Here is a 288,358-nt window from a genome sequence, read left to right as displayed (position 1 = left end):
AGTTTTGTACAACACAAGTAGGTAAGTACAATGAATAGTCTGTCAATATAGTAGCTGGCTCTGCAGCGTGGAGAAGCAGGTCAGCGCGGATATACAAGTAACAACAAAGTCAATATGATGAGAGCATACCGCAGCTGAGTGAGAAGCTTGTCCGGGTAAACAGGCAATGTAGCATAGACAGTCTATCATAGGTAACTGTACCTTAGTGCAGTAGTCACGTATAGTTCAATAGGTATGCAAGTAAACAATAATAGTCAATAGTGGTTATGCATACCAAGTAGAGCAGGAATCAGCTGGGAAGCTGAAGAAGCGATCAGCGGAGTAGACACGCTGTAGCAGGTATGGGAACCGCCGTTGAGTAGAGCAGGGAACAGCTTGGAAACTGTAGACGATCAGCTGAGTAGACACGCTGTCGCGGGTATGGGAACCACCGGTGAGTAGAGCAGGAAGCAGCTTGGAAACTGCAGATGATCAGCTGAGTAGACACGCTGTAGCGGGTATGGGAACAGCCGGTGAGTAGAGCAGGAAGCAGCTTGGAAACTGCAGATGATCAGCTGAGTAGTAATGCTGTAGCGGGCATGGGAACCGCCGATGAGTAGAGCTGGAAGCAGCTTGGAAACTGCAGACACGAGTAGAGCTGGAAGCAGCTTGGAAACTGCAGACACGAGTAGAGCTGGAAGCAGCTTGGAAACTGCAGACACGAGTAGAGCTGGAAGCAGCTTGGAAACTGCAGACACGAGTAGCTCACAGGAACACCTATAGAGAATCACTGGGAATGAGACTCCAAGATCAGGCAACTACCTAAGGCTGCAGGTGCCTTAAGTAGGGTGAGGTGATTGATCCATCAATCACCTTAGTGGTCAGGTGTATTTGAAAACGGGACCTGCGCATGCGCAGTGCGACAGGATGGCGGACGGCCGCGGTTCGACACAGATGTAAGCGGGAAAGATGGAGAACCACGTACCAGAGTGGAGGCACTCACTCTCCGGTGAGTGACAACAAGATTTTTCTTAATTGATAAAATAAGCAAATATGTGTATGTATATTTGCAGGTATGTGTTTGTTTATTTGTGCCCCACAAAGGATGTGTGCCCCACAAACACTTTGCAGAAGAAATAGATTACATAACTGACATATGATCAATGGTAATTGAGACACATTGCTCTTTGATATTTGTGTGACACATTTTCCATTTCATTTAGGTTGAATGCTTTGTACCACTTCAAAAATTCCCCTACCAGGCAATGCCCAGAGCCCAACCGATCAGTGACCTACTCGCTGTGCTGCTGACTTTAACTCATCATAAATGTTTCCAAATGTGTTTGAAGCTGCCCACACGCCAATTCTGCCACTTGACCTGAGCGCGATGGCTCAGGACCACTATCCAATTTGGTCACACATGTAGGCAGAAAATTGGAGAACATCCATCTGTTTGGGCAAAGCACTTCCAGCTTATACTGGGACTGGTTGGAAGCATAGACGGGTCAACAGTTTTCATCTTCAGACTGCATTTTCCAACAGGCCTGATAATAATCTGATCATTTTCAATGGGTTTATCATTGGCTTTAGTGCTGACTTATGCTAACATTTTTCCAATATAGCTTGTGTTTCTGGCTTTTTATATTTACACTAGAAGACAACATTCCTTCAAATATACAATGACATTGTATAGGACATTTAGCTTTAGTGCAAATTCTACCTTCACGTAGTGCACTTTGCTGAATAATTCTTTGCGAATTGTCTCTAACGTGCTGGTAGAGATTAAAAGCAAACAAACAAAAAAAATCAAAATCCTCATGTATTTTGCACTAGAATAATATATTATATAATAACAGGAAATGTCCAGTCATCCATAGATTGTAAGCTTACGGACAGGGCCTTCTTACCTCTCTGTCTGTATTACCCAGTATTGTTTTATTACTATGTTTCTCCCCAATTGTAAAGCGCTACGGAACTTGCTGGCGCTAAATAAATAAATGTTGATGAGGATGATGATTCATGCAATTCAATTTCCAGCTTTGTCCGTTGAATGACCAAACAAAAATTTCCTTCATAAATTTCTACTTTACAAGCCCCAGTTAAAATGAAATATTTTCCTCTCAGTTTCTTTACATCATAATGGAAAGCATTTGTCTGAGTACAGGAAGGAGGAGATACCTTTACAATGTGTTTGTGGGTAAGAGTAAACAGGTGCCATATGTTTGTGGAATTTGTAGAATTAAACCTTCTTCATGCTAGGGAGAGTTTACTATGCCTGGGCTGCTTCCGAAGCCCAAAGTTTAAACTTCGCAGTGTCATCCAATCTGGACACTTCATATTTTCACATCCCACTCAATTCATTTTGGATCCCACTGCTTCAGACATTTCATAGCAACATGCTGTAACATTTTATGAACAATCCAGTTTTTGTTGAAAAAAAAGCCCATACCATTTATCAACAAAAGTTTCGTTCTGAAGGAATGCACAGAGACTACTGCTCCCTAAGGTTTTCCACTATTGCCAATATACAGGACATACAGCGCATAGAAGAAATATGCAGACACAAAGGAAATATCCACAACTATTCCAGCAAATTGACAAATATTTTTTTCCAATTCCAGCCAGCTTTATACAGTTTCAGTTCTTCCACAATTCAGCATGTAGCATGATAACATAGTGCAGGCTCACTGAATTGTGCCACATTAACTCCGGTACTTCCACATTTTGTGTATCATCACCATTTATTTATATAGTGCCACTAATTCCGCAGCGCTGTATAGAGAACTCACTCACATCAGTCCCTGCCCCAATGGGGCTTACAGTCTAAATTTCCTAACACACACACACACACAGACAGACAGACTAGGGTCAATTTGTTAGCAGCCAATTAACCTACCAGTATGTTTTTGGAGTGTGGGAGGAAACCGGAGCACCCGGAGGAAACCCACACAAACACAGGGAGAACATACAAACTCCTCACAGATAAGACCATGGTGCGGAATTGAACTCATGACCCCAGTGCTGTGAGGCAGAAGTGCTAACCACTACACCACCGTGCTGTGTATGTAAATGACTGCATCAATGGATCTGGCAGCCCCAATGCAACAAGTATTGGCTTACACCATTCTTTTTAATGTTTACAGCTCCATCTACTCTACACTGTGTTAAATAATTGATCTATTGTTATTGATTGAATAAACAAGCAGTGTTTTAGTTCTTTCATGAAATATGACTAGGCCACTGAATGGCATTATTCTGCTGAATGGATTACTTGTATTACTTTAGCAAATGCAAGTATCTATGGATACTATGCACTCTACCATATGCGTAACAGACATTTCTAGAAAGCAACATCGCTAAATTGATCATTGCAAGCCATCAGCATATTTGCCTTGTTTGTGAGATGTAGATTGTAAACTGAAATGCCATCCCTTGAATATATTTTCACACTTTTACATACATTTACTGACAATCAACATGTTTTTCTGAAATATTATAGGTACAATTCTAAAATGTAGCAAGATGTGAATAAAGTAGCATCAAGAGAAATTAGTGGTCCAGAACAGAAAAAGGGCTTATAATCCCTAATCAGCGGGTTTATAAAACAATTGGTCTTGTGATTTGCTATTCATATTTTTTACTGACAGGCACAAATCTGACTTATTGTTATTGTCAGTAAATGTACTTACAGTTGGCAACCATAAGTGTATCCAGATGGAATTAGAGATTTCCTACAAGCCAAATAATTTTGTCCTAGAGATGCTAAGAACAGAAACTAAGTTTTTTTTTATATATATTTATTGCATAATGTAGGTTGTATTTTATACTGGGATCAAAATATACCCAATATAAATCTTATGTGCATTTGGCATTTGTGTTTCTACAATATGTATACAAATCATGTTACAAAGCACAATAGTAGATGCCCACTGTGTTTCTCCTTGTGATAATTGCCAATTAATGTGTGTTGGTGTTTTAGAGTTTTTCACTTTATTTTTTCCCTTTATTGCCCTACACCCACCGCTCCAGGGGCATAGGAAGAGCCCTAGGGGCTGGTTCTTCGTAGAAGGTGGCCTGCATAATTTTTTGTGAACCCCACTCCCTAGGGAATCCAGCCTCATGCTGTACAGCCTGGGGTTGGTTGTCATTATGGCAGGGAGAACCAACACTCCGTGTCCTGCTGCTATATTTTCCCCCAATTTCATGGAAACCAGCAGTAGGTTGGCAGCACTAAGGTTAATAGTGTTTTTAGGGGGAGACCCCACACTTTTTTTTTAATTGCTCTATTTTGTACAGTATACGCCCGCTCTCATTGCCCTCTTAACGTCAACAGTGTGGTTGTCGGCATTTTCGCTGTCGGCAATCACACTGTCAGTATTTTATATGTGTTGGGATTTCTTACATGTAGATATTTAGACTGTTAGTATTTTTTGCATGTCAGTGTTTTCAATGTTAGGTATTTCCTACTTTAAGTGTACTTTAAGTGTCAGCATTTTAGTGTCAGTTTTCTTTGTGGTGGTATTATTTGCGTTGGAAATATGATTACCACCCCATTTAAGAGTCTACTGAGCCTATTTTCACAACATCTATCCCATCTGTAGAGGGAAGGTGTATTCTTACAGTGTGCTAAATCTCACATTACCCCACACTTTCAACATATGGCTGCTGAGCCCTATCTGTAAATAGCTTGCAGAGCCTCATCTGGTGAGACAGATGGGGCTCTGCAAGCTATTTTCGTGGTTAGGGACCGTACGCTTGGTGCCATCTGGCTTGTCTGGGTGTCTACTGTGCATGTGCAATGTGATCTGTCTGAAATGCTTACTGCGCATGTGCGGCGATCATTCCATCATCATCATCATCATCACCATCATTTATTTATATAGCGCCACTAATTCCACAGCGCTGTACAGAGAACTCATTCACATCAGTCCCTGCCCCATTGGGGCAGGGACTGATGTGAGTGAGTTCTCTGTACAGCGCTGCGGAATTAGTGGCGCTATATTAATAAATGGTGATGATGATGATCAGCCACAGCATTAAAACCACTGACAGGTAAAATAAATAACATTGATTATCTCATTACAATGATACCTCTCATAGGGTGGGATATATTAGCGGCAGGTAAACAGTCAGTTATTGAACTTGATGCGTTGAATGCAGGAAAATTAGGCAAGTGTAAGGATCTGAGTGACTTTGACTATGGTCAAATTGTGATGACTTGACAACTCAGAGCGTCTCCAAAACAGCAAGTCTTGTGAGGTGTTTCAATTTGCAGAGGTTAGTAATTACCAAAAGTGGTCCAAGAAAGCACAACCAGTGAACCGGCGACATGGTCATGGGCACCCAAGGCTCACTGATGCATGGGGAGAGAAGGCTAGCCGGTCTGTTCGAATCCCGCAGAAGAACGACTGAAGCACAAATTGGTGAAAAGGTTACTGCTGACTATGGTAGAAAGGTGTCAGAACACAGTCCATTGCAGCTTGCTGTTTATGGGGCTGTGTAGCTGAAGAACGGTCAGAGTGCCCATGCCGACCCCTGTCCACTGCCTAAAGCGCCTACAATGAGCATGTGGGCGCCCAAAATAGGCCATAGAGCAATGAAGAAGGTGACTTGGTCTGATGAATGACGTTTTCTATTACATCATGTGGACAGCCGGGTGTGTGTGGCACCAGGATGCACTTTGGGAAGAAGACAAGCTGGTGGAGGCAGTGCCATACCCTGGGCAATGTACTGCTGGAAAACCTTGGGTCTTGGCATTCATGTGGATGTTACTTTGAAATATACCACCTACCTAAACATTGTTGCAGACCAAGAACACCCCTTAATAGCAACAATGTTCCCAGATGGCAGTAGCCTTTTTCAGCAGCATAATGTGCCCTGCCAAACTGCAAAAATAGTTTCAGGATGGTTTGAAGAACATGTCAAAGAGGTTAAGGTGTTGACTTGCCCTCCAAATTCCCCAGATCTCAATCTGACACATCTTGAAACCTTGGGACTGTCCCTCAAGGTTAGGATATTAGGGACAGTGGGCAACTATGCCATGTTAAAGTGGATCTGCAGTTTACACAAGTAACAGTTAAAACCGTGAGAAGATTGTGCATGTGTAATGATCCTTATGCAGGATTTTCTTACACCTTTCTTGCATCAGCACTCCTCTTGGAATGTGGTGTCATGAAAAATAAAAAAATCACTTAGTTTTAAGAGTCTGAAGTATTTCTGTTCCTGTGTCAACATTCACATATGATCTCTGAAGATTTATTTTAATATAAATAACCTAAAAACTGAAATGATACAACATACTAAAGTTCCCCTTTAGTCATTGAGAATGTTTTATTTATTTGTTACTTTGTGCTACACTTTGAAGATTGAAAATTTTAAGAAACAATGTTAGTAGATTTAAATGTTAAAAATGCAGAGAATCGTAGTAATAGTGAAATATGCTTATGGAAATAGAGAGAAATAGAGGAAACAGAGGTCAAGATCCAAAGCTGGAGGAAGAAGGATTTCTAAGAGAACAAATCAAATTATGATTTCATGTCTAGAGGGTATGTTAATAATAATACCATAATATCAGGTCAGTGCTTCTGACTCCAAGCTTAAGCATCTAGACAAAGGTTATATTTCTTTGTTCTACCTGACCAAGTGAAGAAAGGAAACCTGCTTATACCAGAACAAATTCCTCAATGAGGGATTTTAAACTAATCCATTTGAAACTAGAAACCTCTTTAACTTTTCTTCTCGACCCTTTTCAATACTAAAGGGCTCTGTTTTAAAAGATAGATATTGTTTCCCACAAACAAATGTAATAATGCATTTATTACTCGTTCATTTTGAATGGCATTTATGCTTAAAAAGGTGAGGGGGTCACCTCTTTACAGACATCTCTATATATTCATAATTTGACAAATAGTTAAAGCTGATCTCTACTACATAACCATACATATACCCAGAGATGAGAGAAGTTTGAGGGAAATCTTGCACAAAATAACCCCTTCACCACTGAGCCAATATGAGCACTATTTAGGTTGGTGACAATCTATCATCAACATCGGTAATCTATTTGTGCGGAAGCCACACAAGTTATACCTTATTTATTTTTAGAGGACTCTTCAGAAAATTCCATTAGTTTTCTCTTATTTTTTATATCTCATGTCACTGTAAAACAAATCTACCTAAACGTCCAAAAGCGTCCAAAAAAAAGTGTTTTTTTTATGAGATTGCAAGTTAACTAAGAGCAAATATGTGCATCCCCTCTTTCAAATAAAGATCCCAGGATGTGGGAGATACAGATCTCCTCCTACATCACTTCTAATTATTTCTGTAGTGAAGGGTATTATAATCCACTGATCAGCAGATGGACTCCTCTCTTTCAAACATTAGTGCCTCTGAGTTTCTAGATACCAGGATGAAGAAGATTCTTTCCCCATTCAGTGGCTCTTCATTATTTTTCTGTAGGTAGTGGTTGAGGAGGTGGAGCTTAATGATGTTGTGATTACATAATTAAGCCCCACCCCTTTCACATTGACCACCAATAGAAAATCGCTGTGGGGGACAGGTAAGAGTAATTTTAATTTCTTTGAATTCCTTTGCGTGCTAAAGAATGAATCCCACTTGTCCTTTGAACTAAAGGGGTTAAGTTTTGCGGTAGAACAGGCCACTTTGCTGAGGTGCGACGTTCCAGTGAGACAATTTTCAAGTTCAGCTTTTGCTTTGCCGTTCCATATTTGGTAATTCTGTGAATAAATAGTCCATGAACATAACTGGCGCTATATAAATAAATGATGATGATGATGATGGTTGGGGTAGGCCTAGTAAAACTGTATTCCAAAGAAGTATTATGCAGAATTTTGCGGCCAAATGCGGAAGAAAGCAAATATTTCACTGAATAGTTTTGAAAATCTCTTCTGATCTCTACACCCGAAACTGAATTCTGAATACATTCTAAAACAAGAAATGTATTCACAATTTTGCTTATTACTTTTAGTGTTCTCTTAAATATATTATATTTTATTTTGGATGGATGACTTCTCACGTTCCACTAGATTTTCATTTACGGTAATTCATTTGATGTTTAAAAATCATAAAGCTGTAAGTTAGAAGATTCCCAAAAAGCAGTTGTTCACTTCTGTTCTGTTCATTTGCTAATTTTAAGGACAAGTATATAAAGAGGGAGATTTTCCAAAAATATAGAGATATAAGCCAGTATAAACCAGTGCTTCCAACACTGCAGTTACAATGAAACATTGGTTACTGTATATCCAGTACATAGGTCTTGTGCGGGAATGAAATAAAAGCTTCATTGTTCAAGAGTTTATTAAATAGAAAAGAAAAACAAGTATTCTGCCATTTTCCTGGATAAATGGAAAACCGTTGCATTATATGAATAAAATATTTTTAATATGATAATCAGAATGTACCTCTACTGTTAAACACAAAGATATTTGAAGCCGATGTAAAGTTCCCTAACTGTATAAAACCACGGGGCTGAATGTGAGTCCTTTTATAAAGGTCCTTGAATCTGAGGTGACTTCTGCTATATGGACACTATTAGATACACCTTTCCAATGCTGGATAGTACACACCTTTGCCCACAGGATAGCATTAATTTTTTTGTGACATAGATTTAGGTTACTGGTAAGATTCAGGATAGATTCTGATCCATTTTGACATGATAGCATTATGCAGTTGCTATAGATTTGCCGGCAGCACAATCTTACTGCAAATTTCCCGTTCCACATCCCAAAGGTGATTTATTGGATTGAGATCCGATGACTATGGAAGCAATTGGAATATACTAAACTCATTGTCATATTTGTGGAACCAGCTTGAGATGGCTTGTGCTTTGTGACATGGCGCATTATCCTGCTGGAAGTAGCCTTCAGAAGATGATTAGGCTGTGACCATAATGGAATGCCCATAGTCAGTAACAATTCTTAGGCAGGCTGTAGCATTTAAACTCAGTTTGTATAACGAATGCTAAGAAAACATCCCCCACACTATTATGCCCCCACCAGTCTGTGCTGTTTACACAAGGCAGGATAGATTCATGGATTTTTGTTGCTTATGCCAAATTCTGACCCTAGCAGCAGAAATTGGGATTGGACAGAACAGGCAACATTTTTCCAATCTTAAACTGTCCTGCTTTGGTAAGCTCCTGCCCACTGTAGCCTCAGTATCCTGTTCTTAGCTGACAGGAGTGGAACCTGGTGTGATTTTCTGCTGCTGTAGTCCATCCACTTCAAGGTTTGGTGCTATTCTGCATTGCACTGTTGTAACACTTTGAGCTAATGTCAACTTTCAGCCAGCTTGAACCAGTCTGACCATACTTCTCAGACCTCTGTCATTAACAAGGCATTTTCACCATACTTGCAAACTCTCCCTGAATGTCAGGGAGACTCCCTGAAATAGGGGTGATCTCCCTCACTCCCTGAAGAGTCTGGCATTCCCCTGATGCTGAGCCAGTACAAAACGTGGTTGGCTTTGCCATCTGTTCAGAAATTGTGTCCTATGTCCATGCATTGATGCCTATGGAGGTGGCCAGTTTCATGGAGACCAAGATTTAATCAAAGACTGACAGCTAAGACAACATGACTTCAGAAATGGAGACACTTCAGTCTCTAGAGATTCATTAGCTGCTTTTCTTTAATGCATAATTGCCTACTCTTCCGGAATGTCCGGGAGACTCCCGCATTTCTGGGAGACCGCCTGGGCACTCGGGAGAGCAGGGCAACCTCCCGTTTCTCGCCCTTGCAATAGATAAGTGGCGGGGGGGGCTTAATGACGCAAATATTGCATCATCTCAGCTCCGCTCCTTGCTGTAATTGGCAAAAAATTGTGACAACTATTTAGGGGGCTGGGCCAAATGATGCGAGTTGTCAAGCCCCGCCCCCGCACACCCACCTCCCTTGGGATCTCCCTGAAGTCAACGAGGAAAAGTTGGCAAGTATGATTTTCACTCACAGAACTGCGGCTCACTGTATGTTTTTTGTATTACGCATCATGCTCTGTAAACTGTAGAGACTGTTGTGCATGAAAATCCCTGGAGATCAGCAGTTCTGAGACACTCAAATCACCCTATCTGACACCAACAATCATTCCATGGTCAGGGACACTTAGATCACATTTCTTCCCCATTTTGGTGTTTGGTCTTAACAACTAAACCTCTTGACCATGTCTGCATGCTTCTATGCATGGAGTTGCTGCCACATGATTGGCAGATTAGATATATGCATTAACGAGTATACAGGTGTAACTAATAAAATGACCACTGTGTGTGTGTGTGTGTTTTGCATCCCAGACAAGCAGAATGTCAGTAGTCGAATGTCAGAAGTACAATGTCTGGGGAAACTATGTCACAGAAATGTTCCCAGTGCCTGTGTAACGGATTATTCTGATAGTGCTGAAGAATAGAATATGACAAAGCACTGTTAGCTGGGCAGGCACTGGGGACGGGATGCTTTAGTAGCCCGAGCACGGACGGGGTCCCAGATATTCTGCTAGTTTGGAGCTTGGTAATTTAACATTCAATTTTACTTTGAATGGACATCTTCTTTAAAATACAAGTAAAATAATTATTGTTTGTGTGAATGGCTCCATTCTGTGTCCTTTAAAAGTGGGAAACACACAGTTTTGTTTTAAAGAAAAGAAAGTCTTTAATGCACCTTAAAATACTCACAGAGCACATGGTCAAACATGGTCTGTAATATTCAGTGCTAACCAGTTTGTCATGCTGTGTTGAGTGTTTTAATTATTACTTTGCTTTACATTTACTAGAGCATGTCATGAAAAAAATGATACCTAATGGCGATGAATAGCATATATTGGGCCTGATTCATGAAGGACACTAAAGCAAAAAAGAAGGAGTAACTTTGCACCTTGGCAAAACCATGTTGCATTGAAAGGGGAGGTCATCTGTGGGGACAGATTTATAGTTGGATAGGGCATGTCCTAGATCAACTTTAAATTTCGGTGTAAAAATAAAGCTTTCAAGTATGTGTGTGCTGCATGAAAAAACAGCCAGTATTTAACTTATGTGCAAAATAATAAACTAATTTGTACCCCTTGCATTGTAACATGGTTTGTCCAGGAGAAAATGTACTCTCTTTTTTTTTTTTTGCTTTACTTTCCTTAATGAATCAGGCCCATTATATTTCCTTCCTCTTCTCCCCAGAATAAACCTATTGCTCACAGATTACATGTCATTCATCAAGCTCACACTAAATTGGCAGTCTCTAATATGGCATCCTTGGAGCCTCATCGTGTGGTTTATTATCTGCTGCCAAGATTTTTATATAATACTCCCATAATCCCTAAACATACCTCAGCTGAGAAAAACACACAAAGCCTGCATGCTTTACCACTTTCTGCAACTTTGTTCTCACAGCAGGAGGATAATATGTGTACAAAGAGAAGAAAAATTGCTAGGTTGTACAGATTTAATAAAAGTTGGATAGCTCATATGAAATATTTCCGGGAAGGAAAAGTGCCTTAGCTCGCCATATTCAGTATATGAAACATCCTCATAAAATATTGAGTACTGCTCCAAAATTGTAGTTCTTATGTTAAGCCTGAGGCGCAATCAACATTTATTAAAAATGCTTTACTTTGAAAATGACCTCACATTTGCTGTTTTTGCTGTAAGATATTGTTCCTTTTTTATTTTGAACATGTATAATGTAAATTGTGTTGTAATACATTGTTTTAGGAATCCAAATGTGTTCGTGGTGGGTTATGTGTGGGCAAGTTGATCTCTGGCCTGTTATTTAGAGACCTTAATGCTGGCATTATTTACTATTGTGGAGATGTTTATTATTGTTATTTGTCTGGTTTACAAAAGTCAGTTTGGGGATCACTGGGGTGCAGTATTTATAATAAATCTTCTTGCTTTTTGGTCCCTTCTATTCATATTTATATGCCTCTACCTGATCAACTGGAAGGCTGACTAACATACAGTAACGTGGATTTATCTTCCCTGATCATTCCAACGTCCCAAACCCCAAGCTTTCTCTAAAGGCTGGGGCTGGTGAAGAATGCAGTGTATTGACAGGAGCGAGTATTTAGAAATGGTACATTACTTACTGCATGTTCATAGTACTTTGCTGCATAAAGTTATTAACACGATTGATCAGAAACTACTCCATTGGGAACAAACCAAGGCAAAGGGACATTGACAGTGTAAGGCTGATGCTGCTTCATTTGTTAACATGCACTAGACAAATTACATTTGTCTCACCCTTTGTGTCTGTGGCTCTCTGTCCCTCCTCTGTGTGTCTGTTTCAGACACCCCCGTCTCTATCTTCCCCTTTGTGTAAGTCTCTCTGTCTCCAATTTTATGTGTGTACATATCTTGCTGTCCCTCCACGTGTGCATTTGCCAACCCCTCCCCTTTGTGTGAGTGCATTTCGGTCCTCCCCCTTGTGTGCATACATCCCTGCCCCCCTTTTGGGTGTGGGAATCTCTGCCCCACCTTTGTGAACATGCATCTGAGCCCCTATCCTCTTTGTGTGTTCATCTTTGCCCACCCTTTGTGTGCGGGCATCTCTGCCCCCATACCTTTTTGTGTGTCTGCATCTGGCCCCCTCTCTTTGTCTCCCTGTCTCTAATTTTGTATGTGTACCAATTTCTCTCCATCTATCTTCTCATATTTTTTCTCTCTGCTTGCACCCTCCAATCTGTCCCCACATAATGGGTGCCTGCCCCTTTCTTTCTCCCCCTTTGTGTATGCTTTCAGTTGTCCCCCCCCCCCACCTCATCTGTTCCCCCTCCTTTTTCTCCCATGTGCCCCCACATCCCCATTGTCCTCTTGTCCCACACCTTTTCTGCCACTTATCTCCTCTTCACACCTTTCCTTCCTCCTCTTCTGCTGGAGACAATGTGGTAGGCAGAACCAGCGCTGATGGCTGCCAATCAGAAGTGAGTGGACAAACAAAGGAATAACTGTGTCCAATGCCACATATTTGAACCTAAGTATGGCAGGTAAGCTTAATTTTCTGACTTGAATTTTTTTTGCAAAGTATCTTAATAGTTAACTTTTGGTATGCTATGGGTCTTATTCATCATACTCAAACCCCCATTAGTATATGCGGGACAAGGATTCTTCTTTGGAGATTTTGCAGATTTATAAGAGGGTGAAAAGCCCTTTTAATAAATTTTACAGGTGGTGATAATGCTGATATGGCTGGTAGTAACCCACACTAGCTTAAGGATTGCCTTTGCATGGGGACCCTATAAGTATCGCGCTGGTACTTGTACCACAACAATACATGTTCTGCCATCTCAGGCATTGGCCCTGCTTACCACCATTGTGGTTAGGCTAATGGTGTGCTAACCCTGCCTGCTTTCTGTTAGCACTGTTTATAGATGTTTTTTTCCAACCTACATAAGGTCATTTACAGATTTTTTTCCAGGGCCACTTTAACTTCCCAGTCCGGCCCTGTGCATGTTTTTACATTTTAATATCTAAAAGGTAAGAGTCCACATTTTAGTCCATTCCTCTAGATTTAAGAATATAGATTCCAATTATTTTTCATTATGTACAACATCACTAACACAATGTGGTTCATGCTGCAAGCTCCAGGCTGGTCTTTAGAGCCAATGAATTGTTAATTCCAGGTTACCCCATGTAGTTCTACTCCTGTTCTGTAGCTAGTCCAGCTCCACACTGCTTTTCATGCTGCAGCTACTTTGCATGCGCTTCAGATTTAATTTTAGCATTTATTATCAGTAAATTGAGTATATTTGATAGAATTGTCTAACAAATTTCCAACTTCAAACTCCAGATTCCTGACCCATTCTGATTTCAGCTCTGCTCCAGCTCCAGTCTGCCAGCTCTAGGTCTGCTCTGAAACATAGTTAATAAAACCTATCATCTCAGCTCCACTCCTTAAGTTTGCCCCTTCCAACAGAACACTGACCATTCTTATTTTTAGGAAATGCTGCTTAAAAGAGAGCCAAGTAAGCTCTCTAAAAGGACTTGTGAAAATTGGCATTCATGTAGCAGCCTTGTGAGATAATTCCCAACTAGATTTGTATAAAGCCCCAGAAATTGTGTTCACTGTGGTTCAGCTGAATATTGCCTCCAAATTTTTGAATCATCATTCATTGCATCATATCTCTGATTTACCCTTCCCTTCCATATTTACACTTTCTTGTAAGTTTTGTAAGTCATTTGTTAGTAGTAGTCTTCTTTAGCTATTGGTTTAATGCTCGTTTAATTCTTCTCCTTTTTTTATATAAGATATATTACATTTTTAATATGAACAAGGAGGAGGCCTTGACATTAGGCAGATGCTCCCACAGCCACTGTTAGTAGTGATTGCCAAGAGATAGATTAGGTAGCCGGAGCACTAGCACTATCTTCTAATGCCACCAGCAGCGGTGCTAGCATGGCATCTGACAGTCCGCTACATGCTGTGTTGCCTTTCTAGATGGCATATAGTGCCAGTTTGGAAACAGTCAGATATAGTAGGGAATGCTCTGACCTCCTTAGGGATTGTGGGGAGACTTCCTAGTAATGACAAAGTCACATGATGTTGTATTGTCTGTGACAACATGGATCTGTCAGGGACTGCAGATCCTGTAAATGCTGTGGCAGCTGACAGAGTCAGCTGTGGCAGGGACAGCTTGATTGTGGGCAATCCTGAAGTTTTGGCTAGTTCATCAGCGGACCTCCTCCCTTATATTTTTTGACTGTTGTGGCATCTCTGGATGTTAGCAGAAGCACCTAGCTGCAATCAGTTGGCTTTGTATTGGTTGTCGTATACCCTTTATCTCTTTCCCAGGACTCATCAGGTTCTGTGGTGACCCAGGTGAGCATGTATGATCGAGTTACAATGCATGTGTGATGGTGGCACCAGTAGCAGTGGAGTCCTTAGCAAAAGAGAGGGAACCTCTGGTGAGATCATCAATGCCAAACACAAGCATGTACATCGTGTTGCCAATAGCTCTGTGGGATTGCTGATTTCTACACAGTCGCAAATAATACTTGAGCATCTGGGTATAATTGTGAGTGCAGGGCAAATTATCAGTCAGTGTAGGTTCCTTTCTCTTCCTAGCCATATGGAGGGTAATTTCCGGTCCCTGTACCTGACTCTATTATTTATAGTCGTTGCTTTCGGCAGTTTGCTTCCCCTATATTTTGTCTTTAACTGTCAGTATTGGAATTTGTCAGTTTTTTTGGTACATTACTAAATAGACCAGTGCAGTGGGTCTTAGATCTGTGAAGCGGTAGGTGCTGAGATATGTCATGTGGCTGTACAATATATTGGGATTCAACCAGTCCCTTAGCAGAGTGTTTCCTGTAGTCCTGTACTGCTGCTCAGTCTCTCTCTTTCACACCACCTCAGTCATTTCTCTGTTGTCAGGTTGATGCACTGCTGCCTTTCCTGCTTTTTACAGACCCAATTACAGGGTCTGAAGTAGGAAGCAGATGAGCGTCAGGTTGTCACTGATTTTACCTATACTCATACATATATCTTTTAATGTTTTTGTGTGTGTGTGTGTGTGTAAGTGTTTTATTAATTTTGTGAATTTTATAGTTTGGTTTGAGAGGGTGTTATCTAAATGATGTTCTCTCCACTAGATTAAAAAATAATGGGGCTCATTTAAAATTGGATGTGCAGCAATGATTTGTGTAAGATATGCATTTTAATACTGAACATGCTCTCTAACAATGCATACACTTACGTCGATAGATTTTTGTGTGTCATTGAAGTACATCCAATTACGTATGGAGAGGTGGAATGCTAGCGGGCAGGGGCAGGTAATCATAAATTAATCGACAATTCTCTATTATGTATATGACACTTCATTGCATTATTATATTGTGTAATGTGACTTTAGCATTTGCTGCTTACACTATCAAGCCTCATTTCAATGCTATCATTAGGCGTAAGTATACACACGTAAATGCCTGGCACAAATATTACTCTGTTGAGATATGTGCAACCAAATCAACATACACACCAAGGTATGCTTTGTCACGCCTGAGGATCTGTCTGAAACTGGACTGGGTAGCGTCTCTGGAGAAGAACTGGCAGGGCCTGATCAACCACTAGGCTGACCAGGCTGCAGCCTGGGGCGCTGGGTCCCGGGGGGCGCTGCACTGTGGGTATTTTTTTTTTTAAAAAAAAAAATATATATATTTTTTTTTTTTTCATTTTTTTTTTTTCTTCATTCATTTTTTTTTTCGGGGTGGGGGAGGGGGGGTCGCCGCTGGGGATCGCTGTGGGGGGGGGATCGCCACGGGGGGTGGAGGGCTCGACGATCAAAAGCATTGGTGGTCAGTGGTTAGCAACACACAGCCAATCGCCAGGCTGCCTGTTGCTGTGCAGCAGACAGGAAGCAGGACGTCTTCACTTCCTATCTGCTGATCTGAGGAGAGGAGCGACGCTGGCACAACTACAGGTAAGTGAAGGGGGGAACTGCCCTGCATATCTATAGGGAGGGGGGGAACTGCCCTGCATATCTATAGGGAGGGGGGGGGAACTGCCCTGCATATCTATAGGGAGGGGGGGAACTGCCCTGCATATCTATAGGGAGGGGGGGGGACTGCCCTGCATATCTATAGGGAGGGGGGAACTGCCCTGCATATCTATAAGGAGGGGGGAACTGCCCTGCATATCTATAGGGAGGGGGAGAACTGCCCTGCATATCTATAGGGAGGGGGAACTGCCCTGCATATCTATAGGAAGGGGGGGGAACTACCCTGCATATCTATAGGGAGGGGGGGAACTACCCTGCATATCTATAGGGAGGGGGGGGGGACCACCCTGCATATCTATAGGGAGGGAGAGGGGGGACTGTCATGCATATGTATAGGGAGGGAGAGGGGGACTGTCATACAAATCTATAGGGTGGGAGGGGGGGCTGCCATGAAAATCTATAGGGAGGTAGAGAGGTTGATATGTATGAAGGAGGGCAGAGGAGGGGGGCTGATATATGTGACTGGGGGAGTTTTGATGTGACGGGGGGGGGGATAGCTAGCTAGCAGAGTGGAGGTAAGGAAAATAGCTGCAAGGGGGATGGATGCAGGGTGGGAGGTAAAGAAAATGGCTGCAGCAGGGGTTAAGGAAAATGGCTGTGCAGGGGGGTTGTGGTTAAGGAAAATGGCTGCAGGGGGTATTTAAAAAATAGAGCAGCTTTGGGGGGCAGAATCTCATGAATGTGTGGTGGTCACATGGGTGGTCTCAGCAATCACTAGAATACTAAATATTAGTGAGATGGGGCTGGTAGAGGTTTGTATTTGATTGACAACAAATATTCAGATATTGCTTATATATGCCTGTCCAATGGGGTACTTTTAGCTGGCCATAATGGAGTGTTTTGTTTTAACTAAAGGGCCTAATCATTCAGGGTTTGCATTATAATACATTTTTGCATTTTCAAAAAAGGACGCCAACTTTCCAGAAGCCAGCGAGAGGATAGCAAAGTTGCAAGAGAGAAGAGCAAGGACAGGTAAGAGACAATGGCACAATCTGTCTAAATTTGAATGCTGGAGAATACACCTGAACATTCATATTCAGGAGTGTTCCTATACACCTATATATTCGGAGGAGGGGGGGGGGCGCTGCGGCCATATTAGCCTAGGGCGGCCAGAACCCTTAATCAGGCCCTGAGAACTGGTGACTATTTGCAAAAAGGTGGATGGCTTGATTAAGTTCCTTTGGATGGAAGAGAAAGGACTGATACAGATGGAGGTTGCTGGGAGTTCAGGAAACTAGAGAATCTGAATGGTACTGGAGACTGCCAAGTAGTGAAAAATAGCACGGTGGTCAGATTTAGCAAAGGAGTCCAGACTGGAACCGGAATGCTGTACCGGACTGGAACAGGAATGCAGGACTGGAATGCTGGGCCGTACTTGAACCGGATTGCTGGACTGGAGTAGATCCGTAATACTGGACCAGATTGCAGACTGCACTGTCTAAGTAGGGATAACTGAGAAGACTGCAGACTGCTGAAAACCAGGTTGGCGTCTAAAGAATCAACGTTGCACTGGCAACAGGTTAGGGCTCCGGGAAGTCCTTTTATACTATCTGTTGTCATCTGATTGGAGGCTGCGGTCAGCTGGGCTGAAGCAGCAATCTGACTAGCTGAGAGCGATCAGGTGACCAGATCAAAGATGGCAGCGCCCAGGAACTGGTTTTGGAGGGATCTCTGGAGTGGAGACACACTGGGCAGCACCCTGCAGAGAGATCTGAGACTAGAAGAGCCTGTGGACTGCAGGGACAGCTTAGAAAGACAGCGAAGGGGTAAGTAACAGGACTTGAGTGCCTGGTGCGTGACATGCTTTTTTGTCTTGCAGACATAATGAAAATGAGATCTATAAAAAATAGAACTTTTAAAACGTGTTTAGAAATGACCCATGAATGTAAAAAAAGGATGTGATGAAAGCAGCTGGCATTAATAGTATGAAGTATAAACATGAGAATAAACTATGTAAATTGGACACAGATCACTTAGCATAGTACATATGCAATAAATGTCACTTTTCAATGTTTGAAGCAGAGGATGTCCAAATCTTATAAAGCCTGCTCAAGAAGTATTGCAGGATTCAGCAATTCATCAGTCAACACCTAAACTTTAGAGATACATTTTTGCTTCCCTGAATTGCCACTAATAGGTGTGCAAAGATTCCCAAACGAGGCGTCAACACTAAATGACAGTTTCATTTCTTATTTTGCAGTGTGGTCAGATTAATCTTTCAATGACAAATGTCATCCAAAATGCAAGAAAATTGCTGTTGTCAGTCAATGCAGATTTTAGTTTTCACGTGTTTGAGCTTGGCCTAGTTAAAGTTTACTGTATTAACTTGTGTTAATACAATAAAAAAATAAATCTTTTATTCTAACTTTCTATTAAACTGTGATTTATTATATCCACTTCCAATGTCATTGTGCAGAAAATACAGCATAAATATCATGTAGCTATTTTATTTTTTAAAGGACCATAAAGTAATACAGTATAGACTATTTAGCATTCATGAGGAATTTGGTGCAAATGTCCAGACCATGTTTGGACAGACCTAGAAGAGGAGTATTATATTTATAGCCTAAAAAAGACTAATGCAGTGGTCGATTTGGAATTTAGAAATGGTGGTATGGACAGTGGCCTAGTGGTTAGCACTTCTGCCTCACAGCACTGGGGTCATGAGTTCAATTCCCGACCATGGCCTTATCTGTGTGGAGTTTGTGTGTTCTCCCTGTGTTTGCGTGGGTTTCCTCCGGGTGCTCCGGTTTCCTCCCACACTCCAAAAACATACTGCTAGGTTAATTGGCTGCTATCAAAAATTGACCCTAGTCTCTGTCTGTCTGTCTCCCTGTCTGTCTATCCCCCTCTTTGTCTGTCTGTGTCTGTGTGAGTGTGTGTCTATATTAGGGAATTTAGACTGTAAGCTCCAATGGGGCAGGGATTGATGTGAATGAGTTCTCTGTACAGTGCTGCGGAATTAGTGGCGCTATATAAATAAATGATGATGATGATGATGATGATGGACAATGTAAGTGAATGGAGTTTGGTAGTTTTGTAATTAAGGTAGTAGAAGTGGCGGTATGGCTTATCACCATATACCAACCCACTTTAACCCCTGGACTTATCTCAAAATCACAACACTTATATACAGATAGATATGTAGCCCCCTAGCCGTCTGTGCGGTGGTGAATATGATACCGGGAGGAGACCCCTATGCAGGTACTGCTGGGTATAACATTTGTATAGATACTTTAAAAATAGAGTACTAAATTTCCCCCCAACTCCTGAAACTTTTCTTGCGATGTCTCAGAAACGTTTTTATCTGACTTGATGGCTTTCAGGCAGACGTAGAAGTCTTCTGTATTGTATAGTGCAGTGCCTCTATCTCATGTGGCATCGTGATCACAACAACTTAAGAAAAATACTAACAAAACAAAAGTATAACTAACACTTTAACAATATATTAGGAAAAAGGGGATAACATAGCACAAAAAATAATACAAAATAATAGTAATGTCAAAGTGATCTTCAGTGACTATAGCGTTTCTCTTCCTGTGTGCAGCTAGAAATGAATGAGATATCAGGCAGACATTCAGCTGTTATTGCTCATAGTAAATAGAAGGATGCTTTGAGGCCACAGCCACAGGGAAGTCATCTTCTAGGGGCAGGTCATCCCCACAGAGCAGCAAAGAAGGGAATAAGCTGGAGAGGGAGGGATTAATGTTAAATTCTCTCTTTACATTCCAAACTTTATCAGAGCTAGAGCAAGGGTTATTTAGGAGAGGTCTTGTGTAGTATGAGGTTTGGAAAATCAAGGGCTGTACTAAACTCTATGGAGCTCACTTAGCAAACTCACATTTGGTGTTAGCAATGAGTTTTTATAGAGATTATGGTAAGTACATCCCCACTTAGTTCTAATTGGAAAGCTGAGAACATTGTCTTATTATTTAATTTAGTTTAATGTTTTGTTGAAATAGTAAATCATTGTTCAATAGTCAGATTTTCTTTTCTTTATTGCCCTATTTTCAAAAAATCCATTATTAAGGTAAATACCACTAACATAACTACAATGCACCTATAAATAATACAGAGCTATTTATATATTTTTTGTTGAGGGTTTAATAAAATAATAATATAAATTATTTATATACACATTTATATACATCTAATCACAATATAAAAATAAATAATACATTTAAGAACAATAATTGCCTCATCAATAAATCCAATATTTAACATGCAAAAGGTTCAAGTTGATGTCAATGAGAAGCCAAGAATTTGGTAAATTGATGAGTAAAGAGAATTGAAAACTGTCAATGGATGATAGGATGACATAGGATGTCTATGAGGATGTCAAAAGGAGCACCGGAGAATTATTTTTATATTGTGATTCTGTGTATATAAATAAATTGTATTATTAAATTTTTTTACATATAGCAGTGTTACATTTGTTTTTATCTTCTAAGAAAATGTATGGATCCAAACCATGCTAGGAAAATGTGCCTTATACCATTACAGAACCACCAGAACCCTTCACTGTTGGAAATAATCTGACTCAGAGTTGTTTTAGGCTGGTGCCGCACAAGCACTTGTCATTTTGTTGAGAATATGGTGAAGGATTTCTCCACTGCTTGGTAGTGCATTGCCTGCATTATTTGGTAAACTAAATTTACAAAACTGCATTGCCAGGATTGATTATTATGGTTTAAGCACTGCAACCCAACTGTCATAGTCTGCCCTGTGGCATTGCTATTGGACTATTTTTGATGAAACTGGCTGCTCTGTCCACAGGTTGAAATTTGCAGACAACTGACATCTGCTTACCTGATTTAATTACACAGATATCAAAATTCTGGAGAATGTGTTTACACCTCATGTAGCCTTTTTCTGATCATATTTTCCTCAAAGTTTCATGCTCCATTATCCTAGATACTGTTGTTCATTAAAAAAATAGCAAGTTGAGCTGTCTTGGCCACTGAAACTCCTGCCAAACTCACCCCAACAATCACCCCTTTGGAAGTCACTGATATCTCCTCTTGCAGCCATGCTAAGTCATACTTATAGGACACCATGGCAGTCTAGCATTGTTAACATGACCCTGACCATGATGTTATTTGCTTAAGTTATGCATGAGGAACATCTGTCTGGAAGCCCTTTCACTCCATATTCTTAGTGTCTCTCACGTATCCAGCTTTCAATGCTTTCGTCTAACTGATTTATGCAAGAACTGTGCTGGAAAGAAAAGATGCAAATCTGATTGTTTATTGACAAACACCATGTCTAATTTCGCTTTACATTATATACACCAGTGATTAACAAGATGGCTTTGGCTGTGGAGAAACCTAGCTGGAATTTGATATGTGGATTTATGAATATCATCACTGTACTCAGAGAAACAATCACAAATTGAATCTTGGCTGATCCTTATTAGTGATACATTATGTACCACATAGACATTTTTCCTTGTTGTTATATCTTTTATGGACTCCTCACACATTAAATATGCCTCTGTTGCATTCTCCTGGCTTATGTAATGATGTTAATTGTGTGTGTTGACATCATTATTCACAACAGGAAATTAGAAAAAAAATCCCACCTTGGTAGGCATCTGCAGCAGATTAGTTAAATAAAACCAAAAGTTTTGAGTTAACCATGGCTATTTGCTTTAATTAGTGTGCACCGTCATTTTGTTGCCTGCAGCCAAGTATGGTATAATAATGGTCCAAAGTCACAAGGAGAACTGACACTGAAATATTATCTGAGTTCACCGTTAGGCTACCCTGTCCGTCATTTATGTGAATTAATGCATGCATGTCACTCACTGCGGATTATGATATTTAATATATCAAAGGTATGTTCATTTTAAAATTACATTTATTTTTTTTTATTACAAAAGATATTCTTGGTTCTACAATGTCAAAAAGTAGATTGATAGGGACCTATAAAACCAGTTTCCAGATTTCATATGAAATAGCAAAGTCTAGAGTACTGTGCACTATCATGTATACATAAAATAATTATGCTACTATTGTTTACAGTGTGACAATTTTTATTTGTATATGTATTTTCTGTTAAAGCACTAAATATTAAATACAATATCTAAGATATTCCAAGCATATTCCTGATGTTTGTGAACAATTAAAAGAATTAGTAAGCAGACACATTTACAAATATGTAAATGTCATCTTGTGACTTGTATGTATTGTCCTGTCATTAAAAATACACTGTCTTAAAAACTTAGATAGATAGAAAAAAGAAGTAGTGTTTCCATAATAAATCAGTTTTGTGGTGACAGTAGTCAAAAGCATTAAAGGTGTAAGAACTGGTGGCATAGGTATGGCAGATGGAACTGATCACCAGACTCCCTTCTCTAAAGTCATTTGAGATATTGGCATAAAAATGAGTGCGCATTTCATATGAGGGAGCAGAGCCGTAACTTAGAATTCTAGTGCCTGGGGCGAGAAAGACATATGCCACCCCACTAGCCCTTGGTTAAAATTGAACAAAATGAACATAAAATATCCCTAAATTGCGCCCCCCTTCAGCATTGCGCCCTGGGCGGTCGCCCCTGTCGCACAGCCCTAGTTACGGCTCTGTGAGGGAGTACGCAAACGTCCATGACAAGACTGTGATTCACAGGACATCTGACAAGGAAGTTCTTCCACTCTTTTGAACAAGCAGCAGTTAATCAATAGAAAAATAAATAAATCTGGAGATGTTAAAGAAAGACACAATATATTATTATCTTTTATTGTAAGGTGCCACAAAAGGTCCGCAGCGCCGTAGATAGAGTTTGACGTAACAGTACAGGGAGACAATACATGGCATACAATACGTGGTATACAATACATGGCATACCAGGTAGTACAAAACAAAGTGCAATAAGCAAAGTGTAATAAATATAGACAAAGCAATATGTATAAACAAGTATCAATTTAGCAGAGAGAAGTACATAGGGCAAAGAGGTAAAAGTAATTCCAATGTACAGATAGGAAGGGAAGAAGAGAGGTGGGGGAGTGAATAAAGGGATGCACATATTCCCTGTGCCCAGTAGACTGGGCAATACCTACAGCATAAGGGCAGAGATGGAGAAGAGGAGGAGTCAAGTGATGAAATGGAGAGAAGGGTGAAGGCAAACAAGAGGAGGAGGACACGAGGAAAGCAGGCCCTGCTCAAGGGAGCTTACAATCTAAAGGCGAAGGGGAGACTGAGAGGAGACACAGAGTGGCAAGAGGGGATGAGGGATGAGAACTATGATGGGAGAGGAGCAGGGAGTAAGAAAGAGGGAACGAGGTATAAAAAGGTTAGTTAGAGTGAGAGAGAAGAGGGATGGAGTAGGGTAGGGTAAGCTGGAGGAAGACTAGGCTAACCTGAACAGGTGGGTTTTAAGGGAGCATTTGAAGTCTGATAGGCTAGGTAAAAGCCTGATAGAATGGGGGAAATCATTCCAGAGAAGGGTGGTAGTATGGGAGTAGTCTTGAATGCGGGAATGAGAGGTGGTGATCAGATCAGAGGTGAGGTGACGATTGTTGGATGACCGCAGTGAGCAAGAAGGAGTATGAGTGGATATGAGGTTGAAAAGATATAAGGAGCAGTGGAATTAGAGAGGGCTTTGAAAGTGAACGTATGAAGTTTGAAGAGGATTCTGAAGCAGGGGGGAGCCAGTGAAGGGCTTGTCAGAGAGGAGAGGAAGTGAAGACCGGCGGGAGAGATAGATAAGTTGGACGGCAGCATTGAGTATGGACTGAAGGTGCGCGAGACGGGTGCGGGGGAGTCCAGTAAGGAGGAGGTTACAGTAATCCAGACGGGAGGTGATCAGAGAGTGGATGAGGGTTTTGGTGGCCTCGGAGGAGAGGAAGGGTCTGATCCACGCTAAATTGTGGAGATGGAAGAAGCAGGATTGGGCAAGGGACTGAATGTGAGTTGTGAAGGAGAGGGAGGAGTCAAGAGTGATCCCCAGGTATTGAACTTTGGGTGAAGAAGAGATGATGGTAGAACCAATAGTCATGGAGGGGGTGGAAAGGAAGGAGTCACTAGAGAGGGGGGGTTATAAGTTCGGATTTTCCCATATTAAGTTTGAGGAAATGTTGGGCCATCCAGGAGGAAATGGCAGAGAAGCAGCAGGACACCTTATTGAGGATGGAAGGGGAGAGGACAGGAGAAGAAAGGTAGATTTGGGTGTCATCAGCATAGAGATGGTACTGGAGGCCATAGGAGCTGATAAGATTACCCAGTGAAGAGGTGTACAAAGAAAAGAGCAGTATGCCAAGGGTGGAGCCCTGAGGGACATCTATGAGAAGTTGGAAAGAGGCGGAGGAGGAGCCAGAGATAGATACAAAGAAGGGGCGGTCAGAGAGATAGGAGTCGAACCAAGAGAGGACAATGTCGGAAAGTCCAAAGGAGCGGAGGGTATGCAGCAGGAGAGGGTGATCAACAGTATCAAAGGCTGCTGAAAGAGGATGGAGAGGGAGTAGTGACTTCAGCTAGGGTACTTTTGGTGGAGTGAAGCGGGTGGAAACCGGATTGAAGAGGATCAAAAGAGGTAGTTGGAGAGATGGCTGTAGACTAACTGTTCAAGTAATTTAGAGGCGAAGGGGAGGAGAGAGATGGGGCAGTAATTGAACAGGGTGGGGGAATTGAGATTCGGTTTCTTAAGAATGGTAGAGACTAGAGAATTTTTGAAGGAAGAAGGGAAGATACCAGATGAAAGTGATAAATTGAACAGGAGAGCCAGGTGGGAGCAGGCAATGTGCTCTGAGGAAGTGAGAGTGGATTGGATCAAGGGGGTAGGTGGAGGGGGGATTGGATAGAAGTAAGGAATGGACTTCTTCACAGTTTACACAGTCTGAGGCAATGCAAAGATATGAACAATGTCTCTGAAGAAATGCTGGTGCAGGTTTATTCAGTCTGAGGCAATGTAAGATAATAAACAATATCTTTGAGCAATGTTGCTGCAGATTTACACATAGTCTAGTAATCACTGTGATGCCCCACAAATGAGCACTAAATAGTTACCATAATCTGTGCCTGGAGTTCTAAACAGACCTGTCACGGGCACTAGGAGTCTTTACCCAGGGATCACCAGATGGTAGGCTTACCAGAGCAATGTAGATGGTAATAGGGTACTCTGGTAGCTGGGTGATCACGGAACATGAAATGATGGCCGATGAGATGCTCAGGAAAGTCTATGACTAGCAACACTGGAAATGAGGTAATGATACACAAGGAACTGTATGGACAAGGACACGTGAAGGTAGTCAGTGGTCTGCGATAGCAAGTTGTACCACTACTATAGTGAGGAGGAATGTCCAACAGAAACAAGGAGGTGATGAGAGTCAGCGGTCTGCGGGTAGCAAATTGTACCGCTGTCTGAGTGAAGGAATGGAATCCAAGTGGAGGTATCCAGGTAGTCAGTGGTCTGCGGTAGCAAGTTGTACCACTGCTATGTGAGAGGATAATGGAACAGGTGATACCGGAAACAGGGATCAGTGGTCTGACATCAGCAAGTTGTACCACTGAATATATATGTGAGGAGGTGCACAGGGGAAGACTGCAACACAGGATATACACAGGCACCTTATACACGATCCACAGTGATATGCACAATATAGATATATATATGGATATAAATGACTGAGCAGGTCTGCAATCTAGAAAGTCTCTTGAAGTAGTCCAGCACAATGATAACACAGTCAATGATGGCAATAGACTCAGCGGATAGCAGACTCCAGAGAGAACCAAACACAGTCCAGCAAGATATGCAATACACAGCACAGTCAATGAGAAGTATGCATACCGTGGTTCAGCAGTAGCAGTCAGATGGGATTGCAGCGGTACCTGAGCGGCTGGAGACCGACTGGATAGGAAGTCCCTGGATAGGTGAAGCAGCGGTCTAGCAGGTGCAGCGCACAGGTGAGTAGACCGACAGGGACACGAATCCACAGGAGTCAGCAACAGGTGGAACTGGACTTATAGGAAACCCAGGAGAATGGAGATGATCCAGCAGAGGGTAGTAGAAGAGATACAAATCCAATGCTGACAGGAGGGTAGAGACCAGTGGAACACGTGAAGGCGTGGAGAGTGGATCAGCAGGAGATGGACGATAGCGCTGACCACAGCGGCAGGACTCAGCGGCACACGGAGGTAACCAGTAGCAACCACAGGAACCAACAGCGATGGGAAACAGGAGTGCAGCGCAGGGCAGGAGCTGTAGATAACGAAGTGTAGCAGATGGTAATGAAAAGCGGCAGTCTCGAGGAAGTCACAGCAAAGATGAGATGAGAGTGTAGTGCACGGAGGCAGCGGGTAGTAATCAGCTGGCAGTCACGATGTTGAACACAGGCGAGTTGCAAGCAGGAGACTGTAGTGCACAGAGGCAGCGGATAGTAGTCAGCTGGCAGTCACGATGTTGAACACAGGCGAGTTGCAAGCCGGAGACTGTAGTGCACAGAGGCAGCGGATAGTAGTCAGCTGGCAGTCACGATGTTGAACACAGGCAAGTTGCAAGCAGGAGACTGTAGTGCACGGAGGCAGCGGATAGTAGTCAGCTGGCAGTCACGATGTTGAACACAGGCGAGTTGCAAGCAGGAGACTGTAGTGCACGGAGGCAGCGGATAGAAATCAGCAAACAGACTTGATGAGAAGCAGGTGAGTGAGGTAAAAGCTGGAGTGCACGGAGGCAGCGGATAGCAATGAGCAAACAGTAATGATGATACAGTTGATGGTAGAAGTGGTATGGAACCACAGAAGTAGAAGTGGTTAGGAAACCACAGGAATCAGCAGCGCTGAATACACGAGTAATACAGGAACACCTTCAGAGACTCATGAGGAATGAGACTCCAAGATCAGGCAACGTGGTGGTGACCACAGGTGCTTAATATAGGGAAGTTGCCTGATCTGCCAATTAAGTTAAAGGAGTATACACTGAAGTATAGAAAAGGGCTGCGCATGCGCAGACCCTCAGGATGGTGGACGGGCACGGTTCCTAAATGTCCGGGAAGAGGCACTCACGGTCCGGTGAGTGACAGTACCCCCCCTTTTAAAGGTGGGCACAGAAAGCCTGGAACCGGGCTTGTCCGGATTTTTGGAGTAAAACTTCTTCAAAAGGGCAGGAGCATTAAGATCTTCAGCTTTGATCCAAGAGCGCTCCTCAGGACCAAAGCCCTTCCAATGAACGAGGAAATGGAGGACTCCTCGCGAAATTTTTGCATCTAGTACCTCGGTAATCTCAAAATCCTCCTCCTGATGAACTTGAACTGGCTGCGGAGCTGAGGGAGGAGTAGAAAAACGGTTGATAATAAGAGGTTTGAGCAAAGATACATGGAAGGCATTAGAAATCCGAAGACTCTTAGGAAGAAGGAGTTTCACACATACTGGATTGATAACTTGAATGATCCTATATGGACCAATAAAACGAGGGGCGAATTTCATGGATGGAACCTTCAAACGAATATTTTTTGTGGATAACCAGACACGATCTCCAATTTTTAGTGGTGGAATAGCCCGCCTCTTCTTATCAGCGAAAGATTTATATTTGACAGATGTCTTCTTTAAACAGGTTCTGACCTGAGACCAGATATTTTTAAAGGTCTGACAAACCGTTTCCACCGCAGGAACTTGGGTGGGCGGGAGGGCAGGAAATTCCGGAAAAGACGGATGGTGACCGTAGACCACAAAGAATGGAGTTTTGGATGATGACTCATGGTACATGTTGTTATGGGCGAACTCAGCCCAAGGGAGTAACTCTACCCAGTTGTCTTGATTGGCTGATGAAAATATCCTTATAAAAGTCTCAAGATCTTGATTGACACGTTCGGTTTGTCCATTGGATTGTGGATGGTACGAAGATGAGAGTGCTAATCGTATGCCCAAGGTTTTACAAAGGGCTCGCCAGAATCTGGACACGAATTGTACTCCTCTATCAGACACAATCTCAGATGGACATCCATGGATACGGAAGATCTCTTTAATGAAATGTTCAGCCAGAATAGACGAGGAAGGCAAACCAGACAGAGGGATGAAATGAGCCATCTTCGAAAATCTGTCCACTACCACCCAAATAGTGTTATGGTTCTTACTAGGTGGTAAGTCAGTAACGAAATCCATACTAATATGGGTCCATGGTTTGGACGGAATGGGTAGTGGTCGCAGCAACCCTGCTGGGGTTCTGCGGGAGGATTTGAATTGCGAACATAATTCACAGGAAGCAATGAACTCTTTGACGTCTCTCCTCATTGAAGGCCACCAGTAACTTCGAGAGAGGATCTCAAAAGTCTTGTGTTCACCGGCGTGTCCAGAAAAACGAGAGGCATGGAACCACGAAAGGATTTTCCTCCTTAGAGTAGGAGGCACGAGGGTTTTCCCAAATGGTAGCGTTTTGGTGGATGAAGCAGCCAGTGAGATACATTTGGGGTCTAGAATGGTATGGTTGGAAACCTCTTCTATATCAGAGGACGTAACAAAGGCTCTAGATAAGGCATCAGCTTTTTTGTTTTTGGCAGCTGGTTTGAAGGTAATTATTAATTCAAAACGGGAAAAGAAAAGAGACCATCTTGCTTGACGAGGGTTCAAGCATTGGGCAGACTGGAGATATGACAAGTTCTTATGATCCGTGAAGATCGTCACCGGATGGCGAGCTCCCTCCAACAAGTATCTCCATTCCTCTAATGCGGCTTTGATAGCCAGTAATTCCTTGTCTCCGATGGTATAATTCTTCTCTGCGGGTAGGAGACCCCGAGAGTAGAAGGCACAAGGGTGGAATTTTTGCTGTTCCGAGCGTTGGGAGAGAATAGCTCCTAAGCCCACATTAGAGGCATCTACTTCTAGAAAAAAGGGGAGTGTCACATCAGGCTGACGAAGGATTGGAGCCGAAGAGAAGGACTCTTTTAATGTTTGAAAGGCTTGAATAGCCTCAGTAGACCATTGCTTAGGATTAGCCCCTTTTCGAGTCAGGGCCACAATAGGAGATGCAATGGAAGAAAAGTCTTGAATGAAGCGTCTATAGTAATTGGCAAAACCTAAAAAACGCTGGATGGCACGAAGAGTAGTTGGCTGGGGCCAATGTAGTACAGCATTTACTTTGTCAGGATCCATCTTCAGACCAACTCCGGAAACAATATACCCCAAGAATGGAATCTGGGGTAATTCGAATGAACATTTTTCTAATTTACAGAACAATGAATTTTTCCGTAGCCTGGAGAGGACTTCTGCCACATGTTGGTGGTGAGAAGGCAGGTCCTGTGAAAAAATCAATATGTCGTCCAGGTAGACGACGACACATACATATAATAAGTCCCGAAAAATCTCATTGATGAAGCCCTGAAAAACAGCGGGGGCATTACATAGCCCGAAAGGCATTACCAGATATTCGTAATGCCCGTCTCTGGTGTTAAACGCCGTCTTCCATTCGTCACCGGAACGGATTCTGATTAAATTGTAGGCACCACGAAGATCCAACTTAGTAAAAATACGGGCTCCCTTGATGCGGTCAAATAGCTCAGTGATCAACGGAATGGGATACCGATTCTTGATAGTAATGGCATTGAGTCCACGAAAATCTATACAAGGGCGTAATGATCCATCCTTCTTTTTGACAAAGAAGAACCCAGCTCCAGCGGGCGAGGTGGAAGGTCGAATGAACCCACGCTGGAGGTTCTCCCGTATATATTCAGATGTAGCTTGAGTTTCAGGTAACGAGAGTGGATAGACCCGGCCCCTGGGAGGAGTCTTGCCAGGAAGAAGATCAATCGGACAATCCCAAGAACGATGAGGAGGAAGACGTTCAGACTGAGCTTTATCAAAAACATCGGTAAATGAAGCATATTGAGGAGGGAGTCCCGGTGAAATAGCTGAGATGGAAGCTTGCTGTACCTTGAGAGGAATGACTTGGGAAAGGCAATGATGGTGACATTCAGACCCCCAAGACGTGACTTGAGGGGTGCGCCAGTCAATTTGGGGAGAGTAACACTGAAGCCATGGAAGGCCTAGGACAATCGGACTTGTCGTAACAGGAAGAATTAAAAACGATATCTCTTCATGATGCAGAGCACCAATCTGAAGGGTTACTGGAGACGTACTCCGGGTGATGAGACCGTTGATGAGACGTGACCCATCGATAGCCGTCACAGTAATGGGAGTTTTTAAGGTAATCATTGGTAGAGACCATTGATTAACTAACGATTTGGAAATAAAATTTCCTGCTGCTCCGGAATCAATCAATGCCTGTGACTCAAAGGTCTTGGTAGCAAAGGAAATAGTCACATCAAAAGCGCAGACTTTAGATTTCATAGACGATGGAGAGGACTCCAGGGACCCTAACTTCCCCTCTCCGGAACTAGTTAGGGCCTGGCATTTCCCGATCTCTTAGGGCAGGAGCTGAGGACATGAGTGGAATCAGCACAATAGATACAGAGTCTATTCTTGACTCTTCGTTTCCTCTCCTCAGAAGATAACTTGGAACGTCCTATCTCCATGGGAATCACAGCGGGTGACACTGGACGAAATTGAGGGTTAGAGCGAAAAGGTGTTTTAGCAGAAGTCGTTTTCTCAGCCTCTCTTTCACGAAATCTCATATCAACACGATGGCATAGAGAGATCAAATCTTCAAGTGACGAAGGAAGCTCTTGGGTAGTCAGTGCATCTTTAATTTTATCGGAAAGCCCCTGCCAGAAGGCGGCAACCAGGGCTTCAGTATTCCACTGAAGTTCAGAGGCTAGGATCCTAAATTGAATGACGTACTGGCCTACAGTATGAGATCCTTGTCGCAGACGGAGGATGCTGGAAGCAGCGGAGGTCACACGACCTGGTTCATCGAACACACTTCGGAATGTAGAAATGAATTTGGCACTATCTTGTAATATTGGATCGTTCCTCTCTCACAGAGGGGAGGCCCAAGCCAGGGCTTGTCCTGAAAACAAAGAGATAAGATAGGCCACTCTGGAACGATGGGTAGAAAAATTTTGAGGTTGGAGCTCAAAATGGACTGAACATTGGTTAAGGAAACCCCTACAAGTCTTGGGGTCTCCATCGTACTTTGACGGAGTAGGCAGGTGAAGCGTGGAAGCTATAGACACCTGGGATGGCAATGGGGAAACGGAGGAAAGCACAGGAGCTTCAGTAGTAGCTGTCACAGTCTGTCCAGATGTTCCTTGGGAGGTTAATGACTGATAACACTGAAGTAACAGCTGTTGGCGGGCATCCTGTTGCTCCACACGGCTAACCAGATGTTGCAGCATCTCTTTGGCGGTAGGTTCCACATCTGGGTCTGTCATGGCCTGATCTTACTGTCACGGGCACTAGGAGTCTTTACCCAGGGATCACCAGATGGTAGGCTTACCAGGGCAATGTAGATGGTAATAGGGTACTCTGGTAGCTGGGTGATCACGGAACATGAAATGATGGCCGATGAGATGCTCAGGAAAGTCTATGACTAGCAACACTGGAAATGAGGTAATGATACACAAGGAACTGTATGGACAAGGACACGTGAAGGTAGTCAGTGGTCTGCGATAGCAAGTTGTACCACTACTATAGTGAGGAGGAATGTCCAACAGAAACAAGGAGGTGATGAGAGTCAGCGGTCTGCGGGTAGCAAATTGTACCGCTGTCTGAGTGAAGGAATGGAATCCAAGTGGAGGTATCCAGGTAGTCAGTGGTCTGCGGTAGCAAGTTGTACCACTGCTATGTGAGAGGATAATGGAACAGGTGATACCGGAAACAGGGATCAGTGGTCTGACATCAGCAAGTTGTACCACTGAATATATATGTGAGGAGGTGCACAGGGGAAGACTGCAACACAGGATATACACAGGCACCTTATACACGATCCACAGTGATATGCACAATATAGATATATATATGGATATAAATGACTGAGCAGGTCTGCAATCTAGAAAGTCTCTTGAAGTAGTCCAGCACAATGATAACACAGTCAATGATGGCAATAGACTCAGCGGATAGCAGACTCCAGAGAGAACCAAACACAGTCCAGCAAGATATGCAATACACAGCACAGTCAATGAGAAGTATGCATACCGTGGTTCAGCAGTAGCAGTCAGATGGGATTGCAGCGGTACCTGAGCGGCTGGAGACCGACTGGATAGGAAGTCCCTGGATAGGTGAAGCAGCGGTCTAGCAGGTGCAGCGCACAGGTGAGTAGACCGACAGGGACACGAATCCACAGGAGTCAGCAACAGGTGGAACTGGACTTATAGGAAACCCAGGAGAATGGAGATGATCCAGCAGAGGGTAGTAGAAGAGATACAAATCCAATGCTGACAGGAGGGTAGAGACCAGTGGAACACGTGAAGGCGTGGAGAGTGGATCAGCAGGAGATGGACGATAGCGCTGACCACAGCGGCAGGACTCAGCGGCACACGGAGGTAACCAGTAGCAACCACAGGAACCAACAGCGATGGGAAACAGGAGTGCAGCGCAGGGCAGGAGCTGTAGATAACGAAGTGTAGCAGATGGTAATGAAAAGCGGCAGTCTCGAGGAAGTCACAGCAAAGATGAGATGAGAGTGTAGTGCACGGAGGCAGCGGGTAGTAATCAGCTGGCAGTCACGATGTTGAACACAGGCGAGTTGCAAGCAGGAGACTGTAGTGCACAGAGGCAGCGGATAGTAGTCAGCTGGCAGTCACGATGTTGAACACAGGCGAGTTGCAAGCCGGAGACTGTAGTGCACAGAGGCAGCGGATAGTAGTCAGCTGGCAGTCACGATGTTGAACACAGGCAAGTTGCAAGCAGGAGACTGTAGTGCACGGAGGCAGCGGATAGTAGTCAGCTGGCAGTCACGATGTTGAACACAGGCGAGTTGCAAGCAGGAGACTGTAGTGCACGGAGGCAGCGGATAGAAATCAGCAAACAGACTTGATGAGAAGCAGGTGAGTGAGGTAAAAGCTGGAGTGCACGGAGGCAGCGGATAGCAATGAGCAAACAGTAATGATGATACAGTTGATGGTAGAAGTGGTATGGAACCACAGAAGTAGAAGTGGTTAGGAAACCACAGGAATCAGCAGCGCTGAATACACGAGTAATACAGGAACACCTTCAGAGACTCATGAGGAATGAGACTCCAAGATCAGGCAACGTGGTGGTGACCACAGGTGCTTAATATAGGGAAGTTGCCTGATCTGCCAATTAAGTTAAAGGAGTATACACTGAAGTATAGAAAAGGGCTGCGCATGCGCAGACCCTCAGGATGGTGGACGGGCACGGTTCCTAAATGTCCGGGAAGAGGCACTCACGGTCCGGTGAGTGACAAGACCTATAAATGAATAGCGTGTAAATATAGACCAAAAAACAGGAGGCAGGAGACAAATATAAGCAGAGCCAGAAGCCAGCTGACTAGTAAGATGCAAACCAGGTGTCAGGATACAAATTAATGCAGAGCTAGGAACAACACATGCAAGGTCAGGAACAAAGAGAACACAGGTGCAGCAGGCAGGTAGCTAGCGTGTCCAACGCTATCACTGGCAATGAGTGCATGATAGGTAAGGGTTTAAATATTGAAGTCTTCCAATCAACTAACAAAGGAAGACACAGTTGAAGTGCATAGCGGATCTGACTATTCAGCAGTTTACAAGACAGATGCCAAATCTTTTTGTAACAAACTCGCAACCATCCATGATCTACTAATTTTCAAATCTTTCTTGCCATTACAGAAACCCGGCTTATCTCTTCAGACCTGCTGCTCTCTCCTACAGATTACCCTCTCTAAGACACATTCCCACACCCAGGACCCAGAACAAAGTGAGGGAGTAGGCATACTACTATCTTCATCCTGCACCTTTGAAGTCACACACCTGGAACACCCATTCTTCCCTTGCTCAGTCCATACTTTCATCAATTAACTTTCCTCCATTTTTGTGTTGCTGTCATTTATTGCCCCCAGGTCTAGTCTACCAATTCACAACTTTGCTGCTTGTCTTCCCTATTTCCTATTATTTGGCCTACATGCTCTAATAGTGATTTCAACATTCCATTTAACAGCACTACTCTTTCTGCTGCCACAAATCTTCTTTCACTTTACTATATTCTTTAGTCTCTCACAGCAGACTAGTTCATTCACCCACTGTGATGTACTCTCCCTTGACCTTGTCTTCTGTCTTCCATCTACAGATTTTTCTAACTTGCCTTCCCATTCTCTGACCACAACTTTCTTTCTTTCAGCCTCACCTTACCTCAAGCACCCCTGCACTAAAATACAAATGTACACTAGACATACTATACTTACTCAAATGTACACCAGGCTAAATACTCTCAATCCAATCCACTTCTTATCTTCACTAAAACTACTTCACTTTCATATAAAACCCCTATCCTTCCCTGATAAAGCTGCTTCTTTCTGTAACAATACATTTACTTCTGTTCTAGACAATATAATTCCAGCCACCATACATAGTTTCTGGTAATCCAAATATCAACCATGATACGCCAGACACACCCACTGCAAACAAAAGTGTTCCTGCACTGCTGAGCAACACTGAAGAAAATCTTGATTCTATACTTCCACTGTAAATTAAGCATTTCATCTAAGAACACTCCCCTTTCACTTGCCAAGCAAACTTACTTCACTTCTCCAATGCCCATTGTCTCTTTGTCACCGTCAAATCTTTTCCCCATCCACCTGATCAACCTCCCTGTCAGTCCTTAACTTTTCCACCTTCTTCAAAGACAAAATCAACACCATTCAACATACATTTCCTTATGCCAGATCACCTTTTATCCTACACTCCCCAATTTACTCTCATTTAATTCTCCCCAGTAACCAAGGACAGAGTCTCTGCACTCATTTTATCATCTCACCTCATAAGCTGCCCTCTAACCATATTCTCATCCAACTTCTCCACTCCCCCACTGCATTCCTACCTCTAGCTTACATCGTCGATCTGTCTCTCTACTGGCACATTCCCATACTGCTTTAATCATGCCTCCCTCTAAATTTTGCCCTATTTTTCTACTTCCTTTGGCTTTAGCAACTTTTGAACTACTGCCTATCTTGCTATCCCTCCTCTCACTTCCTTTTGGACTATTTGCAGTCAGGCTTATTCTCTCAATATTTCCACGAGACTGCCCTCACAAAAGTGAACAATTATATACTTACAGAAAAGTCTGTGTGTTACTTCCCCATATTCATATATGTATACCTCTCTGCTGCCTTTGACATTGTTAATCATGCTCTCACTCTGAACACCATTTACTCCATTGGTCTTTCTCACACAATTCTTTCTTGGTTCACTTCTTATCTATAAAATCGTTCCTTCAGTGTCTCTACATCTGGCACACCCTCCTCTTCACTCCCACTATCCGTTAGTGCCCTATTCTTATCTCTCTGCTTTTCTCACTGTGTACCACTTTGATTAATGAACTAATTTATTAATTTGGTTTTTAGCATCACCTCTGCACTTACAACATCCAAATCTATATCTCCTCCCATGAATTTTCCCTTCTTTATTATCTTGTATTAAAAACAAATCTCTCTGACATGCCCCAACACTCTGTTTGCCCCAACACTACCTACAGTTCAACATGTCAAAAACAAAGCTCATCATTGAGTCAAAACCTCCCTTCAAATCTTTTTCATAGACAACAACACCACAACACCTTGGTTCTGCCCTCTGCTTTACGCCTCACATCCAGTCTTTCTTGCAGTCCTGTCTTTTGAAATATAGCTAGCATACTTTTCTTACCAATGTTGCAATCAACACTCTACACCATTCTCTCATCTCCTGCTTCAACTACTACAATCTCCACCAATGTGGCATTCCCCTCTCTCATCTCTCCCTTCACCAAACCATCCAATTTACCATGGCAAGACTGATCTTCCTTTTTCACAACCCCACATCCACTACACCACTGTATGATTCCCTAAACTGACACCCCATATCCAAAAGAATCTAACTTAAATTGCTTACCCTCAACTACAATGTCCTCAACAACATCACCCCTTTATACATTTAGAAGATCATCTCAAAATACTCTACCTCTTCTCAATGCCACACTTATTCCCTTTGTCTCAGTTTTGCCCTTTTCCCTGCCAAAAGATTATAAGTTCCCTATCCTTAGTTTTCCCATCTATATTTATTTTGTCTTCCTTGTAAGTCTCTGTTGTATGTATGTCCTGGTTTCCCCATTGTCTGGTGGTGCAGAGCACTGTGGTCCCTTACAAATCAATGATAATATTAATAATAATTGCTGCCCAGTGACATGGAATCCCAGCGATATATAGTGATTACTGCTGAGTAATGTTTGACCCCTCAAGATATGTCCAACTTAAAAACAGCAATGTTTTGGCATCAGACATACAAATGTTTATACTGTGGAAGTCAAATAATTGGATGAAGTAAACTAAATTGATTAATAATTGTTTTCCGTGCAATTGTGATTATTACGCCACATCTAGTGATGCAATCACATGGATTAATAACACACACATTTACATTCGCACTTACACTTGTAAATAGTACACATTTATTAAGGTTCCAATCCACATTTATTTATCAGTAAAATGTATTGGAGATTATTTATACATAAATTATATTATATTAAAGGTATCTAAGGCACAGGATATAGGAAATGTATCATGTCTAGTGTCATTTTGATCTGCACATTACCATCAGGAATCCACTACTATCGGTTAAGCAATCGCTAGTTATGGAAAATAAAGGATTAATGCTCAAAATTATATTGTGTTTGGAATGCAAATAGGTTGGTTTAAACTGGATTAGGTCGATTCCCTTAGGTACAACATGTGCTCAGCTGTTATAGTGAGCTGGCCCCCACTTTATCGTAGGAGTCCTTTGAACTGACCTATGATTTGCATTGTATTGTACTCACCTGACCCCTGGACCAATGAAGTAAGACCTTAGCTTATCTTTGTGTACATTGTGACATCATCACTGTTTTTTTGTTAACTCAAACTAAATATAAGCAAGCTTCTGGGTCAGTGTAAATCTCTCTTCCTGACAACAGACAACATGACTGTATCTGAACCTGCGCCCAGGACGCGCTTGCGAAAATGTAATGTATTCGGTATTATAATTTCCTGTTTATTATTATATATTATTTGATTTACTGTCTATGCATAATCTTGCTTTGCTATCATCCTGCTATATTTGGCTATTAGATCTCTTTGTGCATTGGAACCACAATAATCACAATGGACAATGTTTATTGGTAAAACAAACATTGCAATACTTACATCCACAATAGCACAGGAATGTGTTTTGACAGTATTAGTAGTAAAATCCAAAGTCAAATTTTCCATATAAATATCTTGAAATATTAACACCCCCACACACCCGTTGCTCACTTCTTGGCAAATCCAATAAGAATCTTCTTTCCTTCAGTAGTCTAAATGGAAATGACAAATAAAAAAATCTGATTAAAAAGCCGTAACTTGATATAATATAGCCTTGAGGCTAATGAATTAAATAATATCAGCTGTTGGGGTCTATACGCAAGCAGACAATTAAAACCTGCTAGATAGTGCTGCATGTGTCATCGTCATCATCATCATCATCATGACTGGAACTTAAATGCTGGACCGAATTGGAACCGGAATGCTAGGCCCAGAATGCTGGAACTGGAGTGGAACCGAAATGCTGGAACTGGAACCAGAATGGAACTGTAATGCTGGAACCTGAGCGGAACCGGAATGCTGAAACGGGAAGAGGCCTGAACAAGAATGGAACTAGAATGCTGGAACCGGAATAGAGACGTAATTCTGGAACTGGGACCGGAATGGAACCGGAATGAAAACAGAATGCAGGCTGCGTTGTCTGGGCAGAAGAACTGATTAGACTTCAGACTGCTAGAACCCAGGTTGGTATCTGATTACTGAACGTTGCACTGGCAACAGGTTAGGGCTCCACTAAATTATTTTATGGTAACTGCTATCCATTAATTGGAAACTGCTCAAATTAATACAAAAAGCGCATGTTGTGTTTATGTAAAATGAGCATAAAAAATACCTTAAAAGAAAAATATATCCGATAACTATTTTTTTTTTACTTTATTTGTTTCTACATATACCTCATATGAACAGAATATATTCTTCACAGAGTACTCTTCTTTTTTGCATCTTTACATTTAGTAACATGAGTGAGGTGTGTCATAATGTTTGCCAAGATACAGATAAATATCAGCCCTGGATTCCAAAGTGACAATCCTCCAGCATCAGGCTCAACTAACAGAGAACAAAGGCACCCATTTGATTTGGAGTATGCTTAGTCTGCAAATAACACTCCTTGCTTCCTTTTTTGTGCCAAATGTAGTCAAATAGGTGTCTACTCCCATTAATCCTGATAATAACGCTCAATCAGCATAAAATATTTCCTGTGTAAAAAACAAAGATGGACTATATGTGACTCACAAAATACATAGGATTCATATAATTAGAGGAGATGGTAAATACCTCTTATAAAGAACACTAGGCAATTGCTTAACAGAGCAGCTTTGTGATAGTAATATATATATATATATATATATATATATATATATATATATATATATATATATATGTTGGAATTGTACCTGTTGCTCTATTATGTATTATTGAGACTCTAATGGACTAGTGCGCATGTGCCGGTTTACGGAGCGCGTTCATACACGTCATCACGTTTACGTGAGAGACGCAGCGCGTCTCGGAGTTCCGGTTTCCAATATGGCGCCAGAGAGCATAAATTCGAGCCCCGCTGTTACTTCAGCTCTAATTGAATATATTCCTCCTGATGAAGTCCTTTTATTATACGGACGAAACGCGTTGAGGATTGCTATCATTCACTTGGATATCGTGGTACAAGATTCTCTGAGAACTGGATGTCGCATGTCCCATAGTGAGGCTGCCGTGGAGGCTTAGCAAGAACTGAGTGTCACAAGTTCCGCGAGAATACATGCATCCTATATGAGTACCAAAAAGATACCATTATATGCACTGTGTATTTGATTTTGTGTCCCAGCTGCATTCGGTGATCCCCCTTTCAAAGAGAAGTGTCGGCATTGGAGGCTTGTAGCAATATTAGAGACATCATCAGCTATACAGACAAACCTAAAAGGTTTTATATCTGGTACGCCGAAACATTATCTGTGGTGATCTCACCTGGGATTGGATATATTGTGTTCACACGAGTGTTTTATTTATATATTCACTATCTTGGTCCTGTTTCTATCCTGAGAGTCACAAAACATCATCTCAGTGTGAATTTACTATATCACACTTCATGTACTCTCACATTGTTGTTCAACATATATTGTGGTAATACACTATGTAGCGCCCTGTTATTTTATTTCCTTATATATATATATATATATATATATATATATATATATATATATATACATATTTATATATATATATATATATATATATATATATATATATATATATATATAAATATATATATATATATGTACAGTGTATTAATCTATATATATCTATATATATATATATATATATATATATATATATATATATATATATATATATATATATATTAGTATATTAGAAGTATGTCCCTTTAAAAAATACATTTTGGGTAATGACTTTGGTTCTTCAAGTTCCATATTCCTTTAGTTGTTCTCCTTCATGATACTGCAAAGCTTGGTAGGAATCTTTTCATTTCCGTTAGAAATACTGTCATCTGGCATAAAGTAGAATAGAGGGATAAAGCCTGCTCACTTGCAAATACATATTATAATGCTATAGAAGGAAAGCATTAAAGATGTCAAATTCTAGAAAAACAGTAATTTGATAAAGTCTCACAACTATGCCAAGTGAAATGAACTGAAGCTCATATTCCCCAAGCTTCTCTGTCCTGCTGCTGGGAAGTGCTATGTCCTTTGAATAGGGCTCACAAATTCTTTCTCTTACTTCTGTGTTGCAGATGTTTGTGGAACTCAGTCAATAAGAAATGAATATATATGGCCTGGAACCAAGCACACAAATTCTGCATTGGCATTAGGAGCAAAAACTCTCAGTACTCACTATTACCAAACAGAGGCACAAAAGATTTCAGCAGAGAAATTCCCTGTAATCTTGCAGAGCTTCCAACAGACTCAAAATGAAAAGAAAATATAATATTGAATTTAATGCATTCTCACTCCCGTAAAATGTAAATAGATATATTATCTACATTGAACCACCATCAGTCAATGTCTATATTTAATTGAAATAACTTTTGCAAGTCAAAATACATTCATGCACAGCGCATCAGGCTTTAATATGAGAATATTCCATCTAGCTTGTACAGTGGGAATGTTATTATATTAATGTAATTAGTGTAATGCACCCTTGTGGCATAAAAGTGGGAGTGATACCCTATTTTAGGGGAGGGATAGGGATTCCAGCTTAAGTGCAGCTAAGCTGATATACTGTTGGTGCTACTGCTGAGGAATAGACAATGGTTTACTTTTGGAGCATACAATATGAGGTGAAGAAGTATAAAATTGATTTGCATAACTGCTTATAGGATGAAGTTTCAATATTAAGCTATTAAAACATTTTGTGGTTATACCCAGTACTTTTTTTTGTCATTGAACTCACAGGAACTAAGTTCCGTCACCTTTCTTCTACGGATGTTCCAAGTTTTAAAAGTAACTATTGAACAATTGCTGTTTGGTCCACGTGGACTTGAATCGCCCTGTCGAGTGTAGCAGGTCGGTGGCAAAATCATTAAAACGGTCCATGTGGGCTGCTTTTGTGTCGAGTCCGATGCATGCGTACTTCGTCCGCATTACTTGTGATGGCATTGCTCGGCTTGTCGCGTTGCCCCGCTTGTGATTGGTCGTGTGGTCGTGCGCTGAGTGCTTACTGCGACCGTTTTGTTCGTTATACAACTGACGTGTGTGGGTGTGTGTACAGTGATTGACTGCGTCATGTGAGTTCCGACACCTTTTTTCTTACAATAAAAGCACTGGTTATATCTGTGTAGCCCGTTCCTCTTTCCTTGTTAAGAATTTATAACGAGTTGTAATTAATAGTGTAGAAGAGGTTTTCTTTTGCTTTTTCTTTCTGCTGTTGGAAGTTGAGTATTGTGAGATCCTATTTCTTCCTGTTTCACAGTAAACCCCAATCATTTGAGTGCCTTTTATTGCTTAAAATTGATTGAGTAATGACTCTTGTATTTATTTATGCAATGGATTTACAGCATTCTTAAACAAAGTGTATAAAGCATTTAAAATCCTGATAAATGAAAGTTAAATGGCTTGTGAAAAGTAAAATTCCAAGAGGTATATTTACTGAATTGTGGGTTTGAAAAAGTGGAGATGTTGCTTATAGCAACCAATCAGAGTCTAGTTATCATTTGTTTAGTACATGCTACAAAATGACAGCTAGAGTCTGATTGGTTGCTATAGACAACATCTCCACTTTTTCAAACCCACAGTTTAAAAATATACCCCCAGGTGTTGTAAGGGTAACTGAATGACATTATATTTTGTATACTAAGTATTGATTAACTATGAGTAAGGAAATACTGTAATCTTTAGACATTCTAGTAGTTTCTGGGTGTGTTGGCTTACAGTATACATGTGCGTAATATGAAACACTATAAATCCTTATTTGCAGAGTGTTCCAATTTTTTTTTATAAAATGATAACTGTAAAAGGCTCTTAGCGGCAGATTTAATTCACCACAGAGACACATAGCGTTCATTTTCCCTTGCATCCCATAGACATGCAAGGGAAAATAAGCAGAGATTTCTGTACCATATTAGTCGGCATGGTGTACATCGAGGTAATGTCTGTTGGTACATTGTGGCTAAATGAATCTGCCCGATAGTTTATAAAATGCTAGAGATTTACAGTGCATTGCATTGTTCCAACCATTCCTCAACTCAAACAACCTGATATCATGATAGCGTCTGATAACTACAGTGAAGTGAGCTTTGTTCCTGCAACAATGTCTTTATAATGTCTTAATAATGTCCCTACTTTTACTTGCAATATTACATATAGTCAAATAATATCTATCCTCTTGGATATTTGAGAATATTTATAAATTTCAGCTGTTGTATTTCCTTGTAGCAATTTATTTTCCTATACACAGCATTTTTGTGGGGTAAACTATTTTTTTACTTCTCCTTAATGTATGAAACACTTTAAGAAATGTTTTTCTAAGGGATAGCTGAGAATAATAACTGTGAATAATAATGGTTTGCCTGTCATCTGCCTGTTTTAAGTAGAAGATACCACTCAAACAGCACCTTGTGTAATCAAACTATAAACCTTATCACAAGGAACACTCAGACTGTGGTGTTAATTATACATCTAATAGCAAATCTCACAGTCTTGAATATTTGCCTTTTCACTTAGTATTATATGTTTTTACTTTAAACACTAAAAAGCTATCTTGTGACTCAAAGGCATGCCATATTTTAGGAGGAACTGATATTGAAAAAAATACTTTAAAGAACATTTAATAGGATTATTTCGATTTTACCAAGTTAAATGCAAGCATTGCCTGACATTCTGATTTTTCTGCTTGAAATGTAGTGTAAAAAATAGGCTTTCCATGTACAGAGACTTGCACCAGCTGAAAGCACCCACAAGAGATACATCTCCTAGAGACCTATTTGCGGTTGCTTTCCACTCAAAATAACATGTAAAGAGCATGAACACGCCTTTACATGGCTAGGCTCACCCACTACCTCACCCGTTCCATCTTTCTAAGAGCAGATTGTATTTATGCATCTCTTAGAAGCATATATTTCTCTGAAAAAAATTCTCTTTACAACTTAGGTACACCTGGAAAATATGCAGCATACAATGGGGTTTTTATCATGCGATCAAATCTGCTCTATGCTCTGAAATTCAGAATTGGCTAAAAACATTATTTATTTTGGGATCTGATGTTGTAGACTTTTCTTAGGAGTTTAATGCTGGCTTGATCCATTTTGCCAATAGACATTTGCTTGGTCCAGTATTCCCCACTAACTTTTTCACTGAATTGACATTGAAAATAATTGTTTTACATGAACTAACTGAGCCAGGTTACATTTATAAAATATTCAAAGTAAAATAAATGACAATACCAATGTCTTAATGATGAAATGGCACAGGTACAAACACAGGCAGGATCTGAGCTGCTTAATATCCCTTCAAAGTGAAAAGTGCATAATCTAACATTTCAGGGGCCAAATTACCCCCATACTCAGATTCTCATGTCATTTTTATGAACTCAATGATGAAATGGACCATGTTGTGTGATATGGAAGTAGCAAGGTATGTTCTGCTTGTGAACAATCTGGCAATATAAGAACTCTTTAATTATTCCTCTACTTGGAGTTATTAGGCCATGTAGGCAAGGCCATTGTTATTTTTGTTTTTTTTAATGGGAAAATGGAGGAGATATAGATACTCACATTGTACACTGGTGCTTTTAGTGAAACAGATGACAGAACAAATACAAGGGAAAGCTAGAACATGCTGTATTCTTCACAGCTCCAACATTACCTGTAGTAAAGTGTCCATGTGCACTTTGATTGCATTACTCATTAGAGATCAATGATCTCAATATCACTATCCATCTCTCCTTCATTCTCCTAACAAGAACCATAACGAAGAGAAATGGAAATAAAAACAGATGTGTGCACATGTCCTTAGTATTTAAACATAAGTGGGTGCAGCCCAAAAAATGTCCTGAACTGGGAATCGGAGCATGTTCGGATTGATGAGAGATGTAAATTTTGGGCAGGCAGGAGGGATCGAGTTGGAAGATAGTTTTAAGACAAGGAAAGAGATGTCATATTTTATATTGGATTTGAAAACTATAGACAACTGATGTGGGTGCTGATAGAGTGGTGTGGCAGTAGAACAATGTTTTGCGAAGAAAATTAGTCTTGGTGATGCATTGACAATAGACTATAGGAGTGAAAGTCTGTTTAAGGGAAAACAAGACAGAATTGCAATAGTCTATGCAGGAGATTATGGGCCTGATTAATTTTCAGACAATAGTCCTGTTGCGTGCCGTATCTTGCATGAAATTACTCTGCACATGCTCAGAAATGGACTATATGCCAGTGCATGCAATTCAAGTAGAAACACAAATGCCATTTCTGATAGCCTGCGATATAAAGAGTGGAACAGGGGAGGGAAGGGGCAGACGCATGTAGGCAATGTACAATAGGGGCGTGCCAAGATAGAGCACATGCACATTGATCTAATTCAAGCTCTGGGCATCTCTGGGCATCACGTACCTAAGAAGGTGATGTGATCTTTAGCCATATCACTTGCACCAGCTACAGAGCAGGTGTAAGTGCCGACTGATAATGATGACGGATGCATATGCATGCCAGAACATATGTCTGCAATTAACACAAACTGTAGAAATGCTTTTATGTACAACAGGCATTAAGAAAATCCTGATATATGTATATCATGTAAAACAAGGAAGATTAAAATAATTGTTTTATTTTAATGTATTTTTATTAATGATAATAGTCTTAAGAGTTGTTAATGTATTTACATTTTTTCCCCGATGCGTTCTGATAGGACTATACTGCACATATGCATTGCGCATATCCTGCAGTCTGCTCTGTCTGTCTGCATACAGCAAATTAAGTATAGCCAGAGCATACTTATATACATACCATATTCAAATTGAAACGTTTCTTGTTTCTGAAAATGGGGTAAATGCGTGCAATTCCGCCGAAAGTAACGTGGCCTACGCTCCATTACAGTTAATACGGTAATTCTAAACCGAATATCTGCTTACGGCTCTCTAAACCGCAATCAAAAATCAGTGTAAAATATTACTGTACTATCGGTAATAGAACACACTATTACCGTAGTAACAGTGTGCAGGTCTCTTTACTTCTGGTAGTAACGCGGCCAATTGAATTTCCGCTCAGATGTATATAACAGGACTGGTTGTGGGACACAAAGGTCAGTTCTGAGTCAGGTATGACACCATGACAAGGACCCCAAAGGATAGGATTTATTGTCTTATTGTCAAAAGAGAGAGAAATGTCAGGTAGGTAGCTTCTGTTGACTGATGGAAGATTATTAGCTTTGTTTTTCAAAGCTTGAGTTTAAGGTGTCAAGAAGACATTGAAGATGAAATGGCATAAATACATTTAGTAATACTTTTTTAACTAGTGACCAATGAAATTAAACTAAAATTAAATCCACCAGATTCCTGTTTCCCTTGCCTGATTATTGTGGTTTGGACCTGTGATCTTACCCTGATACTTCTACTACACACTGGTTTTTCCTTGTCTGCGTATATACTTTACCTATGTCCTGACTGTGTCTAGTACTGATGCTAGTGTGACGAAACGAGTCTGTTCCCCGTTTATCACATAATGTGGATTATAGCAAGTACTTTTTATAGCCCTTGCTTTTGTTCCCCAGCTCAACAAAGTACAAATGCAGTGTCTAATTACATGTGGATAATGGGACATTGTAGCTCATTGTAAATATGTATATTGGTTATAGTATATTGTTGATGTGGCAGTGAGGTTGTTATTTATTGTCCTTAAAGTGAAGCCAGGGGAGTTATGGGTAGGGATCAGGTTGCAAGATACTGGTGAGGGGGAAGACTAATTAGTATCCATTGTCCTCACAAAACTACTCCAGACATTTGACCTACAATCTGGCAGAGGAAGTTTTGTGGAAGTACAGCTTATCCCCACTCCCCTCTTACAATAAATGCATTGCTCTACTTTCTAACTGCATTTGCCTGAGTGACTAATAATAATCTTAGAAGGTACAGAAAACCCGGTGTCTTCACATCTATCTTGTTCCCAATTCTTCCACTGTGGCAACTAGAATCCTTTTCTGATAACCGATCTGTTTCAATAATATCATATATGTTATATTGTTTTCAATGTCTTTTTAATCCTTCTAATTTCATTAATATACAACATCACATAACCCGACCCATTTCATCAGAGCATGGCACTGACTATTTTCCTGAATAAAGCAGAAACATAAAACCATAGGCGCTAAATAAATAAATAGTTGATTTATATAAATAAATCTTTTGTATAGAACAGGAGTGCTGCCAAAACGTTATAGGGCAATTTCTAAATTTGATACTAGAATCAAATAAAAGCATATTGTTGGCGCTCCCCGGTTCCCTACTTGTGGGGATAGTAATATCATATACATGAAAGAGTGTCTAATTAAATTGATAAAACATATTGTATATCGCAGAAACCCAGTAAATTAAAAAATCTATATATATTTATTCATGAGATAATATACAACATGTTATATTATAAACAGCATATAGAGCCCATAGGAGTCATGTAGATATTAAGGTGGATAAGATGATTGGATAAAGAACCACAAAATCGGGAAATCCTAAAGAGTGAGCCTGCAGTATTGTCATAAAGTAGGGATATGTGTCTATGGAACAGTTGCTGTCTTTCCGGTCTACTAGCTTTGAAGCATAAGGAAAATCTGATATTGAGTTCACCACTCCTGAGGTTTGATGATTGGCTTGTTTCTCAGACGCTTTTCAGTAATCCTCAGAGTAATGAAACAGTATCCTATATTGTGCTCATTTGTTCATTTCTTCATGTTTCCTTGTGTTTTTTTTTTTTTTTTTTAATTTTTCTGGTTTCATATTTATATACAGTATTTTTTTGTGCTTCCCAAAATGAAAGTCCAAGCCACCCCAGACATGTGCATTATATTGTGCCATTGTTGTACTAGCAATTCCTTTCCCTAATCTAAGATAGACTTCCATTAGCTGGATGGATGCTTATGTGAGTTCCAGAAAAGGCAGCACCCAACATCATAATGTTGCCAGATGCTGAACCAAGGTAACCTGTGGCATATATTAAAAGATTCATGAGCACAAGCCCATACTATCTAGTTGTTGCCATTATACAGACCGTTGAGAGGAGACAGATGGTTTTATAGCACTCAGGTATTTACTGTACACATTTGAATGTACTAAGACAAGCTGAAAGGGGTATTTTTTTCTATCAGTATTAATAGGTTGCTGTGCATAGACCTGCTGAAACAAAGTAAGATATTTATCAATATTGAAACTTAGAGAAAGCTTGCTTATAATTTATTTTGTTGCAACAGCATATGATTCATCAACACATAATAAGGGTCATTTACGTATTGCAAAAGTGCAAAATTGCAGAGCAAATGCTCTTTTGTGATGTCACATGCTTAATTTTTGCAAGTGTGCCTAGTTTTCTGCCTGTGTATGGCAGTTATAAATTGCAGCAACTGAGGAGTTGGCAGGCAAGGGCTGGCTAAGTAGGGAAGCAGGGGGGGCATCTTCCCCCAAGGCTGGTCCCAAAGTGGGCTGTCTTGCACTGAGTGACTGGGCTACCTGCATTTTTTCCTTTAAAATGTTCCAATAGGCTGTTGAGCCAAATCTCGCCCTTAGGCTAGAATTTGTCAACCCCTGTTTGCAGACTAAGAGGTATATTTAATAAACTGCGGTTAAATTTAATCATATTCTAGCTGTCATTTTGTAGAATGTACTAAACATATGATAACACACACCCCCAGGGTGCATTTGTGCACCAACTTTTGCTGAAGTGCAAATTTAAATTTCTTTGAGCCGTATAGGATTATTTAAATGAAATAAAGGTGGAGGAGCTGGGTCTAAAATATTGTACGGTTCCCACCCAGTCATGCACTCTCCGTGACTCTGCTAAACTAGGAGCAAAATGCCTATACTGTTGCTTTTTAAAAGACTGTAAAGGCGTGAAGTGGGGGTGTACTCTTTGAAATGCACATGTGGACAATTAGGTGCACTTGCACAGTTAAATAAGCAATGTGGTCGTACACATTCTGAGATTCATAAATTAAATGAAGTATATTGCATAAACTCAGAATATGTACATCCCCTGACCTCTAGCAGGTGCAAAATATATGGCTTCTGGTGTATATGTGTCTCCATGCTGGTCTGCCTCAGCTACTTTGCTTGAACATGCCCTTACTGCACTTGGCCTACATTAGACTGCCCTTTCCCTCCCAAATTCTGCCTCACCAGTCGTAAGGAGGCACAAGTATCAGATGTATGGAACTCTGCATGCATGTATTTCCAGTATGTAGGCTTTCTTTGTGACATGTACAGTGCAAAATGTAAAAATTTACTCTATGCAAACGGGGTTATATCCAGCTCACCTGCCTCAGGCCCATAGAGGTTTCTATATGCTATGAATTCTAACTTTGCTGGATAAAGTTAGAATTCCCTTTAAATGTATGGATTATGGGAGTCAACAGTTCTAATTTTGTTAGGTAGTCCCAATTTTATGTGACTGTCCCACTCATTCAGGACTTTGTTCTGAATGCAAGGATAGCTGGGATGGGTGTCCTGCTTCACATTGTACTGCTTATTAAGGGTAAGGCATCTAACTGTAATGCATGTTGCTTATCCTTAACGAGCAATACAGTGTGAAGTGGGACATACATCCCAACTATCATTGCAGACGGGAAAAAGCCTTGACTGAGTGGGATAGTTGCAAAAATTGGGACCTGTTCTTGTAGTTTTCACTACCATTTGCTGCTTGTCTGAATCCTGGAATGTTAGAGACCTGTTTGGTAAAAAAAAGTAGATACATAAAATATGGAAAGTCTAGCAGTGGGTGAGTCCATTTAAGTCTTCCTCCCACAACCACCCCAGATGTTAAATTAAAGCACCTACATTTAATAATGAGGTCTCCCTTTCTCCCTACCAGCCCGACTAGCATTCTCATCTAATAAATAGACCTATTTCCTTACCAGCCCAGACATTACATTAATAGCACTCACATTTAATAAATAGTCCGATTTCACCTCATTTAGTGTCAACATCAAATAAACAGCATTCAGACTTAATAGATAGACCTAATTCCCCCCACCATACCCTGACATTAAATTAATGGTGCTAACATTTAATAAATATATCTATTTTCCCCCAAACAGCACCAATACTAAATAATTAGTATATCAATTTAATAATGAAATCTATTTCACCCCCAGTTGCCTTAAAATTAAATAATATCGTTCGCAATTATTAAGTGGTGCTCATTTTCCCTAAACTCAGTCCCACATTAAATTAATAAGCCCCAAACCACCCTAGCATTAAGTAAATGATGCCATCAAACTACCTTAAATTAATACTCATTACTATGACCCACTATTAAATGAAATAGTCCTCACCGTGCAATAAATTCCCCCACCAATAAATGAATATTACCCACCTACTATTAATTTATAACTACCCACCCTCACCATTAAATTAATACACAGATTCCACCCTTATTATAATAAGCCTTCACTTAAATTCTTTCATTTGAATCTGAACACTTCAGATGCAAACTCTTCTGTTTACCTCTACTGTTTCCTGTTACCTGTGGCCCTGTGAAAGAGGGGAGTGGGACGCATACTGCAGACGGGTGCAAAATGGATCTGTGGTTGGTCCCGAGGAAGAGGACCAGCCTGACAACGAGTCCTGGCTGGTGGGTACGAGGTTTCCGGGCAACTGGATACCCCACAAGTGCACGCTTGAAACACATTTGTTTTTCTGTTTCTGAACTGAACACCTGTATAAAACAAAACAATAGTCACTACTATGTTAAATACTAAACATTAGGTAATTATATTGGTGATAATTTTCCTTGAAGTTTGAAATTCTGCATCAACTGTTCCCTAGCAGTGCAAGAAGATAGCAGATTATGCAGAATTATTTTCATCATAGCTAAAGCTTTTTTTCTTGACTATTGTTTAATTTTTAAAATAATGGTGGTTAAATGGTTAATATGTGTTTATCACGTTTGACTCATCTCTTTGTTTTAAGAGCAGCACCTTGCATTCATTTCTGACAGCTGCCTCAAGACAGCCTTTGTTTATCTATTTACTCACATTACTATTTCAGTTTTAAAATTATATTTCAATTGAAAAGGAAACACGCTATGTGTACAAAGAAGAAAGGACCAGACCATTGAAATACAAGTACCTTGGCATTGAAGAGGAAGCAGATGTCTGTCTCCAACTATACCAACAGGAACTGTATAATAAGACTCTAATCTCACCTGGTAGGTCGAGAGTCACTTGTGCTCATTCATAAACCTACTGTCTGAGTTCCCAAAATCCCCAGCCCCAAAGGATTCTGGCTAAACATTTTCCATCCATTTTATATATGACAATTATGGTTGCAATTCCAAGTTTATTTATGCCATAAAGCTTAGCCCCTTCTTGCCTAATTTCTGGACCACCTGTCCAGGATCTCCCAGAGGGCATTACCAAAGGGCAAGTGAGTGTGATGTGACAAAGAGTTTAATGTCATCACATCCCCACCCCTACTGCACAATCATGCAATAGTGTCATTGTGCAGAGGGGGAAGGGGCTGTGACAACCTGAATTACTTCATCTGAACTTGATGGCTAGGCATAATGACGCAAATAGCATTGTCAAGGCTCCATCCTGTTTATAAGAGGGGAGGCAGGATCTAGGAGGATAGTCTATTCTCCAGGAAGTCTCAGAGGTTTCAGCAAAATTCAGTCATCTCTTGGAGTAGGCAAGTATAACCCAGATTCCATTGTGCCATTGTATATGGTTATAAGAAACATATCTGTTTTTCTACATTGATTCAACTAACATAGGATTTTATTTCAAGTTGTAATAATAAATAGAGAATCTGATCAAACAAATTCATAAAATGTAACTTTTCATTACATTGTTGAAGACATTGATTCAACACTCACTGTTATTTACAGTTTTACATACTTATCTGTATTAAAACCAGAGGCAACCCATCAAGTATAAAAAAAAAGTGTGCTAGACAGAGAGAAGCTAAATGCTGCTTTCTAGTTGCAATAAATATAGTATAGGTCACAAATGAGAGAAAGTGCAGAGCTACAATGCTTTTTTTGCACGCAAGTGCACACAAGTACAATCTACTTGTCTGTTTAGTGTATTTCAAAATACACATCCACTTTCTGGCACTCTTAACTAGGCCTGAAAATTCCGTCTGCACCTAGCTTTGTGAGTTTGCATGTACGTCTGACAATGCAAACATACATGCAGACTTGTATATTTGACAGATTACAGGTAACAATGTTTTTTTTCAATGTTACATACACCGATCAGTGACAATATTAAAACCACTGACAAGTGAAGTGAATAATATTGATTATCTTGTTACAATGGCAAGTGAAGGGATGGGATATATTTGGCAGCAAGTGTACCATCAGTTATTGAAGTTGATGTGTTGGAAGCAGGAAAAATGGGCAAGTGTAAGGATATGAACAACTTTGACTAAGGTTAAATTGTGATGGCTAGATGACTGGGTCAGCGCATCTCCAAAACGGCAGGCTTTGTGTAGTGTTCCAGGCAAGCAGTGGTTACTACTTACCAAAAGTGGTCTAAGGATGGACAACTGGTATACAGGCGACAGGGTCATGGGCACTCAAGGCTCATTGATGCGAGGGAAGCGAAGGCTAGCCGGTCTGGTGCAATCCCACAAAAGAGCTACTGTAGCACAAATTACTGAAAAATTTAATGCTGGCTATGATAGAAACGTGTCAGAACACACAATGCATTGCAGTTTGCTGCGTATGTGGTTGCGGAGTAACAGACCTGTCAGAGTGCCCATGCTGACCTGTGTCCACTGTCGGAAGCGCTAGAACTGGACCATGGAGCAAAAAAATAAGGTGGCTTGGTCTAATAAATCACATTTTCTTTTACATCATATGGATGGCCGGGTGCATGTGCATCATTAACCTGGTAAAGGGATGGCCCCAGGATACACTATGGGAAGAAGGCAAGCCAGCGGAGGCTGTGTGATTCTTTGGGCTCTGCCTGCTGAGAATCTTTGGGTCCAGGCATTCATGTGGATGTTAGTTTGACACATACCACTTACCTAACCATTGTTGCAGACCAAGTACCAACATCTTGGTGCCAGATACCACAGGACACCTTCAGAGGTCTTGTGCCTTGTCAAGTCAGAGCTCATCTTGTCTTATATCTTGAAAGCAGCACTAACTGGTTTGCTGTAAGAGCCCCAATACGAGGAGCCAGGGAGCAGGTGAGTGGAACACGGATCAGTTCCTGGGGTGTGGGAGGGACCTGCCACCGGGAAAAAGTACCAGTGAGGGTCAGCACATCCTATTAGTGGCCACGATCCACCTGGGCCTACTTTTGCTTTTGAGAGGAGGCCTGGAACTGTAGCTCCGTCAGCCCAATTGTTAATCAGGCCCTACCTCAAGCTCTTTCTACTTCTCTCTCATGCTTTGCCTCTCTCATTATCACCCCTTTCCATCTTTTAACTCCTTCATCAGTGCCCTTTTATTATCACTTCCTTCTTTCATAATCCTTTACTTTTACCCCCCATAGCATGATTACTTCCATTTATAATCCCCTTATTATCACACCTCTTTTTACCCCCCTTCTATCATGCATATTTCTGTCATTCCTTCTTCTATCATGCCTCTTTCTGTCATTCCCCCTTCTATCGTGCATCTTTCTGTCATTCCCCTTTCTATCATGACTCTTTCTGTCATTCCCCCTTCTATCGTGCATCTTTCTGTCATTACCCCTTCTGTCATGCATATTTCTGTCATTCCCCCTTCTATCATGCATCTTTCTGTCATTCCCCCTTCTATCATGCATCTTTCTGTCATTCCCCCTTCTATCGTGCATCTTTCTGTCATTCCCCCTTCTATCATGCCTCTTTCTGTCATTCCCCTTTCTATCATGCCTCTTTCTGTCATTCCCCCTTCTATCGTGCATTTTTCTGTCATTCCCCCTTCTATCATGCCTCTTTCTGTCATTCCCCTTTTTATCATGCCTCTTTCTGTCATTCCCCCTTCTGTCGTGCATTTTTCTGTCATTCCCCCTTCTATCATGCCTTTTTCTGTCATTCCCCCTTCAATCGTGCATCTTTCTCTCATTCCCCCTTCTATCATGCCTTTTTCTGTCATTCCCCCTTCTATCATGCCTCTTTCTGTCATTCCCCCTTCAATCGTGCATCTTTCTGTCATTCCCCCTTCTATCATGCCTTTTTCTCTCATTCCCCCTTCTATCATGCCTCTTTCTGTCATTCCCCCTTCTATCATGCATCTTTCTGTCATTCCCCCTTCTATCATGCTTCTTTCTGTCATCCCCCCTTTTATCATGCCTCTTTCTTTCATCATTCTGCCTTTTATCATGCATCTTTCTGTCATTTCCCCTTCTATCATGCTTCTTTCTGTCATTCCCCCTTCTATCATGCATCTTTCTGTCATTCCCCCTTCTATCATGCTTCTTTCTGTCATCCCCCCTTTTATCATGCCTCTTTCTTTCATCATTCTGCTTTTTATCATGCATCTTTCTGTCATTTCCCCTTCTATCATGACTCTTTCTGTCATCCCCCCTTTTATCATGCCTCTTTCTTTCATTCTGCCTTTTATCATGCATCTTTCTGTCATTTCTCCTTCTATCATGCCTCTTTCTGTCATTCCCCCTTCTATCGTGCATCTTTCTGTCATTACCCCTTCTATCATGCCTCTTTCTGTCATTCCCCCTTCTATCGTGCATCTTTCTGTCATTACCCCTTCTATCATGCCTCTTTCTGTCATTCCCCCTTCTATCGGGCATCTTTCTGTCATTACCCCTTCTATCATGCATCTTTCTGTCATTCCCCTTTCTATCATGCATCTTTCTGTCATTCCCCCTTCTATCATGCTTCTTTCTGTCATCCCCCCTTTTATCATGCCTCTTTCTTTCATTCTGCCTTTTATCATGCATCTTTCTGTCATTTCCCCTTCTATCATGCATCTTTCTGTCATTCTGCCTTCTATCATGCATCTTTCTGCCATTCTCCCTTCTATCATGCTTCTTTCTGTCATTCCCCCTTCTATCATGCCTCTTTCTGTCATTCTGCCTTCTATCTGTTAAGAGCCGCGGCGGTGCCCAGCCGCCGCGACTCACTCACCTGCGTCCCGGCCGTCGCTATGGCGACCGGGACGTCACTTCCGGCCCTGACCCGGCCGTTGCCGGGGCAACGAGAAGACGCTTCAGCGCTGCGTCCCGGCAATGAGAGGAAGCCGGGCGCAGCGCTCACCATATGTTCTAGCCTGTGGGCTAATTAATGCAGCCTATTAATTATGCTGGGGGCTGTGTCTAATTCAGAGCTAGGCTCTGATTGGTGGCCACTGGTATTTAAGGCAATGAGGTCTGCTGCCTCATTGCCGGTTATAGCTCCTGTGTTCCAGTCTGCTAACCTGCTAGTTCCTGTCCTGTATCCTGATATCTCTATTTGACTCCCCGTGTATGACCCTTGGCTTTGATTTGGACCTTGCTCGTGTTTCCTGTGACCCTGATCTTTGGCCTGTTTACCCGTTCTGCTATTTGCCTGTGACCCCTGACCTCAGCTTGTTCATCGATACTGTTGTCTGCTGCCGGCCCTTGACCTCTGCGTGGACCTGACTCCTCTTGCCTGGGTTCTCCCCAGCTGGTACGCACTTCACGACCCTCTGTCAGTCTGCGGCCCAGTCTGTCCCCACCATCAGGGGCTCCAGTGAACACCTGACTGGCAGAGTAGATTCTGGGTTGTGTTGTGCCGGCTGGAGGGGTTCCTAACACTATCATGCCTTTTTCTGTCATGCCTCTTTCTGTCATTCCCCCTTTTATCATGCCTCTTTCTGTCATTCTCCCTTTATGCATGCGCCCTAATATCACACTTTTGTTGTCATCCTTCCTTTTATCATTGCCTCTTGAATCATGTCCTCTTCTATAATTCCTCATTCTTTATCCTTCCTTCAGTCATTCCACATTTAATCATACTCCCTTCTATCATTCTCCCTTCAATTATGCATCCTTCTATCATACCTTGTTCATCATCACCCATTCCATCATGTCCCTATTACACCATGGTCCCTTTAATCATTGTGCCTTCTATCCTTGACCCTTCATGAACTACAGCACGTCGGGTGTATGTGTTAATAGAGTGGGCTAAAAGGAAATTTGTTGCTACAGGGGTGTGTGCGCAATGGGGGAATAATGTTTTGCTATAGAGGAGATAGCAATTATATTACTACAAAGGTGAAGGGGGAATGTATTATTACAGAGATGATGGGTAAATATGTTACAGAAGTGTTTTCAGAGGTGGGAGGGGTAGATGTGTTATAGATGGGGGATGGGGAAAGTGTTACTAAAATGGTGATGGGAAAAGTGTTACTAAATAATGATGGGGCAACATGTTATTACAGTAGTGATAGAGGAAACATGTTACTACAGTTGTGATGGGGAACATGTTACTATATGGTGATGGGGGAATATACTACTAAAGGGGTGATGGTGAAATGTGTTACAGGTGAGTGACATGTCTTAATACTGGGGAGAGGGGGGAATGTTCTCTTACAGTTGTGATGGGGAAATCTGTTACATGTCTTAATACAGGGGAGGTGGGGATGAATGTGTTGAAGGGGCATGACTTGCTCCTTATGTGACATGACCACTACATTTAAGGGCCACACCCACACTGTTGGCATACCACTGCATTGAAGTGATACACACATTAATTTCTTCATGGGGTCTTTTTAACAATGCTAAGAAGGATACCATAACTGAGGTAGGGAATAACTGCAAATTTCCTCTTTTACTCTAGTAAATGTTACATATTTTAAATGTTTAAGCATGCTAACTTTAATTACAGCTCTACAAATGAGTAGTATATCCCAATGTGTCCCTCAGACCAAGGAGTTTGTGCAGCCCTGTGCTAAACCTTTGATCTTCTGTTACCAGTGTGTGTTGCTGTAGCATTGTCATGATACACTTAATACAGGACTATGGAATTTGCTTGTGCTACAAAAAAAACAAAACATAACCCAAAGTGGCAAAGGAGGCTCCATTTAGGGCAGGTGTCACGAACACGCTCCCAGCTGCCGTGACTTTGGGGATGTTTACTATATGAGGTCACACGATTCCAGACCGCAGTCTCTCTCTACCTATCACACAGGTTATAGACCTACTGAATCGTCCCCAAACAGTGCTCACACCCTCACACACTTCAGGCTTGACACCACCTATTGAATACAGGCAATAGGACCCCCAATATACTGTCCCACACTGGCACACAAGGCTTCTAACTGCTTACAGACTAGCAAGACTAACACCAGTGAACAAAGGGTTAGCTCTTCACACCTCCAGACTATTACACAAATGTAAATGCAAGCATACACTAAGCTTGATAATCAAATGTATCAACAAATCACACACTGGCATTCAAAGGGTTAACTTGGTCGAACTATTTCTTCTTAACAGGTTAATGGATTTATAAGAGTATCAAGGATGCAACATATTAAATTATAGATTTAATATACCAAAGTACAGGGCATACAGATATAAAAAATAGTTAATAAACAATTAATAGACATTAATAGAGATAACATACACAAGCAAAACAGTTTAAAATAAAAGGGGTTACCTTCAGAGTGTCACTTACATGAATTGCATACCCTGTGCCATGGGAAATTGGCAAGGAAGATGGACAGCTTATCAATGTGAGTTGATTTCTAAAAGTCTGACAATTTGTTGTATCTGGTCTCGGTTTTTTAAAGACACTTCCACACCTGTCTCCGACCCTAGGGTTTGTGTCTGTGATTGTCTTTTGTCTTTTGTGTCTGTGATTGACTTTTTTCAATCACCATTTACATGTTGCCTAATTTAATACCCAATTCTACTATGTGACCTAACTTTTCTGTGGAGCGTCACACAGACCAATTTTATTATTAATAAATCCCTTATGACTTTGTCCATATTTTGATACCAAACATGATGAAATTTTGACAAAGATATGTGCTCTTAGCTGTTCCCGGATACCACCCGTACTTGTCATTCACAACCCTGGTGTGATTTCTGCTCCTCAGTATGGAGTGGCACCCGGATTTCCCAAAATATGAACTATGAAGACATTTTCCTTTGAAACTCATAATTTATATATACCTGTATAGGCTTTCAAAATGCTGCCTTGGGCTGCAGGGATGTCCAGCTGTGACCAGCCCCACAAAGTCTATTCAGGAGTCCAAAAACTAACTTGTGTCAGGGTATATTTCACAGCAAGAGCTCTTTGAAGCTGCCACAGGTGACACTCCTATCTTCTCACACTGGAATGTGCAAAGCCATCAAATACATTTACGTCAGACTTTCTGTCTTCGCATTTTACACTTTAGTAGCTAAACTTATCAATGGATTCATTTGATATAACATATTTACACTGCAGTTAGGATTTATCCCTTATAAATAACTGTAAGTTCTCTATGTTCACGACAGCAGGGAATTTCAGCATGTGCTATGCATTCCCCTTGGGGTACTTAATTTGAATTCAAGGGATACTTTAGCCTGTTTACCTTGACCATGTATAACAGTTTACTGCATTAGTAAAGAATAAAAATATACTCTTCCTTAGTATTTAAAAAAAAAAAGTGGTTGGCAAAAAATAAATAGCAAAGAAGAAAAATTGTAAATACAGCTAACATAAAACCTTTTCTATGCTCACCATTAAACGGTACTGATATAGACATGCGCTTAGTTTTCTTATATGGTCAATACATGCATGGATACATAACGCCTGATTAATTAAGGGAATTTAAGTAAAACAATTAAATAAGTAGTCTCCTGGACAAAACCATTTTACAATGCAAGGGGTGCAAATTAGTTTTCTATGATTCACATAAGTTAAATACAGTCATGGCCAAAAGTTTTGAGAATGACACAAGTATTGGTTTTCACAAAGTTTGCTGCTTCAATGTTTTTAGACCTTTTTTGTCAGTTGTTGCTTTACTATACTGAAGTAAAATTACAAACATTTCATAAGTGTCAAAGGTTTTTATTGACAATTACATTAAGTTTATGCAGAGTCAATATTTGCAGTGTTGACCCTTCTTTTTGAAGACCTCTGCACTTCACCCTGGCATGCTGTCAATCAACTTCTGGGCCACATAATGACTGATGGCCGCCCATTCTTGTCTAATCAATGCTTGGAGTTCGTTAGAATTTGTGGGTTTTTGTTTGTCTACCCGCCTCTTGAGGATTGACCACAAGTTCTCAATGGGATTAAGGTCTGGGGAGTTTCCAGGCCATGGACCCAAAATGTTGATGTTTTGATCCCGGCGCCACTTAGTTATCACTTTTGCCTTACGGCAAATTGCTCCATAATGCTGGAATAGGTTTTGTTTATCACCAAACTGTTCTTGGATGGTTGGGAGAAGTTGCTCTTGGAGGAAGTTTTGGTACCATTTTTTATTAATGGCTGTGTTCTTAGGCAAAATTGTGAGTGAGTCCACTCCCTTGACTGAGAAGTAACCCCACACATGAATTGTCTCAGTATGCTTTACTGTTGGCATGACACAGGATTGATGGTAGTGATCACCTTTCCTTCTCCAAACCAGCATTTTTCCAGATGTCCCAAACAATCTGAAAGGGGATTCATCAGAGAAAATTACTTTACCCCAGTCCTCAGCAGTCCAATCACTGTACCTTTTGCTATCCCTGAAAAAAAAAAGAAAAAAAAATCTAGTTGTGTGACATGGCAAGTTGGATCGGTGAAATACCAAAGGTGGATCAGAGGCATGGCCTAAGTATATCAAATATGCAGCTTAATGAATTTGAATATTTCCATCAAGAATATTGGTAAGTATGAAATGAAGTATAAAATAGTAATTTACACATTCTCATTTAATTTATACATGAAAACATTTTGCCTATGTCACTAAACCCCATTTAAATTAATTTGCACAGAAACCATTATATTTATAGTATATATATCCATTAAAACACCGGGCAGACACTTTGATACTAAGAAGATTACTCTAGATTCCGGCAGACTGCACCCAAATCCAGCAGATAAGCCTCAGAAATCGTCTCATGTCTTGGGATGTACACACCATACTGACAGAAGTCAGACTGAGGTCATTCAGCACTTTAAATGATTTATTAATTTTAGACTGCATTTTTGGGTATAGTCATGCCAATCACTCGATCTAATAGCTCCCATTGCTGTTCATTTTTATTTTACTGTATGTCAAGTATGCTTTACATTGTTATATAGAATTTATAGATTCAATGCTTCTCTACTTATTGATCTTACAGTGTATTTTATTTGTATGAGTTCATCATTAGTGTTCATGTTTTGATTGTGTTACTGTGTTATGTTAATGAGGTCTCAGTATTTGGTTATTATAACATATTTAAATTCTATATCATAAAGATGAGTAGGTCATTTTGTGAATGCGTTTCTTTTCTGCTCCTCTACCTATACTTTGTGCCTCTTGCATACTTGTCTGCTTCACTTCTTTGTTATTCAAAACACTCACCAAATGTTCCATCAGACAGTTCCACGCTACAATCATTCTATGTACAGTTAAGCGTATGTTTATTTTTTATTACATGAGTATGTTTGAAATAGTTTTGCATATACAAACATTAAAGAAATAAGTGCATCGTAAGAACTTTTAGTTGTCTTAGCTTTCATGTTTTTTTTATTTAATCTTGCCGAATTGTGGATAAAGAATTCTGATTATGTAGACATACTGAAAATCATTTTATTCAGTTAAACTGATTTCTTAACCCATTGAAGTCTACGTGGTTTTCTCACATTCATTCCCATATTTTGTGCCATTTTTACAAGGCATAATTTTTTTTTGCTTATTATTCTTTCCAAAATCACATAATCAGTGCAACCCCCGATATTTATCCTACAGTGTAATGAAGCTATTTTTCCCAAATATATGCAAAGGGGGCCAATAACTAAGTATTTTTTCTTTTTTTTTAAAGTACACATAGGTACTTACATGTAGGTACAAAATAAAGGAAAACATTTATGTTTCTAAGAAACTATTCTCATTAATGTAATAGCAACCATAATAAATGATTTTAGGGAAGGATAATGATAAATGAAGACCTGCATAGGGTTGAATGCACTTAAACGCCTAGCTTGTGTTTAATTTATATCCAATAGTCTGCCACTGGGAGTGGCAAACCAGCCTATGTAGCATCCAAGAACAGGAAGTTGTCACTCACCGGACTGTGAGTGCCATTTCCCGTGTGTTCAGGAACCGTGGCCTTCCGCCATCCTGAGGGTCTGCGCATGTGCAGCCCTTATCAAACCTTCAGTACCTGTTGCTTTTAATTGATTGGATGATCAGGCAACCCTCCCTATTTAAACCACCTGTGATCATTACCTGGTTGCCTGATCTTGGAGTCTCATTCCCCATGAGCCTCTGAAGGTGTTCCTGTGTTCCTCGTGTATTCAGCTCCTGCTGATTCCTGTTTACTGCTATTGTGGTTTCCAGACCACTTCAACTCTCCTGTGTTCATCGTGCCTGCACTCAGCTGATTCCTATCTGCTGTTACTACCGGACTCCTGTTCGCCTCAACTCTCCTGTGTTTATCTTGTCAGCTCTCCGCTGCCTCCGTTACTACTACAGAGTTCCTGATCATCTCAACTCTCCTGTGTTTATCGTGTCAGCTCTCCGCTGCCTCCGTTACTACTACAGGGTTCCAGACCGCCTCTACTCTCCCGTGTTCAGCGTGCCTTCTCTCCGCTGCCTCTACCACTACTACTGGATACCAGACAGCCTCAATTCTCCCGTGTTCATCATGTTTCCAGTTTCACTTACTACTGCTTCCTGACTATTGCTTCGTTGATTCTGGATTATCTGCCGTGCTCTGCACCAACCTGATTACCGCTTCCACCCTCCAGTGGTCTCTCCTCCTGCCGGCCTTCAGCCGTTCAGGTATCCCTGCACGTCTCTCTGACAGCCTGCTCTCCTGAACCGCGGTATGCATACTTTCCATTGACTTTGCTTTTGTATTGCAAATCCATCTGGACTGTGTTGTGTTCTCCTCCGGAGCCTCCTATCCACTGAAGCTATTGTTACCATTGACTTTGTTTCCTATTGCCTGGATAGATATTGTGACTTTGTATACTTCAAGCAGTGCTTGTCAGTTATTGTTGTATTGTGGATATCATCGTGGGATCAAGTTCTGTGTGCCCCGTGTATACTCTGCTTTACATTCATCTCCTCGTGCCCCTCCTCACATATATATATCAGTGGTACAACTTGCTGACGCAGACCACTGACTCCTGTTCCCTGTGACACCAGTTTCAAGTATCCTCTCACATAAGCAGTGGTACAACTTGCTATACGCAGACCACTGACTTCCCCGTTACCTACTTTCACCTGGATTCCATTCCTTCACTATAGACAGCGGTACAACTTGCTATACGCAGACCGCTGACTCTCACTACCTCCTCGCTACTCCTGGACATTCCTCCTCACTATAGCAGTGGTACAACTTGCTATACGCAGACCACTGGCTCTCCTCACGTTTCCTTGTCCATCTGGTTCCTCGTGTACATTCATCTACTCATTACCAGTTGCTGCTAGTCATAGACTTTCCTTGAGCATTCTCTCACCATCTGCTGTTTCTTCTGTTCCGTTGTCACCCTGCTACCAGAGAACCATAGTACCAGCTATATTACTCTGGTAAGTCCATCATCTGGTTATATCCTGGGCAAAGACTCCTAGTGCCCGTGACAGTAAGATCAGGCCATGACAGACCCAGGTGCGAAACCTACAGCTAAAGAGATGCTGCAGTATCTGGTTACCCGTATTGAACAACAGGATGTTCGCCAACAACATTTGTTGCAATGTTGCCAGGCGTTAGCCTCCCAAAGAACATCTGTGCAAAATATCACAGCTACTGTTGATGCTCCTGTGCCTTCTTCCGTTTCCCCAGTGCCATCCCAGGTGTCTACTGCTTCCATGCTACACCTGCCTACTCCCTCAAAATATGATGAAGACCCCAAAACATGCAGGGGTTTTCTAAATCAATGCTCAGTTCATTTTGAGCTTCAACCTCACAATTTCTCTACTCATCGTTCCAGACTGGCCTATCTCATTTCCTTGTTTTCCGGACAAGCTCTCGCATGGGCTTCCCCTCTGTGGGAAAGAAATGATCCATTATTACAGGATAGTGCCAAATTTTTTTCCACGTTTCAAAGTGTATTTGATGAACCTGGTCGTGTTATTTCCGCTGCATCCAGCATCCTCCGTCTACGTCAGGGTTCTCGTACTGTAGGCCAGTACGTCATTCAATTTCGGATATTAGCCTCTGAACGTCAGTGGAACACTGAAGCGTTAATTGCCGCCTTCTGGCAGGGGCTTTCTGATAAAATTAAAGATGCACTGACTACTCAAGAATTACCTACTTCTCTAGAAGATTTGATTTCTCTTTGCCACCGTGTAAACATGAGATTTCGTGAAAGAGAGTCTGAAAAAACAACTTCATTTAAAGCACCTCTTCGCTCAAGCCCTCAAGTTCGCCCAGTTTCATCTCCGGCGATACCCATGGAGATAGGTCGCTCCAAATTAACTTCAGAGGAGAGGGACCGAAGAGTAAAAAATAAACTTTGTATCTATTGTGCTGATTCTACTCATATGCTCAATTCATGCCCTAAAAAATCGGGAAATGCCAGGCCCTAACCAGTTCTGGAGAGGTGAAGTTAGGGTCCCTGGAGTCCTCTCCATGTTCTACGAAATTAAAAGTTTGTGCTTTTGATGTTACAGTTTCCTTTGCTACCAAATCCTTTAAGTCCCAAGCAATTATTGACTCTGGAGCTGCAGGAAATTTTATTTCTAAATCCCTCGTGAATCAATGGTCCCTACCAGTGATTACTTTGAAAATACCTATAACTGTGACTGCTATCGATGGATCACGCATTATTAATGGTCTCATCACCCAGAGTACGTCTCCAGTAACCCTTCAAATTGGTGTATTACACCAGGAAGAAATTTCATTTTTAATTCTTCCTGTTACTACCAGTCCAATTGTATTAGGCCTTCCATGGTTTCAACGTCACTCTCCTCAGATTGACTGCCACACTCCTCAAGTTACGTCTTGGGGGCCTGAATGTCATCATCGTTACCTCTCTCAAGTCGTTCCTCTCAAAATGCAGCAATCCTCCATTTCACCTTGTTCACCGGGACTTCCTCCTCAGTATGCTTCTTTTGCCGATGTATTTGATAAAACTCAGTCTGAACGTCTTCCTCCTCATCGTTCGTGGGACTGCCCGATTGATCTTCAACCTGGCAAGACTCCTCCCAGGGGACGTGTGTATCCACTTTCGTTACCTGAAACTCAAGCTACATCTGAATACATCCAAGAGAATCTCCAGCGAGGATTTATTCGACCTTCTACCTCTCCTGCTGGAGCAGGGTTTTTCTTCGTAAAAAAGAAGGATGGGTCATTACGCCCCTGCATAGATTTCCGTGGACTTAACGCCATAACTATCAAAAATCGGTATCCCATTCCATTAATTACTGAGTTATTTGATCGTATCAAGGGAGCCCGGATCTTTACCAATTTGGATCTTCGTGGTGCCTACAATTTAATTCGAATCAGGTCCGGTGACGAATGGAAGACAGCTTTCAACACCAGAGACGGGCATTATGAATATTTAGTAATGCTCTTCGGGTTATGTAATGCCCCCGCTGTTTTCCAGGGTTTCATTAATGAGATCTTCCGGGACTTGTTATATGTTTGTGTCATCGTCTATCTGGACTACATATTGATCTTTTCGCAGGACCTGCCTTCTCATCATCAACATGTGGCAGAGGTCCTTTCCCGACTCCGGAAAAATTCATTATTCTGCAAGTTAGAAAAATGTTCATTCGAGTTGCCCCAGATTCCATTTCTGGGATATATTGTCTCCGGAGTTGGTCTTCAGAAGGATCCAGAAAAGGTGAATGCTGTGTTACATTGGCCTCAGCCAACTACTCTTCGTGCAATTCAGCGTTTTTTAGGTTTTGCCAATTACTATAGACGCTTCATTCAAGATTTTTCCTCGATTGCATCTCCTATTGTGGCCCTAACTCGTAAAGGGGCCAATACTAAACAATGGTCCTCTGAGGCTCTTCAAGCCTTCCAGTTTCTCAAAGAGTCCTTCTCCTCTGCTCCTGTTCTTCGACAGCCTGATGTGACGCTTCCCTTCTTCCTAGAGGTAGATGCCTCTAATGTTGGTTTAGGAGCCATTCTCTCCCAAAGATCGGAGCAACAAAAATTCCATCCTTGTGCCTTTTACTCTCGGGGTCTTCTGCCTGCGGAGAAGAATTATACCATCGGGTACAAGGAGTTGCTGGCTATAAAAGTAGCATTAGAGGAATGGAGATATTTGTTGGAGGGAGCTCGTCATCCTGTGACAATTTTTACTGATCATAAAAATTTGTCATATTTACAGTCTGCTCAATGTTTGAATCCTCGTCAAGCAAGATGGTCTCTTTTCTTTTCTCGTTTTGTACTAATCATAACCTTCAAACCAGCTGCAAAAAATAAAAAAGCAGACGCCCTATCTCGAGCTTTTGTGACGTCCTCAGACGTTGAAGATGGTCCCAACCACTCTATATTAGACCCCAAATGTGTTTCTCTGGCTGCTTCTTCCACTAAGGTGCTACCATTTGGGAGAACCCTCGTGCCTCCTGCTCTTAGGAAGCAAATCCTTTCGTGGTTTCACTCTTCTCGTTTTTCTGGACACTCTGGTGAATGCAAGACCTTTGAAATTCTTTCTCGAAGTTACTGGTGGCCTTCTATGAGGAAAGATGTCAAAGATTTTGTGGCTGCGTGTGATTTGTGTTCCCAGTTTAAGACTCCCCGCAGAACTCCAGCGGGTTTGCTTCAACCACTACCCATTCCTTCCAAGCCGTGGACCCATATTAGTATGGACTTTGTTACTGATCTTCCTCCTAGTAAAAACTGCAATACTATTTGGGTAGTGGTGGACACATTTTCGAAGATGGCACATTTCGTTCCTTTGACCGGTTTACCTTCTTCATCTACTCTGGCTGATTATTTCATCAAAGAAATCTTCCGTATTCATGAATGTCCTTCCGAGATTGTTTCAGATAGAGGAGTGCAATTCGTTTCCAGATTCTGGCGGGCCCTCTGTAAGACCTTGGGTATCCGATTATCACTGTCATCCTCCTACCATCCTCAATCAAACGGACAAACCGAAAGGGTCAATCAAGATCTTGAGACTTTTATAAGGATGTTCTCTTCAGCCAACCAAGACAACTGGGTAGATTAGCTTCCATGGGCTGAATTCGCTCATAACAACATGTATCATGAGTCATCTTCTAAAACTCCATTCTTTGTGGTTTACGGTCACCATCCGTCTTTTCCGGAATTTCCTGCCCTCCCTCCCACCCAAGTTCCTGCTGTAGAGACTGTTTGTCAGACCTTCAAAAATATTTGGTCTCAGGTCAAAACCTGTTTAAAGAAAACATCTGCCAGATATAAGTCTTTTGCAGATAAAAAGAGACGGGCTATTCCACCACTGAAAGTCGGAGATCCTGTTTGGTTATCAACCAAAAATATTCGTTTGAAGGTCCCATCTATGAAGTTCGCTCTTCGTTTTATTGGTCCGTATAGAATCATTCAAGTGATAAATCCAGTTTGTTTCAAACTTCTACTACCTAAGAACCTTCGTATTTCCAATGCCTTCCATGTGTCTTTGCTCAAACCTCTTATCATCAACCGTTTCTCGGTCCCTCCTTCAGCACCTCGGCCAGTTCAAATTCATCAAGAGGAGGACTTTGAGATTACTCACATATTGGATGCAAAAATTTTGCGAGGAGTTCTTCGTTTCCTCGTTCATTGGAAGGGCTTTGGTCCTGAAGAGCGGTCATGGATCAAAGCAGAAGATCTCAATGCTTCAGCTCTTCTTAAGAAGTTTTATTCCAAGTTTCCGGACAAACCCGGTTCCAGGTGTTCTGTGCCCACCTTTAAAAGGGGGGGTACTGTCACTCACCGGACTGTGAGTGCCATTTCCCGTGTGTTCAGGAACCGTGGCCGTCCGCCATCCTGAGGGTCTGCGCATATGCAGCCCTTATCAAACCTTCAGTACCTATTGCTTTTAATTGTTTGGATGATCAGGCAACTCTCCCTATTTAAACCTCCTGTGATCATTACCTGGTTGCCTGATCTTGGAGTCTCATTCCCCATGAGCCTCTAAAGGTGTTCCTGTGTTCCTCGTGTATTCAGCTCCTGCTGATTCCTGTTTACTGCTATTGTGGTTTCCAGACAACTTCAACTCTCCTGTGTTCATCGTGCCTGCACTCAGCTGATTCCTATCTGCTATTACTACCGGACTCCTGTTCCCCTCAACTCTCCTGTGTTTATCGTGTCAGCTCTCCGCTGCCTCCGTTACTATTACAGAGTTCCTGATCGTCTCAACTCTCCTGTGTTTATCGTGTCAGCTCTCCGCTGCCTCCGTTACTACTACAGGGTTCCAGACCGCCTCTACTCTCCCGTGTTCAGCGTGCCTTCTCTCCACTGCCTCTACCACTACTAATGGATACCAGACAGCCTAAACTCTCCCGTGTTCATCATGTTTCCAGTTTCACTTACTACTGCTTCCTGAGTATTGCTTCGTTGATTCTGGATTACCTGCCATGCGCTGCACCAACCTGATTACCGCTTCCACCCTCCAGTGGTCTCTCTTCCTGCTGGCCTTCAGCCGTTCAGGTATCCCTGCACGTCTCTCTGACAGCCTGCTGTCCTGAACCGCGGTATGCATACTTTCCATTGACTTTGCTTTTGTATTGCATATCCATCTGGACTGAGTTGTGTTCTCCTCCGGAGCCTCCTATCCACTGAAGCTATTGTTACCATTGACTTTGTTTCCTATTGCCTGGATAGCTATTGTGACTTTGTATACTTCAAGCAGTGCTTGTCAGTTATCGTTGTATTGTGGATATCATCGTGGGATCAAGTTCTGTGTGCCCCGTGTATACTCTGCTTTACATTCATCTCCTCGTGCCCCTCCTCACATATATATATCAGTGGTACAACTTGCTGACGCAGACCACTGACTCCTGTTCCCTGTGACACCAGTTTCAAGTATCCTCTCACATAAGCAGTGGTACAACTTGCTATACGCAGACCACTGACTTCCCCGTTACCTACTTTCACCTGGATTCCATTCCTCCACTATAGACAGCGGTACAACTTGCTATACGCAGACCGCTGCCTCTCACTACCTCCTCGCTACTCCTGGACATTCCTCCTCACTATAGCAGTGGTACAACTTGCTATAAGCAGACCACTGACTCTCCTCACGTTTCCTTGTCCATCTGGTTCCTCGTGTACATTCATCTACTCATTACCAGTTGCTGCTAGTCATAGACTTTTCTTGAGCATTCTCTTACCATCTGCTGTTTCTCCTGTTCCGTTGTCACCCTGCTACCAGAGAACCATAGTACCAGCTATATTACTCTGGTAAGTCCATCATCTGGTGATATCCTGGGCAAAGACTCCTAGTGCCCGTGACAGAAGTTCTCTCTCTTTTTCTTCAAGAAATCAAAAGGATAAGTATTTGCCTCTGTGATCTATGTTGTTTGTATTATGTAGGTCTCCTAGGAGCTATTCCTTTTCTGTCATTCACAGTTTTTCTATGCTCTGTTGTCCTATGCACCCCATTCCCTCTTCCTCTCTGGCATTCTTTCTCACATATATTTTTCTCTTTCTTTTCTCCTTTTTTCCCTAATTTTCCTCAATCCCCCGCTTTGTTTTTCAGTTCCATCCCCTGCTCCAGTGTCAGAACTACAATTGGTGCAGCAGGTGCAGTGCACAGGGGCCCTTGGAGATAATGAGGACCACTTCATGGCAGATGCAGAGGGTCTGGGGCCCTGATTCCCTCCTTCCTACTTTTCTGTACTGGGACTCACAGCTCGCTAGTTTGGCATCTTCCCTGCTCATTGTGTTCATTCCTGATCCCGCTTTTTTCCACCTTTGCCATTTCCTGCACTCACCACTCTGCTGTCCCCCTGCCCACATGGCCAGGCTGAGCGATTGCAGCTCTTTTCTCATTTTCCCCTGCTGCCTTTGCTCACTGTTTCTGATTGCGGTTGCACTTTTGTCTGTACAGTGTCGGTGGTGGAGGGATCTCCCATCCCTCGCTCCGCCCCGGCTCCCAGTTAACAACGCGCAGTGCAACTCCTGGAGCAGGACAGCTTCCTTTCCCTCCTGCTGACTCCATCCCCAGCTCGGGTCCAACCCCCCAACACCAGGGCAGCTGTATAATTCACAAATGTTTCCTAATTGGTGCCACCCGTTCCTATCCACTCCATTTTCCCAGCTTCACTCTTCCCATTTTTGGGGGCATTTCAGTCAATTCCCTTGTCTCCCGTGGAGACATTGCAATATCAGCAGCCTCCTATTTTATCGCAATACACCTTTGTTTCCTCAGGCATTCAGCAAACATGTTCTGCATTCCCATGGGGGGACCTTGCTACTGCCCCCCCATCATGTGTCGCTCCAATGCTGACAGGCCCCTATAATGTCCTGTGGATGTTAACATACTCAGATGTCAAGTCAGGATTCGGTTGTTCCTAACCCATTTCCTGCTTCAGGCCTCCAGCTTTTATATGTGGGAATGGAGCTGCAGCCACAGCTACAGTAGTGGGAGGACATCTGCCCTGCACAGGCAGCTCAGAGTGCAGGGGGATTGCAGCAGGTGAATTCAGCGAGCCATTTCTCTGTGGATATCAGAGCCGTGCAGAAGACTGAGGGATGGGCATAGGATTGAATATTGAAAGTACAGAGGAGGATTCCTTAGACAATAAATGTATACGTCTGATGCAATCACGCATGAGAGGGAGTAACTGCGAGAGTAGTGGATGGCTGAGTAAGGCTCAACAGGGGGCGACATTATTATTATTATTTTTAATTTTTATTTATAGGGCGCCACAAAGTGTCCGTAGCGCCGTACAAGGACAAACAATGGCACAGTACAAGGTGAAACAGCACAGTACAAGTAACAGTAAGCACTATAACTCTGGGGCTCAGGCACAGCATGAAAGAGAGGGAGGGAGGGGAAAAGTGAGTATAGGCAGGTAACTATGGCCCAAGAGGGTGGGCATGGATGACAGGTTGAGAGTTACTGAGGGGAGCGGAGAGAAGAGGAGACAGAAGGCAGAGGGACCGAGAGGAGGTGAGCTGAGTAGCTGGAGAGCGCAGTTAAAAGTGATGGAAACAGGAGGTAGGAGAGCCCTGCTCAAAGGAGCGAACAATCTAAAGGGAGGGGAAGACAGACAGACACATGGATGAGACGGAGAGATGGGAGAAACGGAAGGGGGAGAAGGGAAGAAGGGATGAGAAAGAGAGGTAGCCGACTGGTGGGAGTTTAGGCATGAGACTGGAAGGCTTTAAGGAAAAGGTGGGTTTTTTATGTTTGTTTGAAAGAGGACAGATTAGGGGAAGTTCTGATGGAGCGGGGGAGCTTGTTCCAATGGAGGGGAGCGGCGCGGGAGAAGTCTTGGATACGTGCGTGAGAGGAGGTAATCAGAGGGGAAGAGAGGCGACGATCGTTGGATGATCGCAGTGGGCGGGAGGGAGTGTGAATAGAGATAAGGTTAGAGATGTAGGGAGCAGTGGAGTTGGCAAGGGCCTTGTAAGTCAGAGTGAGGAGCTTGGAAAGGATTCTGTAGGGGAAATGGAGCCAGTGAAGGGCACATGGTGCAAATATGGCAATTCTCAACAAAAGATTGACTGGGGGTATCTATTTGGATTTTTTTTTACAATTACTGAGGTAAGGAAGAAAAAGTTAGCGCAGGACAGGGTGAAGGATGGAATTGGAGAAGCTTTCAGGTCTTACACTGACTGATTATTAGGCTTTGTGGTTTTTGTGTCGAGACTAGGCCCAGCAGGTTGTGAGCACTAGGATGTTATTGAAGTATTTGCACATGATCCATGACATGTTTGCTAATGGTGACAATATGATTCGGAAGGATTACAATGAAAAGTTTCATAAGAAAATGAGCAGGGTGGCTGGCATACCTTTTGGGTACAAGGACATTGAGATCGTGGTGTTGCAGCAAGCTAACAAAACAGGGCCTGAGGCAATTTCGTATAGGAAGCCTCCTGCGCTAGTCCGACTGGGATTGCCCTTTCTCAGCAGAAAAAGTACTTTAATAATTCACAGTGATTTAAAGAGATGATGTACAGTTACAAGCATGCCTTCTTGTGCTGCAGGGGTCCACATGCTGCCAATGAATGCACCCGGGGATCGGGATAAGGGTGCTCCTGCTAAGTAAGGCCTCTTTTCTTGTTGGAGGCAAAAACCTGGCTCGTTGGCTTCGGTTATACCCTGATCAGGAACTGGTATTTTTCTTATAGCAGGGTTTTAAGCAGGGCTGCAAATTGCCCACTGCGTGGCAACTTGAAGGACATTACATGCGGTGGTTTTGAAGAACCTTAGATTGGCTTATGCACACCCCCTCATTCTGGCGGATAAAAAACTGAAAACGCATGTATTGTTCATTCCCTTCCCCCACTTTACACGGGCTGATTGTTTTGCCTGTAGGCGTCATTCCCAAAAAGGCCCTCTGTAAATTTTGTCTGATCCAGCACTTATCTTTTCTGGAAGGCGGTTCAGTAAACGATGCCATTGACCCACAGCGCACAATAGTTGTTTACCAGACCTTTCAATTTGCGCTGGGTTTAGTGAGAAAATTCAGCGAGGGGGCATTAAGTCGAGGATCAATATAGAATCAACCTTCCAACTCTTCCGATTGCACCCTGAATCTTTCAGATTCATGGGTTTTCAAACCCTAGAGGTGTTGTTCATAGATATGTGCCTTCCCATATAGTGCACCTACTTTGAAAGTTTCAGTACATTTTTACACTGGTTCATAGAAGCCGGCACAGGTTATCCGGGCGTGTCTCACTATTCGGATGATTTCCTTATCATTGGCCCTCGTGACTTCCTGCAATGTGGCAAGGTTTTATCCAATACTCAGGCCCTGTTCCAGATTCGTATGTGATGATTGTGCATTATAAGACTGAACGTGTTTGTTCTTCCTGGGCACCAAAATTGAAGACATAGTGGGTTGCTGCCGTCTTCTTATGAAAAAGATGGCAAAATTAAGGGAGCTGATTTTGTCAGTCAGGCATTCGGAAATAGTATCCCTTTGGTGGATCCATTCAATGCTAGGATTTCATTAATTTTGCTTGCCTCATTATCCATATGTGTAAAGTAGACAGATGCAGCGAGTCCTAGGGGTTTTGGAGCCTACCTCAATGGGACATGGTGCACTGCTTAGATTTCATCAGGCATTGTTGCTTAACTGGCTATGGAGCACTGGGCTTCTTGACCTGGGTCTGTGACATTGTTTTCTGGTGTTGTCCAGTTCATCAATAAGCAAAGCACCTATTCTTCCTCTGTGATTAGGCTTATTTGGCAGTTTTGCTCTGCCTTGAACATAATATCGGTTTTAGGGCTAAGTACGTGCCAGGGATCGAGAATGCATTGGCCTACACACTTTTCCGATTTAACTGGGTGAAATCCAGGAAGCTTGCACCTTGTTCTCACCTTAATGCTACCCCTTGTCCTTCTCATGTTTGGCAGATTATTGAGCTGGCATAGTGGGACTTCCAGAGACAACTTTGGCCCTGTCATGAATCGGGGCCTTAGTCCTATTTACACCACTCGACTGTACCAATTTACTGTACATCTCCCTTTTGGTCGAAGGCAGCTTTCTATCCTGGAACTAGCGTGACTTCTGTCTGCAGTACTGGAGGCTGCCATCTTAAATGAGATTTTTGCTAAACATCCTGCTGAGTCTGAACACCTGATTTCATCCACCAATTTGTTTCCTCTGCAGACTATAAGAGTCTCCTCCTACACTCAGCAAATTGCCAGTTCAACACTTTCCTAGTTTCTGGTTCCAGACTGCCACAGTTGCCGTTTGTTTGCTGCGTCATCCTGCCTGCTGTATACAGAACTCAACCATCAACCCTTCTGAAGCCTTGAGAAAGGTGCAATGAGATTGTTGCTTTTAATTGGTTTTCCTGCTCAAAAGCCCCCTCCATAAAGTGAAAAGCAGAATTAATTTGCTGGTTCTGTATTACAGAACTGACAGTGCCCAAGGAAAAAAAGGCTGCATATAGCAGCCCTCAGGGTTCTAGCTGAGGTGTGGAGGAGACTGTGTACTACAACTTTTTACTAGGTGTTAATGAATCTTAAATATAAAGAAACCTATCTGTTACCAAAAAGAAGATGGGGCACTTCATAGTATTTATATATTAAAAGGTTTTGTTTTTTCTAATAAAAGCTTTATTAAAACGCAAGTTCTGCGTACCAAATAGAATGAAGTACTTGCTTATCACTTCATTCCTATCTGTAATTACTGGAGAAATATTATATATATACATATATATATATATATAATATAACATTTATTTGATATGAAATATACATGTACATACACAAATGTATACAAAATGAATGGTTGACGTAAGTACTCATTTTACTTCATTCCATCTATACTCTCTACTCATGTATACTATAGTATAGTAAACAATAAACTGCAAAGTGTGCAACTGGGTTTCCTAATTTGCTTATATAATGACTGTTTGGCCTGCACATAAATAAATACTTAAGTAAATGCCATTAATGGTTTTGGTTTGAACTGTTGCTATTTTTCTGCATATGATTGCCCTCTACTTTGTGGACACATTTTGCATCTTACATGTATACACAGTTTTTGTGTTTGCCTGTGTTAAGAATAAAATCAATCTCCCATTTCCTGAAATGAATTGTTGACTTTATGGTTTTCATTTTCTCAAAGGCATTAAATACACTTTATATATACAAAAAGAATAATTTGTTTTTAGTGTAGCAACAGAAATATGGCTTAAATGAAACTGTTGTAACATGACTGACTGAAATGAGCTGATTGCGTGAAATGGTCAAAGCGATGTGATACTGAGTCATTTATGTGGGAAGTCAGGCGCAACAAAAGGGAGTTAAGACATTGAGGGTCATTTATGAAGCGCTTCAGTGCACTACAAGGTGCGCTCCTATTCTGTGCTCTTGAGAGACACCTCTGAAAACTAGAAGTATGTCTTGCTGTGCAGAGAGGCACACTGTGCAAAATTGTAAGCATCTCATCAAAGTGCTTACTGATTTATTTTCATCCCTTTCATTAATTCCGTTCAGTTCAGCGTAAGTTATGTCTTAAGTGAGAGCAGGAGGACATGGGAATTACCTTTACTATATATGGCAATATTGTGTGTGCGAACCTTTTATTGCATTGCTTGGTGGAAATGCTGGAAATTCCTGGAAATGCTCCTGTTTGCTGAAGTTCAACTTGGAGGTGCAATACATGTCCCATTAAAAGTATAGACCACCAAGTGTGAGCTAGTGCACATTTCAAGTCTTTTTGTGTCTTACTTTGCTAGGAACTCCTTGACACCTTCCTTGATGTGTTGACCTGCGGAAAACTACCAACCTGTAACAGATCGCTAACGCAGGATCTCCTCATCTGCAACAAGAGACAGAGATGAAAACCTGGGATGGGCCGGACTGAGTGTGTTTGGGAAGTATTGCTGGGGTAAGTCTCCTTTGCATTGGCACAAGGGACTACAGGTGTTAACCACGGAAACATATTCTGCAGGAACACCTTACTTGTACGGGTGTGGGGGCAAGCCAGTTGCATGGAAACACCGATATCACTCACCGTGGTCCTCAATGGCTCCACTTCTACACCATTGCACCTGCAAACGACACAAGTAACATACCCACCCACAGTCTCCTAAGCTATTGACACCAGTAGAGTGAGCCTACTACACTAGTGAAATGGCTCAATGACCCTAACAACAACTAAGTGGTCACTATGCTGTGCAACTTGCAACTAGACTAGGTGTAGTGCACTACCATGACTAAATCTAACATCCCACAAAGTACAAATATGCAGTACAATGCAATATCACAGAATGCAGATACAACAATACTGTATATTGCACAGTGCTGGTAGCAGTACAAGAAGACAATAAAACAAAATTAAGGGTACAGAGGTTTCTAGAGGAGAAAGTGCACCCTAGAAGACTATCTTTAATTGGGGTCGGACTGCAGGGTACAAATTTGCAGGACACAGGCTAATGAATAAAAAATCTGCAACCACCAACAAAACAGCTGACAGCAGTGGCGGATCCGGAGGGGGGGGGGGGGGGCGATCGGGGCTTGCTGCCGACAGCTGCACACTGTTCAGGTCCGTTCAGCAGTGACAGTGTGCTGCCCGGCTGCTCTAATTGTGTTTTAAACACAATCAGAGCAGCGGGGCAGCACACTGTCACTGCCGAGCGGACCTGTACATAGTGTGCAGCCACCGGCAGCCTTAGAAATCAGAAAGGGGGCGAGGCCTAAATCGCCCCCCCTAAAATCGCCCCGGGTAAAGCAGTTGTCTAGATCCGCCCCTGGCTGACAGGGGATTGTGTCAGGAAAGCCGGGGTGCAAAATGGGGTAGGTAGGGGCATGGTTTCTCAAAGAACAGCTACTAAACCCTTAACTGAGCACAGGAATAGTGTTTGATTCCTATGTAGTCCAGACCTTTGGTCTGAATCTAAGTTGACCTCAGGCTCCTGGCCTGAAAAAAATATGACTGCAAGCTCTAAGCCTGATGAATTTCCCCATTTAGGTTCTGGGCCTAGCTGTTATTGGTACACAGGCTTAAAGCTTGAATGTGCCCAATGTGCCCAGGATAAAATGTTACCTGAAATACGCCCACGGACCTTGTGCCCGAATGTGAAATGAAGAGTGCAGGCACAGGCCTATGAATGTGGTGCCCAAATTCTGTTCTCGTCTATGGCAGCTTTCAGCATCAGAAGTGGGTTTCATGATTATTTGACTTTTATACTGCTGTCTTTTGAGGATCAGTGCCATTTCTTTCATGATCCTGGTGTGTGCTTGCAGGCCCCGCCATGGGGAGATCTGATTGGCTCACTACAGCGAGCAATGATTGTGTGGTACCCCAAAGCCCTGTTGAACAGCACAGAGGAGTGCATAAACGCTTTTAAAACGCAGGGCTACAAGGGGTTAATTGTGCTCCTGAAAACTTGTGCCCAGGAGTGATTAACAGGAGGAGGATGAAGGCCCTGATTGGCTGGGGGAGTAACAGGAAGAGGATGTGCAGGAAGAAGGAGTAAGAGAGAGCAGCATGGTAGAAGGAACAAGGGGGAGGACGTGCAGCCGAGCAGAGAGAAGATAAGCTGCTGCCAGAACTGTGATATTGCCAGCAAAGCGGACGGAGAACAGCTGGGGACACGCAGCGGGGTGCCAAAGACAGTCTCCACTAACTGCAGAACTGTCTCAAGGTAAAACCCTAGTCTGCAGTGTACTGCACACACCCCAGTGTCAGAGGGAAGAGTGATGAGAGAATCTATCCAAAACTGACATTGCATTCTTGTACAAGGAAGGATTGTGAGAGCTTTTCCCCCAGATCATACCTTTACACAGGCTGCAGGGAACAATTAAGACGGTCGTTTCAGTTATATCCTGTTGCAGAGCACATGTGCTGATAGAGATTCATTGACTGTTGAGAGAACAGCGCTATCTTGTGGCTGAAATGAGCAACAGCCCTGCTTTCTACTATAATACTTAACCCTTGATGGAAACCTCTGCAGGACATTGGAACACTACCAAATTCCTGTGCACAGGTCAGCCCAGGACTGAGTGGAAAATATGGTAACGTTACCAGGGATAATATTGGTGCACCAAATGTTTTAGATGGATGTTAATGTTATGTGATTTACCTAAGAATTGATTTATTAATATTGATGGTGTGACATTCAGTGTTAGTGGTACCGCTGCAATTCAAGTTAACTCAGCAGTAGATGCTAAAAGTGGGGCGCCTGACCCATAGGGAATAGCACGGTACCCCAAACACCTGAATAAGAAGGAGCCCTCTAGTGGGCGCGGTAGTGACCGTAAGAGTCCTGATGGGTTATTACTGATGGTTCTTGCATCATCCCCAGTCAGATATTGCTAACTTGAAAGTAATAACTGTGATTACCAGTATGCCTTATTAGACAATGTGTATGTTATATGTTAAATGCTATTGTGCTGTATGCTGATCAGACGCATTATTTTGTCATACTATTGAGCTGAAGGGGTCAGTGGCGCGGTGTCTTACCGAAACTACCCTTACCGCATTCTCAATAAACACGAGTTGTTTGACCAATCCTTGTCCCTTTCATTGAAGTATTTATCTCCTGACCACCGGATATCCGAACAGAAAAGAACCTGACTCGTGTCTGGAGGACAAGGTAAGGGAAGGATTCCCATCAGTACTCGACCACCACAATTGGATCAAAGCTAATCTTAAAAAATTTGTTTGGTCCAGGACTGGAAGATGACTAGGGATCCTTACCTATGTCCCGACCATGTAAGATCCTCCATGGCAATGGGCACCTCTTTACACCTGCACAACTCTATCTCACTGTTTGTGCAAACTTTTCCTCAAACTCCACCATCTTTATTATTGTATAGGTGTTGTATAGGTATTTATATAGATAAGGTTGGAGATTATCATATCAAGATGATTTCAACTGGGTGAAAAATGTAGCTCCTTCTGATAAAAGTAGCTAGCAAGATATCTAAATGTGGGCTTGGCTCCTTGGTGTCTTTTTAACCCCGCAAAATGAACTGATTTTTATATGTCATTGAAAGTGATGGAGAACAGACATTAGTTAATACTTTCAACAGGATGGCTTTTTTTTACAAGTCAAGAACAATCTATACTGAAAATCATATTTATAGTTGAAAATACAGTTATTGCTAAAAGTTTTGAGAATGACACAAGTATTGGACTTCACAAAGTTTGCTGCTTCAGTGTTTTTTGACCTTTTTGTCAGATGTTGCTATGGTAAGTAAAATTACAAGCATTTCATAAGTGTTAAAGGCTTTTATTGACAATTACATTAGGTTGATGCAAAGAGTCAATATTTGCAGTGTTAACCCTTCTTTTTTAAGACCTCTGCAATTCTCCCTGGCATGCTGTCAATCAACTTCTGGGCTACATACTGACCGATGGCCGCCCATTCTTGCCTAATTAATGCTTGGAGCTTGTCAGAATTTGTGGGCTTTCGTTTTTCCACCCGCCTCTTGAGGATTGACCACAAATTTTTAATGGGATTAAGGTCTGGTAGAGATTCCTGGCCATAGACCCAAAATTTCGATGTATTGATCCTCTTGCCACTTAGTTATCACTTTTTCTTTATGGCATGGTGCTCCATCATACTGGAAAAGGCATTGTACGCCACCAAACTGTCCTTGGATGGTTGGGAGAAGTTGCTCTTCGAGGATGTTTTGGTACCATTCTTTATTCATGGCTGGGTTCTTAGGTAAAATTGTGAGTGAGCCCACTCTCTTGGCTAAGAAGCAACCCTACACATGAATGGTTTCAGGATGCTTTACTGTTGGCATGACACAGGACTGATGTTAGCGCTCTCCTTTCCTTCTCCAGACAAGTGTTTTTCCAGATTCCCCAAACAACCTAAAATGGGAATCATGAAAGAAAATGACTTTACCCCAGTCCTCAGCAGTCCAATCCCTGTACCTTTTGCAGAATATCTGTCTGTCCTTGATTTATTTCCTGGAGAGAAGTGGCTTCTTTGCTGGTATTCTTGACACCAGGCCATTCTCTAAAAGTATTCACGTCACTGTGTGTGCAGATGCCCTCACACCTGCCTGCTGACATTTCAGAGCAAGCACTACACTGGTCGTGCCCTGATCCAGCAGCTGAATCAAATTTAGGAGAGGGTCCTGGCACTTGCTGGACCTTTTTGGGCACCCTGAAGCCTTCTTTACAACTATTGAACCTCACTTCTTGAAGTTTTTTATGATCCAATAAATGGTTTATTTATTTGCAATCTTACTAGCAGCAATATCCTTGCCTGTGAAGCCCTGCAATGATGACTGCATGAGTTTCCTTGCAGATAACCATGGTTACCAGAGGAAAAACAATGATTTTAAGCACCACCCTACTTTTAAAGCTTCCAGTCTGTTATTCTAACTCAATCAGCAAGACAGATTGATCTCCAGCCTTGTCCTCGTCAACACTCTCACCTGTGTTAACGAGAGAATCACTGACCTGATGTCAGCTGGTACTTTTGTGGCAGAGCTGAAATGCAGTGGAAATGTTGTTTTTGGGATAAAGTTTATTGTCATGGCAAAGAAGGACTTTGAAATGAAATGCAATTCATCTGATCACTCTTCATGACATAGAAGTCTGGAGTATATGCAAATTGCCATCATAAAAACTGTGGTAGCAGACTTAGTGAAAAATAGTATTTGTGTCATTCTAAAAACTTTGGGCCATGAATGTATACTAATGTAAGTACAAATGTGACACATGAAATAAATATAGTCTTGATGTTCACTTAGTCATTTAGACATAAATTAGGCTCCAATTAACATTTTTGCTAGAAGGAAAATTGAAAAGTTGTAAGTAATGGAGGTCAAAACTAGTAATAGGCAGGACTTTAAAATGGCATTTATACTTATATTTCCCTGAAATGGTTGTGCAAAACATTAACATGAATGTACTGCCAAAAAGTGGTAAATGGGACCTAGAGCCCCAAGCAATTATGTCAATATATGAAAAATGTACATATCTGCAAAGAGAGGATGTAAAGACAACGCTGACCTGAAAATTAATACACAAGGCCCTGATACCCTTCTGTAACAACTGATATTTACTTACATTGCTGATGGGTGCAAATTTGCACTAAACTTCAAGCAATGAATCAGCAATTAACTTTCATTTGTATACAGCACATTAGGTAAGGAAAGCAAATGTCTGATTGTTTGCTGTGGTTTTGTTTGCAACTTTGAGCTATGTTTGTAAAACAATAAACATCAATAAGTCAGCACCTATACTATTTAAAACCTGAGCATTGGAGTCTTCAGACAAGGTTCTGGGCCTCTCTACACATGTGAAAGATCAGACCACTACCCGGGTGACATGCAGCGATTGTGACAGGCGTAATTACTCAGTTAAATAGAGTTTATTAAGTTTACTGCAGAATGGCCATGTTCATCAGCAGTAGACATGACCCACTGAAAAAAAAAACGTCATTCATTCTGTTAAACATTTTTTATTTTACTGTATGCTGTAGAGAAGAATTGTTTAGTAATATATCATGCATTCACAGTTAGGTTTATGGGGGTTGACAGAGTCACTTTAACATTGTGTCATTTACACTATTTTAAGCTGTTCCTAACTCCATCTCATAAATTGACATACTTTTATCTGTAATACTTGTAAGCTTTTAAGTTGCTATGTTTAAATTCACCATGCAATACATAATAACAATAATTCATATTTATACAGTCGGAATCTCTTTCCCACCAACTGGTCTCAGAGACCTTCATGCCTCCTAGCCCTGGAGAGTGCTTCAAACCATATTTATTTCCCTAAGAACAAGCAGAAGATGAGAGTTAAACCAGTGGGAACAAAACAAGAATCTTGATTTCATTCCAACCAGTATTGGACACAAATAGCACAAATACTCCCATTCTGAACTGGCCTTTGGTATGAAATTTAGTGTCTCATGTTAGGGCGCTTTGGTAGAAATTAAATACTGAGAAAACAGACATATTCTTGTTCCCAGCCTACAGGTTAAACCCTATAGACAGGTTTCTGTTGTGAATCTCCCCAGACTACGAATATGAAGGAAGGGTCACACTTGGCTGGACCACAAAAGAGGGTGGGATACATTTGCTTTCAACCAACTGTTAATAAATGCTTTTTCTGTTGGCCTGTCATTTGTAAGGCACATTTTTTTTTTTTTGCAGATTCCTGACTTCCCAGAAAGTCTCTTTAATCTTGGCTCAGGGCAGCACTGCACTCTTACGTGGAGAAGTCTACTTACATTTAAAGGTCAGGTTTTTTTTTGGTTCAATGGAAAGAGTAGATAGTGCCCAAAAAAACACGTATTCACTCTGAAATTGTTCTTGTCAGGTAGCTTTCAAGTGATGAGGGTAATAATCCTGCTATTGAGAGCTGTGTCTTCAGAAAAGATCTAAAAGCTAAATCAATCTGGATAGTCACACTACTAAATAGTATTCCCTTTTAACAAAGATTATCCATTTAAGTTTAAAAAAATCAGCCACTATCTTTGACTGCTTGGAATCTTTATAGACAAGAAAATGCTTGATACCAACTATGCATTTTTTTGCACATTCTTATAAGTATCTGAACTAAGATTTAAACTGCATGGTTATACTGACCTCACTGGTACGTGTTAAACCTTCCTTATTTTTGGTGCATTCTCTGATATTCACTGCTTGGCTGAGTAAATCAAAGATGTATGTCGCCATAGGATCAATAATGTTCCCTGGGTCTGGTAAATATTCACTTCACTTTCCTCTTTTAAGTATTATATTCAAAAGGCAACAGAGAGATGAAAGATAAGACATTTGTGTAAACAAGCCCCTGCTGTTGTAGTGGCTAATTTAGTAGCATTCATTGAGTGACAATGGAAACTTGTTTAGGTCATGTAACCATTTGGCCATGCCTCACTCCACCTTATATAGTTCTAATGTCCAGAGGGTATTACAGCCACAGTGTATCATGAGAACATGTTCAAGTAACTGTGAGACAATTAGAATTGGACAGCATCCTTTTAGGGTTGGTGCAATGATAGACAGTGGTGTTTATGATGATAAGCTTCTCATTGGCTGAGTATTGACCCCTCCAGCTGATAGTACTTAATTCATTAGCATTGGGGCTATTATATGCAGTTACAGCCATCTATTAGCATTAATTAATTGATATTTCCATTTGGATTAGTGCAGAAAAAAAGATTGGTATTGGATTTTTATAGGATAAAACAACAGATGTTTGTATTTAATTACATACAATTTAATTTAATTTAATTCAAATTTTGTATTTGTGTTTTATTACATTTTATTTGGGACAGTCAACTTTTTACATTTATTAATAACACTGTCAAGACACTTTTCTCTCTTTTGTATATGACACCTTCATTATTAGATAGGATAGTGCGACCTTACTTCTAATGCTGTCAAACCACACACTACAGTTTTGCTATGCCATGCCTACTTTATTGTGTGGTGTAAGTACTGTTTTAAAGCTTACAATGCGTCTGACTGAACGTGTTTTTTTTTTTTTTTTTTTTTTACTATTTATGCATGTTGTGAGTCTAAATGAGCTCCCATATAAGGAAACACTTAATGACAATGTTTGTTTTTATGACATTATTACCTGGAAGCATACATGACTTTTTCCTTTCTGGTTTTTAGAACTTTATGTTTAGCTGGTTTCTGGTTAAAATGTCCTATGCTGTCAAATTAAATTAACATATATATAAATCTGTAGTTTCTCTAAATCTCTAACTAAACCAAACAAAGAGAGCGCTGAGTAACAGGTAAATTTATTAATAAAAATTGAATGATCTAATGAATATATGGCAGAAAGAACACAAACAAGGCTAGTAACTTATAAGAATATTTATTAAAAAATATTCACGAGGTGTGATAAAACCTCAATATAAAATTGTATAAGCATGCAGACTAAAACTGCATTATAAGGGTAAATCTAGCAGAATATACATCCACATTAGTATAATAGTCTGTAACAATTTCAGAGGTAGGATTCCCTGTGTTAACCTAGATTGGCACTGACCGACCAAGGGTGCAGAGTCTAACGGATTCCCTGGTTTTCACCAAAAACGCTGCAAGGCGGGATGGACTTTGCAGGTCATGGTCCCCTGATCTGCCACTAGTTGTAACACATGATACTGAACACAGTAGGAGAGGGAAGAAACACTTGGCAGCAAATCGAGAAACGGAATCTGAATAGGTATACAAATGGTTAATAATAAGTTCTGGTGGCAGGTGGAGTGTCAAAACAAGTAGGGGGCTGGTACACAAGCAGACAATGAGGTACAGAGTCAGGAGGCAGATGGATAGTCAAAACGTAGCCGCAGTCTGGTACACAAATGGTCAATGAACAGGATAGCAACTCGGGGAGCAAGAGCACAGGAACTAGGGATGTGCACCGGCCACTTTTGATGTTTTGTGTTTTGGGTTTTGGGTTCTGATTAGCTTGATTTTTGGTTCTGATATGTTTTGCCAAAACACCTGACGAAAGGTTTTGGTTCTGATTTAGGGTTTTGGGTTCTGATTTATTTTTAAAAAAGCATAAAAAGTGCTAAAACCAATTTGTTTGTTTGTTTTTCACTCCTACGCTATTATTAACCTCAATAACAATCATTTCCACTAATTTCCAGTCTATTCTGAACACCTCACACTTCACAATATTGATTTTAGGCCAAAAGGTTGCACCGAGGTAGCTGGATGTCTAAGCTAAGCGACACAAGTGGGCGGCACAAACACGTGGGCCATCTAGTAGTGGCACTGCAGTGCACTGCAGGCTTGAATGGCCTTTTGTTGCTCCTCCATCCTCTGCAGCATATAGAGGGTGGAGTTCTAGCGCGTCACTACCTCTAGTTTTCGTTGATGACAGGGCATTTTCATTCTTTTTTTATTTGGCAGTAACATTGAACGTAGTTTTATATCTGATACTAATATTTCTGGACTGCAAGAAGAGTGAATGTATTTTAATTGAGCAGTACTAATATTTCTGGACTGCAACAACAGTGAACGTAGGTAAATTGAGCAGTACTAATATTTCTGGACTCCAACAACAGTGAACGTAGGTAAATGTAGCAGTACTAATATTTCTGGACTGCAACAACAGTGAACGTATTTTAATTTAGCAGTAATAATATTTCTGGACTGCAACAACAGTGAACGTATTTTAATTTAGCAGTAATAATATTTCTGGACTGCAAGAAGAGTGAACGTATTTTAATTGACCAGTACTAATATTTCTGGACTGCAACAACAGTGAACGTAGGTAAATGTAGCAGTACTAATATTTCTGGACTGCAACAACAGTAAACGTAGGTAAATTGAGCAGTACTAATATTTCTGGACTGCAACAACAGTGAACGTATTTTAATTTAGCAGTAATAATATTTCTGGACTGCAAGAAGAGAGAATGTATTTTAATTGACCAGTACTAATATTTCTGGACTGCAACAACAGTGAACGTAGGTATTGCAGTACTAATATTTCGGGACTGCAACAATATATTGCTCTAGAATTTTTTTTTATACTTTTTAAATAATTTTTTTATATTTTTTTGTAATTATTTTTGTATATTTTTTGTAACATTTTTTATGATTTTTTAATATTTTTAAAATAACTATGGACTTAGCAGAACAAAGCACAGGACAAAAGCACCACTGTACTCAGCAGGACAGAGTAATGGCCAAAGCACCACTGGACTCAGCAGGACAGAGCACAGGACAAAAGCACCACTGGACTCAGCAGGACAGAGCACAGGACAAAGCACCACTGGACTCAGCAGCACAGAGCACAGGACAAAAGCACCACTCAACAGGACAGAGCACAGGAGAAACTAACTAACTAACTAACTAACCACTGAACACAGGAGCACCACTACACTATCTACAACCTCCCTCTTCCCTGATCTCAGCCCGAATGAAGATGGCGGCCGCAAGCGGGGAATTTATGCAATCCGAGTCTCGCGAGATCCGACGCGAGACGTGGACGTCAGAGCCTCGTTTTCATTTTTTTGCCCGCCGGAAATATCCAAAAAGTACTCGGATCCCGTTCGGATCCGCACTGTTCGGGTGGGCTCGGATTAGCGGAATCCGAGCCCGCTCATCCCTAACAGGAACCAAACAAGGACCAGGAGTTAGACAAGCTGAGACACTTGTTGCTCTGACACTGCTATAGTCTCAGAGTGAGGTTTATATATTCTGCAGAAAGACTATGTCGCTTCCCAGCCACGATCACGTGACCGTCCAAACCAGGAAGTGCTGAGTTCTACACAGAGGCAGAGGAAATCAGTAACACAGGAGTGTGGAACAGGTAAGTTGTGACATAGTCACAGTCTGAGCTCAGGAATACCGAAAAACCATGTCATGCGAATAATCCTTCACGCATAACTAGCTGAATGATGTTAATATTCAGAGGGATATTTCAAACATTAGAAGTAGGTAACACCGATATTGTAACTGTCTATATGTAACTCACAGCAGGATATAAACGGCTTCCATGATATCCTCAGTATGCAATTGGTCAGCGGTATGTTAATGCTAAGCAGAGGAGGCGAGTGGCCAGCTCATCTTACTCTACGCTGGTTACGTTCCCTGAGCAGCTGCAAATCTCCGTTGGCAGCAGAGGAAGCAAATCGCTCTTTAGGGATGGCCCGTTGCCCCATAGTGGATAGTGAAGCACGGTCCTCAAGAATGAACTGAATCCTTATGATCCCTTGCTCCGTTCACTGCTCTTTTTGTATCTCAGCTGTATCTAACAGACAGACTGTTGTTATTCTCAAAATAAAGTGCACGGTGGCTAAGAGGTTAGCACTTCTGCCTTACAGCACTCTGGTCATGAGTTCAATTCCTGTCCATAGCCTTATCTTTGAGGAGTTTGTATGTTCAACCTGTGTTTGCGTGGGTTTTCTCCGGGTGCTCCGGTTTACTCCCACACTCTAAAAACATACTGGCAGGTTAATTGGCTGCTAACAAATTGACCCTAGCCTGTGTGTGTATGTGTGTTAGGGAATTGAGACTGTAAGCTCCAATGGGGCAGGGACTGATGTGAGTGAGTTCTCTGTACAGCGCTGCGGAATAAGTGGTAGTATATAAATAAATGGTGATGATGATGATGATTATAAAGTCTTCCAAAGTAAGAATTAGATATCTGACTCCTGTGCAGATGTGTCACCCAGTATATTACAGACGCGTTTCGTCTCAATCTATGACTTTTTCAAAGATAAATAATTAGTGAGGTTCTGAAAGAAACCTGTTTTAATTCCAAACATTATAGATTTAAAAACTTAGGAGCCCATTTATTTCCAATATATCAACCAAGCAAAAAAAAAAAAAAACCCATAAATAATACATTATATTAATAATAAATAATATAATCTACATAAAAATGCAAGTCATCTGGTAATAATGAGGGGAAAAAGGAATAAAGGAAAAATACCTAATGGGAAAACATAAATACTAACCACTCTAAACATAAATATAATCAATAATAATCTATAATATAAATGCTTAGTGGCGTGTGTTAGTCTGTGTGTGTGTGTGTGTGTGTGTGTGTGGAAAAAATAAAACCAAGCTGCAGCGCCACCTGCTGGGCAGAGTTATACACTGACCTACTAAATTCTTAGTGTGTGTGGAAAAAAAACCTCAGAAAGGGCTGAAATTTGGTATACTGAGATGTTTTTAATTTGTTAATTTAATTTGTTAATTGTTAAAAGTGTTTATAAAGATTTAAAAAAAATATATATTTCTTGAAGGAGAAGTGACAGTTGGGAGTGGTTGGTGGTTGCCGGGGGTGACAGTGGGGAGTGGTTGGTGGTTGCCGGGGGTGACAGAGCGAGAGGAGTGTGATACTCAGGACCGCTGAGAGAGATCTCTGTGTCTGGATAGACATCTGGATAGATGTGGCGATAAAGATGAAGGATGAGGTGATGGAGAAGAATGATGAGGTGATGACATGTGGACAAAACCACGTTAAAAAAGGGCGCTTGCGTCGGGAAGTAACGCTCTTCCCTTGAGGAGGCCTGGGCTAGGGCCCAAATGCATGACAAGACCCTTTTTAACATCTTAAGTAGCTTGATTTGACTAGAATGTATGAGTATCATGCACGGGTTAACTTGTAGTAATATAAATGCTTAAGGAACGTTGTCTCAAACTTATCTATAATTAGATTCCAGTGAGTCATTTAAACCTTTGGGGTGGAATGTTCCTAATTTAAAAATTCAAAAGATGTATCATTCACAAAGTTTCCGAAACCTAATTGTAAGATAAGTAGGATCTGCCTTATGCATCTCCACAAAATGTTTGGACAAACTGTGGAAACCAAATTTATTGAGACTGTTTTGCCTATGCTCCATAAATTTAACCATGATGGGTCTAGTTGTTTTGCCAACATATTGCAGTCCAAGGACACTGCAAAATATAAATTACATAAACCATGTCACAATTGCAAAGCGAGGAAATGGTAAAACTTCCCCTGACACTGAGGAGCTAACATTTTTAAGTTGATTTATCATGTCTGCAAGTAGTACATCTTTTTATTGCATCTATAATCGTTTTTTTCAAAGAAACCTAAAGACGCCCTTGTGGTAATAGTCATCTGGAACTTTTAAAAATTTAGGAGCTATCAAATTTTTAAGCTTTGTATTCTTTTTGAAAATGATGATTGGCTTTTCAGAATTGACATTGCTAAAAATGTAATCATGTTTTAAAATGATAATTTTTATTTGTTATGATTTAATATTACATTTTTTATATACATTTAGTGTCCTTTGTTCTAGTTTGTAAATTCTGTTGTTTAGTTTTGGGTATTAGTAAGGAATCACAATCTAAAGCTCTAGCGTACTCACATCCTTCGTTTACAAGTGCAGATGGATAACCCTAACTTTAAAGTTGTCCATCATTTCAGAAGCTTGTTGTTGAAATATGGTGTCTAGAGAACAATTTCTTCTTAAACAATTTAGTTGACTTTTAGGGATATTTTTTAACCATCATCATCATTTATTTATATATACTTGCATTTGCATCAGTCACTGCCCCATTGGAGCCGTCTAAATAGCAGTCTAAACAATCTAAATTCCTTAACACATGCACTAGTGTTAATTTTTATCAGCAGTTAATTTACTTACCAGTATGCTTTTGGAGTGTGGCAGGAAATCGGAGCACCCAGAGGAATGCCACGCAAACACGGGAAGAACATGCAAACTCCACACAGATAAGGCCATGGTCACACAGATAAGTGATAACCACTAAACCACCATGCTGTCCATTATAAAGTAATTATTAGAATTCACAGGCTTTTTGTTGATAAGGAGCGCTACGCTCCGTCTCCTTACTTTATCTTGCTATCCCTGGTGGTCTATTGAGGACAGGAAGTGGGGAAGCCTCCAGTCATCTGCATCACGCTACTGTGCATGTGCGGACCAGAAGTTCTGCTTTCCCACCGTTCTCCCAAAGAAATGGACAAAGTTTTAGTAGCTGTGCACATAACGTTCAGGAACCCTCATATAAAGTGACTGTTGCTCTCTATAAATATTAATAGAGAAGTCTGCCCACACAGACAGCCTGCACGGATGTGCTGCATACAATATAACGTTTATATAGACCATCTGTATATATATATGTATATATATATATATATATATATATTATATATATATATATATATATATATATATATATATATATATATATATACATACACACAAGTGTATAGCCTGATTGCTGACTAACATTAAACATCTGTAAGTGTCTGTTGTTAACCGATTGTTACTACTGTTCAAAATTCACTTAGTCCATTAACTTGGTTAAGACAAAAAGTGTTTTGTGGCTTAACATCCACCACCAAAGCAACTGGTTCTTCTTGTCAACACTTTTGATAATTGGCAACATTATTATAGGAGTCTTGAGTTGAGAGGGTCAGATCCAAAAAATGCATATAAGTGTATGTGAAATTTGAATTATAAGAATTACAGTTTAAATGTGAAACAAAGGGATCAGTTGATTCAATATCACCTTCCCATATAATGGACAGGTCATCACTATAACAGCCATAGAACACCAGGTTTGCCCTGGATGGGCCATCCCAGATAAACTTCTGGTCGAAGTGGCCCATATAAAAGTTGGCAAAACTCAGGGCACTCCTGGTGCCCATGGCCTTCCTGACAACATGCAAATAATACTTTAATAGAAAGATAAAATAATTGTGTGTCAGTATAAACGTGATGGAATCTCACTGAGATCCCCACTTGTAAAAGGAGACATTCTTTAATTGTCTCTACCTCTGCATGAGGGATATTGGTATAGAAGGCTCATACATCCAAAATAAGAAAGTAATAATATAGTTTCCAAACAGTATTCTTAAGACAATTGAGAATATGGGTAGTATCCTTGATGTGGGACCTGAGAACAACAATGTGATCTTGTAGGTGATGTGAATTTTAAGGATATGATATAAAGCAGGGAAGCTAAACATATAAAAAATGGCAGGAATCTTTGGAGATGACCCCCTTGGCCAGAGCTCCATCTAACAAGACTTTTAATTCTTTCTGCTACAATGCTGATCTTTATCAAGAAGTTTATAAAATGATTTACCGTCCATCCATCTGAGGGCTTCCTTTACATAATTTACAGTGTCTAAAATTTCCATTCTTCCTCCTTCTCCCTATCGGCTGGCTTGATGGTAATTGATGTATCTACTTGTAACTGTTTAAGAGCTGTCCACTCTTTCTTAGATACATTTTTTTTATTTTTAAATTTATATTCCGTTTTTGTGTAGTCACAGATTCTTAAAATTTGTCATTGTGGTTGTATAAAACCATTAAATTGCAGAGTTTTTGTGATGTACTGGATAAAGTTAGATTTTTATTTAAATTAGGTAAATTCACTACTATCTGAAATATCAGAATCCAAATGTTGATCTTTGAAGACAGTAGTATCAAAAATTGAAACACAATCTTCTTCTTTAGCATCTATAGTGCTAATGTTTTCCCATAAATCATCTAAGATCTTCAAACACAGATTATCTAATTCATCTAGCATTATGGGTAGGCAAACGTCCACTTTTTTCTGTTTCAGATCTTTTATTGCAAAACTAGTTAAAAGCTCATCAAAATGGTGAAAGAAAAAATAAGAGTAAGATCATGTTGGACTCTTTTTTGGTAACGGTTAAATTGCGCACATCGTTTATCCTAAGAATGTGGAATCAACTACCAGCATCAAACTACAAAAAAGAACTTAACTGGGGCAGACCTTACTGTACACAATTTGACTTTACGTTTTTGGCAGCATTAATTGAGTAGTTTGTCAAATGCATTTTGCGGCTGCTCAGCTACAAAAGGCTTAGTGTCACGGGCACTAGGAGTCTTTGCCCAGGATATCACCAGATGACGTTCTTACCAGAGTAATATAGCTGGTACTATGGTTCTCTGGTAGCAGGGTGACAACGGAACAGGAGAATCAGCATATGGTGAGAGAATGCTCAAAGAAAGTCTATGACTAGCAGCAACTGGTAATGAGTAGATATATGTACACGAGGAACCAGATGGACAAGTGAACGTGAGGAGAGTCAATGGTCTGCGTACAGCAAGTTGTACCACTGCTATAGTGAGGAGGAATGTCCAGGAGTAGCGAGGAGGTAGTGAGAGTCAGTGGTCTGCGTATAGCAAGTTGTACCACTGTCTATAGTGAAGAAATGGATTCCAGGTGCAAGTAGGTAACAGGGAAGTCAGTGGTCTGCGTATAGCAAGTTGTACCACTGTCTATAGTAAAGGAATGGATTCCAGGTGCAAGTAGGTAACGGGGAAGTCAGTGGTCTGCGTATAGCAAGTTGTACCACTGCTTATGTGAGAGGATACTGAAACTGGTGTCACAGGGAAACAGGAGTCAGTGGTCTGCTATATATATGTGAGGAGGGGCACGAGGAGATGAATGTAAGGCAGAGGATACACGGGGCACACAGAACTTGATCCCACGATGATATCCACAATACAATAATAACTGACAAGCGCTGCTTGAAGTATACAAAGTCACTATAGCGATCCAGGTAATAGGAAACAAAGTCAATAGTAACAATAGCTTCAGAGGATAGTAGACTCCGGAGATGAACACAACACAGTCCAGACGGATATGCAATACAAAAGCAAAGTCAATGGAAAGTATGCATACCGCGGTTCAGGAGAGTAGGCTGTCAGTGAGACGTGCAGGGATACCTGAACGGCTGAACGCCGGCAGGAGGAGAGACCATTGGAGGATGGAAGCGGTAATCAGGTTGGTGCAGCGCACGGCAGGTAACCAGTATCAACGGAGCAATACTCAGGAAGCAGTAGTAAGTAAAACTGGAAACATGATGAGCACGGGAGAGTTGAGGCTGTCTGGTATCCGGCAGTAGTAGCGGAGGCAGCGGAGGGAAGACACGCTGAACACAGGAGAGTAGAGGCGGTCTGGAATCCGGTAGTAGTAGCGAAGGCAGCGGAGGGGAGACACGCTGAACACAGGAGAGTAGAGACGGTCTGGAATCCGGCAGCAGTAGCAGATAGGAATCAGTGGAGAGCTGACACGATGAACACAGGAGAGTTGAGACGGTCTGGAATCCTGCAGTAGTAACGGAGGCAGAGGAGAGCAGACACGCTGAACACAGGAGAGTTGAGGCGGACTGGAGTCCGGCAGCAGTAGCAGATAGGAATCAGCTGAGTGCAGGCATCAGCTGGAGCTGAATACACGAGGAAACACAGGAACACCTTCAGAGGCTCATGGGGAATGAGACTCCAAGATCAGGCAACCAGGTAATGATCACAGGTGGTTTAAATAGGGAGGGTTGCCTGATCATCCAATCAATTAAAAGCAACAGGTACTGAAGGTTTAATAAGGGCTGCACATGCGCAGACCCTCAGGATGGCGGACGGCCACGGTTCCTGAACCCAGGAGAAATGGCACTCACAGTCCGGTGAGTGACACTTAGCATGGCAAAGTTCACAAATACTGTTCATGGGACAACAATTATGAGCATGAATATTTGTTTAATCAAAGTTACCGACATCAAGAATTGCGTTCCATCTTGTTTGTTGACTTTGTAGGCGGTGACGTTATATTACCTCTGTCCTGTTCGCACTTCGATTGTTTTCTCTGTGATGAGCAATTTGCTGAGATGTCATATTTGCATGGCGATCACATTCTCTTTGGTTATCAGTGATTGTCGTTGGGCTTTATCCCGCTCAGGCTCTCGACTCCCACAGTAGACATATGCCTTTCAGGTGGCATCGCAGTTACACTTTGTTGCTTCGATTAATTAGTATATTCCTATTAATTTAACACTAAGTATAACTAAAATGAATGGATAGAAAATCGAGTCAATTTGAAATAGCAAAGGTCATTATAAATGGTAACTGCCACACAAAAATTTTTTATTAAACCAAACAAAATTAGCCTAAGAAATGAGGAAAATGTAGTCAGTAGGAATAGTCTAATACACAAGGAGTCATTTGCTAACATTTTGTGTGTCTATTTAGTGAGGAGAGGAGCAGCGTTAGCCACATATATATATATATATATATATATATATATATATATATATATATATTAGTCATGAACATAGAGAACTTATAGTTATTTATCAGGGTTAACCCACCACATAATTGTGGGGAATAAGGCCTAAATCATAACTGCAGTGAAAATATGGTATATCGAATGAATCCATTGATAAGTTGAGCTACTAAAGTGAAAAACGTGAAGCCAGTGAGTCTGTGTGTATTTGGAGGCTCTGCACATCCCAGTGTTAGAAGATAGCAGTGTCACCTGTAGCAGCTTCAAAGGGCCCCGCGGTGAGCTATATCCTGATGCAAGTTAGTTTTTTGGACACCTGAATAGACTTTGTGGGGCCGTTCACAGCTTAACATCCTTGCAGACAAAGGCAGCATTTGAAGGCTGCCTATACAGGTATATAGAAATCTGAACTTCAAAGTAAATGTCTTCTTCATATTTTGGGAAATCTGTGTGGCACTCCATACTGAGAAGCAGAATCACACCTGTGTTGTGAATGACAGGTACTGGTGGTATCCTGGAACAGCTATAATCACATGTCTTTAGGAAAGGTATGTCACATTATCATAATTCCATCATGTTTGGTATTTAAATATGCGGGAGAATATGACTGGTTTATTAAAGGGGGAGTTATGTCTCTGGGATATATCGTTGAAGAATTACCAAAGATCAAAACTTTTGGAATATTTGTGAGCAAACATTAGTGCCACCCAGGGGACATCCCTGCCCCATTATTAGCATTAACACTGGCCCTGTGAAGGCTGTCCCAATTAATTTTGCTTAAAAAACCTGTGTTGGGAAGGGACAAATTGTCAGTCTTTTGGGAAAGTTAATCCACATTGAAAACCTGTCCATCTTCCAAGCCATTTTCCCATGGCACAGATTATACAACTCATGTAAGGTATACTCTGAATGTAATCCCTTTTATTTTAAACTCTTTTGCTTGTGTATGTTATGTCAATTGTTTATTAATTGTTTTTTATTTCTGAATGTCCTGTACCTTTGTATATTAAATCAATAAATTTAATAAATGGCGTCCTTGATATTCTAACAAATCCATTAGCCTGTTAAGAAGAATATAGCTCGACCAAGTTAGCCCTTTGAATGCCAGTGTGTGATTTGTTAACACATTTGACTAAGAAGCCTAGTGTGTGCTCTTGCATTTACATTTGTGTAACAGTCTGGAGGTGGGATGAGTTAACCCTTTGATTGCAGGTGTGAGCTTTGTTAACCTGTGGGTAGCCAGAAGCTTTCTGTGCCAGTGTGGGACAGTATATCAGGATCTTGCCCCTGAATTTAATTTTCTCAAGTCTGTCACCCTTGTGAAAGTTTTTGAATAAATATTCTTACAAACAATATTTAAATAAATATTCTTATAATAAGTTAGGAGCATTGTTTGTGTTGTTTCAGCCATATTCATCAGATTATTTTATTTTTCATTAATAATTTTACCTTTGTTATTTTGTGCTCTCTTTGGTTTAGTATGATATTTTATTGAGGGGCATGGTAATCCCCCCTATAAGAAGCAGACATGTAACATTTAAGGCTAGATATAAAATTCAAATATTCAAAATTCAAAGAGGCATAGAAAGGAGGGAAAAAAACATATTTAAAAATATGTACATAAAAAACGAGGCGTTTAGAGCACAATGAAAAGTAAATTTGATCATTTTCCAGCCCCACAATAGTTAAAACTTCTGGATTAGCGTTATAAACCTGAGAAAAGTGTCTTGAGACACTGTGCGTTTGCAATGTGTTAGCAATATTACTTTTGTGTTCCCTGAATTGTGACTTTAAAGATCTAACTGCTTTACCCAACATATTAAAGTTAGCAGGAGTATTGTAGTATAAAGACTACATATGTTGTCTCAGTTAATAAAGCATTGAAGCTCATATTTTTCTCCAGTAACACACAAAACAACTACAGATGTCCTGTTCACAATAAATTTGCAAGATAAAAAGCTAATACTTTTACCACACCTGAAGTAACCTCAGGAATCCAGGTAGTTTTATTAAGGGTTTCTAAAACTTTCAAAATGCTACAAGCAAAAACTTTTTTAAATTAATATTTTCTTACCTTTTGCGGTGGGTTTGGCCTCTATGATCAATTCTAATACATAGTCTTACTTAGTAATATCAAAAGACCTGATTAGAATTAGTTTGATCTGCTGTGATTTGAATAGAAGCAAATGATATAGAGTCATTATAGAGCATTTCCATTTCTCTATCCTTCTTTTTTTATGTAGGTTGCTTACATATTCATTCAGTAAGGTTCAAATTGAAAAATTCAACAAACTCCAGTGCCAATTTGCAGAGATGAGCAGTTCGGATTTGGAGAAATCCTACAGATCTGAGATTTGGGGTTCCGTTCAGATTAGAGATGGTCACTGACCCCCGTGTTTTGGTTTTGGATTCGGTTTTGGATCTGGATTACCGTCGTGTTTTGGTTTTGGTTTTGGTTTTGCAAAACCGCCATTGCGTGTTTTGGTTTTGGTTTTGGTTTTGTTTGGTTTTGTTTTGCAATTTGTTATAAAAATTACATTTATTGGTGCTAAAATAACATAATTTAGGTATTATTTTGTAGCTACATTATTATTAACCTCAGTAACACTAATTTCCAGTCATTTTTTATTCAATTTTGAACACCTCCTATGTCACAATATGATTTTCATACACTTGAAAAGAAAAATTGCTGCAGTTCTTGCCAGTGATAACAAAAAGGCCATTGTCATGCCTGGGCATAAGACCAAAAATCCACCTCTTAAGTGTGGAATTATTTTTACACGAATCCTGGCAAGAGTTGTCTATCCATTTGTAACATTTTGAAAGCCACACTCAGTAGAGGTAGGGACCTTAACCATCTGGGATCCTCATCCATGTTTCGTCATTTTTCAGCGAGTTATTGGCAAACTGTTGGGAAAATCAGAAACTTTGGTTAAAAAAAAATTAACAACAAGCATTCCAGCATAATCTACCTCCCTTCTCTCATCTACATCCCAGCACCTGCAATCTTCCCCCCCAACAATTGGCAAGTAAACAATCCTCTGCAAGAGGAAGCAAGAATGAAACCTGTCACCCAGTCGCAAAGCGGATCACAGACGCCCTGGGTACTATGCTAGCGTTAGATCTGTGTCCAATGTCCACTATTAATACAGTTGGTTTAAGACATTTAATTGAGGTGTTATGTCCCTGTTAGCAAATGTCATCACTATACCATTTTACTAGAAAAGCTTATTCTCTCCTGTACCGGAAAGTTCCTAAAAATGTCATTATTGGGTGACAAAATGGTATTCTACCCACTGTACACTTAACCACAGATATGTGTACAAGCGGAACTGGGCAAACAAAAGATTATATGACTGTGAAAGCCCACTGGGTTGGTCTTTCGCCTTCCCCAGCATGGACAGCAGCAGCATGTACCCAGGGGCATCACATTTTTGAGAAGTAGGCTACTCTGTGTATCAGCAGCTTCACTAAGAGGCATACAGCTGACAAACTGTTCCAAAAACTAAGGGATGTCATTGAAAGATGGCTAATCCTGCTTGGAGTCTCCTGAGGATATGTCATTTCTGATTACGACCCCAATATTGGTCCAGCATTACAGCGGGGCTGAATTCCATCACATTTCCTGTTTTGCACACACTATCAACTTGGTGTTACAGAACTTTTGAAAAATGACATGCAGGAGATGCTGTTTGTGTCCATAAACATTTAGGGTCAATTTGTGGTTTCTGCAACAGCATGTAGGAGAATACAGCAGCTGCAAGAAGACTAGCATTTGAGGGGAATATACTTTAGTCCAGCGAAGTAGTTACCTGTGAAGAAAGTGCAGACACAGTTAGCTTGAGTCAAGTGATTGCCTTAATAATAGATTTTGAAAAGGTGCTACATAAAATTATAGTGTGCAATAAAACAAAGTAAATGTGCTAACTATATTTTAATTGTAGATTAAATACTTAATTTTCTTTGCAAGGATCCCAGACTTATCAACATCTTGTTGGGACGTCTTCTTCTTCAGTTTCTCTGGCAACTGCTTGTAATAAAAGAAATTGCTTTCCCAAGACACCCAGTGGTGATGCAGATGAGTCCGCTAAACATTTTGATATTTGCTGTGCTGTAAAAGAATTGCCCAAAAACCGTGACAGCTCTGCCCTAAAATCAACTAGTCATTCCCTTTGGAAGGCCATTATCAGCAATTACATCATACTACACAGACTTCTATGATATTGGGATATTGGGATGAATTAGTATTGTTGGAGGAAGATTATCACTAAACCCTGCCACCTCTCCAGTTTCGCAATGAGCTATGGTACAATAAAATGTAACTGCAGATTTAGACCAAGACTGTCAGCCCTATTATTTCTATTTCAGCAATTACAATTAGCAATGGAGCAATGGAGCTCTTCTCTTTGGGTGTTACCTATATAACGCAGCACAATTTGCCTGCAAATTCTACAGACAAGCCTGCTTGTCTTCCTCTCCATCAATGACTCTTAGCAATTGAGCACTCGTCTTTGGGTGTATATTACACCCAAACATTATTAGTGAAAATTATGAAAAATACAGTTTAATCCCTGATAGGCCCTCCACCATCCTTTGCATGTTAATAGTAGGATTGGTTGGAATTATGGTCAAGGTCACACATTTTTTTGACAAATCCTTCAAACCAGCCCAGATGTCAAACTGTTGTGGTCTGCCCCCTGCGTCATCCCTGCTTGTGTTTGGAAAGTGCATATTGGTGCCAGAACCTCACATGCCAGAACTGCTCCCACTGGTGCCACACTGCTGCAGGACTTACACAATCAACCGCATCCTCATCGTCGGATACCCAAATCTCCCCCACATCCTCTTCTAAAGACAAAGTGTCATCCTCACTTGGTGTATCACCGGCTACACTCGGGCTGTTCAGGCACACATCAGCAGAACTGCTGAAAGGGCCCTTCTTTATGGGTAGACTAACAGAATGGTCACGATTAGACATCCCACTGTTGGATGGACTCTCCACAGGGATTGTTGTCATTTGTGAATCAGAGCAAATATTCTCCTGTAATGCCTCACTGTTATCTTGCAGCTCGGCTTTGACGCGTAACAGTAGTTGTGCACCAATTGTAGGCTGGGTAACTTTTTGGGATCTGCCACTAATAGCCAAAGGTGAAGGCCTCATTCTCTCTTTGCCACTGCGTGTGTAGAATGGCATGCTTGCAATTTTTTTTTTATCGTCACTTAACTTTTGCTCAGTTACACTTCTTTTTCGCTTCAATACAGTAAAATTTTTTTGGGTTTTTGTTTTTTGCACTAATTTGAAAACACTCTGTTGTTTGACATCGCCTTGGCCAGATGACGTACTGGGAACACTAACATCAGGACTGGTGACAGAACCTGGTTGCTCATTTAGATCATATGTGGACTGCTTTGAATCCATTCTGAGCGCAAACCACTGGGGAGTGCTAAAAATTATTTAGTAGATTCTGCTGACAGTTATGACTTTTGACAGCCAGAAATATTAATGCACAATTAGGGAGGACACCCCAAAAACACTGAGGAGTGCTAAAAATTATTGAGTAGATACTGCTGACAGATATGACTTTTGACAGCCAGAAATATTAATGCACAATTAGGGAGGACACCCCAAAAACACTGAGGTGTGCTACAAATTATTTAGTAGATACTGCTGACAGATATGACTTTTGACAGCCAGAAATATTAATGCACAATTAGGGAGGACACCCCAAAAACACTGAGGTGTGCTACAAATTATTTAGTAGATACTGCTGACAGATATGACTTTTGACAGGCAGAAATATTAATGCACAATTAGGGAGGACACCCCAAAAACACTGAGGTGTGCTACAAATTATTTAGTAGATACTGCTGACAGATATGACTTTTGACAGCCAGAAATATTAATGCACAATTAGGGAGGACACCCCAAAAACACTGAGGTGTGCTACAAATTATTTAGTAGATACTGCTGACAGATATGACTTTTGACAGCCAGAAATATTAATGCACAATTAGGGAGGACACCCCAAAAACACTGAGGAGTGCTAAAAATTATTGAGTAGATACTGCTGACAGATATGACTTTTGACAGCCAGAAATATTAATGCACAATTAGGGAGGACACCCCAAAAACACTGAGGAGTGCTAAAAATTATTGAGTAGATACTGCTGACAGATATGACTTTTGACAGCCAGAAATATTAATGCACAATTAGGGAGGACACCCCAAAAACACTGAGGTGTGCTACAAATTATTTAGTAGATACTGCTGACAGATATGACTTTTGACAGCCAGAAATATTAATGCACAATTAGGGAGGACACCCCAAAAACACTGAGGAGTGCTAAAAATTATTGAGTAGATACTGCTGACAGATATGACTTTTGACAGCCAGAAATATTAATGCACAATTAGGGAGGACACCCCAAAAACACTGAGGTGTGCTACAAATTATTTAGTAGATACTGCTGACAGATATGACTTTTGACAGCCAGAAATATTAATGCACAATTAGGGAGGACACCCCAAAAACACTGAGGAGTGCTAAAAATTATTGAGTAGATACTGCTGACAGATATGACTTTTGACAGCCAGAAATATTAATGCACAATTAGGGAGGACACCCCAAAAACACTGAGGAGTGCTAAAAATTATTGAGTAGATACTGCTGACAGATATGACTTTTGACAGCCAGAAATATTAATGCACAATTAGGGAGGACACCCCAAAAACACTGAGGAGTGCTAAAAATTATTGAGTAGATACTGCTGACAGATATGACTTTTGACAGCCAGAAATATTAATGCACAATTAGGGAGGACACCCCAAAAACACTGAGGAGTGCTAAAAATTATTGAGTAGATACTGCTGACAGATATGACTTTTGACAGCCAGAAATATTAATGCACAATTAGGGAGGACACCCCAAAAACACTGAGGAGTGCTAAAAATTATTGAGTAGATACTGCTGACAGATATGACTTTTGACAGCCAGAAATATTAATGCACAATTAGGGAGGACACCCCAAAAACACTGAGGAGTGCTAAAAATTATTGAGTAGATACTGCTGACAGATATGACTTTTGACAGCCAGAAATATTAATGCACAATTAGGGAGGACACCCCAAAAACACTGAGGTGTGCTACAAATTATTTAGTAGATACTGCTGACAGATATGACTTTTGACAGCCAGAAATATTAATGCACAATTAGGGAGGACACCCCAAAAACACTGAGGTGTGCTACAAATTATTTAGTAGATACTGCTGACAGATATGACTTTTGACAGCCAGAAATATTAATGCACAATTAGGGAGGACACCCCAAAAACACTGAGGTGTGCTACAAATTATTTAGTAGATACTGCTGACAGATATGACTTTTGACAGCCAGAAATATTAATGCACAATTATGGGGGACACCCCAAAAGCGCTGGGGAGTGCCAAATATGAAGAAAAAATAATAAACATCTATCCTCCTCTCTGCACTAGCGATTTTGGTTAGAGCAATTGCAAGAACAATATGGTATTCTCTGTCCCTGCTCTAATTAGCCTATGACTACACCCTGCTCTCTCCCTCTGTCAAATGGCGATGGATTGCTGTGGAGGCGTGTATTTATTAAGTTGAAGTATCGCGAGAACCGAGTCCCGAGATCCGACGACGTCACAATGACGTTCGGCCTCGATTTGGATTCGGAATGGGCGGGAGAGTACCGAGCTGCTCAGCTCGGTACTCGGATACCCAAAGTTCGGGTGGGTTCGGTTCTCGGAGAACCGGACCCGCCCATCTCTAGTTCAGATACAAAACACAACTTAATTCTTTGCACCAAAATCAGATCTGAAAACAAGGCAACACTTAATTTCCAGGAAAATATGGAACCAAAATGCTTCCTATAACGGTAGTGTGTTTTCGCATTTACACTTAATACGTTTCAAGCTGGAAAGCATATCGCTGGAGTGTGCATTTGATAGTGGAGGTGCGATATTGCACCACCTTGGTACATATCTTAGGTACTTATGGGGAATACACACCTGCTAGGCAGGTGACTCAGTGACTCACCTAGGAACAACTGTGTTTGGTTGTTATAGTGAAAACCAGTTTGTGTGCCTGCGACTTTGGCACTTCCGATTACGCGTTCCAGGATGGAATGCATATTGTTAGGAGTGCTTCATAAAGAATACAAGGGAGCCATTGCCTCATATATTTTGCAATGATATGCAGACTATCACCTTTTGATGAATCATGAGCTGCAGCTGAAGACAATCTGGGATTGCATAAGAAGTCGGGTAACTCGTGGATTTTTTTAATACCTTTTTTGCTGTTCTATATGGTTGTCTTGACAAAGGTCCAAATGTATAACCAAAACCTTGACTTATGATGTGAGAAACAGAATTAAATTAAAAGAAAATTAAAGAAGAAATTGTAATTGTATCTTTTAGTAAACCACCATGTATTTTTGCCGCTTCTCTGTCACTAATTTAGCCAGGCTATTGCCAAAATTTGTGAAAATTTGAACACTTGTGAAGAGATCATTAGAAAATAAACTGTAAATGACTGTAAATGAATGTTAATGCTATAAATAGTAATATAAGAGTAAAAACAGCTCAAAATCACATAATTTGACCTATTTTTCACAAATTTTAATTAAATCCAGATCCAAAACCAAAACCTTTCATGACTTTTAGGCATAATCTATAACAAAACCAAAACAAGGGGGTCAGGGCACATCTCTACTAATTTGTGACCTCCTTCCAAAATTATGAAGAAATTATCTATAAAATAGCCATAGAGGACTAGGCTCGCCCCAAAGGAGCCATTCCATATGTACTGATCCTCAGATTCACCGATGTAGTGTCAAATGTAGCTCTTTATGAATGTTCATACATCCAACTTGCTTTTTTTACCACCATCCTACAGCTGGTGGTTTAACATTATGATCACTTCTTAAAGCATAAGGTACAATTAAATGTTGTTATTTATATTAAAATGTAGCTTTAAAGTTATTATAGCTATTTATTTGCTCACGCTAAAGGTAGATCTAGAATGTTTTTCTTTTTTCTTGGCACAAAAACATAATATAGTCTCTTAAGTAAAGATACAGGTTCAAGATACATTTCTAAGCATTATATTCGGGCATCCATTGTCGAAAATAATGAGGTGTCAAATATAACATCATTATGGAATGCTATCAATGTTATAAGATATTGCCCCAAAACATTTTCTCACTATAATCCACAAAGTTAGAAATGAAAATGAAGTGTAGAATTAATTAAATGTGCATATTTAAAATGAATGCTAATGTAAGTGATGAAATATGATGGGCTTTATTCAAATACTAGGTTTTTGAGTTTTGGTTCTGATTCATTAGAGAACGTACATCTTGTTGCAAGCCGTATATTGCATTAAATCGCTCAGTGCGTGCTAGGAAATAGACTATATGCCAGTGAATGCAAGTGCATGCAACTCATCTTCGAATGCAAATGACACTTCTGACTCTCTATGATTTTAAGAGTGGAACGAGGGATAGAAGAGACGTAGGCACATATTCAATGTAAAGTAAGGGTGTGCCAAGGTCGAGCGCACTAAGCATTTTCTCCTACAGTCACTGTGAGGGGCACTATTAAATATTTTAACAAAGAGGGGAATATTAGGGCCATTGTAGGGAAAGACAGTGGCCATTTTTAAAGACTTGATCCAAGTCAGAACGCAAATTGGTCGTAATTTATATGTTTAAAAGGAGCATGCAAATTCTGCTGTATTGTTATTGTTATTATTATTATTATCGTAGATTTGTAAGTTGCCACAATCCTCCACAGCACCGTACAGTAGGGAAAACAGGGCACACATAAAACAAATACATACATAAGACAAGGATATACAAGGCAGACAAAATAAATGCAGACATGAAAACAAAGGGTATGGAAGCGGAAGAGGGCATAGCTGAAACAAAAAGAGCGAGTGTGGCTTAGAGTGGAGATTGGGACAGCTGTGAGAGTGTATTAGTGTGAAAAGTATCATCAGGAATAAGGTAAGCTTTCAAAAGGAGATGGGTTTTTAGAGAACGTCTAAAGATTTGAAGGCTGTAGGAAAACCTGATTGAGCGTGGTAGGGAATTCCATAAGTGGAGAGCAGCACAAGAGAAATCATGTAGACGCGAGTGAGAGGTGGTTACCATATATGAGATAAGGCGTAGGCCAGCGGTAGATGTAAGAGGGCGGGAGGGAAAGTATTTTGATATGAGATTTGAGATGTATGAAGGGGTGCTGTTGTTGCGGGCTTAGTAGGTAAGGGTGAGTAATTTTAATTTGATTCTGAAGGACACAGGGAGTCAGTGTAGGAATTTGCAAAGTGGTACAGCAGATGTGGAAAATGAAAAAGGAAGATCAGTCTTACAGCAGCATTTAGGATGTATTGAAGTGTGGATATATGGGTGTTGGGAATGCCAGATAGCAGGAGGTTACAGTAGTCAGGATGGGAGATGATGAGAGAATGGATAAGAGTTTTGGTAACGTCTTGAGTAAGAAAAGGGTGTATTCTGTTAATGTTTTTAAGGTGGAATAGACAGGACTGGGTGAGAGTCTGGATGTGAGGAATAAAGCAGAGAGCAGAATCAAGTGTGACACCAAGGCAGTGCCGGACTGGCCATCTGGCACTTCTGGCATTTGCCAGAAGGGCCGATGGCTGCGTGGGCCGGTCCGGCTCCTGGCGCTGTCGGGTCCCGCCGCTTTAAGTTTTGTGCGGTCGCGCGACGTTACGTCATGAGCGACCGCGCAGGAAGCCTCCCAATGTGTGGTTCAGCCATTCAGGGCCGAGAGTTTATGCCAGCAGGTTGATGAGGTTAGTGTCTTCTTTTACTTTTAATTCCTTTCGGGGGGATAGGGAAAATGGCACAGGGGGTACAGGGACAGTTACTGGAGGAGGAAGTGAACATGCTTGCTGTGGGTGGGGAGTGAACATGGCTGCAGGGGGGGGAAAGAGAGAACATGGCTGCAAGGGGGAGAAAGAGAGAACATGGCTGCAAGGGGGGGCAGAGTGAACATGGCTGCAGGGGGGGGGAAAGAGAGAACATGGCTGCAAGGGGGGGAAAGAGAGAACTTGGCTGCAAGGGGGGGACAGAGTGAACATGGCTGCAGGGGGGGGCAGAGTGAACATGGCTGCAGGGGGGGGACGACACAGAGTGAACATGGCTGCAGGGGGGGAACAGAGTGAACATGGCTGCAGGGGGGGGAGGAGAGAACATGGCTGCAAGGGGGGGGGCAGAGTGAACATGGCTGCAAAGGGGGGGGAAAGAGAGAACATGGCTGCAAGGGGGGGAAAGAGAGAACCTGGCTGCAAGGGGGGGACAGAGTGAACATGGCTGCAGGGGGGGGGGCAGAGTGAACATGGCTGCAGGGGGGGGACGACACAGAGTGAACATGGCTGCAGGGGGGGGCAGAGTGAACATGGCTGCAGGGGGGGGAACGACACAGAGTGAACATGGCTGCAGGGGGGGAACAGAGTGAACATGGCTGCAAGGGGGGGAAAGAGAAAACATGGCTGCAAGGGGGGGGAGAGAGAACATGGCAGCAAGGGGGGCAGAGTGAACATGGCTGCAGGGGGAGGGGCAGAGTGAACATGGCTGCAGGGGGAGGGGACAGAGTGAACATGGCTGCGGGGGACGATGACAGAGTGAATATGGCTGCAGGGGGGGGAACAGAGTGAACATGGCTGCAAGGGGGGGGGCAGAGTGAACATGGCTGCAGCGGGGAGTAAGTGAAAATGTACGTTAATAGAGTATGTGTGTGCTATGTTAATAGAGTGTGTGTGTGTGTGTGTGTGTGTGTGTGTGTGATATGTAAATATAGTGTGTGTGTGATATGTCAATCTAGTGTGTGTGTGTGTGTGTGTGTGTGTGATATGTCAATATAGTGTGTGTGTGTGATATGTCAATATAGTGTGTGTGTGTGTGTGTGTGTCATGTTAATATAGTGTGTGTGTGTGATATGTTAATATAGTGTGTGTGTGTGTGTGGCCGCAGTTTTTTAATTAGGCATGTGTGTGTGGCCACAGTATATTAATATGGCGTATGAGGGAAGGATCTTAATATAATGTGGGAGGTAGGCTATTTAATGGTGGAGTGTAGGTAGGGTCTAATTATTTAGGGTGAGGTGAAGGAACCTTTAATTTAATGCTGAGGTGGTTTAGAGCTATCAATTGAATAAGGGGCTGATTTTGGGGAGGAGGGCTATTTATTAAATGTGTATAGCCTTAATCCAGCTCTGGTTAGGGGAAGGGACACAGCCTGCAGAGCAAGCCGAGGAGCTCTAAGTATCACAAGATTTGGTAATCTCATGAGACAAAGAGTTTCCCTTCTCACTCTACAGAAAGTTCCCACCTTGATGGGTGTCAGCAGCACCAGAAGCATAGATAAGTACAGTGGGCTGGGGGTGTCATAATGTGGCTGGGAGGGCATGATAGATGTAATGTTTTATTACAATATGTGTATCAATGCACCATGTTGACCACAACCCAGCACAATGCGGTCACTCCCTTTTTGGCGCCACTGCGCAGTGGCGGCACACAGTTTAATTGCAACTCATCTATGGAATGCGGCGCCAAAAGTTTCCAAATTTCTCTTGCTGGTCCTGTACATACCATTAGATGATACTGGTAAGCTCTATGCTACAAATAGAGAGTCAAGCTGCATGTAATACGTATGTATCTCACGGGACACTGTATAACAGTGACCTTTGCAAAAAGTACTGTAATATTATTATCTGGAATAGAGGTGGGCCTGTGTGCTTTAAATGCCAGGGCTGATTTGTAGTCCCAGTCCGGCCCTGCACCAAGGCTTGGGAGAGGAAATTGTGGTGTTATTAACAGTGAGGGAGATTTGAGGGGAAGTGGTAATACTGGCAGGATAATAAGCTCTGTTTTGGATATGTTAAGCTGTTGAGCTTTAGGTAGCGAGGTCAGGGGAAGAGATGTAGAAGTGGGTGTCATCGGCATAGAGATGGTACTGGAGGTTCCGACCCATATTCAAATCAAAGCTTTTCTTAAGATACATTACAATTTGAATAGGGGTGGAAATAAGCTCTGCATAAACAGCACTTTCTGTAACATAACAGAATGACATATACACACATGCATATGTGCAATAATTTCACTTCAGAAGGCACATAACTTTAGTTGATCATAAATATACAACTGCTAATAAAATAATATTTAAAAAAATATATATATATAATCCATATAATTATTTTTTTGTTTCATAAATCATTTTTTGAAATAACTAAAAAAATAATTAAATCTTCAATGCATATAGTGCATACAATATGTTTTAAAAATAACTCTGAAATGCATATGTGTCATTTTTTAATAGAAAATGCTATTTTATTTTTAAAAGCTGCAGATAAATTGACTAAGTTCAACTCGTAATGGCATATCGATGACTTAAGTGCTATTTTTTAACCTGCTTTACGCTCACTCTAAAATAACATCTATAAACCTGTAATTGTGCCTGATCAAATAAAAATCTGTTTCATGGTTATTCCATCATTCTCACTATTGGGATCATGTACAGTTGGACATAAATCTGACGTAAGCGGAAAAAATGCTCTTCTGATATTCTCATGCGCAGTAGAATATTTTTTTATATCTCCCCCTTGAGCCTCTCTACACTTAAAAAGGCAGAATGGGAGAGATACTGGTTGGACAGGTATAGGCATAGTCCAGTAAGGGTCTAGGGGCAGAGACCACAAAGAGCACCCATGTAACCACCATTGACCCATTTCATCTACACACCCCAGCCATCCAGACTCACTTACCTGGTGATGTTCAGGCAGTCCTCATCTTCTTTGCTATACATTATGGGCAGTAAATCTGATTGCTGTTAGCTGCCTGTCAGTGCGGCCATGGACGGTTCTTAGACTGGTCTCATGAGATGTAGTAGTCCTTATCTCGCAGACTAAGAACCGTGGCTGCACTGACAGGCAGCTAACAGCAATCGGTTTTTCTGCCTTGCTCCTTGTCATGTAATAGTAAAAGTCTGGGTCGCCTCCTTTAGACCAGGTGTGGTCCTAATGATTCCAGCCAGTCCTCACCGCCATGATTAAAAAAAAACAGGAGGAAGAAAAAGTTATAGAAAATCTAGGCGATAACGTGCCCTCAAGGCTCCAGCAACCTAGGCTGTAGCCTAATCAGCCTATTGGTTGATCAGTCCCTGGTTGCATAGGATGCACTTAACCTACTTTTTTAGCTAGGATACATTTTAAGAGCATCTAATAGTACGCATTTTGTGCACTATTCCAATTACCTACAGCGCACAAATTACATATAAATTGTAACTGTAAATTGCATCCAACTCTAAATAAGGCCCTCTGTATAGAGTGTAAGCTTCAGTGACTCTGACCAGTACTCTTTAGGCAGATGTGTCTTTTTTTAAAACAAGGCAAATATGTTTTAGGGGTGCCTGGCTAATGCAGAACATCCAGGAACAGTTCCAGGTTTTAAAGATTTGTCTCTGGAACTGGTTTTCAGTACTGACCAATAAATACAATTCCTCTTATTTTGCATACTGAATACAATTCTCAATCTCTTTTCTGGATTGATCAATTAATATTTATTTAAGATATTTTTTTTAAACACCAAAAATAAAATATAATCAAGGCCTATAAACAAGTCATGATTATCCTCCCTGTTCTCCCTGGTCCTGTTTCGATGTGCTTATAGTGGATTTCTTATAGTGGATGCACTTATAGTGGATGCACTTATAGTGGATTGCTTCTCCTTGTATGCACTTTTTTCATAGTTAAGTATTGATTGAGTAACATGTTTTTCTTCTAACTGTAAAACTGTTGGAGGAGGCTCTACAGCAGCCTTAAGCTGGGGCTTGTACTCCCATGGGATATATTACCTGTCTGGAGGACTGGGGAGCAACTCCTGGTAAGTTTTATTGTAAATTTAAAATGCTGAAATTATATGTGGAAAATATATGCAAAAGCACTATGTTATTGATGGGTAGCTTATGCATGTATTTGAAAATGTATGCAACTAAGACCATTCGTTTTAATCATACTTGCCAAGTCTCCCGGAATGTCTAGGAGACTCGCGAAATTCAGGAAGGTCTCCTGGGCTCCCAGGAGAGCAGGCAAATATCCCGCATATGGCATCTTGCTCCTCAAAATGATGCGATTTGTGGTGAATCGCGTAATTTTGGCCTTACCCTCATGAAAAAAATGGCATTTTGTTGCGGGGGGCGTAACCAAAATGACACAAATTCCCGTAACCCGCCCCTTCCACCCTCCAACCACGTCCCCCTACCTGGGATCTCCCAAAATTAACTTACCAAAGGTTGACAAGTATGGTTTTAATATTATTTGGGCAGCACGGTGGCTAAGTGGTTAGCACTTCTGCCTAACAGCACTGGGGTCATGAGTTCAATTCCCGACCATGTGGAGTTTGTATGTTCTTCCCGTGTTTGCGTGGGTTTCCTCTGGGTGCTCTGGTTTCCTCCCACACTCCAAAAACATACTGGTAGGTTAATTGGCTGCTATCAAAATTTACCCTAATGTCTCTCTCTCTGTCTTTCTGTCTGTCTGTGTGTGTATATTAGGGAATTTAGACTGTAAGCTCCAATGGGGCAGGGACTGATCTGAATGACTTCTCTGTACAGTGCTGCGTAATCAGTGGCGCTATATAAATAAATGGTGATGATGATGATGATTTTCAAAGCTTTTAATGGATCTTTGATGGCTTGTAGATAAATGGAGATCCTGTTTCATGTCAGCAGCAAAATGTCCCTGGAAATTTTTTAAAAATGTTGGCAACTATGCACATACAGAAAGTAATTAATTTGAAACACTGGGTCTTGAGGAAGTAGTAATCACAATGTGTTAAGCTGTTACACTCAGTGTCCCAATTCTGGGTTTTTAAAGTGTATCTTATGGGCCAAAAAATACATTATGTCAGAGTAGCCAGTTAGTTTACAAGTTTTATGAACAGTTTTAACAATTATAGAAGAATTTTGTTTGCAATGTTTGGAGATTACATTTTAATATGTGACATATTTTTAAGTAGTATTTGTGAAGCTTAAAGTTGTTATATAACAGTTCCTAAGTAGCATTTATTAGTGTAATTGCACTACTAGTACTTGTTCACCAATTCATTTTTTAGTTTTCTCTCCTTTTTATTTAGATTTTATTTTATAAAGTATCAATGCATTACATGATACATAATATCACAATACAGATGAAAATTAAAACTGATCTAATGATTGGCCTATGCCTTTCCTACAGCTAACTTATTTAGTGTGGGCTGGGCAGAGTTGCTTTCCAAGTGAATCTTCCAAAGAGAGGAGGTGGTGAGCACATAAAACATTTATATATTACCAGCTGCCCATACCGGGCATGCAGTGTTTACCTTCATCCCTCCCACGACTTATCAGTTCTCATTCGCCACCCCAGTTCTCACAGTACCTGCAATGCCTGCCCAGGGCCGTAACTAGGGCTGTGCGACAGGGGCGACCGCCCAGGGCGCAACGCTGAAGGGGGGCGCAATTTAGGAATATTTTAGGTGAATTTGGTTAAAATTGAGGGCTAGGGGGGCGGCATTTGTATTTCTCGCCCAGGGCACTAGAATTCTAAGTTACAGCTCTGTGCCTGTCTGTCCTTATTGATTAACTCTTACAATGCCTCCAGCATCATTCTATTCCAGTGGTCAGGAAACTGGGGTAAATTACCCCAAATGGGATAAAAATGAAATTCCTGGGGGTAATCCTGCCGATTCACATGCTGTCATTTGGATTGTAGACTCCTTTAAATGTGAAATTGTTGTTGTACCAGAAGAGCCTCAAGGGTTGGCAGAGGCACTTCTGAGCTTCGATACAATAATGAAGCACGTATTGCAGTTGAAAACAAAGCAGATCTGTCATATTTTGGATGTCAACAGCTGCAAAAGTATTCAAAATTACACATCAGGAGGCAGTGAAAAAGTTGCTGCCTTTTGCAACAACCTACAGTTGCGGACAAGGCTTTTCCACTCTAACGAACATAAAAACAAAGCAGAGAATTCGATAGGACGCTGAAGACTGTATCCAAATTGCTCTGACATCAAAATGCCCCAATATTAATGCTCTGGTATCAAAAATGAAGCAACATCATTTCTCCAAAACCTGAAGTTTTGAAGTTGAAGCTTTCAAAGAAATTTTGAATTCCAATAATTAATAGTATATGATTTCCTTCCTTTCAAATCAAAGGGGTAACATCGACGTATCTATATATATTTGGGGGTAAAAGGTAAAAAAGTTCCCTGACCCCTGCTCTATTCAAACAGCAGGTTCCATGGCAGGCTCCCTGCTGCGGTCATGGTCCTTTCGGCTGACTCCTCCAGGGCTATACAAGAATGAAATAGCGAGCAAAAACCTGTCTTTTAAAGGACTTTATTAAACATTGAAATTACTGTCACAAGCTGCACTTAATCAGTTCTGGACACATTTCTTTAGCATCTTTGCGGCGCCAGCTGGTCTTGTCATAGACAGAAGCTGTTCCGGACAGCCATGATACTCATGCACGCGCTAAAAGAATCAGTCACATGACCAATCAGACCCCTTCCTTGCCCCCGATTGTTCAAACTGCCAAATAAACTCGCTTTATGCACCATTAGGGTACCAGAGCGTTTATCTCTAATTCCTTCAGTGTCTCATTGCTCCTTACAGTTATTTATGCAGCCACATTCCTGGTACCCAGTGTTCTTGCTGTTTCATATGCAGTGCTGCCTTCCATTTGCTGCTATATTCCTGGTTCTAGTGTTCCTCCTGTTTTATATCCAATGTGGCCTTCCATCTGCTGCTATATTCCTGGTGCTGCCTTCCCGCTGCCATTTCCTGATCTACCTTCATGTGCTACCCTGTTGCGAGAGTTACTTTCATCCCCGTACACGGAGTACCCTCAGGAGCCACCCCAGGGGCCGCGACATACATAGTGTAAGCAGCCAAACCCATACCTCCGTGCAGGGGTCCCTGGTGAAGAATGATGTCCCGTTAGACCCGGCACCCTGGTTGTGGGTAGCGCAAACTTTATCTGGTTTAGGATCTCAATCTTTGTGGTTCCTGATAATTACATTTTCTATGCGTGATATATAGAAAGTTCAAGTGTATCTTTCATTTTTATAACAACGATTTAATATTAGTAGCACAGACTGGGTAAAAGCTTAATTACAGTTTAAAGACATTAACACACACGCCATTGTTCAGAATATTTGACAATCCTTCTGTGTGGCACTGATCTCATGTGATCACTAAGAGCCAATATACTGGAAGCTGGCACCTTAATGATTGTTGTTCAATTTAAACTTTGAAACCTTCATATATAAATGTTTAAAGACCATGGGGTATATTTACTAAACTGCGGGTTTGAAAAAGTGGAGATGTTGCCTATAGCAACCAATCAGATTCTAGCTGTCATTTTGTAGAGTGCACTAAATAAATGACAGCTAGAATCTGATTGGTTGCTATAGGCAACATCTCCACTTTTTCAAACCCGCAGTTTAGTAAATCTAGCCCCATAACTCCAGAATTGCAGTTTAAGGCTAATAATAATACACACACCATTATTGAGTATAATAAAAAATCATTCTGTGTCAAACATGCCACATACACTATTTAAGTTAGCTATTGCTGTGGACATTAGTTCCTGTGGCAATGATCTCATGTGATCAATCAGAGCCAATATACTGTTAACTGGCAGCTTAATGATGTCACAGGGTGTTTCTCTGGAAAACAGCAAACCTTGTCCTACAAGTACATAGGCTGTTCACTCTCTCACTAACACAAATGAAAATTCATAGCTGCCCAAGCGGTAGATTAGCTTAATGAAGACATATAAAAGGTGAATAAAAAAAACTATACACCTGCAGCACACAGTAAATGTAGGCATATGTTTGCCTATGTGTTGCCTGCTTAGAGATCTGTTTAATATATGACTGTGTGTAGATGACGCTAGCTCATGTAGAGTCTCAAAACCCCTGGGAAAAATTAATATATTAAAACGTGCAGACACTTTTTTCTTCTTTTGGACATAATTGGCTAATGCAGGGAAGGGCGACCTTTGTCTTTGCAGCTGTTAAATTAAACTACTAAACTATATCTACATTGATAAACAGCCAGACAGCTCATCCAGATGTAAATGCAGTTAGACAACAGCTGGAGTGACAAAGGTTGCCCATCCCTGGGCCTATTTGTAATATTAGTTTAAGATAGAGGTACAAAACAATTCTGTACCAGGAAAATATCTAAATACTTTATTAAGATAATACAAATAAGTTTTATACTAAACCATAAAGAAGTATATTTATAAAAGAGAAAAAAATAATACACACCAAACATTTCTTATAAAAAAATAAAACTGAATTCTCCTAATAAATACAGTAGTTAATTATAGAAGGTGATTATTTTTCGTTAGAACAAGTAACAAAATATTTGTGAATGATTAGATGAAAATAAATCTAATGCCTAAATATTGCAATTTGTCCTAAGAACCAAAATAATATTTTGTGATTATTGAACTAGAAAATATATGTTAATCTTATTGAAAGAATGTTAAATGATAAAAGATGTATAGGTAACAAAATACTTTTTTTCTCCTTTGAAAATGACTGAAGCATGTGACAAATCTTTAGAATATCTTCTACAATGCACATATACTTCTTACTATGTTAACACACAATCCTGTATTTCCATGGTATGTTCATTTTCATACAACTGATCATCACATATAGTCCGGGTTAATAAAGGGTGATGACTATCCATGGTTAGACTATCTTGGAGACAAAGGGAACCCATGTTGTTTGACGAAAGCCATGTGCATCCATTCAGCACTGCACAAACAATGATTTCAGTAAAAGTCTGGTGACTCATTACTCTGTCAGAGCCCAAACGCTGTGACTGGCATTACTGATAATACGAATAAGAGCACAGTCGATTTTGGTCATTTAATTGTGTCACTTTTGTTTGTGCAGCGAAACAAATAAGAACACACAATCTTCATAAATATTGCTCTTTTATTAAATTCAAATTATGTTCCTCAGCATTGTGCTTTTCTACTGGGTACTTTTTCACTTCTATGTATTCATGATTTCTTAATTAGTAAATATTAGGAAAGGATATGAGGTCCTCATTTGAACTAAGAGTACATAGCCAACAAACAAACAATATGGGCAGACTAGATGGGCCAAATGGTTCTTATCTGCCATCAAATTCTATGGGGCCGATCCAATTTGGCCACGTAAGTCTAGGAACAACATGGCACTAATAATATTACAGTTAATATGGTCATTTTAACCTGGATTTTTGCTTGCAGCCTCAAGGGTTGCGATCAATAATCAGTGTTGAACATACCGTACTAATGGTAATACTGTGCACTATTACCGTAGTAATGGTAATAGTGCACAGGACACCTTCATCCTAGCTAGTTGAGTTGCTATAATGGTTTCAGTCCCCTATGTCTGGCAATGGAAGTTAGAGAGACTAAACGCGAAGGTAATCAAAGCAAGCAAAAAAATACATTTAGCATAAAGCAAAGAGTTACACGCTTCTGTTCAACAAGGGCAGCTAAAATACAAAGTGACATATTACCGACAAAATAAATAATAAATAATTGAACTTGTTAAAATAAATGATAATAAACAACAAGAATGACAATGGTTACACTTAAAGCAGAGATTTATACTATGATGCCTATATCATAATACATTCATTAAAACATAAATTTAAGCATATTTAATTGAGCTTAAAACAAATATTACATAATATACCAAAAACATATTAAATACAAAAAGCATGCAGAGAAATATTGGTAAATTGCTTTATTTTTCATCAGTAAATTCTGTGTTCCATAAACAGCCAACCATGATGTTTTGGATATTTCTAATGGTTTTCCAAAAAAAGCGATTAATTCATTAAAATAACATCTCTTTCCATAAAGGGTGTAGGTGTATAAATGACAGTAATGTATACTTTTTATCCTAGCATCAGCGGGAGAATCGAGCATGGACAAAGTATGATATCCACACACCCCCAGAAACTCCACGACAGAAGCAATAATGGATTAATATTAGTCCGTTGGCAAACACTCACCCGATACCAGGAGCTGGATAGAATTGGCATACACTCACATGCCCCTTCAGCAAGTAAAAAAACAGTCAGTATTTAACTTATGTGCAAAACAGAAAACTAATTTGCACTAATTTGGAGCTTGTGATTTCACTGCTTTTTTGATTTCAAGTGCTGTTTTTGTTTAAAGTGTGGAGTTGGTTCCATTAAGGATTGCTGTGCTGTGCTGAGAGAGTGATATAGTTTGGGGAATTATTCTGTGTGTTTATTGAACGGGATTCGTTTTTCTGTGTGTTTATTAAGTGTTTTGTTTTTTTTTTCCTTCTCTCTGTTAGAGCTAGTGGGTGTGGTTTAATTGCATAGTTGATACAGCTGGTTAGTGCAAGCTCTATTTAACAGGAGGTAGCAAGCGATTTCATTGAGCTTGTGATTTCACTGCTTTTTTGATTTCAAGTGCTGTTTTTGTTTAAAGTGTGGAGTTGGTTCCATTAAGGATTGCTGTGCTGTGCTGAGAGAGTGATATAGTTTGGGGAATTATTCTGTGTGTTTATTGAACGGGATTCGTTTTTCTGTGTGTTTATTAAGTGTTTTTTTTTTTTTTCCTTCTCTCTGTTAGAGCTAGTGGGTGTGGTTTAATTGCATAGTTGATACAGCTGGTTAGTGCAAGCTCTATTTAACAGGAGGTAGCAAGCGATTTCATTGAGCTTGTGATTTCACTGCTTTTTTGATTTCAAGTGCTGTTTTTGTTTAAAGTGTAGAGTTGGTTCCATTAAGGAGTTGAATCCAGGAAGGGGTTTAATCTGGTAAGTGGCTAGGAAAGGCTAGTACTAGAGTTCACTGTAGGCTATAAGAAGTTAGGTTAGCCACAATAAGATGAGTAGTAGCAGGCTTGATGATCTCACTCAATGCATATCTTGTCATATGTATGCACACTTGGAGCAAGTGTTCCAAGGTTTATACCTCTGTGAGAAATGTGAGCAATTGGTCTCTTTGGAAGCCCAGGTAACTGATCTAAAGCAGACCATTGCAACATTGAGAGACATTGCCAACCTGGAGCAGAGTTTACAGCTCACCGTTGATGCGTTATCTGAGCAGGGTGGAGCAGAGACAGAGGAGGATGCACAGGTAGGCAGCTGGGTAACAGTTACTAGGGGTAGCAGAGGGAGGAAGAGGCAGGCCAGTTCTGAGCTAGGCAATCCCAGCAGATTTGCCAGATTGGATGAAGATACTGTGGAAGGCAGTTCAGAATTGGTAGAGTTGGATGACACTGCTTCCTCTAGCAACCAGGGGAATGGTCTCTCCAGCACAGAGGGGACCAAATTTACTCAGGGACCCAGGCAGATTGTGGTGGTAGGGGATTCAATTATTAGGAAGGTAGATAGGGCAATCTGTTACCGGGACCGTGCATGCCGAACAGTGTGTTGTCTCCCGGGTGCTCGGGCTCGGCATATTGCGGATCGGGTGGACAGATTGTTGGGAGGGGCTGGGAATGACCCAGCGGTTTTGGTGCATGTTGGCACCAATGACCGAGTTAGAGGAAGAAGGGGTGTCCTAAGGAATGATTTCAGGGACATAGGTCGCAAACTTAAGGCAAGGACATCCAAGGTAGTATTTTCGGAAATACTACCTGTGCCACGCGCTAGTCCAGGGAGGCAGCGGGAGATTAGGGAGGTTAATGCGTGGCTAAAAGATTGGTGTAGGAAGGAGGGTTTTGGATTCTTAGAGCACTGGGCTGATTTCTCGGTCAGTTGCCATCTTTATTGTCGTGATGGATTGCACCTGAATGAGGAGGGGGCTGCAGTGTTAGGGGAGAGGATGGTTAGAAGGTTGGAGGAGATTTTAAACTAGGCTCCGGGGGGGAGGGGCAAGCAAGTATTTATGGGATAGACATTGAGAGTAGTAAGGAGGAATTTAACAAGAGTAAAGGGGGTGGAGAGGGGGGAAAGGGAAGCATAGCCGATAAGGAGCTGCCCTTTTTAAAGCAAAAAGAAATACCTAAGGGAGGCAATAGACTTAAGTGTATGCTTGCAAATGCAAGAAGCCTGACAGGTAAAATGGGGGAGTTAGAACTAGTAGCAATGAATGAGCAGTATGATATTATAGGTATTACTGAGACCTGGTGGGATGATACACATGACTGGGCAGTCAACTTGGAAGGCTATTCTCTCTTCAGGAGGGATAGGGTAAATAAAAGGGGAGGAGGAGTATGTCTTTATATTAAGCCAGAATTAAAACCAAGTATTCAGGAAGTTATATACGAGAATATTGGTGATAATATAGAGGCATTGTGGGTGGAAATATCCAGCGGAGGAAAAAGTTCAGAGAAGTTTCTGATAGGGATATGCTATAAACCGCCAGATATTAGTACGATTGAGGAAGCCCAACTTCTACAGCAAATTGAAAAGGCTACACAACTAGGTCAAATTTTAATTATGGGGGATTTTAATTATCCGGACATTGATTGGAGTACTGAGACCTGCGGTACAGCTAGGGGAAATAGGTTTCTGAGCACGCTAAAAGACCATTACATGTCCCAATTAGTTGAGGAACCAACTAGGAACCGGACTATACTGGACCTAGTAATAACAAACAATGTAGACGTAATATCAAATATTCAAGTAAGGTCTCATTTGAAATTAGTTTCCAGAAACAACAGTATAAGGGATCAACTAGGACTTTAAACTTTAAAAAGGCAAATTTTAATATGCTAAAGGAGTCTATAAAGAGCATAGACTGGGACAAAGCCTTTGAAGGAAAAAATACGGAAGAAATGTGGGCTGTCTTTAAAATGTTGTTGGAAACATACACGTATAAGTTCATTCCTATAGGAAATAAATGTAAAAGAATTAAGTCTAAACCAATGTGGCTAAATAAAAAGGTAAGGGAAGAAATGCAAAGGAAGAAGCATGCATTTAAATTGTTTAAGTCTGAAGGGTCAGAGGAGTCCTTCCATAGGTACAAGGAATGTAATAAAACATGCAAAAAGGAAATTAGATTGGCTAAATTAGAAAATGAAAGGCACGTTGCAAAAGAAAGTAAGACAAACCCCAAAAAGTTTTTTAAGTATATAAATGGCAAAAGGATTAAAAAAGATAATATAGGACCACTAAGAAGTGAGATGGGTGAATTGATAAATGATACTAAGGAAAAAGCAGAGATATTAAACACGTTCTTTTCTTCAGTATTTACCAGAGAGGAACAAATGGCAGGAGTAATACATAAAAATGGAAATGAAACCATGCCATTAATTAATACTTGGTTGTCAGAGGAAGAAGTCCAAAGGCGACTGAAGAATATTAAGATAAATAAAGCTCCAGGTCCAGATGGCATACACCCAAGGGTCCTTATGGAATTAAACTCGGAAATAGCTAGACCGCTATTCTTAATTTTCAGAGATTCAATCTCATCAGGCTCAGTACCAAGGGATTGGCGAATAGCAGATGTGGTGCCGTTGTTTAAAAAGGGGACGAGATCACAACCAGAGAATTATAGACCTGTAAGCCTGACATCAATAGTGGGGAAACTACTGGAAGGTATTTTAAGGGACAGTATTCAGGATTACTTGGTACGCAATAAAATTATTAGTGGGAATCAACATGGATTTGTGAGAGATAGGTCATGTCAAACTAATCTAATTAGTTTCTACGAGGAAGTTAGTGGGAACTTAGACCAGGGCAGGACAGTAGATGTGGTCTACTTAGATTTTGCAAAGGCCTTTGATACAGTGCCACACAAGAGGTTGGTTTACAAAATAAGGGAACTGGGTCTAGAAATCAAAATTTGTACTTGGGTCGAAAACTGGTTAGAGAATAGGGAACAGAGAGTTTTGATAAATGGAACATTTTCTAATTGGTCAAAAGTCTTAAGGGGAGTACCTCAAAGTTCCGTGCTGGGACCACTCCTTTTTCATATATTTATTAATGACCTTGGTGATGGTTTAGAGAGTAAAGTTTCTATTTTTGCAGATGACACTAAACTCTGTAAGGTAATAAAATCAGAGCAAGATGTAGCTTCTCTACAGAGGGACTTAAATAAACTGGAGGATTGGGCGGCTAAATGGAATATGAGGTTTAACACAGATAAATGTAAGGTTATGCATTCAGGGATCAAAAACAAGAACGCAATCTATAAATTAAATGGAATTAATTTGGGAGAATCTATAATGGAAAAGGATTTGGGAGTGCTCGTAGACAGTAGACTTAGCAATAGTGCTCAATGTCAAGCAGCAGCTGCAAGGGCAAACAAAGTATTGGCATGCATAAAAAGGGGCATAGATGCAAGGGAAGACAGTGTAATTTTGCCACTGTATAAATCATTGGTAAGACCTCATCTTGAATATGCAGTACAGTTCTGGGCACCACTCTATAAAAAAGATAATTTGGAACTAGAAAGGGTTCAGAGAAGGGCGACAAAATTGATAAAGGGTATGGAGTCATTAAGTTATGAGGAAAGGTTAGCCAGTTTAGGCATGTTTACTTTAGAAAAGAGGCGTCTAAGGGGAGATATGATTACTATGTACAAATACATTAGGGGTCAATACAGAGAGCTTTCATGGGAACTTTTTACCCCAAGGACCATACACAGGACACGTGGTCATCCCCTAGGGTTAGAGGAGAGGAAATTTCACAACCAGCAAAGGAAGGGGTTCTTTACAGTAAGGGCAGTCAAGATATGGAATTCATTGCCAGGGAAGGTTGTGATGACAGATATAATAGATATGTTTAAGAAAGGGTTAGACAAATTTTTAGTGGAAAGGTGTATCCAGGGATACGACCGTTAATTTAAAATAAAGGATAGTAGTGGATATAGGGTAAAAATTGGATTGCAATATTGAGTCTGGGGGGATTTTCAAAATTGAAACAGATGGGCGGTTGCCTACTCTGGATTAATTTCAAATATAAGTGCAGGATCGCAGGAGATCCAAAATAGGTTGAACTTGATGGACTGGTGTCTTTTTTCAACCTCATCAACTATGTTACTATGTTACCCCTTGCATTGTAACATGGTTTTGTCCTGGAGACTTAAATAAGAAGTTTCTTAAGTGAGATCCTTAATGAATCAGGCCCTTGATGTTTACACTGAAATTTAAAGTTGATCTAGGACATGCCCTACCCTAACAATAAATCTGTCCCCACATTTTAAATTTAGCTCCCCCTCCAATGCAACATGGTTTGGCCAAAGTGCAAAGTTTCCCACTTTTTTTTGCTTTCCTTACCTTAATGAATCAGGCCCAATAAGTTTGTTTACACACATCAGGTAGCCATAAGTTGCCCATGGTTGTTCCTACTACAGAATCACCCTTTCTCTTCCTCCCATCCTCTCCTGATTAGAAAGTAAAGTATTTATACCTGCAGCATTTTAAGGAAAATGGCGTTGATGGAAGTGGCAGTTAAAATTTAAGTATATACATATAAGAGAAGGTCTTATCTGAAAAGCAAACAAGAACAGTGGTTGTGTTTTCAATGAGCTGTTTAGCAGCTATGTGTAGCAGATGCTGTCACATAACATACTGTACAAATTGTAATAGACTTCGTGCTAAATTATCCTGCTATATAGCACCACTAACATTTGCTTTGGTCAGTGGTGCACGCAGGGGGGGTTTCTGAGTCTCTAGAAACCCCCCCGCGCTAACTAAGTTGCCACTGTCCTATACAGCAGCCGCGGCGCTGTCAAAGAAGCGTCCGCGGCGGTGCTGTATTGTATACAGCACCGCCGCAGACGCTTCTTAGACAGCGCCGCGGCTGCTGTATAGGACAGCGCTGGCTAAACGGAGCTGTTGCGCATGCGCAGCAGCTCTCTCTCGTGGTTTTTTTTTTTTTTTCGGTCGGCGGGGAGAAACCCCCCCCCCCCGACAATCCTCTGTGCGCCCCTGTTGGTCACTGCAAAACAAGGTGATGATAGGCTGTATAATATGGGTATGGAGACAAAAGTGCATAACCTTTAATTTTTGTGTAGTATGATTAAATTTATAATGCAGGAAACCGAGCTTGGCATTGGTGGCCAAAGGAACATTTTCCCTGGGAACCACTACATTAAGATATTTAGATACATCTGCTTTATAAATAATATGCAGTACTTTGTCATCACACGTGGTAGATGCAGCAGGATTGGCTTATTTTGTCATGTCTGTCTCACTCTGCATTAGCATTCAGCCATCTGCACATATCTATAATCTGTTTAAAACAAGACTGGAACACATATTTTATGCTATTCATTTTCAGTAGAACAGCACATTTTGCCACTCAAATAAAGAAAAAAGATAATTTATTATACATAAGCAAATTAGTAAAAATAAGATTTATGACAGGTTTGCTTAATTCGCCCATGGTATTTATAAATCCATGAATTAATTAATTGATTTGTCTGTTAAAACTACAGTTCCTACAAGATGTTTCTGTCCAGCTAGAATTCTCTACTCTCTGAGCCATCTTTCTTTCTCCATGCTGTGATTAATGTGAATAGGAGCTAGGTAGGGTGTTTGCCAGCTTTGTTTTTTTCAGCTTTCAATTAGAGATGAGCGCACTCGGATTTCTGAAATCCGAGCCCACCCGAACGTTGCCGATCCGAGTCGGATCCGAGACAGATCCGGGTATTGGCGCCAAATTCAAATCTGAAACTGAGGCTCTGACTCATAATCCCGTTGTCGGATCTCGCGATACTCGGATCCTATAAATTCCCCGCTAGTCGCCGCCATCTTCACTCGGGCATTGATCAGGGTAGAGGGAGGGTGTGTTAGGTGGTCCTCTGTCCTGGTAGATCTCGTGCTGTGCTGTTTAGTTCTGTGCTGTGCTGTTTAGTTCTGTGCTGTGCTGTGCTGTGCTGTGCTGTGCTGTGTTCTGCAGTATCAGTCCAGTGGTGCTGTGTGCTGTGCTCTGTCCTTCTGAGGTCAGTGGTGCTGCTGGGTCCTGTGCTGTGTCCTGTTCAGTCCAGTGGTGCTGTGTCCTGTGCTCTGTGCTTCTAAGGGCATAGTTATTTCCCCAATATTCCCCTGTGTTTAAAAAAATAAAAAAAAGTTATTTAAAAAAATACCAAAAACTAATTTAATTTTTTTTAATTACCACAAAATTTGCACAACCAATCCTGCAGTATAAGCCCATTGGTACTGCAATATTACCAAGTTCACACATTCAGCAGTAAAAGTCCAGTGGTACTGCAATATTACAAAGTTCACACATTCTGCAGTATCAGTCCAGTGGTGCTGTGTCCTGTGCTCTGTCCTGCTGAGTTCCGTAGTGCTGCTGGGTCCTGTGCCGTGTCCTGTTCAGTCCAGTGGTGCTGTGTCCTGTGCTTCTAAGGGCATAGTTATTTCCCCATTATTCCCAAGTTTTAAAAAAATAAAAAAAAGTAAAAAAAAATAAAAAATTAAAAATTAAAAAAAAAATATATAATTATTATAACCAAATTTGCAAAACCAATCCAGCAGTATAAGTCCATTGGTACTGCAATATTACAAAGTTCACACATTCTGCAGTATCAGTCCAGTGGTGCTGTGTCCTGTGCTCTGTCCTGCTGAGTTCCGTAGTGCTGCTGGGTCCTGTGCCGTGTCCTGTTCAGTCCAGTGGTGCTGTGTCCTGTGCTCTGTGCTTCTAAGGGCATAGTTATTTCCCCATTATTCCCAAGTTTTTAAAAAATAAAAAAAAAGTAAAAAAAAATTAAAAATTAAAAATTAAAAAAAAAATATATAATTATAACCAAATTTGCAAAACCAATCCAGCAGTATAAGTCCATTGGTACTGCAATATTACAAAGTTCACACATTCTGCAGTATCAGTCCAGTGGTGCTGTGTCCTGTGCTCTGTCCTGCTGAGTTCCGTAGTGCTGCTGGGTCCTGTGCCTTGTCCTGTTCAGTCCAGTGGTGCTGTGTCCTGTGCTCTGTGCTTCTAAGGGTATAGTTATTTCCCCATTATTCCCAAGTTTTTAAAAAATAAAAAAAAGTAAAAAAAAATTAAAAATTAAAAATTAAAAAAAAAATATATAATTATAACCAAATTTGCAAAACCAATCCAGCAGTATAAGTCCATTGGTACTGCAATATTACCAAGTTCACACATTCTGCAGTATCTTGTGCTACATATAATGGAGACCAAAAATTTGGAGGATAAAGTAGGGAAAGATCAAGACCCACTTCCTCCTAATGCTGAAGCTGCTGCCACTAGTCATGACATAGACGATGAAATGCCATCAACGTCGTCTTCCAAGCCCGATGCTCAATCTCGTAGTACCGGGCATGTAAAGTCCAAAAAGCCCAAGTTAAGAAAAAGTAGCAAAAAGAGAAACTTAAAATCATCTGAGGAGAAACGTAAAGTTGCCAATATGCCATTTACGACACGGAGTGGCAAGGAACGGCTTAGGCCCTGGCCCGTGTTCATGACTAGTGGTTCAGCTTCACCCACGGATCTTAGCCCTCCTCCTCCTCCCCCCCCTACAAAAAATTGAAGAGAGTTATGCTGTCAGCAACAAAACAGCAAACAACTCTGCCTTCTAAAGAGAAATTATCACAAATCCACAAGGCGAGTCCAAGGATGTTGGTGGTTGTCAAGCCTGACCTTCCCATCACTGTACGGGAAGAGGTGGCTCGGGAGGAGGCTATTGATGATGTAGCTGGCGCTGTGGAGGAACTTGATGATGAGGATGGTGATGTGGTTATTGTAAATGAGGCACCAGGGGGGGAAACAGCTGATGTCCATTGGATGAAAAAGCCCATCGTCATGCCTGGTCAGAAGACCAAAAAATGCACCGCTTCGGTCTGGAGTTATTTTTATCCAAATCCAGACAACCAATGTATGGCCATATGTAGCTTATGTAAAGCTCAAATAAGCAGGGGTAAGGATCTTGCCCACCTAGGAACATCCTCCCTTATACGTCACCTGAATAACCTTCATAGTTCAGTGGTTAGTTCAGGAACTGGGGCTAGGACCCTCATCGGTACAGGGACACCTAAATCCCGTGGTCCAGTTGGATACACACCAGCAACACCCTCCTCGTCAACTTCCTCCACAATCTCCATCAGATTCAGTCCTGCAGCCCAAGTCAGCAGCCAGACTGAGTCCTCCTCAATACGGGATTCATCCGAGGAATCCTGCAGCGGTACGCCTACTACTGCCACTGCTGCTGTTGCTGCTGTTAGTCAGTCATCTTCCCAGAGGGGAAGTCGTAAGACCGCTAAGTCTTTCACAAAACAATTGACTGTCCAACAGTTGTTTGCCATGACCACAAAATACGATAGTAGTCACCCTATTGCAAAGCGTATAACTGCGGCTGTAACTGCAATGTTGGTGTTAGACGTGCGCCCGGTGTCCGCCATCAGTGGAGTGGGATTTAGAGGGTCGATGGAGGTATTGTGTCCCCGGTACCAAATCCCGTCGAGATTCCACTTCACTAGGCAGGCGATACCAAAAATGTACAGAGAAGTACGATCAAGTGTCCTCAGTGCTCTAAAAAATGCGGTTGTACCCACTGTCCACTTAACCACGGACATGTGGACAAGTGGTTCTGGGCAAACGAAGGACTATATGACTGTGACAGCCCACTGGGTAGATGCATCCCCTTCCGCAGCAACAGCAACAGCTGCATCAGTAGCAGCATCTACAAAATGGCTGCTCGTGCAAAGGCAGGCAACATTGTGTTTTACAGGCTTTAATAAGAGGCACAACGCTGACAACATATTAGAGAAAATGAGGGAAATTATCTCCCAGTGGCTTACCCCACTTAGACTCTCATGGGGATTTGTGGTGTCAGACAATGCCAGTAACATTGTGCGGGCATTAAATATGGCCAATTTCCAGCACGTCCCATGTTTTGCCCACACCATTAATTTGGTGGTGCAGCATTACCTCAAGAGTGACAGGGGTGTGCAGGAGATGCTTGCGGTGGCGCGCAAAATTGCTGGACACTTTCGGCATTCAGCCAGTGCCTACCGCAGACTAGAGGCACATCAAAAAAGCATGAACCTGCCTTGCCATCACCTCAAACAAGAGGTTGTGACGCGCTGGAACTCCACCCTCTATATGCTGCAGAGGATGGAGGAGCAGCAAAAGGCCATTCAGGCCTACACAGCCACCTACGACATAGGCAAAGGAGTGGGGATGCGCCTCAGTCAAGCGCAGTGGAGACTGATTTCCGTGTTGTGCAAGGTTCTGCAGCCATTTGAACTTGCCACACGAGAAGTCAGTTCCGACACTGCCAGCTTGAGTCAGGTCATTCCCCTGATCAGGCTGTTGCAGAAGCAGCTGGAGAAGGTGAGGGAGGAGCTGGTAAGCCATTGCGATTACACCAAGCATGTAGCTCTTGTGGATGTAGCCCTTCGTACGCTTTGCCAGGATCCGAGGGTGGTCACTCTTTTAAAGTCAGAGGAATACATTCTGGCCACCGTGCTCGATCCTCGGTTTAAAGCGTATGTTGTGTCTCTGTTTCCGGCGGACACAAGTCTACAGCGGTGCAAAGACCTGCTGGTCAGGAGATTGTCCTCTGAAGAGGACCGTGACATGCCAACAGCTCCACCCTCATTTTCTTCCACATCTATGGCTGCGAGGAAAAAGCTCAGTTTTCCCAAAAGAGGCACTGGCGGGGATGCTGATAACATCTGGTCCGGACTGAAGGACCTGCCAACCATTGCAGACATGTCTACTCTCGCTGCATTGGATGCTGTCACAATAGAAAAAATTGTGGATGATTACTTTGCTGACACCATCCAAGTAGACATGTCAGACAGTCCATATTGTTACTGGCAGGAAAAAAAGGCAGTTTGGAAGCCCCTGTACAAACTGGCTCTATTTTACCTGAGTTGTCCCCCCTCCAGTGTGTACTCGGAAAGAGTTTTTAGTGCAGCGGGGAACCTGGTCAGTGAGCGGCGAAGGAGGTTGCTTCCTCATAACGTTGAAAAAATGATGTTTATAAAAATGAATAATCAATTCCTCAATGAAGTACAGCACTGCCCTCCAGATACTACAGAGGGACCTGTGGTTGTGGAGTCCAGCGGGGACGAATTGATAATGTGTGATGAGGAGGAAGTACACACTGTAGGGGGAGAGGAATCAGAGGTTGAGGTGAGGACGACATCTTGCCTCAGTAGAGCCTGTTTAGTCTGTACAGGGAGAGATGAATAGCTTTTTTGGTGTGGGGGCCCAAACAAACCAATCATTTCAGCCAAAGTTGTTTGGTAGGCCCTGTTGCTGAAATGATTGGTTTGTTAAAGTGTGCATGTCCTATTTCAACAAGATAAGGGTGGGTGTGAGGGCCCAAGGACAATTCCATCTTGGAACTTTTTTTTTTGCATTATATGACCAATCAACAGTCGTTTGCCATGTTCAAAAAGTAAAACCAAATTTAAACAAATTCAAGAAATTAAACCAAAAGTAAAATGCCCTGTCGTAATTTAAAACAAGAGGTATTGATGTGCTCTAAAACTACTGTATTGTTGTTTATATTTTATAAACACTACACTTGAAAGCTTGAGTCTTTCAATAAAAAAGTAACTGTCCATTGCACGAATATTTGCAACAGGGACAATTTTAGGGTTAAGAAAGTCAACTAATAACACTTCGACGCTGTCTGTCTTTATAAACACTACACTTGGAAGTTGGAGGAGGTATTGTGGCCCCGGCACCAAATTTACTACCGGGGCCACTCCACTGTGCAGTCCATATTTAGGTGTATCAGATATTAAACAACGGCGACAGTTGATGCCCATTTTTTTAATTATATTGTGGCCTCGGTACCAAATTGTGTACCGGGGCCACCACACTACGCAGTCCATACCCTTTTTTGGTGGAATTCTGACCCGTGGAGGGTTTTTTAATTATATTGTGGCCTCGGTACCAAATTGTGTACCGGGGCCACCACACTACGCAGTCAAGATAGATAGATGCGTATCATAGATAAAGTACATTCAGTGGTGTGGGGCAAATTGAAAAATATTCAAAATGCACTGACATTATCAAAAACAAGAGGTTGTCACACGCTAAAACTCCAACATGTATATGATGGAGAGGATGGAGGAGCAGCCGTATGTGCAGTGTAATGCAGACCTGTTGAAGGTTTTTTATATATTTTATTGTGGTGCCCAGTGCCCACTCCTCTACGCAGTCCAGATACATTTATTGGTGCGAATCATAAAAGTTCAGGGTTTTTAATATATATTGTGGTGACCCACTCCTCTACGCAGTCCAGGTACATTTATTGGTGCGAATCATACAAGTTGATGGTTTTCTTATTATATATATTGTGGTGACCCACTCCTCTACGCAGTCCAGATACATTTATTGGTGCGAATCATAAAAGTTCAGGGTTTTTAATATATATTGTGGTGACCCACTCCTCTACGCAGTCCAGGTACATTTATTGGTGCGAATCATACAAGTTCAGGGTTTTTAATATATATTGTGGTGACCTACTCCTCTACGCAGTCCAGGTACATTTATTGGTGCGAATCATAAAAGTTCAGGGTTTTTAATATATATTGTGGTGACCCACTCCTCTACGCAGTCCAGGTACATTTATTGGTGCGAATCATACAAGTTGATGGTTTTCTTATTATATATATTGTGGTGACCCACTCCTCTACGCAGTCCAGGTACATTTATTGGTGCGAATCATACAAGTTCAGGGTTTTTAATATATATTGTGGTGACCCACTCCTCTACGCAGTCCAGGTACATTTATTGGTGCGAATCATACAAGTTGATGGTTTTCTTATTATATATATTGTGGTGACCCACTCCTCTACTCAGTCCAGGTACATTTATTGGTGCGAATCATACAATTTGATGGTTTTCTTATTATATATATTGTGGTGACCCACTCCTCTACGCAGTCCAGATACATTTATTGGTGCGAATCATAAAAGTTCAGGGTTTTTAATATATATTGTGGTGACCCACTTCTCTACGCAGTCCAGGTACATTTATTGGTGCGAATCATACAAGTTGATGGTTTTCTTATTATATATATTGTGGTGACCCACTCCTCTACGCAGTCCAGATACATTTATTGGTGCGAATCATACAAGTTCAGGGTTTTTAATATATATTGAGGTGACCCACTCCTCTACGCAGTCCAGGTACATTTATTGGTGCGAATCATACAAGTTCAGTGTTTTTAATATATATTGTGGTGACCCACTCCTCTACGCAGTCCAGGTACATTTATTGGTGCGAATCATACAAGTTGATGGTTTTCTTATTATATATATTGTGGTGACCCACTCCTCTACGCAGTCCAGATACATTTATTGGTGCGAATCATAAAAGTTCAGGGTTTTTAATATATATTGTGGTGACCCACTCCTCTACGCAGTCCAGGTACATTTATTGGTGCGAATCATACAAGTTCAGGGTTTTTAATATATATTGTGGTGACCTACTCCTCTACGCAGTCCAGGTACATTTATTGGTGCGAATCATAAAAGTTCAGGGTTTTTAATATATATTGTGGTGACCCACTCCTCTACGCAGTCCAGGTACATTTATTGGTGCGAATCATACAAGTTGATGGTTTTCTTATTATATATATTGTGGTGACCCACTCCTCTACGCAGTCCAGATACATTTATTGGTGCGAATCATAAAAGTTCAGGGTTTTTAATATATATTGTGGTGACCCACTCCTCTACGCAGTCCAGGTACATTTATTGGTGCGAATCATACAAGTTCAGGGTTTTTAATATATATTGTGGTGACCTACTCCTCTACGCAGTCCAGGTACATTTATTGGTGCGAATCATAAAAGTTCAGGGTTTTTAATATATATTGTGGTGACCCACTCCTCTACGCAGTCCAGGTACATTTATTGGTGCGAATCATACAAGTTGATGGTTTTCTTATTATATATATTGTGGTGACCCACTCCTCTACGCAGTCCAGGTACATTTATTGGTGCGAATCATACAAGTTGATGGTTTTCTTATTATATATATTGTGGTGACCCACTCCTCTACGCAGTCCAGGTACATTTATTGGTGCGAATCATACAAGTTCAGGGTTTTTAATATATATTGTGGTGACCCACTCCTCTACGCAGTCCAGGTACATTTATTGGTGCGAATCATACAAGTTGATGGTTTTCTTATTATATATATTGTGGTGACCCACTCCTCTACTCAGTCCAGGTACATTTATTGGTGCGAATCATACAATTTGATGGTTTTCTTATTATATATATTGTGGTGACCCACTCCTCTACGCAGTCCAGATACATTTATTGGTGCGAATCATAAAAGTTCAGGGTTTTTAATATATATTGTGGTGACCCACTTCTCTACGCAGTCCAGGTACATTTATTGGTGCGAATCATACAAGTTGATGGTTTTCTTATTATATATATTGTGGTGACCCACTCCTCTACGCAGTCCAGATACATTTATTGGTGCGAATCATACAAGTTCAGGGTTTTTAATATATATTGTGGTGACCCACTCCTCTATGCAGTCCAGGTACATTTATTGGTGCGAATCATACAAGTTCAGTGTTTTTAATATATATTGTGGTGACCCACTCCTCTACGCAGTCCAGGTACATTTATTGGTGCGAATCATACAAGTTCAGGGTTTTTAATATATATTGTGGTGACCCACTCCTCTACGCAGTCCAGGTACATTTATTGGTGCGAATCATACAAGTTGATGGTTTTCTTATTATATATATTGTGGTGACCCACTCCTCTACGCAGTCCAGAAAGATACCTCGTTGCAACGTTTTGGACTAATAACTATATTGTGAGGTGTTCAGAATACACTGTAAATTAGTGGAAATGCTTGTTATTGAATGTTATTGAGGTTACTAATAGCATAGGAGTGAAAATAAGCCCAAAAACTTGATTTTTAAACTTTTTATGTTTTTTCCAAAAAAAATCCGAATCCAAAACCTTAAATCCGAACCGAGACCTTTCGTCAAGTGTTTTGCGAGACAAATCCGAACCCCAAAAATAATGAAAATCCGGATCCAAAACACAAAACACGAGCCCTCAAAAGTCGCGGTGCACATCCCTACTTTCAATGTGTGATCTTGCATTTCCTTTATTTTCACATTTCTGCGATTATCTTTATTAGTTAGATACTTAGGGCCTGAGTCATTAAGGAAAGTAAGGCAAAAATAAGTGTAAATGTTCTCCAGGACAAACCATGTTAAAAAGCAAGGGGTGCAAATTAGTTTATTATTTTGTGCATAAGTTAAATACTGGCTGCTTTTTCATGTAGCACACAAATACGTGATGAACTTTAAATTTTAGTTTAAAAATAAAAGCTATCTAGGACATGCCCTACCCCAAATATAAATCTGTCCCCACACTTTAAATTTACCTCCCCCTCCTATGCAACATGGTTTTACCCAGGTACAAAGTTACTCCTTTTTTTATACTTTGCTCTCCTTAATGACTCAGACCCTTAGTTTATATATTTACAATTAGAATACGTACAGTTTGTTCCAATAATTTGAACCACACATACTGCACTACTGATTTGTGTGAAAAAAAGAGATGTTTATACAACATTTTTCGGTTGTGATTTGTCACAATCAGATTAAAGCACACTAAAATATTCAACACACAGCTAATGCAGTGTTTATTTTTGTGAAAAACAAGGGTTTATAGGACAGACTATTTCCACACCCAATTGTAATATAACATTAAATTATTTTTAACTACAGCCAGCTGTGGTATTTATTTAAGTAAAAAGAAGTGTTTATAAGACATGGACATTTAACATAATCTGTATTGCAACAATTTCAAACATACCTACCGTGGTATTTGAAAAAAAGGTGTTTATAATACATCCAGCTCATCCAGATTTGGTTTAAACTAGTCTAATTGTTGCAGCCACACCTATCTATAAATGTGTGTGAATGTAAAAGTAAATTTGAATGTTTTTGTGTAAAGTGAAAGGCAAATTTTCAGAATTTAATTTCTAATTGGCTACCACAGAGACATACTTTATCTGTTCAACACAAACACATACTGTACACATTTAGAATTTTTACTAATTTTAATTACTTCATCTACACACATGTCAATGTGTGTTTAAGTGAAAAAAAGTGGTCTTTATAAGATAAATAATATACTGGAGTATTTAAAATAAAGTATATTCCAATATTTTAAATCCATCTACTGCGTACTTATTTCAGTGAAAAAGATCTTACAAATGCTGCGTGGACTAAAAGACAAATCTTTTTCACTGCAGAAAAAATTGTTCTAACTTATATAGTGTAAGTAACACGTACAACGTTATTCACTTAAATATATCTATTATCTATGGGCCTGATTCATTAAGGATCTTAACTTAAGAAACTTCTTATTTCAGTCTCCTGGACAAACCCATGTTATAATGCAAGGGGTGCAAATTATTATTCTGTTTTGCACATACGTTAAATACTGTCTGTTTTTTCATGTAGCACACAAATACTTGATAGCTTATTTGTACACTGAAATTTAAAGTTGATATTTGTGTGCTACATGAAAAAACAGTCAGTATTTAACTTATGTGCAAAACAGAATAATAATTTGCACCCCTTGCATTGTAACATGGGTTTGTCCAAGATACTGAAATAAGAAGTTTCTTAAGTTAAGATCCTTAATGAATCAGGCCCCATATGTGGAAATACCTAGTGTATACAGCAAAGTGTTTGAGTGCAGCAGGAAAAGTGCTTAATAGGAGAGCTGTGTAGGAGTCAAGATTCAGTAAACAGACACACAGGGTAAGATTTACTATGGGGAGGTTTTGTATGCGGTTTGTAAACTGCAACACATTGTATGCGGTTTTCAGAGTACAAATGCTATATTTAGTACTTGGAGTTAATCAGCATGTAATGTGTCCCATACCATGTGCAAATGATCACAAACCACATGCATTTTAAAGCCAATCAACTGGTTTCAGTCCAAAATTCATTGTGTAAGAAAAATGCCTTTCTACTGTGTGGATTTCAATTGACTCTCAAAACATGCAGGATTGGATAGGAAAGGAGAGGATAGTTGCATAGGAGCTATCAAGGTAAGGTGCTCATTAAACAATGATTTTTGAGAGTTGCCTTGTGCTTTTTCTTGACTTGTTACTTATGTGTTATTGTAAAAGGAGAATAGATCATATTGAATATGTTATTATACTCATGCTATCTATGTATACTGTTCCTAGATAGTGTCTCCTGTTTTTTCTCATATAAACACATAGCCTCACACAGAGTTGGTCGCAAATTGGGTGTAATTTACAGGTAACAATATGTAAAAATAGCACATTTGAGCCCATATACTTAGTATAACACATCTTAAAGATGTTTGCAGGCTGGCACCAGTAGCATGCAGTATGTGCAGGGCTCACACCAGGCATACATCACATACACTTAAGCCAGTGTTTGTAACCATTTATTTTAATACCAAAGCAACCATTCACTGTTAGACATCAATAAAAACTTAAAATGTCTCTTATACAGCAGAAACAACTCTCTGCCACGTGTATGGAAAAAATAAAAATAAAATAATTAGCATAATATATGCCTGATATTATAAAAGTGTAAAGCATATAATACTTTGTGCAGCCCAGACACTGCATTTGAGCGTAATGTCAAAGGCTCCATACCTGCTATAAAGATTCAGGAGCTTCATGCAAAACATTTGAATGACCTCCGTATTCCAGGGAAAAACTCAATTGTCTCAATGTGTGGAACTTCCACAGCAGATACTATTTCTCCTCCTCTTCCCTCCCTCTAACCCTTTGTGTCTCCATATGTTGCAGAAAATAAATCCATGCACATCAATAATTTCACCATTAATCACCATTTTCAAATTCCCTCAATAGCAGGAAAGTTTCTGGCCCTTCTTAAAGGCATCACACTGGAATAGCATGCAGCAATCTCATCTAAAATGTCTGTCCTTTTTTCTGGCGGTTTGATGTGCAAACCACAGCTTGACACATGACACGATTTGTATTTTGTCCCTATGTAAAAAAAAGGGATAGCGGTTTTAGATCTGACAGTTTGAACGCTGTTTGTCGTGCCGTTTTGCCTTTAGTAAATTACACAGCTTACACATCAAAGCCTCATAACCATACTTTAGTTAATCTCCCCTTTACAAATTTGTCATACAACCAGGACGAAACTGAGTATATACTATTTTTGAAGCAACTATATTTTTAACTGTATTTTAATGGTGTTTGAAGCATATAGGTCAGTGTAGGACCTGCATATAATTAGGTGCCCTTGACACTGGTATAAAGGCTTAAACGCGTTGATCAAAACATGGACCAATAGCTCATGTTTACATTTTGCTAGATACACACAGATACAGACGACCTGGTACTTTTATAAGGTTATGCTCTTGGGATGATGCCTTGACAATAAATAGTTGCATTCTACTAGGACACTTAACTGCCAAATTTTACTCAAATCACAGTCAAAGCAGATTTTTTTGTTTAACGTTAAGAAATTTTTGGGCACATAAATTTGTTCATCTCAAACAATGCATCTGGGCAGCTGGTGTTGTGAGTCAGTTGGGCAGCGGAAGGCGATTGTGATGCGGGCAGTATAGTAGAGTTTTTCCATTATAATCCAATGCACTTAGTCCTGGGTACTGCACACAAAATGAACACATCCTCCAGGTAAGCACACATCCACGACTTCCTTTCTTTTGGATTTTCACAGGTAAAAAATAACATTAAAAAACTCAATATTTACTATATCTATTAATATATCATCATATTTGTTGCAAAATGAACATTTAGAACTGATGAAAAAAGCAGCTTCTTACAATGAATGCTGTAAAAAGGACAGTCACTGGGGATTAGCCAAGCGAAAAGCTCCATAGCTTTAAGCAGAGGATGATGATATATAAAGCTTAATTAGCAGTAATGCATATTGAGAACAACAGTATCCTTTCTTTGTAAATGCGGTATTAGGGTGTTTATAATCTTAAACAGTTAAAAGCCCTTTTTACTTCACAAATGTGGAATCCACTGTGTTGACACTTCCAGTGGCGTCTGTATGCCGTTAATCACTCACAAGTTTTCTTTACAATTTCAGCTACCAGTCAGGACACACACTATAATGGTCTATTATTTAACACAAAGGAAAAATGGATAGGACATTCAATATGTCAATTAAAATACCATGGACAATCTATGAGGCAAAGGCCATGTTAAGAATTCTAATAAAACAAGTGAGACAAAGTCAACAGTCTTCTTTACTTCTTACTTCATTTTAAAAGAAAAAAATATGACAGAAATGCAAAACTGTCAGTGTCCATGTACTATCAGAAACTGAATGAAACAATTATATTTGTGTCACATTTAATTATTTCATTTTATTTAAAAAACTGTTAGCAATTAGGTAATTTGATCATAACACTATATTATTATATATAATTATATATATTTTTCTTTTGCATCTGCTTACACTGAATAGAAGTTTTATTCAGTCATAATGGGTGTTAATCTCTTGTTGCATCTTTTTATTATTTTGTAATAAGAAGAGAAGGAAGAGAGTGAAATAAACGATTAAAGCTTTAACAGTAAGTGGTGTATCTGGAATTTGAGGGAATGTTATGTATGACAAGGATCTCTAATATACAGATACTACAAACAAACTATTAGATTTAGTCTGCAGACTGCTCCTTTAGGGATCAGGGGGTATATTTACTAAACTGCCGGTTTGAAAAAATGGAGATGTTGCCGATAACAACCAAACAGATTCTAGTTATCATTTATTTAGTACATTCTACAAAATGACAGCTAGAATCTGATTGACTGCTATAGGCAACATCTACACTTCTAGCTGTCATTCTGTAGAATGTACTAAATAAATGATAACTAGAATCTGATTGGTTACGCAGTTTAGTAAATAGACCCCTAGGACTTCAATTGAATCTGAAGAAAAAAAAAAAATGGTCCAAATGGCAGTGAATCATATTGTCTGTACTTATTAAGAATTGCCAGTTGCAGACATGAAACATTTTAAGATTTTAACAATACATTTATCAATTTTAAGTCCCCAACTTTTGTAGGGCAATCTTTCTGTTTTGATCACTACTGTCATCCACGTAAAAGTTTTTGTTGTAGATTGTACAGCATCATTTGGAGGAGAGAGTTGACAAGACACTTCATTGAATATATATGCTTTTACTCAAGCTATCATTAAGATTTCCCTTATGTACCCTATGGGCTAGATGTGCACAGCAAACATCTTGGCTTTGCATCGGCACATCTTGACAGTCCTGCGGGGTATATTAAGGTGACACAAACTAAAAGTCTGTCTAGTTTCATGGAGTGGCAGATAATCTGAAGAGGTGCACTTTGCAAATGTGTCACCTTAAAGCCTAACCATCTACCATCTTAAAATTTAATTATTTCATCTTTTCTCTTAAAATACTCAATTATAGCTTAATTGGGTACTCGCTCAGTTCTCTTAAACTCAGTCGTGAGTGCATATGTGAACAGGTGCCCTAGCACATGCAGGCTTACTAACAAGCCAGATGTTTGTAATGTAGACACAAGTATAGTAGTGCAATATCTCTGTGTTAATGTAATGGGTGCCAGGCCATCACTCATTGAAGGCATAAACATAACTATATTACATCTTTCATCACATTCTACAGAACGGTTCTTGGTGTGATTAACAAATGACAGTACATATTATAGCTGATTATAACACCTAAAATTCTCTCATTCTCTTGACACTGCCGCTCTCATAGTTCCTCATCTCTGCACTACTAGGTCTTGTTGTCCTCACCAGCACTCACACAACACAGAGGTTTCTCTGTGCCTCTCTCAGGACTCCCAGATGGACAGATTTGGATGATATAGATCTACTGGAGGTTTTTGGACCAAACATCCACTCTACTTGACTCCCTGACAGATCAAGCTAACAACATCCTGTATGGTCAACTATCTCTATCACTGGTGTCAACAGCATCTCCAAATCCTTTAGCCTTCCTCTTGAAACACAGGCTCACAAGAAAGTAGACCACAATCAGCTATCAGCTCTCGTTTTGGCTGCCATCAATGGAGAAAGGTGATATGTAACTCAAATGTAAATTCTCTCATTCCAAAAGGCATGGAAGGCAATCTTTCACTGAAGTATTTTCTTTCAGAGTACCAGGGTGCATCATTAAATAATCTGGCACACCACTATTTTTGGTAACACTTGATGCAGTACCCTCATCCATATGCCACAAAGGAACATCACTCACCTGCAACTAAGGGCACACCGTATTTAGCAAGTTACACCTTCACTCCATTCAACTACTCTCTTTAACCTTTGCAAACATCTCTTCCTTGTTTTATGCTTTGTAAATTACTTTACCCTTAAACATGCCAGGGGTCAGAGCAAGTAGATATATATATATATATATATATATATATATATATATATATATATATATGGTGTTCGGAAAGTCACTGTGCATTTTTCATGTAGCAGTGAAAACAGTGGACAATTGAAGCAGTGGAGAAGTTGCTCCGTATAATTTTATAATATGCAAATTAGAAATGTTACCTCAGTACTGTTTGGTTGCCATGGGCAACTTTTCCACTGCTTCAATTCTCCACTGGTTTCACTGCTTTATGAAAAGTGCACAGTGCCTTTGCGAACACCCTGTATATATATATATATATATATATATATATATATATACAAGTGTATATATATATATATATACATACATATATATATATACATGTATATAAGTATTATATATTTTGTATTGCTTGTCACATCAACTGGTAAATGTGGGAGTCACCAGAAGTGTTCAAATCACTTTTATCACTTTTATCTTTTGTTTTATAAACCATATACCCTCACACTATCAGTTAATCCTAATTGGCATCGAAAGGCCCAGGACGCGGAGTATAACGAGTCCTCCGGTGTTCATCAGGAACCGCTGCAAGGCGGGATGGACTTCACTGCCCCGAAATCGCAGGTCACGGACCCCTGGACTGTCTCAGGAAGTAACACAGGAGTCAAGGGTTGATGATATTCCCAGAAGATAATGCAGATATAAAGATAATGGAGGAATCAGGTGTATGGATGCACATAGAATAACAGGATGGCAGGGATCGGGTACACAGGTAATCAGACAATGCGTAGTCATACGAGCCAAGTTCAGTACACAGAGAATCCAGCAATGCGTAGCCAGGCGAGTCATATTTGGCACACAGGTGATCCAGCAAATGTAGTCATAAATGCCAAGTAACAGTACACAGGAGAACAAGCAATTGTCAGACAGACCAAGTAAAGGTACATAGGAGAACCAGCAAACATAGTCAAATAGGCCAAGTAATGGTACACAGGAGATCCAGCAGCAGTACTCACTCACAGGGAGAAGGGCACACAGAGGACACAGAAGTCAGACGCTCAGCAACTAAGTTTCACTGATACAGGCAGAATGTCAGTGCAGCGTCTAAATAGTGAGAGCACTTTCAAAATACCCGCCACCACAGGCGGATCATGTGACCCACCACCCGGGAGTGCTGGGATCAGGACGGATAGAGCAGCGCTGAAATGAGTGACAGTTAAGTATGTCATACTATCTCACTAACGCCATTGAATATATGCTCCAACAAATCTCAGCACTACAAGTTTCCATATAGACTAATAAAACACAATTAATTCCCCATTATAATAGCATGTACAAAAAAGTGGAAACAGAGAACTGCACAAATGACACCTATATCACATCATAAAATCATTAAAAACAATATATATATATATATATATATATATATATATATATATATATATACACACAATTGATTCAAAAAAATTAAAAAATTCAATAAAAGCATATACAGCTTAATAAAAATAGTGAAATACCAGAAAATATAGCTAATAATAATAATTACTACATTGATACCACATTAGCAGCAACATTATCAAATCTATCGCAAAAACAGATAGTCATTAATCATAAATTGGTATAACTAATGTCCCACCAGCCTGGAGTAGATAATTAAATGATAAATGTACATTTTAAAATGCTTTGGGATTTCCTGTCTAATATAATTGATGTTATGTTTTGTTTAATATTGTTCACAGTGTAATGATCCCACATAGGGAGACAATTAATCTGGGTGAAGATAGAGCTTGAGAAACGTGTTGCTTTGCTACATGCTCTTAAACTAGTGATCCAACCATAAGACTTTGAAATTGGAGTTGTAAGTAGTGACTTCAGGCCTGATTCATTGAGGAAAGTTAAGTAAACGGACAGAACTTGGATAATATAGCAATTCCAAAAGCCAAAAAGTGGAGAACATGAAGGGCCTGATTCATTAAGAAAAGTTAAGTAAAAATTTGAGTAAGTAGTCACCTGGACAAAACCATGTTACAACGCAAGAGGTGCAAATTAGTTTTCTATTTTGCATATAAGTTAAATACTGACAGTTTTTTCATGTAGCACACAAATACTTGCTAGATTATTTGTACACTGAAATTTAAAGTTGATAGTCCAGCCTCCGGCCAAGTTGTCTGCCCAGTCCGGGCCTCTGGCCAAGTCGTCTGCACAGTCCGGGCTCCTGCCAAGTCGTCTGCCCAGTCCAGGCCTCCTACCAAGTCATCTGCCCAGTCTGGGCCTTCTGAAATGGGTGCCAAGTCTGAGTCATCGTTTACCAAGGGTGCCAAGTCAGAGCCATCTCTTGCCAAGGGTGCCAAGTCCGAGCCGTCTCTTGCTCAGGGTGCCACGTCCGAGCCATCACCTTTCTTTGATGGGCATCTTTCCCAACTTAGTTCCCTTTTGAGTTTTTATGCTTCACATGTTCCCTCCTTATCTAGCCTTGTTAATGACCCTAAGAAACAGGTACTATTTCTAATATCACATTTTAGAGGGGAAGCTTTGGAATGGGCAAACCCATTTATTAAGATGGATCATTCCCTCCTATTGAACTTGCAATCCTTTACTGAGGCAGTAATCAGCAAGTTTGCAACATCTCCCGCTATGCCATCTTACGGACCTCTGTACATTCAGCAATACCACTTATCTCATCAGGCCAAGAGATACCACTGTGCACCTCCCAATTGGTACATTGGTAATTTTTCTAAGATGAAAAGGTGAAAGAAGAGAGCAGGATCTGCAGTGCATCAACTTCACCCTGGGGAGATATTCATCACCTTTCCACCCTTGGACGGGGTCTTGCATGCAGGGCCCCTCACAGTGGACTATGAATCAGACTGTTTTAATCACTTTTGTTAATACGGGCATCTGGAATCCCACCTAAAGGGGGGGGGGGGTACTGTCAGGATCTGCTTGCAGCCCACTACATGACATGCTGCTTGCATTGGCAGCTCCTGCCTCCTTGATTTTGGACTTGTATTTTATGTATTATCTGCAGTACCTCTGTTTACCAGGGGTGCTTCTATTGTGCCTTCCCTTTCATCACTTGGGATTAACATGTTGCACCATTTATTCCTTGCACCTGGGTATCTCTCTACTTTTACATGCCACTCCTTGAATACCTTGCTTGCCATTGTTGTTGTTGCTGTTGTAAGTTGCTGTGCTGATCCCTGCTGTGCTCCTGGGTAACCTGGCCCCATGCATTTCTTCATAATGCCTGTTTACCTGCATCAGCCGTGTTCCTGGTATTTGCTTTCTGCATCTCCCTGCAATCCTCATTCTATACCTGCACCATCCGGTTTGTACCATCCTGCAATTAACATTGTGTGTTTCACCATATTCCGGGCTCCTTAGCTGTGATTTCTGCATTGAATTGTGACAGAGTGGACCTCAGCAATTCACCCACCCTTGTTTTTCTCACTAGTGTCTGAAATACTGATATGAATTTCTGAGCTATTTTCACCCACATTGCCTCCTTATGAGGGATCATTACGCTGTAGACATTATTAAACAAAACATAACATCAATTACATAATAGAGGAAATCCAAAAGAATATTGAAGAGTGGGGAGGAAGAGAGAGAGGAGCAAATAGGTGAGGAGGAGCTTTTCGCAAAACAAAGTCTGTGCGCAATGTGTGCTTTAGTTATGAGGAGAACTGTGTGCTAGTCCATAATATAATTTGGGTGTATAAGTGGCTTTTGGGCACTCTATATTAAAAAAAAAAATTGTTCCCCCCCAACCAGATTAACCCTAGTGCTGGTAGGAGCAAAATCGGGGGGACAAAAGTGTGGGCTCCCCCAGCCAGCCGGGCCTGGTGTCACTATAACAGGTGAACCCGCACCTTAGGGTCCTCCTGCCATAATGACAACCAGCCCTATTGTCTTCAGAACATGGCTGGATTCCATAGGGAGATGGGCTCCGCAAAAAGATATGGGCCACCTCCCTAGGGGTATCCAACCTCGTGCTAAAAGCACTAGGTCTCTTCCCACACCCCTGGGCAGTGTGGGAAGGGTAATAAAATAGGTGTTAATGCTGAAGACACTATTTTGTGTGGGTGCACTACAGGCCCCAGTAAGCCCAGGATGCCATGAACAGTCTGGGCATGCTGGTGCTTGTAGTACTAAAAGCACTACCATACCCATAGCTGCCAGTCCTCGCTGGGTCCTTTAGTGCACCAACACAAAATCTAAAGAAACCAGACACCTCGCTTTACCAATTATTTTATTAAATTATACATCCCAGTAATACTTACCAACATCTGTGTTCTTCATCTGTAATGGATCCAAAAAAAAAAATGTAATTTGTAAACCCCCAAAAATCATCCAAAACACTCTTTTTTATTTTAAAAGTTAGGTTATTCATTGGGCATTATTTAAGTGTATTGTTCCTAATGTTATGTTAACATTGGACAGCGGTGGAAAGATGATGTGTTTGCCAATCTTAACTATCCAAAGCAGTGTATTGATTCTGGTGTTTTTCACATCAATCTCGGATGAGTTTGCAAAATTGCAGCTTCATACATATGGCAACATGTATTGTTAGAGCTGCCAAACGCTGGTTGGCAATTTGTAGCATGGCGATTTACTATCAACTCACACTTTTTTATACATCGACGGGTTTAAAAATCGCCTGAGAAAGTCGCACCTTAATACATATATCCCCTAGTCACTTTGCTTTTTCAAACCTTACACCCTTCTAACTGATCCTTACCTCTGTAACTCCACACCTGCTAATCTGAACTAATCTTCTTAAATTTAAACTGATATTTTGTTATAAGGATTGAAAGCCCTACTGAAAATCCCATTATAAATTCTCCTATTGTACCTTTCCCTGTTATCCTAACTTTTACATGCTTCCCTCTTTTACCTACCCACTTGTCTTTGCATATCTCGGTCTACCAAATTAGATCTATGGGGCAGGGTCAACTTTTCAGATTGAATATTAAAGAGAACTTGCTTGTGCTCAATTTGTCATATATGCTGTAAGGTTCTACACCACACATAAACTTATCGATAAAATTTTACAAAATGTACTAAAAATTTAGCTATCAACTTTAGGTTACATATAGTGTTTTGACTATAAAATTAAAAACAATGCATTTTATTAAATATTATTGATTTACATCGAATTAAAGAAAACTTAGGTACACATTTCCACTGGAAGTAGTATAAATATCAGACCTTTAACAATAATATATATTGTAACAATTACAGAAATACAGTGCATTCCGTGCTCTAGTAGTTTGCATGAATGAGATTAAAAGGCAACATTTTCGTCTTTTGAAGATAAATATTTTCAAGCTGAATCTTATTTTACATTACAGGCAGGGCCGGACTGGCCATCTGGCACTTCTGGCAAATACCAGAAGGGCCGATGGCTAGATGGGCCAGTTGCTAGCTGGCCGGCCCCATCGCTCAGCGCACAGACTGTCATGCCGAATTCTTGCATGACAGTCTGTGTGCTGAGAAATGGGGCCCGCCCTACACTTACTTCACGGTGGCCACGCGTCCCCTCCTCCTCCCTTCCTCTTCTATGAATGGATCTGGCGGTGTCACATGGGACGTGCACTATGTGATAGATGCCGTCCCATGTGATAGGAGATACTACACAGAGCGCCGCGGAGCGCACAAGGTAAGGAGGGGGGTGTGTGGTTTGTGTGAGTGTGATAGGGTATGAATATTAATAGGAATATAGGTAGGATAATATTATACTACATCGTTTATGGTCTTAGACTCTGCATGTTGAGTATGTAGTGACAGCGCATACATCAGTATTTGTTATACTGCCGTTTTATACTGTTTCACTGGCCAGTGATTGTTGTATGTATCGCTACATCTTATAAATAAATTGTTTATATTTTGTTTATATACCTCACTGATCAATTAATGGGTATGGGGTGTACTTGCTATGAATATAGTATGTGTGTAACTATAGTATGTGTGTGTGGGCCAGTGTATCACTATAGTGTGTGTGTGTATGTGTGGGCCAGTGTATGACTATAGTGTGCGTGTGTGTGGGCCAATGTATGACTATAGTGTGTGTGTGAACTGCATGCACCTAACAGTAGTGCACACAGTATTGCTTGTGTATTCGTCAAAAATTGTCTAATAGCCAAATTACATCATAGGAGCCCCACTGACTTAAGTGCCCGGGCCCCCCGAGCCTTAATCCAGTTCTGGTTAGCAGGAGGAATCTGTGCTCCCAGTCCCGGACAGGGCACAGCCTGCAGAGCAAGCAGAGGAGCTCTAAGTCTCATGAGATTTATTAATCTCCTGAGACTAAGAGCTTCACTGCTTACTCTACAGGAATGTCAGCAGCATCAGAAGCATAGATAAGTACAGTGGGCTGGTGGTGTCATAATGTATCTGGAGAGTGGCGTAATGTGGATGGGGAGGGTCTGATAAATGTAATGTTTTATTATAATGTATGTATCAACGCATCATTTTGAACACGCCCCCAACATATTGTAGCTACGCCCTTGGCTGCACCGCCACTGCGCTGCAGCACGCTTTTTTTTCCTGCTCATCAACAGAGGTGGGCCCGTGTGCTTTAAATGCTAGGGCTGATTTTTAGTCCCAGTCCGGCCCTGATTACAGGTTTAAGTAAAAATTATATATGCATGAAATTAGTGTAAATCATAGGTATAAAATACAAAAATCTAGGTTGTTCACATTTTATTTAAAATGTTGTATTCATAATGTTTCTTACATTATATTATTATTTTGTTTTTTGTATCAAGCTAAACTAGACTGAGTATACAGTATTGCATATTATGAGCTATGTAGACTTCTGCCAGGAGCAAGGGTCACATGGGGGTCACGGTGGATTTCCACTACTTAAGTTATTTCATCTGCTTTCTGTGCAATTGCTGCAAGCATGAAATGATGCTACTTTTAGTAGTATATTGTTTATTGCTTATTGAAAAGTGAATGTACTAAAAACAAATATGCAAAGTTCTGGTGATACCATTCCACAGAAACGCCACTCCACACAGTAGATGTAAATTCACATTTTGCAGAATTTATAGTCTATAAAAAGGTGCTGAGGAGAGGCTGTCAATTTATTTTGCTCTACAGTGAGGTTTGAATCCTAGCTGGAATGAAATGATAGAGGAAATTCTGCTCAGAACACTTAAGGCCAAAACTCTTACAGAAACATGCTAAATAAGGAATGAGACGAGTATTCCGCAGCATACCTCCCAACATTATACAATAAATGTGCAAATATGGACGCTTGAAGATCAATAGTAACAGGTACACTTTTCATTTCAATCACACTGGTCTTTTGAATACACGGTAGCATAGAATACACTTACAAGTACAGCTACAAACATTACAGTGCTATTAAACCTACAATCAGCAACTAATAACCTCTATACAGAACCTATGGTGCAGGATGTTTTTCACCATTAGCAGCCACCTTTCCCGGAACCACACTGTTCACTGGTACCCGGATGCCCCCTGGACTTGATCCCAGTAGTGTATAGTTGTTATTGGTTGTGAGTGAAGTAGAGACAGAGAGACTCGCAGCTATGGAGCAACTTGCAGAAAAATGAAGACAAGCAGGACACAAAAGAGAATGGTCAAGTCAGAAGACAGGAGAGGTACACAAAGTCAATAAACAGGCAGGGAATTCAAGGGCAGACAGAAATCCAACAGCAAGGTCCAATAAACAAAACCAAGGTCAAAAACAGAAATCAGCAGAAGAGGATAATCAAATCTCAGGATAAAGATGAAGGAACTACCCTAGGTAAACCTAACACCAGCAAAGCAATTATGATTGGGTAGAAATGATATGAGCAAGAGTGTTGACTTCTCAGCTGCTAGGTAATGAGCAGTGATGAGTCTAGCAAGAGCTGGTAATCAGCTGCAATGTGGAATCCTTGCTAGCAGCTCAGGAAGCAGGGTAAGCAAGGTTGCTCAGCAACAGGCACACAAAAACTCTGATATTCAGTGAAATCTGGAATGAGTTTCTGAGACAACAGAGCAGCAAAACAAAACACAGATCAGAAAAAAACATAGCATACTAAAAATTAACAGAATGGATGCAATTGTAATAAATTTAGGAGACATGCATCTATGGAGTCAGAAGAGGGGTTTACCCATCCAGATGTATACATCAGGTCCAAAGCATGACACATTAAAATTAAAAGAGAAGAAAGACTTGGATATAAAAGAGTGACAGTTGGAAAGTACAGAACTAGCTAGTTTGAGATGAAAGACATGTTTAAGAGATTGTCAATTGAATCAGTTTGGTCATCTATGAATTGCGTAATTTGATGAAAATGATGGTTTCCCATCTCTATGTACTGTAGATCTACAGTACATACATACATATATATACACTTGGTTATATTATATAATCATTTCACTACATACTGGTATAGTTTAATGTGATTATAGGATAGCAGACTGTATTGATACCAGTAGATCAGTTTCTTGGAAGTGGAACAGGCATGAGTTCTTCAAGACATACAAAGTTGTTTTTTTTAAATAAAAAAAATCAACTCAATATTCTCCTAAATGAACTATAAAACAGCATGGGTGTAACAGCAAATAATCTGGATAAAGATAATCTAGAGACCCCAATTATAAAATAGGTGAATCATTTTGACAAGGAAAATAATCTTTCACCTTTTGGGCCATTATGGATGTTTTGTTGCCTTATCTTTCTATCCTGTGGTGGTATGACTTTTATTTAATTTTTCAAGAAAGTTCTATTACTCCTTTTTTAGGTGTCTTTTGCCAAAAACAAGAAGCGCCTTTAATTTTTATAGTGCAATTAGAAAATGAAACACCTTATTTGTTGATAATGTTTTTCTGCATTTTATTCATGTGAGCAAAATTTCTTAAATATCCTCTCATGAAGTTAAAATAAATATATTTGTAAAGTAAATATATTTCTAAAAAGCAACAGCAGTTTAAAATAGTTTACAAATAATTGTATAAATGATGTCCGGGCAGAGTACTGTCAATCAGCGAAGTCATTGCTGGTCAGTCTATCAGCTTTCCAGTTGCCCAAACGACTTCACTAAAAGGCTCAATATACCTATGGGGGATACATATCTGTGTGTTACAGCCACACAATGTAAATATTAGTACAGGGTATGTAGGTTTTCAGGAAAATATGGGTATGTGTTTATAAAATGTAAGAACCTAGTTGCAAATCCAGGGAGCGGAATACATGTGAATGACTGAGCTGTGGATTTGTGGGTGGAGGTTGTACAGTTATACCAGCTATATATATCAGTCTAGAAGCTATCTATACAGGGTCTGAACCTATTCAATTTGTCCACGCACTTATACCTTTGTTACAGTCTGTTAGTGGTGATGATCGCACATACTTATTTAAAGAAGTTATTTTCCAACCCCATTTTCCGCCATAACTGATGTTCCATTTCATTATGAGAAAATCATTAATGCTATAAGTTTATAGTGATTTCTTTATAATTACATAACTATTTTAAATAAGATATTTTATATTTCTAAACTATCATCATCATCATTTATTTATATAGCGCCAACATATTCCGTAGCGCTTTACAATTGGGGACAAACATAGTAAACTAATAAACAAACTGGGTAAAACAGACAAAGAGGTGAGAAGGCCCTGCTCGCAAGCTTACAATCTATTGGACAATGGGAGTTTGACACAAGAGGTTAAGTCTACATTTGCAGTCGGCCCAGCCAGACTGCAAAGGTAAAAGTGACTCATAAGCTAAATGATCCTGTCACACAACAATGTTGGTCAAGAGGTAGTTGTGTAGTTGTATAACCAGTGGTAATAGGGTAATGTAGTGAGGTTAAGAGGGTGGTTAAGGAATATTATAAGCTTGTCTGAAGAGGTGGGTTTTCAGAGAACGCTTGAAAGCTTGTAGGCCAGAGGAGAGTCTTAATGTGCGAGGGAGAGAATTCCATAGATTGGGTGCAGCCCGAAAAAAATCCTGTAACAGGGAATGGGGGGATGTTTTATATTATATGTGTACTGTAATTTTAACATAAATCATACAATGTTATTATAAGGTCTCATTAACCAAGAATGTATAACTTCTGTTATTTACAAAGCTAAAAATTCTGTATTTGTTGCACAGCAACATGACAAGCATTCTTTTGAATGTTCTATTGAAGAAAAACAACACTTGTAATATAGTGCATCATTTTATTAACTTGTCATACCTTAAGTTTGTCGCAATATACCACCCCGATACAACATTATACAAATTCCACATTTCCACGGGCATTTGCAAACAAGCCAGAAATCAATTTGTCCTGGTGATGTTACTGCTTGTTTGCTCTTGAGATGACAAAGTACCTTTTGAATGAACACTAAATCTTCCCTGTCATTAGCAAAATGCATTTCACTTTTCAAGATTCCTATTTAACACAATTACGCCCCTTAGCTATATGACACTATAGAGTTTCAATGAGTTTAAAGACTTATCTTTATATAGAATCTGTAATGACCCATGGCCAGGTCAAAATGAAGTCTCATTTAAGTATTCCACTACAGGTTTCCAAAAAGCCGGTCTAATACAGATATTTGTTTTAGTTAAACACAGGATATATTTCCAATTCTATAACCTGATAAATTTTGGGTGTATAAAATACAGTGTAATTTAATATATGTTCAACAATAGAATGATTAAGGCAAGTAAAAGTTTTGGATGATATTTTATTAGAATGATTGCAACCTATTAATTCAAAGTAAAGGGGAAACTAGGGTTTTGCTCTTCATTTGTTTGTTTCTGCAGTTAACTTACTTACACAAATAGTAACATGCAGCGAGTAAGTCATAGTAACCATGAATGATAAAATATTTACTGTAAAGTTCTGCATAGTATGGAAGCGCCTTATAAATAAATAATACAAATCAGTCTAGTGCATATTCAATGAATGAAAGCAAATATCTGTTTGCTGTGTGTTGTTTGCAACTGTATTAGAAATAGGACTCATAGGGGCGTATTCAATTGTTAGCGTTAACGAGCTGAAATTCCGCGAGTAAACTACCGTATTAACGCTTTTCGCGCGCAATATTACCGTATAAACGGTAATATTTTTCGAGCGCTCGTTTTTCAGCGTTAACGCTAACAATTGAATACGCCCCCTAGGGGCTTATTTAATTGTTAAAAAGTCCCGCGGCGTTAAAACTATTACAGTTAATACGGTAAAATATAGCTGGATTTCAGCTCGCGGCTCAGGGAGCTTCGAGCTGAAATCCAGCGAGTAAATTACCGTATTAACTGTTTTTCCGCGCACGATCACCGTAATAACGGTAATCATGCGTGGACCGCTGGATTTTCGGCGTTTTTGACGACAATTGAATACGCCCCATAGGAGGGAATTTAGTTCCTTGAGTTGTTCTTTAGAACAATGCGGGCCACGCACTATTACCATTACTACAGTAATTTCAATGCTGATGCAAGATGTAGCTGAGGGGTGGCCTGATGTAGCTGAGCGGTGGCGTGATGCGTGATGTAGTTGAGGGGTGGCGTGATGTGGCTGGGGAGGGTGTGATAAATGTAATATTTTATTATAATATATATATTATATACTGCATGATCTGTGTTATGTACGGTGTTCACTTATTGCTTACTTTTCCATATTTACATTTTCTAACAGCTCCCAACATTCCAGGATCCATGCAAGAATCCAGTATCAGGTTGTGAAAGCTGCAATAACAGGTAGGTGAGAGTAACATCATTTTAATACATAATGGAGGAATTCAATTAGCCGCAAAGTGTCTCCGGAACGTCCGCGAGATATTTGACAAAAATCTCCTCCAATTTTTCCTTTCACCTCTATGGGGTGTGAGGGAAGATGAGCGGAGATTTCTACCGTAATTGCCGGCAAGTCTGCGTGTCACAGAGCCGCCAATTTAATTTCAACCAATATATCATGTCTAAAGAAGTGCAGCCATGCCCGTGTTGACCACACCCCCAATATTATGTGGCCACATCCCTTTGGAGGCGCTGCCACACAGTCTTGCTGCTCCCCTGAGCAGGGGGGGCAAAACATTTGCTCTACCGGGACACAAAATTTCTATTGTCGGCCCTGGTTCCACCTCTGTAGTAACGGAAATGATGCCTGCTTCACGTTGTTATAAAGAACTACGCAGGGAATTGAATCTACTCCATTGAGAAAATAGAGAAAGATATATAATCAGATAAAACCTGATGTACAAACACAGTGGACATGTACACACAGGAAATTTAGATAATACAACTGAAAGAGCTGGATGTAGTTATCCCTTTTTTGTAACATTAATTAGGAGTTTACCAATAAAATGATTTTTACTTCCATGGCTAAAGTCATGCTACTAGAAGAAGAGCCATGTGTACACGTTGCATAACACGTCATTATAGCAAGCAAATTAAAGAGTGATGCAACTGTTTTCTGTGTGGCTACCTTTTTAAGCTTGTAAGAGACTGTTTTTCTACATTAAATGTGTAAGTTTTAGATAATATCCTGGTAGTTTGCATGTAAGTCACACTAGATATTGAAAGGTGAAACAAGGTACACATTGAGTATATTTTGATGAGGTATTTGGCTTAATCTGGTGCCACTGAACTGCAGAGGACATGCTGCCCCTGCTGTGTAATAATGGCAGTGGGGCATAATTGGAGTTGAATGGAGCAATCAACATGGCAGGTAATAAGTCACGATGGTTTAATAAAACAAGCTCTATTCATATCTACTTGGGTATTTAGTGGCTCTAGTACAATTGATTGTATTGGATGTCTCATACAATAATTCCACTACAGGGTTTTACAGGGCAGGGGCGCATGCAGGGGGGGTTTCTGGGTCTCCAGAAACCCCTCCCCTCCGCTAAACAAGTGCCCTTACATAGCGGCACTGTACTATACAGCAGCTACGGACGCTTCTTTGACAGCGCCACGGCTGCTGTATAGTACAGTGCTGCCGAAACGCAGCAGCTCTCTTGCAGTTTTTTTTTGTGTGGGTGGGTGGAAACCCCCCCCCCTTAAAAATCCTGTGTGCGCCCCTGCAAGGGACTATGATGGAATGCACTACCATGTTAGCCATGTGAATTTTAGTTTAATAAAACATTTTAAAATATAACTAAGAGACACTTATGTATTATACAGTTATGCTTTAAAAGCAAACTGACTTCTCAGGGTGAGTTACACTAGTACTGCTTAATTTTGTGAAGTAGCCAGCTACATTCTTTTCTAATCAAATTATTTTTATAACTATTTATAATTACTATATTATATAAGTGACATACTGATGCTCTAGGGTGTCCTTTGTTATGTACCCAGATACAAAGGAGGACATTGTCTACGATTTGATTAATTTAAATTGTAACAATGTCATATACTCACTTTAATATATTACTGCAGTTTTTGTCTAAATGTGTACAAATTGGATGGTGTCAGAGCATGTTTATTAGACGTTTCCACAGCCTATTGCCTTATTGATGCTGATGCATTGTTTTAGTATCAAGCCGTTTGCCCTGAATTTAGAGGATTGGAAAAAGTTTAACATCTTAAGTCACAAGCAACAACCCAGTAACAAAGTTTGCCCACAGCTAAAATGCAGATTTCAAGACCATGCATGTGACAGTTGCAATCTTGAAACCTATATAAACAGCTTAACCTCTCCATCACCTGGGTATTTCATGCTGTAATGACCAGACTATTTATGAGGTATGCCAGTTTCATTGAGAATAACTGTTTTCATTTCATAGTTTGTCCTGGCAAATAATATATTGTTTTTGAGTGCTATTAGGGCTTTCTCTCTGCAGTTTTGTTGTGTAAATATCTTTTTTATTTTCTCCATATTGTATAGGGATAACCAGTCCAAATTGGTAAAAATAACTTTTACATTATTCTTCCCATAGTTACTTTCACATAGTCAGTGAAACCACAGAAATGTAGCAGAACATTTAAAACTGTAATAGCTTTGTTTTCCCAAGTAAAGAGATACGCCCAGGAACAAAGAGTACATGCAGCAACTGCACTTGGGTGTAAAGCACCCCTGTACAAAAATATTTAAGGTAGGAGTGAGGATGATATAGGCTGATGATGGAGAGCCAACATTTGGTGGGTTGGTTACTTACGGTTGACTCTTAATGTACTTATTTTGTATGAGTGCATTACTCCAATACAAAATGCATTACTATCACTCAGAGTTTGTGGTATGGTCTCATTGTGGCTGGGAATGAGTTGATTTTTCTTGCTACTATTTATTATTCATTATTTATTTATCTATTTCAATTTAATTTACCTTTTTAAAAAGAGATGCAGTAGGATTGTTTCAATTTGATCACTATTGCATCTGATCCCTTATTGCTGGTATATTTTCGACATGCAGGAGGAAGCCACTATTGATGACAGAATAACGTCTCTGGGTTTCCATAGCAATTTCCACTCTAGCGACTGCTAATTGTGTTTTATTAATGATGTGCAAGTCTACTGGCTTCCAGGTACACTACTAGAATTGGAGGCTATCAGGGACAGCCCGGGTTACAATCTGGAGGAGGGGAGAAAATTGACCACCATTCAATCAGGAATGTAGATTTACATCCTGCTAAGGCCCATCTACTATGGGGTGAACAGGAAAGGGTTAACGTATTATTTTTGTTTGTTTAATAAAAGGGAGTAAAGAAAAATATACTTTATATTACTTGTTTTCTTTCATCCTTTAAAGTCTCCAGGTGTGCCCTTAAATCCTTATCTAAACATAAGTGACATTCCTTTTCACTATTTCCCAAAGCGGGACACATGAAAAGACTCTATCAGAAGATTGGTTTGAAAGACATATATAGATAGAAAAGTTGTAGCAGAAGATATCTGCATTGTTAAAACAAAATACAAAAAACAAGCATACAGAGATGTGATACACAAAAAGCTGGAGTTTTATTCCTCTGGTCAGAGGCTTACATCAATCACCACATAAAATATAGAACAACATTTACATAAATTGAGTTGGTACTGTGGCTTTTTCAAATTCTTTTGATCACTAAAAGCAAATAGGTTGCCTCTGGCTGAAAACTCTGTTATTGTGGGTTATTTTTATATCCCTTGTTTGTTCTCTTTTCATTTGAAGAAAACTATGCTATTTACCTATGCTTTTCTCCTGGGGATTAGTAGTCAGACTGGATAAACATCAACTATGTGGTGGTTTCTACGGGTCTATAACTACATTTATATATTTGACTGCTGTTGGCGTGATGGGCCCCATCGCCTACCAGTTACTCTGGATTGTAGTAAAAGACCAAGGACAATACGTTTTGGGAAAAGAAAAGGAAACAAAAGAGCTATATATATATACAATATGCACGTAAAAATAGAATTATTCTACTTGATAGAAATGCAAGTATTCATAGAAATATGAAATGTCTCTATTATGTTTTATACATTTTGGGTAATTCTAAGAGTGATGTTTGTAAAGTTCAAAGACATGGCAGAATGCTTTGCTCTACCATTGTGTTATGTTTTGTTTAAAGATTATTGTTTCATTAAAACACGCATATATTCCACCATGCTTCCATGATTCTATAGTGATTAAGGCACTCATTTATTGAGTTAATTTCTAATAGCAAACATCAAATGTGCACTAGCCCATAGTAAACAATCACATTCACTTTCATTGTCTAATTTACACCAGTGCAATCGAAGCTCAGCGGTGGTGTACTGCCAGGGGAGATGTAGCCATGCTACGATGGTAAACTGCCTAGCCTTTTACAAATGCAAGACTGTTCTCCAACCCTATGCTGCGCTTTTTACCTGTTCTTGCAACTTTGAATATTCGATGAAGCTGGTGTCTTAAGCTAGATGCTGCTTGGCCGGATCCTGGAAAGTTGGGACCCGGTCCCTTATTAGTGCTGTGATATAGGGGTGACTTCCCAGGATGCAATGCTGAAGGGGGGGTGCAGTTTATGAATATTTTAGGTTCATTTGGTTAAAATTGAGGGTTGGGGAAGCGGCATTTTTGTTTCTTGCCCTAAGCGCTAAAATTTTAAGTTACGGCTCTGGTTGGGACCATGTTTTGAAAAAACAGTAGCTTTTATGTTTAATAAACAGGTCTTATTCCACCCATTCAGCTCCAACATTAAATTCATAGAAACCACATTAATACTTATGTCTCCTTCCTCCTAAAGAGCCCCAAAATTAAATTCATAGGGCCTGAGTCATTAAGGAGAGTAAAGTATAAAAAAAAGGAGTAACTTTGAATCTGGGCAAAACCATGTTGCAATGGAGGGGAAGGTAAATTTAAAATGTAGGTACAGATTTATAGTTGGGGTGGGGCATGTCCTAGTTCAACTTTAAATTTCAGTGTTAAAATAAAGCTATTAAGTATTTGTGTGCTAGATGAAAAAACAGCCAGTATTATTCTTATGTGCAAAATAATAAATTAATTTGCACCCCTTCCATTGTAACATGGTTTTTCCCGGAGAACATTTACTCCTTTTTCTTGCCTTACTTTCCTTAATGACTCAGGCCCATAGTGTTTATGTTGAATAAATAAGCCTCATTCCCTCCAACCAGCCCCAAAATTAAACTAATAGAAATTACCTTTTAATATGTAGATGTATTTCCTCCCACATCCCCGAACTTAAATTAATAACATTCCCATTTAAAAAAAAAACATATTCATCATCGCCATCATCTTCATCATCATCATCTTATTTTATTTATATGGCACTACAAAATTCACAGAGCCGCACAATCAACTAGAAATAAACATAACAAAATACAGATACGTAAGGGACAAGAGAAAAAATATTGCTAATAAAAACATCACTGCCTTTTGAATATATTACTGATTTCTTTTTATAATTATTCTTAATTATGGTTTATGTCTTACAGTATTTATATGTCATATATTAGTATACCATAAATAAAATACCCCTTCTCTCCAGTTCCCAACCCCTGAATAACCCGTTCTCTCTAGACATCCCCTGTTCTCACCAGGCCCCCCCTTCACTCTCTAGATCCCTCTCTCCTGTTCTCTCCAGTCGGGTCACCTGGTAGGTGCCCCAATACGATGAAGCAAAGGGCCGCTTCTTCGGAGAGGGTGTGGACAATCACACCTTGCGAAATCACCAGTGCCAAGTCTAGGGGAGTCAGGTTGGAGCCATAATTTATAAAATCGCTAACTTCTCATACTTGTTCTGGGTCCCCTGCGATGGGGAGAAAGTGAGCAACGCTGCAAGGCCATATATTGAAAGAACCTCTGGAGGATAATAAAGAGGGAGTGAACCCAAGTATATAAAAGCCCCAATTTAACCAAAGGGGGGGTGCGCTGAGGGTGCCATGGGGCCACATAATTCAGACTCCACTATAGAGTCAAGACCACCAGGAACACAAGCTCCCATTATGAAAAAGGGTAGCTGCCGTGACTTTGGGGTGTTTGCTGTATGCTGTTTGCTGTATGAGTTCACACACGATTCCAGCCCGCAGTCTCTCTCTACCTATCACACAGGTTATAGACCTACTGAATCGCCCCCAAACAGCGCTCACACCTCACACCCTTCAAGTTTGCCACCACCTATTGAATACGGGCAATAGGACCCCAATATACAGTCCTACACTGGCATACAAGGAAGGCTTCCAGCTGCTCAGAGACTAGCAAGACCCACAGCAGCAAGCAAAGTGTTAACTCTTCACACCTCCAGAATGTGACATAAATGTAAATGCAAGCACACACAGCTTGTTAATGAAATGTATCAACATATCACACACTGGCATTCAAAGGGTTAACTTGGATCGAGCTATTTCTTCTTAACAGGCTAATGGATTCGTTAGAGTATCAAGGACACAAAATACAAAAGTAAGAACATTCAGATATAATTAAACAATTAATAAAAACGGATATAACATACACAAGTATAGCAGTTTAAAATAAAAGGGGTTATTTTCAGAGTAGCACTTACATGAGTTGCATTTTCTGGCCAAGGGAAATTGTCTTGGAAGATGGACAGCTTATCAATGTGAATTGAGTTCCCAAAATTCTGAAAACTTGTCCTTTCACAACACAGGTTTTTAAGCAAAATTAAATGTTACGGCATTCACAGTGCAGTGTGGATATTAATGTGGGGGGGCGGAAATGTCCCCTGGGTGTCACCTAGGGTTTGTTCAAAACAATTCCTAAAGTTTTGACCATTGGTAGCTTCTCTCACATATAGTAACATAGTAACATAGTTGATGAGGTTGAAAAAAGACACCAGTCCATCAAGTTCAACCTATTTTGGATCTCCTGCGATCCTGCACTTATATTTGAAATTAATCCTGAGTAGGCAACCGCCCATCTGTTTCAATTTTGAAAATACCCCCAGACTCAATATTGCAATCCAATTTTTACCCTATATCCACTACTATCCTTTATTTTAAATTAACGGTCGTATCCCTGGATACACCTTTCCGCTAAAAATTTGTCTAACCCTTTCTTAAACATATCTATTGAATCTGCCATCACATCCTTCCCTGGCAATGAATTCCATATCTTGACTGCCCTTACTGTAAAGAACCCCTTCCTTTGCTGGTTGTGAAATTTCCTCTCCTCTAACCTTAGGGGATGACCACGTGTCCTGTGTATGGTCCTTGGGGTAAAAAGTTCCCATGAAAGCTCTCCGTATTGACCCCTAATGTATTTGTACATAGTAATCATATCTCCCCTTAGACGCCTGTTTTCTAAAGTAAACATGCCTAAACTGGCTAACCTTTCCTCATAACTTAATGACTCCATATGCTTTATCAATTTTGTCGCCCTTCTCTGAACCCTTTCTAGTTCCAAATTATCTTTTTTATAGAGTGGTGCCCAGAACTGTACTGCATATTCAAGATGAGGTCTTACCAACGATTTATACAGTGGCAAAATTACACTGTCTTCCCTTGCATCTATGCCCCTTTTTATGCATGCCAATATTTTGTTTGCCCTTGCAGCTGCTGCTTGACATTGAGCACTATTGCTAAGTCTACTGTCTACGAGCACTCCCAAATCCTTTTCCATTATAGATTCTCCCAAATTAATTCCATTTAATTTATAGATTGCGTTCTTGTTTTTGATCCCTGAATGCATAACCTTACATTTATCTGTGTTAAACCTCATATTCCATTTAGCCGCCCAATCCTCCAGTTTATTTAAGTCCCTTTGTAGAGAAGCTACATCTTGCTCTGATTTTATTACCTTACAGAGTTTAGTGTCATCTGCAAAAATAGAAACTTTGATTTCTAGACCCAGTTCCCTTATTTTGTAAACCAACCTCTTGTGTGGCACTGTATCAAAGGCCTTTGCAAAATCTAAGTAGACCACATCTACTGTCCTGCCCTGGTCTAAGTTCCCACTAACTTCCTCGTAGAAACTAATTAGATTAGTTTGACATGACCTATCCCTCACAAATCCATGTTGATTCCCACTAATAATTTTATTGCGTACCAAGTAATCCTGAATACTGTCCCTTAAAATACCTTCCAGTAGTTTCCCCACTATTGATGTCAGGCTTACAGGTCTATAATTCTCTGGTTGTGATCTCGTCCCCTTTTTAAACAACGGCACCACATCTGCTATTCGCCAATCCCTTGGTACTGAGCCTGATGAGATTAAATCTCTGAAAATTAAGAATAGCGGTCTAGCTATTTCCGAGTTTAACTCCATAAGGACCCTTGGGTGTATGCCATCTGGACCTGGAGCTTTATTTATCTTAATATTCTTCAGTCGCCTTTGGACTTCTTCCTCTGACAACCAAGTATTAATTAATGGCATGGTTTCATTTCCATTTTTATGTATTACTCCTGCCATTTGTTCCTCTCTGGTAAATACTGAAGAAAAGAACGTGTTTAATATCTCTGCTTTTTCCTTAGTATCATTTATCAATTCACCCATCTCACTTCTTAGGGGTCCTATGTTATCTTTTTTAATCCTTTTGCCATTTATATACTTAAAAAACTTTTTGGGGTTTGTCTTACTTTCTTTTGCAACGTGCCTTTCATTTTCTAATTTAGCCAATCTAATTTCCTTTTTGCATGTTTTATTACATTCCTTGTACCTATGGAAGGACTCCTCTGACCCTTCAGACTTAAACAATTTAAATGCACGCTTCTTCCTTTGCATTTCTTCCCTTACCTTTTTATTTAGCCACATTGGTTTAGACTTAATTCTTTTACATTTATTTCCCATAGGAATAAACTTATACGTGTATGTTTCCAACAACATTTTAAAGACAGCCCACATTTCTTCCGTATTTTTTCCTTCAAAGGCTTTGTCCCAGTCTATGCTCTTTATAGACTCCTTTAGCATATTAAAATTTGCCTTTTTAAAGTTTAAAGTCCTAGTTGATCCCTTATACTGTTGTTTCTGGAAACTAATTTCAAATGAGACCATATTATGATCACTGTTTCCCAAGTGCTCCTTTACTTGAATATTTGATATTACGTCTACATTGTTTGTTATTACTAGGTCCAGTATAGTCCGGTTCCTAGTTGGTTCCTCAACTAATTGGGACATGTAATGGTCTTTTAGCGTGCTCAGAAACCTATTTCCCCTAGCTGTACCGCAGGTCTCAGTACTCCAATCAATGTCCGGATAATTAAAATCCCCCAAAATTAAAATTTGACCTAGTTGTGTAGCCTTTTCAATTTGCTGTAGAAGTTGGGCTTCCTCAATCGTACTAATATCTGGCGGTTTATAGCATATATAACTCCCCCTTCAATAAACCGGTCAAAATTATGACAATGTCATACCTTTTCCAAAAATAAAGTCAAATCCATAAATTTTGGGACATTGACACAAATATCATATTTTAGGCTCTGTACACCACCACAATGGATTTGAAATGAAACTAACAAGATATGCTTTAACTGCAGACTTTCAGCTTTAATCTAAGGGTTTTTACATCCAAATCAGGTGAACGGTGTAGGAATTACAACGGTTTCTATATGTGCCTCCCACTTTAACAGGGACCAAAAGTAATAGGACAATCGACTCAAAACCTATTTCATGGACATGTGTGGGCTTCTCCCTTGTTATTTCATCATCAATTAAGCAGGTAAAAGATCTGGAGTTGATTCTAGGTGTGACATTTGCATTTTGAATCTGTTGCTGTCGACTTTAAATATGAGATCCAAAGAGCTGTCACTATCAGTGAAGCAAGCCATCATTAAGCTGAAAAATCAAAACAAACCCATCAGAGAGATAGCAAAAACATCATGTGTGGCCAAATCAACTGTTTGGAACATTCTTAAAAAGAAAGAACGCACCGGAGAGCTCAGCAACACCAAAAGACCCGGAAGACCACGGAAAACAACTGTGGTGGGTGACAGAAGAATTTTTTCCCTGGTGAAGAAAACCCCCGTCACAACAGTTGGCGAAATCAAGAACACTCTCCAGGAGGTAGGTGTATATGTGTCAAAGTCAACAATCGAGAGAAGACTTCACAAGAGTGAATATAGAGGGATCACCACAAGATGTAAACCATTTGTGAGCCACAAAAACAGGAAGACCAGATTAGAGTTTGTCAAACAACATCTAAAAAAGCCATTACAGTTCTGGAACAACATCCTATGGACAGATGAGACAAAGATCAACTTGTACCAGAGTGATGGAAAGAGAAGTGTATGGAGAAGGAAAGGAACTGCTCATGATCCAAAACATACCACCTCATCAGTGAAGCATGGTGGTGGTAGTGTCATGGCGTGGGCATGTATGGCCGCCAATGGAATTGGTTCCCTTGTATTTATTGATGATGTGACTGCTGACAAAACAGCAGGATGAATTCTGAAGTGTTTCAGGCAATATTATCTGCTCATACTCAGTCAAATGCTTCAGAACTCATTGGACGGCACTTCACAGTGCAGATGGACAACGACCCGAAGCATACTGCAAAAGCAACCAAAGATTTTTTTAAGGCTTACAAGTGGAATGTTATGCAATGGCCAAGTCAATCACCTGACCTGAATCCGATTGAGCATGCATTTCACTTGATGAAGACAAAACTGAAGGGAAAATACCCCAAGAACAAGCAGGACCTGAAGACATTTGCAGTAGAGGCCTGGCAGAGCATCACCAGGGATGAAACCCAGAGTCTGGTGATATCCATGCCTTCCAGACTTCAGACTGTAATTGACTGCAAAGGATTTTGGCTTGCTTCACTGATAGTGACAGCTCTTTGGATCTCATATTGAGAGTCGACAGCAACAAATTCCAAATGCAAATGTCACACCTAGAATCAACTCCAGACCTTTTACCTGCTTAATGGATGATGAAAAAAACAGGTAATAGCCCACGCTTGTCCATGAAATAGGTTTTGAGTGGATTGTCCCATTACTTTTGGTCCCTCAGTAGCAACATCACCACTACAATGGACCCAGAATTCCCAAAATATGAACTATGAAGACATTTTCCTTTGAAGCCCATATTTCTGTATACCTGTATAGGCTTTCAAATGTGGCCTTTCTCTCCAATATTCTCACCTAGGCATATGGCTCTCTCATTTACATTTAGTGGTTCTTTGTGGTTATAATACCTCTTCAATGGAGGTCAATTAGGAAGTGGAATACATGATGAAAACAATGGATGTCTGTGATCTGCATATCTGAAGCAGGTCTCCTCACAAAGGGTTTCCTCATCTAATTACCTCCTACTGGACTAATTGTTTCTTTTTTAAAAACATTTGGTCACACATTTATCTGAGTTGAAAATCAGATTAACTTGTATGTATCAATGCAATATTTTATTTGGGCCCTGACATTTAATATTCTATTTCATCATATCAGATTTATGCTCTCATCCTGACAATTTTTATCATAGATTTATAAGGCACCACATTGCTCCGCAGCGCGGTACAGTATGGAAAACAGTACATACATTAAACTGGAACATTCAAGGTAGACAAAATAAATGCAGACATGAAAACAAAGGATATTAGATAACTTACATTCTAATTGGAAGAGGGCACAGCTGAAACAAGAGGAGTAAATGTGTTTCAGAGTGGAGATTGGGATAGTTGTGAGGGTGCATTAGTGTGAATAGTGTTATCGAAGATGAGGTCACCTCTAAAAAAGAGATGGGTTTTCAAAGAGCATCTAAAGATTTGAAGGCTGTGGGAAAGTCTGATTGAGCGTGGCAGGGAATTCCATAAGTGGGGTGCAGCACGGGAGAAGTCTTGTAGGCGGGAATGAGAGGTTGTTACCAGAGACGAGGTAAGGGACAGGTCAGAGGTAGATCTAAGAGGGTGGGAGGGAGTGTAGTTTGAAATGAGATTTGAGATGTATGCAGGGGTAGTGTTGTTGAGGGCTTTGTAGGTAAGAGTGAGTAATTTGAATTGGATTCTGGAGGACACAGGGAGCCAGTGTAGGGATTTGCAAAGTGGTACAGCAGATGTGGAAAATGAGAGAGGAAGATCAGTCTTGCAGCAGCATTTAGGATGATTGAAGTGTGGATATATGGGTGTTAGGAATGCCAGATAGCAGGAGGTTGCAATAGTCAAGACGAGAGATGAGAGAATGGATAAGAGTTTTGGTAACATGTTGAGTAAGAAAAGGGTGTATTCTGGCTCTGTTTTTCAGGTGGAGTCGACAGGACTGGGAGAGAGTCTGGATGTGAGGAATAAAGCAGAGGACAGAGTCAAGTGTGACACCAAGGCAGCAAGCTTGGGACACTGAGGAAATTGTAGTGTTATTGACAGTGAGGGAGATTTGAGGGCAGGTGGTGACTCTGGCAGATGGGAAGATATTAAGCTCTATTTTGGAGATGTTGAGCTTTAGGTAGCATTGGGACATCCATGTGGGGATAGCATAAAGACAGCTGGTCACATGAGATAGTACAGAAAGAGAGAGGTCAGGGGAAGAGACTTAGATTTGGGTGTCATTAGCATAGAGGTGGTACTGGAGGCCGAATGAGCAAATTTGTGCCCCAAGAGGTGTACAATGAAAAAATAAAGGGCCCTTGTGGGACTCCAACAGATGATGAGAGTGGAGGGGAGGATATGCCAGAGGTAGAAACACTAAAGGAGCAGTTCGATAGGTAGGTAAACCAGGAAAGAACTGTGTCACGAAGGCTAATGGAGTGAAGGATGTGTAGGAGAAGAGGGTGATCAACAGTATCAAAAGCAGCATAGAGGTCCAGGAGAATGTGTATGGAGAAATTGCTATTAGATTTTGCAATAAGTAGATCAGTGGTCACTTTTGTGAGAGCAGTTTCAGTTGAATGTTGGGGCCGGAAGCCTGATTGCAGAGAGTCTAGTACTATTAACCTACTAGTAAATAAAATTTACTAGTAGGTTAATTGGCTGTTATTAAAATAGTCTCTCTCTATCTCTCTCTCTCTCTGTCTGTGTGTGTGTGTATGTTAGAGAATTTAGACTGCAAGCTCCAATGGGAAAGGGACTGAAGTGAATGAGTTCTCTGTACAGCGCTGCGGAATAAGTGGCGCTATATAAATAAATGATGATGATGGTGAATGAGAGGAGAGAAAGTGAGAAAGGCGTTTGTACACTAATCGCTCAAATAGTTTGGAGGCAAAGGGGAGGAGAGAAATACAGCGGTAGTTGGAGAGAGAGGTTGGATTGAGAGATGGTTTCAAGAGAATAGGTGAGATGAGCGGTGAGTTATGGGTGGGCATGCAGATGTGAAGAATGTTTATTTGGCAATTGAAAGGGCAGTGCTGTAAAATGAAAATTTGAATTTATAGTGTCTGAAATCGGAATAGAAACAAGACTTCCTCAAGTGGCGCTCTGCAGTCCGGGAGCACTTTTGCAGGTAGCGGGTCTGTTTGTTGTGCCATGGCTGGTGTTTGGATTGTTGGAGACTATATGTAGTAGCTGGAGCTGCATTGTCTAGGGCTGAAGTGAATGTTTTGTTATAGAAAAAGGCAGCCTGATTAGGACAGGACAATGCAGTCATTGGAGAAAATAGTTGTTTTAGCTAAAATGCGAAGTGAGTAAGTTAAGTTAAGAGTAGTTAAGTTTCGTTGTGTACGTGTGTATTTGAGGCCAGGGGTAAGGTGAGGCTGAAGGAAAGGAGGTTGTGGTCGGAGTCTGGGAATGCTAAATTGGAGAAGCTAGAGATAGAGCAGTAGTGGGAGAAGACAAGGTCAAGGGAATGCCCATCACAGTGGGTGGGAGATGAGGTCCATTGGGAGAGACCAAAGGAGAAAATAAGTGAAAGAAATTTAGTGGCAGAAGAGACAGTAGGATTTTCAATGGGAATGTTGAAATCACCTAGTAAGAGTGTAGACAGGTCAAAGGATAGGAAATAAGTGAGCCAGGCCTCAAAGTTGTCAAGGAATTGGTAAACTGGACCTGGGGCAATACATTACAGCAACATAAGAGGAGAGGATAAAATAGATGGATAGTGTGAACTTCAAAGGAGAAAATGAGAGGGATGGCTCAGAGGGTATGACTTGGAAGGTACAGCTTGGAGAGAGTAGAATGCTCACTTCACCACCTTGTCTGTTTCCAGGTCTGGGAGTGTGGCTGAAGTCGAGTCCCCCATAGGAGAAAGCTGCAGGGAATATAGTGTCAGAGGAGGTGAGCCAAGTTTCTGTAATGGCAAGGAGGTTGCAGGATTTAGAAATGAATAGATCATGGATGGATGTAAGTTTGTTACAAACAGTTCTAGCATTCCATAGCGCACAGGAGAAGGGAAGAGAAGGTACTGGAGATATGTGGATATGGTCAGCTGGATTGGAAGTACAGGATGGATGGAAAGGTTTGGGGTGGAGTGAGGAGTGTTCCCCATAGTGTGTTAGTGGCCCCAACATGTTGGAGTGGCTGTACTAAGAGCCAGTTTATTGACGTAAAGGGGGAGAGACCCATCAGTGAAAGGTCCACAGTGAGGAACCAGCAGGGGGATCCCCACCTTCAAGGATACCTCAGTAGCAACATCACCACCACACAGGACACAGGTTGGAACTACAGGGGAAAGAGACAATGAGCCTCAGGTACCCCATGGAGTAGTCCCTCTTTGAAAAGATCTTCATGGCGTGATGGACGGACGGACGGGGTGGGAAGTTGCTGCATGGTACAACGCAGCTAATTGAGAGTATGGTTGCAAGGGATGAAAAAGACTGTATGGCAGAGGAGTCCCTGGATGAGGGTATGTTTTGCCTCATGAAAGGAGAGATTCCCTAGATAATGGGATGGAGGATCTGTGAGGTGGCCATCTACATGCCTGCTATCTGGTGAACTAAATTTAGTGAGAAAACTGTGTGATGCAACCTGTGTGTCTGTGGAACTACTGCTCCCAGCAGTTATGTAAGATGACATGAAAACATCCAAACAGATGTAATTAAGAGACTGTGCAGAAGTGTGATAAGTTAATAGTGCATTAACAGCTGCTAAAGAATGTGCAGGAGGAGAGTTATGATTATTGTGCTGGAGTAAGAGGAGCTGCAACAAAGTTTCTTCATCTTTAAACTGAGATGAAAGTTGTTTATCCTCAAGTACTGGAGCAGTAGTTCGAAGACCATCTGCACCAGATAACAAGAAGATGGAATTAGTTCCCTTGGACGCTGGTTATATAGTCATTTTTGTGCTGCTAGCAGCAGACACTGAGCCGCTGTCCTCAGAGGTTTGTGCCAAACCTCACATATATAAATTTTTGGATGTAAAATGGATCTAAAATAACAATAGTAAACTAAATTCTTCTTTCTACTACTTCTTGTTCTATTATATGTACTATCATTACGGAAACATAGATGCAAATGTTTTGTTCACTTTTAAATATATTAAGAGTCATTTACTAACTGCAAAAACAGGTGGATGTGCCGTGCATTAAATCTTACCCAAATAACCTATTTGAATACTGAGCACATAACATCCACTTTGGGAAGTGCCCCTGTGCCTAGAGTGCAACTATAGGAAAAGTAAAAATGTCACGTCAATGTTCAAGATATTGATCATTCCATAGTATGAGTTCTAAATATATTTGACCTCACACCTATTAGGACATGCTTGGGTAACTCTTATCATCTCTAGGCTAATCATTAGTTCATCAGTGCCGCCATGGCCTTTGACCTTGAGTATTGAGAGAGGTCATGCTTTCATAAATATGAACAAATGTTATGTTTGTATTGCTTGTCATTAAAGCAAGAGAATTACCACCTGTGAAGTTAGTTAAATGTTCTCTTGCTGCAGGGGCATCAGACATTGTGGGAGTTTATTGGTGTCTTACACATATAGAAGCATTTTATGGTTTACCACAGTTGAGATACACTAAATCCAATTGCTTAATACACTGCAGATATATTATACATTACAGGAATAAACTTGGACCTTCTGTCTGTACAAATAAAAGTTTGAAATGTAAAGTATCATTAAATAAAGGGACCATATTTCTTCTTATTAACACTTTCACTTAATGGACAAAAAATCAAGTGTACAGGTTTTTTTTACTCGTTATAATATCTAATATAAAAATAAAATTATCACTGGAAACTTTCATTTATTTGTGTTACTCTTAATTAACCTTATGCTACTCATATACATAACTAAAGGCCTTGCTATATATACTTTGCTGGTAGATATGGATTATAGAAAGAGCTTTTGTTACGAGTGTATGTGGCTAGGCTACTGTACAGGAAGTAGCAGATGAATCATTGTTTGATAACTTCATTTTATTCTTATTACCTTCATTTATTTGGGTGAGAAATGTGGCATGTCTGTGGCAGATTGTTACCATATTTCCTAGTCATGGTCTATGATCAAGAGTTTTTAGAAAAGGGTTAGGGAAAAAATGAGTTTACTTAATAATTTATAGAGCAGTTCTTAAGCTCTTGCATGTACTTATATAGCTGTTCAGTGAAGCAGTGATTATTATTATTATTACCATTTATTTATATAACGCCACTAATTCTGCAGCGCTGTACAGAGAACTCACTCACATCAGTCCCTGCCCCATTGGGCCTTAAAGTCTAAATTCCCTAAGACAGAAGCAGACAGACAGACACAGTCAGACGGACAGACACAGACTAGGGTCAATTTGTTAGCAGTCAATTAACCTATCAGTATGTTTTTGGATTGTAGGAGGAAACCGGAGCACCCGGAGGAAACCCACGCAAACACGGGAAGAACATACAAACTCCACACAGTTCCATGGTCGGGAATTGAGCTCATGACCCCAGTGCTGTAAGGCAGTAGTGCTAACCACTTAGCCACCGTTATGCCAGAGAGCTAACATTATATTTTAGATTACATTTACATATTTGCACTTTCTGGGGATCATGCTGAGTATTAAGGAATTTGAGTCCAAATTCGCAGGAAAAAAGTGTTCAATAACAATTGCAATTGTGGTTGGAATAAAAATGAAAAACTCTCGAATACAGCAGGAATTCTCCTTCACGTGTACAAACCAAACAAAACTTGCTAAAATACAGTCATAACAATATATTATTTTATATATCAGAGAAATGAGAAAAGTACCTATCACCGGCGATGAACCATCATCATTTTCAATGTTTATTTGCATCCACACTTAATACTGTTTTGACAGACATATATGTGTCTTTTAAACTGTCTGTGGGTGTTGATTTTAGTGCACAATGGCATCAGTCATTCACAATAATATTTCCTAGTAGTATGTTTAGTAAAATAATTTTTCTCATGCATATCTTCGTTTGAATGTCACTAATAGTACTCCTTTTCTGAAAGAGTTGTCACTTTGCCTCTAATTGTTTCATCATCTCAAGTCTGTTAAATGAATTTAATATAGTAAAACACATTGCTGGTCATTTCCGTGTTACATAAAGAAGGACACTCATACTGATTGCTGGGCATTTAAAACACTTTGAAGCAATTGTGATCTAGGCCAGTGATAGTTTAGTATATGAACCGAAGAGCAGAGCAGGTTCTTTTGGGGGCAGGAAATTTAATACAGGTCAATTGAGTATTTAACAACAGACATATTTAAAAGAATCTAGAAGTAATAGGAAACAACAGGTAATTTGCTGAAAACATACAACAATGAGGCCTGTGGTATATACACAACAAGCATATTATCATCTAACCTTTGACTTTGCCTCTGTATAGATATGATTCATTACTGAATGCAACAATGAGGGACTTGAGAGGAAACATTGGCAACATTTTAGAAATATTTCTTGGAAGATTGTACTTTTTTGAAACTTGTAATATAGGAATAATGTCTTTGAGTATGCTATCATCTGAAGTTGTATTGATTTATTGTATCCAAACTAATATATGAAAGAGTACAAGATTTGAAGGAGGAATTTATGTTGGAGTTTTATAAACTTTCCAGTTTATCTCACATTCCTGAGAGGTCAGACGGAATGTCCAGATGTTCCTGTGCACATAGGTTTTTAAGAAATTCAAGGTCACATACTTGACCCTTATCAATCAGAAAGGTTATTTGTTAATTTTAATATTTACAGAAAGAATTTGGACTGTGATTTCATATAACAAATAAAAAAATGAAGATAGTTTAGTTTTTTTTAATAAATTTTAATTAAAATTACAAATACTAATGTATTTGGATAAACTAAGAAATAAGACATAAAACAAACACAAGTTGTTTAGTTTAACAACCACATTGAAAAATGTGAATATTGATATAGTCATAAAGACATAACTTTTTTTGGATTCTGGGGAGTCTCGATCTTCTTCCATTTCACTCTCAGGTGTCCAAATTTGCAGGAGGTAACACTATTTTTTAGCTTTTTTTTGTTTTACTCTACCAAAGTGAATGTAATATTTTAACAGGACATATATACCTTTAGCTTGGTGCTATGATGTAATAATATCTAACTCATCTGACCAATGTGCCTGCATAGATGCCATATCGTCAATGCAGCCGCGTCATTATTGTTAACTTTTTTATCATTGTGTATCGGATTTGCATTAGATCAGTAGGTCATGTCCTTGTTGTTGCAACTGTTGCACTGAGATTTTTGGTATAAGGCAAATGATTATGGCATCATACTTTATTAATACCTACACTTGATTCCCATTTAATGCACCTGTTCTCGGCACTACTTGTCTGTGGCCATGTATTAGTTCTGAGCATTTACCTGTTGTTACTCTGTTGCTGAACATGCTCCCATCTGACCTCTCTGTTTTCTCCAACCTTTGACCACGGCCAGAAGCCACTACCATTCTGATCTCTCCAATCCTGACAGTGGGTTGTGACATTGATAAGCCTAAATTCTCCAATCACTGACCTCGGCTAGTGACATCAGGCCTGATTCATTAAGGAAAGTGAAGCAAAAAATTTAGTAAGTTTTCTTACTCAAGTTTTCTGGACAAAACCATTTTGCAATGCAAGGGATGCAAATGAGTTTACTATTTTGCACATAAGGAAAATACTGTTTGTTTTTTCATGTAACACACAAATACTTGATAGCTTTATTTGTACTTTGAAATTTAAAGTTGATCTAGGACATGTCCTACTCCAAATATAAATCTGCCATCACATTTTAAATTTACCCCCCCCTTCCTCTAATGCAACATGGTTTTGCCTTATTTACTTGCTTTTGCTTAACTTTCCTTAATGAATCAGGCCCATCGACCATTGCCTTATTTCTATAGTGCATCCTGGTGCCATCTCTTTCGCAGGTAAACAACACAAGCACACCCAGCCGTCCACATGATGTTAAAGCGTGATTCATCAGACCAGGCCACCTTTGTCACACATCGGGGTCTTAGTTGCACTTACCATGTCCGCCACTGCCATCTCATGGCTATCTGGGTCACATGCAGTATTCCGAACCACCACATCTTCATTTGTAAACAAACACATACTGTTTGTATTGCTTCATGGGTGCGACCATCTTGGATTCAGTCAGGAGATCTTTCCAGATTAACCGGATTCAGCAGTTGTGATCACATGATCTGTGCGACCAATAGCTATTAGGAACACCCATTAAACCTGCAGCTGAGATCTGCTCAGGCCAGAACAACACACTTTCTCTCTTGAGGATAGTTCTTGGCTCCAGGCTCCTGAATATCTGCATTTCCAAGTGACCATCTTTCTGCAAGTACCCTTCATTTCCAAAGGCACAGCTTTCTGCAAAAAATCCTGCACTTCCCAAAGTGCTCATCTTTCAGCAAATACCTTGCATTTTCCAAACTGCCTGCAAAAATGTTGCATTCACCAAGAGTACTTATACCTCAGCAAGAACTTTGAATTATCTAGTGCTAATTTTGCAGTGCTCAGGGTTTATGCTAGTATCACCAGTCCTGTAGCTGGGGCTGGTTCTGAGTCTCAAGGGCTCAGTTCCAGTTCTGTGTATCTGTGTGTGAGTTCCAGGTTTGTGACTGTCTCACAGTCTTGAGTACTCCATTCCTTTTCACAGTTCTGAGTTCTGAGTTACTCTGTCCAGTTCCAGGTCATTCTCTTATGAGTTTCTGTGTGCTGCGCATTCTGAATTCTTAGTAGTGGGTACCTGTTCTGTTTGCCTGGTTACAGGTGCTGGGGTTGAATCCCACAAACAGTTCCAGAGTGTTGGTACGGTGGATTCTGATTCCGTACTCTGGTACTAAACTCCCATCCTGCTTGTGCTACACTGTGCATTCCAGATGAACAAAGGTTTTATCAAGGCCTTCAGTTTCTGTCACACTCCTGCTTCAGCAAGACTCAAGGCTCCCGAATCGGATCAAGAAAAACAGATGATTGTGACACATGCCCATTGTAGGCACTTTTGACAGTGGACAGGGGTTAGCATTAGCACTTTGACCAGTCTGCGGCTAGATAGCCCCATACACAGCAAGCTGCAATGTTCTGTGTGTTCTGACAACTTTCTATCATAGCCAGTGTGATGGAACGGTGTCTACCAAGGCTGAACAGCCTACCAAGTTCCCCTGTATGTGGGTAAATACTTACACCCAGGCAGAAATCCAACTTAACCAATAGTAGCTTTTATTAATGGAACATCAACAACATGCACAAAACCAACATATGTACAGGAGTAACAATTACAAGTATGCACAATGAACACGGGGGTAGTACATACAATACAATACCGGTCCTATTATGGTCATCTTGGGAAATCTGACTATAGGCTTAGGCTATCCTTGGAGTGTGAAGCCCCAGTGAGTGCCAGCAGGGCAGTGGTCCAGCTGCACACTCACCTCGCTTTTGGCGAGCACACAGATTCAAAAGAACTGGGGTAACTGTCTCAAAAGGAAAAGGAACAAGGGTCCTTGCATTCCTTCTCCAGATCTCCATCCTCCATCAGCTGGCAGGAACCATTACCTCCTACACCAGCCTGATCTTTCCTCTATCGTAACTTTAAAGTACTTAGTGGGGATAATTCTTCTGGAATCCACCATCTCAGGTTGTACCAGGGTGATGGCTGTCCCAGAGTCCCTAAGTCCTTGAGCTTTTCTGCCAGTCACCCATACATGTTTCAAGTGCCTCCTCCTGTTGTTTTGGAGTAGGTGGCAGAAACCCTTTTGAGGGGGCTTACCTTGGACGTCTGCGCTTGGTTTATGTGTTTTGAGAGTTGTTGCTGCCGTAACGAGTGGTCTGGGTGTTCCAGTTCCCGTGCTTGTTGGTTGTTTCTTTGTTTCTGCCGTGGCACAACCTGGGATGGAAATAGAAAGGGGGATATGGGGGAAAAATATATATACGAGACAGTATACACGGTACAGCCATTCTCTTTGATGTTGCTGGTGTGGGAAATGCTTATAGCTTATTTTGCAGTTTTGGTCTATATCTCTTTTGCTCTGTTTATAGCTCTAGTGCAGTGTATACTGTGGTGGTGGTGGTGATTCTGCTATAAGTATATAGCACTGGGGATTAGAACGGACAGGGGGGTTAGTTTGCCAAGTTTATAGCTCAGTGTTTATAGCTCACAGTTTTGGCTGCTTATGCTAGGCTAGTTGTTTATAGCTCAAAATGTTAAGAGCTATAGACCAAAATTGTAAAATAAGCATTTCCCACACCAGCAACATCAAAGAGATCGGCTGTACCGTCTATACTGTCTCGTATATATATATTTTTTCCCCCCACATCCCCCCTTTCTATTTTCATCCCAGGTTGCGCCACGGCAGAAACAAAGAAACTCCTCCTGTTGTTTGCCTCATGCCAGCCACAGTATTGCAAGCGACACTTACCCCCCTCGCCTCTGGCGTATCAGGGTGATTTGTTTTTCCGAGGTTGGCTTCTGCTAACAACCCCTGTGGGTGGGAAATGGTTTGATTGACCTCCTTTCTTGAGACACTCCTGTCCAAGATGCCCGCGATATCCACATCGATGGCACTGCTTCCAGACTTGTCCCGAGTGATGCATCGTTGGTCCACGGTTGCTGGGTCACCTTGGGCCTTAACTCTCCCCCTTTTCTGTTTTTTCCCAGGGCTGTGGGTTACACTTTGCCACCCAATCCTGAAGGCTGGGCAATATCTCAGTCAGCCCTGCTTTTACCAGCTCACGGAACAAAACAACACAAAACCTTCAACATTTCACTGCAGTGTATTGATTAGGCGCTCTTCTGGGTACATTATACCTCACTTCTTATTCTCTTTAAAGATTAAAACAATTCATACATTCATTGCTAAAATAACAGAGAACAGCCGCTCTCTTATGGAATAGTTTGTGCTATATCCAAAATGGTGAAGACAATTCACAAGAAAAAAAGGGGGACAAAGAAAAGGCGCTGTTCTCTGACTGTTTCAAAACACCAACCAATTTGTAATTAATCCACTGCAATTTATCAGATAGCATGAATAAAACATAATAACAAAAATCCACCTCTTAAAGCGCTTGTAAGTTATTTCTAGGATGACTATTTATTCAATCCTGTGGGTGCATGCCCTGGAAAGTCAATATTACACACTTCTCACATAGAAAAAAAAAATGTCAGTTGAAAATTAGCATAGGTGGTAAATGCAGTCTGATACTAGTTCAGACAATGTGAAATCAGGTTGAAAAAGTAATGATAAGGGGCCTGATTCATTAAGGATCTTAACTTTAGAAACTTCTTATTTCAGTCTCCTGGACAAAACCATGTTGCAATGCAAGGGGTGCAAATTAGTATTCTGTTTTGCACATAAATTAAATACTGATTATTTTTTCATGTAGCACACAAATATCAACTTTAAATTTCAGTGTACAAATAAGCTATCAAGTAACTGTACAGTGTTTAAATTGTTCACTTCTGGCTTTAGAAACCAGAGCGTTTTCATAGAAGCTTATGTTAGTGCTAACAAGCACATGTGCATGCATACCAAACTTTGTCTTTTAATATATTTTACAATTAAAACCTTTGTGGTTTGGAACCACAGTGATCGCATCGTAGAATCTTTGTTTCAACCGATACAAACACAGTTGTGACATGGATTGGTGTTCATACCTCCAGATGTTGTCATTGCACCTTCCAACCCATTCTTAATATGATTCCTTAAGTATGGCTGCTCTAAAGTTCTGCTCATGGAATGTGGGAGTTATTAACTCCTCATGGAAACATAGAAAAATACTCACTTATGTCAATAAAATACAGGCAAACGTCACTTTTTTGCAAGAGACACATTTGACAGCCTATGAACATGTGAAGCTTAACATGCTCTGTCAAACAGTGCTGGCGTCCGCATCTTATAACTCCAAAGTCAAGTGGATTGCCATATTGATTCGGAAGGGCTTCAATATGATATACACCATACATTGACCCTTCTGGGAGAATTGTGCTACTGGATATCTCTGTTGAAGGGGCTCGCTATATCCTTTATAAAATAAATGCTGTAAATATCTACAGCAAACCTTTCTTCCAGAGTGTCTTAAATCTGTTGGAGGCTGATGTGGACACTAACTTAATTTTAGGGGTGATTTTAGCATAGTGGCACCCAAACACCTAGATAGAAAGGGAAAACAGAGTAGACGTCAAAAACACCCACAGGTGGAGGATATTAAAAACCCTATGGCCCTATATTTGCCACTCTGCTGCACATTCCACAATCTCATGAATAGGTCTTTTTCTGATCTTGAAATCAATGTTGACCAGGGCACAAGTGGCTGAGATTAAACCAATGAGCATTTTGGACCATTAATCTATCTGGGTTGATAACCTCACTCCCAGTGGGGATTGTCGCCACTGGCGGCTGGCTACTTATTTAATGACCTCAATTAAATTCCATTGCAGATTAGAGGCTGCTTGGGTGACATATGAACAAAATAGCCAAGACCATCAAGCGAATCCAGCGCTGTTTTGGCAGGCGGCTAAGGCAGTCCAGTGGAGGGAGATAATTTCTTTTGTCAAACAATTTAAGAAGGACCAGTCCGAGGAATACTTGGCAGAGCAGAGGGGGTTGACTAATGCACTCCATAAACTGAAAGCGAACCCATGTCCCCAAAATAAACATTGGGGGGATTTCAATTGGCTGCATTGCTGTAAAAAGTAACATGGTCTGTGCACTATTGCTGTTATTACGGCAATAAAGCGCTTAAATTATGTTATTACGGTAGTTTCAACTCCTGCTTTTTGCTCGCAGCTGTCCCTGACGTTGAGGCCAAATGCATCTTTTTGGGAGAAGGTCAAGGTCCCTCAAGTCTCAAGTGATCAGATGGAGTCCTTGTTGGCCTAATGAAACAGTGGATGAAGTCACCAAGATGATCAGTGACTAAAAGTTCTTTAAATCCCCAGGCCCAGATGGGCTGAGTGGGGAATTTTATAGGATACTCCAACCATATACTGCTGAACCATTTTTGAACCTATATAATTCTGTAAGGCAGCAGCATCTTCTCTCTCTTTATTTAAACAGTGCTATAATAAAGGTTCTACCTAAGCAGGGAAGGATCCTCACAGATCCAGGTTCCTACCACCCGATCTCATTGTTAGACCAAACTGGGCTTGTTTGGAACCGACATTCAATGACTAATGCCTGAAAGATATTGACAATAATTCAAGCCATTGAATCCTCTGGTACTCAGGAACCAAACCTTGTGCTATCCTTAGATGCAAAGAAGGTATATGGTCTGGTGACTTGGGACAACCTATTCGAATCCTTTCACAAATTCAGATTCTCTGATGACATTATTCAGGTTCTTCGCACTTTGCACTGAATCATCAACACGGGTCATGGCCAGTGGCTGTATTTCACCACCATTTGCGGTGCAGAGGGGGACCCGGCAGGGCTGCTCGCTCTCCCCACTACTATTTGCCTTTGCACTGGAGCCTTTGGTAATTGCTCTGAGGGTGAATAATGTAAATAGGCAATAGCGACTGCAAGTTGGCATTATTTGCCGAAGACGTGCTGTTATTGATGTCTCAACCCGAGGTCTCAATACCCTGCATTTTGGACATCATCCATAATTGTGGATGCTTTGCTGGATATAAGATTAATGTCCACAAGTCAGAAGTGATGCCCCTATCTGACACATTTTTAACTGCCCCACTATTGTTTCCCAGTTCAAAAATCAAAACACAAACTTAAATATATCATTACCCCTCAATTACATGATCTGTACAGAAATAATTTTTCACCAATTCTGAAACGCATAGCATCAGTATTAAATAAATGGAAAAACCTTCATCTCTCTTTGAATGAAATTCAGCCTTCAAAAGTGTTACATTTCTCAAACTAGCATATATTCTCCAGATGTTACCTTTTAGCATAACTAAGTCAGATGCTCATGCTTGTACCAAACTGTTCTTGAAAACTCTCTGGCAGTCCAAGAACCCAAAAATCGCTTGTGCCAAAGTCACTCTAGATAGGCAATGTGGAGGGATTGGTTTCCCAAATATTGTGGTCTTTTCCAGATCAGCTCTGTTTTGGTATGCCTTGGACTGGCTCCTAGACCATGAATTCTACACTAATAAAAGTCTTGAGGAGGAAGTTTTTGCTCCCTACTCAAGGCCCACCCTTCTGCATCTGCCAAAGTCGTTGATCCCCCTAATCTACAGCATAACATATTGTTTGCTCACAATTACAAAGCATGGTCTGCAATTACAAAATGGTATCTGTGCTCTACCACCTACACGAAATACATCACGGTTTGGGTCAGTCCAGACTTTTGCCCTGGTCTAGGTAGTACTACTTTCCTTGCGTGGATAAACAAGGAATTGCAACTATTAAGGAGATATTTGACCCCGGAGGAACCCTATCTACGTTCCAGCAGCTTAAGGATAGAAAAAACCTGCCTAATACCCAATTTTACATTTACGCAAAGGTCAGGCACTATACTATGACCATTACCCAGCGTAAACTTCATATTCCTCCATCCGATGAATTAGAATCCCTCTTCCATTTCATAGTTACAAGCAAATATAAGATCTGATATCTTTATGGGGACTTAGCAGCCATCGACCTAAATATTCTCTGGTCAAAGACATTAATGGCTTGGCAAAGGGATCTGCTTGACTTGCCTATTTTGGGACCTCTCCTGGCTCACTTGGACTGAATAATGAAAACACTCACATCAGCTGACTTACAGGAGGTACAGTACAAGACTCTTAATAGGGCATATATATCCCTGTACCAGCGGAATCAGATGGTATCTAGCAAGACAGGCTGCTGCCCCAAGTGTAACCATGAAGTGTCTACTCTGATACACAACCTTTGGTCTTGCAGAAAGATTACAAGATTTTAGGATAAGGTTATAATGTTTATAATTCTAGTTTAGATGCTTCACTGAGAAAGTATTTGCTGACTTTTATGAGTAGTTACCGGACCTCCCGGAGACGGATATTAAACCAGTATTGACAGTTATAGTGACCAGAGTGAAAAACAATTATATTAAGAAACTGGATTTTGGCTTCCTCTCCCTTACTCAGTATGGTAAAGTCAGGGTTGTTAGAGGTTCTCTATTTCCACAGGAGGGCAATCCTCTTAGATAATAGAGAAGTGTGTGGAAGGTTTTTATTCCAAATGGGGGTCATATATAGAATTCTTGTCCGAGGAATCACAAGTAACCATCATAAAAATCTTTGATTTCATTACATGGTCACTGCTGCACTGTTTATAAGAGGAGTTGCTGGGGGCACCAGGCTAACTCCCTATATTATGTAGTGGTACACTTAATGGTTGGAGTTGTGTACCACCTGGATGGTTTAGATTAAGTGTCCTCTGTCTCCCTGTGATGATTCAAAACCCCCCAATACTATAGCCATTGACCCCTACCTTAGCTCCTTGGTTTAATATCCCCCCTTACAGGGGGCTCTCTCAGATAAACTCTCAGGTACACCTCATCACTTCCAGTCCTGGAAACAGATTAATACACACAACTGTGAGTAACAGACAAATAATGCCAAAATAATCTAAAACAAAAATCAGAAATTAAAAACAAACAGATGTCTGTATGTTATCCTTTTTCTTATTTTTCATTCCCATATACCTCTGATTGTATTTCCCTCTGTGTTGTGCAAATAAAAATAAAATTTTCAAAAAACAAACAAAAACAATAACACAAATTATTCCAGCAAAACATGCAACATTTCTGGGCCACATTTGGAACAATGTAAATATTTTGAAAATCTTTCTGGTGAATAAGGAAAGAAAGGGGATCTGAAAGATCTCTATACTATCTTTTCAAAGCAAATTTATACACATTAACTAAAATGTCCAGCACAAAAGGTTAAAATATATAGCCATCATAAACATTAACAACAATTTAGAAATCATTTATCAATTAAAGGATATGAAAAATACTGGAATTTCCTTTAATTCTAAAATCTGTAATCATCCATAAAAGCATAATCATACATTATCCGCCATTTTGTAGATCGTAAATTAATTCAAACCACACACTTGAGCTGAGAATACAATATGTTTGAAAGCACAGTTGTACTCCTGGTGGTCTACTAAATAATTTGTATGATATATTCCAAATGTGCAAGATGTCAACACAGATACTATATGACATGTGAAGGCCAAGCAACTTTACATTGATTTATTATATTTCCTTTTTTCTTTTGGGATTCAGCAACATAAAATGAGTTTAGCGAACAACAAAACTACTATTTATTTAACATTTCACTGGGAGTGAGATATCATACTGAATAGATAAAAGCTATAAAACAAATTATATGGAATTAATGGGCTGTTGAGCCCTTAACAAAGATGTTAAGATATGATTACACTTGTGTATCTGGGAAAGCTATAAATGAAAAACAAATATTTCCCATCAGGATTATATTGGCAGGGAAAAGCATTTTAATTCAAAAAACAGATGATCATAGTATTTATCTATGAAATATCAGTAATTGAAATTAAAACCAATGAAATGAAGGCAATTTGTTTTTTATTGACAACATCAAACGTTTATCCAAGCTGTATATAACATCATCATCAGCTATTAATATAGCATCACTAATTCTGCAATGCTGTACAGAGAACTCACTCACCTCAGTCCCTGCCCCATGGGAGCTTACAGTCTAAATTCCCTAACACACACACAGACCGAGAGTTTAATAGCAGCCAATTAACCTACCAGTATGTTTTTGGAGTGTGGGAGGAAACTGGAGCACCCAGAGAAAACCCACACAAACACAGGGAGAACATACAAACTCCACACAGATAAGGCCATAGTCGGGAATTGAACTCTTAACCCTAGTGCTGTGAAGCAGAAGTGTTAACCACTAAGCCACCGTGCTGCCCAATGAACATTTGTCCTTTGAGCAAAAGCAGGGCCAGGAACCAGCAAAGTACCTGTCATCACTGGCTACCTTGAGCCAGGAACTAGCACAGTGGCTGTAATTCCTATAATTATTATCCTTTATTCATAAAGCGTCAACATGTTACATAGCTTGGAGCCAGGAACTAGCATAGTACCTGTAGTCACCAACTTTCTGGAGCCAGGAACTAGCACAGAGTAACCAACTGCCTGGGGTGAGGAACAATAACATTGACTGTAATCACCATCAAGGAAAAGGACGCAAAGGGTGGGTATGCAGGTATGGATATGGGATAATAATGATTATATTTATGTTATGTTTGCTTTGTCACACCTAACTTCTTTTTTAGAGGATAATTAGATTAATTAGGTTCAAATTAATCAAATGTTCACCAGATTGCAATATCACACCTAACCTCCTTTCAATAAGGTAATATTGAATAAATACACATGATTCAAAGGTTTACATTAATGCACTAATGTTTAGACATTCATCTACAACAAATGCAAAATTGTCCCGATCATGGATAAGAACTTCCAAATTTCAAATCTACACTCTCACACAGTGTCGGACTGGCCCACAGGGCTACCGGAAAAATCACCGGTAGGCCCCGCTGCCTTATGGCCACACCCCCTTCTAGAAGTGGGAGGAGCCCATTCAGCTCACATGTTCGGTATCCCCGCTGCCCTCCCCGGCGTCCCTGCTGCTGTGTATACAGAGTTCATCTCGTCTGCTTGTTATAAACCTTTGTAATCATTCTCACTGCCGGCCTGGTGTGTAGAGAGTTCCCCAATCACCATCCTGATATCACCCGTGTTACACGCAGTATGTGTGCCCATATCCTGCCAGCGTGTTAGACAGAGGAGCGTGTGCCTGCTGGGAGACCAGGTCCAGGGATTATTGTCAGATATTTCCAGATAAGGGTTTGACCACAGGGAATAGTTCCCCCTACGCACATCAGACTTCTTGTCAGTAAGTGTGTTACACACAAACTGTCTGAGCGTGAGCGGAATAATAAAGGGAATACTCGTAGAATATTTAACTTAAACCAGGAATTAATGAATGGCTGCTGAACATACGTATCCTGTCATCCAGCCGGCAGCCACGTTCTGGATCAAAGGGGGGGGGGGGGATCAGCTCACCTGGTGGTCGGCATCCCTGCTACTACAGATGACTAGCTGTCAGTGACAGCCAGTCATCTTTCAAATGCGATCGCAGCTGCGATCATGTGACCTGCCCCCTCCTCCTCCTGTCAGCTGACTGTCTTATGCTCCCGCAGCCGCTGAAGGACTAAGGAGCAGAGGCTCCATCAATCAAAATATGGGTAAGTAGATTTTCTTATTTTTATTTAATATTATTGGATATGTCTTTTAATTTCCTCCAAATTCCAGGACTTTCACTTGACACAGAATTAACTTATATATATATCCTCCATCTGTGCTCTAGCTACTGGGTAAGCAGAGGCTGACTGCAGAAAATATATATATATATATATATATATATATATATATATATTAGTGTGTGCGCAAATTGAGAGCACTATTCCATGGCATATGTGAATTGGGGGCACTATTGTGGGCATAATATGAATCGGGACAGTATTACGTAGCATATGTGAATTTTGGGTACTACTGTGTGGCATAACATTGTTTGGGGCACTACTGTGTGGAGTAACATTGTTTGGGGCACTACTGTGTGGCATAACATTGTTTGGGGCACTAGTGTGTGGCATAATATTGTTTTGGGGGCACTACTATGTGGCATAGGGGGGCTGCCTATCTATACTAAACTATAGTGAGGGGGGCTGCCTATGCTAAACTATAATTAGAGGGGGCTGCCTTTGCTAAACTATAGGGAGGGGGGCTGTACAGAGAACACTATAGGGAGGGGGTGATGGGACCTTTAATTTAATGCTGGGGTGTTTTGGGTCTTTAACTGAATGTAGGGCTGAGTGTGGGGAGGAGGGCTATCTATTAAATGTGAATATTAATATTTAATGTGGGAAATGGATGTATTAAACGTAAATGCTATTAATTTATTGCTGGGGCTGTTTGGAGGGAGGGTAATAGGTTTATTTATTAAATGGTAATAGTATTAATTTAATGTTGGGGTCGGTTGGAGGGAAATAGATCTATTTATCAAATGTGAGTACTATTACTTTAATGTTGGGGCTGGAGAAAGGCCTATTTATTAAATGTGGGTGCTGTTGATTTAATGGCGGGGATGGCTGGTGTTTTCTAAATGTATCCATTATATTTTCCAAATAGGACCCTCAACATTCCAGGATACAGACAAGCTGCAACTAAAGAAACCAGCAGCTACAGGTGGAAAAAGTGACAAGAACAGGTAGGACAGTCTGTCAAATGTTCTGAGTCTAGTGCAAGCTTGGCTAACCTGTGGCAATCCAAGTGTTGTGAAACTACAAGTTCCAGCATACCCTTCCAGCAATAAGCTGCTATATATTGGCAGAGCATGCTGGGGCTTCTAGTTTCACAACACCTGGAGTGCCACAGGTTAGCCAAGCCTGGTTTACTGGAACAATCCCAATTTTTGGTGACTGTTCTGCCCAATCTAAGGGGCAGGTCAAGACTGTGTACTCTTTATATACACACTGCATTCGTTATATACTACACTATGGTACTAGCTGTCCTTCGTGGGCTGACCACTCCCCCTCTAGTGTCTGGTCCCGCCTCTATGATGGCCGGCCACACACCCACTGGTGGGCCCCTAGCATTGCAGTCCCCCGGTGGGCCCTTCATGCCCCAGTCCGACACTGCTTTCACAAATAGGCTTGTAGCTTCAACTCAGTGTCCTAATTATCACATAAAACCAGTCTGTACTGTTATAATCTTTCATTATTGAGTGTTAGCTGTTTCCAGCCTAAATCTTTAGAACAGTGGAGCAATCAGTACCTCCTTAACTCCCCTTCTCTTGCCTGTCCCCGAGCTACATACTAGAGATACAGAGAGGTCCATTGGTGAAGTACGTTTTCAAAATGTATTAATAAAAAAGCTTAAAATCAAACTCACATTTTAAAGTAAAATAAATTAGTTCATGTATGTCTTTTCCCGATAGCTGCCATTCAGCAAACCCTTGCAGCCTCAATCTGACTCGGTGGTCCATACACGTTTGCCTCTGCTCAGTTGGCTGTCAGATGGTAAGGGGTTTCCGTGACGTGCAGATCAGAGGAGAATTGGTAACGACCCTATGCGTTTCGTCACAAGTGACTTCATCAGAGGAAGCTGTTCTTTATCCATAACATAAATAAACACTTTGTTTAGCCAATCAGGGGGTAAATGTATCAATCTGCGGGTTCTTCAACACCCGCGTGTTCAGCCTCTTCCGCTATTAAATTTCAAGCGGCGCTGCATTGTAAAGGGAAGATAACCCTTTACAATGCAGCGCCGCTTGAAATTTAATCGCGGAAGAGGCTGAACACGTGGGTGTTGAAGAACCCGCAGATTGATACATTTACCCCCAGATGTTTCTTATGTCATTGTATATACTTACTATCTGAAATCTCGTACTTGCTAATTATAAAAACATATATGCAGTTTCAAATTCAACCTTAAAAACAATGGGTGCATACAACATAAAATACACATCAGTATCCCAAACAATCTTGCCAAAATGAATAAATCAAATAAAATAAATACATTCCTGATATTTCCTATCCTGCTGCTCCTTAGTTCACATGTATGCACAAATATTCCCTTAGGATGAATATATAATATAATTGTTCTGGGAGTTTGTTATCAGGACCTCATGTTAACCTCTTTCCCTAATGCAAGATCCGCTTCTCATAAAAATATATACAGCATCATATTCTGAGTAATAGTAGGTGAATATCATAATCTAGTATATTGTTTTGATTGCTGCATATAGTATTAAATATGCCCTACATAGGAAATTCTGGAAATTCCCACACATTAATTACATTGCTCTTAATAACCTCCTAATTATCACACCTATAGATCTTATAGTTGTGGTTGCATATGCTATGACCTTTTTTATTGTGTCATTGCTTATATATGCAGTGAAATGTATTCTCAATATGATGTCAATATGCATAAATCACATGCTGTGATTATTTATTTTGCATTATTATTTATATAGGTAGTAAGGTTGATTCTCAATGTAATGTCCAGATACATTCACAAATATCTATTTATACAGGAAGATAGGTTAATCATGATATTCGTGAAGTGTCTCATAGATCTGAAGAAACAGATTGTGGTTTTGTCCAATAGGCAAGTTTTACATTTAATAAAATTGGCATTTTACATTTGGCCCGCCAAATTTCCAAGTACCAATGTCAGTGGCAATGATGATAGAGTCAGATAGAGCTTTGACCCCATCCAACAATGCACCATCACAGCTGAGGTTTATTGTGGATGGGGAAAAGTGACTGCACAGACAAATAGCTTTGACATTGGCCCCGTAGTCACACCCCACCAGTATTCACACACAGATCTTTTAAATCCCTGTAGCATGGACCCTCTTGTTGAGGTTGGAGACGCAGATTGGTGTGTGTTGAGGTGGAGAAGAGGTCTAGCTGGGGCATGAAGCAAATCTTGCTGATACAGTTTGTAGCTGCAGGGATCTAAAAAAATGATTCAAATGGTTCTCTAGAAAATGTAACAATGTCACATTTTCCCTGAGCAGGTGCAAGGTTTCTCAGCACCCTTGGCAAAGCCTACAGCCAATAGCCACTTTCCAGCCCCTAACATAATTGACATTTGTAAAATAAAAATAATAACTCTTTCCTCATGATTGGCTCATAATCCCATAACTAATTATGGAAGTGCTCTGACTACTGTATATTATGATTACTATCATTTATCGCCACAAGATTTCCACAGCGCCATACACAATAAAAGACACTATTGTATTACCAAGACTACCGGAGTGAGGGTGGAGCAGAAGAAACGACATAGAGACAGGAGTGAAGAGAGACCTGCTTGTAAGAAGTTACATCCTAAGGGGAGGGCAAACAGACAGCAGGCACAAATGGAGTCAGTAGGGATCAAGCGCAGGGAGAGTGAGAGGGGACAGGGAAGAGAGAGGTGAAGAGAATGAATATGTAGAGAGGGTTAAGTGGATGACTGGTAGGCTTGGAAAAAGATTTTAAGTGCCTATTTGAAGGAGCACAAATTAGGGGATAGTTGGATGGAACGTAGGAGGTAGTTCCAGTGGAGGGGGGTAGCTTGGAAAAAATTATGGATTCAAGAATGTGAAGAAGTGATCAGGGTAGAAGAGAGGCGATGGTCATTGGCCGAGTGCAGGGAGCCGGAGGAAGTGTGAATGGAGAGGAGGTTGGAGATATATGGGGCAGAAGCGTGGGAGAGGGCATTGTAGGTAAGGGTGAGGAGTTTTAAAATAATTCTGTAGGGGAAGGGGAGCCAGTGTAAGTCAAGACAGAGAGGGGAGGCAGAAGAAGAGCATTGAGAAAGGAAGATGAGTCTCACAGTTGTGTTAAGTATAGAACGAAGGGGGCAAGGTAAGAGCGGGGGAGGCCGGTGAGGAGAAGGTTACAGTAATCAAGGTGGGAAATGATGAGCACATGGATAATAGTTTTAATAGCATCCTGAGATAGGAAGGGCCGGATGCAGGTAATGTTGCGGAGTTGGAAGTGACAGGATTAGGCAAGGGAATGAATTTGGGGGGGCAAATGAGAGGGAGGAGTCAATGATGACACAGAGGCAGCGAGTTGAGGGACAGAAGAGATGGAGGTGTTGTTGACAGTGACAGAGAGATCAAGAGGCGATGAGAGTCTAGAAGGAGGGAAGACCATGAGTTCTGTTTTAGCAATGTTAATTTGAGAAAGCGTGAGGATATCCAAGAGGAGATGGCTGAGATCCAGTCAGATACACGAGAAAGGAAGGGGGTATATATCACAAGGTATTGGCAAAGTATGTTTTTGTAAGTTCTTTATTTTCAATTCACAACATCAGTTTCAATATAGTATAATGTACATAATATGAATAAAAATATACATTTTATAATACAGAGTTTTCCTTTTTGTAGAAGCAACAATCTATGCCGCACTGAGCGTAATTGGCACTCCCGGTTTTATTTAATAAGACCTGGGGTAATGGATAAAGCTCAATTGGTCATAAAGCAGAGAATGAGACTAAACTTGATCTTATTCTTTGCCCTGAGCTGCCAACTTAACCATTATATAACCGCATCTATATAATAAATGGAGATCACATAGCACTGACAGCACAAATGAGATGAAAGGAGGAGGTACATGCTGTCTACATCATATTTTCTACCACCTTACTCAAAACACTGTGTGATACCTGCTTATCTCATTAAAGCAATTTAAGGGATTTTTAGGTAGGCTCTGTTATCCACGACTGTGCTGCCTATTTTTTTTTTATTGTTGGTTCCACTTACACACATGAACCAACACTTTCTATCTGATATTTTCTACCATGGGGCACATTAAAAACAACAAGCACAACAGATTCGCAAATGGAAAACTTTCCACAAAACTGCATTGTGTCTGTGTTAGCAGCCGCGGCGGCCGCGGGCACCGTCGCGACTCATTTCTTACTCCGCTGAGCGTCCCGGCTGTCTCCTTAGTGACTGGGACATCACTTCCACCAGCTGGTCCGACCGTTGCCAAGACAACGGTCGGACGCCGATTCCCCTGCACAGAGCATCCCGCACAGAGCGTCCCGGCAAACAGGACAGCCGGGCCCAGGCGCTGAAATCTCTCCAGCCTGTGGTCTGATTAATGTGGCTTTAATTAATTAATCCAGGCATGTGTATTGTTACAGGACTTAGCCCTGATTGGTTGCTCTATGTATTTAAGGCAATGAGGACTGAGCCTCACTGCCGGTTATAGCGTCTCTGACCCAGTCTTGCTAACCTGCTCTTGTTTGCTGTACCCTGTTGTGAGGATACCACCCTTAGCTGGGATGGAAGTTACCCTCTGTGGGATTCAACTCACTCGGGTAGACCAGGATATATCCAAAATAAGACTTTATTACGACAGCACAACACCACAAGACGTTCACAAGTTATAGGGTAAATGGTAGCATATATCCTCCAGCAGTCTCCTGCAGTCAACACTCCAAAGTAATAATCTCTGTCTCTTTCAGGGTCTTATCCTCCCGCAATATTACCACTACCGATTAGCAAAACAGTCAGGGTGTCCCCCAGCCTGGGATACTGGCTCACACCGCCCCTGTCCTGGTAGGGTTTCCTCCAGCGGCACCACGATGCCTGGTCCAGAGTCCTTTTCACTGATGTCTTCTACACCAGGATCCTCCAAACTAGAATAGCCCCCCTGGCATTCTCCTCGCCCTATATTATTTTCTGTATACCCAGGAAGTAGGGTCAAATGTCTCAAACCTCCCCTTTACAGAAGAGGTCTCCCAGTCAACAATTTAGCTGCTAGACATACTGTCCCTGTTACCTTGATTAGACAATAGAATGGCTTGACTCAATTAGCTGTTTTGGCTGGATACACTACACATGGGGTTACAATAGTACATCAAGGAATGACACTGCACGCTTACATGGAACAATAAGACTTTTGACACATTATATCAGCAGGGTTACACAATATAAGTCTGTGATACCTTTTGATACAATTACATTTATATTGATACATATTAATACATTTCCCCATGCTATTTCAACCAATATATTACTGTGGAGGCAAATTGCATATGAGTAGAAGTTCTAACCTCATTACCTCTCAGGTTATTTGTTGACCTAGCTAATTAACATGGGCTGCCAACTAGTTAACTCAGATATTGTTCTGATTACAAACCAAATCTCAGCTGCCCCCCCATAACAATGGACATTGGAGACAAATGGTAATTACATTAGCTAACAAGCAAAATGACTGCTGCTGTTCTGTTATTTTCACACAGTATGGTAATATTCTTTATATTTATACTACATACAATATTGCAGGTAATAGTATGGGCAAAATGTACCTAATAACATGAAATAATAATACACATAATACACCGATGATCTGGTGTATATACTTAGACTGGGCCAAGGATTAAAAGTACCTTAAACCGTGAGAAACGGGTGATGATTACATAGTTCTCAGTCCAGTAGCAACCCGTTTCCTCACACCTGTCCTGTGGATACTCTGTTGGATTTTCTGTGTATGACCCCTGCCTGGACTTTGGACTCTGCCTGTTTGCACGTGATCCTGACCCTTTTGGCCTGTGCCTTGGATGCTGCTACCTTGCCTGTGACCCCGACCTTTGGCGTGTTTATTGACTACCCCATTTGCCTTGACCTCAGCTACCGTTTGACAATCCGCTGCTCTCTACCCTGTCTCCTGGCCTGCCGCTGTTGTTTGTATTACCAACCCACACTACATCTGGAGCGAAGTCCTGGGGGCATCTGAGTACCGGTGAGTGCAACAAGCTCTAAGGGAAAGGCATCTGCTATAGATGAAAACCTCCATCATCTAGTTCTGTGGGTTGGTGATCAGACCATCAACCTAACAGTCTGTGCCAGCCTTACACTGGACTTTCAAAAGTTGGTGGCAAATCTGGTCATCCAGAAGTCACATTGAATTGCCACATTTGTTTGTTATAGCTTGTACCACTTGTTTACCTTACATTAGAATGCATGTTGATATGCTATTACAGATTGGTGATATTCTTTTACGTAATCTTTGATTAAATACAGTTTTAAGTTATTATAGGTTTTAAAGGTAATGTGTGAACCTTCTGAAGTTTAGAAGTCCTTAAAATGAATCAAGTTGTCCATCACAACCCAGGTAGGTTATAAGCTTGAAATGTGTAGTAAAAGCTAATTTACAAAGTCAAGTGGTAATAGGTAATGATTTAAATCATAAGCAACCTAACTAGCTGGCAAAAGTCCACCATGTACATGCACTGTAAGATTACACGTGATCAAGAACATCTTAAAAGGATTTGGTATCTACAATTGAAAGGTACAAGCAGAGCTGTTATGGGAGACCCTGAGGCACTTTACCATACTGGAGAGGCAGAGCACTGAGAAGGGAAAGAATTCAGCTTGCCGGGAAACTAATGATCACTTATTAAGGCTGGCTATACACTACAGATTTTTCAGCCAACTATTAGTTCAATCGAGCGATAAACAACCCATTCGGGCCATTTTCACATTAGTGTGTATACTTAAAGGATGAACGGTAGTCTTTCCAAAGTACCGATCGTCATTTCATTTGATTCAGCAGTACTATAAATCTCGTTCTAATCCTGCAGTGTGTATTCGCTCATGATCAGGACCTCCATAGAGTTTACAGAGTCATGATATTTTCAGCTGCTGGTTATGACAGTTGAAAAACACAGATCTGAGGGTAAATCTTTTAAAACATATATAGGGTTTTGCATGAATTGGAATGCTAAACGTGACTTTATTTTTTTCAGTCGTTGGTACCATCACAGTCAACAACACATTGGTCGGAAAATTCTGTAATGTGTACCCGCCTATGTGCTATTATTAGCTGATAGAGCTCTGGTTTTTCTACTGCACTGAACTCTAATTGGCTGTCAGAGTTCATTCCAGGATAGGAAACAGAGATCTATTGGTCAATAATAGTTACAGTTGATAGAAAGTCCATTTCCGTGCAGAACCACCTCTTGTCCTCCTTCCTGCACCATCTATTCAGTAATCCTCCTTAACAGACTATCGTAGTTTCTACCCTGGAATTAGGAGAGCATATGGGCTGCAAAGTAAGAGAGAGGAAGCCATTTGGTGGCTACAAAATTCCAGGTATAGACCATTGACACCACTATTCTACAGAAGACATTTAATACTAACATAGTTTAGCTTATTTATTAGAGCAAGTTAACTTTTATGGTAATTAAAAGTAACATTGTTTAGTTTTACAAATATATCCTGTAGCGATTTAACTTTCCTTTATTTCCCAATTGTTGAAAAACAATGCCTTATAGACATTCACAGACAGATAACTTTGGCAATATAACAATTCATCATAACGTAGTTGTGTCACTGTTTATGTTTTTGCTGGCAGAGTTTCCAAAGAGTGGAATTTACTTGCTAATTACTATGTCTTTTGGAACTAATGTTCAATGTTTCTTAATTATTCTGCATAGAAAACTCAGTGAATATGTGGGAAAAAAGATTTAGGCAGGCTTAGAAAATGTGTAGCACTGTAGTTGTTATTGAAATACTGGTAGAGTGTCAGAATTTGATTGCAGTGTAATTCAACAATTTCTGGTTTACTTATTAGTCAGGGGTGCAAGCAGGGCTAGAGCAAGCCTTGGGGTGCCCCACCCATCTGACAAAGGACCCTTCCCCACCTCTGCTGCTTAACTTAGCAGGCAGGAGGTGGAGGTGGCAGCCTCTCTTCCAGGGACTGGTGTGGCAATTGGCTGTGACATTGTATATATGTTTGTGTTCTTTTATAAAACATTCTGGCAAAATAATTTATATTTTTATGCAGGCTTAGAATTGTCATTAAACTAATGAGGAGATTCATAAGTGGTTCCAAAGCCTTCGTGGATTACCTCAGAAAGTGAATTCACATTGCTTGGTGTGATCAGATGGGCTTACTTTGCCACACGGTCTGTGGGGGAAGCGGAGAGTTGATATTATACAGTTTAGCTGGATCAGTTTCTCACTGCCAGTAACCGACTGTTACAGACCACTCCTACTGGTGACACGCCAACTTGCGAATGTCAACTGCATAATAGTTGTAGGAGGATTCGGTTGCCACCACCAGGCTCCTTCACCGGCACTTGGAACCGCTTACTACTGAGTAGCTGGAATAGCTGCTGCAGTACCTCTTTGTGATGGGCGGCTGGTACCTCCTGATCACTTACTATGGCTCAGTGCTGCTGGGTTACGGGCAGAGCATTGATATAGTGATGCTGGGTTCAACTCAGGACAGCCAGGGAACAAATTTGAGTGTAAGCTCTTATCTGCTGGTCACTGGATACAGCAGGCAATAGGTGTCATGCAGAATTTTCAAGAAGTGATGTTCATAGCTCAACGGTCGTTACACAGACCTTTGCACACTAATTGGGGGTACTAGTGATCATCTAGAAATACAGATGGTATACTACAGTTAGAACAGAAAATACAGCTCTTCATATACTATTTCTGACACACTTATTGACAGGGGGTAACCCAACCCTTTGATCCTACCTTGTACCACATAGTTTGAGATATTACATCCGATGTTTAGCATCAGGATGTCATATATTCTCTAAACTTGGATTAAACGCGATTTAAACGTAACAAAATTTACATCAATCTGTGATTTCCAAAATTACTTGTTGTTACATTATTCAAAAAGTCCCCTATCTTTTTAGCAGGACAGAATGCACAGGATAGAAAGGTAATGACCCTCTGCTGTATATTTAGGCTAAAAATATGTGTTGGTCTGATTAAAAGACTAATCAGCTTGGGATTTTCTTTCTTCCTTGCTTACAAAAACAAGTTTCTTCCAACATGACATATTACCTCATACATCAATACATGAAGAATGTGAAAATAAATACACTTACACTCCCAGTGCTGGGACTTAACCCTTTCTGTCACGGTGTGCCAGCTACTTGCAGGCACCGCAGTGCCCTTACATTAAATACACTCATTCATTACATCTAAAAATACATTTTCCCCACTGAATGCTGCGAGGCCAATATTAGTCTTCTGGGAGCGCACATTTAAAATACTTTTATTTTTAATGAAATACCTTTCTAAATAACTATTTTACACACACAACGCCTAGTGCAGGTGAATTGATCCCTCCAGCGCCTGGTGTTAAACCTCCCAGCGATGGAACACATTTAAAGATGACCACCGCACACGTGTGGGGGACAGAATACTGGTCACAGCCACACTTGCATTGTCCAAGTTTTGGAGGAGTAAGGGAGAGCTTAACTGCTGTACCAAGCTGCCCCAAAAAGTCCTGTCCTGAATTATTTTGAATACGTTATAACAATAAAGCAGGGTGTATGGACTTTTTGCGAGAGTCTCACGGACTCCCGCAGTTTGCGAGAGTCTCACGGACTCCCGGGAGGGTGTGGCAATCTCCCAGATCTGCCCACTTCCTAGTGAAGTAGACAGAATTAGGTCCCAAACGCCGTGATTCCCAGTGAATCGCAGTGTTTGGCCCCTCTCTCCGCTGTCAAATGACGCTTTTGCCTCATTGCATCACAGGGGAGGGTCAAAAACGACGCGTATTTCGGAGCCCCGTCCCCCACCACGTCCACCTCCCCCGGCAGGCTCCAGGAAACCAACTTTCTAAAGTTGGTAAGTATGGTGTATACTTGATGCTCAACACATTTAAGTGAACTTCAAAATAGTGATCTGTTGATCAGTACGAGGAACCATTCTTCTGTAACTGGATAGATCCTGAATACATCCAGTGAATGTAGTCAAAGCCGTCCTTGTACTGCTGAATAGATAACTATTTTGACCTTACATTGCTAAGTTTGACAGCAGCCTCACATTAATACTGTATGCTGTTGAGGGGCTCTGCTCCTTTCCTTAATATTCAGTCTGTGTCATCCTGATTGCCTCAAGTCCCTCAATATTTCACAGCACTATCCCTGGTACATTCATCCCTTTCTCTTACTAACATGATCACACAAGGGAACTGGCCACTGCCAAAACATCAGAGCATCAATCTTCAGAAGTAATATATGTTGTTGTGAACATTGGGAGGCTCTGATTGGGTTTTATACTGATAAATAATAAAATCTGTATATTACTGATTGGAAGAAATCTACCTGCAACTGAAGTATTTATAATAAATAAGCCCACTACACTCTTTTTCACTCCTCTGCAGCCAGTTGCCAAGTTAGGGGGAGGTGATTCACTAACTAAACAGACAAACAGTGACTGCCAAACTTTTAGACTAGCTCTGCAGAGATGCAAAGGTGTATGGCCAGCAGGCGCGGGCTGGGAGAGGGAAGCCCGGGGGGCACACAGGCGGCCGCATCTCATTAAAAGGGATGCGGCCGCGTCATTGATGACGCGGCCGCATCCCCTGTCATGTGATGCGGCCGCCTGTGCGCCGACGTGGCCGCATCTGATGTCATCAGATGCGGCCGCGGGGGAAAATGTGATATATTGCATCCGGAGGGGGGGGGCGGCCGGCCTACCCCCTGGCCCTAATAGCGGTCTGACCGAGCGGCCCGCCAGCCCGTCCCTGATGGCCAGTGATGTCACAACAGCTCAATGCTTGCTGTGGCAGATCCAAGGTGGGTGGGGGGGGGCAATCCCCTAGCAGGGGCCTGCTGGTGGCGGCTGCACACGGTGTGCAGGACCCTTCGGCAGAGACAGGCAGAGAGAGAGAGTCCTTCCCGACAGGCAGCACACTCTCCCTGCCTTTCTCTGCTGAACAGACCTGCACATAGTCTGCAGCCACAGGCAGCATTAGTTGTCAAAAAAGGAAGGGGAACTAAATCGCCCCCGGTAAAATTATAATCTATATCCGCACCTGAATGCTTGTAGCTAAAGTTTTTTTATTTACTTTACATACCATTAGGATTCTGTCCTAAGGATGTGTTACATTTTAAAAGAGCTGCAGTATAAATTCAGGTAAATAATGAAATATTTATTTTGCTTCATGTACATACCTGACAAATTACATTTGAGGTTTTAGCAGTTGTTTAAAGGGCATCTAATGCTATTTTTTTACTTTTACTTTTCTATTTATCAAATGTAAATATTAAAAGCTAGATTTACTAAAGGGCAACTTGATACAAGCGCCAGTTTTTCAGTTTTTTTTTTGGCGGTTTTTATCCCGCTGGATTTACTAAAGGCCAAACTGCCAGTTAAAAGGCTTCTGAGTGGCAAGCATGGCATGACAAACAGCATGTTTGAGCTATCTAGTCGATCAGAAGCAGGTATAAAAAAAAAAAACCCCGTCTTTTTTCTGGCAATTATTGGGGCTTTTTTGTACAAACTACTAAAGGTTCAGCTGTTTTTAATCCGCCACAGATCGCCAGACATTTAACATCCCAGCCTCAAACCGCCCTATAGTAAATGCAGTGGTTTTGAGCAGAAAATGTGTCTTATGTGTGACATCATTGTTTGTGAAAATGATGATATGGGGGTGCTTAACCATGTTTGGAAAAAAATAGATATATGACAGGGCAGGAAAACAACTGGCAGCAACACCCTGAAATGTAGTCTGCATAGAGGGATGGTATCAACTAAATCTGGTATATAGGGTCTATGTCCTAGGCACAATTAGACAGAGAGACATTTTGAGGTTACAGTCCCTTTAATTAAATTTGTTATTTATTTTCTTCTTTTTCTAGAATCCAAGTGAGTTTTCTAGAACATATTATAGACTTTAGGCACAGGTAATATGTTGCTGTGTTTTAGCTAGAATTTATTGCAACTAATCAAAACAAAATATGTCTTGTAATAATGTGAAATAATGTGCTTGAAAAGTAATAACAGCAATAAAGCTAAATATTATTTAATGCAGAAATCATCACTACATCTGTATATCCTTTGCACTTTCATTTTTATTACAACATCTAATCAAACCACGTAGGGAGTCACATCTGTAGTCTATGCATAAAAGTCATTATATTGCTTTGCATGCCTATGAACAATAGGCCTTTAGCACACAAACAGATGATATTTTATGGGCTTCTTGTTCTGGCTTTGATAAAGCCATTGACAACAATGAATGTTTGTAAGTAGCAAATGCTAATCGGGAACATCTTTGTACAATACAGAAGGTCTTCCTGGAAGGTGGTCCAACTTCCTGCTCCTGGGATGTCTATTTTCTGTTCTATCAATTTAAAAAAATCATTTAGAACGACAATGGGGGCATGTGTAATAAAAAATAAATTGGTTGTGGAAATATACTGGGACAGTTGGATAACTCTAAGTTTAATTGCAAATGTTGATGAGCTGAAATATTTTTTGGGTTATAGTTTAAATTAAAAATGTATATACATGTTTACACATGCTTTAGATACACATCATAATAGATCATGATAAAATATCTACCATAGGAAATTATATTTTCTTCTTTTATCATTTCTACTTTCTTTGCATATCTTATGTGTTTAACATGTTTCCCACTTTGGCCTACAGTAAATGCATTGAGCAATGTGGATTACAACAAGAGCTGAAATTTTCACCAATTGAGTATTTAAAGGCTCAAATATCACCTATTTCCTGTGTTCTCTATTTTTTTCATACAATGTTTTCCCCCAGATACTGCAGCAGGTATTTTTGACACTCGTCACTCAAGAGCATCACTCACATTCAGGGCCGCCATCAGGGGGGTACTGCCAGTACTGCTGTGAAGGACCCGGACAGTAAAGGGGGCCCGGACAGACCTCTACATCTGTCCGGGCTTCCTGGACTATCCGGGCCTCTCAGTCTGACTGACCGTGCTGCCCCTTCTTCTCCCCAATGCTGCAGCTCCTCCTCCCAGGCTCTGATAGGCTGGGAACGCGGCACGGTGACATCATCACTGCGCGCTGCGCTCCCAGTGTATCAGTGACTGGGAGTTGCAGCATCACATAGGAAAAGGTAAGTTAAATAGGTATTCATTTTATAGGAGAGGGGCCATTAACTTTGCCTGGGGAGAGAGTGACATTACCTGTGCCTGGGGGGGAGGGGGACAGGGGGACATTAACTGTGCCTGGGGGGGAGGGGGGCATTACCTGTGCCTGGGGGGGAGAGGGGGACATTAACTGTGCCTGGGGGCAGACATTAACTGTGCCTGGGGGTTGGAGAGGGACACTAACTGTGCCTGGGGGAGGGGACAGGGGGACATTAACTGTGCCTGGGGGGGAGGGGGGCATTAACTGTGCCTGGGGGGGACATTAACTGTGCCTGGGGGGTGAGAGGGGTACATCAACTGTGCCTGGGGGAGGAGGGGAACATTTACTTCGGGGGAGGGGGGCATTTACTGTGCCTGGGGGGAGGGGGACAGGGGGACATTAACTGTGCCTGGGGGGAGGGGAGGGGGACATTAACTGTGCCTGGGGGAAGGGGGACATTAACTATGCCTGGGGGCAGACATTAACTGTGCCTGGGGGGTGAGAGGGGGACACTAACTGTGCCTGGGCGAAGGTACAGGGGGACATTAACTGTGCCTGGTGGGGAGGGGGACATTAACTGTGCCTGGGGGGGACATTAACTGTGCCTGGGGGGTGAGAGGGGGACATTAACTGTGCCTGGTGGAGGAGGGGAACATTTAATTTGGGGGGAGGGGGGCATTTACTGTGATGAGGGAGTGGGGGGAATGTACTGTGATGAGGGATCGGGGGCGCATGTATGGCAAAGAGGGAGGGGGCACATGTATGGGGAGGGGAGTCCCTGCCAGATTAATTAGTACTGGGCCCCACAGTTTCTGATGACAGCCCTGCTCACACTCATACAAGCAAAGGACCTTACATGCAAGTTAATGTTACATACACAATTCTATAGCAGATAAATGTTTGGTGGGGTCCACACTCAATTGCACTTTGATATTGAGGGAGCAGATAGAATATACATCGATTGGAGTTCAGACTCATTGATTCGTTATCAGCATTGACATCGTTGTCATCGTCATCATCCATCTTTTATTATCTGTTAATCCTGTTATTCCACACCTTTCCCCATTGCTTATTTGTTAGCTTAATTAAATAAATCAGGAAAATATAAAGTAATATGTTTTCATGTTTTTAGTTTTTATTTTAACTCAGAAAAATGTAGTTTCAGCTTTTAATAAAAGTTAATTTCAGTGCTGTACACACACCAGTTTGTTGGATACTCATGTGTATCTCACACCATGCATGACATACATTGGTAAACCAAGTTTACACATTCTCCAAGTGTTGCATAAAAATCCAGCCACCTTGTGACCTGTAAAGGCTCTTAGGTCATTCAGAAATGAAGGGAACACATGCAATTTTACATTAAAGTCAGTGAAGATTTCTAGCATCAGATTTAGTAGCAGTAAATAAAAGTTCCATCCAACCAGGGCCGGACTGGCCATCTGGCCCTTCTGGCATTTGCCAGAAGGGCCGATGGCCAGATGGGCCGGTCCGCATGTCCGCCGAGCAGCAGCATCCTGCGCGCTTCTCGGCGGACGGAGAGTCAGTGACTGCCGACTATGTGAGTAATCAAATGGGACTGCACCACGTGACGGGCGCCGTCCCATGTGATTACTGCATAGGCGTCAGTCATTGATTCTCCGTTCGCTGACCAGTGCGCAGAGTGCTGCTGCTGCTGGATGTAAAAAGGTAAGTGTCTGTGTGTGTGTGTGTGTGTGTGTGTAATAGTGTGGCAAACAGTGGGGCTAACACTGGGGCTGGCAAAACTGGGGCAAACAAACAGTGGAGGAAAAACAGTGGGGCTAACAAACAAACAAACAGTGGAGGAAAAACAGTGGGGCTAACAAACAAACAAAAACAGTGGAGGAAAAACAGTGGGGCTAACAAACAAACAGTGGGGCTAACAAACAAATAGTGGAGGAAAAACAGTGGGGCTAACAAACAAACAGTGGGGCTAACAAACAGTGGGGCTAACAAACAAACAGTGGGGCTAACAAACAGTGGGAATAACAAACAAACAGTGGAGGAAAAACAGTGGGGCTAACAAACAAACAGTGGAGGAAAAAAAGTTGGGCTAACAAACAAACAGTGGGGCTAACAAACAGTAAGGCTAACAAACAAACAGTGGAGGAAAAACAGTGGGGCTAACAAACAAACAGTGAGGCTAACAAACAAACAGTGGGGCTAATAAACAAATAGTGGAGAAAAAACAGTGGGGCTAACAAACAAACAGTGGGGCTAACAAACAAACAGTGGGGCTAACAAACAAACAGTGGAGGAAAAACAGTAGGGCTAACAAACAAACAAACAGTGGAGGAAAAACAGTGGGGCTAACAAACAAACAGTGGGGCTAACAAACAAATAGTGGAGGAAAAACAGTGGGGCTAACAAACAAACAGTGGGGCTAACAACCAGACAGTGGGGCTAACAAACAAACAGTGGTGCTAACAAACAGTGGGGCTAACAAACAAACAGTGGAGGAAAAACAGTGGGGCTAACAAACAAACAGTGGGGCTAACAAACAAACAGTGGGGCTAACAAACAAATAGTGGAGGAAAAACAGTGGGGCTAACAAACAAACAGTAGAGCTAACAAACAAACAGTGGGGCTAACAAAAAAACAGTGGAGGAAAAACAGTGGGGCTAACAAACAAACAGTGGGGCTAACAAACAAACAGTGGAGGAAAAACAGTGGGGCTAACAAACAAACAGTGGGGCTAACAAACAAATAGTGGAGGAAAAACAGTGGGGCTAAAAAACAAACAGTGGGGCTAACAACCAGACAGTGGGGCTAACAACCAGACAGTGGGGCTAACAACCAGTGGGGCTAACAGTGTGTCTGTGGGGCCAACAGTGTGGCTGTGGGGCTAATTTTGTGCATGTGTGGCCCCATGTAGCTATAGTGTGCGTGCGTGTTTGGCCACGTTTATATAGTGTGCGCGAGCGCGCAGTATTTTAATATAATATGTGAGGGAAGGGAGGATCTTAATAAAGTGTGGGAGGTAGGTTATTTAATGGTGGAGTGTAGGTGGGGGCTAATTATTTAAGGTGAGGTGAAATAACCTTTACTTAAATGCTGGGGTGGTTTAGGGCTTTCAATTGAATATGGGGCTGATTTTGGGGAGGAGGGCTATTTATTGAATGTGAATATGAATTATTTGTTGTCTGGGATGGTTGTGGAAAATGATTATATTATTAAACTTTAATGCTATTTAATTTATTGCTGGGACTGTTTGGAGGGAGGGAAATATGTTTTGAGTAAATTGGTATACTGTTAATTTAATGTTGGGGCTGGTTGGAGGGAAATAGGTCTACTTATTAAATGTGAATATTATTATTATTTTGGGGACTGGAGGGATGCCTAATTATAAAACATGAGTGCTATTGTTTTAACACCGGGGCTGGTTGGAGTTTTCTAAATCTAATGTACCCATTTTTTTTTTCAAAATAGGGCATCCAATATTCCAAATTCAAGACAAGAATGAACTGAGCTAAAGAAACCAGCTACTACAAGTGGTGAAAGTGACCAAGACAGGTAGGAGAGAGCAGGACAGTCTGCCAACTGTTCTGAATCTGGTGGGGCAGTCCTGAATTTGGGTGACTGTCTCGCTTAGTCAGGATTTGGTCCGACTGCAAGGACAGTTGGGAGGTATGTCCCGCTTCACAACATACTGCTTGTGAAGGCAAAGCTGTGTGCTTCTAACAGTAGTGCCTGTGTATTTGTCTAAAATGATAACCATGGGGCCCTGCTGTCTTAAATACCTTGGGCCTTAATCCACCTCTGGTTAGGGGAAGGGAACTGATAGCTTCTCCCAGTTCCCAGACAGGACACAGACTGTAGAGCAAGCAGAGGAGCTCTAAGTATCACAAGATTTGGTAATCTCGTGAGACAAAGAGCTTCCCTGCTCACTCTACAGGAAGTTCCCATCCTGAGGGATGTCAGCAGCACCAGAAGCATAGATAAGTACAGTGGGCTGGGGGTGTCACAATGTGCCTGGGGGGATGGCGTGATGTGGCTGGGAGGGTGTGGTAAATGTAATGTATTATTATAATGTATGTATCAATGCCCCATGTGGGCCACACCCACAACACAATGAGGTCATGCCCTGTTCGGCGCCGCTGCTGCGCTGCGGCACATATTTTCTTTCCTGCTGGAACTGAGGTGGGCCTGTGTACTTTAAATGCCAGGGCTGATTTTTAGTCCCAGTACGGCCCTGCATCCAACACAACATTATACCATCCAAAGTTACTTATATATTTGGCTCCAAAGAACACAATGGAGGTCATCTATGAAGCACATAATGGTAGCTCTGTAATACAAGGGACATTTTAAAATGTCCATGGGTCTCAACTTGTGCAAGTATATTTCTGCTGAGGTGTGTAACTTTAAGGATCAGAATGAGTCGTTATGGAGTAGCAGCAGTTTGCACAGGCAGAGTGGAGGAGTTGCACCTGCTGTTCTGCACCAGCTCGAGTTGATGGCCTTTGGTACTAATAATACTAATAATAAAAATATTAATAATAATAGTAACTGAAATCAATTACAGCACCCAAAAGCATTAAGTCTCAATTATCTCTTAACCATAAGAAATAGCCATTTTTCTTAGGCGGGCCAAGCTCTATAAATTAGTCAATTTGGCTCAAGTTAAGCTAGATCTTGTTTCATGGTCGCAACTATACATCTCCTGGATAGGTCGAATTTATGCGGTCAAGATGAACATACTCCCTAGACTCCTCTACCTTTTTCAAACCCTCCCCATCCGAGTCCCCCCCTACATTTTTAAATTTCTCCATTTCCATGTATCTAAATTCATTTGGGCGGGTAAGCGCCCCCGAGTCCGTTTCAAGCTTCTACAGAGAGCCCCGCGGGGAGGGGGACTGGGAATCCCTGATTTTCGACGCTATTACCTCTCCGCTCAGCTTGCTCAATGCGTTCTGTGGTGTAGCTTGACTCCCTCCAGGGTCTGGGTCGAGATTGAGGCTGCAAGTCTGGGTATGCTATCCCCATCTACTCTCCTATGGCTTCCACGAGCTCGTCGACCAAAACGTGTCTCACTTTATCCGGTCATTACACATTCCCTGGCGGTCTGGGACTCATGCTCTCAGAAATTTGGCCTTTCCCCCCATCCTTCTCCCCTAATTCCTTTGTTTAACTCCTCAGACTTCGCTTCAGGCCTTACCCCTAAAGCATTCTCCTCGTGGACCTCACAAGGGGTCCGTTTCTTAAACGATCTCACCTCTACAGCTGTGTTCCCCTCGTTTTCTGACATCCAAACGCAAATAAATATTCCCACTAAATTATTTTACCAATTCCTTCAGCTCCGCCACTTTCACCACACTGTCAAATCTCGCCTCTCCTCCCGCCCCCTTACCTCATTTGAACGTCTCTGTCTCCGTCAGTCCTCCACGAAAGGCCTTATTTCAACATTATATTATGAACTTGCCCCACCTTCCTCAAATACTAGAGTCTCGCATGAACTGGCCTGGGAACATGACCTGGGTGAAGTTCTTTTGAGCGAGGAATGGTCGGAGATATATGAGAATGCTGCCTCCAGCTCAATCTGCGTTAAAATAAAAGAGAATGCCTATAAGGTATTGTACCGCTGGTACTACGTTCCCTCCCGGATACATAAATTCCTCCCAGACTCTTCTGATCGCTGTTGGCGTGGGTGCTCCCATGAGGGTAACTTTATCCATATATGGTGGACTTGTCCTAAACTCTCAAACTTCTGGGCCGAGATCAAACACCTGATCCAATCGATTATTCAGGTAACGATTCCATTTGAGCCTAAATTTTTCCTCTTGCCCCTGGGAGCGCCAGTGGCAACTCGACATGAGAATAAGTTAGATAGGCACATCTTATCGGCAGCTACCTGCCAAATAGCAGCAGACTGGAGGCAGCAAACTCCACCTTCACTTCAAGCCGTTATTAATAGAGTCTGGCAGGTTCACCGCCTGGAATACATGACCAGCATCATCAATAGGACATCAAGATCGTTCACTAAGGTATGGAGCCCATGGCTCTCATTTTTTCAGACTTATCCCCCTTTCACTTGACTCTACATTTACACATGTCCGTCCTCCTCCCGTAATCCCCTCTCTTTCTCTTTTCTTCTCTCTTTCCTTTCCTGTTCTCTATTGTACTAGTCTCCCTCCTTTTTTCCTCCTGCGTCATGCCACTCTCTGTCGAGGCATTTCGCCCCCTCCCTTATTTCTTTAAAAATCCTTGGTCAACTGCCATACACGCATATTGTTGCACTGATTATTTATATCTTTATACTGATTTTATACTTTGTTACCTGTGATGTGCTTCTATTGCTTGTTTTTTTTTTACTGACAGTGCATGTCGGTTCTGTTTGTTACTTGACCATTCAAAAATAAAAATTAAAAAAAAAATAATAAATTTTGTCAATTTGTAATTTCTCTACTGGTCCTGATGCAGTTTCCAGGACAACCACAAGAAAGGTACACTGAGACTACCATGGTGCCCGGCCAACCTGTTATTTCCAATACAGTTCATGATACGGACAAGGACACGCTATACCTGAACCACTATTAAGTTCTATGAGAAAGTTAACCTGGCCAAGTTGTAGAAAGGGTACTCCTGTAGCTTCAGCAGTGATCCTGATGCAGTTCCTATGGTGCTCCAACGCAGGTACATCAGGAAGAAAGGAGTATGCAGTGGCTGCCACTATCCCTGACCAAGCTGCTAAGTCACTATAGTATAAATTTGTTCTAGTCAAGTTGTATATTTGCCTAGACCAAGCTGTAGACGAAATATGTGGTCCTGATACTGTTACCAGAGCAACGGAGCATTTGGATCTGCCAGATCTCTCGAAAGCCCGTCTTCCGGCCAAGCTATTTAGTCCCATAGACATTCAATATAAACTCCCAGCCAAGTTGCTAATCCCGAAAGCTTCAGTGGCAACTTCTGGTCAAGCTGTTGCTGCTATTATCTCAGCTTGCTTTTCCAGACAGAAAACTCTCTACCAAGATGGTAGGGAGCTGCATCCCAGTCACCCTATTCCAGTAGGCATACTAGGTGAACAGATCCATGAGCAGCTCCCAATGAAGCATAGTTTCCCATAGCAGGATGTTCTAATGAAGATGCAATTAAAATGCAACTTTAGAGGAGGAACCACGATCTGGTAAGAAATTACACTCTGACACCAGGCTCAGTAGAACCTCGAACACCCAGAATTTCTTCTACAGTTCCATTGTAAACTGTTAAAAATTCCCAAAAGGAAAGTCCCATCCTGCAGGGCTATTCCAGGGTCACCTAGTATGCTATTGACTCCTGTCAAGTCAATGCTGAGACACTCATGTGCACAGTTAGTTAGTTGTGTCTATGACCGTAGCCTTATTTACTAGTAACCTCCCACCCAAAAAGGGGATGAATTGTGTTACCTCACAATATTTAAAGCTCTGTATACACTGTAGAGCACAACCTTAAACCAGAAAAGCACAGGGGGTATACAATTTGCTTTCATATTGAACTTCCATCAAGAACATTTATGTCATACTGTAGTATGAGAAACTTAAAATAATTATTCATAGACTGCTGCAGCTGCAACTGCACCTGAACAGTCTACATTCCCTTTGGTTTGACTTAGTGCAATTGAGGGGAAGCAATCTTTTTATTTAAATAAAAAATAATCAGTACTAGGAAGTACTGTGGACTATGACCAGCAACCTTCTTGAAGCTGTTCCCTGCAAACTGTACAAAGTTGATTACATTACAGTACATGTTACACAGCCAATTTTTGTTTTAGTATCCTCAGATAGCACAGTTGTTTAAAATGTAATGTATAGGTAAAAAAGTAAAAATGTATGAAATAAAGACTAATCACCCAAAATAGAGCACTTAGCAAAAACCTGAAATATTTCCCAGCTCAAGAATGTAAATCTGGATCATTTCTAGCTACAAGTAAAGTATACATTGATGTCCCTTAATGTAAACAGTAGACACCTGAAAATACATTAAAGAATATTCTTGAGATCAAATTTAAACTAGCAATTATTTACTGTTTGAGGGAGTGTTTGGAAAACTGCCAATATTTTTTTTTCTTTTGTCCTTGCTTCAACCTTGGGTTACTTTCCTCTTCATATCCCATGGGAATATTGTGGGGTTACATTCCATTGTAAACTGTCCTAAAATTAGCAGGGGGATGATGAATGTCCTAGTTTCTCATAAGTGCTCTTAAATGATGTTTCCCAGTTTTTCCATAGTAATAGTGCATTGTCCATAAGATAATATTTTTCAGCTGGTTAAAGCTAGTTACAATATTTATGAGTTTATGAAGTGTTTGTCAATACAACACTGTGTTAGAAAAATGTATCATAATTGTGACATTTGGGATTTTACTCAAGTCAAGAGAATTTATGTTCATCATTTTTAAAGATCGGGGAGAAATCTACTAAAGTGTAACTTTGTTAAAACCTTTGCTGCAGAGCCTATTTTGGCACTTTTTTGGGTTGGTCACATTCCAACTTCAATATCAGTAATCCCTTTGTGTGGTAACCACACTAATTATTCCTTGCTTTTTTCAGAAGACGATAAAGTGTAAGAATATACCATTATTTTACTTATCCCTCCTGCCACTGTAAAATATACCTAAAATGTACAAAAAAGTGTTGTAATTTTTTTAATTAAAATTGCAAGAGAGCGATCTAAAAGCAATGTGTGCATTCTTTTCTAAACACCACCAAGAAATACTTTGTGGTTCTTCCTTTGGCATAAATCCTTCTTTCCAAAACAGCAAAAGGCAGGATTCTACAGATAGCTTTTCATAGTAAAATCTACACTTGAAAAGGATAAAGCATTTTTTTGCTATGTTGTCCAGTCTTGATGAAATGCATAAAATATGTAGGAACAATATAAGCAGCATACTATTTTAATAACTAGACAACCTACCACATCAAATGAGGACACCCCTGAGTTTTTTGAAGCCAGGAGGGGGAGATGTTATAAACCCCACCCCCTGCTCTCGAACTCTTAACACTTTCTGTAGTGTAGGGTATAATTGTCTGGTGATCAACAGATAAGAACTAATAAGTTGGCACCTCATTTGAAAGAGGGGTCTCCCCTCTTCAAACGAAGGTACCCCTGTGTTTCTTGGATTCAGGATTCTGTTCATTTTATTTCAGTAGGCAGTAGTGATTATGTAATTAATCCATGCCCCTCCCCCCTATTGGCCACCAAAAGCAAATAGCTGTGGTGAACTAGTAAGTATAATTTTAACCTTTTTGAACCTTGTGTGTGCTAAGGATGAGCACCACTCATCCTTAGCTCTGAAGCGATTAAAATACTGTTTTTTTCAGCAATTTTCTAGATTTACTTAAAGCCAAATTGCTCATAAACTCTTAATTTTCAAAATATATCCATGTTTTTAGAGCAGTGTTTTGCAGAGGCCATGGACTTTCACTCAGATCAGGAAGTTATAGAAATGTTTCACCTCAACCATGCAAACCTCCTGCATATTTATGAGCAGGTGAGAGATGCTTTGGAGCTTTTGACATCACAGTCTAATGCAGTGTCTGCGCTACACAAATTATTATGTGCTTTACACTTTATGGTTACAGGTTCATTCCAATCTGTGTGCTTACAAGATTTAGGCATTACACAGTTGACATTTCAAGCCAAGTGTTAATTGCATGAAAAAGACTGTTACATACATATTTTTGCTTTTCCAACTGGGAGGCCCATTGGTATGGGATAAAGGCAGCATTGTATAGGCTGTCAGGACTACCAAATGTCTTGAGAGCTATAGATTACACACATATTGGTCTGAGATCACCTCACAAGAGGGCAGAGATTTATATCACGTCTGACCACTATCACTCTCTGTATGTGCAGGTTATCTGTGATGCAAACATGTGTATAAAGAGTGTCATGACTCCTATATCTTGTGCCAGTCATCCCTCTATGCAAAGTTTAAGAGATGGGAAATGTCAGAGGGATGGCTACTGGATATGTAAAAATACTCAATGCTTTGTACATGTGCATTGGTTTATATGCTTCACATGTGCTAACTGCAATATATGTTAACTAAATGTAAGATGTAGTCTGTGCCACTTCAGGGGATTGAGGATATGGGTGTCATTCCTGGCTAGTTACAAATGTGTTGAAGCCACAAATTGCTGCTCAAAACAGCTTTAGTGATTCACTGTCACACTCTGCTCCCCAGGTATCTCCACCCGAGCCTCTAAACACTGACTGCCACTTTAAAGTTGTCTTCCTAGTGCAGACTATCAGTCACGGTCTGTATCTGTGATTGCTTCACCTGTGTGTTGGTCAGTTCTCCCATTGGTCAGCCTCCCTTTAAAAGGTCCCTCCTTTCACCTTCTCATTGCTGGTTCTTCAAGTCATACCTGATTTGATTCTGATGCCTCTTCTGTGATGCATATCATGTGGAAGGTGTGCTTCATCGCTGCTGTGTGTTCATCGCTGCTGTATGTTTGGACTTCATCGATCTCCGCATACCTGTTCCACTGCCTGTGGTAAACGCTATTATTCACACCTGTTACCTACTCAGCCTGCACTGTTTACTATTGCTATCCTGTACCACAATCCGTGGTAAGCTGTATTTCATCGTGGCTGGGCATGCCTGGACTTTGCTTATCTCTGTGCATCAATTCCACTACTTGTGATAATTGCTGTGATCATCGTTCGCTATCTATGTTATTGCATCGTGCTCAACTGCTGGCTAGTGTTACATCTCAGTAGTGAGCTGGGGGTCATCTTCTACATATTAAGATTCAGCAGATCTGCTCATCTTCAGTGATCTTCATTGAACTGTGTATTGTGTTCCACCCTTTAGTGATACTTGTTGTGACTTTGATCATTACGTATGCAGTCTGAACTATTGAAATTGCTGACGGTTACTACTCTTGCATATCTTCGTGATCATCATTTGCAATTATTCAAGCCTTCATTGATCTCTTGTATTTATGTTTTCTAATAAAATGGTAATCTTCATTATCACCATTTGATGTCCAAATTGGATCATTCTTCTGCTGGGTAACCTGTTCTCTATCTGTCTCACTGGGAGCTTCCCTGGAGGGCCGCAACCTGCAGGGTAGAAGCCGCGGAAGCCCAAATTCCCTTGTGGGAATCCCTGGTGAACACCTTCCATCTTGTTAGACTCCGCACCTCCAGGAAAGTTTAGTCAATACCCATTGAGACAGCAGGATCTCACTCAATCATTCGTGAGCTAACCTGACACGCACATTCCCCTAGGAGCATGACAGAATGCACCTTTGGACTGCTGAAGAGCACATTAAGGTGTGTTGATAAATCTGGAGGAGTGATTCTTTATGCCCTTTAAAAAATGTCAGATATACTTGCCATTTTCTGCCTATTTAAAATCTGGCTTAGCATCAAAATAGGCCTTTGATTATCCCAGTAGACATCGAGGAAGCAGGAGTCCTCAGACTATCAGCTGATGTGGAGAATACACAGAGGAGTAGACAGGTGAATAAACCTTTTTTTCATTATTTTAGAACATTTGTGAGGAGGCTACTGTGCCCTTTACCCTTTGTCTCCCTTGACATGGTTTGTGTAGATGACATTATATTGTTTTGTGTCTGTATAGAGCTGCAGGGTATGTTGTTGCAAAATAAAGCTAGATATTAATACTATTAACTATGGTTTTGGTGTATTTAATTTTCTGCTCAACCAAAAACCCAATAATTTTGTCAAAACCATTGTTAAAGAAGCAGCACCAATACATTGTTAAGTAGACCAGAAGCCAAAAGAGATTAATGTATTATCAGGATAAATTTAACAAAATAGGTTCTTCAATAACTTTTCTCATTTTAGAGTTGGTGGCTTCTCTTCTGATAGTTGGCTACTCTGGTCTTTACCTCTGCCCCCTTAATGTAGTGTTGATGGCAGGAAGTTGCTGGTGTGCTGGCCAGACTACTTTCAGTGGAACTGGAGACAACAGGTAAGTGCTTTGTCTAATGACGGTGTAATTGTAATGCAGCAGATATAAAATTTGACTTAAGCTCCAGCATTGATCCTGTCAAAACATTTAATATTCGTTTGTACTAAATTACTATCTATGTCCTCCATTGCAGGTGTATGATAAGTAAGATATCAGAAGAACGCTCTGTATGTGGCCAGTATATCCTGGCTTCGCCCAGGCACACATCCTACTGAACATCTGTAAATGTATGTGCTAGAGATTGGCACTAATTTAATTTCCTGTGAAAACGAGTGGAAAGTTTCACTTAATGTCTGTGTATTGTTTGAAATAATACACTAGATTGTAATTTTTGCTTTCTTCTATGGTCCCACTGATGACTGAAATGTTCTACAGAGGATTTAGACTGCGGTGGTTTCTTGGACTTAATTTTGAACTATGTTTGCATTTATCACTCTATAGCTCGTTTTGAAGCAGCAAACTTGTGCGTGTGAATTTGTTCATTAGTTCAAGATCTGATAACTGTATATCTTCTGCAAGTAAGGCTAGGTAAACACTGAAGTATTTTCCGACCAACGTGTTATCTACAACAATTTTACTAACGACTGAAGGTCCAATCGCTCGGGTGATTCATGCATACACATCATCATCATCATTATCATCATCATCACCATTTATTTATATAGTGCCACTGACTCCACAGCGCTGTACAGAGAACTCATTCACATCAGTCCCTGCCCCATTGGGGCTTACAGTCTAAATTCCCTAACACACACAGACAGACAGAGAGAGACTAAGGTCAATTTTGATAGCAGCCAATTTAACCTACTAATATGTTTTTGGAGAGAGGGAGGAAACCAGAACCCACGCAAACACAGGGAGAACATACACACTCCACACAGATAAGGCCATGGTCAGGAATTGAACTTATGACCCCAGCACTGTGAGGCAGAAGTGCTAACCACTTAGCCACTGTGCTGCCCCACACTGACATGATTTACCTTCAGATCTGTGCTCTTCATCTGATCCTCTAGGGGTTTAGAGAATGACAGCACAATAGTCACTAATTCATTCATTCATGTCACATCGGCTTGTTATAGCTATCCACATGTCCTTACGAATTTCATTAGTTTCTGTGACTGCAAAACTAAATTTTCAGTCTCGGAACTAACAAACTATTCCATCTACAGCACTCTCTACATTTAAATCACCAGGACATGGTAAATGCCTACATCGGCTGAAAAGATTATGACTCTGTAAACTCTATGGAGATTGTAATCGTGAGTGCATACACACTGTGTGATCAGCAGGTGATTGGAACAAGGTTATTAAACAGTATGACCAACCAAATGAAACAACAATTGACACTTTGGAATGATTGTCATTCACTGTGTGATTATACACACTAACGCAATGTGTCCTAGCGGTCATTTATCGGGTGATTGGCCCAATAATCGTCTGAAAAGCCTCCAGAGTCTACCTAGCCTTAAGCAGCAGAATTGAGCAGCCCTTGATTACTATACAGTATAAAATTTGCTAAGCTGTGTTCCTAGGTGAAATTAAAGTATGATAAATGCCTTTGGGAACAATGGTGACTGTGTATGGCAGCTTGCTTTAGTTCACTCCCCACCTCTCCTCATCTTCCCTTTCATTGACTCTAGGGCCTAGATTTACTAAACTGCGGGTTTGAAAAAGTGTAGATGTTGCCAATAGCAATCAATCAGATTCTAGCTATCATTTATGTAGTACATTCTAAAAAATGACAGCTAGAATCTGATTGGTTGCTCTAGGCAACATCTCCATTTTTTTAAACCTGCAGTTTAGTAAATATACCCTTAAGTGTTCTAGGATTCACTTATACCTCTTGGCCCTCAGCTAAGTTGGTTCTTGTTGCACTTTGTCTTTGAACTGGCCTGCATGCCGTTCAGTTTTATCCATGCTCTATGTACAGCGCTGCAGACCCCTTGTGGCGCCATATAAATAAAAGATAATAATAACAATAGCACCTATGTTCCTCAGTCTCCACTTTTAGAATGTATTCCTATACTGGTGAATGCGGTAACAAAAAGGTGTTTTTGGGAAGCGGAAAGGGGCTGAGGCAGCCCAGGGCTTCCGCAGAACTAGGCATGCTGTCAGGGGACATGGCATACTTCCAGTGGGACATAGTCCTTTTCCCATGTAGCATGACCTCACCCTTGCCTGGTGTGCGCACCACTGCAAAGTTGCACTCTGTCTCTCTGTCCCAATACTTCATTCAAAAATATTGGGAGGTGAATTTTCAAACTTTAGAATCGGTTTGAGAGCCACAGGGTATGGTAACATGTAGCAATATGCAGCACCACTCTGAAGGAGTCATCCTCTTTTTTCACACTTACTGTTTATTGGTAAATTTTGAACTAAACAGTTAGTTCAAGCACCTCTTGTCTCCTTACCTCTTTTTGTACTCCTTGTATCCACCCGTGCCTATTGTTACTTGGTGTACTTATGTCTTATGCACCCCTGTTGTGTGTCTGTCACTGTTACCCAGTTATATATCTAACATTGTTATCTGTGCCTCCTTTGTACTATGTGTCTCCCTTTTGGTAACGACCAAAACAATTTATTCAGTTTTTATCTCGTTATCTATAACATCTTACTCGAAACATCCGTTTAATATATGTATTACATAAAGACAAGGAAAAGTAGATTTGATCATATGTTAATTCATTTAATAGATTATTATAAATGTGTCTATATTATTAGGATTTAAATAGAATCAGGTCACATTTCATTTCAAATTTGTGCTGGAAGGCTGATAACTCTTAATTGTTCACACATTGTCTCTCACCACATTATATCTGTCACGGGCACTAGGAGTCTTTACCCAGGGATCACCAGGTGATGGACTTACCAGAGTAGTATAGATGGTAATATGGTACTCTGGTAGCGGGGTGATCACGAAACAGGAGACAGCAGATGGTAGAGAATGCTCGTGGAAAGTCTATGACTAGCAGCACTGGTAATATACAGGTAGTAGTACACGAGGAACTGAATGGACAAAGGAAACGTGAGGGTAGTCAGTGGTCTGCGGTAGCAAGTTGTACCACTGCTATAGTGAGGAGGAATGTCCAGCAGCAACGAGGAGGTGATGAGAGTCAGCGGTCTGCGTTTAGCAAGTTGTACCGCTGTCTATGTGAAGGAATGGAATCCAGGTGGAGGTATCCGGGAAGTCAGTGGTCTGCGTTAGCAAGTTGTACCACTGCTATGTGAAAGGATACTAGAAACAGGTGACTCGGGAAACAGGGATCAGTGGTCTGCCACTAGCAAGTTGTACCACTGAATGTATATGTGAGGAGGAGCACGGGGAGAGAAATGCAATACAGAGTATACACGGGCACACTGAACTTGATCCCACGATGATATGCACAATATAGTAATGACTGAACAGCACTGCACAATAATACAAAGTCACAGGAACTATCCGGGCAAAAGGTAACACAGTCAAATGATGGCAATAGTCTCAGCGGATAGTAAACTCCAGAGGAGAACAACTCAGTCCAGCAAGATATCCAATACACCAGCACAGTCAATGAGAAGTATGCATACCGTGGTTCAGGGGCAGGCTGTCAGACAGGAGTGCAGAGATACCTGAACGGCTGGAGGCCGGCAGGATGCGACGTCCCAGGAGGGTAGAAGCGGTAATCAAGTAGGTGCAGCGCACAGGTAGGTAGACCAGCAGAGATAGGAACAAATACTCAGGAAGCAGTAGTATATAGAACTGGACACCTGGAGAACACTGAAGTGTAGAGATGGTCTAGACGAGATGAAAGCAGCGAGGCGTTGATCCGATGCAGACAGGCGAGTTGAAACAGGCAGGAACACTGTAGAAGCACGGAGAGCGGATCAGCTGACTGCAGACACGAATAGAACTGAAGGGTAGCGGCAAGCAGGACACTGCAGGTACACGGAGGTAGCGGATAGGAATCAGCAGGTGCAGTCTCGATGAAACACAGGAGAGTTGAAGTGAGCTGATAGCTGTAGTGCACGGAGGCAGCGAATAGGAATCAGCTAATACAGTCACGATGAAACACAGGAGAGTTGAAGTGAACTGATAACTGTAGTGCATGGAGGCAGCAGATAGGAATCAGCTAATACAGTCATGATGAAACACAGGAGAGTTGAAGTGAGTTGATAACTGTAGTGCACGGAGGCAGCGGATAGGAATCAGCTAATACAGTCACGATGAAACACAGGAGAGTTGAAGTGGTCTGGAAACCACAGGAGAGTTGAAGTGGTCTGGAAACCACAGGAATCAGCAGAGCTGAATACACGAGGAAACACAGGAACACCTTCAGAGGCTCATGGGAATGAGACTCCAAGATCAGGCCACGAGGTATGGAACTCAGGTGCTTTAAATAGGGAGTGTTGCCTGATCAGCCAATTAACTAAAAGGAACATGAACAGAAGGTTTGAAAGGGCTGCACATGCTCAGACCCTCAGGATGGTGGACGGCCACGGTTCCTAAACACACGGGAAGAAGCACTCACAGTCTGGTGAGTGACAATATCTTAATCACATTTTTTATATATATTTAACATCTCTATCTTCTGCAAATGTCTCAATATCCATTTAACTATCTGGCAGTGGCAGACTTGTCTACATCTCCATATTTTCCTTATTCTATCGATAGCAAACAAATTTCACTTTCTTCCAGGCTTTCCTGGTATTGGTAATTGTGTAGAAGTAAAAGGTTGGAGATTGTTTTGAAAAATTCAAACCAAAATCTACAACTCTGCATGATCTATCTATCTATCTATCTATCTATCTATCTATCTATCTATCTATCTATCTGTAGATATATGTATATATACAGAAAAGTAGTCACACACAAATAATGGCAAGGTCAGGACACCAAGGGGTAAATGTATCAAGCTGCGAGTTTTCCGGCGGGTTTGAAAAGTGGAGATGTTGCCTATAGCAACCAATCAGATTCTAGCTATCAGTTTGTAGAATGTACTAAATAAATGATAGCTAGAATTCGATTGGTTTTTCAAACCCGCCGGAAAACTCTCAGCTTGATACATTTAGCCCCAAGTATAGGATCAAAACCAGGGGCTAGATTTACTATCAGGCGTGATGCATGGCGGCTTCAAACCGCCATGCATCGCGGCGGTTTTCCGGCGTGTTTGCATTGCAAACAGCCGGATTTACTAATGGGCGCATTTCAGCTTCAATTTGAAGCCGCCGGCGATGTAACGGCGGGATGTAATGCTCAAAGCCGCCGGCGGCTTTGAATAGAACATGGCGCTTTTGCTTTAAATGACGGCGCTTTTGTGTAAAGGCGGTTTTTTTGAAAATTACACCTGTCTCCTGGCCTGTTACTATTGGCTATTTTCAAACTCAGGAGATTTGACATCACAAGCCCTATATAAACCACTGGCCTGACACTTTTTTCTCTGATAGGGTTTAGAGGAGTTTTGTGAGAGGAGTTTGGAGGATAGTGGTTTGCTGAGAGTTGGTGTTTGGTGGATTGGTGGAGCGATATCTGATTGAAGTGTGAGTAGTCCTGTGGTTTTTTCCTGTTTTGTACATTTATTTTCTCATTTATTTTCTGTCTTGTATTTTTTGTATTTGACTTGTCCTCTGTCTGTGTTACTTGTGTGTGACTGTGTGGAGAGTGTGTCTGTAGGTAGTGTAGTTTGTTCTTTGTGTTTGTAAGTCCTTCAGTGTTTTGTGTTTTTCTGTCTTCTGGGTAAAAATGTCCAGAGATAGGAGGGGAGCAGAGGCTGAGGAGAGGGAGATGGAGGTTGAGGGGTCAGAGGAGGGAGAGGGAGAGGTTGAGGAGACAGGACAGGGCAGGAAGACCAAGACAGGGAGGAATGTGCGCTTCTCACATGATGAGAATTGTGTGTTGGTGCACAATATCATTCCCTGCTACGAGGTGATCTTGGGGAACCTGGCAGCCCGGACTCCGCTAAGGCGGCGCCACCAATTGTGGGGGAGAGTGTGCGACGCTGTTAACGCGGTGGGCCCACTAAAGAGGACAGTGGCGCACTGCCGCAAGAGATTTTCGGACATTAAGAGGAGGTTGAAGGAAAAAATGGCCCAGGAAAGGAGGTCCACAAGGCGCACGGGTGGTGGCCCCCCACTTCGTATGGAGTACACCACGTACGAGGAGGAGCTGCGCCAGATAATGCCGGCAGAAATTGTAGAGGGCATAAATGTCCAGGACACCGACTCGCCCTCTTTTGGCCAAGTAGTTGGTGAGTTATTTGTTTTTTTTACCCTAACAGTATTTTAACTGCTTTTCTCTTTTTAAAACTGCTTTTCTCTTTTTAAAACTGCTTTTCTCTTTTTAAAACTGCTTTTCTCTTTGCAAAACTGCTTTTCTCTTTTTAAAACTGCTTTTCTCTTTTTAAAACTGCTTTTCTCTTTGCAAAACTGCTTTTCTCTTTGCAAACGTTTTTTTTTTTATTTTTTGTTTTCTTTTTCAAAGTGTATATTTGCCTCTAATAGTTTGTAAAGGTTTTTTTTTCTCATAGAAAAAAAAAAAAATTGTAAACACATTTGTGCAATAAACAGTATATTTTGATTATTTTTTTTTTCTGGAAATACATTGTATGCTTTTTCTAATATATCCAGAATCGCCAGGACCGCAGTTCAGTCCCAGTGCCAGACCTACACCTCCACCTTCAGCGAGAGATTCGGGCACAGACGAGCAAGCAGGTGCGTGATTTCTGTTTAGGAGAGAAATAATGGAGTTACTTGATTTTCTGTGCAAATGTTGCTGTCAATGTTGTTTTTTGTTTTCTTTTTATTGTTTGCAATGAGAAGTTAGGGCTACATTTTACTCAACTGATATGTTGCCTATAGAAACCCATCAGAATATACCTTTACTTTATTTATTGCATTCAACAAAATGACAGCTAAAATCTGATTGGTTGCTATAGGCAACATCTCCACTTTTGATAGCATGCACTTTAGTCAAAATAACCCAGCATGTACTACACAGTCCTAATGATAATGGGTATTAAAAGGATAATAAGTGCATCCGTAAGCAGGTAGCATAGGACTAGAAATCAGGAATGCAAACATTGTGAAAGAATCTGTAGTTGCTAAAGATTATTCTTTCCTATCCAGTGTTCAGAATGCAATATACAAACATATTATATACTATATACTTACCGTCATTTTTCATACACAGGGCCCTCTTCATACCAGCCACCTCAGGCGGAGTCCCTGGAAATGTCCCCTGAGCCAGAGGATCTAACAACCATCACCCTGGTAACAGTGGATGCCCCTGTGTCTGGCCTCCAGGAAGTTTCACCTGGCCCTGCTGAACCATCACACCAGCAACCTGCACCTGCACCTATGGACCCAGCCAGAGAAATGGCGCTGTCTATTGGCGCATTCCAGCAGCAACAGACATTATTCATGGACAGGCAAACTGGGCACATGTCACAAATTGCGGCCCAGTTGAGGCGAATACACCGCTCCACGAGCCAAATCCCTGCTGCAATAAACCGGCTGGCGAGCGCTTTGGAGCAGACAAATGTGCAGCTGGCCCAAATGTCTGGGTCTGTGGACGCCATGCATTCCTCCATTCGCGAGGGGAATGCCAACGTTATCCGGCTGGCAGGCCAACTCCAGCAGGAACTGATTGCCCGCTTGCCGGCCCCTTTTTCATCGGCCTCCACCAGTGCCGCTAGCACGCCTACCACATCTCTACAGAGTACTCCTCCAAGGAGAGGTGCTCGCACCAGGGGTGGGCGAGGGAGGGGAGAGAGTGGCACCAAGCATAGCGATATGCCTGCAAAAAGACATCGCTAGCACAATGTTTGTTATTTATTAATGTTTTGTCAAGTTTCTATAACGATTATACGTTTTTATTTATTGTGTTCTGCAATAAATGCAGTTAAATTTCTATTGTGTCAGTCTTTCTTTTCTGCACATTAAACAAGAGTATTCTGATTTTTTAACAACTATGCACTAATTTCATGTAAACATTGACCTCTGACTGTCACATTCCAGGGATGTTCATATTTACCACATGAGGAGTACACACTATCCTGTTTTTAAAGGTTCCAATGTACAAAAAATTTACAATAAAATACTAAAATTGCACTCACATAAAACACATTTTTGAGCAAAAAATGCTTTTCATACTATGTACTTACACGTAAAGTAGTTTGTAATTAGACGGTCTCTAATCTCCCTTCCGCCCTCTGTGCTCTGCACATCACCAGATGTGACACGTACCCCTTCTTCTTCACTGTCTACTGCAATAATCGGTGGGGTAAGTTGATGTAAAGCCAGGTTATGCAGCAGACAGCAAGCCAGGACAATCTCAGATACCTTTTCAGGTGCATACATAAGCACCCCACCAGATTTATCAAGGCACCTGAACCTGGTTTTCAAGAGTCCAAACGTACGTTCTATGATACCTCTAGTGGTTATGTGTGCCTCATTGTATTGGTGCTGTGCAGGAGTCTGAGGATGCAGCAGAGGAGTCATGAGCCAGGAGCGACACCCATATCCTGAATCTCCTGCAATAAAAGTAAAATGTTAGCTCCCATTTACTTTGAGCATGTTGTACAGCAGTTAGCATATGTGAGTCCATTTGAGCAAGGATAAGGGATATATAAAACATGCAAAGTACATACCCAAAAGCCATCCCTCCGGCATTTCACCACTTTCAAATTTGGCATAAAGGGTAGACTGTCTCAGGATAAAGGCATCATGACATGACCCAGGATAGCCTGCAACAACACTCAATATACGCTGGTTAGCATCGCAAACAACCTGCACATTCAGGGAGTGGTAATGATGGCGATTAACAAAAACCTCTGCCCTGTGGTGAGGTGGTCTCAGGGCAATATGAGTGCAATCTATTGCACCCATTACATTAGGGATACCTGCGACCCTATAGAAAGCTCCCTTGAGCTCATGCCACTGTGACTCCTGGCTGGGGAAGCTGATATAGCTAGGGCACACTCTTTTAAGGGCACCTAAAACCTGTCCAAAATGCCTTGAAAATGTCGGCTGCGTTATGCCAATCACTCTGGAGGACACAGATTGAAAGGAACCTGTTGCCAAAAAGTGAACTGCACACAGTAGTTTGTGTAGTCCTGACACTGCATTAGAGCGGCTGGTTGTAGGCTCCAAATCATCCTTCACTTGCTCATACAGTGCCATGAGGTTAGTACGATTGAGGCGAAACATTTGTACTACCTCCACATCAGCCAAAGACTCCAGATTCAAACGCACTGAAAATGCACGTGGAGTGCGGGGTCTTTGCAGGCTCCGCGGAACAGATGCCAACTGCTGTTCATCCTCCTCCTCCTGGCGCCTTTCTGCCTCCATCAGGTAAAAAGCTGCAAACATACACTGGCAAGAATGCACCACATTACCTGCAAAAGCCATTCTCCAACAAACCCACACCTGCCAAATAATGAGGGGCCCTTTTTGTAAGCATCATGATTAACTGCTGGGCAATAGACGGTGATTGTCTGTGATTGCTTCAGGCAGAAAAAACATTTTTCACATGTGGATTGCATTAGCATTAAAATAAGGGTTAACTATGTAATGCAACAATTCCCATCCTAGTTTCTTTGAGGCAACAGTATTCTAGTGGTTTTTTGGAAAGTACAAAACAACTAGAAAAGGAAAGGTGAAATGAGATTTTACTATGCAATCATACTGGGTGAAAAAATAATGGAAAAAAAAAAAAACAGTAGCCTGAAATTTCATGACACTTTGCCCATTTTCTATACACAGTCCTAATGGAGCAATCATTGGACATGAAATAGGCCTTTCTCTTATGGTCTGATTGGCAAAATACCTGAAACAGCACACTGTTTGAACCATCACGCCGCTCACAAGCAGCGCTTTCATTTTGGTCTTTTGAATGGCGGTTTTCCGGCGGCTTTATAAACCCCCTAATAGTAAATCCGGCTGTTTGTATGTTGAACATTGTTGAAACCGTCATGGCGATGTATACAGAGGCGGGTTTGGAAACATCATTTTTGCCCGTTTGGACGGCGGGTTTAGCCTTAGTAAATCCGGCGATGGCTAAACCGCCGCCAAATCCGCCGAAAGTCGGCGGATTTACAAACACGCCTGATAGTAAATCTAGCCCCAAGTGTGTTTTATTTATTCCATCTAGAAAAGAGTATACATTGTTGAAGTCGTATAATTGGATGAACGAAAGTGTATTGGTTTAATATTGTTTAGCCATGCAAATGCGATCCGTACGCTACGTAACACGTGGCGTGGTGCGTTCGCACTGTAAAATACGCACACACTCGCATTACAACATTTAGTTATTTATATAATTCATATTCATATTGGTTCCGTTACACTGTAATTTAGGAGCAGATAGTATTTGGTTTATTATTAGTCTATATATATATATATATATATATATATATATATAGTGATTATATGTACACTTCAGTGATATTCAAGGTTCAGGTTATAGGAAAGGTACCACGCCTGGTGTCATATTAAAGCCCCATTCATCAGCAGCTGTCCGGTGCAATCAGCGAAGAGATCGCACATTGCATACTTTAGTTATTGATATTAGAGAATAAACCTTTGTATGATGCTGACTATGAAAGGAGCAGACCCCCTGGAGAGACGACCCCCTCCTTTGGATTCCTTAGATTGAATCAGCCTATGATCTGTTTACCCTGAACCCACCCAACATCTGGACCTATAGAAGCAAGCTACGTCATCTCTATTGTTCACAATGAAATACTGACTGTATATATAATAGCTGTATCCCCCACCAGCCTCAGTCACTTCTGACACAGTATTCTAAGCAGATATAGGGCTAGATTTACTATCAGGCGTGTTTGTAAACCCGCTGACTTTCGGCGGGTTTGGCGGCGGTTTAGCCATCGCCGGATTTACTAAGGCTAAACCTGCCGTCCAAACGACCAGAAAATATGTTTTCAAACCCGCCTCTGTATAAAGCGCCATGACGGTTTCAACAATGTTCAACATACAAACAGCCGGATTTACTATTAGGGGGTTTATAAAGCCGCCGGAAAACCGCCATTCAAAAGACCAAAATGAAAGCGCTGCTTGTGAGCGGCGTGATGGTTCAAACAGTGTGCTGTTTCAGGTATTTTGCCAATCAGACCATAAGAGAAAGGCCTATTTCATGTCCAATGACCCATTAGGACTGTGTATAGAAAATGGCCAAAGTGTCATGACATTTCAGGCTACTGGTTTTTTTTTTTCCATTATTTTTTCACCCAGTATGATTGCATAGTAAAATTCACCTTTCTTTTTCTAGTTGTTTTGTACTTTCCAAAAAACCACTAGAATACTGTTGCCTCAAATAAGTTAGGATGGGAATTGTTGCATTACATAGTTAACCCTTATTTTAATGCTAATGCAATCCACATGTGAACAGGTCTTAGGTGCCCTTAAAAGAGTGTGCCCTAGCTATATCAGCTTCCCCAGCCAGGAGTCACAGTGGCATGAGCTCAAGGGAGCTTTCTATAGGGTCGCAGGTATCCCTAATGTAATGGGTGCAATAGATTGCACTCATATTGCCCTGAGAGCACCTCACCACAGGGCAGAGGTTTTTGTTAATCGCCATCATTACCACTCCCTGAATGTGCAGGTTGTGTCCGCTTCAGTGGGCCCACCGCGTTCACGGCATCACAGACATGACCCCACAATTGGTGACGCCGCCTTAGAGGAGTCCGGGCTGCCAGGTTGCCTAGGATGACCTCGTAGCAGGGAATGATATTGTGCACCAACACACAATTCTCATCATGTGAGAAGCGCACATTTCTCCCTGTCTTGGTCTTCCTGCCCTGTCCTGTCTCCTCAACCTCTCCCTCTCCCTCTCCCTTCTCTGACCCCTTAACCTCCATCTCCCTCTCCTCAGCCTGTTCTCCCCTCCTATCTCTGGACATAATGACAAATAAATGCCAAACACAGAAAACACAGAAAGACTTACAAACACAAAGGATAAACTACACTAAATACAGACACACTCTCCAGACATGCACACACAAGTAACACAGACAAAGGACAAGTCAAATACAAAAAATACAAGACAGAAAATAAAAGAGAAAATAAATGTACAAAACAGAAAAATACCACAGGACTATTCACACTTCAATCAGATATCGCTCCACCAATCCACCAAAGTCTAACTCTCACCAACTCTCACAAAGCACAAACCAACTAACTCCTCTCTCAAAACTCCTCAAAACCCTATCAGAGAAAAAAGTGTCAGGCCAGTGGTTTATATAGGGCTTGTGATGTTAAATCTCCTGAGTTTGAAAATAGCCAATAGTAACAGGCCAGGAGACAGGTGTGATTTTCAAAAAAACCGCCTTTACACAAAAGCGCCGTCATTTAAAGCAAAAGCTCCATGTTCTATTCAAAGCCGCCGGCGGCTTTGAGCATTACATCCCGCCGTGACATCGCCGGCGGCTTCAAATTGAAGCTGAAATGCGCCCATTAGTAAATCTGGCTGTTTGCAATGCAAACCCGCCGGAAGACGCCTGTTAGTAAATCTAGCCCATACTGTCCATTGGGTCCCGTGGTTGCGCAGTGAGCGCAATGCGATAAGAGCGCGGTATGTATGTATGTAACTTTTGGTATTGGCTGTACTGTACTTTATTACAATATAATAATGTATTGAATTGTTGACTATTTACATCTGCTAAAATAAATAACTGTGCGTTAGAAACACAATACAATCGCTTGGGCAATGCTTATTTGAAAACGATAGAATTACTATAATAATTTGGGGACTCTTGAGTTAGGAAGTTACGTTGCCGGAAGGTATGCAACGCTGACGGAATTCGGTTCCTCAACAAAGGGTGGATATTGACGGACGCGTCTCATATGGGAAAGAACGCAATGTGTTCAAAACCTGTTGTCCATTTTGTGTTGAGAAGCCGAATGTCCGTAGTTGCGTAATCTGAAGGAATGCTAACTAGAATCTAGGGACAAGAAAGAAAAATGTTTCTTTTAATTGTCATTTTGCGTTTTAAAGGGTATTGTATTGCCTAGTGTATGTGTGCTTCCTGTTTAGCGTGTATGAACTTCCGGTATTGTTACCACATGTTTAAACAATCATGTTCATAGTCTGTTATATATGTAACATAGTCTACATATGTGTTAATATGTTCATAGTCTGTTATATAAGCATTTGTTAAAACCTCTGTAAAACTACCATTGATTGGGAAATCTATTGTCTGTGCAGAAAACAAAAGGTTGTATGTGAATGGTATGCATAAAGATAAGAGAAGAGTTTGCATACTGTTGAAAAGAGATAGATAAGGGAAGAATTTGCATACTGCTGAATACAGACAAAGAGGTGATTTACTATTGAAAAGACAGAGATATCGGTTGCTGCCTGACCAGGGAAACTGGATGAGCAAGGTTGTGTTTGAAATAAGAACAATTTAATAGGTAGTATGTGGATTTTTTTACGTAACATACGGTGTAATTTAATAGGTAGTAGGCGGATTTTTTATGTAACATACGGTGCAGTTTAATATGGTAGTATGTGGATTTTTATGTAGCATACGGTGTTATAAGTAGTATACAGGGTATACGGTGTTATAGGTAATATACAGTATTCTAAGCTGTATATGGTGTGGGTTCAGGTAGTATGTGGATTTTTATGTAGCATACGGTGTTATAAGTAGTATACAGGGTATACAGTGTTCTAGGTAATATACAGTATTCTAAGCTGTACATGGTGTGGGAATAGGTAGTATACAGGGTATACGGGGATATGGTAGTATGTGGATTTTTATGTAGCATACAGTGTTATAGGTAGTATACAGGGTATACGGTGATATGGTAGTATGTGGATTTTTTTATGTAGCATATGGTGTATTGAAGAAGCCCGTGATTTAAATAAGTAGTATACAGGATATACGGTGAAAACAGACTTTGTGGTAGAATCCAGGGTATCGAGGAGCTGATAGCCCTTTAGTCTGCAATGATATTTCTGTGTTAGGAGGTGTGTGGGCGTAGCCTGTGAAACCATCCACGGATAAAAATCTCTAGTAGGTTCTGTTTGAAAGGAGAACAGGTAAAAAAGTATTTTTGCGTAGCATTGAGAAATAGGTTGTTTTCACAATGGATGCGAAGCAAACGCTAGAAATAGTTTGTGTTGTGCTGCTTAATGAATGGTCGGTTAGTTCAGCAAGATTTCTCATGTTTAATAAATATGGTGTATACGCAACTGAATATTGTGACAAGTAGGTCAAAATAACCAAGGATTGTGAAAGACCTTTCCCAAACATGGGTAGTTTTGAGTCAGAGGTGTTAAATATTGTTAGAAATAAAGTGCGGTTCATTAAATCAACAAAAACAAGAATTGAACATGATAGTTGTTTAAAATTGTGGCAACAAGAAGGGTACACGTGGCAAGGAAGCGCGTGTTCAGCGTAAGTAAGCGTACCGGAAACAAGCATTCCGGAAGTGTGCGTTGCAAAGTGTGGCGAACTGAGTGCAAACACGCCCCTGACAAATTCGGGGCGGGGCGGATAGTACAGCCAATACCAAAAATGTGAAAACTGTAACTAGTAACTTGTATGTTGTTTTAAGTAATGTTAAAAGTAATGTTTCAGGACAAGGAAAGGGAACGGTTCCACCAGCAGGGGCAGCGGCTGAAAGTGGTGAGAATAATGTAAAGGTTAACACAGGGGAAGACATCCATTGTACTGCAGCAGCAATTTCAGCAACTAGTCATAGTGATTTGGTAGACTTACATCCTGTCTGCACTACAACAGTTCCCAATGGGAAAGTAGACAGAGATGGTGATGTTAAAGTTCTAATGGATGGCCTCAGGGAAAACTTGAAAAGAAGGGTGCAAACTTCATTACCAAACTGGAGAGGAATCACTGTAAGTGCTCTCAGGGAGTCAGTTATAGGACATGATAAAAGTATAAATGAACAGAAAGAGACACTAAGTGATAGGGTAATGATGGTAAGTATCCCAGCACTAGAGGGACTGCACACACGACCACCAGCATACAACCCACAAAACAGGAAACCCAGAATAGTGAGATGTTACAATTGCAGAGAAGAAGGACACATTAGGAGAGATTGTAAAAAGGAAGAGAAACAACATGAGTTGAGGAAGTGTTTTTAATGCAATAAAATAGGACACCTCGCAAAACATTGTGCAGACATGACAGGGACGTGCTTCTACTGCCGTAAGAAGGCACACATGAGTAGGAACTGTGTAGAGAGAAGAATGGATACCTGGGTTGGAAATCACATAGACATCCACAAAGGAGGCGTACACTTCTCTCAGAGGTTCCCCTACAATTGATTGCACACTCTGTAACAACTAATATTCTGGGGGAGAAATATAGCCGACTCTGTGGTAAGTATTAAGGTGCAAAATGTAGAAAGAAACTTATTTAAAAGGTAATCTTTGTTGATTTTGTTTGTTTGTTTTATGTTGTCACATGGTTGCTTTCCTTAATCGCTGGCCGATGGAAAAGAATGGAAATGTTTGTTTTGTTTGCTGTTTTAAGATAACTATCTTGTTTTTCTTCTCACAGATAAGGGTACACAGAAGATATATAAACTTAGTGTTTAAAAGGGGTGAGATAGAGAAATAGAAGAATTACTCTTGAAAGACTAACAATAGACAAATGGAACACTCTTTGTTTTAGGCTGCAGTGTCTCATGATAATTTGTTTGGCTGAGAATCATTATCCAACAATGAAGTATATACATACTTTGCTCCAAAATATCGTTTATGTATCTCAGATGAGTCATCAACAGTTAATTTTTACATTTCTCTATTATAAGTTAGGAAAGTCCGTTGAAAAGGTATGTAGTCAATGAGATACCGAGCTCTTAATGAACAAATGACGGACGACACTGGATTGCACGGTTAAGACCCCCTAGTCATTCTTGGGAGGGATCATAGTTAAATGAATACAGCCATTTCCCCATAGAGTCAGAGTCCAATCCAGCTGTCATTTTGTTGTAAAAATCTCCCTTTCTGCATGTATGTTTGTATTCAAATCTTTGTATTCCCATCATTCATTGCTTTCCTATTTCTCATTCTTTACACAAACGCTAGTACCTCTCTCTCTCCCTCTCTCCCTCTCTCCCTCTCTCTCTCTCTCTCTCCCCCTCTCTCTCTCCCTCTCCCTCTCTGCTCTGGTAGAGATAAAATCAGACACAGTCTCAACAATGGGGCTAAGACATATTTTTTTTTTTTTACATAAGACAAATTCAGAGATACGCACACTAGATTGACATGAGTTACAGAAACAGTCAGGGGTTTTGTTTTCATGGGTATAGAAACTGCTGATTTTAAGCAGAAAGGTTCTGTTGTGGAAATACGATTCATGTTTTATAGATTGCATATCTGTGTTGTTTTTTTTGTTTTATGATTCGTGCCTCCTGTTCAAAAATGTGCCTTTATATGGATGCACAAAGGGTGGATAGGAGATTGCTGGAAGTTAGGAATACAGATATGCATCTCTGTATAAAACATTGGAGTAGGATTTTTACCACAAGATACGACATAATATGAAACCCTAGAAAATGTAGAATTTTCATGTTTTATATTTTTTACTGTTAGACAGACATGTACTGAATACTGTTATATTTGAAGAAAGTGTTATAGAAATAGACCCCTTTGCCTTTCCCACTTAGTCAAGTAGCTGAATGTGAGGTATTGAGAATGACATGTGAGTTGGCAGAGGGAAAATAGATTGATATACATTGGTCTTCAGCATTTTTCTAGTCTAGGGGGCGATGTTGAGGTGACTGAGAAATCGTTTTATAGCAATACCAGCACATGATTAGGACACTACATAGAGGACTTTATACAGTGACACAGTTACCTACTGAAGTAGCTGCTTGTAAGGTCCACACTTACACACACGACCATACATGGCTGTCACACCAGGGCGAACATAGCTGTCAAATAGACAGCAGGGTTTTATGTGACAGTTAACAAATCTATGTTTTGTTTTGTTTTTCGTTGTATTGTTTTAGTTCTAAAAGGTGAACACACACACACACACAAACATGCACACATACACATATTGGTTAATATATGAAGATTTGTGTTACCTGAGGAATAAACTGTCTGGACGATGAAGAGATATGGTGAGGAGTCTGGTGGACTGTGGAAAGATGGACAAGGTAGACCAATAGAGCCATCCCATATCCCTCCTGCTGATGGGTTTTCCTCCAGGTAAAACAAATACACGTCATCCAATTACCACCATGCAGGATCCTCAAGTATACACTGGTGTACCAATGAAATATGTCTGGGTAAAGGTATATTGAAATGTGTCTAATGTATTACTGTGTCATACTCAAAGCTTTTGTTATTAAATGTGAAAGTCCTAGAGTCATAATAGATGATAGGGGTATTCATGTTATTAATAACAGATGTATAATGTATGAGTAGTGGTAACAAATCACATACTTTCAATTAGCCATAAACCAGTATGAACATAAAGTAACGATACTCAGTAGAACGAATTGAATAGATTAAGAGTTGGAACTTGATTGAAGTGACTGATAGCTTCGGCCACTAGTCCTCTCCCGCTACCAAAAGATCACTCCTGGGCAGACTCCTAACCGGTCAGTTTTTGAAATGTTCTTGACCCCTCGTGAGATGAGATTGTAACTGGGAGGCTAGGTTAGACCTTTAGAGAAGGTAAATAGTGAGACAGCAACCGAGAACATCCAAAACACTGTTTCCTGAAAAGTCACACTAACTGTCAGGATGTTGGATCGGGAGAGTAAGTTGTGGAGTAATAATTTCTTAAGCTTAGGTTATTTGACAGACAGGTACTAGATGTAGGCTACCAGCATCACGGCTTCAAGGGTAGCAGAGACACACTGGTGCCCATTCCACCCACTGCAGAGGAACCAACACTCAGAGAAGGGTCCAAGGGTCATGAGTCTGTTCTGGAAGGCCTCAAATGCAGTTAGTAGCCCCTGAGCAAAAGGCTAAGACTGTTGTCCAGCATGAAGTTGTAGTTTTTCCTGTTTTGTGTTCTCTCATTTCATTCTCTTCTCAGGACGGTTAATTCTTTTGATTATTAGCAGGTGACAGAGACTGGTTCAGGTAATGATAAGGAGGTATTGGGGAGGAAGGAGAAGTTAGTAGCATAATCGGTCCAGCCAATTACTCTATTCAATTCAGGGGTAAAAGGAAAATTTGGAAACCTCGGAGCTTGGAGAAAGTGCGAGGGGCTATTGTCTGAGTAGCATTACGTCCGTAAGTACGGTGAACCCATAGTTAAAAAAAAGAGATACACCCAGCGATGCCAGTCCAGTAATATCCGGACTTGAGCAGGCATCCTTGAGAATGATTATCATTCTTGGGAGGGTAAGGTTTTAGACCAAACAAAGTGCTGGGCGTGCTCACACGTACCTCAGTGATTATATCAAGTAGGATTAGTTCTCTTTCCACTAAATATTCTTGAGGTACCCGAACTATAGGCGGGAGGTCACTAAGGGAAAAAGTAGGACACCTAGGTCCCTTAGTCTGAAGTCTCCCAATGCTTTGCAAGCCGCTCACTGTTAAATCTGAGTATCGGGAGACTGGGAAGAACGAACAGACAATAGCCCGCCCACAAGTGTTGATGAAAAGAACTGATGACATTATTAGAAGTGTGTATTAACGCAAGTGATTATATGTACACTTCAGTGATATTCAAGGTTCAGGTTATAGGAAAGGTACCACGCCTGGTGTCATATTAAAGCCCCATTCATCAGCAGCTGTCCGGTGCAGTCAGCGAAGAGATCGCACATTTCATACTTTAGTTATTGATATTAGAGAATAAACCTTTGTATGATGCTGGCTATGAAAGGAGCAGACCCCCTGGAGAGACGACCCCCTCCTTTGGATTCCTTAGATTGAATCAGCCTATGATCTGTTTACCCTGAACCTACCCAACGTCTGGACCTATAGAAGCAAGCTACGTCATCTCTATTGTTCACAATGAAACACTGACTGTATATATAATAGCTGTATCCCCCACCAGCCTCAGTCACTTCTGACACAGTATTCTAAGCAGATATACTGTCCATTGGGTCCCATAGTTGCGCAGCGAGCGCAATGCGATAAGAGCGCGGTATGTATGTATGTAACTTTTGGTATTGGCTGTACTGTACTTTATTACAATATAATAATGTATTGAATTGTTGACTATTTACATCTGCTAAAATAAATAACTTTGTGCGTTAGAAACACAATACAATCGCTTGGGCAATGCTTATTTGAAAATGATAGAATTTCTTTAATAACATATAATGTAAATTCTTAAATATTTAAACATACTACTTGTTGTTTACTGGACATTGTAGATCTAAAGTGGAAATAAATTTAGCTGTTATGGAATCTGACTTGGAAAAAAAACATCTGACAAACAAACTAGAGGATGTTTTGAACATGTGACCTACATAATGTGAGCACTAATTGCTATGTATAAAACAAACATTATCTTACAGTGCTATGGTCCATACGGAGTGTGCACTAGACTTGATCCCACATTCTGTATTACCTTTTCAGTACATAGTTTACTTCCACTGACCAACTAGTATAAGCTGACATTATCATGTTATCATCCAAGGCTCTCCTTTCTTTACTGTCACAATGGTTCAAACCAAAGGTGCACTGCAGAGAAAAGATAGAAATTCATACAAAACACTTTAATTATTTTGCTGTCCAAGGGTAGATACACATTACAAACAGACATTTTATTTATTATCTACTTTCACTGCGCAGTGGGCACAGATTAACACCTGTCAAAGTAGAAATAATTCAGGTCTATAGTAAATGAGGTGGGAGAACACACTGAAACATTTCCAAGTACTTTTCCATATGCACCACTAAGTGAATGATGTTCACAATTGAATTTTTGGTAAAGTGTCAGTGTGTACAAACTCAGCTTTTATTATAGAGTTTGATGATAGAAACGCAGGTTACATTCATGTACAGTATAACCTAAGTGTTTAATTACACAAATAGTGTATTCAGTTATCAATATTCATTCAGTTATGAACTAATCCCATTGCATCGCTGATGACACAAATTGACCACATAAGCACGTGTAGAACAGAAGCAGACCTTGTTAGTGCAAAATTATACTGTATACTGTCCGCATCCAGGTACAGGTGCATGTTCCCCTGTCTTATGGGCCCTGGTCTACCCTGCACACAAAGTTGTACAGCAACAATTTTAAATTGTCCTTCACCCAGTTCGGTCCTGGGGAAAGTAGGAGCTCCATGAATCTAGTGACCCTACCCTGCACCAGTCCGTTTAGTGCTTACACTAAGCAATACTGGTCCATCTCCAAACTGACTCCTGTCCTTATGGCTTCCTGGCCGGACTTGTCACCTGACAGCGTAACTGTAGCTAATATCATCTAGTAGTAGTGGCAGACATGAATAAATTAAATGGCAACAGACATAATGAGATAAAAGTTCATGCAGTAAATGTATAAAGTGAATTTCAGTTACTTTTTTTAGAGTGTAGTCTTCATCCATGATACATGTGTTGGGAAGAAAAGGGCCCCTACAATTTAATTTGCAAGGGCTTAGATATGTGATACAGCATGGATCATAGGCAAATTTCTATGTAAAGTGCGTAGAGAGTTGAATGCAAAAATATCGTTAACCAGGAATGGTTAGTGGGTATTTTGTCCGTCATTCAGTAAAAACAGGATACAAGTCCTACAAAAAGACTTGGGGCTAGATTTACTAAGCTACGGGTTTGAAAAAGTGGGGATGTTGCCTATAGCAACCAATCAGATTCTAGCTATCATTTATTTAGTACTTTCTAAAAAATGACAGCTAGAATCTGATTGGTTGCTATAGGCAACATCCCCACTTTTTCAAACCTGCAGCTTAGTAAATCTAGCCCTTGGTGTTCTGTTTTTCAAAGTGCATTGTTGTGATTTAACAGATCTATAATAGGGCTTAAAATATAAGACACTTTAAAATAATACAGAGGTAAAATTGCCTCTGCATGGGATAATAATTTAATTGGAGAGCTTTTTATTACCAAATAATGCTTTTTAATCTGTTTCCTACAAAGGAATGCAGGAAGATAAATGAAATCCATACCCATAAGATTTTTCCCCACATAAATCTAAAATGTGTGTTTTTGACTAGAACTGTTATACCTTTGAAAGAATGCAGGTCTTAAAAGGAGTGTTCTGACAGCTGTGGTCAATTCTTTATAAATGCAATAATAAATATAAATAAATCATTTTTGTAATCATAGTTGTAAAAAGTGACACTGTAATTTAATTCTGCAGGTTAAGTTTTTTTAACGCAGCATTAAAAAGAAAAAAAAAAAAGAACAGCGCAGGTTGTCACCTTAAATCACAGCCGTTTTTACTTAATTCAGCGTTAAAAATCGTGGTATTAAATTTGAATTCCGGTATCGCCTCCCCTGCGCGTTAACCATTGGTCAAAGCGAATTTTAGGGGAGTGGAAGGTTTAACGCGGCCATCTTGGGGATATAAAAAAAATTGTGTGCACTGGCATACTGTCATTTGCTGAAAGCTGTTGGTTTTGGTGACTGCATCGCATCTGGCAGTGAGCAATCTTTTGCATTTGAATACATTTCTATTACATCACACTACACTAATAACTATTTTAATACTATTTTCATACTATTTTTATTACACTACAATAATTTATATCCATACTAGAATCACAAAACACATTAGTACATACATACATACATACATACATACATACAAACAAACATGCCCACATACATACACACATACATATTTAAATGTATTTTATAGTGATTATTGTGCCTATTAGTGATTATTGTGTTTTACCTAATGATTGTTATATTAGCATTGTAGTATAGTGGAAAGATTTATTTCTAACTACTTTTAGCTTTGTGTAGTTGTAGTGTAGATAATTAATATTTTGTTATAGAAAAGTTGATTATGGTTATCTGTTGTAGCAGTGTAATTTAACAAAATTGTAAGCTAGAAAACCAAGGTAAAATTAATTGGTGTATTTAGTTAGTCAGGCGAGGTTAACTTTTTGTTTATATTGCACTTTGTTATATAGAGTAGGAATATCTAGGGAGCGTTCCACAGGAGACAGAAGATATGTCATTGGTAAGCAGTAGAGAAGAATGGACCTGTGAGGAGCACTAGTTTAATTAGGATATTAATTTAGTAGCTGTAACTAATTTATATGTATTTTACTGTACTTAAAAGACAGACAAGACAAAACAAACAATAACGATACATGTCCTTGCGCTCCTCGATAATCCGGGCGTATACCTTTCAAGTAAACCACTTAGGCAACAGCTCTTTGGGAAATTTCTCTCCTTCACTAATGCAAAGGAGTGAATAGAAAAACCAACAACTGCCTGTTCTATTTCAAATAATGGACTGCACCATAACGGAAGTTATCTTAGGGATAAACGTTTGTCTTTTTTTTAACATGCTTTATTACAAATTTTTGACCCTTTTCCATGTAATGCATTACTGACAAACATCATTTTTGTTATTTTTTTAAAATTTTTACATGCTTTCATTATTTGTCTTATGTTTTCAATGTTTATCACAGCGCTGTGAGGTGCGAGATAAAACTGCTGATTTGACAGTTTGCCATGCCGCGTTAAAATACAATTCAATAGCTTTTAACGCTTCTATACTTTCAATAGGAGCTTCTACTTCACTACGATGGGAGCGTTTTAGCAAAAAAAGTGCGTGGAAGATCGAATTAAATAGGGGGCATCTCTCACACGCTCCAGATTGAATAAAAAACATGTTAAAATCCCTCTACGCTGCGTTAAAAACTTAACCCAGAGAGTTTAAATCCCTCCATAGACTCTGGAATTCAAATTTAATTATTAAAACGTGACAAACAAAAATTAAACTCTATAATAATATATACATGCAGATATTGTAGCAATTTTTATTATTATTAGTATTATTATTATTATTATTATTATTATTATCTTTCTAGGGTATGTTTCTAAATTAAAAAGTCAAGAGATCAAACATATTTTATAGTTGTCTGAACAACTAGTTGTCTTATGCATAAAAATATAATGTTATTTGTATATCAGACTTAACTTTTTTTTGTAAATAAAGCACTTAGGTTAGATATGAATAGGGTCATTCCACGTCAGGTCAACCAGGTGTGTCCATCATTCATCTCAGATTTTAACAAAAAAATCTTAGTTAAGAGAGGATGTCCAAAAAACTATTTCTGACAAATATTTAGACTGACTGACCATTAGTTTCCGAAATATTGATTTTTCAATGTATTAAGCTATTTACTAATCACGGCTTATTTATTCCAGTTTATTTGAAGTATCACAGGTGTTTATTAAGGAATCACCACAAACCTTGAACCCCTAAGCTAACTTTTCCTCCTGATTCCAAAAATCCAAACCAAATTACTGTATCTTCCTTATGTTTAGAATTACAGCAACAATGCAAGTTTTTGGAACAGAATTAAAAATGCTATGTTAAATCAACATTAGCTATCCCAAATTTTTTAGGTGCTTTACAAAGGTATACATTACTACCAGAAAAAAAATAAAAATAAGCATGATACTCTGTTTCCCAGTGGAGAAAAAAAAATAATAAAGTTGACGTCCGATTACTGTGTACCGCATACATAATTTACACAAGAAACCTTGAAATTTAAAAACTTAAACATAACTAACACAATTTGCATATTTTCTTTTTTTAAAAGATGGCACAGTGCAAAAATTCAATAAAAACATTTCAGATGTCAGACAGCTGCTTTTAATTCTATTGAACCTAATTTATATGGCTTTACCAGACAAGGTGATTTATTTTACCATTTTAATTTTTTGTTGTCCCAAATGAGGTAAAATTGGTCTATTCCTAATGTAACCCCCAAAAAGGTGTGAAAGCGTGTATAATTCCCCCTGTGATGTATCTGATCAGCATCATGGCTTCTGTTGTGGGTGTGTGGACTGAATCAGACTGCTTAGAGTGGCGGTTCCCAAAGTGTGCGCCGCGGCTCCCAGGGGTGCCGCGGCGATGTCACTGGTGTGCCGCGGGCCAGCCATAGAAAAAAAAAACCACAGAAACTTACCAATCCGCCGGGCGCCGGGACCCAGCATCCACCTCTCTCCCGCAGCTGTCACTGAATATCGACGTCAGTGACAGCTGCCGGAGAAAAGTGGATGCTGGGTCCCGGCGCCTGGCGGATTGGTAAGTTTCTGTGTTCTTTCTTTTTTTTCTATGGCTGGCGCGCGGCAGAGGAGTGAGAGGGATCGTGACAGCGGGGCAGAGGGGGGGGACAGTGGGGCAGAGGAGTGTGACAGCGGGGCAGAGGAGGGGCACAGCGTGTGAGAGGGTAGAGGAGGAGGACAGCATGTGAGAGGGCAGAGGAGGAGGACAGCGTGTGAGAGGGCAGAGGAGGGGGACAGCGTGTGAGAGGGCAGAGGAGGGGGACAGCGTGAGAGAGGGCAGAGGAGGGGGACAGCGTGAGAGAGGGCAGAGGAGGGGGGACATCGTGAGAGAGGGCAGAGGAGGGGGGACAGCGTGACAGAAGGCAGTGTGTCTGGATGCAGAGGGGGCAGTGTGTCTGGATGCAGAGGGGGCAGTGTGTCTGGATGCAGAGGGGACAGAGTGCCTGAGGGCAGAGTGTCTGGATGCAGAGGGGGCATTTTTGCATACAACTAAATAAGTATTTCTGGCCTGACCTAAATACTTATTACAATTTTTTGACCCAACTACTTCTAAAACCGGACTGCTCAATTATTATTTTGGAGGGGTGCCTTGAAAAAATTTGGAGACTCTAAGGGTGCCGCGAACTGCAAAAGTTTGGGAACCACTGGCTTAGAGTATGATGTTTCCTGAGTTCTCAAAGACATGCTCCAGAACAGAGAGGTGAAGGCTGGTCATAGCCCAGATGTAAGATAGAGGTCCTGTGGAGATGAGATGCAGAATGAGGTTAGAAATAGATTCCGGTATTGTAACCTGGCTGTGAGAATAGTGTAAGAGCATGGAGGCACACTCAGAGTGGCATCTGGGGACAGAGACAGATTAAGGTGATTAATCTCACTACAATGTGTGCCCATCATATCTCCACCCAACTCCTCCTCTGGGCAAGATCCCAGTGGATGACCATGCGACCAAGTGGAGCCAAATATGTCACTATTTTCTCGATAACTGCCTTAGTACATAGACCCCTACGTGTATAATTGAAACCAAGAATGTTAAAAGTTTATGCTGTTTCTACTGAAATAATACAGGAACATCAATTTGCATTATTGTCAAAAAAAATAGCAATTCATGTGACTGTGTTTTAGATCATCTTGGAATTAAAGAGCAAAACAAAAACAAAGTTTAGGCCACACAAGTTTCTCATCAATTCTGCTTGTCTGAACCTGTCACAAAAGTGTCAGTCTGCCTTTAAATATAAATTATATATGTTACATTTTACAACAGGAATTAACATCCCATGAAATATGTCTGGAATCTGCTCTTCCTTAAATGTTTCTTAATGCGGTTAGAGAACTCCTGACATGTTTTCTTATCTGTAACATGTGTCAAGCTGACCCTCATTATACTAAGTCTTATTTCCTATTAATAAAGTTAAGCAAACTCTGTAAGGAAACAATAATGAGCCAGAAAGGGATGACCCTCAGTAAAAAAAAAGAAAACTAAGAATTCAATATATTAGTGCAATGTCTAGGGAAATGAGTACCATAGTCATGTAATTTAAAATGTAAAATAATGTACATGTATATTATTATTTTTAAATTCTCACACAACAGTATAAGTATCGGCTGCTAAGTGTTCCACTAAACAAAGACGGTGCAGAAATTAATTTTCATTGATGCATCTACCCAAAGTACTTTACCACATACTTCCCTACTCTCCCGGAATTCCCGGGAGGCTCCAGAATTTTGGGGAGTCCTCACGGACTTCCGGAAGAGTAGGCAAAGCTCCCGCAATCGCCAAAATTCACGGCATTGAATGGAGGGGACGGGGCTTAATCGTGTCATTAAGCCCCACCCCTGCTATTCAATGCCGTGAATTTTGGCATTTTGTAGTGGGGGTGGGGCTATGGTGATCTCCCGGGGGAGAAATCTTAAAAGTTGGCATGTATGCTTTGCTATGAGCCGCATTAACCTAAACACAGCATCAGTGCTTACAAAAATGTATTTGTGATCCTTGTGGAAATTACACAAATTGCCTTAAATACAGTTACAGCTCATATTATCGATTGGGATATATTGATCACAAACTAGACAAGCTCTGATGTTACATCCACCTCTTGGTGACAAATACAGTGCAGACTGCAGACTAACCATAAGCAGATGTACGTGCACCTGAGAATATATACCCTTAAAAGAGTTAAACACAATGTTATGTGAATTATTTACTTTGCACATTATATCACAAAAGTGTAGTGTGAATTATAGTCAATGTTCGTTTATATTTTCAGTAAATGAAAAATATTGTGTGATTGGTTCATATTCCATCCTCTATCCCACTACTGACTGTCAAAGTCAGTGATCAGTATTTGAAGTAGGTGTAAGAGGGTAAAGCTCCTTTAAGTCTGTAATTTGTTTTTCGGCTTAATCTTTTAATACATTTATTGTCATAAATCATATTTTACAAATATAGGGGCTTATGCTGAGTGAGGTGTACTTATCGTAAATTATGCAAATTTGTAGTGCGCCTACCTATTAAAAAAAGCATACGTCTATGTCTGTATGCAGAACTGACATTTATGCCTTCTTATGATTGGACAGGTGGAACAGGGAAGGGAAGGGATGTGCAAATGTAGTGTGAGTACAATAAGGGTCTGTTTGTGTAATTGCAAACTGAGGCAGCCCCCTACAGAAAAGCAGATATGCTGTCATTAGATATGCCTATCAGTAGCACATTCAGGTACCTGAGGACTGGTGCAAATACACACTTATGATATTGACGGCCGCCAGTGCTAGCTAGCAGCTTCTGATTGACTGATTGTGAATTGACCTCTGAAGCTAATTGTGCTTCCTTCATTATTTATGCCTATAATTCATTTTGTTGGCATATTTTACAATTCATTTGCCGCTAGTTTCATTGGTACACGAGAAGGAAGATTAAACCTGCGGTACTATAGAAGGATTTTTTAAAAGATTTAAGTCAAACCTCATAGTGAATTGCTATCAAAACACATGTTAAAAATTCTTCATGTGCTTATAACCTGGTTTTTACGCATGTACTTTTACACATATGTGTCCAACTCAGAATCAGACGCTTAGTATTTACTAGTACATTTATATATTGGCACAAGTTACATGCAATAGATGCGCTCATTACATCATGTAGAGACATGTAGACTACAAAGTGCAAGTTATCTGTCATGCCCATATAATAAATACTATTAGTACTACAATTACTATTATAACTACTAATATGGATATTAATACAACCACTACTGCTACTGCTACTATCACTACTGCTACTACTGCTACTTCTACTACTTCTACCACTACTGCTACTACTGCTATTTCTACTACCACTACTGCTACTACTGCTGCTTCTACTACTGCTACTACCACTACTGCTACTACTGCTACTTTTAATACTTCTACTACTGCTACTGCTACTACCACTACTGCTACTACTGCTACTTCTACTACTTCTACTACTGCTACTGCTACTACCACTACTGCTACTACTGCTATTACTACCGCTACAACTACTATTACTACCACTACTACTACTGCTACAACTACCACTACAGCAACTACTACTACCACTACTACTACTACTGCTACTACTACAGCTACTACTACCAGGGCCGCCGAGAGGGGGGGGGGCGGGTACATTTTACCCGGGCCTGGGCTTGCCAGGGGGCCCGGGCCCTTGCTTGCTAATTTTTAATTTTAATTTTTTTATTTATTTTTTTCGACTTGTTGATTTTTTATTTTTTATTTTCGCGTGGGCGGGGTTGGAGGGGGTCCGTCGTTGGTGGGGGGAGCTGGAACAAGAAAAAAAAAAAGAATCATACTCACGTGATCGGCGCCGCGTCCTTCCTTCCTCTCTTCTCCATTCACACTGACGTCATCAAGTCACGCCCGGCAGTCAGTGAGGAGCGCTGCAGCCAGGTCAAAGCATGAAGAAAGAAGAGAAGAGAAGAAAGGAGAGAAGAAAAGAAAGAAAGAAGCTGACAAAAGGTAAGTAAAGAAACGGAGAGGCAAGGGGAGGAAAACAGAAAGGGACAGTGCTATAAAGAAGAGGGAGTAAAAAACAGGCTGAGAGTAAAAAAAAAACATTCATCATACAAGCCTTGTATATGTATTAGCATATATTCTAGTGCATTCTTTCTGTGCTACTCTCTCTCCTGGGCTGATATCCTTCAGCAGGGTTGTGTCTCAGGGGTGTAAGCTTTGAGCAGGCGTAGGAGGTAATCGGGCACAAGCTGGCACAATTTGACAGTGGCACATACCAGTATAATTTGAGGGACACATGGTGGACACATAATTTGATGGACACTGGCATATCAATGATGGGCACAAGCTGGCATAATGTGGTGTTGCACACAAACTGTGTTCAATGTGGCCATTGGCACAAGGTGCTGTTGGGCACTGTCTAGTGTCATGTTATGACTGCATATATTTGTAATGCATTGGGCTTAGTGTAATGTGTTTACTACAAGCTGGTACAATGCAATGAGGGCTCAGGCTGCTAAAATTTGATACGCACAGGCTCCTGCATCCAAGATGGGTAGAAGCTGGCAATGTGAGTTCCACTCGGTCTAGTTTAACATTCTAATTAACACAAGCTGGTATAATAGAGTGTTTGAAACAAACTGGTGTAATGTTATGGTCCCAAATACAGACTAGTTATTGTGTTGGGCACAGGCTGCTATATTATATTAGGCATAAACTGATATAATGGGATGGGTACAGGCTGATATAACGTTGGAACAGACCTAAAGCAAACGAATGAGAAGACATAAGGGGTGGGAGGACAGGGAAAAAGCAAGAGGGCACTGAGCAGGGAAGACATGATGGAGGCGAAAGGAGGCAGAGGTGACGGAATGGGGAAGAGTGGAGTCAGCAGGCATTAGTGCCACAACACGTCAAAAAGGGAGAGAAGCACTAATTAAAAAAAAAAGGAAAGAGAAGCACTAATTAAAAAAAAAAGGGGAGAGAAGCACTAATTTTAAAAAAAAAAGGGAGAGGCACAGAGTGCAAAAGAAGGGGGGAAAGCAGCATGGAGGGTGCAGTGTGAGCATAAGGGGGCACAGTGTAGTTGTGATGAAGGGGCACAGTATTGTGTGTGATGGCACAGGGGGCTTGTTGCAATGTAGTATGTGTGAGGTAGGTGGTGGCTAATTAATGGGCGCTATTTTGTTTGTAGGGTGATGGTGGTGCAATTTAATAGTGGGGACTATTAATTTAAGATGGGGTGGTTTGGGGGCTATTGAATATGGGGGTGAGTTTAGGGAGAATGAGGTCTATTTATTAAATGTGACTATGAGTTATTTAATGGCAGTGATGATTGCGGGAAATAGGTATTGCTGTTTGCAGGAAGGGAATAGGTTTATTTATTAAATGTGAATAGTATTATTTTAATGTTGGGGCTGGAGGAAGGCCTAATTATTAATCGTGGATGCTATTGATTTAACGCCGTCTGGCTGTAATTTTCTAAATGTAGCCATTTTTTTCCCCAAATAGGTCCTTCAACATTCCAGGATCCGGACAAGCCGCAACTAAAGAAAGCCACAGGTGGAGAAAGCCACAGGTGGAGAAAGTGAGAAGAACAGGTAGGAGAGAGCAGCACAGTGTGTGAAATGTTGTGATTCTAGTAGGGACAATACCAATTTTTGGTGAATGTTGTGCCCATTGTAAGGTGCAGGCCAAGACTAAACTCTCTGCGTACACACTGCATTGTTTCTATACTACACTGTGGTGCTAGATGTCCTGAAAGTCAGGAGTGCTTGGACATATGTGACGCTCCGGCGAATTGAGAGCCTAGTGATTTTGATGTTAGCCACGCCCCAATGGCGCATTTACCACACCCCCAAATGCATGACCACACCCCCAAAAAAAATTGTGCCGCCATTGGGTGGCGCAATTTTTTTTTGCTTTGTCGACTATAAGGGGGGCCCCATGAATTTGTTGTACCGGGGCCCTGAATTCCTCTTGGCAGCCCTGACTACTACTACTGCTACTACTGCTACCACTACTACTACTGCTACTACTGCTACCACTACTACTACTACTGCTACTACCACTACTACTACTACTACTACTACTACTACTGCTACTACTACTACCACTACTACTACTACTGCTACTACTACTACTACTGCTGCTACCACTACTACCACTACTGCTACTACTACTACCACTACTACTACTACTACTGTTACTACTACTACTACTACTACTGCTACAACTACTACTACTGCTACTACCACTGTTACTACTACTGCTGCTACTACTACTACTGCTACTACAACTACTGCTAATAGTAGTAGTAGTCAGGGTCTAACTTGACCCATTTGACCTTTTTCTCACTTTTATTGACCACTGGCTGTAGCCATATTAGTCAGTGATGATGGCTACACATTAAATTATATGGCGACTATTGCATTTCCACTTCAGCAGATTATTACCATAGAAATTATATTTTGTATTAAAAATAATAAAATGAACTACCACTATGGGCCTGATTTATTAAGGAAAGCAATACAAAAAAAGGAGTACCTTTGAATCTTGGCAAAACCATGTTTTATTGGAGGAGAGGTAAATTTAATATGTGATGGCAGATTTATATTTGGGGTAGGGCATGTCCTAGATCAACTTTAAAATTTCAGTGTACAAATAAGCTATCAAGTATTTGTGTACTACATGAAAAAACACCCAGTATTTATGTCATGTGCAAAATAATAAAAATAATTTGCACCCCTTGTATTGTAACATAGTTTGTCCAGGAGAAAGCATACTAATTTTTTTGCCCTACTTTCCTTAATGACTCAGGCCCTATATATGTATTGTAACAGAAATATTACAGTTAAAGATTGAGGTTCTCAATTACATTTAGGTTCAAATGGAATTTTTTCCATGTTATTTGCTTATGTATGCAATGCCTAAATCCTTTATTTTAGCATTGTGACTTAGGGTTCAGCAAGGTGCAACCCTCTTCAACTCTAAAACTGTCCGCACATTTTAACCCCCCCTCCTCCAGTGCAAACCCTATTTGAGTTGTGCCTACAGACTTAGCTAAAATAAACTAATGAAAAAGGAATAAAAAAGAAAATATTACTCATACTAAAAATAATAAACTTACTACTAGTATTACTAGTACTACTACTTCCACTACTACTACTACTACTATTACTAGTACTACTACTACTACTACTACTACTACTACTACTACTAATAGTATTACTACTACTAGTACTACTACTTCCACTACTACTACTACTACTACTACTACTACTACTATTACTACTACTACTACTACTACTACTACTACTAATAGTATTACTACTACTACTACTACTACTACTTTGACTACTACTACTTCTACTATTAGGTCTGCATTTATTTTGCTTCTGTAAAACCTGCATAAATATGATTTAAGCTTTTCTTTTGTAGATTATTTTGCTATTTTCTTTTTCTATATATATAAAGGTTTGGTGTTATTTTCAGTTTTAGCTTTTACCCAAGTGCCTGTGGTGAGCAGCTATAAGGCATGCTGTGGGTGCTGGGCTCACTGAAAAGCACAGCCTGCACTCCAACCCCCCCCCCCTCTGGTTCTGTCCTATTGTTTGTTTTTTCCTTATTTCAACTTCACTTTATTCGTGTCTGCTGATAATGTGTGGGCATTGGAAAACTTCTTTTTCTTACTTTGATTCCTTTGTGTTTGGTTGTTTAAAATTAGAAAAAAGCACACAAACTATTAGTTCTGTTACTACAGGGAGGGTATGCTTTTATTTTGCTCCTGAAAGACCTGGATATATAATATATTAAACATAAAAAAGCAAACCGATATCAAAAGATCCTCAACCCATGCAAATGCTGGGAATTTCAATATAACAAACACAACTATAAAATTGAAAATCAATTGTCAATAGAAGAAATTAGTACACATGATCCACTTTTAAAGCATACCTCGCAACATGTTAGTCCCCGGCAGCGGGATAGGGGGCGTAGCCACAGTAGGATGGGGGCATTGTCATGACCCTAGAGGACTGTCTAGCGCTATAAAATGCAAGACTGCTCCTTTCCCCCCAACATTCCCACCCATGGGACAAATCTGTTACCAGGCGGAGCTCACTGTCCCACTGAAATCAGGACAGTTGGGAGGTATGTTAGAGTAACAGATGTGACCGAGGTGTCTTAACCCCAATGCAGAGGCTTCATCTGGAGATTCAAATATTAACTAGAGATGAGTAAATCATTTTGTCCAAAGTAGATATTGATATAAATTTCTGACATTCAGGTCAAACAAATTGTCACGGGCACTAGGAGTTCTGCCCAGGATTCACCAGGTGACTATGCTTACCAGAGGGGCGGAGTTTGCACAGCGGTCCTCTGGCAGCAGGGTGAATAGTGTAACCTATATAACAGCAGATGGAGAGAGGATGCCAATGGAATTGATGATAGTCAGTGACTTGCAGCTATACTGGTAGATGAGTCAGCGACTTGCAGCTATACTGGTAGATGAGTCAGCGACTTGCAGCTATAGTGGAAGGCAGGTTTCAACCACGGAGAGCAGGGTGGACGTGAGCAGGTAAAGGAAGGTAATGGGAGAGTCAGTGGTCTGCGGATAGCAAGTTGTACCACTGCTGTGATGGGAAGACTTGTCCAAGTGCAGGTAGGTAGTGGGGAAGTCAGTGGTCTGCGTTCAGCAAGTTGTACCACCGCTGTGTAGGGAAGACTTGTCCAGGTAGGTAGCGGGAAGTCAGTGGTCTGCGTATAGCAAGTTGTACCACTGCTGTGATGAGAAGGCTTGTCCAGGTGCAGGTAGATAGAGGAGGCGTCAGTGGTCTGCGTATAGCAAGTTGTACCACTGCGAGTAGGTGAGGACTTGTCCAGGTGCGGGTAAGTGAAGGAATGAAAAGAGTCAATAACTGTATGAAGACAATGAAAGCACAGAGGAACTGTTCCAAACAGATATGCAGCATTATAGCTAATAGTCTATGGCGGTATGTATACTGCTGCTGAGTAGAGAGGTTTGTACAAAGCGGATATGCAGCGTATCAGCTAATAGTCTATAGCGGGTATGGATATCGCTGCTGAGTAGAGAAGCCTGTCCTAAGCGGATATGCAAGGTACAGTTGATAGTCAATAACAAGTAAGCATACCGCTGATGAGTAGAGAAGCTTGTCCACGAGGATATGCAGGCACAGCAGGAGTGCTGAACGGCTGAAGCGGGTATGGGAACCGCAGGTGAGCAGAGCAGGTAATCCAACAGACAGCTGAGGACAGAGAGCAGGATACAAGAGTCAGTAGCGGGTATGAGAACCGCTGATGAGCGGAGCAGGTAATCCAGCAGACAGCTGAGGACACGAGCAGGATACAGAAGTCAGTAGCGGGTATGGGATCCACCGATGAGTAGAGCAGATAATCAGCAGGAAGCTGAAGACACGAGCAGGACACAGGAGTCAGTAATGGGTATGGGAACCACAGATGAGTAGAGCAGGTAATCAGCAGGAAACTGAAGACACGAGCAGGACACAGGAGACACCTTCAGAGACTCACAGGGAATGAGACTCAAGATCAGGCAACGATGTAATGAGCACAGGTGCCTTAAATAGGGAGAGGTGCCTGATCCACCAATTAGATTAAAAGCAAAGGTCATAAGAGTTCTTGGATGCTGCGCATGCGCAGTCCATCAAGATGGCGGACGGCGCAGCTCAGGACAGGCGCCGGCAGAAAGGCTAGAGAACCACGCACCAGCGCAGAGGCACTCACGGTCCGGTGAGTGACACAAATCAGTTGGCTAAATAATCCTGTTCATCTGAAATTCAGCAGAAAAATAACACTGTCTGTAGAATCAGACCAACAACTTTGGGTGGTGCAAAATGTTAGTCAAATCACAACACAAGTATTTGCACTGCAGTTTTGGATTTGTGCAGTTCATGCATAACTTTCTGCAGTATTGGAGTGGATAGTTCCACTTAATCTACAGCAAGTGCAAATGGTCTTTCCCTTTGTTAATTATTGCTGACAGTTCACACATAAGTTCAGTTGTATCTATGCTCCAGTCACTGATCTCACTAAGAACCCACTTTCTGAATTTAAAATAAATGTTGACAAATTGACATCACTGTGAATTGCACTCTTGCAAATAACCATTTGCTGAGTGCAAGTACAATGCGAGAGATTGTGACCTGTTGGCAATCAAGATAGCACTTAAAGAAAATTTATATAAACTGGTGGGGGCACATTATCCTCTATATACATTATTTGACCATGAACTGCCTAACAGAGAGTGCAAAATGTTTAAATTCCCGTTAGGCTCATTGGGTTTTCTATAGTCATTTTCAGAATTTTTATGATCCTGGAACAAAGAATGTGAAGACACTTACATGCATCACTGATGCTCAGTAGTCCTGAGATAAGCCCAGAGCTATCTTTTCTCCTACCAAAGTTCTAATTCCTGAAATAGTTTTAAATAAAAACAAAGTGACCTTCTGTACTGGCACTTGTGTTTATACTGGTTTAATCCAAAGCAGAGATCATTCCTCTGATGTCTTAGAAACATATATAGAAGAAAGGCAAAGTCTGCATACACAGAGTAGTGATGTTTGTAATTTTCTGATTTTCTGGAACAAATGTGCTCCATAGGGAGTTTTCCTCACGCCATGTGCATGAGCAGCCTTTTCGTTTCCTTCATATAAGTTCGAATATATTTTCGACACCATCTCCAATCTCAGGGCATAGAATAAATTCTTGCACACACTCCTCTAAATAAGTTGATTGTTCCGCCAAATGCCAATTGAATCTACCCCTATGTGTTCACTGTATGTTAGAGGTTATGATTTTGTAGGTAACTTTTTACATATTTGCTAGACTAGATAAAATCCCTAAATCCTCTTCATTGCTTATGCTAAATAATCTGTACTGCAACCAGGCTGCATATTAGCAATGAATCGAAGTCCATTTCCCTTATTTTTTTTTGCATTTTTTTTTGTAATTATGTCTTTTAACAGATCACCTACATACGCTATGTTCAAATTACAACTCTTTTCTTCACCAAACACATGACACAGCACTGTGAGAAATTGGGATTTTGTATCTACAGGGGAACACACCCGAAGATTTATGTATGGATGTGATACAAAAGAAAGGTTGTCCCACCCGAATACACAGAGGATATAGCTGAGTACACAACACAGAGTTTGTATGCACTGCCTGGGCAGCGTGTAGTGTGCATTGGGGTACACGGATATGTTGGCACTGGTTGAACAGGGAGTAGCATGTAATGAGGTACATGGATGTGTTGGCTTTGTTTGAACAGCAAATAGTGTGCAATATAATATACGGATGTGTTGGTACTGTTTGAATAGCGTGTGGCATATAATAAAATACACGGGTATGTTGGCACTGTTTGAACAGCGCATAGCGTGCAATAACCAAATTGATACAACAGAGTATATCTCAGTGACCCTGTAGAAAAGAGATAGACAGCAAGTATAGCAGAGTAGACACAAACAGATGACAACAGCTAGCAGACAGTGTCTAAGACCTCCACCGGACTTCACCAGGGATCCCCACAAGAGGATGTGGATTTCGCTTAATGAGGACCAAGGTTGTGGTTCAGTGTAGTTGGTTCTCTCCGTGACAGCAACCGAGCACTTAGCTGGCATTAGGACTCTGCCAAAAACACTGCAAATGGAAATGCGGGTATGGGTGTGCTGCTGTGGGGGAGATCGGACACAGGATTTGAAGAAACACTGACCTATCTTATCCTTATGATAGAAGAAAAAAAGATGCCTGGGCTGAAGATACACAGGTACTCAACTTACATATTACTGGAGTAATGATTACTTACTGTACAATATAGTATGTTAAATTAAGCTATACATATGCATGCAACCTTTCCTGATATAAGAATCATTTCCCCAGCAATGTATTAGATGTATCTATGCTTATATGGTAATCTATGTAATAGAAAATCTGTTACCATCGCAATTTATTGATAAAATATTGCACAAGCACAATCAAACTGAATGCCCTGGGTTGGGATTTCAGTTACACTTAAAAAGTAAAAAAAAAAATAGAACAAACGTAACAAAAAATAGAGCAAATATTACTATGTATGGTATTTTTGTTACACGTCGGCAATGTTGATTGCACAGCTTTTTGATGTCATGGATTGTATCCAATAACCATTGCCATGTCTGTTTTGTATTTCTTTATAAACTCATTAAAAATCTTTTTCAAGTGAAAAAAAACCATAGCGAAATGATCTTGTTTACAATATGGTGATAAATGTTCCATGTTAATGTTGTTTCTCCTGTTAAAAAATAGGAAGCATAGCAATGGCACAAATAATTTAAAACAGAATTAAATGCAATCAGCTGGTATGTCTAACTTCTTTGACATAATTGAGAGAATCTAAAATATCAAATTCAGGGATTTCAGAACTTTCAAATATCATATCTACAAAATTTTATAAAATCAGCAAAGACAAAAAAATTACAAAGGACTTTATTCCTAGAGATCAATTGAACAGTGATCATTAGGCTCAATACAATACTTTACATTATTCAACTTATTTAATATGGAGCTAAACCAAACATTAAAACAATTATTTTGAAATGCTATGTGAAAGCAACAGGTGATTGTATGTTTTTTTTCAAGTATCGTGTGTCCTTAAAATACGTTGTAGCACAATGATTTTAATTTGGCAAAATTATTCATGAGTCAACTCTCCCTTTAATAATCTCTATGTACCAGAAGACTGTAAAAAGAAAAAAACACTCATTCAAACTAAAATAACTGTCCACGAATATTTGGAACACAAGGGGACCCAGTACAACTATCTATTTAATTTATATGACTGGTGCTTTTTACATAATATTTAATAAGCCTTTTATTTTTTTCGGTTTTGGTCCCACATTTTGAGTTTTCATTTAACAGATATTGTAGGAACAAGATGCTAAAGCTCCTTTTGCAATACGCAAAAGCAATGAGTGGCTTTTATGGACTGATCAAACAATACAGACATTTGTGATGTCATGCGGCGGTTTTGTGCAACTAGTTATAGGAGGAAGCTTATGGAATAAGGATCATTTGTCTTTGACAAAGGGGTTACACACATTTTGCTCCTTCTGAAGGGTGTAGATGGAGGGAAAAATGTATTCTAATAAATTATTATATTATATATAATATATTATATATATATTCTATTGTAGAAATAATGCTGAATGTAGACTAGGAGCAGGAGGTGCCATGTTTTAAGCTCACATGGAAAAACAAAATTTTGTGTTGAGATATTTAAATTGTCTTCAGGGTGAGGAGGGTGGGCTGCATGTTAGTGGACTCTGAGCCCCCCTGCCCACACACACACACACACAAAATGACCTAATTTTGCACATCAGCAGGGGTTTTGGTTATTGGTCTATGCTTTTATATAAAAAAATGTAAGTATACTTTTTTTTCTACCAATGTGAAAAATACAATGTAAAAAGGTGCATGACATAAAGACATTCCTGATGTCCCATTACTGTCATAAGTTATTTAATGCATAGTTTAAGCACACACTATGGGTATTTTAAGAGACAAATGTAAACATTGATAGTAATTTGCACACATCTCCCTTTTGGACTAAACAATTTGTTAATCTAATTGTATATTTCATTTAACTATTTGATTATCCCAATAAGCTTTGTTGTTGAATTTAAAGTAAAAACATGTTCCTGGGTATTGTAAACTGATAAGATTTAATATTTAACAACAAATAGTTCTAGTAGGCTATGGCGGTGGTTCCCAGGGGTGCCGCGGCACTGTCACTGGGGTGCCGCGGGCCAGCCATAAAAAAAAAAAGAACACAGAAACTTACCAATCCATCGGGCGCCGGGACCCAGCAGCCTCCTCTCTCCCGCAGCTGTCACTGAATATCGACGTCAGTAACAAGCTGCGGGAGAGAGGTGGCTGCTGGGTTCCGGCGCCCGGCGGATTGGTAAGTCTCTGTGTTCTTTTTTTTTTTATGGCTGGCGCCTGGTGCGGGGCAGAGTGACAGGGATCGCGACAGCGGGGCAGAGGAGGGAGACAGAGAGCAGAGGATGGGGACAGCGGGGCAGAGGAGGGGGACAGAGAGCAGAAGATGGGGACAGCGGGGCAGAGGATGGGGACAGAGAGCAGAGGATGGGGACAGAGAGCAGAGGATGGTGACAGCGGGGCAGAGGAGGGGGACAGAGAGGCAGAGGATGGGGGCAGAGAGGCAGAGGATGGAGACAGAGAGGCAGAGGAGGGGGACAGAGAGCAGAGGAGGGGGACAGAGAGCAGAGGAGGGGGACAGAGAGGCAGAGGATGGGGACAGAGAGGCAGAGGATGGTGACAGTGGGGCAGAGGAGGGGGACAGAGAGGCAGAGGATGGGGACAGAGAGCAGAGGATGGGGACAGAGAGCAGAGGATGGTGACAGAGAGGCAGAGGAGGGGGACAGAGAGGCAGAGGAGGGGGACAGAGAGCAGAGGATGGGGACAGAGAGGCAGAGGATGGGGACAGCAGGACAGATGAGGGGGACAGAGAGCAGAGGATGGTGACAGTGGGGCAGAGGATGGGGACAGAGAGCAGAGGATGGGGACAGAGAGGCAGAGGATGGGGACAGCGGGCAGAAGATGGGGACAGAGGGGCAGAGGAGGGGCACAGAGGGGCAGTGGAGGGGGACACAGCGTGAGAGGGGCAGTGGAAGAGAACACAGCGTGAGAGGGGCAGTGGAGGGGGACACAGCGAGAGAGGGGCAGTGGAGGGGGACACAGCGTGAGAGGGGCAGTGAAGGGGGACATAGCGTGACAGAGGGCAGTGTGTCTGGATGCAGAGGGGGCAGAGTGCCTGAGGGCAGAGTGTCTGGATGCAGAGGGGGCATTTTTGCATACAACTAAATAAGTATTTCTGTCCTGTCCTAAATACTTATTACAATTTTTTGACCCAACTACTTCTAAAACAGGACTGCTCAATAATTATTTTGGAGGGGTGCCTTGAAAAAATTTGGAGACTCTAAGGGTGCCGCGAACTGCAAAAGTTTGGGAACCACTGGGCTATGGTATCAAGTAACTATTCTCTACTATAAATGAAATATTATGTAATTTAAAATAAAGGTTGGGGAAGCAGAAACTATGGTTATTTTCTGCCCTCTGTGAACTTGGTTTCTAAAGACCAGTGCAAGGAAAAAATATATCACCACACTGTGGTGTCTGAAATTAAATCAGATGAACTTGTGGATATATTTTATTATGTGGTCTTTTATGTTATGATCACAGTAAGAACTTGTTGACCCATACAGAATTACTAAGATTCTTTTTCTGTACTATCAACAAAACCTCTCATAACCACCATTTGAAGCCAACAGCATAATTCCACGTATGCATTGGAAAATAACATTCACTAGTGGTTTTACAGGCTGTAGTTCCAGGTAACATGATGGGATGTATAATACTTTTTTACAGATCATGCTTCATTCAGTTAAAAGACATACACTGGGATGTTTTTTGTGGAATAACTATTGTATTGAATAGTGTAGTTATCTCAGAATACAAATATGACACATGATGCATGTAAAACCAACACGAGAACAATCTAGTACATTCTTTGTACAACAGAATACATTGCTATAACATAGAGCAGGGCTGGCCAACCCACGGCACCCGAGCCACAAAAGGCTCTTTTAGCAGTCACATGTGGCTCCGATGCTGACAGGGGCAGATCACTCCTTTGCCAGCGCTCCATTGCTCCAGCTGCAGTTCGGTCCCCAGCCAGCGAAACTCCCCGGTCATGTGAACTCATCTGCACAACGCAGGAAGATCACAGGGTGTAATCAGTCCAATCATGGAAGGAGGAGGAGACAGTGGAGAGTGCTCTCCACCCTTCCTTTTCGCGGGATCCAGGTTGTGTCTGCTTTGTGTGTGCTGTGCGTAAGGTAAGTAAGGGGTAGTATTGTTAGATTTATTAAAATTTGTATGGGAGAGATCTTATGGCATATGTAGGGTGGTCTGATAGGCATCTGGTGAGGTCTGATGGTATGTAAGGGGCATGTGGGGTGGTCTGGAGGGCATCTGGTGAGGTCTCATGGTATGAAGGAAGCATGTAGGGTGGTCTGATGGGCATCTGGTGAGGTCTGATGGTATAAAGGCAGGGCCCAGACTTGGACTAAATATCAGCCCTGGCATTTAAAGCACACAGGCTCACTTCCTTTGATGGGTAAGAAATAAACTGTGTGCTGCCGCTCTGTGGCGGCGCCCCCAAGTGCGTGGCCACATTGTGTTGGGGACATGGTCAACATGGGGAGTTGATACATACATTATAATAAAAACTTACATTTATCACACCATCCCCAGCCACATCACGCCACCCCCAGGCACATTATGACACCCCAGTCCACTGTAGTTATCTATCCATCAGGATTGGAACTTTCTGTAGAGTGAGCTCTTAGTCTCGTTAGATTTCCAAATCTTGTGAGACTTAGAGCTCCTTGGCTTGTTTTGTAGGCTGTGTCTTATCCCGGGACTGGGAGCAGGGAGCAGCTATCAGCTCCCTCCTGCTAACCAAAGCTGGATTAAGGCTCGGGGTAGATCAGGATATTTAAGACAGGGGGGGCTCTATTATGTAACATGATTATGTAACAAATTTGAGACTGACCCACCACATTCAGGACAGTTATCAGACTGAACTGCTCTCTCCTACCTGTCTTGTCACTTTCACCACTTGTGTCTGCTGCTTTCTTTAGCTCAATTCCTGCTTGTCTTGATCATGGAAGGTTGGATGCCCTATTTTTTTAAAAAAAGGGGTGCAAGAGATTTAGAAAACTCCAACTAGCACCCACATTTTATAATTAGAACTCCTTCCATTCCCAACAATTATAATATTCACATTTAATAAATCGACCTATTTCCCTCCCGCCAGCCCTAACATTAAATTAACAGTATTCCCAATTAAAATATATTCCCTCCCTCCAAACAGTCCCAGCTATAAATTAAATAACATTTATGTTTAATAAATATAACCATTTACCACAACCATCCACGGGTTTAAATAATTCATATACGCATTTAATAAATAGCTCTCCCCCCAAAATCAGCCCATATTAAATTAATAGCCCCAAACCACCCCTCATACTGAGCCTCTCCCCCCCCCCTTTTTCCTCATACTGTGCCTCTCTACCCCCTTTTTTCCTCATACTGTGCCTCTTTCCCTCTTTTTTTTCTCATACTGTGCCTCCCCCCCTTTTCCTCACACTGTTCCTCTCCCCCCCTCCTTTTACCTCATACTGTGCTTTTCTGCTTTCCTCCCTTTTTTTACTTACCTTTATATAAGCTTCTTTCTCCTCTTCTCTTCTGTCTTCTCTCTTCCTGCTTTTTTCTTGGTCCTCTCTGCGCTGCTCCTCACTGAATGTCGGGCATGTTTACATTCAGTGTAAACAGAGCAGAGAGGAAGGAGGAGGGACGCGACATGAGTAAATAATTTTTTTTTCTACTACCCTGGTCCTCCACCAACAAAATGGCTGAGCCCCGAATGCGCCAGCAACGACCCCCCCCCCCAAAAAAAAAAAAAAAACTGCAACAGAAAAAAAACTTTTAAACGATACAAAAAACCCCCCAAACAACGTGGGCAGTAAATGCCCGGGCCGGGCCCGGATAATTAGTACCCGCCCTCCCTCTTGGCGGCCCTGCTTGTAGTACTGTGACAGCTGGAGAATCACAGGTTTCCTAAATGTCCTATACCATATTACTATAGTGGGTAGGAAACCTATATATATATATATATATATATATATATATATATATATATATATATATGTATATATATATGTATATGTATATATATATATATATATATATGTATATATATACATATATATATATGTATTTATATATATATATATATATATATATATATATATATATATATATAAAACCCGTTCTCCTCTCTCTCCTCCCACTCTTCCCTCCTGTGTCTATACCTGTTCTTCTGCTCTGTCTTTACTGCATTAGCCTGCTTTGAGCTTCTGAAGTTTTGGTATTTTTGTTTACTGTTCAGTTATGTTTTACCCTGTATAGTCTACTGTTCGTGCAATGTACGGTGCTGCGAAACTCTTGTGGTGCCTAACAAATAAAGGATAATAATATATATCTATATCTATATCTATCTATTTATATATATATATATATATATATATATATATATATATATATATATATAACAAAAAACAGCATATTTTGCACCAAAAGTCTCCTGCAGTTGTTGAACTACAAGTTTCAGGATGCTGTAAGATAAAGAGAAGGGCAAACCGCATCGGATCATATGATTAATAATATTCATCATAAAACATTCCCTAATTCAATAAAAATTCATCCAGAATTAAACCAAATCCCTGGTATTTTCCTATATTTCTCTGAAGGGTGCACCCAATTACTTAAACCATATATACAAAAAAAGAGAGAAAAGAAGTATATATATTGAAGCACTCTGCAATGTTTGAGTCAATTATAAAAACATTTATTTTTATTGGTATGCATTAAAGTATTTTAAGTGTCATACAAGATTGTGAAATATAATTAAAACAAAAGAGTGAATATATAGTGATTAACTGTGTATTTTGATTAAAAATGCAGACCAGCTGCAGTAGCTTTGTTATCTCCAAAATTCCCCCTTAGTAATCACTTTTATTAGTGTTATACAGATTTTTATCTCTGCCAAGATTAATAATCTGGAGTTTTTTTCAAACTGTGTTGTTTTATATTTATTCAGCACAGTAGAAGATAGTTTTATATAGTTATCAGGATAAACTATTATAACCTCTCCATTAAAGTTTCCACCTATAATAATAATATCAATAGCGATAGTATATATGACCACTACCTGTATATCCGGTCTATAGTCACTTAATGGAGCCACTATAGCACTCTGTTAACCTATTAGGTAAAGATTGGTATTTGGGTATTATTTAATTTATTCTAACGATGTTAGTACACTACTCACTGCCCAATAGTAAACTTCCTATGGTCAGAGAACAAACAGAGCTTCAGCCACTTATAGATTCCACATTCTTATCGATAATAAGTAGATTTGTGGCTATATTTAGAAATGACAGTCGTTGTTTGCTGACTGCCTAATTGTGAATAGTCTGTGGTCATATAAAACAGGCTAGTACTGTTAGACAAGCAAATAACAGAGGTGCAAATATCTCATAAGTAGCTTTGATGTCAGCCCTTCAATATGAAAAACAAACGTGTATTGCTGACTGTCTAACATGTAAACTTTCTCTGTCCATGGATTGCTATTGTGGTGAACTTTAGTAATACTACCTAAACAGATCTAATAATAAAATTAATGGCAGATCGGGGGATAAACAAAGCAAACGCCAACGCACGTTTCACTTGTATGCTTTCTCAAGGCAACTCTGTTAACCTATTAGGTAAAGATGGGTAGTTGAGTATTATATAATTTATTTAAATCATGTTAGTACATTACCCACTGCCAAGTCTCAGGATGCAATAGGAAAGTTGTATCTACAAGCTGTCTCAGCATGTCTGAATATGAAGATGGCATGATACCAAGAGATTGTAAAACTATTTGGGATATAGGATATATGGGCAGCACGGTGCGAAAGTGGTTAGCACTTCTGCCTCACAGCGCTGGGGTCATGAGTTCAATTCCTGACCATGGCCTTATCTGTGTGGAGTTTCTATGTTCTCCCTGTGTTTGCGTGGGTTTCCTCCGGGTGCTCCGGTTTCCTCCCACACTCCAAAAACATACTAGTAGGTTAATTGGCTGCTATCAAAAATTGGCCCTAATCTCTCTGTGTCTGTGTGTGTGTCTGTCTGTGTGTGTGGTTGTGTGTGTGTGTGTGTGTGTGTATTAGGGAATTTAGACTGTAAGCTCCAATGGGGCAGGGACTGATGTGAATGAGTTCTCTGTTGAGTTTTTCAAACCTGCCCCAACTAGATTGAGGTTGTTGAACCAGCCAAGTTTGATTGAATTTCAAACTTTATTAGTAAATTAGCATCTTTAATGACATGCAAATAATGAATAGCAATATTATGTATAATTTTAGAAATAAAACTTAGTTTAAATTTTGTAAGGTGATATTTATTTCACTACTTAATAGGATCAAAGATTTGAAATAAAATTATCTGAGTTTCATAATTCTTTCAATGCAAAAATATCTGTCAGAATATTAATTTTCTTATTTTGACAGTTTTAAACATGTTTAAACAGAACAAAAGGAGCTGCCAAAATGATTGGATACTAAACTTCTTATTCATGTCGTAGGGGTATATTTAATACACTGAGGGTTTGCAAAAGTGGAGATGTTGCCTATAGCAACCAATCAGATTCTAGCTGTCATTTTGTAGAATGTACTAAATAAATGATAACTAGAATCTGATTGGTTGCTATAGACAACATCTCCACTTGTTCAAACCCCCAGTGTAGGAAATACATCCCTTAGTCTTAGTTATAGTTAAACATTTACAAATTAACAGACATGCTACCAACATGTTATGCAGTACAATTGTACTGCTCCTCAATGAAGATCATGAGTGTAATGATATGGATGTAAAAACAAACAAAAGTAACACAAATAAAATTAGTGAAACAGCTGAAAAGACCTGGTAAGTAGTTTGACATTCCCACCTCACTATTGTTATGTGGACAACTGTAGCACAAGGAGTCTTCTGTGTGTGTATATGTCAGTATATGTGGTATGGAATATATCAGACCAATCAGTATACTAGAGCATTAAGATTATGATCACATTAATACTGTATAGCACCCAGTGGAATGAGTCAAACCTAGGTTAGCTAATTTGTAGTAAAGGTGTTAAACACAGCAGTTCAATCATACATAAGGTAATGCAGACAAATTATGTCCATTCATTAGTAGAATGACAGTTTGAAAATAATTGTTTTGCACCCTTAACAGCTGACATACCCTTTCCTTGTTGGTGTCCATTCAATAACTTAAAACAATATGTGAGTTTTTACATGATAAGTATCATGTACTTAAACCCTCCACATAAAATTACATATTTTCCTTTGTTGGCAGTATAGTCAATCATAATATTCATTCAAGTGTATGCTGGTTGACACCATTAAATTGTCATATTTTGCAGATCATCTTGTAACCAAGTCCCCGGGACTAATTTTTAATATATAAAGTTATATAAACCAGACTGAGAATCAAAAGGGGTTCCCAAAAGGGATTATATGACAAATATGCTGAGAGACTTGCTGGAGACCTCATCTCAAATTTCAATTTTAGCCTCTTGTACCCTCCAAAAAATAGGTAATTTGGATTGGGTATTCTATGCTTTATGTTAAAAAAAACGTAATAATTATAAGTAAGTTATATTTTTCATATTCTTAAAAGAAAGAAAACAATGAATTTAGGAAACAAATGTTGTGTAATATGTTATTACATAATTGATAACACAAAAGATGAAAAGAGTTGTAGAAAATAAATAACAAACATAAATTCTCATCATAAATAATTGTTTCTTATACCAGTCTTGACGATTTTTATCAAAAGGGAACATAATGCATATGACAGGATATTGTACTTTTTTACAGCAAATCAATATTGTAGATAAAGATTCTAGCTTCACATACAGTTCATATCCATGTGTGCCCTAGATAAAGGGGTCTTAATATCATTCAAATAATATATGAACATGTATGTCAAATAAATGCAGAAGTTAATACAAAATAACCAAACTGAGTTCTACTCTTGTCAGCAAGAAAGAAAGAGATTTAGTTGCAGTTGTCTACGAGACCTAAATATATGGACACTGTTTTTTGCCTTTTCATGTTGATTTTAATACCACAATGTGGGATGTAATTACATGGCAAAACTGTGTCCTTTCATTAGTGGAGAGCAACATTTGAATGACACATGCTATCTGGGCTTTGTCGACAATCAAATGAACCCGTTCAATGGGAATTTACCAATCTGAAAATATGAGTGTCAACAACATAATGCTCCATGTTACAAGGTTTAAAAGTACTGAAATAGTTATAGGAACATGATAGTAACCTCAGCATTGTGTAGTGGCATCCGATGTCCCATGTCCCCATACTTTAATTCACTTGAGCTTCTGTTTGATGAGGTGTAATTAGTCATTCAGTCAAGAGATCACCAACAGTTTCCAAAAAGTATTGGAATTGGTCCCTCTAATGGCATCATGTACCAATAGGACAGTATTTGCCATCATGTGGTTCACAAACCCTCATATGTACCTGAAGTGCTACAGGTAGTGGTGACTATTTTATGTTTCTTTACCGTTGCTGAACAAAACAGTGCTTTTGATTTACTCTCTACTCCACTCCTTCCTTGCTGCACAAGTGTAGGAAGGAAGGGTCGAATGCACATCGCAACCATATCTTGTCTCATGCAGTGAATCAGAATTTATATTTGCTGTGTTATTTGATGTGAGTCTGTTGCTGCATGTGTTGTTTGTGCCTTTGTGGGTTCTATTGCTTGACCACCACTCAATATCGCTCCCATCCCCTTTAGATTTATTTTGAGTCAGTGTGATAGACTCAAACATTCTATTTGCTAAAACTACCACACCTACTATAAGATGCTTAGTCAGAGGAAGCAGCCATCATTGTTTAAACATATTGCACCAAGTGCTGAATAACCTCCCCTGATAAAGTCTTATGTGACAAAGCACATTAGGAAGTGCCTTAGTCATACCTCCCAACATGGAATCAGAACAAAATAAGCCCATACTGATCCGCACAAACACCGCCATGTCAGCATTGCTGAAAATCATATACATTTTAAAATGAATATAATTAAGTATAAATGTATCTCAGAATAAATACAATTGAATGACTACAAGGAAGTGTAAATGAATAAAACATTTGGGGGCTTCCGGAAGAAATCATTTTCTGCAGTGGCATTTTAAGGTAATCCATACTCAAAGGAAAGTTTACACCACAAGTTATCTCAAGGTGCACAACCTTAGAATATCCCTGTTTTACTTTATTATTATTATTATTTTTATTGTAGATTTGTAAGGCACCACAGTTCTCCGCAGTGCCGTACAGTAGGGAAAACAGTACATACATAAAACAGGAACAGGCGAGGCAGACAAAATAAATGCAGGCATGAAAACAAAGGGTACGGAGGACCTTGCTTATTAGAGAACTTACATTCTAAATGGAAGAGGGCACAGCTTAAACAAAAGGAGTTAGTGTGGCTTAGAGTGGAGATTAAGATAGTTGTGAAGGTGAATTAGAGGTGGTTACCCGAGAGACAAGGCAAAGGTCAGAGGAAGATCTAAGAGGGCACGAGGGAAAGTATTTTGATATGAGATTTGAGATGCAGGGGTAATGTTGTTGAGGGCCTTGTAGGTAAAGGTGAGAAATTTGAGTTTGATTCTGGAGGACACAGGGAGTCAGTGTAGAGATTTGCAAAGTGGTGCAGCAGATGTAGAGCGGTGAGAGAAAAAGATCAGCAGCATTTAGGATGGATTGAAGTGTGGAAATATGGGTGTCAGGAATGTCAAATAGCAGAAGTTTGCAATAGTCAAGACAGGAGATGATGAGAGAATGGATAAGAGTTTTAGTAGCATGTTGAGTAAAAAAAGGGCGTATTCTGGCAATGTTTTTAAGGTGGAGTCGACAGGACTAGGAGAGAGTATGGATGTGAGGAATAAAGCAGAGGGTGGACTCAAGTGTGACACCAAGGCAGCAAACTTAGGAGACTGAGAAAATTGTGATGTTATTGACAGTAAGGGAGATCTGAGGGCAGGTGGTGACTCTGGCAGGAGGGAAGATAAGCTCAGTTTTGGACATGATGAGCTTTAGGTAGCGTTGGGACATCCATGTGGAGATAGCAGAAAGACAGTTGGTTACACAAGATAGTACAGAAGGAGAGAAGTCAGGGGAAGAGATATAGATTTGGGTGTCAACAGCGTAGAGGTGGTATTGGAGGCCAAATGAGCAAATTAGTGCCCCAAGAGAAGAGGTGTACAATGAAAAAAGTAAATGTTCAAGAACAGAGGCTTGTGGGAATCCAACAGATAGTGGGAGTGGAGGGGAGGATGTGCCAGAGGTAGAAACACTAAAGTAGCGGTTTTATAGGTAGGAAGTGAACCTGTTAAGAACTATATCACAAAGACCAATGGAGTGAAGGATGTGCAGGAGAAGAGGGTGATCAACAGTATCAAAAGCAGCAGAGAGGTCCAGGAGAATGAGTATGGAGAAATTACCCTTAGATTTTGAGGTAAGTAAATCATTGTGTCAGGTTTGCACATGAAGAAGTTAGTGGGAATCTGCTGTCTTAACTGGGATTGGCTAGACTCCCCTAGAGGCACAGAGTCTAACAGGGTGGAAGGTTTTCACCAGGGAATCCCGCAAGGGAATTGTAACTTAACGGTTCCCACCCTACAGGTCGCTGCCCTCCAGGGAAGTTCCCAGTGAGACAGATGGGAGAACAGATCTAAACAGCATACATAGAGATACCGTTCAGGTATCGGTTGGTAATAAAACTATTACCACTTAGGAGTAAAAATATGAATGTAAATTCAATGGAGTACAGGATGCACTGCAGATGATGAACCACGACAGGGTGCAGAAGGGTAGAACCAATCAAAGAAGTTCCACAATGTAGGCAGAATACATAGTGAGTGTAGACAACAGCAAGGGCTCCTAGGAAGTGGAATACAAATACAAAATTCACTGGAGTGCAGAGAATACTGCGGATGGTGGAGTACGGCTGTTATACAGGAGAATAGACACAGTCAATGGAGTTAACGATTCAAGTTGATACATAGTGAGTGTTAGCAACAGCGAGTACCACTAAAAATAAAATAAAATGTAAGTTCGATTGTATCCATATATGCAATAACGAAGAAGGGACACAGACACCACCGAGATGTGGAATGAGTTGGCAATGGTCAGCAATCCATGTAGAGTAGCTAGCGAGCGTTGATAGCAGAGATCAGCAGAATCAGAAATACAGCAATGATGAGCCATGGCAACCACAAGAATTTGGACCACTTCAGCAGTAGACAGCGGTACATGTAGAAGAGCTAGCGGGCATAGACCACAGTGATATCACAGATGAATGGAACAAGTGAAAAGAGATCAGCGAACTCTGAGTATGCAACAAACGATGACCCACAGCTTACCACAGGGATGTGGAAAGAGTAGCAGCAGTCAGTGGAGTATGCAGAGTAAATTTAGTGGGCGTTGATCACAGCGATTACCACAGGTGAGTGGAACAGGTGAGCAGAGATCAGCGAACTCCGAGTATGCAGCAACGATGACCCACGGCTTACCACAGGGATGTGGAAAGAGTAGCAGCAGTCAGCGGTGTATGCAGAGTAACTTTAGCAGACGTTGATCACAGCGATTACCACAGGTGAGTGGAACAGGTGAGTAACTAGCAAAGGATAGGTGATAGTAGGAGCCTTATAAAGGAGGACTGGCCAATAGTAGAATTGACTAAAACCACAGGTGAAGTAATCACAGATGTAAAGCATGGCTGACAGCCTGTTCCAAGAAGAGGTTTAATATGAGAATCAGTGCTTTGAGGCTCAGGTGGAGATACCCGGGGAGCAGAGTGTGACACATTGTCACTTTTGTGAGAGCAGTGTCAGTGGAATGTTGGTGTCGGAAGCCTGATTGCAGAGAGTCGAGAATGGAATGAGAGGAGCGAAATTGAGACAGGTCTTTGTACATTAATCGCTCAAGTAGTTTGGAGGCAGATGGGAGGAGAAAAATAGGGCGGTAGTTGGAGAGAGAGGCTGGATCAAGAGATGTTTCTTTAGAATAGGTGAGATGAGCGAAAGTTTAAAGGAGAATGGAAATGTGCCAGTGGAGAGAGACAGGTTGAAGAGGTGAGTTAGTGGTGGGCATGCAGTGGAGGAGAGGGAGCGGAAAAGTTGGGAGGGAATAGGGTTGAGTAAACAGGTTGTAGGGTGAGATGATAAAATGAGTGCAGAGACTTTGTTTTCAGTTACTGGAGAGAATGAATTAAGGGTGAATTGGGGAGTGTAGGTAAAGGTGGGTAGAGTGAGTGGACTGAGTGGAATTTGGCATGAGGAAATATCTTGTCGAATGGTGTAAATTTTGTCTTTGAAATAAGTGGCAAACTCATGGGCAGTGAGGGTGAAAGGAGGAGGAGGTGCAGGTGGGCAGAGAAATGAGTTAAAGGTAGCAAAGAGGCGTCATGGGTTAGAAGACTGGGTGGATATTAGAGATTTGAAGAATATTTCTTTAGCAATTGAAAGGGCAGTGCTGTAAGATGAAAGGGGTTTTGAGTTCTTTTGAGTTTCGATTATTTAATTAGCTATCGGTAGTAGCACCCTGAATTGTCACATGAAATCTATAGGACATTTGGGAATGAGAACAGAAAGGATCTATAAAATATTCTCTAGGTTCTCAGCGTAACTATATTACCAATTATTGTTTATTACTTTGTTTGTCCCCAATTGTAAAGTGCTACAGAATTTGCTGGCGCTATATAAATAAATGTTGATGATGATGATGAGGTTAAGTGCTACAGGTGACATTTTTATCCAGTCCGAATGCAATAGAAAAAATGTGCTTGGCGGGCTCTATGATCCAGGAACATAACAATATTGATTTTGGGGTCAATGGTTTTTTAAAAACAGGGAAGGGAAGAAAAGAACCGTGTGGTAATAGGAGAGAATAGCTAAACGGGTAAAGAGGGTGGTTCTGAAATTTGGTAAGCTTGCTTAGAGACGTGAGTTTTCAGGAAACACATGAAGGTTTGGAGGCTAGGGGAAAGTCATGTTTTAGGAAGCAGATAAATCCACAGAGTAGGTGCTGAACAAATAAAGACATGTAACCGGGAATGGGAGAAAGTAATATAGAGGGCTTGAGTTGGGCGAATTTAAACCAAGCGATGAAAAGTATATTGGCGGAGTTTTGCTCATATACATAAATTCTTGTCCACTTCTCACCAACACCGCTGGACTTGGGAATCATAAGAAATCTGGAACTGTAAATTGAAATAAGTAATAATGAGTTACAGCAGCTAAGCATCATATACTATATCTGGTAATCACAGTTTAGTAAATGGGGAAGTTGATTTTAAGAAACTGTTCTTCAATAGAATGAATTGTAATATGTTATCATTGAATTTTAGCAAGAGGTGCAAATGGATTTTCACTGCAAAACACTGGCGATCTACTGTATTATAGCTTATTAAAAGGACACTTTTACATCTATATGATTATAATGGATAGACTACAAACTTATTATTGTTTATTTCATTATTCAGACAACGTTCATTCCAGTTGTGTTCCTTCATAGAGTCTGGTATAAGTCAATGGTAGGTTTCTTGACAGCAGCTTTCATATGATAGCTAGTGTAAACTGTGTTGGCTAAACTAAGTTTGTCGGTTACAGATTGATAAATGGCCCAGCCACGGTTCCTGGCTCAACTTTCAGTTAAATTAAAATCACATTCACATATGTAAGTTTTGATTCCAAAAGGTAACTGTTGGCTGAAAGTCCACTCATGCAGGCAACTAGCATACATTTACTGTTGCAAAGTATCTTTATTTAATGAAGGAACTCATTCAGTTAAACACTTCTGACAACAAGCTGGACCTATTAGAATTGGAAACTACCCTGGGTCATCAAGTCAGCCAACACATGTTCTTAAAAGCCCTTTCTGCACTCACTGCTACATATTCTGTTCCACAAAATTTTGACTTTGGGCAACAAATATGTGTATTGTCCAATTAGCAAACCATAAATGCCAATTAGAATGTGTAGCCGTTCAACATAATTAATGCATATTATGCTTTTATTTTCTATTTCAGAACTTGCATCGGTCGAAATAAGAAGCAGGGAAAAGCAGTAGAGCCACTTTTATGTGTGTTAATGAAGTGAGGAGATAGTTCTTGGCATGCCAATAAAACAAGTATGGATTTATGATGCAACTAATATGCAGAACATTTCTTGCTGGATATATGCTTGATTGGCTACAAAGACTATAATGTGCTTTATTTAACAATAGCAATAGCATTTGTAACCAGTAAGATTTACATTTATCATTAAAATATCTTTCTAGGCCATTGAGCTTAGTTGTTGAATAACGTAATTATAATTTATTAGGAACTAGTTTTGTCCAGATAAGATTTGGCAAACCTAATTTATCTATCTAAATGTTCAGGACTTGGGGCTTCCAGATTAGGTTTTTAGTCATAAATTGGATGCCTTTAATCTGCAAATCAATTTGAATATGACTCCTGTCTTTTCCCACACTGTACCTTGCATTCTCTACACCAGCCATGGTCAACCGGTAGGTCTCCAGGTGAAACCACAAGCATGTCAGCTGGTTATCTACTGGCAAAGCATGCTGGGACTTGTAGTTTCCCAACACCTGGAGAGCCACAGCTTGTCCAGACCTGCTTTATACTATAAATAGTAGCAGTACTTCTCTACAATAGGAAAGGCATTCTGTAATTGTGTGTGTGTTTTCAAAACATTATTATTATTATAATTATTATTATTATTATTATTATTAATAATAATAATAATAATAATAATAGTAATAATATTTATTTTTATAGTGCCAACGTTTTACCAGCACTTTACAAAGCCCGGGTTTGCAGCAGTGCACCTAAATTTTGGTCGATGTGCATAGATTTGTGGTGTAAGTTGGGCACATTTGTGGAGGAGCAGCAGTTTGCACAGACAGAGGGTAGGAGTTGTGCAGAGATAGGTACACAGTTGTACCTTGATTTGTGGTGCAGTGCAGATGATAGATTTTGGTTTACGGAGCGGAATCATAAATTGTAGAAAAAGGGGTGGATAGGGTCTCCTTATTTTAGGACCCCTCCTCCATTTCTTGTCTGCAGAAAGAACCTGAATTGTGCACAAGCTTAAAGCTAAAGGAATGTAATGTAACGCTTTTTTATTTTGCCAAGGATTCTTGGATTTATTGCAGACAAAGACCCTGGATGTAGGTGTGCAATAAAGAGGGTGAATGAAGGTAGTGTAGGGGTGTTTTAATTTCAATGAACATAATTTTACACTGGTGTCTGTGTTTTATTTACATTTTTCCTTGGTGCAATACAGGTCCCAGCCGGCCCTGGGTGCCAGGGCATGCTGGCACTTGTGGGTATCCATGTGCCAGCATGCTCTGGCCACCATTGGCATGCTGGTGCTTGTAGTACTACAAGCACCAGCTTGCCCAAACACTTAATGGCAGTCTGAAAATGCTGGGACCTGTAGTACACCAGGGACAAAATACATTTTGTTTTTACATAATAATTATTATTTCTATTATTACTGGGTGTATTACGGCCAGGGTCAGGTTTGGCATTATGACAAAGAAACCTCAACCTGCTATACTGCCACCAGCCCAGGCTGGCAATGTTTAGTGCTGGTAATATCAAAATCAGGGGGATCCCATGCTGTTTGTCCACCCGATTTTGCTAGTTCTAGCCTAGACTGGCAGCACTAGGGTTGTTTAAGGTACCATGCCGATGTAATAGCTGGAAACTCTTCTCATTTTTCCTTGAACCCCCATAGAAGTGAGAGGAAAAATCAGTGGTGACTCGTACCGCACTTGTCGGCAATGAACGCAGCACAATGTCCGCACGCCACATCACTGGCAGTTGAATCTCCTCTTTTGACTGTCAGCTTTACAACCCTGTACACATTTAACATACCCAACCCTTAGTAATGGAGTTTTTAATATGCTATGAATAAAAGCATGGTTTCTCTTTACTCTATTAAGTCCTTGGTCTCACACTAATTGCCACCTGTAATAAAAACCATCCCTAGGGCCTATAGCTATTGTCAACCTCTGACAATACTTGGAAATGTTATAACAATATTCATTAAAAAAGCTAGAGTCTGGACTACAGTTAGGTGGTTTAATGCTTTAACTTGTGCAGCCATCACTGAACAGTTTTGTAAAGAAATTCAGGAAAAACACAATTTATTATTTACAAACATGATAAATCAAAATCACGATATACTGTACACTAGAAAATAGTATCTATCTCCCGTTCTTTAACTGTTGCTACAGAAAATCATACAACCTATGTGGAAGATATCCAAACTGCATATGTACCAATAGGAAAAGTGAATTCAGTTGATTATTTAAATGTAAATACCACTAAAAGTTGGCAAATTAAATATAGATTGAACGAACTTGACCATGTTCAAGCACAATAGAGCTGAAGAACAATCCCTCAATTTCCTGCAGATTCCATTCACAGTATTTCTATAATTTTGAAAAGCAAATCTAGGACACCCACTTTGCTAAGGCCAAAAATGTTACTCTATAATATCTTCGTGACGTGATGTAAAAATATATATATCTCCCGCTTTTTCTGTTAGTTTGATACATCAGGAGTCTGAATTATGGAGAAATAAGTATTGTAAGTTAAAGGTTACATTATGGAAAAATTGGGAACTGTCCTGAGAAAACTGGGACACAAGTAAGCCTTATACATTGGACAAAGCACATTTTATCTTACATTGTCCATTTTAAATGAACCTAATATGTTTAAAAGTGATCCCAAAATACTATTGTATTCAAAACATAGGGGGGAATTCAATTGGCCACGTTACGGGTAAAAGTAACGTGGCCTGCACATTATTACTGTTATTACGGTAATAATGCACTTTATTACGCTGGCTTTTTGCTCGCAGCTCCCGAAGTCGGATTAAAACTACCGTAATAAAGTTAATAGTTTTAACGCTGCACAATTTCGGGGGGAATTGAATTCCCCCCACAGTGTGATATGGAAATGTTGGCATGTACCATGCTAGTTGATAGCACAATGCAGAATATGATGGTGTTTGTGTAGACAGTATATTGTGTAATATACAGTATGTCATATGTCAGCCAGTGTGATTGTTGATATTGAAGACTTTGTTTGCAATGAACCTATATGTACATACCTGACAAAAGAAATGAAGTGTCTATGGTGAGAGTAGTAATATTTATTTGAATTCAGTTATTTAGTTAATCAATTGGAGAGACAAATCATTGTTGTTTTTCTCTCTCTACATGTTGTATAACAAACACATTGCACGTATGATGTATGAAGTGAACTATGTGAAAGTTGGATGTTTCTTTCCTCTTTAGACTAAAAAGTCACAAGCGTACCAAAAACTGGCTTGACTGTTATGCTGAAAACCAAAACATTTCATTTGACACATTTTAAATAGCTTTGCAAATCCAGTGTAATGCAATGCTGAACATTTAAATAAAAAAAATATCACTTTGATATGTTATAATTAAGCTTAGGGTTCCCAGACTGTTTAAATTAAATTAAAAAATAAAATACAGAATCTGCTTTTTAACCTGATAATATACAATGCTCAAATGCCATTTGTTTTAGTAGAAACACCTAAATTTAAATTTGTAATTACATCTTTGCACTTTAAAGAAAAAGCTGAGATCTTAGTTGGACAATTTGTACAACATAAACATAAAACAACAAGGGGGTAAATGTATTAATCTCCGGGTTCTTCAACACCCGCGAGTTCGGCGTCTTCAGCGTTTAAATTTAAACGCCGAAGACACCGAACTCGCGGGTGTTGAAGAACCCGGAGATTAATACATTTACTCCCAGGTGTTGATGAGAAGATATATTATGAAGATTACTGATGGCTTATTTACTATGTGTGTTAGCAACTACCTGGTTCACCGCAATAGGCAACTTCTGACACAAGAAGAACCAGAAACTAAGGGATGAGACATAAATGTAGCACATGTTCAATGTCAGAAAACAAGCTGAAGGAGCACCCAATACAACTAGGAGCTTGAGGAGAAATAATTACTGGAATTATTAGTGAAATTTGAAGATAATTCCTTACATTCAATAATCTAGTTATCTGATACACTGCTGAAAATGTACAGGCTTTTCCAACTAATAATCAACATACTTACAACATGTAGAATTCTTGATAAATCCTTTTAGATGGATCGAACCTTGCTGAAAGCAAAGGTGTGAACATTATCTAAGATGTTTCATACCTAATAACCAATCGTCATAATGTATTATGTCATATAAGACAACATCAGTTAAACAATCTGAGCTCAGTGGGTTTATTTCATGAATATTATCAGAGAATTTTAGGCAGTATAATATCTATATTTTTTAATCATCTGCAATAGCCACAATAGCTCTGAGCTGCAGATTCTTACTTCTAGTAGAGACGCTGTTGGCACCGGACTCTTGATACACTGCGTAGCCAAGCAGTAGTTAGGAAATTCTACCCAACAATTAGAGAGCCACTTCTGGGAACAGCCAACAGAGACTACTTTTATTATACTTGTTACCGGAAAACCAGGCATTGCTTCATGATGTCCAGTAAATGTTACAACTATTCATAAAATTATAATTTAGTCGACAGAAAAGTTGGTTCAATACTTGGGTGGCTTTATAGCAAGTGTAATCATCTTTACTGAGCATCAATTTTGGTCTATTCTTGAACATAGGAAAATTAATAATAATAGAGTAGATATATTTTTTCTTATGTAAATTTTTTGACACATCTATTGATTAATGATTTTCTTATTGTAAAAAGATGATGCCAACTGACTTATCCACAATATACAGTTTTCAACTGAAAATTTTCATTCAAACAATAGAGGTCAGAATTTATTTTTTATATTTGAAATATATATATATATATTCTTAAGTTCTAAATGTTATAGAGTACTTGGAATGACACCTTAGGGGTTAGAAAATTCTAACAATTGGAGAAGCTGGCTGTATGTGAATGGATCAGGCTGTTTCATGGAAAACACTGAATAAAAACAATAATGCTTCTCCTTCTTCATGTAAAATAAAAAAAAAGATAAACGTCCACGAAGGAGGCAATAAATGATCCTCATTCACTTACTTGATTTACTTTGAAATGGATGCTTTTGAGCTAACTAGGTGCATTTCACATCAATCAGGTGCATTTCATAGTATCTTCATATACACACATAAACCAATGTCAATACAAGATTAAATGTAACATTAAGTAGCACCAAATCTCCTTACTGTCATTTCAAAAAGTTGTAATTAATTAAGGAATATTCTAAATATAGTAGTATAAAATACTTAGCGGTGATAATTATTTAGCAAAACTGTAGATTTTTTGTTAGAAGCTACAACCCTACAGAAGGTTCTGCTAAGCAGCTAAATTTCACTATTGTGAAACAAATGGTTGTCAACCTAAAAGTAGCTCAAAATCAAATCCTAGCAATACAACATTGTAGTTAGCTGTCATAAACACCTTGAACTGTATTTGCAAAGTTGGTAAGGTTTCCAGTGTTCCAATAGGAAATAGATGAGGAAAATATTATAAGTTCCCTGAGGCACCAAACATGATAATATTTTTTGGGAATCCATTAGACTTCAATAGTTACAGTTGGAATTCTCCTCTAGACTATTTATTTTTCTTCCAGCAGCCATATGGGCAAGAAAAGGGTTAATACACTACTGGGTCCCATGGGACAAGCCTGGGAGCACAGGCATACTGCAGGTTTAGAAAAGAATGGCGTATATTAGGATGCATACTGTAATTATCTGAAGATATATGAAATTGGAGGGAAAGGAAAGGTAACATAAAAGATATATAGTCTCGGATCTGTGCATAGATCATCCAGCAGAAGTTAATATCCACCCATTTTTATTGTGTATTATTACTTGACAAGTTTCATCTCTCTATCTATCTATCTATTGCAGTACCTGATGGCGGTCCAGTTCCAGGCAACCAGTTTACAGCAGATTAAGACTGTTTAAGGTAGTGCTTACATTAAAAAAAATGTCACCTACGGCATTATTTTGAGAGTCTTCCCTTGTTTTAGATTTGACTTTCTGGGCTATTTTTCTTTTAAGGTGACTTCATTGGGAATTTTTGTTTGACTTTCCATAAATTCTAACAAAAACACTGCTGGCACTTTTTTGGTATTACTTCTTGTACTGTATACTGAATTATACCTCTAATCAAACTAACTAGGACTATGTCTCAGCTCTAAGGAGCGTGCCATTGTACTGCCTTACTGTACTACACTTGCAAGTGCAAGATAGTATAACTCTAAATATGAATGAACTTTATGGGCCTGCACTGTGGAATACATTTTATGCAAAGTTATGATTCCTAAAAACTCTGCGTGAAACCCTTTATTGGCAAATACGCATTTTGACAAATTTATAGCCTGTAAACAGAACTGCGACAACAATGGTCAATTTATTCTGCTGTGTAGTATAAATTCTGCCAGTGAAAAGTACAAAATTTTGCATCCAAATGTGGAATGATAATTGCCCACACTTAGCACACAAAACATGATTTGAAAGCTAGAAGTCAGGAAACGCAAGAATTGTGACAATTCAAGGCAATTTAAGATAAATCTGTTGCCTGACAATGTTAGATCAACATAGACGAAAAAAACATTAGATATCAGAGGCAGTAAAAATGTAAGAAAGTAAAAAATAGTTTCCATCCTTCACATATGTGTGCAAAATGCAAAGTTTCGAAATCACAGTAAGGCTTCCATATGTAACAAATAGTGAAAATGAGATATAGACATTCCATACCAACATCTGTAAAGAAAATGAGGAATGCTACTGTTAGGGCTAAATTAGCACAATGCTAAATGCTGCCAAAACAGTTGCTTCTGTACCAAGTGTTGAGTCTGGCTGGTCCTAAAAGTAAATTAAGCATAACCACTTCACAGAAGTCTGAGTCTTTACAATGTGTGACTGGAAGCAATATGGTTCCTTCACCTATCAAAACAGTGGCTAGTGCTCAGCCATTACTCGGTTCTCTAGAAGAACAGAATAAACAACTTAAAAAAAATTCAAACTCAAACAATTCTAATAACAGAATATATTTGTACATCATCTGAATCACATTTGTTTAAAAAAATTCAGGAACATTTATCTCACAGTCTTCAAAAAGTTCATGCTATTTTACACTGCACAAATCAAGGGTTAAAGACCATTTTCCAAATGTCAACATAAATTAATGAAAGGAAAATATGAATATGACCAGGGAGGAATTTCCAATATGGGGAGATCACTAATAATTTGCTTTTAACATTTTTGTAATCTCTAAGGCGAAAGAATGATTTTTAAGAAACAATGTGAAATAATTCAATGAAATCAGTACAATAGGTTCCAAACCACCAAATCTGCAGCTTATCATTCCTAAAAGCATTAAGACACACTTTACAGAACACACAGGAGAAATCATTTCCTCAAATTAATGGACAGTTCTGAGTATAGTCTTTATTTTTCCAGATGTGCAATTGTTTTAGCCAAAGTTTTGCTACATTTAGATATTCTAATCTGTATCAAATAAATATGATATATGTTTTTTATGTATTTTATAATACAAATTATTGTTAATTACAATTATTGAAAATCTGAGCTAAAATTAGAATGCAACGGTCCATATGATGAAAGACCATGCAGATGACAGTTTGGCTTGAAAGCTGTAAGCTTCATTATGTGTAGAAATGCCACTCACAGCAAAGATGCAAATTTCTGACTTCCTGTGCGTTTTTTACGGAAATTGCGTTGATTAGCTATTTTTTGCGGGCAGCACAACTTTGCAATTTGGAATGTTCTTTTCGGAATACAGTCTGGGAACTCTCAAATACCTTGTATTGCGCACAGTTTCAAAATCTCAATTTTGTGTTGCCATATAAGATAGCTTTATTAGGTAGAAAATTAACATTTATGGAGATGTTCGTGTTTAACAGAAACTACAGATCCCCCCCTTCAAAAAACTCACTTGCTTTTTAGTGCTTAGGGAATAAAAGTTTCCATTTCATGAATTCTATTGAACACAAGCAGCAGTAGAGGAATCTATAGCTTTTATGTTTATATATGAAGTTTCATTTTGATAAATTTTGGTAAGGGATACAAGAATATATTTAAAGAATTGAAGGGGTGCTGAGGGGCCAAAAAGTTAAGAGCCAAAGTTTTACATGGTTATTCTAATGAAATAGTATTGATAGTCTTGCATTATGTGAAATTTGGTAATTAGTCTTTCACAAATATGTCAACTTCTATTATAACTTACAGCATATTTTGAATAGGAAAATCTGCATTTCCTATTTTTATGCAATTTTTATTATTATTAATAGCTGTATACATGCCAGAACTGTGGAATACATTTGAATTTAAAGGTTCCCACTCCTATATTTGAGGCATCCGGCATGCTGAAAAAACACTGGAAATTCAGTTGTGCAGTTGGTAATAATTAAACAGGAAAAGACAATTTGGATAGACTGCTGTTTTAAAGATCCATACTTATGTAACTGGCTGACCTTTACATAGCTGTGGTAACGTTAATATGCTTCAACTCATCTAAAGTCTCTTGTGGTCTGTTATTCAGCATTGAAAGAAATACACGATCACATATTGTGTATGCATATAATCATTTTCAAAGTTTTTCATTAGCAATAATATGAATGTGTAGTTATTATTTTGCTAAGTAATTGTGTATACTTTTAAAGCCTTATTAGTACTAAGGAACATTTTAACACATTCATTCTGCAAAACATATATCGTTTTGAAAATGCATACAGAAAAACACTCATATACTATATTATTTTATGAGCACATAAATTATATCAAGAATGTCTAAAGGTAATGGATGGGGACGTCGGTATAACCCCCTGCACAATGCGCTGATGGAATGGGTGCAGGCCTTACATCACTACTGATACTAATAGGGAGTGCCGCGAATCTCTGGGAATTGTGGCATTTGATCCTGCCTCCGCTTTAAATTACATGTTTTCATCATTACGCAGCAGGAGCGGGGCCAAAATGGCGCAATTTGTTGAGCCCCGCATGCCTACCTTCCCCTGGCAGCTCCCGAACGCCGACTTCAAGAAGTCCGCAAGTATGCCCAAATAGCGCGCATGTTGCATTTTAAAAAAGAACATGGAGCTTGAGGTAGCTCCAACTGTATTCAAATTCAAATGTATCTCAAGATACTGTTCGATTTGAACCTGAATGTATATACGCTATGTCTAATGATAATGAAGACCTGCATAGGGATAAATGCACTTAAGTGCCAAGCTTGTAAGTGTATAATGCACTTATATTCAGGGGTTAAAGTTTTACCTGGCTTATTTTGAATTTAGATCCAATAGCCTGCCACTGGGAGTGACACACCAGCCTTTATAAAAGGCCTGGCCAACCTGTGGCTCCCCAGGTGTTGTGAAACTACAATGCCCAGCATGCACTGTCAGCTCTTAGCTGGCTATCTACTGGCAATGCATGCTCAGGCTTGTAGTTTCACAACACCTGTGGAGCCACAGGTTGGCCAGGCTTGCATTATAACATTGCAAGAACAGGAAGTACTTTCTCTTTTGCTGCAGAAAATCTCTCCATCCCACCATGTCACACATCATGTATTAATTAAGTATTGTTTGTATTGTTTTTCTAACCTTCTTTTTCCTCGTTTTTCCTCGTGTATCACTTATACAATTATTAAATATTATTTATTAAAACTGGGACCTTAGTGTTCTAAAATTTAAATCTGTGTCTTATTTCAGGGATTTGAGTAATTATCTTTAATCAAAGGCTAGAAGGTAAATGTGCAGAGGGAGATTATAATCATCATCTATTTATATAGCGCCACTAATTCCGCAGCGCTGTACAGAGAATTCATTCACATCAGTCCCTACCCCATTGGAGCTTACAGTCTAAATTCCCTAACATACACACAAACACACAGACAGACAGACAGAGAGACTAGGCTCAATTTTGATAGCAGCCAATTAACCTACCAGTATGTTTTTTTGTGTGGGAAAAAACCGGAGCACCCGGAGGAAACCCACGCAAACACAGGGAGAACATACAAACTCCACACAAATAAGGCCATGGTCGGGAATTGAACTCATGACCCCAGCGCTGTGAGGCAGAAGTGCTAACCACTGTGCTGCCCACAGTGTCCATTTGTTGTTTAATGTTATTTGCAGTATGTAGATACACAACAGACTGCAGTATATGCACAAGTGTCTGTTCACTGAAAGGTCACATCAGAACACATAGCAAAGTTTAAAGGATAAAACAAATGAACAACTCTTAACAGCATAATCACTAATTAAAAATATGGATTTAAAAAAAAATCTATAGTTTTTTTAGAATAAATACATATATCAATCTTTCAATGCGTACGGTACATACAATGTGTTTATACAGTCTACTTGCATACTCATGTACGGTGCCTGCTAGTGGCATGTGTATGTGTAGTTATTAATACATAGACTTTGCCATATTCGTCATAACTCTCTGTCGGCACTTACAGCTGCCCTGTGGCTGGTGCAAGTGATAAAGCTGAAACAAGACGTACTTATGAGAAACCCAGGACTTGAATCAGCCACATCTAAGTCAGCACGCCCCCAGCACACCTTTAATGTACATGTTTTACGTTCATCCACCTCTTCCCTATTCTGTACCGCCTCTCAGATCGTAATCAGTAGTAAGTGTCAACTGCATTCAGACATGAATTGCATGCAATTACGTTCCTTGGCATAAGTTCTGTTTCTGAGCATGCGCAAAGCTATTTCACACCAGATACAGCACACAAATAGACTTACGTTCATACATGACTCAGGCCTATCTTGTCACTCAAAAAATAACAAAGTAGTTGTTGTTTAAATGGTCAAAATATACTTTGTCAGAAAATTATTTATATTATAAATGTTTATTTTACACTCTAACAACCACTGGAGTGTGCTTCAAATAACTGAAAATATTTGTTTTTGTTAAAATGACTTACTCTATAAGAAATGCTTTATTTTAACTCAAATACATTTTAACATAGTAGTGGTTGAAATATTTGAATTATACTTTGTACTAAATGAGCCCAACATTTGTTCAAAGCATATTTTGTGATTAAGCATCTATTGATGTTGGTGTAGTTAAAATGACTGAAATATACTTTAAACTGAATATTCATGGCTTGCATGTGCTTTTGGGCTTTGTCATTCACATTTTGACCTACATTCTGTAACTGAACTTAATATTGCATGTACGACATCTTGGGTTCTATGCTGTATGAAATGCCAGAAATTCTTTTTACCGCTAAATTTCAACCCAAAATATGTGAAAATGTGATTTTTTTTAAAAAAATTCTGCTTTCAAATAGCAAATCACTCGACAGGACTCAGCTCTGATTCACCCCACCCACTTCATGTTTGCCATGTACATGCAGGAGAGGCAGGCAGTAAAATAGTAAAAGCTTAGGGGTGATGCTCACATTGACAACTGGCCTTTAACAAAATGTATAGCTTTTACTTTTTGAATTGGTAACTTTTGTGGTCCTTGTAAGGTTGTAGGTGATGGAATTCTAGTACCTGTGTCACCGACTAGTATTGTGTTATCAATTTCACTTAGACTATGATAAATTACAATGGCAAATCACAGTATTACTTGTTGTGGGGTGGGGGGGGGGGGGGGTAAGGGAAATTTGGCTTCTCACATGAGCTTGCTGGCAGACACTTTTTTATGCTTTTCTTTAATGGCAATTACATCTACTTGCATAACTGTTTCCCCATCACTGCTTGGTACAAATTTGCAAGCATTTCTGACCATAGCATTACTGACTATAGCATTTTGTGAGGCTGCAATCACTTGGTTTCACTTAAATACAACTGGCAAGCTTTTGCCACCCATTATATACTTTCTAATCTTAATATATATAAAACCATACTTTTGAAAAATAGTTTCAGAGATATTGTGAAAGCAACACCTATGGGGTGTGCTTAGTGGTGTGTCACCAATGGAGACTACCTTGCTCCAGCCAAGGGTATTTCTAGTTCAACCTGTGGACATGTCTATTGCTGCCCAGTGGTGTGTTCAGAACCAGGTGGATCCTATAGCACTGTACACAGCATGCCACTGGACGAGGTTTTGGAATGGGTGGCATGCTGTCAGAAGAGTCTTTTGAATGGGTGGCATGCCACTAGAAAAGGTTTTTGTATGGTGGCATGCTGCCAGAAGAGGTTTTTGTATGGGTGGCATGTCGCCAGAAGAGGTTTTGTATGGGTGGCATGCCGCCAGAGGTTTTTGTATGGGTGGCATGCTGCCAGATGAGGCTTTTGTATGGGTGGCATGCTGCCAGAAGAGTTTTTGTATGGGTGGCATGCTGCTAGATGAGGCTTTTGTATGGGTGGCATGCTGCCAGAAGAGTTTTTGTATGGGTGGCATGCTGCCAGAAAAGGTTTTTGTATGGGTGGCATGCCGTCTTGAGAGGTTATTGTACGGGTTGCATGCTGCCAGAAGAGGTTTTTATATGGGTGGCATGCTGCCAGAAGTGGTTTTTGTATGGGTGGGATGCTGTCAGAAGAGGTTTTTGTATGGGTTGCATGTTGCCAGAAGAGGTTTTTCTCTGGGTGGCATGCTGCCAGAAGAGGTTTTTGTATGGGTTGCATGTTGCCAGAAGAAGTTCTATGGGTTGCATGTTGCCATAAGAGGTTCTATGGGTGGCATGCTGCCAGAAGAGGTTCTATGGGTGGCATGCTGCCAGAAGAGGCTCTATGGGTGGCATGCTGCCAGAAGAGGCTCTATGGGTGGCATGCTGCCAGAAGAGGTTCTATGGGTGGCATACTGCCAGAGGCTGTATAGTGTAGCAGAAATGAAAGGATGATTATTTTTATTTTACTGTAAAAGTTATCACAATGCTTGTGATAATCAACCTGTGCTGGTGTAAAATTACAGCTTGAAAAATAATAAGGTCTCCCATGCAGAAGCAAGGAGGGGGCAACCGCTTGTGATAACAGGGTGAATAAATAGAGCAAAGCAAAACAAAAGCCCTATTGCTGCAATAAACACTTGATCGCTTTGCTTGGGCTTGATAGGTTGGAGCTACATTCTTTATCTATAACAAACATAGTTTAGACTGCTAATAACATTTTTATAGTGCACCTGCGCTAATCTGCACCATCACATGTGCAAGTCAGCAGTTTGGGAGGCACTGCAGGAATCCAGCATGTTAGCCTATCTACCTGGGTGGTCTCCTAATATTCTGGTAGAGTAGGCATCAAAGACACAGACAGACACACACATGACAGCGGCAGCCAATTTCCTGTAGCAAACCTCTTTTTGGTAAATAACCCAGTGTAAATAAATTAAATATTCTGTACACATTATATATCTAGAACTATTTCTCATTCTTATATTGTGTATGTCAGACAATCTCTCTGGCAGATTGAACAGTGCACTAATTGGTCATTTCTGTCCTTGTCCTCTTCTCAGTTTATGAGTATTCAGCTCAGAGAGAAGACCCTGATTGAATGTAAACAGTGCATTGCTAATAACTTAGAGTTATTCATGGCTAATGTGCCAAGATCATCCATATTTTGTTCTGAGTACAGTACAGGGACACCACTGAATAAATATGTATTAGCTGAGAGAGTAGAGACACTGGGTTTATCTTTTCTTAAATGTACCTGCTGGTGGCATACTTACTGAATAGGTTAACAAATGGCATTCTTCATCACTTAGTAAGTGTATTTGACTTTAATAAAATACTGTTTACAATTTTAATATTGTTGTGTGGCATTTGACATTATCACATTATCATCAAATGAATGATAAAAAATGTTAACAGCTATCCATAATTTACAGAATTTAAATGTTAGCAACTTTATGGGGATATGATGCCTATCTTCATTGTTTATATAGAGGAATACCCTTCCTAATATAACTGTGCCCTCAGGAAACACTAGAGAAGAATATGCAATGAGTGGAGAGTGTCTGTCATTACTTGTAGTACAGCCTTGCATCCTGTTACATATATCTGTCATTGAATCTAATTAGGACAATCACCATATAACACCATATACACCATGGTGTTATACACCATTACAAGTCCCCGTTTATGAGAGCTGGGGATTTGTTAGCTTAACTTACCTTTACGGGAGTTTGGGAGGTCTCCTAATATTTTGGGAGAGTAGGCAAATATATTTAAAAGAGTTTGTGTATGTATGTATGTATGGACATATTTATCCTACTTCCAAAAGACCTAGCAAGTTGATATGTGGTAGCTGGTAGAGTTTAGGTTACTGTTGACGAAAAAAATACAAAACACCTTCACTGGAGCCCAAGTCTATGGACTATTCATTGTTTCCCTGTGAGGAAACATGTTAAATCTTACATTCAGTGGTAAAATGCAGACAGGTGGAGATTTAACAGCCGACTAGGCTCATCATGTGATGGAATTACATAATAAACAGCCTTTGTGATGTCACTCAGCCTTGGTATAGAAGTCATTGCTTGGTATAGAACAGTTATCAGCTGATTGTGAGCAGTACATTATATACATAAGTATGTTTATTATTGTGAGTGTATCAGCTGATACAACATCTTGAAGTCTAAGGTAAGCTTATTTTAACTTAAATATTATATGAAAACAATGCTAAAATTGACACACATTTAGCCTTAAACAGTTCCATTATATACCTCTATGAACATCAATGGGTACCTGATATGCTATTCCCCGAGGAGAGTGCATAAAAGTTAGTGAACTGCGCAAAAGAATGATGACAACTCATTCAACAACCCCATGGATTTGCTGTGTGTGAAGATTCACAGAAGGGCGTATGTAACAGAGCGTATGCCATATTTCTCACAGAAGATAGCTCATAGAAGCTAGTTTAGAGTTGACTATTGTCCTTTATGTATTTAACATTTCCATACAGGATGTTGTGTATGAGTAGAGTACGTTAGCAGTACATGACTTGGGTACTGTGTTTTACAGCACCGCTTTTCCTGGGCCAAGGATTATGTACACACTGCAATCAACCATCATGCAGATATATACATTCTGCATTATAGGATAGATATATTCTGCACTATAAGACTTGTAATTTGTGGGGCGCACTTATTAATTAATGACCTAACAACACACAGTCTACTCTCAGCCAATCAATCATTCGGGTCTTTCTGGTAGGCTGCATGTCAGATTTCTGAACATAACATTTACACTTTTTCTTATTGTTGTAATGACACTAAATTGTAATGTATGTAAAATAATGCACTAGTTTCAAAAAACAAACTTTTAATAAGCCAAAAATTAAAGAAAATGTGTCCAGCAGTCTTAACAAACAAAAGAAAACAAATATTCCTCATATAGGCTATCTAGCTTTTGTAACTATTTCTTGAGCACAGTTTTAAGAAGAAAGGTAATCTTTCCTATATTTTGTACATGCCTTGCCAATTAGCTGATTTCACTAAAGCAATAAAATAGTCATTAATTACAAACATTCCAACGCCTGTTGCTTTACCACGTATGAATGTAGATGGAATACTCTGTTTCTTAGGCACAGTGGTTGTAATGCTTAAAAGTAAGAAATGAAAATACACAAATATCTACAGCCACAACACAAACACAACACAAACTGAGCACAAACAACTGGAGAGGGCAATCCCAATCAGCCAATCAGAAATCAGCCAATGAGAAGTATCTAGCTAATTCTGCTGATTGTCATCAGTTCGTGTTTTGCACCAAGGGTCAAGCACCCAGAAGAAATATGACCCCTGACAGGCGCATATAGGTCTGTGATTAAAAATAAAGTGGGAATTCCATAGTGCAATTAAAAGACTTTATCACAAATCACCATAAAAGATGGAGAGCTTAATTCTAGGTAAAATTAGTAACAAAACATATAGCAACAATAAAGGTATTGTCAGTTTATGACAAATGGGATACGGCTGCAGGAAAAATCGTATTTCATCTGTTCTTCTGTATTACTCTGAAGATTTTGAGCAATTCATTTTTGAAGCAAATCCCTACACAATTTTGTCATGTTTGGTTTGTGTTCAATATTTATATAGTTTTTGTACCCGTCAGTGCCTTGTAAAAATGATAAATCTGAAGAAGTCACTGACAGTGATGAAACTGGTAAGTTGTCCAAATTAAGGATCAGTATAACATTCTGGAAGTAACATTTCTTTCATTTACTGAGGGGTCAAGCTTTTTTATAATAAGTACATAAAAGCATCATGTCTGGAAGTTGTGACATTTCGTATGAGCTTCAATTTAACCTCTAAAAATTATTGGGGTAGGGAATCCAAGGGATACATTTTATAGTGAAAAAGACCTATCAACTTTTCCACTACATAATGGATTATGAAAAAAGTACTTCAGAGGTTAATTGTGGAAGACCTTTGCATTACTTTTTCTCAAGATTTTGCAACATTTCCTAATTAAGGGCCTGTTTCATCAAGGTACATATCTGCTGATTTTGTGTATATCGCATGCAGGATCACTCTGTGTATGCCCAGAAATGGGCCATAGCAACTAAACGCAGCACTGTTCTCTACATCTACATACGCAAAGGCCACTTATTACAGCCTACGATTTCTGGGAGTGAACGAGGCGGGGAAGAGGCATTTGCCTGTAGTCAATGTACAGTAAGGGTGTGCCAAACTCGAGCGCACCCAGCCACATCTGAATCATGCCAAAGTTACTTGTTTTTCTGCCATATCTTTTGTTCCAGCTACAGGGCTAGTCTAAGTCTTAAAATTTAGTGATCACAGTCTTCTATGCATTGTTTGCAGTCAGGAGCAATTGTAAAAATGTATTTTATGTTCAATAGACATTAAGAACATCCTAATAAATGTATTTAATGGAAAAAAAATATATTTTGTTTTAACTGTTTTCTCATTAATGCTTATATTATCAACAGGTAACATTAATTCAATAGTTTTATTTGTGTGTGTGTGTTCTTTTGTGAATGTACAATATATTCCACATAGATATTGGAGGTATCTTGCAGTGTCTTGTGTAATAGAGCACAGAACACCTGCACCCAAATTCATCAGCCCACGTATCTACAGATCCGTTCCTTGAATTTGGTACTACACAGAGCCGATTCACGCACGTTTTTCACCAAACACTCGTTACGTTGAGAATGCGTGCCTTAATGAATCAAGCACTAAGGGGCATATTCAATTCTCCGGAAGTCCCGCCGCATAAAAACTACTACCGTTATTACAGTAGTAGTTAGCTGGATTTCAGCTCGCGGCTCAGGGAGCTGCGAGCAGAAATCCAGCAAGAAAATTACCGTATTAATGGACCGCGGGATTTTCGGCGTTTCCGCCGAGAATTGAATATATGCCCCTAGGAGTCATTCACTTTGTCCTGCTACTGTGGAGCTCTGAACTTTCAACATCACTTGGCTCGATCTATACTATATTATCGATCTATTCTATACTATTTCAAAATCAGGATTCCAGTTGCTTAAAAACCTTATTAATTCAGTTTACTTTTATATGCATTAAACACTCCATTAATAGTAATATTTTGTAATTTGTATGTACTGATTCAAATATTATGGTTTTAGTATTGTTATAAAACCATTGTTTATACAAACCAATTCTTATATTTGTCGAAATTTGTCTGCAAATGTTACCTTTGCCCTAAATTATTATATTATACAGTTTTTGTCCACCCTTAGGATTTTGAGTGTTACAGTTAGAACCATTTTTTCCTTTTATTGAGATAGTAAGCAACGCATTGCCTGGGTATGTGAACACCTATGTAGTTAATGATAAGTACAGAAATAATGGGTTTTATACATTTATAGCATACTTGCCAACTTTTCCTCATTGGCTTCAGGAAGATCCGGGGGGAGGTGGGCATGCGGGGGCGGGGCTTGACGAATCGCATCATTTTGGCACCACCCACTAAACGATTGTCACAATTTTGGCCAATTACAGCAGGGGATGGGGCTAAGGTGACGTGATATTTGTGTCATTAAGTCCTCCCCACTTGTCTATTGAGGGGGCGAAAATCGGGAGGTTGCCCTGCTCTCCCGGGAGGTCTCCCAGAAATGCATTTCTGTCTCCATTACTGAAGTCATGTTGTCTTACCTATCAGTCTTTGATTAAATCTTGGACTCCATGAAAATGGCCACCTCCATAGGCATCAATACATGGACATAGGACACAATTTATGAACTGTCATCATGCCACAGATGGCAAAGCCAACCACATCTTGTACTGGCTCAGCATCAGGGAGAATGCCAGACTCTTCAGGGAGTGAGGGAGATCACTTCTATTTCAGGGAGTCTCCCTGACATTCAGGGAGAGTTGGGAAGTATGATCTATAGTTCGGAATGAAATAAGGGAAGGTGAAAATATAGGCAATTTGTACAATTTACAAAAACTACACAAATCTATATCATGATTGTGATTGTGAGTCACTATACAGTGCAGTAGGGTATAAAATAAATGCAAATCAGGCATTTCTGCTATGTGCAAAGTGCGCATTTAGCAGAAGTTAGTTGGAAAATTAGAATATTCAGAGGTCAGAACACTGATATGTCACAGCTCAAATCACATGTCACAATCATCAATAGTAGCATTCACAGATGTTTCACCTAGAACAATCCAGGAAGAATATGTGTTGAAGGGGCTGTAAGCTCTATTTGTAAGGCTATAGAGATGTGTTATTTCTAGAATGTTTCTGATTAGCTTATTTACATTCCATGCACTGTGATTGGCCTGAATCTCTAGGTGGATATAAATTATTTGATGAATTTTGATTGAATCTGGATTGGATATATAAATTTGACCATCTCTACTGATAATCAAAATCCAAGACAATTTATATTCTAGATGGAAACATTTGGAAAAGTCTTGAGGAACTGAAATTTGAAGCAAGAGTACCTAAAGGACACAAGGGGGTGGTTAAATTAGATGCAAAAGGAAGCTATTAAATTCCAAAAACATGAATAATTATCAGATAGGAATATATGCTTTCCAAATTTATGCTCGTACCTCATAAAGCGGTGAAAAGTTTTCATAATAATTAATCTTTGATAATGGAAAGATCAGAACATAGTACAGAACATCAAGTAAACACCTCTTCAAAATAAAAAATGTTGAAAAATGAATTGAAGACTAAAAGAAAGTACATTATAAAAATGACCACCCCCCCCCCCCCCAAGTCACTTTCCCTTAAAGCATGAGATATGTCTAATATTTGGGCCAGATATATCAGTGTGGTGAACAGATGAAACAGATGGGTGTTGGTACATATAAGGGTAGAAGAGTAGTTTATTTGCTTATACAATTTCTAAAATATAATAATGTTTATTATATACATCTTTATTGCTTTTGGATTCCTGCCAAAATAGCTGCATGAGTTGGTTTTATATTACATTACTGAATGAAAGGGTTTTGTAGAGTGTTCTTTTGCAAATTGTTTAGACTAGACATTTCAGCAAGGCTGCTAATTAGGAAGCCTGCTTTAATATCATATACTTAAGTCATATTATTGGAGTTAAAATTGGAGTTCAAAGTGGAGTCAAAGGGGTCATTGGTCATAAACTAAACACGTATCATTTTAAGTATAAAAATATCCCTCTTACTCGGTGGCAGTCATCATAATGACACTGATGCCACCAACAACGACTATACCGACTGTTTTGAAAAATGCCTATAAAAACAAAATGCAGACTTGACATAAAAATGACAATCTACATCACCGACATGCTTCTGCTATGTACCGGAGACTGGCAAAGATGACAGTTTGTATTGACGTCACTTTGCATAGCTACTTGCAGTTTTCTGTATTTAAAGCGGCAATGCCAGCAGCCGTGTGTAGTGTAAAACTCTTTAGCCTATTGAATGTTTAACAAACTCTTTGTCTTTTGGCATTGCTGATTTAAATACAAAAAACTGCAAGTCACTATGCAAAGTCATTTTTATGCTAAGCCTGCATTTTCTGTTTACAGACATTTTTCAAATTATTTTGACAGTATAGATGTTGGCATCACAGTCGTAAATTGATACCCAACCCCTCTTACTAGCCTTCTTTGCAGCTTCATAGTCATCTGCCTTTGTACACTCTTCCAAGAGCCCCATACCACGTCATCTCACTCAACAATCAACCACACCACAGCCTGCATCTTTACTTAACATCTGTCTTACTCTTGCTCACTCCCTACAAACTAATTTCTCAAACATTGTTATATTTCTCCACCTCCACATTAGATTGTGGTAGGAGTTTTTTACGTTGATGTGATGTTTATACTTTTGCACAGCACAACTCTATGACACATCTCCAGGTGCACTTTTAGTTTCGGAAAGGGATCTCCTATGAGCAAAGAGTAGGCATACACCTTAATGTCCTCTGGGCAGAACATGTATTTGCACCAGTACAAAACCAATGTGTTTTATGGCGCGCATTGGGAGAATCATTTAGAGGGGGAGGTGGGCAAAGGGCATAGGTTGCCACTGCAAAAGCCACAGCCAGCACCAGGCTATGAAAGCTGGGCTGGTGAGTTGATGAACTATAACCCCAGTGTGCGATCCCACTTTCATAATGTGCCTGTTCAGCACGTGGCTGAATTCCCTAAGGCAATTGGGCCCACAAAAAGAATTATTGAATACCTAAATCTATGGCTGGATCATCTTCTTTCTTCCAGCTTTGTAATCCAGAAGCAAAAAACAAACAAACCCTATAGACGACATATTACTGCTTGCTGAGCTGCTACGTAAATGACAGGCATGTACAATACAATTAGTTCATTGATGTTAAAATTATTTTACACTAAAACTCCATTCATCATCATCAATTTGATGATGATAATTGCTATCTTACATATGTGGCCACAAGATGATACGCTATTATGTGTTTATTTCAATTTGCACTTATCGTAATATATGTGCAGCTCAAAATACACATGGAAATTCATTTTTTGTGCCTAGTATTTTATGCCTGCTCTTGTAACACAAATGTGTTTAAATCTAAACGAGCTTCTGATAAGGCTTCATGCATGAGGCCCTATAACTGTACCATCCTCATCTGTTGTACACAAACATCTATAATATAAATGTCTAGTGGCGTGTGTTAGTCTGTCTGTGTGTGTGTGTGTGTGTGTGTGTGGAAAATATAAAACCAAGCTGCAGCGCCACCTGCTGAGCGGAGTTATACACTGACCTACTAAATTCTTAGTGTGTGTGGAAAAAAAAATTCAGAAAGGGCTGAAATTTGGTATACTAAGATGTTTTTAATTTGTTAATTTAATTTGTTAATTGTTAAAAGTGTTTATAAAGATTTTAAAAAAATATATATATATTTCTTGAAGGAGAAGTGACAGTTGGGAGTGGTTGGTGGTTGCCGGGGGTGACAGTGGGGAGTGGTTGGTGGTTGAGGCCTGGGCTATGGCCCAAATGCATGACAAGAACCATTTTAACGCCTTAAGTAGCTTGATTTTACTAGAATGCATGAGTATCATGCACGAGTTAACTTGTAGGAGTATAATACTTAACAAATCACATAAGAATCGTCATTAGGTGAATTGAATACAGACAAACTATTCTACACTGTACTTACAGGTAAATACACTAGGTTAGTGTATTTTAATAAATCATATGAAGGTGTATTAAAATTAATAAATGTCTAGAAAATAATTATGTTGAACAGCTGTTTAATTCAATAGCTGCAACAATTCAAACCTAGCTGGGCCCTTTAAAAAGTAGAACAAACCGCAAACATGAAAACTTGTGATAATCAGGCTATTTAATTGTTAACAGGATGTTCTTAATCTGTGTCACCCATGCTAGTAGCTGTATACATTCTAATTCAGATATACCTAAATCACTTTACATATTTCATGGTTCAATGGTAATAATGTAAATAAAACAATGAACAGAAATATTATACACTATGGGCCTGATTTAGAGTCAGATGCAAGTCCTTTTGTTCAGCACAAAATGCACTTGTGGCCAAATATTCGTCTCAGTTTGCACTCTGAGTGAGACGGATCTCCCCCTTGTCCTCTCTGTGCTTAGAGAGGTGGAACGAGGAAGGTAGTGGGCGAGTCTAGCAATGTAAAGGCGTGTTCACGCACTTTACATGCTATTTTTTATTGAAATCAAATGCAGATAGGTCTCTAGGAGACGTATCTTTTGCGGGTGCTTTCAGCTGGTGCAAGAGACCTCGGTGTATGAAAGAAACAAGTAAAAAAAAAATTGCAAAAAAAGAAGTTGTGCACCGGACAAGGGTTGGTCATGCTGTTTGGGGGGGAGGGAGAGGGGTGGGAGAACAATTTTTTATATATATATTTTTTTAAATTATCTGCTTTACAGGGCTCTGTGCATCATACACTTGCACGCCGGCCCATAAGGCAGTGTTTGTGCAATTTGCACAGTATTCTAATTTGCACGGATCTAAAGATCTGTGCCACTCAAAATACTGTGTAAATTACGGGATGCAATTTACACTTACGATTTCAGTGTAAATTGTCTCCCACTCTAAATGAGGTCCTATATGGACAAAAGTATTACCTGTTAATTATTGAATTGAAGTGTTTCAATCAGACCCGTTGCCAGAGGTGTATAAAATCAAGCACCTAGCCATGCAGTCTCCATTTGCAAACATTTGTGATACAAAATGGGTCGTTCTGAAGAGCTCAGTGACTTCAAGAGTGGTACTGTGATAGGATGTCACCTTTGCAGTAAGACGGTTCGTGAAATTTCATTCCTGCTGGATATTCAACTGTAAGTGATATTAGATAGATATTAGAAAGTGGAAGCGTATAGGAACAACAGCAACTCAGCCAGTGGAATGCCACGTAAAATAACAGAGTGGGGTCAATGACTTTAAAAGATGCATGGTGCGTAAAAGTCGTCAATGCTCTGCTGATTCCACAGTTAAAGAGTTGCAAACTTCCACTGGCATTAATGTAAGCACAAAAAATGTGCGGCGGGAATTTAATGGAATGGGTGTGGAAGAATTTGACTGGCCCACACAGAGCCCTGATCTCAACCCCATCGAAAACCTTTGGGATAAATTGGAATGGAGATTGCGAGCCAGGCTTTCTTGTCCAACATCAGTGCCTGACCTCATAAATGCTCTACAGAATGAACGGGCATAAATTCCCACAGAAACACTTCAACACCTTGTGGAAAGCCTTCCAAGCAGAGTGGAAGCTGTTATCGCTGCCAAATGGGGACAAACTCCATATTAAAGTATATGTATTTGAATATAATGTAATTATAGTCCCCGTTGGTGTAATGGACAAGCATCCGAATACTTTTGTCCATATAGTGTATATGTATGTAATCACCCACAAAGTAACAGAGAGATTACCAGGCAAGCACATTTCACCTTAAAATATCACATGACTCTTATTGAAGAGATCTGTCTTTTTACAGCAGCCTTGTGAAGTGTAAAGAAGTATTCATCATCATCATCATCATCATTTATTTATATAGCGCCACTAATTCCGCAGCGCTGTACAGAGAACTCATTCACATCAGTCCCTGCCCCATTGGAGCTTACAGTCTAAATTCCCTACTATAGACACGCACTCACACACAGACAGACAGACAGAGAGAGAGACTAGGGTCAATTTTTTTTTTATTGCAGCCAATTAACCTACCAGTATGTTTTTGGAGTGTGGGAGGAAACCGGAGCACCCGGAGGAAACCCACGCAAACACAGGGAGAACATACAAACTCCACACAGATAGGGCCATGGTCGGGAATTGAACTCATGACCCCAGTGCTGTGAGGCAGACATGCTAACCACTACGCCACTGTGCTGCCTACCCTCTCCATCACAAACAGCAAAAGACAAGAACCTCAATGTGTAGCCAATGACTAAAATACTGATACGTTCAAAAAGCTTTAATAGCATGTTAATTATTCCCCTTTACATTCATAATTTGTATGTTCTCCATGGGTTCTGTGTACTCAATTTTTCTCTAACAGTCCAACAACATACTGGTATATTAATTGTCTTCTGACAACAATGGAGCCCAAAAGTTTATATGTGTATGTGGTAGGGATGAGCGCGCTCGGATTTCTGAAATCCGAGCCCACCCGAACGTTGCGGATCCGAGTCGGATCCGAGACAGATCCGGGTATTGGCACCAAATTCAAAAGTGAAACTGAGGCTCTGACTCATAATCCCGTTGTCGGATCTCGCGATACTCGGATCCTATAAATTCCCCGCTAGTCGCCGCCATCTTCACTCGGGCATTGATCAGGGTAGAGGGAGGGTGTGTTAGGTGGTCCTCTGTGCTGTTTAGTTCTGTGCTGTTTAGTTCTGTGCTGTTTAGTGCTGTGCTGTGCTGTTTAGTGCTGTGCTGTGCTGTTTAGTGCTGTGCTGTGCTGTGCTGTTTAGTGCTGTGCTGTGCTGTGCTGTGCTGTGCTGTGCTGTGCTGTGTTCTGCAGTATCAGTCCAGTGGTGCTGTGTGCTGTGCTCTGTCCTTCTGAGGTCAGTGGTGCTGCTGGGTCCTGTGCTGTGTCCTGTTCAGTCCAGTGGTGCTGTGTCATGTGCTCTGTGCTTCTAAGGGCATAGTTATTTCCCCAATATTCCCCTGTGTTTAAAAAAATAAAAAAAAGTTTTTTTTATAAAATACCAAAAACTACTTTAATATTTTTTAATTACCACAAAATTTTCACAACCAATCCTGCAGTATAAGCCCATTGGTACTGCAATATTACCAAGTTCACACATTCAGCAGTAAAAGTCCAGTGGTACTGCAATATTACAAAGTTTACACATTCTGCAGTATCAGTCCAGTGGTGCTGTGTCCTGTGCTCTGTCCTGCTGAGTTCCGTAGTGCTGCTGGGTCCTGTGCCGTGTCCTGTTCAGTCCAGTGGTGCTGTGTCCGGGGCTCTGTGCTTCTAAGGGCATAGTTATTTCCCCATTATTCCCAAGTTTGTAAAAAATAAAAAAAAAGTAAAAAAAAATAAAAAATTAAAAAAAAAAAAAAATATATAATAATTATAACCAAATTTGCAAAACCAATCCAGCATTATAAGTCCATTGGTACTGCAATATTACCAAGTTCACACATTCAGCAGTAAAAGTCCAGTGGTACTGCAATATTACAAAGTTTACACATTCTGCAGTATCAGTCCAGTGGTGCTGTGTCCTGTGCTCTGTCCTGCTGAGTTCCGTAGTGCTGCTGGGTCCTGTGCCGTGTCCTGTTCAGTCCAGTGGTGCTGTGTCCTGTGCTCTGTGCTTCTAAGGGCATAGTTATTTCCCCATTATTCCCAAGTTTGTAAAAAATAAAAAAAAATTAAAAAAAAATAAAAAATTAAAAAAAAAAAAAAATATATAATAATTATAACCAAATTTGCAAAACCAATCCAGCATTATAAGTCCATTGGTACTGCAATATTACCAAGTTCACACATTCTGCAGTATCTTGTGCTACATATAATGGAGAACAAAAATTTGGAGGATAAAGTAGGGAAAGATCAAGACCCACTTCCTCCTAATGCTGAAGCTGCTGCCACTAGTCATGACATAGACGATGAAATGCCATCAACGTCGTCTTCCAAGCCCGATGCCCAATCTCGTAGTACCGGGCATGTAAAATCCAAAAAGCCCAAGTTAAGAAAAAGTAGCAAAAAGAGAAACTTAAAATCATCTGAGGAGAAACGTAAAGTTGCCAATATGCCATTTACGACACGGAGTGGCAAGGAACGGCTTAGGCCCTGGCCCGTGTTCATGACTAGTGGTTCAGCTTCACCCACGGATCTTAGCCCTCCTCCTCCTCCCCCCCCCCTACAAAAAATTGAAGAGAGTTATGCTGTCAGCAACAAAACAGCAAACAACTCTGCCTTCTAAAGAGAAATTATCACAAATCCCCAAGGCGAGTCCAAGGGTGTTGGTGGTTGTCAAGCCTGACCTTCCCATCACTGTACGGGAAGAGGTGGCTCGGGAGGAGGCTATTGATGATGTAGCTGGCGCTGTGGAGGAACTTGATGATGAGGATGGTGATGTGGTTATTGTAAATGAGGCACCAGGGGGGGAAACAGCTGATGTCCATGGGATGAAAAAGCCCATCGTCATGCCTGGTCAGAAGACCAAAAAATGCACCTCTTCGGTCTGGAGTTATTTTTATCCAAATCCAGACAACCAATGTATGGCAATATGTAGCTTATGTAAAGCTCAAATAAGCAGGGGTAAGGATCTTGCCCACCTAGGAACATCCTCCCTTATACGTCACCTGAATAACCTTCATAGTTCAGTGGTTAGTTCAGGAACTGGGGCTAGGACCCTCATCGGTACAGGGACACCTAAATCCCGTGGTCCAGTTGGATACACACCAGCAACACCCTCCTCGTCAACTTCCTCCACAATCTCCATCAGATTCAGTCCTGCAGCCCAAGTCACCAGCCAGACTGAGTCCTCCTCAATACGGGATTCATCCGAGGAATCCTGCAGCGGTACGCCTACTACTGCCACTGCTGCTGTTGCTGCTGTTAGTCGGTCATCTTCCCAGAGGGGAAGTCGTAAGACCGCTAAGTCTTTCACCAAACAATTGACCGTCCAACAGTCGTTTGCCATGACCACCAAATACGATAGTAGTCACCCTATTGCAAAGCGTATAACTGCGGCTGTAACTGCAATGTTGGTGTTAGACGTGCGCCCGGTGTCCGCCATCAGTGGAGTGGGATTTAGAGGGTTGATGGAGGTATTGTGTCCCCGGTACCAAATCCCCTCGAGATTCCACTTCACTAGGCAGGCGATACCAAAAATGTACAGAGAAGTACGATCAAGTGTCCTCAGTGCTCTTAAAAATGCGGTTGTACCCACTGTCCACTTAACCACGGACATGTGGACAAGTGGTTCTGGGCAAACGAAGGACTATATGACTGTGACAGCCCACTGGGTAGATGCATCCCCTTCCGCAGCAACAGCAACAGCTGCATCAGTAGCAGCATCTACAAAATGGCTGCTCATGCAAAGGCAGGCAACATTGTGCATTACAGGCTTTAATAAGAGGCACAACGCTGCCAACATATTAGAGAAAATGAGGGAAATTATCTCCCAGTGGCTTACCCCACTTAGACTCTCATGGGGATTTGTGGTGTCAGACAATGCCAGTAACATTGTGCGGGCATTAAATATGGGCAATTTCCAGCACGTCCCATGTTTTGCCCACACCATTAATTTGGTGGTGCAGCATTACCTCAAGAGTGACAGGGGTGTGCAGGAGATGCTTGCGGTGGCCCGCAAAATTGCTGGACACTTTCGGCATTCAGCCAGTGCCTACCGCAGACTAGAGGCACATCAAAAAAGCTTGAACCTGCCCTGCCATCACCTCAAACAAGAGGTTGTGACGCGCTGGAACTCCACCCTCTATATGCTGCAGAGGATGGAGGAGCAGCAAAAGGCCATTCAGGCCTACACAGCCACCTACGACATAGGCAAAGGAGTGGGGATGCGCCTGAGTCAAGCGCAGTGGAGACTGATTTCCGTGTTGTGCAAGGTTCTGCAGCCATTTGAACTTGCCACACGAGAAGTCAGTTCCGACACTGCCAGCTTGAGTCAGGTCATTCCCCTGATCAGGCTGTTGCAGAAGCAGCTGGAGAAAGTGAGGGAGGAGCTGGTAAGCCATTGCGATTACAGCAAGCATGTAGCTCTTGTGGATGTAGCCCTTCGTACGCTTTGCCAGGATCCGAGGGTGGTCACTCTTTTAAAGTCAGAGGAATACATTCTGGCCACCGTGCTCGATCCTCGGTTTAAAGCGTATGTTGTGTCTCTGTTTCCGGCGGACACAAATCTACAGCGGTGCAAAGACCTGCTGGTCAGGAGATTGTCCTCTGAAGAGGACCGTGACATGCCAACAGCTCCACCCTCATTTTCTTCCACATCTATGGCTGCGAGGAAAAAGCTCAGTTTTCCCAAAAGAGGCACTGGCGGGGATGCTGATAACATCTGGTCCGGACTGAAGGACCTGCCAACCATTGCAGACATGTCTACTCTCGCTGCATTGGATGCTGTCACAATAGAAAAAATTGTGTATGATTACTTTGCTGACACCATCCAAGTAGATATGTCAGACAGTCCATATTGTTACTGGCAGGAAAAAAAGACAGTTTGGAAGCCCCTGTACAAACTGGCTCTATTTTACCTGAGTTGTCCCCCCTCCAGTGTGTACTCGGAAAGAGTTTTTAGTGCAGCGGGGAACCTGGTCAGTGAGCGGCGAAGGAGGTTGCTTCCTCACAACGTTGAAAAAATGATGTTTATAAAAATGAATAATCAATTCCTCAATGAAGTACAGCACTGCCCTCCAGATACTACAGAGGGACCTGTGGTTGTGGAGTCCAGCGGGGACGAATTGATAATGTGTGATGAGGAGGAAGTACACACTGTAGGGGGAGAGGAATCAGAGGTTGAGGATGAGGACGACATCTTGCCTCAGTAGAGCCTGTTTAGTCTGTACAGGGAGAGATGAATAGCTTTTTTGGTGTGGGGGCCCAAACAAACCAATCATTTCAGTCAAAGTTGTTTGGTAGGCCCTGTCGCTGAAATGATTGGTTTGTTAAAGTGTGCATGTCCTATTTCAACAACAGACCTCTCAACTGCAGCTCATCCCTCCTCTGCGGGGATAATGTCTCCTGTGCTCTGACACGTCACTCTGTGTACTCTCAGCCTCAGGATCTGACACTACAGCTACCATGCCTCTTGTAGCAGCCCTCACTCCAGGGCCTCTTCCATGTGCAGTGTCCCCCTCTCTCTTGGGTTCACTATAGTGGCATGGAGTTCTCCCCCTCATCCAGGGCACACATTCCTTGCCCTGGCTCAGTCACCACGCTCAGACTTCCAGGCAATGCTGGGGGAGCCTGGGAGCTTCCACCCCAGGTCCCCAGCTACAACTCTCCTCTCCTGTGTCTTCTCTCTCTTTCTGACACTTTAAAGATCGTGCCTTTAAATGAAAAAGTCAGTCTTCATTGCACGACTATGTGCAAGTGCAACAGGGACATTTTTTTGGGTTTACAAAGTCAAACAATAACACTACGACCCTGTCTGTCTGGGGTCTGTCAATGACGAATTGTCTGGAGCATGTTTTGAGGAGGTATTGTGGCCCCGGTATCAAATTGGGTACCGGGGCCACCCCACTATGCAGTCCAGATACTTGTTTGGTGGAATTCCGACACGTGGAGGGTTTTTTAATTATATTGTGGCCTCGGTACCAAATTGTGTACCGGGGCCACCACACTACGCAGTCAAGATACTTGTTTGGTGGAATTCAGACCAGTTGAGGGTTTTATTATTATATTGTGTGGACCACTCTATCTATACCACACTACAACTCTATACCACTCTATTTCCTACTTTAATTCTATTTAATTCTATTTCCTACTTTAATTCTATTACTAATTAATTAACATAAAGAGGAACAAAAAAAACCAATTTTACCAAAAGTATAATATGACTTAGACTTACAAACACTACACTTGAAAGATCGTGCCTTTAAATGAAAAAGTCAGTCTTCATTGCACGACTATGTGCAAGTGCAACAGGGACATTTTTTTGGGTTTACAAAGTCAAACAATAACACTACGACCCTGTCTGTCTGGGGTCTGTCAATGACGAATTGTCTGGAGCATGTTTTGAGGAGGTATTGTGGCCCCGGTATCAAATTGGGTACCGGGGCCACCCCACTATGCAGTCCAGATACTTGTTTGGTGGAATTCCGACACGTGGAGGGTTTTTTAATTATATTGTGGCCTCGGTACCAAATTGTGTACCGGGGCCACCACACTACGCAGTCAAGATACTTGTTTGGTGGAATTCAGACCAGTTGAGGGTTTTATTATTATATTGTGTGGACCACTCTATCTATACCACACTACAACTCTATACCACTCTATTTCCTACTTTAATTCTATTTAATTCTATTTCCTACTTTAATTCTATTACTAATTAATTAACATAAAGAGGAACAAAAAAAACCAATTTTACCAAAAGTATAATATGACTTAAACTTACAAACACTACACTTGAAAGATCGTGCCTTTAAATGAAAAAGTAAGTCTTCATTGCACGACTATGTGCAACAGGGACAGTTTTTTTCTTTACAAAGTCAACTAATAACACTTGGACCCTGTCTGTCTTTAACATACTTAATGGGATCTCAATGACGAATTGTCTGTAGCATGTTTGGAGGAGGTATTGTGGCCCCGGTATCAAGTTGGGTACCGGGGCCACCCCACTACGCAGTCCAGATACTTGTTTGGTGGAATTCTGACACGTGGAGGGTGTATTTATTTTATTGTGGCCCCGGTATCAAGTTGGGTACCGGGGCCACCCCACTACGCAGTCCAGATACTTGTTTGGTGGAATTCTGACACGTGGAGGGTTTTTTAATTATATTGTGGCCTCGGTACCAAATTGTGTACCGGGGCCACCACACTACGCAGTCAAGATAGATAGATGCGTATCATAGATAAAGTACATTCAGTGGTGTGGGGCAAATTGAAAAATATTCAAAATGCACTGACATTATCAAAAACAAGAGGTTGTCACACGCTAAAACTCCAACATGTATATGATGGAGAGGATGGAGGAGCAGCCGTATGTGTAGTGTAATGCAGACCTGTTGAAGGTTTTTTATATATTTTATTGTGGTGCCCAGTGCCCACTCCTCTACGCAGTCCAGGTACATTTATTGGTGCGATTCATAAAAGTTCAGGGTTTTTAATATATTGTGGTGACCCACTCCTCTACGCAGTCCAGGTACATTTATTGGTGCGAATCAAACAAGTTGATGGTTTTCTTATTATATATATTGTGGTGACCCACTCCTCTACGCAGTCCAGGTACATTTATTGGTGCGATTCATAAAAGTTCAGGGTTTTTAAGATATTGTGGTGACCCACTCCTCTACGCAGTCCAGGTACAATTATTGGTGCGATTCATAAAAGTTCAGGGTTTTTAATATATTGTGGTGACCCACTCCTCTACGCAGTCCAGGTACATTTATTGGTGCGATTCATAAAAGTTCAGGGTTTTTAATATATTGTGGTGACCCACTCCTCTACGCAGTCCAGGTACATTTATTGGTGCGATTCATAAAAGTTCTGGGTTTTTAATATATTGTGGTGACCCACTCCTCTACGCAGTCCAGGTACATTTATTGGTGCGATTCATAAAAGTTCAGGGTTTTTAATATATTGTGGTGACCCACTCCTCTACGCAGTCCAGGTACAATTATTGGTGCGAATCATAAAAGTTCAGGGTTTTTAAGATATTGTGGTGACCCACTCCTCTACGCAGTCCAGAAAGATACCTTTTTGCAACGTTTTGGACTAATAACTATATTGTGAGGTGTTCAGAATACACTGTAAATTAGTGGAAATGCTTGTTATTGAATGTTATTGAGGTTAATAATAGCCTAGGAGTGAAAATAAGCCCAAAAACTTGATTGTTAAACTTTTTATGTTTTTTTCAAAAAAAATCCGAATCCAATACCTTAAATCCGAACCGAGACCTTTCGTCAAGTGTTTTGCGAGACAAATCCGAACCTCAAAAATAACGAAAATCCGGATCCAAAACACAAAACACGAGACCTCAAAAGTCGCCGGTGCACATCCCTAGTATGTGGTAGGAATTTGGACTGTAAGCTCCAATGAACCAAGGACTGATGTGCATGGTTTTATATTCTCTGTACAGCACTGTGTTCTGTGATTGGTGCTATATAAATGAACACAGATAATAATAATTATAATAATAATAATAGTAATAACAATAATATAATTTGTGAGGACTGTGTTTGAACGTCGATTGCAACCTACCAACCTCTATAAAGTTGTTGACATTTCTATGCTAATCCTTTTCTTTTCCTTGTTGCTTATTAATGCAAGTTACAGGTACTCCGCTTTATCTTTAAGCCTTAAACATTTCTCTTTCTTCCCATCAAGTATTGGAATAGATAGCATACTGGATAGATAAAGTTACATTTAAACACATTAGTGTAGCACTGTAATACACATGCACTTTGATAAATGAATTAATAATAAAAGGTTTACTTGCTGTTTAAACTTTAATAAGTTGACCACATCCCTTTCATGGTTTTATTACATTTTATGGAATTTGTGTAGCATTTGTTTCTATAAGTAACACTATTTAGATTTCGGATACCCTGTTTCATAGTATACAGATTATGAATTCTTAGGAGTGTTGAGAGCCTGATAATGACTGAACTGAGCATAAAGTACCCTTTAGATGTCTGCTGAAATCACAGTCTGCAATGACCCTATACAGCTCAATGACTATTAACAACAAACACTCAACAAAAGGTATACGATGATGATACAGAGAGCTGTGTTCTAAAACCCATATCAATGAACAAAGAACATTTGTCTAGTTCCTGCATTTATATAAACAGTGGCATTTGGTACAAGAAGCACAAAACTTCAAAGTTATATTTGGGACAATAGGGCCATCTGCAACACTATCAGGTTAAGCAAAGCTACGTGAGATATTAAGTTTCTGCCTATAATTCTGCAGAATGTATGTTCTTAGTCTAGCCTAAACTTATGGTGCTATTTGACAAAGGTTTTTATGCTTAATATTCCAGAGATTGGCAATGAAAAGGTCAAATAGTACTTTGGATCACAGATTTGGCAGTTAATTATATATTTAAGGATTATAAATAATTTAAAATAAATTATCAACAATTCCATTGTTCAAATGTAACAAAATAGTGCTGATCTAGGAAAAATATTTTTGTGTTCATCAATTCATATTTTTATCATTATTATTATTATTATTATTATTATTAGTAGTAGTAGTAGTAGTGGTAGTAGTAGGAGTAGTAGTAGTAGAAGGTTTAGTAGTATTACTTGAAACAAATGGAGTGTTGTCACTACTTGTGAAAATTTAAAATCTAGTTGGGTACAAAGGAATGTTGCAAAAGGTACACAAGCATGGTTTGAGCAATGAACAGCTATGGACAGCTATGTTTATAAATACAACTAAAACTTGTTATAGAGTCACTACAGCTCCAATAATGTAACAAAATGACAACACAAACATTAATACTCTAAATAAATAAAAAGTATAACTGCAATATATCGGATGCCATTTGGCTACAGGTTTATTTTAAAGAACTGTAATTAACATTTTACATTGTTATGAACATAACATTTTCTAATATATAACCAGTTAATATATAATGCATGCATAATATATTATGCATGTATAATATATAACCAGTTAAATAAAAAATAAAAAATCTGTGAAGGGAACTGAAAGCCATGCCAACATTTTTTTCAAATGTGTTTCATTTGTCTCACTCATTATTTAGGCATGGATATTTACATGTCTCAGGTAGCATTTGATAGTTTTTCCTTAATCACCCCAATCACAACCAGAAAAGAATTAATTGTCACTCTTGTCGCCAAGCTCTGCTTATAGGCTGTAATTCCACAAAATGTAGAATTTACAAATACAGTGTGGAATAGCCTTTCCATTGAATGGCAAAGCAAAGGAGACACAAGACGATTATTGTTGGAACTTTACACCTGTGCAAAGCAACATGTTCCTCTGCTACATTTGATTTACGAATGGTTACGCCGCAACATCTCTTATGTCTCCAGGTCCGTCATCTGTTAGCTCACAAAATGATGGACACAAATTAGCTATTAATTCCCATTTACTCCCAAAATCATGTTAGGTAAGTAATTCCACCACTATTAAAAAAGCACAGTTGCAAAAAAAAGCTTACTTCCAGCCTGAATTGTTACCACCAAAGCTGAGCAGCTTGAACAACATAAGATGACCGTGTCCAACCAAACAAGTTCACCTATGACATATTTTACACCTTCATGCAGTTCTAATGGGTATGTAAGCAGTCCACCTTTTGAGATTTACATCATCTTTTAAATAAAACCTTACCTCACTTGATTCTACAGTAAATTTCAGTGCCAAACTATAAGACCACTACTTTTCCATTTAAAACTATCCACCACCTTATTTACCTTTTTTATGAAAAGTTCAAGCACCTCTTTCTTGAAGTCACATATCCAGGACAGGTGAAAAAGCATCTCCAAACACACTTGGGGGTAAATGTATTAAACTGTGGATCTGTGCAAATTGTTGCCGATATTCGGCGACTTTGCATGGAAAATTTAAAATGGCAATGTCTTTAAAGGCAAAACTTAAATATCGGCGACTTCCAAAATGCATAGTTTAAAACATTTACCCCCCTAATCTTCAGATGAAAGACCCATAGGCTTTCTAAATACCTTTTGAGATAATCAGCTGTATTACTAAAATGTGTGTAATGCTGCTTACCCTTCACAATTTGATATCCCTACAAATTAATGTTCCTATGTCAGACTACCAATGTCCAACCATCATATAACTACCATGTCAGCAGAGAAACCGAGCCTTGTCCTGGACTTCTGAATTACAGTTCTACGATGAGCCCTGTAGATATATGAGTGGTCAACCATTCAGAATAAAATTGCCAACTAATTCTACAAAATAAAAAAGAAAGACCCAAAAACTTCAATAAACAGTACAATATAATACATTTTTTTTTTAAAAAAAACACACATTCCTGGACATGCATAATAATTTAAATAGCCATTCAAATGTAATATGACACTGTGACAGACCAGGGCCTTACATTAGGGAATCTCGTGCCAACCCGGTCTGTTATCAGCAGACCAATTGAACAACCGCGGTCCACACTGTTCTCTAAATGCCGCCTGGTGGCCAGATCATTTATTGCTGTGGTGTCCAGAGAGGGAGGGTGGAGAAAGCTCACAGGAAGTGTGAAACATGTGTGGACCCAGTGACATAAAAAAGAGTGAGAGGGTTTAAAACAGGAGGGTCAGGACTGTCACACATTGCACCAGCTAACCTGCATTTTGGCCACTGTTCTTACCTGTTTCCCTTGGTTCTCACTCCATGCATTCATTTTCTCGTCTGAACTGAGCATGCACACACCTGGTCTTTTCAAAACTTCCTGCATTCTCTTAAATTGTTAATTGCCTGTCAGCTCTGTCTATTTAAAGCACCTGCTTCTCTACTAAGTTGCCAGATCTTCAGGTCTCCTTACCTGTTGTGACGCTGTTCTCTCTGGCTCCTGTCTGCACATCGATATCCTGTGTTACCTGTTCCACAATCAAGACCTGTCGTATTATTGCAAGAGCCTTGTGCCTCATCATCGGTCCTTTCCTCAAGCTATTCGCCTTACAGGGATCTCGGTGCATCAGTTCTCTGCAGTTCTCCACCGCTCACTTGGTATCCTGTGTTACCTGTTCCACGATTAAGATCTGCATTATTGTTTCAGGAACATCGTGCCTCACAATCAGTTCTGTTCTCAGCTATTCGCTTTCTAAAGACCTCAAAGCTTCGGTTCACTGCCATTCACCTGAACCTCTGCATTTATCGTCCAGCAGTCTTGCTCCACTCCACGGTTCCATCTCACCCTGTTCTAATCCCCCTTAGAGGACTGCAACCTGCAGCTAGAGAGCAGCTAAGTCCATATTCCTTTGCGGGCATATGTACCTCTCTGGGGGTAAGTCTATCTAGAGCGGGGCTTCAAGGCCTATTGCAAACTCAGGATCCGTGACAAGAACTCTGCATGCTCAGTGATGTCCCACCTGCCACGGTCACAGTAGGTGGGATACCACTGATGTCATGCTCTACCTCCACCCCTGTTACCACCCAAACCCTTCACACCACCAATCACAAGAGGGCAATGATTGGGGGGTTGAC

The sequence above is a fragment of the Mixophyes fleayi genome, chromosome 2 (genome assembly GCF_038048845.1).
Source record: "Mixophyes fleayi isolate aMixFle1 chromosome 2, aMixFle1.hap1, whole genome shotgun sequence".
NCBI classification, from domain to species: Eukaryota; Metazoa; Chordata; class Amphibia; order Anura; family Limnodynastidae; genus Mixophyes; species Mixophyes fleayi.
The sequence above is the reverse complement of the archived record's forward strand: the minus strand, read 5'-3'. Positions refer to the sequence as shown.